The sequence below is a fragment of the Phyllobates terribilis genome, unplaced genomic scaffold, assembly GCF_046119375.1.
Source record: "Phyllobates terribilis strain yellow unplaced genomic scaffold, ASM4611937v1 Scaffold_12__6_contigs__length_324123572, whole genome shotgun sequence".
NCBI lineage: Eukaryota > Metazoa > Chordata > Amphibia > Anura > Dendrobatidae > Phyllobates > Phyllobates terribilis.
The window spans coordinates 126,352,912-126,596,704 of NW_027362772.1; the positions used below are offsets into that span (position 1 = coordinate 126,352,912).

At 45.9% G+C, this 243,793-nt stretch overlaps 1 protein-coding gene across 2 annotated transcripts; it reads left to right on the top strand.

Moving 5' to 3' along the window:
• Positions 1 to 56,131: 56,131 nt before the first annotated feature.
• LOC141172260 (sulfotransferase 2B1-like) lies at positions 56,132 to 243,305 on the top strand. 2 transcript variants are annotated; one of them, XM_073656259.1, is made up of 7 exons: positions 56,132 to 56,290; positions 93,704 to 93,844; positions 121,913 to 122,121; positions 142,203 to 142,329; positions 142,939 to 143,033; positions 170,730 to 170,910; positions 242,898 to 243,305. In XM_073656259.1, the coding sequence occupies exons 2-7, from the start codon at positions 93,709 to 93,711 to the stop codon at positions 243,014 to 243,016; spliced, it is 867 nt and encodes a 288-aa protein (XP_073512360.1). In that variant the 5' UTR covers positions 56,132 to 56,290; positions 93,704 to 93,708; the 3' UTR covers positions 243,017 to 243,305. The 2 variants fall into 2 exon arrangements, with proteins under 2 accessions (XP_073512360.1, XP_073512361.1); XM_073656260.1 differs by having other exon boundaries at positions 56,144 to 56,271.
• The last annotated feature ends 488 nt before the right edge of the window (positions 243,306 to 243,793 follow it).

A 243,793-nucleotide genomic window follows, 5' to 3' on the forward strand; every position in this document is an offset into this window, starting at 1 on the left:
TGGAATAAGAGGACAATATCAATGCCCCTTGGAAGAGTGGTGGAGGTTGCAGTGGAATAAAAATACAATATCAATGCCCCTTGGAAGAGTGGTGGAGGTCGCAGTGGAATAAAAAGACAATATCAATGCCCCTAGGTAGAGTGGTGGAGGTCCCAGTGGAAAAAAAAGACAATATCAATGACCCTTGGTAGAGACGTGGAGGTCACAGTAGCTTAACAAGACTATTTTAATGCCCCTTGGAAGAGACATGCAGTTCAAAGTGGTTTAACAAGACGGTTTTAATGCCCTTTGGAAGAGACATGTAGGTCACCGTAGCTTAACAAGACGGTTTTAATGCCACTTGAAAGAGACGTGGAGTTCAGAGTGGTTTAACAAGATGGTTTTGATGCCCCTTGGAAGAGACGTGGAGGTCCCAGTGGAATGAAAAGACAATATCAATACCCCTTGGAAGAGTGTTGGAGGTCCAAGTGGAATAAAAAGACAATATCAATGCCCCTTGGAAGAGTGGTGAAGGTCCCAGTGGAGTAAAAAGACAATATCAATGACCCTTGGAAGAGACATGGGGGTCACAGTAGATTAACAAGACGATTTTAATGCCCATTGGAAGAGACGTGGAGTTCAGAGTGGTTTAACAATATGGTTTTAATGCCCCTTGGAAGAGACGTGGAGATCCCAGTGGAATTAAAAGGCAATATCAATGCCCCTTGGAAGAGTGGTGGAGGTCCCAGTGGAATAAAACGATATTATCAATGACCCTTGGAAGAGACGTGGAGGTCACAGTAGCTCAACAAGGCGATTTTAATGCCCCTTGGAAGAGACGTGGAGTTCAGAGGGGTTTAACAAGACGGTTTTAATGCCCCTTGGAAGAGACATGGAGGTCACAGTAGCTTAACAAGACGGTTTTAATGCCCCTTGGAAGAGACGTGGAGTTCAGAGTGGTTTGACAAGATGGTTTTAATACCCCTTGGAAGAGACGTGGAGGTCCCAGTGGAATAAAAAGACAATATCAATGTCCCTTGGAAGAGTGGTGGAGGTCTCAGTGGAATAAAAGGACAATATCAATGCCCCTTGGAAGAGTGGTGGAGGTCGCAGTGGAATAAAAATACAATATCAATGCCCCTTGGAAGAGTGGTGGAGGTCGCAGTGGAATAAAAAGACAATATCAATGCCCCTAGGTAGTGTGGTGGAGGTCCCAGTGGAATAAAAAGACAATATCAATGACCCTTGGTAGAGACGTGGAGGTCACAGTAGCTTAACAAGACTATTTTAATGCCCCTTGGAAGAGACGTGGAGTTCAAAGTGGTTTAACAAGACGGTTTTAATGCCCTTTGGAAGAGACGTGGAGGTCACCGTAGGTTAACAAGACGGTTTTAATGCCACTTGAAAGAGACGTGGAGTTCAGAGTGGTTTAACAAGATGGTTTTGATGCCCCTTGGAAGAGACGTGGAGGTCCCAGTGGAATGAAAAGACAATATCAATACCCCTTGGAAGAGTGTTGGAGGTCCAAGTGGAATAAAAAGACAATATCAATGCCCCTTGGAAGAGTGGTGAAGGTCCCAGTGGAGTAAAAAGACAATATCAATGACCCTTGGAAGAGACATGGGGGTCACAGTAGCTTAATAAGACGATTTTAATGCCCATTGGAAGAGACGTGGAGTTCAGAGTGGTTTAACAATATGGTTTTAATGCCCCTTGGAAGAGACGTGGAGGTCCCAGTGGAATTAAAAGGCAATATCAATGCCCCTTGGAAGAGTGGTGGAGGTCCCAGTGGAATAAAATGATATTATCAATGACCCTTGGAAGAGACATGGGGGTCACAGTAGCTTAACAAGATGATTTTAATGCCCCTTGGAAGAGACGTGGAGTTCAGAGGGATTTAACAAGACGGTTTTAATGCCCCTTGGAAGAGACGTGGAGGTCACAGTAGCTTAACAAGATGGTTTTAATGCCCCTTGGAAGAGACGTGGAGTTCAGAGTGGTTTGACAAGATGGTTTTAATACCCCTTGGAAGAGACGTGGAGGTCCCAGTGGAATAATAAGACAATATCAATGTTCCTTGGAAGAGTGGTGGAGGTCCCAGTGGAATAAAAAGACAATATCAATGCCCCTTGGAAGAGTGGTGGAGGTCGCAGTGGAATAAAAATACAATATCAATGCCTCATGGAAGAGTGGTGGAGGTCGCAGTGGAATAAAAAGACAATATCAATGCCCCTTGGAAGAGACGAGAAGGTCACAGTAGCTTAACAAGACGACTTTAATGTCCCTTGGAAGACACGTGGAGTTCCGAGTGGTTTAAAAAGATGGTTTTAATGCCCCTTGAAAGAGACGTATAAGTCACAGTAGCTTAACAAGACTGTTTTAATGCCCCTTGGAAGAGACGTGGAGTCCAGAGTTTTTTAACAAGAAGGATTTAAAGCCCCTTGGAAGAGACGTGGAGGTCCCAGTGGAAAAAAAAAGACAATATCAATGCCCCTTGTAACAGAGGTGGAGGTCCTATTGGAATAAAAAGACAATTTCAATGCCCCTTGGAAGACTGGTTGAGGTCCCAGAGGAATAAAAAGACAATATCAATGATCAATGGATGAGACGTGGAGGTCGCAGTAGCTTAACAAGACGACTTTAATGCCCCTTGGAAGAGACTTGGATGTCCGAGTTTTTTAACAAGACGGTTTTAATGCCCCTCGGAAGAGACGTGGAGGTCACAGTAGCTTAACAAAACGGTTTTAATGCCCCTTGGAAGAGACGTGGAGTTCAGAGTGGTTTAATAAGACGGTTTTAATACCCCTTGGAAGAGACGTGGAGGTCCCAGTGGAATAAAAAGACAATATGAATGCCCCTTGGAAGAGTGGTGGTGGTCGCAGTGGAATAAACTGACAATATCAATGACCCTTGGAAGAGTGGTGGAGGTCGTAGTGGTATAAAAAGTCAGTATCAATGCCCCTTGAAAGAGTGGTGGAAGTAGCTGTGGAATAAAAAGACAATATCAATGCCCCTTGGAAGAGTGGTGGAGGTTCCAGTGGAATAAAAAGACAATATCAATGACCTTTGGAAGAGACGTGGAGGTCACAGTATCTTATCAAGACAATTTTAATGCCACTTGGAAGAAACGTGGAGTTCAGAGTGGTTTAACAAGACAGTTTTAATGCCCTTTGGAAGAGACGTGGAGGTCACAGTAGCTTAACAAGACGGTTTTAATGCCCCTTGGAAGAGACGTGGAGTTAAGAGTGGTTTAACAAGATGGTTTTGATGCCCCTTGGAAGAGATGTGGAGCTCCCAGTGGAATAAAAAGACAATATCAATACCCCTTGGAAGAGTGGTGGAGGTTCCAGTGGAATAAAAAGACAATATCAATGACCCTTGGAAGAGACGTGGAGGTCACAGAAGCTTAACAAGATGATTTTAATGACCCTTGGAAGAGACGTGGAGTTCAGAGTTGTTTAACAAGATGGTTTTAATGCCCCTTGGAAGAGACGCGGAGGTCACAGTAGCTTAACACGACGATTTTAATGCCCCTTGGAAGAGACGTGGAGTTCAGAGTGGTTTAACAAGACGGTCTTAATGCCCCTTGAAAGAGACATGGAGGTCCCAGTGTAATAAAAAGACAATATCAATGCCCCTTGGAAGAGTGGTGGAGGTCCCAGTGAAATAAAAAGACAATATCAATGCCCATTGGAAGACTGGTGGAGGTCCCAGTGGAATAAATAGATCTTATCTATGACACTTGGAAGAGATGTGGAGGTCACAGTAGCTTAACAAGACGATTTTAATGCCCCTTGGAAGAGACGTGGAGTTCAGAGGGCTTTAACAAGACGGTTTTAATGCCCCTTGGAAGAGACGTGGAGGTCACAGTAGCTTAACAAGACCGTTTTAATGCCCCTTGGAAGAGACGTGGAGTTCAGAGTGATTTGACAAGATGGTTTTAATACCCCTTGGAAGAGACGTGGAGTTCCCAGTGGAATAAAAAGACAATATCAATGACCCTTGGAAGAGTGGTGGAGGTCCCAGTGGAATAAAAAGACAATATCAATGCCCCTTGGAAGAGTGGTGGTGGTCCTAGTGGAATAAAAAGACAAGATCAATGACCCTTGGAAGAGACATGGAGGTCACAGTAGCTTAACAAGACGATTTTAATGCCCCTTCGAAGAGACGTGGAGTTCAGAGTGGTTTAACAAGACGGTTTTAATTCCCTTTGGAAGAGACGTGGAGGTCACAGTAGCTTAACAAGACGGTTTTAATGCCCCTTGGAAGAGACGTGGAATTCAGAGTGGTTTAACAAGACGGTTTCGATGCCCCTTGGAAGAGACGTGGAGGTCCCAGTGGAATAAAAAGACAATATCAATACCCCTTGGAAAAGTGGTGAAGGTCCCAGTGGAATAAAAAGACAATATCAATGCCCCTTGGAAGAGTGGTGGAGGTCCCAGTGGAATAAAAAGACAATATCAATGACCCTTGGAAGAGACAAGGAGGTCACAGTAGCTTAACAAGATGATTTTAAAGCCTCTTGGAAGAGACGTGGAGTAAAGAGTTGTTTAACAAGATAGTTTTAATGCCCCTTGGAAGAGACGTGGAGGTCACAGTAGCTTAACACGACGGTTTTAATGCCCCTTGGAAGAGACGTGGAGTTCAGAGTGGTTTAACAAGACGGTCTTAATGCCCCTTGAAAGAGACATGGAGGTCCCAGTGTAATAAAAAGACAATATCAATGCCCCTTGGAAGAGTGGTGGAGGTCCCAGTGGAATAAAAAGATATTATCATTGACCCTTGGAAGAGACGTGGAGGTCACAGTAGCTTAACAAGACGATTTTAATGCCCCTTGGAAGAGACGTGGAGTTTAGAGGGTTTTAACAAGACGGTTTTAATGCCCCTTGGAAGAGACGTGGAGTTCAGTGTGGTTTGACAAGATGGTTTTAATACCCCTTGGAAGAGACGTGGAGGTCCCAGTGGAATAAAAAACAATATAAATGTTCCTTGGAAGAGTGGTGGACCTCCAAGTGGAATAAAAAGACAATATCAATGCCCCTTGGAAGAGTGGTGGAGGTCGCAGTGGAATAAAAATACAATATCAATGCCCCTTGGAAGAGTGGTGGAGGTCGCAGTGGAATAAAAAGACAATATAAATGCCCCTTGGAAGAGTGGTGGAGCTCCCAGTGGTGGAATAAAATGACAATATCAATGACCCTTGGAACAGACGTGGAGGTCACAGTAGCTTAACAAGACGATTTTAATGCCCCTTGGAGGAGACGTGTAGTTCAAAGTGGTTTAACAAGACGGTTTTAATGCCCTTTGGAAGAGACGTGGTGGTCAGAGTGGTTTAACAAGATGGTTTTGATGCCCCTTGGAAGAGACGGGCATGTCCCAGTGGAATAAAAAGACAATATCAATACCCCTTGGAAGAGTGGTGGAGGTTCCAGTGGAATAAAAAGACAATATCAATGACCCTTGGAAGAGACGTGGAGGTCACAGAAGCTTAACAAGATGATTTTAATGACCCTTGGAAGAGACGTGGAGTTCAGAGTTGTTTAACAAGATGGTTTTAATGCCCCTTGGAAGAGACGCGGAGGTCACAGTAGCTTAACACGACGATTTTAATGCCCCTTGGAAGAGACGTGGAGTTCAGAGTGGTTTAACAAGACGGTCTTAATGCCCCTTGAAAGAGACATGGAGGTCCCAGTGTAATAAAAAGACAATATCAATGCCCCTTGGAAGAGTGGTGGAGGTCCCAGTGAAATAAAAAGACAATATCAATGCCCATTGGAAGACTGGTGGAGGTCCCAGTGGAATAAATAGATCTTATCTATGACACTTGGAAGAGATGTGGAGGTCACAGTAGCTTAACAAGACGATTTTAATGCCCCTTGGAAGAGACGTGGAGTTCAGAGGGCTTTAACAAGACGGTTTTAATGCCCCTTGGAAGAGACGTGGAGGTCACAGTAGCTTAACAAGACCGTTTTAATGCCCCTTGGAAGAGACGTGGAGTTCAGAGTGATTTGACAAGATGGTTTTAATACCCCTTGGAAGAGACGTGGAGTTCCCAGTGGAATAAAAAGACAATATCAATGACCCTTGGAAGAGTGGTGGAGGTCCCAGTGGAATAAAAAGACAATATCAATGCCCCTTGGAAGAGTGGTGGTGGTCCTAGTGGAATAAAAAGACAAGATCAATGACCCTTGGAAGAGACATGGAGGTCACAGTAGCTTAACAAGACGATTTTAATGCCCCTTCGAAGAGACGTGGAGTTCAGAGTGGTTTAACAAGACGGTTTTAATTCCCTTTGGAAGAGACGTGGAGGTCACAGTAGCTTAACAAGACGGTTTTAATGCCCCTTGGAAGAGACGTGGAATTCAGAGTGGTTTAACAAGACGGTTTCGATGCCCCTTGGAAGAGACGTGGAGGTCCCAGTGGAATAAAAAGACAATATCAATACCCCTTGGAAAAGTGGTGAAGGTCCCAGTGGAATAAAAAGACAATATCAATGCCCCTTGGAAGAGTGGTGGAGGTCCCAGTGGAATAAAAAGACAATATCAATGACCCTTGGAAGAGACAAGGAGGTCACAGTAGCTTAACAAGATGATTTTAAAGCCTCTTGGAAGAGACGTGGAGTAAAGAGTTGTTTAACAAGATAGTTTTAATGCCCCTTGGAAGAGACGTGGAGGTCACAGTAGCTTAACACGACGGTTTTAATGCCCCTTGGAAGAGACGTGGAGTTCAGAGTGGTTTAACAAGACGGTCTTAATGCCCCTTGAAAGAGACATGGAGGTCCCAGTGTAATAAAAAGACAATATCAATGCCCCTTGGAAGAGTGGTGGAGGTCCCAGTGGAATAAAAAGATATTATCATTGACCCTTGGAAGAGACGTGGAGGTCACAGTAGCTTAACAAGACGATTTTAATGCCCCTTGGAAGAGACGTGGAGTTTAGAGGGTTTTAACAAGACGGTTTTAATGCCCCTTGGAAGAGACGTGGAGTTCAGTGTGGTTTGACAAGATGGTTTTAATACCCCTTGGAAGAGACGTGGAGGTCCCAGTGGAATAAAAAACAATATAAATGTTCCTTGGAAGAGTGGTGGACCTCCAAGTGGAATAAAAAGACAATATCAATGCCCCTTGGAAGAGTGGTGGAGGTCGCAGTGGAATAAAAATACAATATCAATGCCCCTTGGAAGAGTGGTGGAGGTCGCAGTGGAATAAAAAGACAATATAAATGCCCCTTGGAAGAGTGGTGGAGCTCCCAGTGGTGGAATAAAATGACAATATCAATGACCCTTGGAACAGACGTGGAGGTCACAGTAGCTTAACAAGACGATTTTAATGCCCCTTGGAGGAGACGTGTAGTTCAAAGTGGTTTAACAAGACGGTTTTAATGCCCTTTGGAAGAGACGTGGTGGTCAGAGTGGTTTAACAAGATGGTTTTGATGCCCCTTGGAAGAGACGGGCATGTCCCAGTGGAATAAAAAGACAATATCAATACCCCTTGGAAGAGTGGTGGAGGTCCCAGTGGAATAAAAAGACAATATCAATGCCCTTTGGAAGAGTGGTGCAGGTCCCAGTGGAGGAAAAAGACAATATCAATGACCCTTGGAAGAGACTTGGAGGTCACAGTAGCTCAACAAGACGATTTTAATGCCCCTTGGAAGAGACGTGGAGTTCAGAGTGGTTTAACAAGACGGTTTTAATGCCCCTTGGAAGAGACGTGGAGGTCACAGTAGCTTAACACGGCGGTTTTAATGCCCCTTGGAAGAGATGTGGAGTTCAGAGTGGTTTAACAAGATTGTTTTAATGCCCCTTGAAAGAGACGTGGAGGTCCCAGTGGATTAAAAAGACAATATCAATGCCCTTTGGAAGAGTGGAGCAGGTCACTGTGGAATAAAAAGACATTATCAATGACCCTTGGAAGAGACGTGGAGGTCACAGTAGCTTAACAAGACGATTTTAACGCCCCTTGGAAGAGACGTGGAGTTCAGAGTGGTTTAAGAAGACGGTTTTAATGCTCCTTGGAAGAGACGTGGAGGTCCCAGTGGAATAAAAAGACAATATCAATGCGCCTTGGAAGAGTGGTGGAGGACCCAGTGGAATAAAAAGACAATATCAATGCCCCTTGGAAGAGTGGTGGAGGTCCCAGTGGAATAAAAAGACAATATCAATGACCCTTGGAAGAGACAAGGAGGTCACAGTAGCTTAAAAAGATGACTTTAATGCCCCTTGGAAGAGACGTGGAGTTCCGAGTGGTTTAACAAGACAGTTTTAATGCCCCTTGGAAGAGACGTTGAGGTCACAGTAGCTCAACAAGACTGTTTTAATGCACCTTGGAAGAGACGTGGAGTTCAGAGTGGTATAACAGGAAGGATTTAATGCCCCTTGGAAGAGTCGTGGAGGTCCCAGTGGAATAAAAAGACAATATCAATGACCCTTGTAACAGTGGTTGAGGTCCCAGTGGAATAAAAAGACAATATCAATGATCATTGGACGAGACGTGGAGGTCTCAGTAGCTTAACAAGACGACTTTAATGCCCCTTGGAAGAGACGTGGAGTTCCGAGTGGTTTAACAAGACGGTTTTAATGCCCCTTGGAAGAGATGTGGAGGTCACAGTAGCTTAACAAGACGGTTTTCATGCCCCTTGGAAGAGACGTGGAGTTCAGAGTGGTTTAACAAGACGGTTTTAATACCCCTTGGAAGAGACGTGGAGGTCCCAGTGGGATAAAAAGACAATATCAATGACCCTTGGAAGAGTGGTGGAGGTCACAGTAGCTTAACAAGACGGTTTTACTGCCCCTTGGAAGAGACGTGGAGTTCAGAGTGGTTTAATAAGACGGTTTTAATACCCCTTGGAAGAGACGTGGAGGTCCCAGTGGAAAAAAAAGACAATATCAATGATCCTTGGAATAGTGGAGGAGGTCGCAGTGGAATATAAAGACCATATCAATGCCCCTTGGAAGAGTGGTGGAGGTCGCAGTGGAATAAAAAGACAATATCAATGCCCCATGGAAGAGTGGGGGAGGTCCCAGTGGAATAAAAAGACAATATCAATGACCCTTGGAAGAGACATGGAGATCACAGTAGCTTAACAAGACGATTTTAACGCCCCTTGGAAGAGACGTGGAGTTCAGAGTGGTTTAAGAAGACGGTTTTAATGCTCCTTGGAAGAGATGTGGAGGTCCCAGTAGCTTAACAAGACTGTTTTAATGCCCCTTGGAAGAGACGTGGAGTTCAGAGTGGTTTAACAAGAAGGATTTAATGCCCCTTGGAAGAGACGTGGAGGTCCCAGTGGAATAAAAAGACAATATCAATGCCCCGTGTAACAGTGGTGGAGGTCCCAGTGGAATAAAAAGACAATATCAATACCCCTTGGAAGAGTCGTTGAGGTCCCAGTGGAATAAAAAGACAATATCAATACCCCTTGGAAGAGTCGTTGAGGTCCCAGTGTAATAAAAAGACAATATCAATGATCATTGGAAGAGACGTGGAGGTCGCAGTAGCTTAACAAGACGACTTTAATGCCCTTTGGAAGAGACGTGGAGTAAAGAGTGGTTTAACAAGACGGTTTTAATGGCCCTTGGAAGAGATGTGGAGGTCACAGTAGCTTAACAAGACCATTTTAATGCCCCTTGGAAGAGACGTGGAGTTCAGAGTGGTTTAAAAAGACGATTTTAATACCCCTTGGAAGAGACGTGGAGGTCCCAGTGGAATAAAAAGACAATATCAGTGCCCCTTGGAAGAGTGGTGGAGGTCCCAGTGGAATAAAAAGACAATATCAATGCCCCTTGGAAAAGTGGTAGAGGACGCAGTGGAATAAAAAGACAATATCAATGCCGCTTGAAAGAGTGGTGGAGGTCGCAGTGGAATAAAAAGACAATATCAATGCCCCTTGGAAGAGAGGTGGAGGTCCCAGTGGAATAAAAAGACAATATCAATGACCCTTGGAAGAGACGTGGACGTCACAGTAGCTTTAAAAGACCATTTTAATGCCCCTTGGAAGAGATGTGGAGTTCAGAGTGGTTTAACAAGATGGTTTTAATGCCCTTTGGAAGAGACGTGGAGGTCACAGTAGCTTAACAAGACGGTTTTAATGCCCCTTGGAAGAGACGTGGAGTTCAGAGTGGTTTAACAAGACTGTTTTGATGCCCCTTGGGAGAGACGTGGAGTTCCCAGTGGAATAAAAGACAATATCAATACCCCTTGGAAGAGTGGTTGAGGTCCCAGTGGAATAAAAAGACAATATCAATGACCCTTGGAAGAGAAGTGGAGGCCACAGTAGCTTAACAAGATGATTTTAATGCCCCTTGGAAGAGACATGGAGTTCAGAGTTGCTTAAGAAGATGGTTTTAATGCCCCTTGGAAGAGATGTTGAGGTCACAGTAGCTTAACACGATGGATTTAATGCCCCTTGGAAGAGACGTGGAGTTCAGAGTGCTTTAACAAGACCGTCTTAATGCCCCTTGAAAGAGACATGGAGGTCCCAGTGGAATAAAAAGACAATATCAATGCTCCTTGGAAGAGTGGTGGAGGTCCCAGTGGAATAAAAAGACAATATCAATGCCCCTTGGAAGAGTGGTGGAGGTCCCAGTGGAATAAAAAGATATTATCAATGACCCTTGGAAGAGACGTGGAGGTCACAGTAGCTCAACAAGACGATTTTAATGCACCTTGGAAGAGACGTGGAGTTCAGAGGGGTTTAACAAGACGGTTTTAATGTCCCTTGGAAGAGACATGGAGGTCACAGTAGCTTAACAAGACGGTTTTAATGCCCCTTGGAAGAGATGTGGAGTTCAGAGTGGTTTGACAAGATGGTTTTAATACCCCTTGGAAGAGACGTGGAGGTCCCAGTGGAATAAAAAGACAATATCAATGTCCCTTGGAAGAGTGGTGGAGGTCTCAGTGGAATAAAAGGACAATATCAATGCCCCTTGGAAGAGTGGTGGAGGTTGCAGTGGAATAAAAATACAATATCAATGCCCCTTGGAAGAGTGGTGGAGGTCGCAGTGGAATAAAAAGACAATATCAATGCCCCTAGGTAGAGTGGTGGAGGTCCCAGTGGAAAAAAAAGACAATATCAATGACCCTTGGTAGAGACGTGGAGGTCACAGTAGCTTAACAAGACTATTTTAATGCCCCTTGGAAGAGACATGCAGTTCAAAGTGGTTTAACAAGACGGTTTTAATGCCCTTTGGAAGAGACATGTAGGTCACCGTAGCTTAACAAGACGGTTTTAATGCCACTTGAAAGAGACGTGGAGTTCAGAGTGGTTTAACAAGATGGTTTTGATGCCCCTTGGAAGAGACGTGGAGGTCCCAGTGGAATGAAAAGACAATATCAATACCCCTTGGAAGAGTGTTGGAGGTCCAAGTGGAATAAAAAGACAATATCAATGCCCCTTGGAAGAGTGGTGAAGGTCCCAGTGGAGTAAAAAGACAATATCAATGACCCTTGGAAGAGACATGGGGGTCACAGTAGATTAACAAGACGATTTTAATGCCCATTGGAAGAGACGTGGAGTTCAGAGTGGTTTAACAATATGGTTTTAATGCCCCTTGGAAGAGACGTGGAGATCCCAGTGGAATTAAAAGGCAATATCAATGCCCCTTGGAAGAGTGGTGGAGGTCCCAGTGGAATAAAACGATATTATCAATGACCCTTGGAAGAGACGTGGAGGTCACAGTAGCTCAACAAGGCGATTTTAATGCCCCTTGGAAGAGACGTGGAGTTCAGAGGGGTTTAACAAGACGGTTTTAATGCCCCTTGGAAGAGACATGGAGGTCACAGTAGCTTAACAAGACGGTTTTAATGCCCCTTGGAAGAGACGTGGAGTTCAGAGTGGTTTGACAAGATGGTTTTAATACCCCTTGGAAGAGACGTGGAGGTCCCAGTGGAATAAAAAGACAATATCAATGCCCCTTGGAAGAGTGGTGGAGGTCGCAGTGGAATAAAAATACAATATCAATGCCCCTTGGAAGAGTGGTGGAGGTCGCAGTGGAATAAAAAGACAATATCAATGCCCCTAGGTAGTGTGGTGGAGGTCCCAGTGGAATAAAAAGACAATATCAATGACCCTTGGTAGAGAAGTGGAGGTCACAGTAGCTTAACAAGACTATTTTAATGCCCCTTGGAAGAGACGTGGAGTTCAAAGTGGTTTAACAAGACGGTTTTAATGCCCTTTGGAAGAGACGTGGAGGTCACCGTAGCTTAACAAGACGGTTTTAATGCCACTTGAAAGAGACGTGGAGTTCAGAGTGGTTTAACAAGATGGTTTTGATGCTCCTTGGAAGAGACGTGGAGGTCCCAGTGGAATGAAAAGACAATATCAATACCCCTTGGAAGAGTGTTGGAGGTCCAAGTGGAATAAAAAGACAATATCAATGCCCCTTGGAAGAGTGGTGAAGGTCCCAGTGGAGTAAAAAGACAATATCAATGACCCTTGGAAGAGACATGGGGGTCACAGTAGCTTAATAAGACGATTTTAATGCCCATTGGAAGAGACGTGGAGTTCAGAGTGGTTTAACAATATGGTTTTAATGCCCCTTGGAAGAGACGTGGAGGTCCCAGTGGAATTAAAAGGCAATATCAATGCCCCTTGGAAGAGTGGTGGAGGTCCCAGTGGAATAAAATGATATTATCAATGACCCTTGGAAGAGACATGGGGGTCACAGTAGCTTAACAAGATGATTTTAATGCCCCTTGGAAGAGACGTGGAGTTCAGAGGGATTTAACAAGACGGTTTTAATGCCCCTTGGAAGAGACGTGGAGGTCACAGTAGCTTAACAAGATGGTTTTAATGCCCCTTGGAAGAGACGTGGAGTTCAGAGTGGTTTGACAAGATGGTTTTAATACCCCTTGGAAGAGACGTGGAGGTCCCAGTGGAATAATAAGACAATATCAATGTTCCTTGGAAGAGTGGTGGAGGTCCCAGTGGAATAAAAAGACAATATCAATGCCCCTTGGAAGAGTGGTGGAGGTCGCAGTGGAATAAAAATACAATATCAATGCCTCATGGAAGAGTGGTGGAGGTCGCAGTGGAATAAAAAGACAAGATCAATGCCCCTTGGAAGAGACGAGAAGGTCACAGTAGCTTAACAAGACGACTTTAATGTCCCTTGGAAGACACGTGGAGTTCCGAGTGGTTTAAAAAGATGGTTTTAATGCCCCTTGAAAGAGACGTATAAGTCACAGTAGCTTAACAAGACTGTTTTAATGCCCCTTGGAAGAGACGTGGAGTCCAGAGTTTTTTAACAAGAAGGATTTAAAGCCCCTTGGAAGAGACGTGGAGGTCCCAGTGGAAAAAAAAAGACAATATCAATGCCCCTTGTAACAGAGGTGGAGGTCCTATTGGAATAAAAAGACAATTTCAATGCCCCTTGGAAGACTGGTTGAGGTCCCAGAGGAATAAAAAGACAATATCAATGATCAATGGATGAGACGTGGAGGTCGCAGTAGCTTAACAAGACGACTTTAATGCCCCTTGGAAGAGACTTGGATGTCCGAGTGGTTTAACAAGACGGTTTTAATGCCCCTCGGAAGAGACGTGGAGGTCACAGTAGCTTAACAAAACGGTTTTAATGCCCCTTGGAAGAGACGTGGAGTTCAGAGTGGTTTAATAAGACGGTTTTAATACCCCTTGGAAGAGACGTGGAGGTCCCAGTGGAATAAAAAGACAATATGAATGCCCCTTGGAAGAGTGGTGGTGGTCGCAGTGGAATAAACTGACAATATCAATGACCCTTGGAAGAGTGGTGGAGGTCGTAGTGGCATAAAAAGTCAGTATCAATGCCCCTTGAAAGAGTGGTGGAAGTAGCTGTGGAATAAAAAGACAATATCAATGCCCCTTGGAAGAGTGGTGGAGGTTCCAGTGGAATAAAAAGACAATATCAATGACCTTTGGAAGAGACGTGGAGGTCACAGTATCTTATCAAGACAATTTTAATGCCACTTGGAAGAAACGTGGAGTTCAGAGTGGTTTAACAAGACAGTTTTAATGCCCTTTGGAAGAGACGTGGAGGTCACAGTAGCTTAACAAGACGGTTTTAATGCCCCTTGGAAGAGACGTGGAGTTAAGAGTGGTTTAACAAGATGGTTTTGATGCCCCTTGGAAGAGATGTGGAGCTCCCAGTGGAATAAAAAGACAATATCAATACCCCTTGGAAGAGTGGTGGAGGTTCCAGTGGAATAAAAAGACAATATCAATGACCCTTGGAAGAGACGTGGAGGTCACAGAAGCTTAACAAGATGATTTTAATGACCCTTGGAAGAGACGTGGAGTTCAGAGTTGTTTAACAAGATGGTTTTAATGCCCCTTGGAAGAGACGCGGAGGTCACAGTAGCTTAACACGACGATTTTAATGCCCCTTGGAAGAGACGTGGAGTTCAGAGTGGTTTAACAAGACGGTCTTAATGCCCCTTGAAAGAGACATGGAGGTCCCAGTGTAATAAAAAGACAATATCAATGCCCCTTGGAAGAGTGGTGGAGGTCCCAGTGAAATAAAAAGACAATATCAATGCCCATTGGAAGACTGGTGGAGGTCCCAGTGGAATAAAAAGATCTTATCTATGACACTTGGAAGAGATGTGGAGGTCACAGTAGCTTAACAAGACGATTTTAATGCCCCTTGGAAGAGACGTGGAGTTCAGAGGGCTTTAACAAGACGGTTTTAATGCCCCTTGGAAGAGACGTGGAGGTCACAGTAGCTTAACAAGACCGTTTTAATGCCCCTTGGAAGAGACGTGGAGTTCAGAGTGATTTGACAAGATGGTTTTAATACCCCTTGGAAGAGACGTGGAGTTCCCAGTGGAATAAAAAGACAATATCAATGACCCTTGGAAGAGTGGTGGAGGTCCCAGTGGAATAAAAAGACAATATCAATGCCCCTTGGAAGAGTGGTGGTGGTCCTAGTGGAATAAAAAGACAAGATCAATGACCCTTGGAAGAGACATGGAGGTCACAGTAGCTTAACAAGACGATTTTAATGCCCCTTCGAAGAGACGTGGAGTTCAGAGTGGTTTAACAAGACGGTTTTAATTCCCTTTGGAAGAGACGTGGAGGTCACAGTAGCTTAACAAGACGGTTTTAATGCCCCTTGGAAGAGACGTGGAATTCAGAGTGGTTTAACAAGACGGTTTCGATGCCCCTTGGAAGAGACGTGGAGGTCCCAGTGGAATAAAAAGACAATATCAATACCCCTTGGAAAAGTGGTGAAGGTCCCAGTGGAATAAAAAGACAATATCAATGCCCCTTGGAAGAGTGGTGGAGGTCCCAGTGGAATAAAAAGACAATATCAATGACCCTTGGAAGAGACAAGGAGGTCACAGTAGCTTAACAAGATGATTTTAAAGCCTCTTGGAAGAGACGTGGAGTAAAGAGTTGTTTAACAAGATAGTTTTAATGCCCCTTGGAAGAGACGTGGAGGTCACAGTAGCTTAACACGACGGTTTTAATGCCCCTTGGAAGAGACGTGGAGTTCAGAGTGGTTTAACAAGACGGTCTTAATGCCCCTTGAAAGAGACATGGAGGTCCCAGTGTAATAAAAAGACAATATCAATGCCCCTTGGAAGAGTGGTGGAGGTCCCAGTGGAATAAAAAGATATTATCATTGACCCTTGGAAGAGACGTGGAGGTCACAGTAGCTTAACAAGACGATTTTAATGCCCCTTGGAAGAGACGTGGAGTTTAGAGGGTTTTAACAAGACGGTTTTAATGCCCCTTGGAAGAGACGTGGAGTTCAGTGTGGTTTGACAAGATGGTTTTAATACCCCTTGGAAGAGACGTGGAGGTCCCAGTGGAATAAAAAACAATATAAATGTTCCTTGGAAGAGTGGTGGACCTCCAAGTGGAATAAAAAGACAATATCAATGCCCCTTGGAAGAGTGGTGGAGGTCGCAGTGGAATAAAAAGACAATATAAATGCCCCTTGGAAGAGTGGTGGAGCTCCCAGTGGTGGAATAAAATGACAATATCAATGACCCTTGGAACAGACGTGGAGGTCACAGTAGCTTAACAAGACGATTTTAATGCCCCTTGGAGGAGACGTGTAGTTCAAAGTGGTTTAACAAGACGGTTTTAATGCCCTTTGGAAGAGACGTGGTGGTCAGAGTGGTTTAACAAGATGGTTTTGATGCCCCTTGGAAGAGACGGGCATGTCCCAGTGGAATAAAAAGACAATATCAATACCCCTTGGAAGAGTGGTGGAGGTCCCAGTGGAATAAAAAGACAATATCAATGCCCTTTGGAAGAGTGGTGCAGGTCCCAGTGGAGGAAAAAGACAATATCAATGACCCTTGGAAGAGACTTGGAGGTCACAGTAGCTCAACAAGACGATTTTAATGCCCATTGGAAGAGACGTGGAGTTCAGAGTGGTTTAACAAGACGGTTTTAATGCCCCTTGGAAGAGACGTGGAGGTCACAGTAGCTTAACACGGCGGTTTTAATGCCCCTTGGAAGAGATGTGGAGTTCAGAGTGGTTTAACAAGATTGTTTTAATGCCCCTTGAAAGAGACGTGGAGGTCCCAGTGGATTAAAAAGACAATATCAATGCCCTTTGGAAGAGTGGAGCAGGTCACTGTGGAATAAAAAGACATTATCAATGACCCTTGGAATAGACGTGGAGGTCACAGTAGCTTAACAAGACGATTTTAATGTCCCTTGGAGGAGACGTGGAGTTCAGAGTGGTTTAACAAGATGGTTTTAATGCCCCTTGGAAGAGACGTGGAGTTCAGAATGGTTTAACAAGATGGTTTTAATACCCCTTGGAAGAGATGTGGAGGTCCCAGTGGAATAAAAATACAATATCAATGCCCCTTGGAAGAGTGGTGGAGGTCCCTGTGGAATAAAAAGTCAATATCAATGCCCCTTGGCAGAGTGGTGGAGGTTACAGTGGAATAAAAAGACAATATCATTGACCCTTGGAAGAGTGGTGGAGGTCGCAGTGGAATGAAAAGACAATATCAATGCCCCTTGGAAGAGTGGTGGAGGTCGCAGTGGAATAAAAGGACAATATCAATGCCCCTTGGAAGAGTGGTAGAGATCCCAGTGGAATAAAAAGACAATATCAATGACCCTTGGAAGAGACGTGGAGGTCACAGTAGCTAAACGAGACAATTTTAATGCCCCTTGGAAGAGACGTGGAGTTCAGAGTGGTTTAACAAGACAGTTTTAATGCCCCTTGGAAGAGACGTGGAGGTCATAGTAGCTTAACAAGATGGTTTCAATGCCCCTTGGAAGAGATGTGGAGTTCAGAGTGGTTTAACAAGTTGGTTTTAATGCACCTTGGAAGACGCGTGGAGGTCCCAGTGGAGTAAAAGGACAATATCAATGCCCCTTGGAAGAGTGGTGGAGGTCCCAGTGGAAGAAAATGACAATATCAATGACCCTTGGAAGAGTGATGGAGGTCCCAGTGGAATAAAAAGACATTATCAATGATCATTGGAAGAGACGTGGAGGTCGCAGTAGCTTAACAAGACGATTTTAATGCCGCTTGGAAGAGACGTGGAGTTCAGAGTGGTTTAACAAGATGGTTTTAATGCCCCTAGGAAGAGACGTGGAGGTCACAGTAGCTTAACAAGACGGTTTTAACCCCTTTGCAACCCATGATGTCTTAGTACGCACAAATTGCATCCCCCCATTCAGTGAGGGCTGCTGCACTGAGCCTGCACTGAGCCGAGCACATGTCAGCTGATTCTTACAGCTGACATGTGCCCGCAACAGCCGCTTCTGTTAACATGTTAAATGCCGCTGTCAATGTCCGACAGCGGCATTTAACGCGTGCTTCCGGGAAGCGCGTCCTAAGCCCTGCCCATCGGCGACCCCGTCTCGTGATCGCGAGTCACCGATGGGTGGGCATGACAACCCAGGGTCTGCAGCAGACGCCTGTGGTTGTCATGAACTGGTCGCTATTAGCGCCACCTAGTGGTCGGCGCTCACGGCACAGGACCAATTCTGCTATATGTAGGGGATCTGCTGATCCCTTGTATATAGCAGAGGCGATCGGATAGTTGCTGCTTTTAGTCTCCTATGGAGACCATTGAAGCAAGCAAAAAGTGAAAAATAAATGTTTTTAAAAATATAAAAAAAATTAAAAAAATATAAAAGTTTAAATCACCCCCCTTTCGCCCCATTCAAAATAAAATATAAAAAAAAAATCTACATAGACATATTTGGTATCGCCGTGTTCAGAATCGCCAGATATATCAAAATTAAAAAATAATTAATCCAAACGGTAAACGGCGTAACGAGAAAAAAATACTAAACGCCAGAATTACGTTTTTTGGTCTCCGCAAAATTGCAATAAAATGCAATAACGGGCGATCAAAACATTGGATCTACCCCAAAATGCTATCAATAAAAACGTCAGCCCAGTGTGCAAAAAATAAGCCCTTACCCAGCCCCAGATCCCGAAAAATGGAGACGCTACAGGTCTTAGAAAATGGCGCTATTTTTTATTTTTATTTTTACCAAATTTTGGAATTTTTTTTCACCGCTTAAATATAAAAGAACCTATACATGTTTGGTGTCTAAGAACTTGTAATGACCTGGAGAATAAGAATGGCAGGTCAGTTTTAGCATTCAGTGAACGTGGTAAAAAAAATAAATAAAAAACAACTGTGGTATTGCACTTTTTTGCAATTTTACCGCACTTGGAATTTTTTTCCCGTTTTCCTGTACACGATATGGTAAAACTAGTAATGGCGTTGAAAAGGACAACTCGTCTCGCAAAAAATAAGCCCTCACAAGGCCATATTGACCAAAAAATAAAAACGCTATGGCTCTGGGAACAATGGGAGCAAAAACGAAAAAACAATAATGGAAAATGCTCTGGTCCTTAAGGGATTAATGCCCCTTGGAAGAGACGTGGAGTTCAGAGTGGTTTAACAATATGGTTTTAATGCCCCTTGGAAGAGACGTGGAGGTCCCAGTGGAATTAAAAGACAATATCAATGCCCCTTGGAAGAGTGGTGGAGGTCCCAGTGGAATAAAAAGACAATATCAATGACCCTTGGAGAAGACGTGGAGGTCACAGTAGCTTAACAAGATGATTTTAATGCCCCTTACAAGAGCCATGTAGTACTGCATATTAAAAACATTATTACCATCATTGGGGAGTGGGTCTCCCATAGTCTTTTCCTATGCCTTCCAAGCAAAAGCTGCCAAAAATTAGGACGGAGGAACATGCAATGCCCCTTACAAGAGCCATATAGTACAGCATATTAAAAACATTATTCCCATTATTGGGGAGTGGGTCTCCCATAGTCTTTGCCTATGTCTTCCAAGAAAAAGCTGCCAAAAATTAGTACGGAGGAACTTGCAATGCTGGCAACACGGACCATGGTCACCCTGGTGGTATAGTGGTGGTGGAGGCTGAGGATAAGGAGAAGAGCAAAAAACAGCCGAAATGAGGACGCGAATACCCATGTGTCGGTGTGAAGCGGTGCATGGGAATACACCTCCCGAAAAAACACAGCGGATTTGACTTTAAGTTACTCTGCTGTCATTTGGTGGTGATGAGAAGTCTGGCCCAATCCAACCCTTGTTCATTTTCATAAGGGTCAGCTTGTCAGCATTGTCAGTTGACAGGCGAATGCGCTTATCAGTTATAATTCCCCCAGCGGCACTAAAAACACGCTCCGATAACATGCTAGCGGCAGGGCAGGCCAGGACCTCCAAGTCATACAGAGAGAGTTCATTCCAAGTGTCCAGCTTGGATACCCATAAATTAAAAGGCACAGAGGAATCACGGAGGACGCTGATACGGTCGGCAAGGTACTCCCTCACCATCTTTTGAAACTTTCCACTCCTTGTACACCGCGCCTCAGGGCTTGTAAGCTGGGCGGGTCTCAGAAAACTGTCCCAGAACATTGACAGTGCTCCCCTGCCTCTGCTGCATTGGAGTTGCGTCTCTCTCGCATGTACGCCTTGGTTGGGCAACGAACTGTGACCTCTGCTGCCAGAGTGTTCAGATGGGAATTTTTTTAACAGCTCTGCAGCAAGGGAATTCTGGTACTGCCCCATTTTTGTAGACCTCTCCACCTCAGGAATAAGAGAGTGAAAGTTCTCCTTGTAGCAGGCGTCTAAAAGTGTCACCAACCAGTAATGACTGTCACCCAACATTTTGACAACGCGAGGGTCATGGTTAAGGCAGCGTAACATAAAGTCAGCCATGCGTGCCAGACTGGTAATGGGCAAGACTTCCATGTCCTCACCAAGATGACGACTGACCCTGCTCTCCTCCTCCTCCCGCGTCCCTCAGGCCACCCATGATGAACCGACGGTATGACAGTTGTACAGGAACTACCGTCTACAGCGCATGATACCAGCTCCTGTTCTTCCTCCTCCTCCTCTCCCTCATTGTCCCCAATGCACGTTGGGATGAGATGAGGCTGGGCTGTGTGTAATTGACCGCTACGGCTTCTTGATCCATCTAATAATACTCTGGCTGCAATGCCTCCTATTTAATTCTCTGCAGAGAGCCTTGCAAAGACAGACAAGTGGGATGCTGACGTTAATGATGGCATCATCGCCACTCACCATCTTGCTGGACTCCTCAAAGTTTGTCAGGATGGTACATATGTCAGACATCCAGGTCCACTCCTGAGGTCTTATGTGTGGAGTCTGACCTGAATATCGACGGCCTTGTTTCAGCTGGTACTCCACAACTGCTCTCTTCTGCTCACAAATCCTTTGCAACATGTGGAGGGTAGAGTTCCAATGTGTGGGGACATCACATACCAGTCGGTGTGTACCGGAAGCTGCAAACGCTGCTGCAACACAGCAAGGGTGGCAGAAGCTGTAGCCGACTTGCGAAAATGAGCTGACAGGCGGCGTACTTCGACGAGCAGATCTGGCAACTCGGGGTACGATTTAAGAAACCGCTGAACCACGAGGCTAAGCACTTGAGCCAGGCATGGTACGTGTGTGATCTCGCCTCACCTCAGAGCCGCCACCAGGTAACGTCCATTGTCACACACGACCATGCCTGGATGTAGGTTCAGCGGTCTCAGCCACAGATCTGCCTGCTCTTTCACAGCTGTCCACAACTCAATAGCAGTGTGAGGTTTATCACCTAAGCTTATGAGTTTCAGCACAGCCTGTTGCCGCTTGGCTGAGGCAGTACTGCAGTGCTTCCAGCTTGTAACTGATGTGGTGATATCTGAGATGGAGCCTGGACATGAGGAGGAGGAGGATGATGCGCAGGAGCTGTACACTGTGGGGGCAACTCTGACTGACATAGGGCCCGCAATCCTCGGTGTGGGGAGGATGTGTTCCGTCCCAAGGTCCGACTGGGTCCCGGCTTCCACTATGTTTACCCAGATTGCCGTCAGGGAGATGTACCATCCCTGGCCACAAGCACTTGTCCACGTGTCCGTTGTCAGGTGGACTCTCCCAGTAACTGAGTTGTTGAGGGTACGGCAGATGTTTTGGGACACGTGCTTGTGTAGTGCGGGGATGGCACACCGGGCAAAATAGTGTCGGCTGGGGACTGAGTTCCGAGGGACTGCCACCACCATAAGGTTGCGGAAGGATTCCGTCTCCACCAGCCTAAAAGGCAGCATTTCCAACGCAAGTGTAGTGCCCCGAGGGTTCAGTCGCTACAGGGGTATTGCACCTCAACCAGAGGTGTGATATTCCACTCCCAGGTGAGGATGGAGTGTGGACCAGGGCTCAGATAGCTGCATACACACACTCACCCCATTTCCGGGGGACAGCTTGACGGTGCTCCCATTTATGCAGGCACAACTGACCATGTCCTCAGACAGCTTGGCGGTGCACCCATTTATGCAGGCACAACTGACCATGTCCCTGGCTGGAGTGGGGAGGGGGGAGAGAACCCAGTGATGTAGGAGCAGAAGGGGACAGTTTCTGGAGCACAGGAAGGAGCTCGTTGGGTGCAGGTTACCTGAGCTCAGACACAGAGAAGCAGATAAAAGGTGGGAGCCATCTTAGGAGTTGAGTGCAGTCGGAGAAGTTGAGAGAAGCAGAGAGAGCAGACAGGGAGCTGCGGCTCAGCCTGAGCTCAGCTCCACGAGGCAGGCCTAGAGAGAAGGCCGGGGCCAGAGAGGAGAAGAGAAGAAGGAGAAGGAAGGAAGGAGAAGAGACAGAGGAGTAGAAAGGCTCCAGAAACAAGAAGGCAGAAGGGACCCTAAGAGAGCAGAATGGACAGCAACCATTGCAAACCCGCATTATATCGGGTGAAGGGTCAGGCCGTGGAAGGGTACCGGATTCCCAAGTTGGTGGAGGTAAATCATCCCTCAGCCAAGAACTGGAGGTCTTGATCATTTATTGGTGCGACCCCCCGCCAAACCTGCTAGGAAGGCGCCATATAGGATAGCGGGAAGCGGAGGCCAACGCTTGCCCGACACGGTCCGCGGTAGCTGGACAGAAGTTTGGTCACTGGTGGGGCACGAGAGGCCAGAGAAAGGACAGAAGGGAGTCCTGTGCCATACTCCTGAATTGCCTGGGGGTTGACCGAGCCCCTCACCTGGTGGACGCAGAACGGCTCGGGCAGTCCTTGCCGACGGAAGTGACTTGGATAACAACTGTGAGTAAAAGACTTTGGACTGCATCATTGGACTCTGTGTGATTTCTGATGCGCCTGCACCATCACCCCCAGCTTCCACCTACACTGCGCTGAGGCTACACTCTTCCCGTGGGGAGTTATCCTATCCCTGTGCTGCAAACCAACACCAGCCTCAGCGGTCTGCCTCACAGCGGCGGTAATTTCTGACCGCAATCCACGAGTGGCATAGTCGGACATTCAAAACACTGATAAATAGACTGTCACAATTTGGTCTGACCACCCTGAGCCACGGGATCGGGTTGCCACTACTACCCCCAGCATCGTACAGAAGCCCGGTTCCGGGTGCCCCACGGCCCAGGGGGTGAGTCACAAGCAGTCGTGAAATGTGCGAATTTAGGACTGTGGCCAGTGGGGCATTGGCTGTGAATTTGCGCTTTCATTCAAAGGTCTGGGATATGGACAACTGAACGCTGTGGTGGGACGTGGACGTGGACGTTGATGCTGTTTCTTGAGAAACTACAATAACAAGTGAAGACTGAGAGGAGGGGGCATCCTTGCATGCAGTATGGACAGGGGATTGCCTTGCACGCACAACAGGGGGTTCTCTTACATGCACAACAGCGGAAGAAGCAGTGGTGACACCTGCTGACACTGGTCGTGGACCCTGGGGTTCACCTCACAAAGTCGGGTGCTTTGCTGACATGTGCCTGATCATGCTGGTGGTGGTCAGGCTGGTAGTTTTGTCACCCCTGCTGATGCTGGCCTGGCAGGTGGTACAAATGGCCTTTTTGGGGTTATCAGCAGAGTCTTTAAAAAAATTCCAGACTCTGGAAGACCTGCTGGTTGTACTGGCAACGTCCCTCGTGTTGGTGTTACGGGGAACGGTTGCCCGCCTTCTGTCTGCGGCCACCACACAGCTTCTTCCTGCCTGTTGGGGTACTCTGCCTCCCTCCCCCTGTGTGCTGCTGGCCTCGCTCTGTGTGTCCTCCTGCCTCGTTGGGTCAGTTACTAGATCATCCACCACCTCCTCCTCTTCCACATCCGCACCACGGTCCTCCTCCTCACTTCGTGGCAATTGTGTCTCGTCATCGTTCACCTCTTGTGACAAATAGCCAGCGTCGCCTTCCTGTGGCTGTGGCTGTTCAAATATTTGGCCATCGCTACATGGGATCTCCTCTTCCACCACTTCAAGCGGAGCAGGCGAGGGGCCCAAATATGGAAATGGACCAGTGAACAGCTCTTCAGAGTGTCCAACTGTGGGATCAGTTGCTGTCTGACAACACTCAGCATGGTGGGAGGAAGGAGCATCAGGGTGAGGAGGAGTATGCGGTCGAGACTCACGGCTACTAACACTTGACCGTGTGGAAAACAGACCGGAGGTGGTGGTGCCCAGGTGACTGGAAGTATTATCTGCTATCCAATTAATAACTTGTTCACACTGTTCAGTTCGCAATAGTGGTGTTGTTGTGTGCTTCCCTAGTAATTTGGTCAAGAACTGAGAGCGAGAAGATGTGGCTGTTGGTTGTGGCACATGTTCACCTTGGCCACGGCCCCATCCTCTGCACGCACCATCACCAGAACGTCCAGTTCCACGTCCCTTGCCACGCGCCTTGCCCATTGTAAATGAAGTCAAATAGCTTACACTCGCACTATCAATGGCAAAAGGGTAATATAAAGGAGATTTGAACCATGGAAGAGGAAAACCACAGTTCTAGTTCTGTATATTTGTGTCTGAACAGTCAGCGAGACACTGAAACTGTTTTTTTTATGGAAAAAAGGCAAAAAAGTGGATAATACAGAGATTTGAACCGTGGAACTGCAAAACCATAGTTCTAGTTATCTGGCCGAAACCAGACTCTTTTAAACAGATATATTTGTGTCTGAACACTCACAGACACACTCAATTTTTTTTTTGGGGGGGGGGGTGATACCAAAAGGTTAATAAGATGGGTATTGGTACAGTCTGACTGAGGGAAAAGAAAAAAAGAGGATTTAGATGAAAAAAAAAGGATTTTTCCTGGCCCCTGAGACCTGGGGCTAAGTCTAGCAATTTGAGCAGCGGTAGCACACAGGACTGTAATGCAGTGTTTGTTGGTATAACCTCTGCGTCTCCTATACAGCCTGCCTGCTTGACTTCTGGGATGGATATTAGTCCTAAGAAGGACTGTTTGTTTGATTTTGCAGGCTTTAGAGACACTACACTACCTATTTCACAGTATAAATCTCTCCCTAGCTCATCAGCACTCTCCCTACACTTTCTGATCCGGAGCGACTGTGTCCAAGATGGCGGCGCCCGGTTTTAAATACTCGAGGTGACGCTGTGCGGCCAGGCAATCACTATAATGCCCACAACCAACATGGCTGCGGTATTACAGTGACTGGCTGGCAATCCCTGCATGTTCATTGCCTCTGTAAAGAGCTGCAAACATGCAGGGTGGAGATCCGAGCTTCCGCTCGAGTAACCGGGAAATGCTCGGTGCTCTCCGAACATCCCGAGTAGTGAGATGCTCGGGAGAGTACCGAGCAGTGTCGAGCATGCTCGCTCAACACTAGTAATAAACTGCTGGACTTCATATTACCGGAAAACTATGCATGTGTGCTTTAATTGACCCAGTGAAGTGAATGCCCCTCAACATGATCATTAGCGCTACCTTACAATACATATACATATATATAATATACTAGCTATTGAACCCGTTCTACGTGCGGGTGGCAAGCATTTTTATTGATATATGGTCTCCCATGCTGGAATGTGCTGCCCCCATCCTGGTATTTGTGCTGCCCCCCTCCTGTCCCCACCATCCTATCCTGGTATGCATGGCACCCCTCATCCCCATCCTAGTATGCATGGCGTCCCTCATCCCTATCCTGGTATGCATGGCACCCCTCACCCCCAATTCTGGTATGCATGGCACCCCTCACCTTTAATCCTGGTATGCATGGCACCCCTCACCCCCAATCCTAGTATGCATGGCACCCCTCACCCCCAATCCTGGTATGCATGGCACGCTTCACCCCCAATCCTAGTATGCATGGCACCCCTCACCCCCAATCCTGGCATGCATGGCACCCCGCATCCCCAATCCTGGTATGCGTGGCACCCCTAACCCCCAATCCTGGTACGCATGGCACTCCTCATCCCCCATCCTGGTATGAGTGGCACTCCTCATCCCCAATCCTGGTATGCGTGGCATCCCTCATCCCCAATTCTGGTATGAATGGCACCCTCATCCCCAATCCAGGTATGAATGGCACACCTCACCCCCAATCCTGGCATGCATGGCTCCCTCATCCCCAATCCTGGTATGCATGGCTTCCTCATCACCAATCCTGATATGCATGGCACCCCTCATCCCCAATCCTGATATGCATGGCACCCCTCACCCCCATCCTTGTATGCAGGGGCCCCTCATCCCCAATCCTGGTATGCATGGCACCCCCACCCCTCATCCCCAATCCTGGTATGCATGGCACCCTTCATCCCCAATCCTGGTATATATGGCACCCCTCATCACCAATCCTGGTATGCATGGCTCCCTCATCCCCATCCTGGTATGCATGGCATTCCTCATCCCTATCCTGGTATGCATGGGCCCCTCATTCCCAATCCTAGTATACATGGTACCCCTCATCTCCAATCCTGGTATACAGGGCACTCCTCATCCCTATCCTGGTATACATGGTACCCCTCATCCCCAATCCTGGTATATATGGTACCTCTCATCCCTATCCTGGTAAGTATGGTACCCCTCATCCCTATCCTGGTATGTATGGTACCCCTCATCCCTATCCTAGTATGTATGGTACCCCTCACCTTGGAATGTATGGCACACAATCCCTCATCCTGGTATGCATGGCACCCCATCCCTCATCCTGATATGAACGGTATCCCGTATTCCTATCCTGGTATGCATGGTACCCCTCATCCCTATTCTGGTATGCATGGCATCCCTCACCCCCCAATCCTGGTATGCACAGTCTCCTCATCCCCCAATAATGGTATGTGTGGTACCCCTCACCCCCCCAATCCTGGTATACATGGTCCCCTCACCCCCCAATCCTGGTATGCATGGCCCCCTCACCCCCCAATCCTGTATGCATGGACCCCTCACCCCCCCATTCCTGGTATGTGTGGTCCCCTCACCCCACAATCCTGGTATGTGTGGCCCCCTCACCACGCAATCCTGGTATATGTGGCCCCTTCATCCCTTTCACGCTGTACACACATACAAAAAATTAAACAGTTATACTCACCTTTCTTCTCTGTGCTCCGACACCTCACTCCTGCCCCTGTCTCCGGCAAAGAGAGTCACCGCGGCAATGCTCCTCCCAGTCAGGTTAGTATGTAAGTATGAGGCCGGAGATCGCGGTATGCGTTCAGTGTCTATGCATACCGCGATCTCCAGCGTCAAACACTCCTCTTACCTGTGACGGCTGGATGCAGTCTTCTGTCTGGAGCCAGACTGTGTGTCACGCATGCGCAGTCTATTAAAGGCTTCAGACAAAGACGCGCTTAGCCGATTATATTATAGATTATATTATAGATATCCGGAGATGTGCCTTTATAGACTGCGCATGTGCGACGTGCTGTCTGGCTCCAGACAGAAGAACGCATGGAGCCGTTACAGGTAACAGGAGTGTATGGCGCTGGAGATTGCAGTATGCATAGACACTGAATGCATACCACGATCTCCGGTGCCATACTCACCTGACCGGGAGGAACGTTTCCGCGGCACCTCTCTTCTCACCGGAGACCCGGTCCGGAGTGAGGCATTGGAATTGGCGCATGGGTATAGCGCTATCCGGCACCATTTTACTGAAGACACATTTGCAGTGTGTCTTCAGAAAAATGGCGCTGGACAGCGCGGTATGGGCACGCACGTACTCCGATGCCACACTCCTCCTTTGGCCTGCGGCAGAACGAGACTAAGCGCTGGAGAACAGGGAAGAAAGGTGAGTAGAAATGTTTATTTTATTGTATGTGTGCAGAGTGATAGGGATTAGGGTACCATGCATACCAGGATTGGGGGACGAGGGGCCACGCATACTAGGATTGGGGGATTAGGGGGCCATACATACCAGGATTGGAGGATGAGGGGTGCCATGAATACCAGGATTGGAGGGTGAGGGGACCATTCATGCCAGGATTGGGAGTGAGGGGGTACCATGCATTCCAGGATTGGGGGGTGAGGGGGTACCAAGCATACCAGGATTGGGGGGTGAGGGAGTACCATGTATACCAGGATTGGGGGGTGAGGGGGTACCATGTATACCAGGATTGGGGGGTGAGGGGACCATACAAACCAGGATTGGGGGTGAGGGGGTGCCATGCATATCAGGATTGAGGGTGAGGGGGGGATCATGCATACCAGGATTGGGGAGTGAGGAGACCATGCATACCAGAATGAGGAATGGGGTGCCATGCATACCAGTATGAGGGATATCACACATACCAGGATTGGGGGGTTAACAGACCATGTATACCAGGATAGGGATGAGGGGGCACCATGCATACCGGGATTGGGGGAAGGGGACCATGCATATCAGAATTGGGTGGCGAGGGGACCATGCATACTAGGATTGGGGTGTGAGGGGACCATGCATACCAGGATAGGGGGGTATGGGTTGCCATGCATTCCAGCATTGGGGATGAGGGGTGCCATACATACCAGGATAAGGGATGGGGTGCCATATATACTAGGATAAGGGATGGGGTGCCATGGATACCAGGATAAGGGATGGGGTGCCATGCATACCAGGATAAGGGATGGGATGCCATGCATACCAGGATAAGTGATGGGGTGCAATGCATACCAGGATAAGGGATGGGGTGCCATGCATACCAGGATTAGGGGATGAGGAGTGCCATGCATACCAGGATGAGGGATGGGGTGCCATGCATACCAGGATTGGGGGATGAGGAGGCCATACATACCAGGATTGGGGGATAAGGGGAGCCATACATAACAGAATTGGGATGAGGGGTGCCATGTATACCAGGATGAGGGGTACAATACATACCAGAATAGAAATGTGGGGTGCCATGCATACCAGGACTGGGGGATGAGGAGTGCCATGCATACCAGGATTGGGGTTGAGGTAGCCATGCATACCAGGATGAGGGATTGGGTGCCATGCATACCAGGATTGGGGGATGAGGAAGCCATGCATACCAGGATGGGGGATTGGGTACCATACATACCAGGATTTGGGGATGAGTGGTGCCATACATACCAGGATTGGGATGAGGGTGCCATGCATACCAGAATTGGGATGAGGGGTGCCATGTATAACAAATTTGGGATGAGGGGGCCATGCATACCAGGATGAGAGATGGGGTGCCATGCATACCAGGATTGGGATGAGGGGTGCAATGTATACCAGGATGAGAGATGGGGTACCATGTATACCAGGATTGGGGATGAGGGGTGTCATGCATACTAGGATTGGGGATGAGGAGTGCCATGCATACCAGGATTGGGGATGAGGTATGCCATGCGTACCATGATTGGGGATGAGAGGTGCGATGCATTCAAGGATTGTTGATGAGGGGTTCCATGCATACCAGGTTTGGGGATGAGGGGTGCCATGCATACCTGGATAGGGATGAGGGGTGCCATGCATACCAGAATAGGGATGAGGGGTACCATGCATACCAGGATAGGGATGAGGGGTACCATCCATACCAGGATAAGGAGTACCCTACATACCAGGATAGGGATGAGGGATGGGATACCATGCATATCAGGATTGGGTATGAGGGAGTCATGCATGTCAGGATTGGGATGAGGGGTGCCATGCATACCAGGATTGGGGGTGAGGGGTGACATGCATACCAGGATTGGGTTATGAGGGGTGCCATGCATACCAGGATAGGAATGAGGGGGTAACAGGCATACCAGGATTGGGGGTGAAAGGTGCCATGCCTACCAGGATTGGGGGTGAAAGGTGCCATGCATACCAGGATGGGGATGAGGGGTGCCATGCATACCAGGATGGGGATGAGGGGTGCCATGCATATCAGGATGGGGATGAGGGGTGCCATACGTACTAGGATGGGGATGAGGGGTGCCGTGCATACCAGGATAGGATGGTGGCAGCACATAACAGGATGGGGGAACAGGATTGGGCAGCACAAATACCAGGATAGGGGCAGCACAAACACCAGGATGGGAGACCATATACCAATAAAAATGCTCGCCAGCCAGGCATAGAATGGGCTCAATAGCTAGTATATATACACTGCTCAAAGAAATAAAGGGAACACTTAAACAACAGAATATAACTCCAAGTAGATCAAACTTATGTGAAATCAAACTGCTTTAGTCCAGGTTTGGGAGGAGATCCCACAGGAGACCATACGCAACCTCATCAGGAGCATACCCAGGTGTTGTAGGGAGGTCATACAGGCACGTGGAGGACACACACAATACTGAGGCTCATTTTGACTTGTTTTAAGGACATTATATCAAAGTTGGATCAGCCTGTAGTGTGTTTTTCCACTTTAATTTTGGGGATGACTTCAAATCCAGGCCCCGATTGGTTAATAAATTTGATTTCCATTGATGATTTTTGTGTGATTTTGTTGTCAGCCAGTTCAACTTTGTACAGAACAAAGTATTCAATGAGAATATTTCATTCATTCAGATCTAGGATGTGTTATTTGAGTGTTCCCTTTATTTTTTTGAGCAGGGTATATTATATGTATGAAAACAAGCAGCACTCTGATTAATTGTGGAAACAGTGGAGGGCTCTTTCTTTCTTAGCCCATGTGGTAACGTTTCGGATCCATAACAGAACATTTCTCTGCTATGGAACTGAAATGTCGTCACATGAGCTAATAAAGAGCCCTCCACTTTTCTCTTATTTAATCAGTGTGCTGCATATTTTTTTTTTATAAATCCCTTTGATTTAAGGGTATGTATTCTAAAAGCATTTCATGCACTGCTTAATATTTGATGGTACTCAGTTATCACACATATCAGTTCCAACGTCACCACCCGGGCAAGTTCTAGGGCCCTGGGGGGGGTCCACTAGCAGTCGGGGGACACGGCACGCTATGGGGTTCGTGAGTTGTGGGGCCCGATGCCAGCACAGCTCCCAGTTGAAAACAATGATGGGTGAGGGAGCCGTCCATTGATGTCTCCTCTCCCATCATTCCCCCTCTGCGTCTGAGCTCTGTAACGTCTCAGGCAGAGGGCGCGATGACGTCACTACAGTGCGCCCTCTGTGTGCCAAACAGTGCAGAGGGGCAGTAGACGCTGAGGAGACCGGAGTAGCGAGGGAAAAGGCAGAGGTGAGTATTTGATTATTTTTTATGTATGCAACATTATATGGGGCCCATTATATTGTATGAAATAATATATAGACCCCGTTATTCTAAATGGAGTAATACATGAGGCTAATTATACTGTATGGAGTAATATAGGGGCCCCATTACTGTATGGAGTTATATAGGGACCCCATTACTGTATGGAGTAATATAGGGGCCCCATTAGTGTATGGAGTATAATAAAGGCCCCATTAGTGTATGGAGTAATTTAGGGGCCTCATTAGTGTATGGAGTAATATAAGGGCCCCATTATACTGTGTGGAGTAATATAGGGGCCCCATTATACTGTGTGGAGTAACATAGGGGCCCCATTATACTGTGTGGAGTAATATAGGGGCCCCATTATACTGTGTGGAGAAATATAGGGGCCCCATTATACTGTGTGGAGTAATATATGGGCCCCATTATACTATATGGAGTAATATGTGGGCCCCATTATACTGTGTGGAGTAATATAGGGCCCCATTATACTGTATGGATTAATATAGGGGCCCCATTATAATGTATGGAGTAATATAGGGGCCCCATTATAATGTATGGAGTAATATACGGACCCCATTATACTGTGTGGAGTAATATAGGGGCCCCATTATACTGTATGGAGTAATATAGGGGCCTTACTATACTGTATGGAGTAATATAGGGGCCCCATTATACTGTATGGAGTAATATAGGGGCCCCATTATACTGTGTGGAGTAATATAGGGGCCCCATTATACTGTGTGGAGAAATATAGGGGCCCCATTATACTGTATGGAGTAATATAGGGGCCCCATTATACCGTATGAAGTAATATAGGTGGCCCATTATTCTATATGGAGCATTATATGGGGTCCAATATACTGCATGGAAGACTATGTGGTGCCCATTATACTGCATGGAGGACTATGTGGGGCCCATAATACTTTATGGAAGACTATGTGGGGTCCTTTATACTGTATGGAGGACTATGTGGTGCCCATAATACTGTATGGGGGACTATGTGGTGCCCATTATATTACACACATATGACTTTCCGTTTGCTGTGGATCGGACCTCTGAGACCCTTACGATCCTGAGAACTGGAGCTCTAAAGATCACCATGTAAATGGAGCTGTGGTTGATCATATGCACTGCTGCGCCATTTACATGTGGCTCTTTAAATAACTCCTTTAAGAGAGTGATGAGTGGCACGATAAAATATAGCAAAATTCAGTGATCAGTGGTATTTAGTGATGAGCAAGCACTAAAATGCTCGGGTACTGGCTACTCAGGTCGAGTAAATTGGAATGCTCGAGTGCTCGGACCAAGTAATGAGCCAATGTAAGTACATGGGAAACTCAAGCATTTTTCAGGCGCTCCCCGGCGGTCTGCAGAGGGCCTAAAAATTGTCCAAATCGATGGGAACAGTGCTCAAATGACATGAGAACAGCATGGGGAGACCCCTGGAAACATTTATGACTCCCAGGTCACTGTTGTCAACAACGTTGTCAGATGTATTACGCCACTTTTACGGACTCACAATAAAACATACAAAAACGAAACCAAAATGGATTTTCCTGGGAAATATGTTAAGGAACATCCTTTGCAGAGTAATGACTTGTATATAAGACAAAATTATTAACCAAAAACAAAAATGCTCCTTCACACCTTGGGCTATGTTCACACATAGCGTTTTTGATGCATTTTTGCACTTTTGCATTGCTTTCAAACTTGATAGATGCATTCACTGGGAAATGTCATTTTAACATTTTACAACCTTATCTGGCTATGTGGTGTGTGACACATCATCAGACACATCCTGTTTCATTTATGAAGGAGGGATTGTGAAAGTCACAAACAGTATTTTTCCAGCCTTACTATTCTTAAAGGGCCAGCAGTCGGCTATGCTTTGTTGTTGCTATTATTAAAGAGTGGGTCTCCTATACTGTTATTGTGTATGCAGTGACTGCAAGGGCTGCCAAAAATTTGGACACACCCCAATACCCCTTTGAAGAGTCATAGAGGAGGGTATCAGTAAAAAAAATGTTCCCATTATAAAGGAGTGGGTCTCCCATAGTGGTAATGCCCATGCTGTGACTGCAAGGGCTGCAGAATTTGGGAAAAACTCCACTAACAATTTAAACACACATAGAGCTGGGCCACAGTTACGACATGTTCCTATTAGAATGGAGAGGGTTTGCTATACAGTTATAGGGTATGAGACACCAAAAGACAGAAAAAACGATAGAGGGGCCACAAATTAGACAAAATAGCAAAGTTTATTAAATATAATAATGTGCACAATGGGGGAAATGGAAAAAGTACAACAAAGAGGGTTAAAACCACATCCCGTCCCGCATGACAAACTCCGCACAAAGTACCCCACTAGTCAAAAAGTATATCATGAGATTACAAACATATTCAAACAGAGGAGACATCACCATAGAGAAAGACAAGAGAGAGAGAGAGGGGGAGAAGGGAGGGGGGGGGGAGAAAAAAGAGAGAGAAAAGGAGAAGGAAAGGGGGAAGGAAAAGGAAAGAAAGGAGGGTAGGGGAAAGGAGGGGGGGGGGGAAGCAAAGAAAAGGGGGGGGGGAAGGAGGAGATCAACTCTGCATAATTATACCACAATAGATGTATATATAATAATATTTATAAGAGAATCCCTATGACATTGGGATAAAATACGATCCAATACATTAGATGACTCCCATGTGTATGTATATTCCCCAGAGTATATCCAGTACGTACCAAGGAGTTAAAGCCCACGTCACAGGGTAGTCAAGAAGGCATATAGTAGTGGAGGACTGCGTGAGGAGAGCGCACACGCGGGACGGATACCCCGACGTGCGTTTCGGTCACCCTTCGTCAGGGGGTATATGGGTGAGGGGGAGCTGCCATGCTTTATATACGACGAATAGCCGCAAGGCGGAAATAGCCCGAATGTCTCAATGAATGTGGTATAATTATGCAGAGTCGATCTCCTCCTCCCCCCCCCCCTTTTCTTTGCTCCCCCCCCTCCTTTCCCCTACCCTCCTTTCTTTCCTTTTCCTTCCCCCTTTCCTTCTCCTTTTCTCTCTCTTTTTTCTCCCCCCCCTCCCTTCTCCCCCTCTCTCTCTCTCTTGTCTTTCTCTATGGTGATGTCTCCTCTGTTTGAATATGTTTGTAATCTCATGATATACTTTTTGACTAGTGGGGTACTTTGTGCGGAGTTTGTCATGCGGGACGGGATGTGGTTTTAACCCTCTTTGTTGTACTTTTTCCATTTCCCCCATTGTGCACATTATTATATTTAATAAACTTTGCTATTTTGTCTAATTTGTGGCCCCTCTATCGTTTTTTCTGTCTTTTGGTGTCTCATACGTTTTTGACGATGGGGCATATATAGTCCAGTATAGGTAGTGTCAATTGGTATAAATAATATTAGTATAATTACTTTGAGAATATACCTGATTTAGGGTTATTTCACTACCTTTCTTCCATGAATTGTATTTTTTATTTAGTTATAGGGTATGCAGTGAGTCCAATGGCTGCCAAAATTTAGGAAAAACCCTATTAACAATTTAAAGACACATAGAGATGGGCTACAGTAACGAGTACGACATGTTCCCATTAAAAAGGAGTGGGTCTCCCATATTGTTTGCCTATGCAGTGAATGCAACGGCTGCCAAAAATTTGGAGTAACTCCAATGTCCTCTGCAAGAGACGTAGAGGTCGGAGGGCCTCCTGAAAACAATGTTCCCATTATTAAGAAGTGGGTCTCATATACTGTTTGCCTATGCAGTGAATGCAACGACTGCCAAAAATTTGGAGGAACTCCAATGTCCCTTGCAAGAGACGCAGATATGGTGGTGATATGGAGGAGGATGTGGAGGATGAGGATGAGGAGGAGGACAAGAGCAAATAGACAAAGTAAGGAAGCGTATACCCATGTCTGGGTGTGACAAACTCAAAAAAGACACTGTATTTGAGTTTGTTATGCTGCTATCATTCGGTGGTGTTAAGAAGTCTGGCCCAATCAAGCCCTTGTTCATTTTTATGAGTCAGCCTGTCAGCATTTTCAGTCGATTTCCGGTGAGCTGAGTCATCTGGACCTTTCAATCTACATTGCCAAGTGCCAGCAGAGTGCATGCTCCTGGATTCATCAACTTCACGTAGGGTGAGCTGGTTTTATCTCTTTTAGCATTTTCAGTTGTCAGGTGGATGCGTCTATCGGTTCTATTTCTACCAGCGGCACCAAAAACCCACTCTGACAAAACAAGAGCGACAGGGCAGGCCAGGACCCCCAATGTGTAGAGAGCCAGTTCATGCCATGTGTCGAGCTTGGATACACAATAAGGCACAGAAGAATTACAGATGACGCTGGTACAGTCAGCAAGGTACTCTCTCATGATCTTCCAAAACTTTTCCCTGCTTGGGAGAGTACCTCAGGGACTGTGCGATGGGAGGGTCTGAGAAAACTGTCCCAGAACTTTGACAGTGTTCCCCAGCCTCTGCTGAATTGCATTTGTGTCTCTCTCGCCTGTAGTCCTTGGTTGTCCAACGAACTGTGATCTCTGCTGCCAGCGCTTTCAGATGGGAATTTTTTAAATAATTCCGCAACAAGGGCCTTCTCGTACTGCACCATTTTATTAGGCCTGTCCTGCAAGGGAATAGGAGACATAAAGTTCTCCTTGTAGCGTGGGTCTAGAAGTGTCACCAACCAGTGACTGTCATCCAAAATTTAGACAATGCAAGGATCAAGGGAAAGGCAGTGTAACAAACTCAGCCATGTGTGCCAGACTGCAATGAGGCAAGACTTCCGTGTCCTCACCAAGAGGATGACTGACCATTCTCTCCTCCTCATCCTCCTCTCTGTCCTCAGGCCACCCACGCTGAACAGATGATATGATAGTTATGCAGGTAATACCGTCTATAGCGCAGGAAACTAGCTCCTGTTCTTCCTCCTCTTCCTCATTGTCATAAAATCCATGTTGGGATGAGATGAGGCTGGGCTGTGTGTAATCACCCTGTATAGCTCTTTGCTCCATCTCATTGTGCTCCGCCTGCAATGCATCCTCTTTAATTGTGAGCAGAGAGCGTTTCAGAAGACAGAGAAGTGGGATGGTGATGTTAATTTTGGCGTCATCGCTTCTCTACATCTTGGTGGGGTCCTAAAAGTTTTGGAGAGTGGTACAGATGTCTGACATCCATGTCCACGCCTCAGGTTTTATTTATGGATTCTGACATGAATACTGACAGCCTTGTTGATGCTGGTAGTCAACAACTGCCCTCTTTTGCTCACAAATCCTTCCCAACATCTGCAATGTAGAGTTCCAATGCGTGGGGACATTGCAGATCAGTCGGTGAGCTGGAAGCTGTAAATGCTGCTGAAGCAAGGCGAGGGTGGAGGAAGCAGTATCTAACTTTCTAAAATGGGCACACATGTGGCGTACTTTGACAAGCAGATCCATCAGATCCAGGTAGGTTTTGAGAAACCGCTGAACCACGAGGTTAAGCACATGGCCAGGTATTGTACATGTGTGAGCTTGTCTCGCCTTAGTGCCGCCACCAGGTTCCGGCCATTGTCACACATGACCAAGCCTGGATGTAGGGTCAGCAATGTCAGCCACAGATCTTCCTGCTCTTTCAGAGCTGTCCACAACTGTTCAGCATTGTGCGGTTTGTCACCTAAGCATATTAGCTTCAGCACAGCCTCTTGCCACTTGGCTGAGGAAGTGCTGCAGTGCTTCCAGCTTGCGACTGATGTGATCATTTCGGAGATGCAGGCTGAAGATGAGGAGGAGGAAGAGGTGCAGGAGCTGTAGAATCTGGGGGCAACCCTGTTTGACCCAGGACCCGCAATCCTCGGCGTCGGGAGGACATGTTACATCCCAAGGTCCGACTGAGTCCCAGCTTCCACTATATTAACCCAGTGTGCGAGATGTACCGTCCCTGCCCACAAGCACTTGTCCATGTGTACGTGGTTAGGTTGTCTTTCCCAGTAACTGCATTGTTGAGGGCACTGCTAATGTTGTGGGACACGTGCTCGTGTAATGCGGGTACTGCACACTTGGAGAAATAGTGGCAGCCGAGTACCGAGGGACAGCCACCACCATCAGGTTGTGGAAAGCTTCTGTCTCCATGAGCCTAAAAGGCAACATTTTGAGCACAAGCATTCCCGAAATGTGTGAATTTAGTAAAGTGGCCTGTGGGGTGGTGGCTGTGCATTTGCGCTTGTGTTCCATGGACTGGGGTAGGGACAACTGAACGCTGCACAGGGACAAGGATGTGGACGTGCTTGCTGTTGGTGATAGTTGAAAGCGTGCAACAACACGTGCAGGGCGGGAGGCATCATGGCATGTGCAATGGATGGGGGATTGACAAGCACGCACAACAGCGGAACAAGCAGTGGTGTCACTCGCAGACATTGTTTCTGGACCCTGGCGTTCGGCCCACTTAGTAAGGTGCTTTGCTGCCATGTGCCTGATCATGCTAGTGGTGGCCAGGCTGCTAGTTTTGCTACCCCTGCTGATGTTGGCCTGGCAGGTGGTGCAAATGGTCTTTTTGGGGTTATCTGCAGATTTTTTTAAAAAGCAACCAGACTCAGGAAGACCTAACAGTTGTACTGGCAACTTCCGTCGTGCTGGCGTTACGGGGAACGCTTTCCCACCTTGTGTCTGTGGCCACCACACTGCTTTTTCCTGCCTGTTGTGGTGCTATGCCTCCCTCGTTCTATGTCCTCCTGCCAGGTTGGGTCAGTTACTACATCATCCACCACCTCGTCTTCCAGTTCCGCACCCTGGTCCTCCTCCTGACTTTCTGGCAATTATGTCTCATCATAATCATCTACCTCTTGCGACAGTAATTGCACTTTCCCACCGTTGCCTTCATGTGACCTTGGCTGCTCCAATATTTCGGCATCACTACAAGCATTCTTCTCTTGATTCGCTTGAAGCTGTCCAGGTGAGAGGCCAGAATCTACAAATGGAAAAGTGAACAGCTCTTCTGAGAGTCCAAGTATGGGATCAGTTGTCTCTGGGCACTCGGCATGGTGGGAGGAAGAAGGATCATGGTGAGGAATATGCAGTTAATACTCACGGCTACTGAGACTTGACCGTGTCGAAGACAGGGTGGTGGTGGTGGCAAAGTCACTAGAAGCATTATCTGCTATCCAACCAACAACCTTTAGACACTGCTCTGGGTTCAATAGTGGTGTACTGCGGTCCCCTAGTAATTGGGACAGGGAGGTTGAGTGACAAGATTTGGGTGTTTGCTGTGGCACAATTTCAGCTTCAGCCACTTCCCCGTCCCTTGCCAAGCACCTTGCCCATTTTAAATGGAGGAGAATATTTTCCACGTTCACCAGAAATGGTTGATTTTGGAACGCAGTTATATGTGATATGTCTGACAGGCCTATAATTTACTAATATTATTCTACACAGAGACCTAGTGTGAATAGCTTGACCGACACATTGCAACAGAATGGAAAAGGAGACCAATATTTTCCACGTTCAGTTAAATTTCTGGATTTTTATCGCTGAAATATGGAACAAATCTGGCATTATTCTGCAGTGAGAACAAGCAAATGGAGCAGAAAAATGGTGTACTCTGGATAGCTTTTTAAGCAAATAACCAGAATTAGGTAAAAAAAAAAATTTTGCCCTGGCCCCTAATATCTGTGGCTATGTCTACAAATATCTGTAATTATTACAGCAGCAGACAGGACGTTCAATGGACCCTCTTGCACTATATGCACTGCAGTCTGCCACATACACTGCATGCCTGCCTAACACTGATTATATGCAGCTGGCTTAGTCCTCAGAAGGACTGTTAGTTCAGATGGATATATACAGTGCTGGCCAAAAGTATTGGCACCCCTGCAATTCTGTCAGATAATACTCAGTTTCTTCCTGAAAATGATTGCAATCACAAATTCTTTGGTATTATTCTCTTCATTTAATTTGCTTGCAAGGAAAAAACACAAAAGAGAATGAAGGAAAAATCAAATCATTGATCATTTCACACAAAACTCCAAATAAGGGCCCAACAAAAGTATTGGCACCCTCAACCTAATACTTGGTTGCACAACCTTTAGCCAAATTAACCGCGAACAACCGCTTCCAGTAACCATCAATGAGTTTCTTACAATGCTCTGCTGGAATTGTAGACCATTCTTCTTTGGCAAACTGCTCCAGGTCCCTGATATTTGTAGGGTGCCTTCTCCAAACTGACATTTTGAGATCTCTCCACAGGTGTTCTATGGGATTCAGGTCTGGACTCACTGCTGGCCACCTTAGAAGTCTCCAGTGCTTTCCCTAAAACCATTTTATAGTGCTTTTGGAAGTGTGTTTTGGGTCATTGTCCTGCTGGAAGACCCATGACCTCTGAGGGAGACCCAGCTTTCTCACACTGGGCCCTACATTATGCTGAAAAATTTGTTGGTAGTCTTCAAACTTCATAATGCCATGCACACGGTCAAGCAGTCCAGTGCCAGAGGCAGCAAAGCAACCCCAAAACATCAGGGAACCTCCGCCATGTTTGACTGTAGGAATCGTGTTCTTTTCTTTGAATGCCTCTTTTTTTTACCTGTACACTCTATGTTGATGCTTTTTCCCAAAAAGCTCTACTTTTGTCTCATCTGACCAGAGAACATTCTTCCAAAATGTTTTAGGCTTTCTCAGGTAAGTTTTGGCAAAATCCAGCCTGGCTTTTTTATGTCTCGGTGTAAGAAGTGGGGTCTTCCTGGGTATCCTACCATACAGTCCCTTTTCATTCAGACGCCGATGGATAGTACGGGTTGACACTGATGTACCGTCGGACTGCAGGGCAGCTTGAACTTGTTTGGATGTTAGTCAAGGTTCTTTATCCACCATCTGCACAATCTTGCGTTGAAATCTCTCGTCAATTTTTCTTTTCCGTCCACATCTAGGGAGGTTAGCCACAGTGCCATGGGCATTAAACTTCTTGATGACACTGCGCACGGAAGACATAGGAACATTCAGGTCTTCGGAGATGGACTTGTAGCCTTGACATTGCTCATGCTTCCTCATAATTTGGTTTCTCAAGTCCTCAGACAGTTCTTTGGTCTTCTTTTCTCCATGCTCAATGTGGTACACACAAGGACACAGGACAGAGGTTGAGTCAACTTTAATCCATGCTAACTGGCTGTAAGTGTGATTTAGTTATTGCCAACACCTGTTAGGTGCCACAGGTAAGTTACAGATGCTGTTAATTACACGAATTAGAGAAGCATCACATGATTTTTCAAACAGTGCCAATACTTTTGTCCACCCACACTTTTAGGTTTAGTGTGGAATTATAGCTAATTTGGCTTTAGGACAATTCTTTTTGCATTTTTTTCATTGAAGACAAATTAAATGAAGAGAATAATACCAAAGAATTTTCCTTCTCCTTTTCTCTCTCTTTTTTCTCCCTCCCCCCCCTTCTCCCCCTCTCTCTCTCTCTTGTCTTTCTCTATGGTGATGTCTCCTCTGTTTGAATATGTTTGTAATCTCATGATATACTTTTTGACTAGTGGGGTACTTTGTGCGGAGTTTGTCATGCGGGACGGGATGTGGTTTTAACCCTCTTTGTTGTACTTTTTCCATTTCCCCCATTGTGCACATTATTATATTTAATAAACTTTGCTATTTTGTCTAATTTGTGGCCCCTCTATCGTTTTTTCTGTCTTTTGGTGTCTCATACGTTTTTGACGATGGGGCATATATAGTCCAGTATAGGTAGTGTCAATTGGTATAAATAATATTAGTATAATTACTTTGAGAATATACCTGATTTAGGGTTATTTCACTACCTTTCTTCCATGAATTGTATTTTTTATTTAGTTATAGGGTATGCAGTGAGTCCAATGGCTGCCAAAATTTAGGAAAAACCCTATTAACAATTTAAAGACACATAGAGATGGGCTACAGTAACGAGTACGACATGTTCCCATTAAAAAGGAGTGGGTCTCCCATATTGTTTGCCTATGCAGTGAATGCAACGGCTGCCAAAAATTTGGAGTAACTCCAATGTCCTCTGCAAGAGACGTAGAGGTCGGAGGGCCTCCTGAAAACAATGTTCCCATTATTAAGAAGTGGGTCTCATATACTGTTTGCCTATGCAGTGAATGCAACGACTGCCAAAAATTTGGAGGAACTCCAATGTCCCTTGCAAGAGACGCAGATATGGTGGTGATATGGAGGAGGATGCGGAGGATGAGGATGAGGAGGAGGACAAGAGCAAATAGACAAAGTAAGGAAGCGTATACCCATGTCTGGGTGTGACAAACTCAAAAAAGACACTGTATTTGAGTTTGTTATGCTGCTATCATTCGGTGGTGTTAAGAAGTCTGGCCCAATCAAGCCCTTGTTCATTTTTATGAGTCAGCCTGTCAGCATTTTCAGTCGATTTCCGGTGAGCTGAGTCATCTGGACCTTTCAATCTACATTGCCAAGTGCCAGCAGAGTGCATGCTCCTGGATTCATCAACTTCACGTAGGGTGAGCTGGTTTTATCTCTTTTAGCATTTTCAGTTGTCAGGTGGATGCGCCTATCGGTTCTATTTCTACCAGCGGCACCAAAAACCCACTCTGACAAAACAAGAGCGACAGGGCAGGCCAGGACCCCCAATGTGTAGAGAGCCAGTTCATGCCATGTGTCGAGCTTGGATACACAATAAGGCACAGAAGAATTACAGATGACGCTGGTACAGTCAGCAAGGTACTCTCTCATGATCTTCCAAAACTTTTCCCTGCTTGGGAGAGTACCTCAGGGACTGTGCGATGGGAGCGTCTGAGAAAACTGTCCCAGAACTTTGACAGTGTTCCCCAGCCTCTGCTGAATTGCATTTGTGTCTCTCTCGCCTGTAGTCCTTGGTTGTCCAACGAACTGTGATCTCTGCTGCCAGCGCTTTCAGATGGGAATTTTTTAAATAATTCCGCAACAAGGGCCTTCTCGTACTGCACCATTTTATTAGGCCTGTCCTGCAAGGGAATAGGAGACATAAAGTTCTCCTTGTAGCGTGGGTCTAGAAGTGTCACCAACCAGTGACTGTCATCCAAAATTTAGACAATGCAAGGATCAAGGGAAAGGCAGTGTAACAAACTCAGCCATGTGTGCCAGACTGCAATGAGGCAAGACTTCCGTGTCCTCACCAAGAGGATGACTGACCATTCTCTCCTCCTCATCCTCCTCTCTGTCCTCAGGCCACCCACGCTGAACAGATGATATGATAGTTATGCAGGTAATACCGTCTATAGCGCAGGAAACTAGCTCCTGTTCTTCCTCCTCTTCCTCATTGTCATAAAATCCATGTTGGGATGAGATGAGGCTGGGCTGTGTGTAATCACCCTGTATAGTTCTTTGCTCCATCTCATTGTGCTCCGCCTGCAATGCATCCTCTTTAATTGTGAGCAGAGAGCGTTTCAGAAGACAGAGAAGTGGGATGGTGATGTTAATTTTGGCGTTATCGCTTCTCTACATCTTGGTGGGGTCCTAAAAGTTTTGGAGAGTGGTACAGATGTCTGACATCCATGTCCACGCCTCAGGTTTTATTTATGGATTCTGACATGAATACTGACAGCCTTGTTGATGCTGGTAGTCAACAACTGCCCTCTTTTGCTCACAAATCCTTCCCAACATCTGCAATGTAGAGTTCCAATGCGTGGGGACATTGCAGATCAGTCGGTGAGCTGGAAGCTGTAAATGCTGCTGAAGCAAGGCGAGGGTGGAGGAAGCAGTATCTAACTTTCTAAAATGGGCACACATGTGGCGTACTTTGACAAGCAGATCCATCAGATCCAGGTAGGTTTTGAGAAACCGCTGAACCACGAGGTTAAGCACATGGCCAGGTATTGTACATGTGTGAGCTTGTCTCGCCTTAGTGCCGCCACCAGGTTCCGGCCATTGTCACACATGACCAAGCCTGGATGTAGGGTCAGCAATGTCAGCCACAGATCTTCCTGCTCTTTCAGAGCTGTCCACAACTGTTCAGCATTGTGCGGTTTGTCACCTAAGCATATTAGCTTCAGCACAGCCTCTTGCCACTTGGTTGAGGAAGTGCTGCAGTGCTTCCAGCTTGCGACTGATGTGATCATTTCGGAGATGCAGGCTGAAGATGAGGAGGAGGAAGAGGTGCAGGAGCTGTAGAATCTGGGGGCAACCCTGTTTGACCCAGGACCCGCAATCCTCGGCGTCGGGAGGACATGTTACATCCCAAGGTCCGACTGAGTCCCAGCTTCCACTATATTAACCCAGTGTGCGAGATGTACCGTCCCTGCCCACAAGCACTTGTCCATGTGTACGTGGTTAGGTTGTCTTTCCCAGTAACTGCATTGTTGAGGGCACTGCTAATGTTGTGGGACACGTGCTCGTGTAATGCGGGTACTGCACACTTGGAGAAATAGTGGCAGCCGAGTACCGAGGGACAGCCGCCACCATCAGGTTGTGGAAAGCTTCTGTCTCCATGAGCCTAAAAGGCAACATTTTGAGCACAAGCATTCCCGAAATGTGTGAATTTAGTAAAGTGGCCTGTGGGGTGGTGGCTGTGCATTTGCGCTTGTGTTCCATGGACTGGGGTAGGGACAACTGAACGCTGCACAGGGAAAAGGATGTGGACGTGCTTGCTGTTGGTGATAGTTGAAAGCGTGCAACAACACGTGCAGGGCGGGAGGCATCATGGCATGTGCAATGGATGGGGGATTGACAAGCACGCACAACAGCGGAACAAGCAGTGGTGTCACTCGCAGACATTGTTTCTGGACCCTGGCGTTCGGCCCACTTAGTAAGGTGCTTTGCTGCCATGTGCCTGATCATGCTAGTGGTGGCCAGGCTGCTAGTTTTGCTACCCCTGCTGATGTTGGCCTGGCAGGTCGTGCAAATGGTCTTTTTGGGGTTATCTGCAGATTTTTTTAAAAAGCAACCAGACTCAGGACGACCTAACAGTTGTACTGGCAACTTCCGTCGTGCTGGCGTTACGGGGAACGCTTTCCCACCTTGTGTCTGTGGCCACCACACTGCTTTTTCCTGCCTGTTGTGGTGCTATGCCTCCCTCGTTCTATGTCCTCCTGCCAGGTTGGGTCAGTTACTACATAATCCACCACCTCGTCTTCCAGTTCCGCACCCTGGTCCTCCTCCTGACTTTCTGGCAATTATGTCTCATCATAATCATCTACCTCTTGCGACAGTAATTGCACTTTCCCACCGTTGCCTTTATGTGACCTTGGCTGCTCCAATATTTCGGCATCACTACAAGCATTCTTCTCTTGATTCGCTTGAAGCTGTCCAGGTGAGAGGCCAGAATCTACAAATGGAAAAGTGAACAGCTCTTCTGAGAGTCCAAGTATGGGATCAGTTGTCTCTGGGCACTCGGCATGGTGGGAGGAAGAAGGATCATGGTGAGGAATATGCAGTTAATACTCACGGCTACTGAGACTTGACCGTGTCGAAGACAGGGTGGTGGTGGTGGCAAAGTCACTAGAAGCATTATCTGCTATCCAACCAACAACCTTTAGACACTGCTCTGGGTTCAATAGTGGTGTACTGCGGTCCCCTAGTAATTGGGACAGGGAGGTTGAGTGACAAGATTTGGGTGTTTGCTGTGGCACAATTTCAGCTTCAGCCACTTCCCCGTCCCTTGCCAAGCACCTTGCCCATTTTAAATGGAGGAGAATATTTTCCACGTTCACCAGAAATGGTTGATTTTGGAACGCAGTTATATGTGATATGTCTGACAGGCCTATAATTTACTAATATTATTCTACACAGAGACCTAGTGTGAATAGCTTGACCGACACATTGCAACAGAATGGAAAAGGAGACCAATATTTTCCACGTTCAGTTAAATTTCTGGATTTTTATCGCTGAAATATGGAACAAATCTGGCATTATTCTGCAGTGAGAACAAGCAAATGGAGCAGAAAAATGGTGTACTCTGGATAGCTTTTTAAGCAAATAACCAGAATTAGGTAAAAAAAAAAATTTTGCCCTGGCCCCTAATATCTGGGGCTATGTCTACAAATATCTGTAATTATTACAGCAGCAGACAGGACGTTCAATGGACCCTCTTGCACTATATGCACTGCAGTCTGCCACATACCCTGCATGCCTGCCTAACACTGATTATATGCAGCTGGCTTAGTCCTCAGAAGGACTGTTAGTTCAGATGGATATATACAGTGCTGGCCAAAAGTATTGGCACCCCTGCAATTCTGTCAGATAATACTCAGTTTCTTCCTGAAAATGATTGCAATCACAAATTCTTTGGTATTATTCTCTTCATTTAATTTGCTTGCAAGGAAAAAACACAAAAGAGAATGAAGGAAAAATCAAATCATTGATCATTTCACACAAAACTCCAAAAAAGGGCCCAACAAAAGTATTGGCACCCTCAACCTAATACTTGGTTGCACAACCTTTAGCCAAATTAACCGCGAACAACCGCTTCCAGTAACCATCAATGAGTTTCTTACAATGCTCTGCTGGAATTGTAGACCATTCTTCTTTGGCAAACTGCTCCAGGTCCCTGATATTTGTAGGGTGCCTTCTCCAAACTGACATTTTGAGATCTCTCCACAGGTGTTCTATGGGATTCAGGTCTGGACTCACTGCTGGCCACCTTAGAAGTCTCCAGTGCTTTCTCTAAAACCATTTTATAGTGCTTTTGGAAGTGTGTTTTGCGTCATTGTCCTGCTGGAAGACCCATGACCTCTGAGGGAGACCCAGCTTTCTCACACTGGGCCCTACATTATGCTGAAAAATTTGTTGGTAGTCTTCAAACTTCATAATGCCATGCACACGGTCAAGCAGTCCAGTGCCAGAGGCAGCAAAGCAACCCTAAAACATCAGGGAACCTCCGCCATGTTTGACTGTAGGAATCGTGTTCTTTTCTTTGAATGCCTCTTTTTTTTACCTGTACACTCTATGTTGATGCTTTTTCCCAAAAAGCTCTACTTTTGTCTCATCTGACCAGAGAACATTCTTCCAAAATGTTTTAGGCTTTCTCAGGTAAGTTTTGGCAAAATCCAGCCTGGCTTTTTTATGTCTCGGTGTAAGAAGTGGGGTCTTCCTGGGTATCCTACCATACAGTCCCTTTTCATTCAGACGCCGATGGATAGTACGGGTTGACACTGATGTACCGTCGGACTGCAGGGCAGCTTGAACTTGTTTGGATGTTAGTCAAGGTTCTTTATCCACCATCTGCACAATCTTGCGTTGAAATCTCTCGTCAATTTTTCTTTTCCGTCCACATCTAGGGAGGTTAGCCACAGTGCCATGGGCATTAAACTTCTTGATGACACTGCGCACGGAAGACATAGGAACATTCAGGTCTTCGGAGATGGACTTGTAGCCTTGACATTGCTCATGCTTCCTCATAATTTGGTTTCTCAAGTCCTCAGACAGTTCTTTGGTCTTCTTTTCTCCATGCTCAATGTGGTACACACAAGGACACAGGACAGAGGTTGAGTCAACTTTAATCCATGCTAACTGGCTGTAAGTGTGATTTAGTTATTGCCAACACCTGTTAGGTGCCACAGGTAAGTTACAGGTGCTGTTAATTACACGAATTAGAGAAGCATCACATGATTTTTCAAACAGTGCCAATACTTTTGTCCACCCCCACTTTTAGGTTTAGTGTGGAATTATAGCTAATTTGGCTTTAGGACAATTCTTTTTGCATTTTTTTCATTGAAGACAAATTAAATGAAGAGAATAATACCAAAGAATTTGTGATTGCAATCATTTTCAGGAAGAAACTGAGTATTATCTGACAGAATTGCAGGGGTGCCAATACTTTTGGCAAGCACTGTATATGTTGTGGAATATCCATACTAACTATAAATAAACAAATCTCTCCCTGACTCAGCAGCATCTCTCCCTACTCTGCCTGTTTCCAGGGTAAACAGTGACAAGCAGAGGAATATATCACCGCACCACCGCAGGACAGAGGTGCTCGAGTAGAGGCCTAACCCGTAATGTAGTAAATAACCTCGGCACTCAAGATATATGAATAAATGTGAAAATTTATTACAATCATAGTCCAATCCAAAAGAGCAGTAGACGTTTCGGCCAATCAGTGGCCTTCATCAATACAATCTATAAGCATAAATGGACACCATAGATTATAACATGAAAATGCAAAATAGAGCAAAAAGTAGAATTACATAATGATCATACGCTGGCATTAAGAACATCTATAACATAGCAAAATAACAATGGGGAAGCCTCAAAAATGACACATACCAAGTGTGGATTGGAGTAAGTCCAGAGGAAATAGGCAAAAAGTTTTAGAAGTAGAGGTCAGTCCTGTAGGAGGATGTGAGTCAGAGAGTCAGTTACAGAGCTCACAAAAATAGTTGGGGGTGCCGCATATGGTCGTATTAGGGAGTACCTGTGCGCCCTGGAAGTGGTCCTGTGAATCCAACGCGGAGTCCACCGATAGTTGTGGGAGGAGTGACCTTGTAGGTTTGTAATTGCCGCTATTTATAAGCCTGAGGGGGGGGGGGGCGTGATGGACGTCGCTAATGAGGTGGTGAGTGTGGTGAGTGTGGGTGGAACGCACCCAGCAATGCTGCTGCATGTGCGTGCGTTCCACGGAGAACCGGAAGTGACGTTTCCGGAAGTGACGTCACCGGATACGCGCAAACCGGAAATCAAGTGCGTTCCACGCATGAGAGCTTGCGTTCCACCAGGGAAAAGAATGCGAAAGGGAGCTTGGGAAGCAGATTTTTGAAAAGGAAGGCAGATCACTTAGACAAGGTGCATCGTGCTTGAGCAGTCCTATGTCCAGGTGGCAAGATGAGTCATATGAAGGTGACATCAGTAGAGCATCAGAGGTGACATCAAGGTGCATCGTGCTTGAGCAGTCTTATGTCCAGGTGGCAAGATGAGTCATATGGAGGTGACATCAGAAGAGATACAATAAAAAATGCTTATCTGAAATGAAGTATCAATACACAATTATTAGAAGGATATCAATAATCTGTCATTAGAATATCACATAGAATGAATGGTATATCTCATCATAATGTTTCAAATAAAGGACAATAGGTCGTAGTCCCTGTTGAGACCCCTGGGAGCAAGGGACTGTAAGTCATGTATCCAAAAAGCCTCCCTTTGTTTGAGAAGGCGTACACGATCCCCACCCCTGCGTGGTGTTAAAACCTGTTCTAATATTTGGAATTTAAGTTGTGAAATTTGATGACCTGCTGAATGAAAGTGAAATGGAATGGGCAATAACAGGTTCTTGCAGCGAATGGTAGATTTATGTTTAGAGATACGATCTCTAATGGGTTGCGTGGTCTCCCCAACGTAAACGAGACCGCAAGGACATTTAATTAGATAGACCACGAATGACGTGTCACATGTGAAGTAGTCCTTGACCTCATACCTCTTCCCAGATAGTGGGTGGTGAACAGTGTCACCTTGTAACACGTTGTTACATTGCCTACATTGTAGACAGGGAAAAGTGCCATTTCTGGGGTTTTGGAAGAACCTCTGTCTTGGACCTGAACATTGGCTCCCTATGTGCGCCCGTATCAGACTATCTCTCAGATTTGAGGATCGTTTGAAGCACGGTAAAAATGGTGTCTGAAAAGAGGGGATGTCTTGATAGCCTGTACTCAAAATGCCCCAGTGTCTTCTGATAGCTTTATGGATCATGTATGCATATGGGTGATAAGTATGTACAAAAGGGATACGGTCTCTCATAGGCGGATTAGGATGCCTAGGTTTTTGGTGTTTAGAGTCCCAAATGGATGTAGGATATCCCCTTTGGATGAATTTATCCTGCATCTCCTGTAGTCTTGTCTGTCTGAGATGTTCGTCAGTGACAATTCTTTCAACCCTTTGGAATTGAGACTGGGGGATAGAGAGTTTCATAGCCATGGGATGATTGCTAGTGAAATGCAATAAACTATTGCGATCAGTGGATTTAGAGAACAGATCAGTAGTGAGGTTGCCATATTGGTCTTTCATGACTTTAGTGTCCAGGAAGCTCACATGGTCCGGGTCATGGGTCAATGTGAAGTTGAGGTTGGGCCAGGCAGTATTGATGTCCGAAAAAAATGTCATTAGGGAGTCTTGTGGGCCCACCCATATGCAAAAGATGTCATCTATATACCTTTTCCAGACGAAGGAAAATTGTTGAAATAATGCACGGGGATAGATGACATCTTGTTCGAAAGCAGCCATGTAGCAATTTGCATATGGGGGGGCCACATTGGACCCCATTGCGGTCCCCCTAACTTGGAGGTAATAGGTATCTTGAAATAAAAAGAAGTTCTCCGTGAGAACTATGCGTAGAAGGTCAATGCAAAGACTGGAAACCCTGGAATCGGTGTGAGAGGATTCTAGTAACCGTTGGACCGTAATGATTCCATGTTCATGTGGTATAGAGGTGTAAAGGTCTTTAACGTCCAGAGATACCAGTATTGCGTTGGATGGAACCTGTCCTGTGTCGCGTAGGCTCTGTAAGAAAGCCCCTGTGTCAAGAAGGTAAGACGGACTGCGTTGGGTTAAGGGTGTGAGGACCTTCTCTAAGAAAATAGAGAGGGGGAGAGTAATGAGTCTGTTGAAGCTACTATAGGCCTGCCCGAGGGATGCTGAATATTCTTGTGTATTTTGGGCAGGATATAAAAAACTGGAGTAATGGGAAATTTTTTTATCAAAAATGTGCTAGTCTTGGAGTCAATAACTCCCGCTTCTGATAATTCTCCACGGTTGTTTGAATTAATGTGGTTAAATGTTTTGTGGGGTCACATGATAGCGGACGGTAAGTAGTGGTGTCACTCAACTGGCGTTCTACCTCACTGACATAATCGGTTTTGTTCATGATAACAATTGCACCGCCCATGTCGGCTGGTTTGATGATTAATGATTTATTGTCCTGGAGATCCCTAAGAGCTTGCTGGTCTAGTAGTGTGAGATTATGTTGGAAGTGGAGTCTACCCCTTTCACAGTCGGTACAGAGTTGTTTAAAAGACCTATCAATGAAACCAATGAAGGTTTCAAGAGCATGAGTGCCCTGTGGTGGTCTATAGTTACTTTTATTCCGTAAGCCAAATTCCTCGGCCGTAATAAGGGCACGGTTGTCAGCTGTAATCTGATCTGAAGTTGATACGGACTTGGAAAAGTGGGCCTTTAATCGTAGTGTACGATAAAAGCGTTGCAATTCCATGTCCAGTTTGAATGTGTTATATTTACCAGTTGGACAAAATGACAGACCTTTCTGCAATACAGACAGTTGTGGTACACTCAAAGTATATGATGATATATTTACCACCAACGGTTGGCTCTGGATCTCGTGATTCGGGTGTAGTCCATATTTCTGGCGTCGTCCGCCCCGCCGCATCTTCTTCTGTATGTTCGACGAGGTTGGCCTAAAAAAGGAGCAGAGGGAGAATGGTGATCCTGTCTGTCCATTTCTGAGCCTGACGTAGAGGCATCTGAGGGGGTTCTGTCGCAGTAAGAAGAATTTCTGGTTGAGGAAGAGTAGTTTCGCCATTTGTAGACTTTATTCTGGGCGTAGTCTTCAGCGTCGCGGGAGATTTTGGACCTCTTCCTTGCCTCCGTGTCGCGTTGATGGTTTTCAATGTTGACTTTGATTTTATTTTGTAGACCGGTATACCCTGAGTCCCCTAGGGATACGCTGGGTTTTCAAATATTCAACAAGAGTGGCGCAGTGCAGTTCCTGATTAATGAGATGGCGGCGTTCCTTTTCAAGGTCCCTTCCTCTGGTTTCTTTAGGTGCGGTCTTCAGGAAATCACTTAGACAAGGTGCATCGTGCTTGAGCAGTCCTATGTCGCAGGGGTGGGGATCGTGTGCGTCTTCTCAAACAAAGGGAGGCTTTTTGGATACATGAGTTACAGTCCCTTGCTCCCAGGGGCCTCAATAGGGACTACGACCTATTGTCCTTTATTTGAAACATTGTGATGAGATATACCATTCATTCTATGTGATATTCTAATGACAGATTATTGATATCCTTCTAATAATTGTGTATTGATACTTCATTTCAGATAAGCATTTTTTATTGTATCTCTTCTGATGTCACCTCCATATGACTCATCTTGCCACCTGGACATAGGACTGCTCAAGCACGATGCACCTTGATGTCACCTCTGATGCACTACTGATGTCACCTTCATATGACTCATCTTGCCACCTGGACATAGGACTGCTCAAGCACGATGCACCTTGTCTAAATGGTCTGCCTTCCTTTTCAAAAATCTGCTTCCCAAGCTCCCTTTCGCGTTCTTTTCCCTGGTGGAACGCAAGCTCTCATGCGTGGAACGCACTTGACTTCCGGTTTGTGCGTATCCGGTGACGTCACTTCCGGAAACGTCACTTCCGGTTCTCCATGGAACGTACGCTCATGCAGCAGCATTGCTGGGTGCGTTCCACCCACACTCACCACCTCATTAGCGACGTCCATCACGCCTCCCCCCCACCTCAGGCTTATAAATAGCGGCAATTACAAACCTACAAGGTCACTCCTCCCACAATAAGCGGTGGACTCCGCATTGGATTCACAGGACCACTTCCAGGACGCACAGGTACTCCCTAATAGGACCATATGCGGCACCCCCAACTATTATTGTGAGCTCTGTAACTGACTCTCTGACTCACATCCTCCTACAGGACTGACCTCTACTTCTAGAGACTTTTTGCCTATTTCCTCTGGACTTACTCCAATCCACACTTGGTATGTGTCATTTTTGAGGCTTCCCCATTGTTATTTTGCTATGTTATAGATGTTCTTAATGCTGGCGTATGATCATTATGTAATTCTACTTTTTGCTCTATTTTGCATTTTCATATTATAATCTATGGTGTCCATTTATGCTTATAGATTGTATTGATGAAGGCCACTGATTGGCCGAAATGTCTACAGCTCTTTTGGATTGGACTATGATTGTAATAAATTTTCACATTTATTCATATATCTTGAGTGCCGAGGTTATTTACTACATTATGGGTTAGGCCCCTACTCGAGCACCTCTCTCCAGCGGTGGTGCGGTGATATATTCCTCTATTTGCATTTTTACCTCTTCACCTGCACACCGCTTGGGCCATGTCGGCTCCTCCCACTTTTTCATATAACGCCGAGGAAACCTCATCTATTTTGGCACAATCTCACCTTTCGAGTGATTTCCTGAAGACCGCACCTAAAGAAACCAGAGGAAGGGACCTTGAAAAGGAATGCCGCCATCTCATTAATCAGGAACTGCACTGCGCCACTCTTGTTGAATATTTGAAAACCCAGCGTATCCCTAGGGGACTCAGGGTACAATTACGACCCACCCTGTTCGCCGATAATACTGAATATACTGCTAAGTTTGAACAAATCTTGAATAAGTGCTCGTTTGATTTGATGGTATTAACTGTTGATTTCTTGAATAAGGCGATAGTTACGACGAAAGAGGACATCAGGAATATAGAAGGCCAGCTCCAGTCTTCCACCACCCCAGAAGAATATACCGGTCTACAAAATAAAATCAAAGTCAACATTGAAAACCATCAACGCGACACGGAGGCAAGGAAGAGGTCCAAATTCTCCCGCGACGCTGAAGACTACGCCCAGAATAAAGTCTACAAATGGCGAAACTACTCTTCCTCAACCAGAAATTCTTCTTACTACGACAGAACCCCCTCAGATGCCTCTACGTCAGGCTCAGAAATGGACAGACAGGATCACCATTCTCCCTCTGCTCCTTTTTTAGGCCAACCTCGTCGAACATACAGAAGAAGACGCGGCGGGGCGGACGACGCCAGAAATATGGACTACACCCGAATCACGAGATCCAGAGCCAACCGTTGGTGGTAAATATATCATCATATACTTTGAGTGTACCACAACTGTCTGTATTGCAGAAAGGTCTGTCATTTTGTCCAACTGGTAAATATAACACATTCAAACTGGACATGGAATTGCAACGCTTTTATCGTACACTACGATTAAAGGCCCACTTTTCCAAGTCCGTATCAACTTCAGATCAGATTACAGCTGACAACCGTGCCCTTATTACGGCCGAGGAATTTGGCTTACGGAATAAAAGTAACTATAGACCACCACAGGGCACTCATGCTCTTGAAACCTTCATTGGTTTCATTGATAGGTCTTTTAAACAACTCTGTACCGACTGTGAAAGGGGTAGACTCCACTTCCAACATAATCTCACACTACTAGACCAGCAAGCTCTTAGGGATCTCCAGGACAATAAATCATTAATCATCAGACCGGCCAACAAGGGCGGTGCAATTGTTATCATGAACAAAACCGATTATGTCAGTGAGGAAGAACGCCAGTTGAGTGACACCACTACTTACCGTCCGCTATCATGTGACCCCACATCACATTTAACCACATTAATTCAAACAACTGTGGAGAATTATCAGAAGGCGGGAGTTATTGACTCCAAGACTAGCACATTTTTGATAAAAAAATTTCCCATTACTCCAGTTTTTTATATCCTGCCCAAAATACACAAGAATCTTCTACATCCCCCGGGCAGGCCTATAGTAGCTTCAACGGACTCATTGCTCTCCCCCTCTCAATTTTCTTAGAGAAGGTCCTCACACCGTTAACCCAACGCAGTCCGTCTTACCTTCTTGACACAGGGGCTTTCTTACAGAGCCTACGCGACACAGGACAGGTTCCATCCAACGCAATACTGGTATCTCTGGACGTTAAAGACCTTTACACCTCTATACCACATGAACATGGAATCATTACGGTCCAACGGTTACTAGAATCCTCTCACACCGATTCCAGGGTTTCCAGTCTTTGCATTGACCTTCTACGCATAGTTCTCACCGAGAACTTCTTTTTATTTCAAGATACCTATTACCTCCAAGTTAGGGGGACCGCAATGGGGTCCAATGTGCCCCCCCCATATGCAAATTGCTATATGGCTGCTTTCAAACAAGATGTCGTCAATCCCCATGCATTATTTCAACAAATTTCCATCGTCTGGAAAAGGTATATAGATGACATCTTTTGCATATGGGTGGGCCCACAAGACTCCCTAATGACATTTTTTTCGGACATCAATACTGCCTGGCCCAACCTCAACTTCACATTGACCCATGACCCGGACCATGTGACCATGTGAGCTTCCTGGACACTAAAGTCATGAAAGACCAATATGGCAACCTCACTACTGATCTGTTCTCTAAATCCACTGATCGCAATAGTTTATTGCATTTCACTAGCAATCATCCCATTGCTATGAAACGCTCTATCCCCCAGTCTCAATTCTAAAAGGTTGAAAGAATTGTCACTGACGAACATCTCAGACAGACAAGACTACAGGAGATGCATGATAAATTCATCCAAAGGGGATATCCTACATCCATTTGGGACTCTAAACACCAAAAACCTAGGTGTCCTAATCCGCCTATGAGAGACCGTATCCCTTTTGTACATACTTATCACCCATATGCATACATGATCCATAAAGCTATCAGAAGACACTGGGGCATTTTGAGTACAGGCTATCCAGACATCCCCTCTTTTCAGACACCATTTTTACCGTGCTTCAAACGATCCTCAAATCTGAGAGATAGTCTGATACGGGCGCACATAGGGAGCCAATGTTCAGGTCCAAGACAGAGGTTCTTCCAAAACCCCAGAAATGGCACTTTTCCCTGTCTACAATGTAGACAATGTAACAACGTGTTACAAGGTGACACTGTTTACCACCCACTATCTGGGAAGAGGTATGAGGTCAAGGACTACTTCACATGTGACACGTCATTCGTGGTCTATCTAATTAAATGTCCTTGCGGTCTCGTTTACGTTGGGGAGACCACGCAACCCATTAGAGATCGTATCTCTAAACATAAATCTACCATTCGCTGCAAGAACCTGTTATTGCCCATTCCATTTCACTTTCATTCAGCAGGTCATCAAATTTCACAACTTAAATTCCAAATATTAGAACAGGTTTTAACACAACGCAGGGGTGGGGATCGTGTATGCCTTCTCAAACAAAGGGAGGCTTTTTGGATACATGAGTTAGAGTCCCTTGCTCCCAGGGGTCTCAATAGGGACTATGACCTATTGTCCTTTATTTGAAACATTGTGATGAGATATACCATTCATTCTATGTGATATTCTAATGACAGATTATTGATATCCTTCTAATAATTGTGTATTGATACTTCATTTCAGATAAGCATTTTTTATTGTATCTCTTCTGATGTCACCTCCATATGACTCATCTTGCCACCTGGACATAGGACTGCTCAAGCATGATGCACCTTGATGTCACCTCTGATCCACCCACACTCACCACCTCATTAGCGACGTCCATCACGCCTCCCCCCCACCTCAGGCTTATAAATAGCGGCAATTACAAACCTACAAGGTCACTCCTCCCACAACTAGCGGTGGACTCCGCGTTGGATTCACAGGACCACTTCCAGGACGCACAGGTACTCCCTAATAGGACCATATGCGGCACCCCCAACTATTATAGTGAGCTCTGTAACTGACTCTCTGACTCACATCCTCCTACAGGACTGACCTCTACTTCTAGAGACTTTTTGCCTATTTCCTCTGGACTTACTCCAATCCACACTTGGTATGTGTCATTTTTGAGGCTTCCCCATTCTTATTTTGCTATGTTATAGATGTTCTTAATGCCGGCGTATGATCATTATATAATTCTACTTTTTGCTCTATTTTGCATTTTCATATTATAAAGACCTAATGACGCTGTGCGGCCAGCCAATCCCTGTAATGCCACAAACAACATGGCTACGGCATTACAGTGCGAGGCAGGCAATCCCTGCATGTTCATTGGCTCTCTAAAGAGCACCAAACATGCAGGGAGGGGACCCGAGCAACCCGGAAATACTCTCCGAGCGCTAAGCTTGTCGAGCACCGTGATGCTCTGGCGATTACTGGGCAGTGGCTAGCACGTTCACTCATCACTAGCGGTAATGAGTGTTATAGTATGTGGGCTGGTGAGGTTTGTGTGGCAGGGCTGTTTTTTTGTCCCAGTCTGACCCTGGCACCGCTTATATACCAAAATCTAAATGTGATTAAAGCCGTAACCTGCTGAGCTGGAGATAAGTTTACTTGGTTTACTATACAGATAAAAGCTCACAGTCTAATCTCCCTGTCAGTATTTCTTTGTAGTGTGGGAGGAAGCCAGAGAACCCCAAAGAAATCCACACAAACACATGTAGAACATACTAGTTCCTTTCAAATATAGTCCTTGGTGGGACTTGTGCCCAGGGCTCCAGCGCTGCAAAAACATCTTAAAACTTAGCTCACAGGAGCCCATCACTCCCCTAGTCCAGCACAATAATGCATTTCATGTTGCATATACTCTAGGAGGGTGTGGTTATACTTCTCAGACCAATCATGTACACTTTCTTCACCCCAGTAGTTTTATAATTAACTGATTTACATTACACAGTGATCCCTAGTTCTAGTTCATAAGTTTTAAGGTGAAGGAAGACTTTTCAAACAGCCACCAGCTTTTCTGATATCAGGTAGTTTCTGGACTTGAAGGTAACTTTCTCCTTTGCTTGTTTTTAATGAAATCAGAATTTGATAATTCAACAACTGAACATTGTTTTATGTTTATATAGAAATAATGGCTACACATTGTGTTTAGTTATATTAATGTTTGTAATTATTTGTTAGAATATTTTTAAATACATTTTATAAAGACATTAACAGAATACCTGCAGTGCAGCAGCACATTCCCATGTCACAGGATTTTCAAATCACATTGTCCTCATTCTTCACATAATTGCTACTGTAGTGTATAATGAATGATGTGTTCTGTGGCTTAAAAGCAAACGGAAAAAATGATCAATGGGTAACTGCCTGTATTTTTTCCATCTTTCCATTTCTATTGTATCCTATATAAAGGTATATTAATACTGTGAGCGCTCACTGAGTGGCCGGATTAGTCGCATCTCCCTCCATGTCTCCATGTTATTGACAGACGATGATTCATTCAAAGCAAAGGCAAGAAATAGCTGTATTCTGTGACATAGCAGAAAGTGTGAGTTAGAGGCCACAACAATCATGAAATGAAAATGTAACATTAATCTGCAATGTAGACGTCTATGGCATATTCCATGTACCAGGAAACAAAAGCCCTATGACAAGTAATTCTAAGAACTAAAGGTATATCTTGTACTTCAATGTAAAAAGAAAAACCTAGAAGTGATTGACAGGTCTCTGCTTTGTGCATAAAAAATCCTTTTTTGCTCCTTTTTTAAATGCGCTGATAGTACATTCTGGGTTTTGCTTACACATTGGGTATTTGCCAAAACAGTGTAACAGTAGCCCGTGGGATACATGAATGTGGGGTTCTCTAATATTTCACTAATTCTAGCCTCTGGATAAGGCTATTCTTTAGGATTCCTCTGTAGTAATGTGACTCAGATTTTATTTCGTATGATCTATAATACAAAAATGAAAACATTGAAGTCCATTTCTAAACAGCAATAAAGCTCCAGGCTCAAATGATGTAATATCCAAGATCCGTTCCTACAATCTTATTTTTACACAGGGACACTGCGGGAGCAGACACTACTACTCCCAACATTGTCTATTGCTCGTGCTGATTGCAGCGCAAGCAAGGAACAATGATGAAAGCTGCGTTCAGCACCCGACGTTAGGAAACAGCGCTAACTGTGGCGCTGATTCCCAGGCGCCAGTACATGTGATCCTGATATGGCACACGGGCGGAACACGGTTGCCACACGTGTGACACACGGACACACAGGACACGAATATCTCAGGTACTGTTTTTTCCAGTACCGGAAATATACAGAGGTGTGAAACCGGCCTAAGAGTAACTTGTCACCTCAAGAAATGCTATTTATCTGCTGATAGGGTCAATCTTCAGGTAAATAGCGTTTTAAGCCCAGTTAGCTGGCTTTCTGGAAAAACGTTGGCTACATGGAGAAAAATAAGTTTTATTCTACCTGCCACTACTTGTTTTCTGTCATAGGACTGCTGCAAGTATATGTTGCAGTCACCGCTCACTACAAAGTGAGCATGCTGTAATAATGTTCAGGCACTTTGATTGTGACATCTTCCAAGGAGCCCAACCTCAGGCTGGACTTCATAAAACAACCAACATGGCAGGAAAACATGACAACCCATCATCAACCCACAACTGTGTCACAGGGGGCTGTTGGGAGCAGGTGAATTCATGCATCGGCCATTGTGCTATCTAAATGCTGCTGTCAGTGATTGATAAGGGCATTTAAATAATTAAAACAACAGCACTCAAGGCGAGCTCTGATCACTGCTGTTACGGGCAGATGCCAGCTATGTATCACAGCTGACGTGCCTGGTATGGAGTGGGCTCAACTCTTGAACCCACTGTACACAATCACATCCCTATGGTGAGATAGCTACATCAAGATGCGCAAAGGGATTCATTTCACTTGTCTGTTCCCAAAGTTGGAAAGACAAATGGAATTCCCTTACAGATGTGAAAGAGCCCTTACAAATTTAGTAAATGTGCCCCAAACATATGTTTTTGCACACCACAATGCATCATCTCTACATGCATCTTACAAAAATACATATAATTCCAGATACACAGAAACCTACACAGGCATGCACACATATAGTATTCAGACATTTTCACACACACAGACATCAGTACATGAATGTACTGAACGATCATCAGTACATGGTACATTAATTGTAATGTCAGGTCAGACTCATATACATTTGCGTGACATGCAGAAGTAGTGCTGTTGCTTCAAAAGCATCCAGCAACTGTTGAAAATAACAGAAGCACAGGAGACAGGAAGTGTTGTGCTTCAGAAGCATCCAACAACTAGAGAGGCTAACACAGTCACAGGAGACAGGAATTGTTTTAGCAGAGCCCCAGGTGGATTGTGGGAAACTTGTTATTGTAATCTGGCTGAAGCCAAAAAGAAAGATGGTGTGTTATCTGGATCTGACCGAAGGCAACTTAACAGGATTCAGATCAGGAGAAAAACTAAACACAGGTCAGATAAACTCCCTGAACTAACAGTGCAGAGTATTATTGGGCAGGAAGATAAGGACTGGAAGGAATTGTGTCACAGGGATCATCTCCCTCATCAAGACCTCCCCCTCCATCTCCATGCAGGATAAAGAATGCTGCGTACTATTGTGTCCTTGTGAAGGAAAAGCCTTTGTTTGTGTATACATAGAAATGTGCTGCTAAGAGATCTAATCTGTGCTGAATTATGCTACTGTAGAGACTGACGTTACTGTGCTTGCTTTATTAGACTGTACTGTAATGAAGATTGTTTCTGTAATATACCTGAATTTCACTGGCCGTGCTTCAGATTAAATCCCACTCTTAAACTGTTAAAAAAGATTTTTGTCAGATGTGTCTGGTCAGCAATTGAATCTATTGTGTGGCTAAGAGAAACTGCAGCTTATGGTCGCCCTGAGTGACGGTTCCCCCAGGATTCCAACAAATTCATGAAACCCGTCTCGCCCTATCTGAACCTAGCGGCGTGTCTGTAACATTTGTATCACATAAAACTACCACTCCCAGTATGTCCCTAACAATGGTAATGAGATACTGGGAATTGTTGTTATTAACAGCCATAATCAGACTGGGGACCATACAGAAACCATAGCAGTGATGAAAATTGGTCAGTATCACAAATAAACATATACATCCAGCTACCATATAGATGACGATGTATCTGATTGGAGTCATTCTTCTTATTTTATTTTCCATCTAATCCAGAAGCCATGGTGACTTTTCCCATGCACAGTACTTCTTTGCAGACTCCCATCTTCTCTGGTCTTCTGCAGCACATCCCCACACGCTGCCCTTAAAGATAGCAGTGTCATTATAATGCTCCTGAATACAAACATATGCCCTACACTGAGCCCCTGAATAAATAATTGCCCCTCACTATATTCTCTACAAAAAATGTGACCCCCACATTGTCCCTCTTGTGGTACATGCTCTCCACAGTGCCCTCTCCATTCCATACTGTGCCCCCCCTTTTCACTGTCTTCTCACACTGTCTTCCTCGTACACTGCCAAATCTCTATACTGTGCCGCTCTATACACCATCCTCAGCATACTGTCCCCCCCATGCTACCCTTTCTCTATACCGCTCCTCCACACTACTGCTCCTCTCGGTTATGGGCCTCCTCACACTTTTCTCCCCCTACACTGTCTCCTCACATCATTCCCCTTAATAGTCTCGTCAATTATAATATGTCTTGGATTGAGCGCGCAGACATGCACAGGAACATGCATACACACACACACATAAACATGCATGCACACACGCATATAGACACACATGAACATATGCACACAGACATGCACGCAGACATGCACAAAACACACACTCAGACATGCACATAGACACATATGCAGACATGCACACAGACACGCTTATAGACACGCATGCAGACATGCACACAGACATGCACGCAATCACATACATAGACACATACGCAGATATGCACGCAGACACGCACAAAGACACAGACAAGTACAGGCATGCATAAATACTCAGACCCATGCACAGACATATACACATGCAGGCACATACATATTTGAAGACTTATATACAAAAATTCATAGAAACAGAAGTAAATATACAGAAACATATATAAATACACACAAATTAAGGGAGTTTCTTTTTTTATACCTTCCCCCCGACTTGTCTCCCATCTGGCCCACATGCTGCTTTGAAGCTCCTCTCCAGTGGGAACATGGCAGTGCAGGGCGCACTGCATAACGTCACTTTAGCAGACACAGCCGTGTCAGCTAGATGTGATGTGGCCAGGCCAAACAAGATTTAAAGGTGCAGTGATGTCCCAGCATAAGAAAAAGCTGCTGGTCTTGTGGCCCTGCACAACTGTTGAGGTGGCAACCAGGGGGCATTTGGCCCTCTGCCCCCAGCCAAACCCGTCCCTATACATATGTCATTTTGTATGTCATGTGAATGCTATGCAAGTGTGTGATTTTTTTTCTCATCTATTATACGTATGTCATCTGTATGCAATCCATATGCTATATGTTTTTAACATATTTTACAAACTATAATACTTTATGTAACTTAAAGGCAATCTGTCACCAAATTTGACCTATCTAAAGAGAGTGATACCTGTATGCCTCGTAGCAGATGTCTTTTATCCCTTTATGTAAATGACCTCTGCCAGGCTATGGGGAGAATTTTGCCTGGAAGATAACTCCGCCTCAAGAGACTATTTTACATGAAGGGGGAGTTACCAGTGTGAGCCAAGTAACTAACACAGAACAGGAGAAATTACATTTGTCTTCTTGCAAACACATGTTTTGCTTTTCTCTGAGCTCTGACTGAGATGGTAGCTGAGAGGAGCCTGCAGATGTGCAGGTATAATCACACACAGCTCTGCAGTGAAATCAGGAGAGCAGAGATCGGCCATCACACATTACACTGGTAACTCCTCCTTCATGTAAAATAATCTCTGGAGGCAGAGTTATCTTCTGGGCAACATCCTCCATATAGCCTGGAAGAGCTCATTTATATAAAGTGATAAAAGATGATTTATCAATAAAAAGACATCTGATATGAGGCATACAGGTATCACTCTCCTCAGCAGTCTATAACCTGTGTGACCATATTAATAGTTTAGATAGGTCAAATGTGGTGACAGATTCCCTTTAAAGCTAGCTGGCAAAAATAATAAAGCAATCTTATATGAAGATTAGTGTTGAGCGATACCTTCCGATATCGGGAAATATCGGATCGGATTGGATCGGACCGATACCGAAAAAGTATCGGATATCGCCGATTCCGATACCGGAAACCAATGCAAGTCAATGGGACATAAATATCGGAATTAAAATAAACCCTTTCTTTCCTTGTAGGTTATTTCTACATGAAGGAAAACAACTAAGAATAATGTAGAATGTATTGGGGGAGGTGGGGGAGACAATAAAGGCATAGAGGTTTAGCCCAGTCAAATGGAATAGCAGGAATTAATATTTTTTTATTATGTTCTGAGTTATGGAAATATTAACTATGTTAAGTATTTTTATATTTTGTCAGATATTTATGTTTCACTACTTCCATGCTCTTCACCTTCTTTTTTACTTCTCCCACACTTTCTCCTTCATCATCCTCAGCATCTTTTTCATCCACTTCTTCTTCACCTTCTTCTTCTTCACCTTCTTCGTATTATTCTTTTTTTTACATTCTTCATATTCTACTTCTTCATCTTCTTCATATTCTTCTTCTTCATCATATTCTTATTTGTGACAGGCATTCCTGTAGTTGTTATCTATAAAAGGTTGGACATTACACCTTTCGTTCTGCCCGTCACAAAAGATTTACAACAGGATTTGTCCGCGTTCAGTTTGGCCTGCAGCAGCAGGTCTTTTCCAGGGGCACCACGAGGAGGAACGGACTCACCCCCATACACTGCTTAGTCATCTTCTGCTTATAATTTAGATATTATCTTTTGCTCTGATTTTTAGTCTTATGCTTAATGTTCTTCCGCTTTTTGTTCTGCAGCTTCTTGTATTTCTGCTTCTTGGTTTTCTGTCTCTTGTTTTTCTGTATCTTGGTGCTTGTCTTCTCTTCTTTGTCTTCTTGGTCAACTTCTTCAGGGTCATCTTCTTGGTCTTCTTCGGGGTGGTCTTCAGGGTCGTCGTCTTCGGGGGTCCTCGTCTTCGGGGTCCTCGTCTTCTTCGGGTTGGTCTTCTGGGTCCTCGTCTTCGGGGTCCTCGTCTTCTTCGGGGTGGTCTTCAGGGTCCTCGTCTTCTTCGGGGTGGTCTTCAGGGTCCTCGTCTTCTTCGGGGTGGTCTTCAGGGTCCTCGTCTTCAGGGTCATTGTCTTCGGGGTCCTCGTCTTCTTAGGGTTGGTCTTCAGGGTCCTCGTCTTCAGGGTCCTCGTCAGGGAGATCCAGAGTGATTACCAAGAACCATTTCAAAAAGCTTGAACTTGGAAATGTAGCAGAAGGTACAAGAAAGCTGAGGAACTACCGAGGACCAGCTGACGGTACTGGAACCCGGATGGATAGCAGAAGGTACAAGAGCCAATGGAACTACCGAGGACCAGCTGATGTTACTGGAACTCGGTTACTAAGCAGGAGGTACCTGTGCCAGAAAGCACTACCAAGGACCAGCAGACGTTGGTGGAACTTGGATACCGAGAAGGAGGCACCTAATCCAAAGGCACTGCCGAGAACCAGCTGACGGTACTGGAACCCGGATGGGTAGCAGAAGGTACCAATGTAAAAAAAAAGTTCAAGGCCGCGAGCCGGCCGCAGTTACCAAAACCCACAGTCCTACAGAGGGTGCTTGTCCTATTGGCACTATGGAACCAGCCTTCATTGCCAGATCCCGCAGCCCACATAGGAGTCACCTAAACTGCAGGCACCATAGAGTCGGCTAACCCGACCGCAACACGACAGGACAACGCATTGGAGGCAAAGTGACGTTGACACTACCCGGAAACAGCTGGCGTGCTGGAACCAGGCTGGGCAGGAGGGAGTACCCGTGCCAAAGACACTGCCGAGAACCAGCTGACGGTACTGGAACCCGGATGGGTAGCAGAAGGTACAAGAGCCAATGGAACTGCCGAGAACCAGCTGGCGGTGCTGGAGCCCAGGGTAAATACTAAAAACAGAAGAGCCAGAGGTGTATTTGGAGGAGGTTTTAAATCCGTACTACAGTGGATGTGGACAAAGCAGGAGAATTTGCCGGACACACAGCTGGGGATCAGCTGACGTTACTGAATCCCAATAACACTGGAGCAAGCGTTGACTGTGGAGACGGCACTTCTGAGCAGCAACTAGCGGTATTGGAGCCCAGGGTAAATACTAAAAACGGAGGAGCCAGAGGTGTAATTGGAGCAAGTTTTAAATAAGTAGCACAGTGAATATGGACAGAGCAGGAGAAATTGCCGTGAACACAGCAGGGGAACAGCTGACGTTACCGAACCCCAATAACACCGCAGCAAGTGTTGACTGTGCAGACGGCACTTCCGAGCGCCAACTGGCGGTGCTGGAGCCCAGGGATAAGAATGAAAACAGAGGAGCCAGAGGTGTAATTCGAGCAACTTTAAAATGTGTAGTACAGTGGATGTGGACAAAGCAGGAGAAATTGCCGTCCGCACAGCAGGAGAACAGCTGACGTTACTGAACCCCAATAACACGGCAGCAAGTGTTGACTGTGCAGACAGCACTTCCGAGCGCCAACTGGCGGTGTTGGAGCCCAGGGTAAATACTAAAAACGGAGGAGCCAGAGGTGTAATTGGAGCAAGTTTTAAATAAGTAGCACAGTGAATATGGACAGAGCAGGAGAAATTGCCGTGAACACAGCAGGGGAACAGCTGACGTTACCGAACCCCAATAACACCGCAGCAAGTGTTGACTGTGCAGACGGCACTTCCGAGCGCCAACTGGCGGTGCTGGAGCCCAGGGATAAGAATGAAAACAGAGGAGCCAGAGGTGTAATTGGAGCAACTTTAAAATCTGTAGTAGTGAGAATGTGGACAGAGCAGGAGAAATTGCCGTCCGCACAGCAGGGGAACAGCTGACGTTACTGAACCCCAATAACATGGTAGCAAGTGTTGACTGTGCAGACAGCACTTCCGAGCGCCAACTGGCGGTGCTGGAGCCCAGGGATAAGAATGAAAACAGAGGAGCCAGAGGAGTAATTGGAGCAACTTTAAAATGTGTAGTACAGTGGATGTGGACAAATCAGGAGAAATTGCCGTCCGCACAGCAGGAGAACAGCTGACGTTACTGAACCCCAATAACACGGCAGCAAGTGTTGACTGTGCAGACGGCACTTCCGAGCGCCAACTGGCGGTGTTGGAGCTCAGGGATTACAGTTCAGGTGGTAGAAACATGAACAGAACAGGAGACCTGGATACTGTTGCCAACCAATTATTTATTCTGGAAGAGGACTGGCAAATTCATGAGAGATCCAGGCCTTGTTCATTTTGAGAAAAGTAAGCCGGTCAACGTTATCGGAGGATAGTCGCATGCGACGGTCTGTTAGTACACCACCTGCGGCACTAAAGACGCGTTCCGATAATACACTAGCAGGGCAAGCTAGCACCTCCAGTGCATACTGACTAAGCTCTGGCCATGTATCCAGCTTACAGACCCAAAACTTGAAGGGAGAAGAGCCGTCTGGGAGTACACTAAGAGGGCAAGACATGTAGTCTGTCACCATCTGACGGAAACGTTGCCTCCTGCTGACTGGAGCTGTCTGTGATGGTGTAGACATTTGTGGCGGTGGGGACACAAAACTTTGCCACATTTCGGCCATACTGGTCTTGCCTTGTGCTGAGGCGCTGCTTCTGCTCCCTCTTTGTGCAGAACTTCCTCCACTGCCTCGACGCACTGAGCTGCTTTGTAAAGCACTAGCAGCACTGCTCTCGGTTGGAATGGAGAACATGATGGAATGCACCAGTGCGTCTTGGTACTCCCGCATTTTACGCTCCCGGTTCAATGGTGTTATGAGGCTTTGTAAGTTGTCCCGGTAGCGAGGATCTAGGAGGGTGGACACCCAATAATCAGCCGTGTTGAGAATGTGGACGATGCGGCGGTCGTTTCTGAGGCACTGCAGCATGAAATCAACCATGTGCTGCAGACTGCCAACTGGCCAAGAAACGCTGTCCCCTGCTTGAGGCGTGATCTCTGCCTGCTCTGCATCACCCCACCCTCGCTCTAGATACTGACTACTAGAGCATTGTGTACCTCCCTCCTCTGGACAGATGTCTTCCTCATCCATTGACTCCTCCTCATCCTCCTCACAAAGTGTCCCCTGCCTAGGCCTTTGTGAGGAACCACGTTGCGCAGACTGTAGAGAAGCAGATGGCATTTGTGACTCCTCATCCTCCACCTCTTCCAAAACCTCGTCCCTTAGTGCTTGCAGTGTTTTTTCAAGCAGGCAGATAAGGGGGATAGTCATGCTGACTAGTGCATCATCTGCACTCGCCATCCGCGTGGAATAATCGAAGGCACGCAAAACGTGGCAAATGTCCTTCATAGAGGCCCACTCAGTGGTGGTGAAGTGTGAACGGCGCGCACTGCGACTTGTTTGCGCCTGCTGCAGCTGGTACTCCATTACTGCTGCCTGCTGCTCACACAACCTCTCCAACATATGTAACGTTGAATTCCACCTGGTGGGTAGGTCACATATGATGCGATGTTCCGGAAGACATAATCGGCGCTGCAGAGCTGCAATGCGTGATCTTGCATTGCTGGAACGCCGCAAGTGAGCGCACTCTATGCGGACCTTGTGAAGCAGTGCATCAAGATCCGGATAGTCCCTCAAAAAACTCTGCACGACCAAGTTGAGCACATGTGCCAGACATGGGATGTGAGTGAGGTTGCCTAGGCCCAGAGCTGCCACCAGATTTCGGCCATTGTCACACACTACCATGCCTGGCTGGAGATTCGCTGGCACAAACCACACGTCACTCTGCTGCTTGATGGCATTCCAGAGCTCCTGCGCTGTGTGGCTTCGATTCCCCAAAGAAATTAATTTTAATACGGCCTGTTGACGTTTGGCCACGGCTGTGCTCATATCGGTCATCATAACAGGTAACCGTTCACGGGTCGATGTGGAGGTAGACCGTGACGGCTCCTGCAGCGCTGATTCAGAGGAACTGGAGTATGAGGAGGAGTCAATGTGTACAGACTGGATTCCTGCAATCCTTGGAGTTGGCAGAACACGTACAGCGCCACTCTCAAGATCTGTACCCGGCTCCACAACATTTACCCAATGGGCAGTGAGGGAAAGGTATCGTCCCTGTCCATGCTTACTGGTCCACGCATCAGTGGTCAGGTGGACCTTGCTACTGACGGCGTTTTGTAGCGCATGTTTAATTTTTCCCTCCACATGATGTTGCAGGGCAGGGACGGCTTGCCTGCTGAAATAAAAGCGGCTGGGCACGTTGTATTGTGGGACTGCCAATGCCATAAAGTTACGGAATGTGTCAGTCTCCACCAGCCTGAATGATAGCATTTCAAGGGCCAGTAGTTTAGCAATGCCAGCATTCAGAGCCTGTGCTCGGGGGTGGTTTGCCGAGTATGGGCGCCTTTTCTCCCATGCCTGTGCTAACGATGGCTGTAGACTGGCCTGGGAGTGTGAGGATGACTGGGAAAGTGGTGCTGTGGGTGGAATTACACTGTGTCTCTGTACAACAGTGCCAGAGATTCTTCCATGGCGATCCTGTGAGGAAGCCGAACCAGCTGTGTGTGAGCTGGAGGAAGAGGCTACAACACGAGCTGAAGAGGTGGTAGGTGGCGCTGTAGGTTGGCCTAGGTCTTCAGTGTGTTTGTGTAACTCCACCACGTGCTTGGTCCGCACATGTTTCCACATATTTGTGGTATTGAGGTTGCTGACACTTTTCCCTCTTTTCACCTTCTGATTACACAGCTTGCATTTGACAAAGCAAATGTCATCTGCAACTGTGTCAAAAAAGGACCAGGCACTGCAAGTCTTGGGAGCGCCCGCTTTGGATTTTGGAAGAGCCATGCTCCTAATGGGTGCCGAAGTGGAGGCTACAGGCAACCAAGTCTGCCCCCTCCCTCTCCCTCCTTTTTGGGCCGTTCGGGGAATCTCTTCCTCAGAGCTGCTCCCACCACCTTCCTGTCCCTCACGCCATGATGGGTCAAGGACCTCATCATCTACACCACCCTCTTCAAACAACTGCTTCTCCTGGGTAGTCTCGACAGCACAGTACGCACCAGAAAGTGGCACCTGAGTCTCATCATCAGATGCGTACTGAGGTGTGCTGCTGACCATAGGCACTGGCCCACCCGCCTCTTCAGATTCAGAGAGACAAAACGGTTGCGCATCACTGCATACTACCTCTTCTTCAAATTCTCGAATTCTGCTTGGCTGGCCCCCTCTTTCCAAGCCAAGAGATTCAGAGAACAGAAGTAGAGATGGCTCCTGTCCAGGGCTCTCTGACTGCCTGGGCAATTTGGCAGGTGGTGAAGAGACAGATGGGTGCTCTTCAGTGCTCAGGACCTGAGAGGATCTGGAACTAATTGAAGTCGATGCGTTAGCTGCCATCCATCCGACAACGGCTTCAATTTGGTCCTCGCGCAGCAGTGGGGTACGGCTAGCTCCTACAAAGCTGCGCATAAAGGACTGTTCCCTGGTAAAACTGGGGGATGCTGAGTCACTGGTGCCCGCAGCAGGCACAGAATCCCCACGTCCTCTCCCTGCAGGCACAGAATCCTCACGTCCTCTCCCTGCAGAAACTCCACGCCCACGCCCACGCCCACGACCACATGCCTTACTCCCTGCCTTCTTCATCTTGGTAGACTGATAAAGATAGGCAGAAAAGTACTAAGGGCTTAGTGTGCTTATTCCTGAACAGCTGCTAACAGGTATAAGAAACACTAATTTTATAAAGTGTGGACTAGACTTTAATATGAGCTAATGTGGCCTACACAACTGTAAAGTGGAGTGTTTGGTGAACTTTATTTAGGTTTTTTTTGTCACAAAAAGACACTGGATGTGCCTAAAGATGTAATAACGATAGTATCACAAACTTTTTGTAGCTATTACAATGTAGGAAGGTAACCTACAATGCAATAGATGAGGCTGCAAAAAATAGGCTAATACTAATCTGGCTGGGGCTGCAGGGCCCAATGCTGCAGAAAGGCTCCTCTATCTACTCCTATATAGTGTGTTTGGAATCAATTTAGCTGAATATGGATGGAACCACCACACTAATAGGAGATATCAGGAAAAATTATGAATTGGCAATAAAGGACAATGTATGAGGCAGTGACACACACTGAGTGCACTACAACCAGACGGGGTTGAAGCACACACTACAGGGTGAGCTGCACTCACACACCAGACCTTGCAGACAGCGGTGAACAGTACAGATGCAGAGCACTGTGCACTAGTGCTGCAAGACGGAAAAAAATTCTCTATCTACTCCTATATAGTGTGTTTGGAACCAATTTAGCTGAATACAGATGGAACCACCACACTAATAGGAGATATCAGGAAAAATTATGAATTGGCAATAAAGGACAATGTATGAGGCAGTGACACACACTGAGTGCACTACAACCAGACGGGGTTGAAGCACACACTACAGGGTGAGCTGCACTCACACACCAGACCTTGCAGACAGCGGTGAACAGTACAGATGCAGAGCACTGTGCACTAGTGCTGCAAGACGGAAAAAAATTTCTCTATCTACTCCTATATAGTGTGTTTGGAACCAATTTAGCTGAATACAGATGGAACCACCACACTAATAGGAGATATCAGGAAAAATTATGAATTGGCAAAAAAGGACAATGTATGAGGCAGTGACACACACTGAGTGCACTACAACCAGACTTGGCTGAAGCACACACTACAGGGTGAGCTGCACTCACACACACAGACCTTGCAGATAGCGGTGAACAGCACAGGGAACTGTGCACTAGCACTGCAAGGCACAGTGATTTAGAAAGTAGCTTGGGTAAAGCAGTATAGAGCAAATAGGTAGCTAAAACTGTCCCTCAGAACAACAGCGTCCTATCCCTAACTGAATTCACAGCAGAGTGAGCTCAAAATGGCGGCGGTGGCTTTTATAGTGCATCATGACATCATTTCAGCAGCCAATCACAGCCATGCCATTAGTTAAGATGCCTACATGCCTAACAGGATGTGCCCACACTTCTTAGGATCCTCATTGGCTGAATAAAATGAAAATGTCTCATTGCATTATGGGAACTTCCGATTCCGGTATACGATATTGCAATAGTATCGGAATTAAGTATCGGAATTCCGATACCGCGAATATCGGCCGATACCCGATATTTCAGTATCGGAATGCTCAACACTAATGAAGATATAAACAGATAGAATAGATATATATCCTGCAGATATATACAGTTATATAAAAAAGTTTGGGCACCCCTATTAATCTTAAGCTTAATGTTTTATAAAAATTGGTGTTTTTGTAACAACTATTTCAGTTTGATATATGTAATAACTGTTGGACACAGTAATGTTTCTGCCTTGAAATGAGGTTTATTGTGCTAACAGAAAATGTGCAATCTGCATTCAAACAAAATTTGACAGGTGCATAAGTTTGGGCATCCTTATCATTTTCTTGTTTTAAATACTCCTACCTACTTTTTACTGACTTACTAAAGCACTTTTTTTGGTTTTGTAACCTCATTGAGCTTTGAACTTCAGAGCCAGGTGTATGCAATCATGAGAAAAGCTACTTAAAGTGGCCACTTGCAAGTTGTTCTCCTGTTTGAATCTCCTCTGAAGAGTGGCATCATGGGCTCCTCAAAACAATTGTCAAATGAGCTGAAAACAAAGATTATTCAACATAGTTGTTCAGGGGAAGGATACAAAAAGCTGTCTCAGAGATTTAACCTGTCAGTTTCCACTGTGAGGAACATAGTAAGGAAATGGAAGAACACAGGGACAGTTCTTGTTAAGGCCAGAAGTGGCAGGCCAAGAAAAACATCAGAAAGACAGAGAAGAAGAATGGTGAGATCAGTCAAGGACAATCCTCAGACCTCCTCCAGAGAGCTGCAGCATCAACTTGCTGCAGATGGTGTCACTGTGCATCCGTCAACTATACAACTCACTTTGCACAAGGAGAAGCTGTATGGGAAAGTGATGCGAAAGAAGCCGTTTCTGCAAGCACGCCACAAACAGAGTCGACTGAGGTATGCAAAAGCACATTTGGAGAAGCCAATTTCTTTTTGGAAGAAGGTCCTGTGGACTGATGAAACCAAAATTGAGTTGTTTGGTGATACAAAAAGGCGTTATGCATGGCGTCAAAAAAACACAGCAAAAAACACAGCATTCCAAGAAAAACACTTGCTACCCACAGTAAAATTTGGTGGAGGTTCCATCATGCTTTCGGGCTGTGTGGCCAATGCCGGCACCGGGAATCTTGTTAAAGTTGAGGGATGCATGGATTCCACTCAGTATCAGCAGATTCTTGACAATAATGTTCAAGAATCAGTGATAAAGTTGAAGTTACGCAGGGGATGGATCTTTCAGCAAGACAATGATCCAAAACACCGCTCCAAATCTACTCAGGCATTCATGCAGAGGAACAATTACAATGTTCTGGAATGGCCATCCCAGTCCCCAGACCTGAATATCATTGAACATCTGTGGGATCATTTGAAGAGGGCTGTCCATGCTCGGCGACCATCAAACTTAACTGAACTGGAATTGTTTTGTAAAGAGGAATGGTCAAAAATACCTTCATTCATGATCCATGAACTCATTAAAAGCTACAGGAAGCGACTAGAGGCAGTTATTTTTGCAAAAGGAGGATCTACTAAATATTAATGTCACTTTTCTGGTGAGGTGCCCATACTTATGCACCTGTCAAATTTTGTTTGAATGCAGATTGCACATTTTCTGTTAGTACAATAAACCTCATTTCAAGGCAGAAACATTACTGTGTCCAACAGTTATTACATATATCAAACTGAAATAGCTGTTGCAAAAACACCAATTTTTATAAAACAATAAGCTTAAGATTAATAGGGGTGCCCAAACTTTTTCATATAACTGTAATTTCACAACTCCCCAACATATTATAAACTTGCACCCTAGTACCTTTCATATGGAGTTTATAGTACAGCTTTTTAGGCTTGGTTAACCTAATAAATAAATGGAAAAAAATGATGTAGGGTCACCCTTATTTTATGAAACCAGCAAATTGTTATAGGGAGATTCCCAGCCTAAAAATACCAGCCCGCAGCCGCCCCAGAAAAGGATCATCACATGAGGTGCTCCAATGCTGGTGCTTCGCCTTCACGCTTCCCGATTGCCCTGGTGCATTGGCAATCGGGGTAATGAGGTTGATGTCAAGTGTGAATTGTCCAAAAACACAGCTGACATCAAGCCCTGATGTTGGTAATGGGGAAGTGTCTATCAGACTTCCCCATTACTAACTCAGTACTAAAAAGTAAAAAGCAAAACACACAAAAATACTTTATTTAACACTAGGACTACTGGACTCGTGACCCCGCCTAGAACTACTGAAAGGAGTCATTTTGACTCCTTGCTTGTTTTCGTTTATTTTTAGAGTTTCATTTGTGGTTATTTATTAATAATTATATTTTTTGTAATGTATTATTATTGTGAGATCCAACAGTAATGCTTTTGATTGTTTTTTTTCTGCTTTTCTTATTTTTCTACAGAAAATAACAATAATTATAATAGACGTTTTTCAAACATTTTTTTTTATTCAAGTGCACACATATAAACAACAACTGAAGAACAAAAAGCAGAGAAAATGTAGGTGGAGGAGCATAAAAATGAAAATATGGCGCAGAATTCACCTTCTAAACATTTGGTGTTTCGCATTTTAGGCATTGCCTTTGATTTATGGCAGTACATTGCCCACACAAAGACTTACCACAAGTCTTACAATTCCGACAGATCTATTTTTCTTGCACTTTTCTTTGATCTGGCAAATTTTTGTTTGAACCATCACTTCTGAGCATGTAGAAACTTGGGACGTGGAACCCTTTTCCCGATCTGTGACATAAGGACCACTCAACTCTCTCACAAGCGTTTGCAAAAATGCCTTGCGTGACATTTTTTGGTGGGTAATCTCCTTGAATATTATCCATGCATTTATACCCGCAAAGTCTAAGGCATTTTCAAATGCATGAACAGGCCATCTCCTTGTGCATGTTCGTGTGGTATATTTTCGTGCCATCTGATCCACTACATCTACTCCATATTTTGTTTCATTGTAAAACTTTACCGTTTCTGGAGTTTTTTTACCGGAATCAGACGCAACAACAACATCTGGATGGACGGAACTCAAAATGACAACATTTTTGTTGGGCTTTCCTTGATATACTGTAAGTGTAAAATTGTCTTCATTTCTAAACACTTTAGTGTTGTACAATTCCTCTTTCATGGATTTTATTTCTTTAGGCACTTCTCGCCTTATCTTGTTCAGTGTTCCCACGATGGTTGTTCCTTTGCTTTTTAGCTGTTTAGCTAATTTTACTGAAGTAAAATAATTATCGGTTGTAACATTGCGACCTTTTTTCAAAAACGGGTCCAATAACTTCATTACCACATGGTCAGCTAAACGGTCCTCAGCACGACGTGTGTCATCTTTGCCTAGATAAGGGAAGCCATTTGCCAGATATTTGCTCCTCTTATCAACAGCTAGCCAATATTTGTGGCCATATTTATCTGGTTTGGAAGGCATGTACTGCGTGAATGGACACCTAGTTTTGCTTGGGAAAAGTTGCTCATCCACCGTTATGTATGGGCCAGGTTTGTAACACGCAATACAATTTTCAATAAACCTGTCCCACACAGTAGAAAATAGAGCAAACTTGTCCGTTTGCAGTCTCTCCGATCGAGTAGATTTCTCATCAAATCTGAGAAACCTCATAATTTCAACAAAGCGGTCCCTAGACATTGTCGCTTTGCAAAACGGTATTCCCCAGTCATTACACCAAATACTGCTAATCGAGTGACGGTTCGTGCCAGATATTCCACGAGCATAGAATATCGCAATGAATGCATCTAGCTCCTCATCAGATAGAGTAAACTGTAAATTATTGTTCCTGCATGCTTCTGCAAGCGTACAGTTCTTTATATGTGTCAATATATATGAATCAAAAAATAAACGCCATGCGCTCAAAGGACTATCGATAATGATATTTCTTCTGGCGTATCCTGTAGGGCCAGGTGCTTCTCGAAGAATATTTTGGCTGTCACGCCTACCAGGCAAGTGTTCTCCAATTTCAACAGGTTTCCATTGAATACCATCCGCTGAAACTAGTATTCCTTCAGATTCGCCTTCTCTGGTGTTTGTTGTTGCATTACCTTCGCCGCCATCGTTATCTGTTGTTCTTTCATTTCTGGGACGTTTTGCTGATTTTTTCTGTCCACGACCAGGAGGATGGTCACGAGGCAACATAACTGCATGAGCCCGATCCCCAGTTGATGTGCTTGGAATATCTGTAAAAAAGTTGATGAATATTTAGAATTTTTGTTTTGTAAGGGTCCGTGCACACTGGCTGGATTAGCAGCGGAATATCCGACCGGATATTCTCACCACAATCCGGCCCGTACCTGCCCGCTCAGGTACAGAGCGGAGTTTCATACCTGAAGCTCCGCTCCGAACCCCGGGCTGGAGCCGCTGTCTGGGACGGAGCCGTGCTTGCGCGTAAGCAAGCGCTGCTCTGTCCCTGACAGCGGCTCCAGCCCGGGGTTCGGAGCGGAGCTTCAGGCATGAGCGGGCAGGTACGGCCAGTATTGCGGCAAGAATATCCAGATGGCTATTCAGCCAGAATTCTGCTAGTGTGCACAGGCCCTAACTCAGTGTGTGGAAGAACAAATAAATACACATAACTACTTACCTTCTGGATTTGTTCCTTCTGAGTCTTCAGATTCACTTGATATGTTCTGAGGAATGAAATCTTCATCACTGTCAGAATCAAATACATGTTCCTGCAATTCGGATTCCGATTCATCCTCCGGTATGGATTGCAAAGTAGCCAGAATATCCTGAGGCTTTATCAAACGTCTTCTCTCCATATTCCTCACAAATTCCATAATTCTATATAGTTCCCTGCTGAAAAATAGAAATGAAATGAAAACTAAAAGAAATAATAACTGTTCTGCCACCTTCAAAAGTAGGTGGGCTGAATCAGTTGACAGACAGCTAAACTATTTCATAACAATTCATACCTGTATGAGTCTTCAGAGCTCGTATGTCTGCATCTGTTCTCTTTGTCTCTTCAGCTGAACTGAAAGTAAAGTTACTATCCAGAATACTGTCTCCTGCTAGGACCTTAGAAAAACACCACCCTTCATTAGCATAAGATAAGAGCCTAGAGTAAACAAGCTATTTTGTTCAGCATTACACAGTAATACAAGCAGGTAAAACACAAGGAAAATGTGAAGAGTTGACATGTAAATTGAACTACATCTATATGAACATCAGGGTAAATAAGACAGAGTGAAAAAATTATGCACAAAACTTTATAGCAACATTTAGTGACAAAAGGACCTCAAAATATAGTAGGGAGTCAAAATGACTCCCTTCAGTAGTTCTTGGTAAATTTTGAAAAAAACGCGCAAATTTTTCACCAAAATTATTTATTCTCACAAAATCTTTTTTCACATCATATTTGAGGAAAAGTCACCGAGTTTCAAGCCGGAATTCTGAAAAATGTAGTCACAGAAGAGAAATAAAAAACGAAAGGAGTCAAAATGACTCCATCAGTAGTTCTAGTGTTAAAAAAACACTCCACGACACATTATCTAGTTCACCAATTTATTAAAATAAAACATGCAGGTCCAACGTAATCCTGGGAATCTGACATAGTCTACAAATGAAAACATGAAAAACATAAATAGAGACAAATAGAAACAAGACACTGTCCCTCATTCACCAATTTTTTTATACAAAAAAAAGATCCCACACAGGTCCGACGTAGTCCAGCGCTTCCTACAACGTTCTCCAATTCCATCATCCACAGCCTATGGAGTCTAGTTCTTAGGCTCCATAGGCTTTAGCAGCAGTCACTCCTGGCTCACGCTGCACTCCATGAGATCCGGAGGTTCTGAGAGCGGTGACATTATTAACGTACCATCATTAATGTTACCACTCATCAGAGTTGCAGTCACACAGAGAGTGCAGCATGACTCCGTGACTCTGATGAGCGGTAACATTAATGACGCTAAAAATAAATATTTCTTGATATGGTTATTTTAATTTATCATTGGTGTAAAACTATAGGCCTCCTATTTGAAGATGTTTCTCTTCCCCAGCCATGACATTTTGGTATAAGAACTAGGACATTGTGCCTTGTAACAAGCAACTAGATCTCTATGCACCTCTTGGGCACCTGTGTGACAGCACATTTTGCACCAATAATATGTTATAATATGATAGTGACGAGACAGAGGCCAAAAAAAATACACTTTTGGTCTAGCATCTGGCAATGGCAATCTTATAGTAGTGCTTCATGCGGTTTGAGCAGCATGAATTGCAGCCGGGCTGCACAATTGCAACAAGATACATTATTCTCTGAAACACTCAAGTGTTTCAAAGAAAATATACTTTTAATATCCAGATGTGGACCATAGCCGAAAACCAGACTAGTCCTACGCAACCACCTGGCTGGATCTTCTCAGCGCCACCTTAGGTGATTGACAGGTTTCTCCCTATGTATGCACAATGTAGAGATGTGTCAGTCACTTGTAGATTTGCTGGGAATAGCCGGACAGTGTCAGAACCGGACTGGTCTTCCCTGACATGTTCCTTTTATTGTACATGTCAGGAAAAGATTTCGACAAACACTATCAATTAAGTGCACATATACCAGTGTTAGAACTTTTGCCATATTTATATATAATCTGCATGTGTTTTTTTCTGTTTTATTTGATGTATTTCTTACAATTGTAACTCATAGGATTTTATCCCAATTTTTTAAAATAAATCGGACTATGGTAATCTCCCATTGCAATATTTCCACAATAACTGTTACCTTTACTCCTGCTGTTATCACTAACAGCTTTACAGGTTAGGAAAAAAGTGTCGAGAATCAGACCTTCCCTTTCAAAGAAATGTTGCGAACTTTTGCCTCAATATTGTACGTGCTGATTAGTGAAGTATATCATTCATTCAAGACTTGATAAGTAATCTCTTGCAGTTGTCTCATTTTCTTAAATAGGTAAATTGCAAATTTCTTGTAAAAATAAACAACTTTTCAATTTATTTCTACAAAAAATCCTCTCTGTTCTCAAGAATAGTGAGAATTTTGATTCCATAGTTTACTGTTAGTTGACTCGGTTTCTTACAGAATGAGAATAACACTTACAAAGTCTTTTTAATACAGCTTACTCTGAAGCTTGATCTGCCTCTGCTTGCAGCTGCCTCTGCTTGCAGCATGGAAAGCGTATATTTCAGGTTAGTGGCACAGCCACTGCTGGTAAGGACTCTCAGTCATCAGAAGAGCCCAACACACCCAGCAAACAGAAAGCTGGGATGCAGTGGAGTGGTGCGCTTCTGAAGACAGGATATGAGACAAACCATTTAACTCAATCTTACCTTTAATACTGATTTGATACTGTCAGCATCCTCAATAAAAATATATTTATCTACTCATTGAACTGCAGATTGAAAAGACTATGTAGACTTTTTATATACACTGTATGTATGCAAATATAATAAATGAGACGTAGATTAAAAGGTGAATGCAAATAATTATTAATATGAAATACAGAATTTATGTACAAATTTAGATTATATAGTGTGGCTGGAAGATATGTACATTGCTTTTCCCCTTAATATGCCAATACTACTGATTGGGAAGAGGGCTTCAGTATCAACTCCTGAGATGACAAACATGCATGTTACCAGCATATACAGCCTTGGTTATGTAGTGGAACTTGTGGCTTTCTCTATTCAGGGACTGCAGTATTTGCTTTCTTACGGGGAAGACAAAAGGAACTAATATACGGCATGTGTATGGCAACATATGTGATTGGGTATGTGATTCTAAGACAAGAGCACCCAGCTCTGACTAAGAAAAGGGTCTGTAATATGGTTGTAAGAGACACAGACTGCACAAAGCGGAGATGAGGAGTCACCAGAGAGAGAAGCAAGGAGTTCTCATTTTTAGAACAAGCTGTATTGCCCAAGTCAGTGCATAATAGAGTGGGAGCCCCAAGGCAAAGTTCACACTGAATCCACTCTTATATTGAGAGACTTTGGCACACAGTGTTTGTTCATGACTTCCTCTATGATCCTTAGGCCTCCTTACGAGAGAGGTTTCCAGCAAAGAAAATAGTACTAACCAATACTTATCACCCTCTTTACAATGGTGCCCTGGCAGCCACTTGGTTGTTGGCCATGTCACATGTTCTCCTGCTTGGTTGATAAGTTTCTTAGATTGTAATCATTTTCACAAAGTTTCAACTACAATAAAACAGAAATGACTGAGAAATGTAATTTTTTATCAGTGAACTATGTACTTTAATATCCCCAAGCTATGAGTAATGCTGGTCAGTATAGTTGGCTCCACAGCATATCAGTGAGACAAGACAGTTGGCAGAGATATTGCATCTCTGGACAAAATAGAATGATTAATGATGGTAGGGTAAGAGTTCATTGAACAGGGTGAACTATAGGTAAATACAGTTATGAACACCCATGACCTGCAATGATTGTAGCCATGTAGATAAGTTTAAAGGTTAATACAGTTCAGAAGGTAAAGACATATGCAATCAAATATAATAAAGTCTCATGAGTATTTAGCCTATTATGACTCTGTTTCCAATGTTAAGCTGTGCTCTTTTCATTGAGAGGTTTATTAGCATGCTGACATGTGACAGGGTGTGATGGCTAATTTGGTTCTGATTCTATTAGTGTTGAGCGAGCACTAAAATGTTCGGGTGCTTGAAGCTCGGGCCGAGCTCACCGTGATACTCGGGTGCTCGACCCGAGCAACGAGCCCAATGTTAGTCTATGGGAGACCCGAGCATTTTTGCGGCGGCACCCCCGGCAGTCTTTTAAAAGCCTAACAAGTGCCCAAAACGATAGTGACAGTGCTCAAATGACATGGGGACAGCATGGGGATCGCCCAAGGAAGCATTTCTGACCCCCAGGTCACTGCTGTCAACAACGTGGTCAGAGGTATCAAGCCACTTTTAAGGGCTCACAATAAAACGTTCAAAAACAAAACTGAAACTGCTTTCCTGTGAAATGTGTTAAGGAAGTTCCTTTCCAGGGTAAAGACTTGTGTATAAGGTAAAATAAATAACAAAAAAAAAATACTCCTCCACACCTTGGGCTATGCTCACAAGTAGCATTTTTTATGCGTTTTTGCACTTTTGTATTGCTTTCAACCGTGACAAATGCATTCACCAGGAAATGTCATTTTAACATTTTATAACCTTATCTGGCCATGTGCTGTGTGACACATGCATACAGTGCTGAAAAGACATGGGAACAGCATGGGGAAGACCCCTGGAAGCATCTCTGACACCCAGGTCACTGCCTAAAAGTGTGCCCATCAGAAGTGATTCTTGCCGCATCAGACTTGCAAGTCCTTGTCCCAGGGCAGTGTTCAAATGTACCTCCCCCATTCCTTGCAATGCAAGCACAAATATACAGCCAACCACCACCCACCCCCAGGCTGCAATACCATACTGCTTGCTTGCACTTGAAATTGGGCCTTTTAGGCATGTGGAGGCGGAATCTGGCCACCACGTCATGGCTGCGTTGGCGGCCTGGTATCCATACTCAGTCCCCAGCCGCCCAGCGGCCGGGTGTCCATACTCGGTCCCCAGCCGCCCGCGGCCGGGTGTCCACACACAGTCCCCAGCCGCCTGGGGGCAGCCGGGTGTCCATAAACGGTCCCTAGCTGCCCCTATTTCTCCTTGGATCATCCCCCCACACACTTTTCTTAGCCCGGCCTGCTTTAGGGCAGCATTGGACGAGCCCACCAGAGAACCAGACTCCTCCGGTAGGCCCCGGCTTCTCCATCAGGGGAGTTGAGAGTGCCAAGGTGAGGAGCATGATGATGATGATAGAAGTTAGCATCTGCTTTGTGTTCTTTTAATGCAAGCGTAAGTGTGCAGCCTGCCTCCCACCCACCCCCAGGCTGCAATGCCATACTGCTAGCTTGCACTTGAAATGGGGCCTTTTAGTTTGGAGGAGGCCGAAGCTGGCTGCTACCTCATGGCTGCTTCGGCAGCGAGGTATCCATACTCATTCCCACCGCCCCTATTTGTCCCGGTGTGCCTTATACATAAGATTAAGCGCGCATGCCAAAACTTTACTGTGCCCTCCCCAGTGCAATTAGTGGGAAGGACAGCCTATTCCGCTGTAGTGTATGCATGCCAAACCCCTGTTCATGGTACATGCGATGATGCCTCCCACCCTGCACCTGTCATTGCAGACTTGCAACTATCCCCATTCAAGTCCTTGTCCCAGTGCAGTGTTCAATTGTACCTCTCCCATTCCTTGCAATGCAAGCGCAAGAATTCAGCCTGCCACCCACCCACCCACCCCCAGGCAGCAATACCATACTGCTTGCTTGCATGCACTTGAAATTGGGCCTTTTAGGCATGTGGAGGCGGAATCTGGCCACCACGTCATGGCTGCATTGGCAGCCTGGAATCTATACTCAGTCCCCAGCCGCCCGGCGACCGGGTGTCCACACATGGTCCCCAGCCACCTGGGGGCAGCCAGGTGTCCATAAACGGTCCTCAGCCGCCCCTATTTCTCCTTGGAACACCCCCCCCCACACTTTTCTTAGCCCGGCCTGCTTTAGGGCAGCATTGGACGAGCCCACCAGAGAACCAGACTCCTCCGGTGGGCCCTGGCTTCTCCATCAGGGGAGTTGAGAGTGCCAAGGTGAGGACCATGATGATGATACAAGTTAGCATCTGCTTTGTTTTCTTGAAATGCAAGCGCATGTATGTAGTAGCGGCTAGGTCTGAGGTGGTCAGCGTTTTGGCGCATATCCTACCTCCTCCGAGGATTGCTGGATGTTTTCCTGCTACTATCCCAGTTCTATGACTCCTGTTAAAACAAAGCTTCAGGTGATAAATGATGGATGAGGTAGTGGCAAAGGAGAAAAAGCAGCAGGAACAGGGACCATTCACATCAATATCAGGCCAGTCAACCACATATGTCTTGTAGGATATGTTTCTGTAACAAAAGGAGCGGTTCGGCTACACAGTTATAGGGCATACAGTGAGTGCAATGCCTACCAAAAATTTTAAGGCACTCCAATGCCCCTTGGAAATGACATGGAGGTCAGAGGGCCTTAACTAAATCGTTTTTTCCATTTATAGCAACTGGGTCTCCTGTACACTGTTGGCCTAAGCAGTGAATGGAAGGCTTTCCAAAAATTATGAGGAACTGCAATGCCCCTTGAAACAGACATGGATTACAGCGTACTGAAAACCTTCAACCCGTTATTGGGGAGTGGGTCTCCCTTAGTTTTCGCCTTTGCATTGAAAAGCAAAAGCTGACTAAAATTAGGAGGAAATGCAATGCTCGTTGGAAGAGTCGTGGAGGTTAGAGGTAATTAAAAACAACATTTCAATGCCCCTTGGAAGAGCTGTGGAGTTCAGAGTGGCTTAAGAAGACGCTTTTAATGCCCTTTTGAAGAGACGTGGAGGTCACAGTAGCTTAACAAGACGGTTTTAATGCCCCTCGGAAAAGACATGGAGTCCCAGTAGTTTAAGAAGACGGTTTGAATGCCACTTGGAAGAGACTTGGAGGTCACAGTACCTTAACAGGACGGTTTTAATGCCCCTTGGAAAAGTGGTGGAGGTCGCAGTAGCTTAACAAGACGCTTTTAATGCCCTTTCCAAGAGCCATACAGTACAGCATATTACAAACATTATTCCCATTATTGGGGATTGTGTCTCCCATAGTCGTTGCTTATGTCTTCCAAGCAAAAGCTGGCAAAAATTAGGACAGAGGAATTTGCAATGCCCCTTACAAGAGCCATGCAGTACAGCATATTACAAACATTATTCCCATTATTGGGGAGTGTGTCTCCCATAGTCTTTTCTTATGCCTTCCAAGCAAAAGCTGCCAAAAATTAGGAGGAAATGCAATCGTGGAGGTTAGAGTTAATTAAAAACAACATTTCAATGCCCCTTGGAAGAGCTGTGGAGTTCAGAGTGGTTTAGCAAGACACTTTTAATGCCACTCAGAAGAGACGTGGAGGTCCCAGTAGCTTAACAAGACGGTTTTAATGCCCCTCGTAAGAGACGTGGAGGTCCGAGTAGCTTAACAAGACAGTTTTAATGCCCCTCGGAAAAGTGGTGGAGGTCACAGTAGCTTAACAAGATGCTTTTAATGCCCCTCAGAAGAGACGTGGAGGTCCCAGTAGCTTAACAAGACGGTTTTAATGCCCCTTGGAAAAGTGGTGGAGGTCCCAGTAGCTTAACAAGACGGTTTTAATGCCCCTTGGAAAAGACGTGGAGGTCCCAGTAGCTTAACAAGACGGTTTTAATGCCCCTCGGAAAAGTGGTGGAGGTCACAGTAGATTAAGAAGATGCTTTTAATGCCCCTCAAAAGAGACGTGGAGGTCCCTGTAGCTTAACAAGACGGTTTTAATGTCCCTTGAAAAAATGGTGGAGGTGGCAGCAGCTTAACAAGACGCTTTTAATGCGCCTCAGAAGAGACGTGGAGGTCCCAGTAGCTTAACAAGACCGTTTTATTGTCCCTTGGAAAAGTGGTGGAGGTCGCAGTAGCTTAACAAGACGGTTTGAATGTCCTTTGGAAGAGACGTGGAGGTCCCAGTAGCTTAACAAGATGGTTTTAATGCCCCTCGGAAAAGTGGTGGAGGTCCCAGTAGCTTAACAAGACGCTTTTAATGCCCCATGGAAAAGTGGTGGAGGTCCCAGTAGCTTAACAAGATGGTTTTAATTACCCTTGGAAGTGACGTGGAGGTCCAAGTAGCATAACAAGACGGTTTAATGCCCCTCGGAAAAGTGCTGGAGGTCACAATAGCTTAACAAGATGCTTTTAATGCCCCACAGAAGAGACGTGGAGGTCCCAGTAGCTTAGCAAGACGGTTTTAATGCCCCTTGGAAAAGTGGTGGAGGTCACAGTAGCTTAACAAGACGGTTTGAATGCCCCTTGGAAGAGACGTGGAGGTCCCAGTAGCTTAACAAGATGGTTTTAATGCCCCTCGGAAAAGTGGTGGAGGTCCCAGTAGCTTAACAAGATGCTTTTAATGCCCCTTGGAAAAGTGGTGGAGGTCACAGTAGCTTAACAAGACGCTTTTAATGCCCCTCGGAAAAGTGGTGGAGGTCGCAGTAGCTTAACAAGACGCTTTTAATGCCCCTCACTAGAGCCATACAGTACAGCATCTTAAAAATATTATTCCCATTATTGGGGAGTCGGTATCCCACAGTCTTTGCTTATGCTTTCCAAGCAAAAGCTGACAAAAATAAGGACGGAGGAACTTTCAATAATGGCAACACGGATCACGGTCATCCTGGTGGTATAGTGGTGGTGGAGGCTGAAGATAAGGAGAATAACATAAAACAGCCAAATTGAGGAAGCGTATACCCATGTGTGGATGTGAAGCGGTGCATGTGAATACACCTCCCGAAATAACACAGTGGATTTGACTTTATGTTACTCTGCTGTCATTTGGTGGTGATGAGAAGTCTGGCCCAATCCAGCCCTTGTTCATTTTGATAAGGGTCAGCTTGTCAGCATTGTCAGTTGACAGGCGAGTGCGCTTATCAGTTATAATTCCCCCAGCCGCACTAAAAACACGCTCCGATAACACAGTAGCGGCAGGGCAGGCCTGGACCTCCAAGGCATACAGAGCGAGTTCATTCCAAGTGTCCAGCTTGGATACCCAATAATTAAAAGGCACAGAGGAATCACGGAGGACGCTGCTACGGTCGGCAAGGTACTCCCTCACCATCTTTTGAAAGTTTCCACTCCTTTTGAGAGTACCCCGCGCCTCAGGGCCTGTAAGCTGGGCGGGTCTCAGAAAACTGTCCCAGAACATTGACAGTGTTCCCCTGCCTCTGCTGGATTGGAGTTACCTCTCTCTCTCGCTTGTACCCCTTGGTTGGTCAACGAACTGTGACCTCTGCCGCTAGCGTGTTCAGATGGGAATTTTTTTAACAGTTCTGCAGCAAGGGCCTTCTGGTACTGCCCCATTTTTGTAGACCTCTCCACCTCAGGAATAAGAGAGTGAAAGTTCTCCTTGTAGTGGGGGTCTAAAAGTGTCACCAACCAGTAATGACTGTCACCCAACATTTTGACAATACGAGGGTCACGGTTAAGGCAGCGTAACATAAAGTCAGCAATGCGTGCCAGACTGGTAACGGCAAGACTTCCGTGTCCTCACCAAGATGACGACTGACCATGCTCTCCCCTCCTCCTCCCCCCTGTCCTCAGACCACCCACGCTGAACCGACGGTATGACAGTTGTACAGGTACTACCGTCTACAGCGCATGATACAAGCTCCTGTTCTTCCTACTCCTCCTCCTCTCCCTCATTGTCCCCCAATGCACGTTGGGATGAAATGAGGCTGAGCTGTGTGTAATCGACCGCTACGGCTTCTTGATCCATCTCATCATACTCTGGCTGCAATGCCTCCTCTTTAATTCTCTGCAGAAAGCGTTGCAAAAGACAGACAAGTGGGATGCTGACACTAATGATGGCGTCATCGCCACTCACCATCTCGGTGGCCTCCTCAAAGTATGTCAGGATGGTACATATGTCAGACATCCAGGTCCACTCCTGAGGTCTTATGTGTGGAGTCTGACCTGAATATCGACGCCCTTGTTGCAGCTGGTACTCCACAACTGCTCTCTTCTGCTCACAAATCCTTTGCAACATGTGGAGGTTAGAGTTCCATCGTGTGGGGACCTCACACACCAGTCGCTGTGACGGAAGCTGCAAACGCTGCTGGAAAACAGCAAGGGCGACGGACGCTGTAGCCGACTTGCGAAAATGAGCTGACAGGCGGCGTACTTTGACGAGCAGATCTGGCAACTCGCGGTACGATTTAAGAAACCGCTGAACCACGAGGTTAAGCACATGAGCCAGGCATGGTATGTGTGTGATTTCGCCTCGCCTCAGAGCCACCACCAGGTTACGGCCATTGTCACACACGACCATGCCTGGATGTAGGTTCAGCGGTCTCAGCCACAGATCTGCCTGCTCTTTCACAGCTGTCCACAACGCACAAGCAGTGTGAGGTTTCTCACCTAAGCTTATGAGTTTCAGCACAGCCTGTTGCCGCTTGGCGGAGGCAGTACTGCAGTGCTTCCAACTTGTAACTGATGTGGTGATATCTGAGATGGAGGCTGAACATGAGGAGGAGGAGGAGGATGATGCGCAGGAGCTGTACTCTGTTGGGGCAACTCTGACTGACATAGGGCCCGCAATCCTCAGTGTAGGGAGGATGTGTTACGTCCCAAGGTCCGACTGGGTCCCGGCTTCCACTATGTTTACCCAGTGTGCCGCCAGGGAGATGTACCGTCCCTGGCCACAAGCACTTGTCCACGTGTCCGTTGTCAGGTGGACTCTCCCAGTAACTGCGTTGTTGAAGGCAAGGCAGATGTTTTGGGACACGTGCTTGTGTAATGCGGGGATGGCACACCGGGAAAAATAGTGTCGGCTGAGGACCGAGTACCAAGGGACGGCCACTGCCATAAGGTTGCGTAAGGATTCCGTCTCCACCAGCCTAAAAGGCAGCATTTCCAATGCAAGTAGTCGTGAAATGTGCGAATTTAGGACGTTAGCTTGTGGGGCATTAGCTGCGAATTTCCGCTTTCATTCAAGGATCTGGGATATGGACAATTGAACACTGCGGTGGGACGTGGACGTGGACGTTGATGCTGTTTCTTGAGAAACTGCCATAACAAGTGAAGATTGAGAGAAGGGGGCTTCTTTGCATGCAGTATGGGCAGGGGATTGCATTGCACACACAACAGGGGGTTCTATTGCATGCACAACAGCGGAAGAAGCAGTGGTGACACCCGCTGACACTGGTCGTGGACCCTGGGTTTCGCCCCACAAAGTTGGGTGCTTTGCTGCCATGTGCCTGATCATGCTGGTGGTGGTCAGGCTGGTAGTTTTGTCACCACTGCTGATGCTGGTATGGCAGGTGGTACAAATGGCCTTTTTGGGTTTATCAGCAGAGTCTTTAAAAAAATTCCAGACTCTGGAAGACCTACAGGTTGTACTGGCAACGTCCCTCGTGTTGGTGTTACGGGGAACTGTTGCCCGCCTTCTGTGTGCGGCCACCACACTGCTTCTTCCTGCCTGTTGAGGTACTCTGCCTCCCTCCTCCTGTGTGCGGCTGGCCTCACTCTGCATGTCCTCCTGCCATGTTGGGTCAGTTACTAGACCATCCACCACCTCCTCCTCTTCCACTTGCGCACCACGATCCTCCTCCTCACTTCCTGGCAATGGTGTCTCGTCATCGTCCACCTCTTGTGACAAATTGCCAGCATCGACTTCCTGTGGCCGTGGCTGTTCAAATATTTGGACATCGCTACATGGGATCTCCTCTTCCACCACTTCAAGCGGAGCAGGCGAGGGGCACAAATCTGGAAATGGACCAGTGAACAGCTCTTCAGAGCGTCCAAATGTGGGATCAGTTGCTGTCTGACGACACTCAGCATGGTGGGAGGAAGGAGCATCAGGGTAAGTAGGAGTATGCGGTCAAGACTCACGGCTACTAAGAGTTGACCGTGTGGAAGACAGACCGGAGGTGGTGGTGCCCAGGTAACTGGAAGTATTATCTGCTATCCAATTAATAACCTGTTCACACTGATCAGTTTGCAATACTGGTGTTGTTCTGTGCTACCCTAGTAATTCGGTCAAGAAGTGGGAGCGAGAAGATATGGCTGTTGGTTGTGGCACATTTTCACCTTGGCCATGGCCCCGTCCTCTGCACGCACCATCACCAGAACGTCCATTGTAAAGGAAGTAAAATAGCTTACACTCGCACTATTAATGGAAAAAGGGTAATAAAAAGTAGATTAGAACCGTGAAAGAGGAAGACCACAGTTCTATTTCTCTGGCCTAAACCCGACTGTTTAAAACAATCTGAACATTCAGGGAGAAACTATTACTAATTTTCTTTACGGCAAAAATACCAAAAGTTGAATAATAGAGACTTTTTTACTGTGGAATGGCAAAACCACAGTTATTGTTTACTGGGGTATACCAGAAAATTTTAAATAGATATATTTGCGGCTGAACAGTGAGCGACACACTCAAACTGTTTTTTTTAGGTACAAATGGCCCAAAAGTGGATAATACAGAGATTTGACTTGTATTTCTCGGGCCTACACCAGACTATTTTCAACAGATATATTTGTGTCTGAACATCAGTAGACACTACTGTTTTTCTTTACAGCAAAAAATGCAAAAAAGCAGGATAATACAGAGATTTGACCCATGGAACTGCAAAACCACACTTGTATTTCTCGGGCCTACACCAGACTATTTTCAACAGATATATTTGTGTCTGAACAATCAGGAGACACTACTGTTTTTCTTTACAGCAAAAAATGAAAAAAAAGCAGGATAATACAGAGATTTGACCCGTGGAACTGCAAAACCACACTTGTATTTCTCGGGCCTACACCAGACTATTTTCAACAGATATATTTGTGTCTGAAAAATCAGGGAGACACTATTAGTTTTTTTTTATGGCAAAAAATGCCAAAAGCAGGATAATAGAGATTTTTTACCGTGGAACAGCAAAACCACAGTTATAATTTACTGGTGTATACCAGACTATTTTCAACAGATATATTTGTGTCTGTACAATCAGGAGACACTACTGTTTTTCTTTACAGCAAAAAAATGCAAAAAAGCAGGAAAATACAGAGATTTGACCCGTGGAACTGCAAAACCACACTTGTATTTCTTGGGCCTACACCAGACTATTTTCAACAGATATATTTGTGTCTGAAAAATCAGGGAGACACTCTTAGTTTTTTTTTTATGGCAAAAAATGCCAAAAGTAGGATAATAGAGATTTGTTACCGTGGAACTGCAAAACCACAGTTATAATTTACTGGTGTATACCAGACTATTTTCAAGAGATATATTTGTGTCTGAACAATCAGGAGACACTACTATTTTTCTTTACAGCAAAAAATGCAAAAAAGCAGGATAATACAGAGATTTGAACCATGGAACTGCAAAACCACACTTGCATTTCTTGGGCCTACACCAGAATATTTTCAACAGATATATTTGTGTCTGAAAAATCAGGGAGACACTATTAGTTTTTTTTTACGGCAAAAAATGCCAAAAGTAGGATAATAGAGATTTTTTACCGTGGAACTGCAAAACCACAGTTATAATTTACTGGTGTATACCAGACTATTTTTAGCAGATATATTTGTGTCTGAACAATCAGGAGATACTACTGTTTTTCTTTACAGCAAAAAAATGCAAAAAAGCAGGATAATACAGAGATTTGACCCGTGGAACTGCAAAACCACACTTGTATTTCTCGGGACTACACCAGACTATTTTCAACAGATATATTTGTGTCTGAACCATCAGGAGACACTACTGTTTTTCTTTACAGAAAAAAATGCAAAAAAGCAGGATAATACAGAGATTTAACCCGTGGAACAGCAAAACCACAGTTATAATTTACTGGTGTATACCAGACTATTTTCAACAGATATATTTGTGTCTGAACAATCAGGAGACACTACTACTGTTTTTCTTTACGGCAAAAAAAGCCAAAAGCAGGATAATACAGAGATTTGACCCGTGGAACTGCAAAACCACAGTTATATTTACTGGTGTATACCAGACTATTTTCAACAGATATATTTGTGTCTGAACAATCAGGAGACACTACTGTTTTTCTTTACAGCAAAAAATGCAAAAAGCAGGATAATACAGAGATTTGACCCGTGTAACTGCAAAACCACACTTGTATTTCTCGGGCCTACACCAGACTATTTTCAACAGATATATTTGTGTCTGAACAATCAGGAGACACTACTGTTTTTCTTTACAGCAAAAAATGCAAAAAAAGCAGGATAATACAGAGATTTGACCCGTGGAACTGCAAAACCACACTTGTATTTCTCGGGCCTACACCAGACTATTTTCAACAGATATATTTGTGTCTGAAAAATCAGGGAGACACTATTAGTTTTTTTTTTATGGCAAAAAATGCCAAAAGCAGGATAATAGAGATTTTTTACCGTGGAACAGCAAAACCACAGTTATAATTTACTGGTGTATACCAGACTATTTTCAACAGATATATTTGTGTCTGAACAATCAGGAGACACTACTGTTTTTCTTTACAGCAAAAAAATGCAAAAAAGCAGGAAAATACAGAGATTTGACCCGTGGAACTGCAAAACCACACTTGTATTTCTTGGGCCTACACCAGACTATTTTCAACAGATATATTTGTGTCTGAAAAATCAGGGAGACACTCTTAGTTTTTTTTTTTTATGGCAAAAAATGCCAAAAGTAGGATAATAGAGATTTGTTACCGTGGAACTGCAAAACCACAGTTATAATTTACTGGTGTATACCAGACTATTTTCAACAGATATATTTGTGTCTGAACAATCAGGAGACACTACTATTTTTCTTTACAGCAAAAAATGCAAAAAAGCAGGATAATACAGAGATTTGACCCGTGGAACTGCAAAACCACACTTGCATTTCTTGGGCCTACACCAGAATATTTTCAACAGATATATTTGTGTCTGAAAAATCAGGGAGACACTATTAGTTTTTTTTTTACGGCAAAAAATGCCAAAAGTAGGATAATAGAGATTTTTTACATTGGATCTGCAAAACCACAGTTATAATTTACTGGTGTATACCAGACTATTTTCAGCAGATATATTTGTGTCTGAACAATCAGGAGATACTACTGTTTTTCTTTACAGCAAAAAAATGCAAAAAAGCAGGATAATACAGAGATTTGACCTGTGGAACAGCAAAACCACACTTGTATTTCTCGGGCCTACACCAGACTATTTTCAACAGATATATTTGTGTCTGAACCATCAGGAGACACTACTGTTTTTCTTTACAGCAAAAAAATGCAAATAAGCAGGATAATACAGAGATTTAACCCGTGGAACAGCAAAACCACAGTTATAATTTACTGGTGTATACCAGACTATTTTCAACAGATATATTTGTGTCTGAACAATCAGGAGACACTACTACTGTTTTTCTTTACGGCAAAAAATGCCAAAAGCAGGATAATACAGAGATTTGACCCGTGGAACTGCAAAACCACAGTTATATTTACTGGTGTATACCAGACTATTTTCAACAGATATTTTTGTGTCTGAACAATCAGGAGACACTACTACTGTTTTTCTTTACGGCAAAAAATGCCAAAAGCAGGATAATAGAGATTTTTTACCGTGGAAGAGCAAAACCCACAGTTATAATTTACTGGTATATACCAGACTATTTTCAACAGATATATTTGTGTCTGAACAATCAGGAGACACTACTGTTTTTCTTTACAGCAAAAAATGCAAAAAAGCAGGATAATACAGCGATTTGACCCGTGGAACTTCAAAACCACACTTGTATTTCTTGGGCCTACACCAGACTATTTTCAACAGATATATTTGTGTCTGAACAATCAGGAGACACTACTGTTTTTCTTTACAGCAAAAAATGCAAAAAAGCAGGATAATACAGAGATTTGACCCGTGGAACTGCAAAACCACACTTGTATTTCTCAGGCCTACACCAGACTATTTTTAACAGATATATTTGTGTCTGAAAAATCAGGGAGACACTATTATTTTTTTTTTATGGCAAAAAATGACAAAAGCAGGATAATAGAGATTTTTTTACCGTGGAACTGCAAAACCACAGTTATGATTTACTGGTGTATACCAGACTATTTTCAACAGATATATTTGTATCTGAACAATCAGGAGACACTACTGTTTTTCTTTACAGCAAAAAATGCAAAACAGCAGGATAATACAGAGATTTGACCCGTGGAACTGCAAAACCACACTTGTATTTCTCGGGCCTACACCAGACTATTTTCAACAGATATATTTGTGTCTGAACAGTCAGGAGACACTACTACTGTTTTTCTTTACGGCAAAAAATGCCAAAAGCAGTATAATAGAGATTTTTTACCGTGGAACAGCAAAACCACAGTTATAATTTACTGGTGTATACCTGACTTTTTTATATATATATATTTGCGGCTGAATAGTGAGCGACACACTCAAACTGTTTTTTTTAGATACAAATGGCCCAAAACTGGATAATACAGAGGTTTGAACCGTGGAACTGCAAAACCACACTTCTATTTCTCTAGCCTACACCAGACTATTTTCAACAGATATATTTGTGTCTGAAAAATCAGAGACACACTTTTTTTTTGGGGGGGGGGCACCAAAAGGTTAATAAGACGGGTATTTGTACAGTGTGAGGGACAAAAAAAAAGAGGATTTAGATGAAAAAAAAAGGATTTTTCCTGGCCCCCGAGAACTGGAGCTAAGTTCAGCAATTTCACAAACAGGAGCACACAGGACTGTAATGCAGCATTTGCTAGTATGACCACTGCGTCTCCTATACAGCCTGCTTGCGTGCCTGCCTGCCTGATATCTGGGATGGATATTAGTCCTGAGAAAGACTGTTTGTTTGATCTGCAGCATTTACAGACCCTACACTAACTATTTTGCAGGATATATCTCTCCCTAAATCAGCAGCGCTGTCCCTACACTGTCTGATCTGGAGCGACTGTGTCCAAGATGGCGGCGCCCGGTTTTAAATACTCGAGGTGACGTTGTGTGGCCAGCCAATCACTGTAATGCCCACAAACAACATGGCTGCGGCATTACAGTGACTGGCTGGCAATCCCTGCATGTTCATTGGCTCTGTAAAGAGCGCCAAACATGCAGGGCTGAGACCCGAGCTCCCGCCCGAGTAACCCGGAAATGCTCGGTGCTCGCCGAACATCCCGGGTAGCGTGATGCTCGGGCGAGTACCGAGCAGTGTCGAGCATGCTCTCTCAACACTAGATTCTATCCATTGTCTTTTCTGACCATTGCTTACTCTGTAGGCCACTTCTCGTCGTGCTGTTTTCCACAGTTTCTTTCAGTTGATTGATGTTCATTCCTGTGTCATTCTTGAAGGTATCTAGCCAGTAGGCATTTGGTCTCCCCCATTCTTTTTTACCACTGATATTTCTGAGTAACATCTCCTTTTCTAATGGCTTTGTCCTCATCACATGTCCAAATTAGTTCAGTTTCTCTCTGGTGATCTTGCCTTCCAGGAGCAATTCTGAGTTTACAGTGCTGGCCAAAAGTATTGGCACCCCTGCAATTCTGTCAGATAATACTCAGTTTCTTCCTGAAAATGATTGCAATCACAAATTCTTTGGTATTATTCTCTTCATTTAATTTGCTTGCAAGGAAAAAACACAAAAGAGAATGAAGCAAAAATCAAATCATTGATCATTTCACACAAAACTCCAAAACAATGCCAGACAAAAGTATTGGCACCCTCAGCCTAATACTTGGTTGCACAACCTTTAGCCAAAATAACTGTGAACAACCGCTTCCGGTAACCATCAATGAGTTTCTTACAATGCTTTGCTGGAATTGTAGACCGTCATTCTTTGGCAAACTGCTCCAGGTCCCTGATATTTGAAGGGTGCCTTCTCCAAACTGACACTTTGAGATCTCTCCACAGGTGTTCTATGGGATTCAGGTCTGGACTCATTGCTGGCCACCTTAGAAGTCTCCAGTGCTTTCTCTCAAACCATTTTATAGTGCTTTTGGAAGTGTGTTTTGGGTCATTGTCCTCCAGGAAGACCCATGACCTCTGAGGGAGACCCAGCTTTCTCACACTGGGCCCTACATTATGCTGAAAAATTTGTTGGTAGTCTTCAGACTTCATAATGCCATGCACACGGTCAAGCAGTCCAGTGCCAGAGGCAGCAAAGCAACCCCAAAACATCAGGGAACCTCCGCCATGTTTGACTGTAGGGACCGTGTTCTTTTCTTTGAATGCTTCTTTTTTTTTCCTGTACACTCTATGTTGATGCTTTTTCCCAAAAAGCTCTACTTTTGTCTCATATGACCAGAAAACATTCTTCCAAAATGTTTTAGGCTTTCTCAAGTAAGTTTTGGCAAACTCCAGCCTGGCTTTTTTATGTCTCGGGGTAAGAAGTGGAGTCTTCCTGGGTATCCTACCATACAGTCCCTTTTCATTCAGACGCCGACGGATAGTATGGGTTGACACTGTTGTACCCTCGGACTGCAGGGCAGCTTGAACTTGTTTGGATGTTAGTCGAGGTTCTTTATCCACCATCCGCACAATCTTGCGTTGAAATCTCTCGTCAATTTTTCTTTTTCCGTCCACATCTAGGGAGGTTAGCCACAATGCCATGGGCTTTAAACTTCTTGATGACGCTGTGCATGGAAGACACAGGAACATTCAGGTCTTTGGAGATGGACTTGTAGCCTTGAGATTGCTCATGCTTCCTCACAATTTGGTTTCTCAAGTCCTCAGACAGTTCTTTGGTCTTCTTTCTTTTCTCCATGTTCAATGTGGTAAACACAAGGACTCAGGACAGAGGTTGAGTCAACTTTAATCCATGTTAACTGGCTGCAAGTGTGATTTAGTTATTGCCAACACCTGTTAGGTGCCACAGGTAAGTTACAGGTGCTCTTAATTACACGAATTAGAGAAGCATCACATGATTTTTCAAAGGGTGCCAATACTTTTGTCCACCCCCTTTTTTAGGTTTGGTGTGGAATTATATCCAATTTGGCTTTAGGACAATTCTTTTTGTGTTTTTTTCATTGAAGACAAATTAAATGAAGAGAATAATACCAAAGAATTTGTGATTGCAATCATTTTCAGGAAGAAACTGAGTATTATCTGACAGAATTGCAGGGGTGCCAATACTTTTGGCCAGCACTGTATATAGTAATAATAATCATAATTTATATGATCAGGAACATCATTGTTGGTGAGCCACCGTGCTGTCCATTCTAATCCACCCTACAAAAAGTTGTTTGTCCAATTTTTAGTACATTATATGGTAAATTAAATGGCCCTTTCAAAAACAGAACACATTACACAAAATCAAGTGATTGTTTGGCTACAACAGGGAAAAAATAGAAAAAAGATAGAAAAATAATAAAAGACTCTTGGAACACAGAGTTGAAAAATGTAGTTGAAAAAAAAAGAAAAATAGAAAGAAGGGGATAAAATAGTGATCAATCAAGTTTGACAATTCTGTGCGTGATTTAGAGGTTATATTAAAGTGCAGCTTTTTTTACCCATCAAGATTTTCTGGGAATGCTGGATAAAATTCATAGATAACGAGTATGACTGGAAAGTGATATATAACTAAAGGATGAAAACCTTTAAAAAAAAAACTTTTGCTACGGTCTGAACTGTAATCTGTTCTTTTTTCAGATACAATGGCTTTTAATCATTTTGAATATAAAGGAACCAGATTCGCCTTAGGGGTGCACTCAGAAGAGTCTGTTGCTTATGCTGAAAATGAATTTAAAATTTTGGATGATGACATTTACAATGTAACCTTTCCCAAATCAGGTAAATATTATATATTAATATTTGTCACTATAATATTTTCATTATATTATCAATTTCAGAATCTTTAAATCTTTCTTTTTCTAAAGTCAGACCCAGTATGGTCCACAAATACCCACCTCCAAATTCCCCGCCACTCCTTCATACCAGTGTCATGGTTCCCTGTTAGGCTATGTGCCCACGATGCAGAAATGCTCAGGATTTTTTCCTGAGCGTTTCTGCATCTCCCTGGCAGAAAAAAAAGCATGCGGATTGTACATGCGTTTTTCCTGCCAGGGACCTGCGGATGTGAAGCGTTCTTCACATGCATTTCCTCATGCGGGTTGTCAAGCGCTTTCCAAGAGATTTTAGCATCACTTGGAAAGTGCTTGACAACTCGGTCACACTATATAAATCCATGCAAACATCCATATAAATATATACTTACCCTCCGATGGCCCGCGCTGTCTTGCTTCGCTCGGTCCCCGCTGCCGGCAGCGGTAGAGTGAAGGACCTGCCGATGTCAGCGTCGCGTGACCCGTCACATGACTCTGACGTCAGCGCAGGTCCTTCATTCCATCGCAAAGTGCCGGGAAGCAAGGAGGAGGGCAGGGCGGGCCGCCAGAAGGTAAGTATACATTTATTTTTTTATTTTATTCTTTTTTTACAGCTTTTTAATGGTACCTGGGGGTGGACGAGACTCTCCTCTCCTCCACACTCGGGTACCATCCGCACATTAGAACGTGCCAATTACGCAAGTACAGATGCAGTCTTGCGGAATTGGCGCGTTCTAATGCAAATCAATGGCGGCAAAAACGCAGCACTTCCGCAAAATAATTGGTAGTGCTGCGTTTTTTTCCGCAATGATAATCCGCAGCGGAAATTTCCGCAGCATGTGCACAGCTCTTGCGAATCATCATTGGGGGACACGGCAGGCCTTCTACCATGCGTTTTTTAAGCATTTCTGCAGCGTTTTTGCCGCTGTTGAAACGCTTAAAAAACGCATCGTGGGCACACAGCCTTAGCCTCCTTAATTTCTGTGGGCAGTGCTATGGAAGCTATGGAGGAGATTTTGGGGATCAGCAGATGAGTATATATATATATGACTCGCCCCCTGGGCCGTGGGGCACCCAGAACCGGGCTTCTGTATGATGCTGGGGGTAGTAGTGGCAACACGATCCCGTGGCTCAGGGTGGTCAGACCAAATTGTGGCAGTCTATTTATAGATTTATGAATGTCCGACTACGCCGCTCGTGGATTGCAGTCAGAGATAACCGCTGCTGCGAGGCAGACCACTGAGGCTGGTGTTGGTGTGCGGCACAGGGATAGGATAACTCCCCACGGGAAGAGTGTAGCCTCAGGGCAGTGTATGTGGATGTCGGGGGTGATAGTTCCGTCCGCGACGGTCAGAATGCAGAGTCCGCTTAAACAGTTCAGGGTCTTTATTATAATAGATGGTATTGACCCAACAACAGTACCGGCTAGAAGGGGGCCTGGATGTCTGAGAACACTCGGGAAGCCCCTCTGGTCAGGGTGAGGGTGTAGGCCTACCGTGCTCTCTATGCTCTTTCTGACTAGTTCCCCCTTTAGTGGTAAAATAGCCCATGTCCGTGAGCGTGCCGTGTATTCTCACCCGTATGGCTTGCAACTTGGGCTCCTTTTACCTCTGGCCTCTCTTGGGTTTGCTGGTCCCTTCTGTTGTGCCGGAGCCTCCGGGCTTCTTAGGCCAAAGGACATGAAATCCCCCGCAGATTGGTTCCCTGCTGCTGGACTTAGAGTATTTACAGCCTCGGACCCCAATGTCCGGTTAGATTAATTCTTTGCCAGGACCGGCTCTCGTCGCCTCTGTCCCTGGCTAGCAGTTCCTCCACTGCCTCACGACCTCCTCAGCTACAGCTGAACTGTCCCTCCTTTTCTGGGACTAGTCTCACTCCTGAGCTAGGTCGTCCAGTTCTCCCTAACCCTGCCCCCAGTTCCAGCTTTTATAGGGGCTGCCAGCTCCCCCTACCGGCCTGGGACAGGAGGTGCTGTATGCTAATTGTCCCTAACCAGGGAACCTCCCTCCTGCTCTCAGACATAGCCTTTATTATTTGTGGCATCCAGGCCTGGGGTGACACATATACAGTGGTGTGAAAAGTGTTTACCACCTTCCTGATTTCTTATTCTTTTGCATGTTTGTCACACTTAAATGTTTTAGTTCAGAAAACAAATTTAAATATTAGACAAAGATAACACAAGTAACCACGAAATGCAGTTTTTAAATGAAGGTCTTTATTATTAAAGGAAAAAGAAGTCCCTGAATAAAAAAGTTTATTTTTATTTTACCTAGTTTCTCTTGAGCTATCTTAGCCCTTATTTTTTGTTGAGGTTACAGAAGCAAGATTTCAATTCCTTTACGTGGTGGTTATCAATGGAGTAAGCTCAGGGTGTGTCAGGGTTACTAGCGGGGTGCCTCAAGGGTCTGTCTTGGGCCCTATATTATTTAATATATTTATTAATGATCTAGTGGAAGGGTTGCATAGTAAAATAGCAATATTTGCAGATGATACTAAACTTTGTAAAGTAGTTAATACAGATGAGGATAGGGCACAGCTACAGGAGGATTTAGATAAATTGGGGAGTTGGGCCAAAAAATGGCAAATGGGGTTCAATGCCGATAAATGTAAGGTCATGCACATGGGAAAGAAAAACAGCAGTCACCCATACATATTAAATGGGAAACCGTTGGGGAAATCTGACATGGAGAAGGACCTCGGCGTCTTGGTTAATAGCAAATTAAATTGGAGTGCCCAGTGTCAGGCAGCAGCTGCGAAGGCAAATAGAGTCATGGCATACATCAGAAGAGGAATAGGGGCATATGATGAGAACATTGTTCTTCCTCTGTATAAAGCGCTGGTAAGGCTGCACTTAGAATATTGTGCACAGTTCTGGGCTCCGGTGCTCAGGAAAGACATATTGGAGCTAGAGAGGGTACAAAGGAGGGCGACTAAGGTAATAAAGGGAATGGAGGGACTAGAATACCCAGAGAGGTTATCAAAATTAGGCCTATTTACGTTGGAAAAGAGAAGGCTTAGGGGAGACCTCATAAACATGTATAAATACATCAGGGGGCAGTACAGAGATCTCTCCCATGACCTGTTTATACCAAGGATGGTGACAAAGACGAGGCGGCACACTATGCGTCTGGAGGAAAGGAGGTTCCTGCACCAGCATAGAAGGGGATTCTTTACGGTCAGAGCCGTGAGACTCTGGAACTCTCTGGAAGAGGAAGTGGTGATGTCCAACTCACTTAATGAGTTCAAGAGAGGCCTGGACGCCTTTCTTGAGAACAATAAAATTACATCTTATGCTTAGTTAATTAATCCAGGGATTTAATCTGACTGCCAGATTGGTGTCGGGAAGTGAATTTTTCCTCAATGATGTAAATTGGCCTATACCGCATGGGTTTTTTTTGCCTTCCCTTGGATCAATGCTGCGGAATAGCTGCAGTGCACAAGAAATAGGCTGAACTGGATGGACGCTTGTCTTTTTTCGGCCTTATAAACTATGTAACTATGTAACTATGTACGTAACCTTTTTTCCAGTTTTTTTTTTAAATGTTTGCAAAAAATGACATTTGTACATTTGTATTTTTAATTAAGGTTTTTTTTTTACAAGTGTTTTATGGTGGTATTTTATAATGCTTGTACATGCATTTTTCCAGTGTATTTGAAATCCTATAGGGAAGTCTACAGTGAAATGCCATACCTAGAGCATCTTGCGGTTTGAAATAAATTCCATTGATCGCAATGGAAAAAACAAACAAAATGTCTTGTATGCATCTGCCACAACTGACTTAAGCCAAAATATTCCTACAGGTACAGGGTGTTTGGCTTCCTGTACTCCCAAATGAATTATGGGACCAGTAGTGACAGGGCCCATGATGATTACAGCAATGCTGAGCAGCTGGCCTGATAATTTGATTACATTTACTGACCTCATTAGATAGCCCCAGTGGATATATATATACACATATATGATAACAACAGACTACACTGTGCCTCAGCACACTACCATTAGTGAGTACAGATGTTATTCACTCTGCTGTTGCATCATATCTTGTACTCCTGTCACATAGAGCTCCAGTTCTGCTGTTATATCTTGTCTTTACCTTCATTTATTTCCAGAGCTGCAGGTTGGGCGTACATAGAAATCATGGGTCCCTGTAGGGGGGATGAATGGGTGATCACAGCGCATTAACGTAGTCACAGAAGGGCGTATCTCCGAACTTTTACAGATAGGGAGAGGGACATGTATTCTGGCACTTACAAAGTAATGATGCCCTTATTCAGCCCCCTTAATGTTCTCAAGAACAACAATAACACTATTATTGCTCACATAAAGTATGAACCCAACAAAAATGAACCCCAAAGACAGTATGATACCCCACATTGAATTTCTCCATATGCACAGTATGATGCCCCCACAATCACCCAACATCGTATTATGGCCGCCACTGTATCCCAACACCATGTGATAGCTCCCATAGTCTCTCACCACCGTAAGATTGTCACCACAATCCTACAACACCAAATTATTGATCCCACAGATCTAAACACCATATGATGAATCCCACAGGCCATTAACACAACACCATTTGATGACCTCCACAGACATCCAACACAGTATAATGGTCTATACAGTCCTTGAACCCTGTTTGATGACCCCCAACAGTCACCCAACCACTATATGATCACACTTACAGTGCTCAATATAGTGAAATGGCCTCCACACAGCTTGATCACCTCCACAGCACTCCAAACAGTACGATGAACCCCACACAGCATAATCACCCCCACATAGCATGAGGCCCCCACACTGTATATTCACATCCACGACCGTTCACACAGTAAAATCACCCCCGCACAGCCCTCCTCACAGCATACTGTCCCCAACACAGTATAATGGCCCCTATAAAGTAAATTGACCCCCACACAGCCTATTTTACAGTATGATCACCTCCACAGCCCTAAACACAGTATGGTGGCTCTCATACAGCTCTCCACTCAGTACAGTTGCCCTCCACAGCCCTTCACACAGTATGATCACCCTCACACAGCCCTCCACACAGTATCATGGCGCCCACACAGTATAATGTGTGTAATGAGCAACACAGTGTATAGTGCTTGACACTGTTGCTTTGCAGCTCTGGAATCCTGGGTTCAAATCCTACGATGGACAACATCTGCAAAGACTTTGTATGTTCCCCATGGGCTTCCTCTGGGTAGTCTGACTTACTCCCACACACCAAAGATATACTGATGTCTATGGCGATGCTGATGTCTGTAAAGAGCTATACAAGTGAGTAAAAAAATGGCTTCCACACTGTATAATGGCCCCTGCACAGCCCTTCACACAGTATAATGGCCACCCACACAGTAGGATCACACCCACTGAATCAGCTGCCCACCCCCACACAGTCCTCCTTACAGTATGATTCCTTCTAAACAGTACAATAGCCCCCACACAGTATGATCACCTACACAAAGCTCTCCACATAGCTTTATTGCCTCCATACAGTTTATTGGTCCATACATATCCCTCAACACACCATAATGCCTTGTACACAGACCACCGCACAGTATAATGGCCCCCACACAGCCTTTCACACAGTATGATCATCCCCACAGTCCCCTGACATACAGCTGATGGCCCCCAAAGCTATTCACACTTTATGATGGCTTCTCAGCATATCCTTCATACATGGTATATCCCCATACATGACCGCATTCATGAAAGACATTCTCCTGCTGCCTTGATCTCTGCAGCATGTATTCAAAAGCTCTGCACAGCAGGTGCAATGTAAGGACACTATTGTGCCCACCGGGCTGGGAAATCAGAGCTCAGACACAGAGTGAATGATAACATTTTTCCATAATTGCATCCAGGACAAGGCAGGTAGTTTGCGCTCTCTAAACAGTCCAGTATCCTTATGCCCAATAGTTTGCAGTTTTACCTCCTATTGTTTAAGCTTTTTGTTGAAATAAGAAAACATTTTAAGAATAAAAAGATATAAGTAACATTTTTGGGGGTTCTGTATGTTATTACATTTTAGTTTTTTTTCTTTATGTAACAATTTTATTACCATAGCCCTAACCCGAAGCAGTCTACATGAATTTCCTATAGGCCGTTGAGCTCTACATAGGCAGCGTCTGAGAAGATAAAGTTCATGCTGAGCTTTGCAATTTTGGTTGCTGCCTATGAATAGCACAGCAGCCGATTACAAACTCATCATGACTATTGCGCTCTGCATTAGCAGCACTGGTTAAATAATCACTGCACCAGAACAAGAAGTGGCAGTCTACAATCATTTGATAATAGCGGTGGGACAACTAAAGGACAAAGTTTTGCACCCCATAGACTTTTGCGCCTGAATCTATTGCACTCCTCCCATGCTACGCCACTGCCCTGTCACCAGTACTGTTACTCACAATTTGCCTCTTGTAAAGGAAGAAGGAGATTATGCAACCTGAAATGTGTTGCTTTATAACACCTTCAAAAAAAGTCTATATTAAGCAAAAAAAAATCTGATGTCCCCGATAGTATCCCGACTAGTGTTGAGCAATCCGATACTGAAATATCGGGTATCGACCGATATTCGCGGTATCGGAGTTCCGATACTGAGTTCCGATACTTTTAGAATATCGAATACCGGAATCGGAAGTTCCCATAATGCCTGCGCGCTGCAGTGTCTCTGAAGGATGACAAGCTGGATGGCAGCGCTCAGCTTACTGTACTTGTCATTTAGTGTTAAAGGATTTATTAAAAAAATAATAGTGTTTTCATGCACCGTCTCTTTAAAAAAGCCGGCAATTCGGCATCGGTACCCAACAATTTAGAGTAGAAAGAATAGAGCATCACACATAGATTAGATACATAGAAACATGTCAGTCACATATATAAGAAGTACAGTGATAGTGTTGATTACTGTGCTTGTCATTTAGTGTAAAATAAAGGATTTATTAAAAAAAAAATTGGCGAGGGGTTCCCCGTAATTTTAGTCTCTAGCGGAGGTTAAGCAGACGGCTGGGTCAGATGTTTGAAGCCTGGGAAGGGGGTAACACCCACGGAGCTTCCCAGGCTACTAATACCAGCCCCCAGCCGAATACCTAGCCTTTACTAGCTAATAAAATGGGGGACCCCCAAAAAAATGATGTGGGGTCCCGCCTATTTTAATAGCTAGCAAAGGCTCGGCAGACAGCTGGGGGCTGATATTAATAGCCCAGGAAGGGTGCCATGAATATTGGCCCCCTCCCAGGCTAGAAACACCAGCCGTCAGCCACCACAGAAATGGCGCATCCATAGGATGCCCCAATTCTGGCACTTAGGCTCGCTCTTCCCACTGCCCTGTAGCGGTGGCAGTGGGGTAATAGGGCTGGGGTTGATGTCAGCTTATAATACCAGCTGACATCAAGCCCAAGTTAGTAATGGAGAGGCGTCTATAAGACACCCCCATTATTAGCCCCATATTCAAAGTTAAAAATGAAACGCAAACACCCAGAATAAAGACCTTTAATTGAAATTAACACACAATTCTTTATTGTTCTAAATTAAACCATACTTACCATCACGCCCATTCCAGCTGAAGCCAATGTCTTCTGCAATAAAAGTAAAATAATAAACCAACATCATCCTTACCTTTCCATGGTTCCGACGATGGCTCCACCTCTGCTACATTCACATGACAGGCTGGATCGCAGCCGAAAGCTGCCATCCAGCTTGACATGCCGCAGACACTGAGAAGCGCAGGCATGCTTGCGCTCCTCAGTGTCTGGCTGTGACGGCATCCAGATGAGCCGAGTTCATGTCCAATGAACTCAGCTCACCTCATGCACGTCACTGACAGCATGGGAGAATTCTCCTGCGCTTGCAGTGAGCGTGAGAGAATTCTCCTGCTGAAGCGCTGAGCGCAGGAGAATTTTCCCATGCTGTCAGTGACGTGCTTGAGGTGAGCTCATGTCCAATGAACTCAGCTCACCTCATGCACGTCACTGACAGCATGGGAGAATTCTCCTGCGCTCAGCGCTTGAGCAGGAGAATTCTCCCATGCTGGGATGGCATTGAGATGAGAGGTTGGATCGCAGCTGAACGCTGCCATCCAGCTTGCCATCCTTCAGAAGCACTGCAGAGCGCAAGCATGCCTGCGCTCTGCAGTGTCTATGAAGGATGGCATGCTGGATGGCAGCGCTCACCTGCGATCCAGTCTGTCATCTCAATGCCATCCCAGCGTGGGAGAATTCTCCTGCTGAAGTGCTTAGCGCAGGAGAATTCTCCCACGCTGTCAGTGACGTGCATGAGGTGAGCTGAGTTCATTGGACATGACCTCGGCTCATCTTTATGCCGTCACAGCGAGACACTGAGGTGAGCAAGCATGCCTGCGCTTCTCAGTGTCTGCGGCATGGCAAGCTGGATGGCAGCTTTCGGCTGCGATCCCGCCTGTCATGTCAATGTAGCAGAGCTGGAGCCGTCCAGGAAACCATGGAAAGGTAAGGATGAGGTTGCTTTATTATTTTACTTTTATTGCAGAAGACATTGGCTACAGCTGGAATGGGCGTGATGGTGAGTATGGTTTAATTTAGAACATTAAAAAATTGTGTGTTTATTTCAATTAAAGGACTTTATTCTGGGTGTTGTGTTTTTTTAAATACTTTACTAGAAATTCATGGCGGTCATGTCTAATATTGGCATGACCTCATGAATTTCGGGCTTAGGGCCAGCTGATAGTGCCAAGCTGGCCCTAACCCCTTTATTACCCAGTGAGCCACCGCACCAGGGCCCTGGATGAGTTGGGTACAGCGCCAGAAGATGGCGCTTCTATGAACGCGCCATTTTCTGGGGAGGCTGCAGACTGCAATTTGCAGTGGGGGGGGGCCACAAAGCTTGGGCCTCCCTGCGCTGCAGATTCCAGCCCCCAACTGCCTAGTTGTACCTGGCTGGACACAAAAATAGGGCGAAGCCCCACATATTTTTTTTTTTAATTATTTCATGAAATTCATGAAATAATTAAAAAAAAAAGGGCTTCCCTATATTGTTGTGTCCGGCCAGGTACAAATAGGCAGCTGGTGGTTGGGGGCAGCCCGTTCCTGCCTGCTGTACCTGGCTGGACACAAAAATAGGGCGAAGCCCCACGTATTTTTTTTTAAATTATTTCATGAAATTCATGAAATAATAATAAAAAAAAGGGTTACTTATATTGTTGTGTCCGGCCAGGTACAAATAGCCATCTGGTGGTTGGGGGCAGCCCATTCCTGGATGTTGTACCTGGCTGGCATACAAAAATATGGCGAAGCCCACGTCAACATTTTTGGGAAAGATTAATTTAAAAATAATACACTGGGTGCCGAATTATTAGGCAAGTTGTATTTTAGAGGATTACTTTTATTATTGATCAACAACTATGTTCTCAATCAACCCAAAAGACTCATAAATATCCAAGCTTAATATTTTTGGAAGTTGGAGTGGGTTTTTTTTTAGATTTGGCTATCTTAGGAGGATATCTGTTTGTGCACGTAACTATTACTGTGCAGAATTATTAGGCAAGTTAATAAAAACCAAATATAATCCCACCTCACTTGTTTATTTTCACCAGGAAAACCAATATCAGTGCACAAAATTTAGAAATAAACATTTCTGATATGCAAAAACAAAAAACAAAAAAATTAGGGATCAATATAGCCACATTTCTTTATGATGACACTCAACAGCCTTCCATCCATAGATTCTGTCAGTTGCTTGATCTGTTTTCAATCAACATTGCGTTAAGCAGCCACCACAGCCTCCCAGACATTGTTCCGAGAGGTGTACTGTTTTCCCTCCCTGTAGATCTCACATTTTATGATGGACCACAGGTTCTCTGTGGGGTTCAGATCAGGTGAACAAGAGGGCCATGTCATTATTTTTTCTTCTTTTAGACCTTTACTGGCCAGCTACGCCGTGGAGTAGTTGGATGCATGTGATGGAGCTTTGTCCTGCATGAAAATCATGTTTTTCTTGAACGATACCGACTTCTTCCTGTACCACTGCTTGAAGAAGTTGTCTTCCAGAAACTGGCAGTAGGTCTGGGAGTTGAGCTTCACTCCATCCTCAACCCGAAAAGGTCCCACAAGTTCATCTTTGAGGATACCAGCCCATACCAGTACCCCACCTACACCTTGCTGGCGTCTGAGTCGGAGTGGAGCTCTCTGCCCTTTACTGATCCAGCCTCTGGCCCATCCATCTGGCCCATCAAGAATCACTCTCATTTCATCAGTCCATAAATTCTTTGAAAGATCAGTCTTAAGATATTTCTTGATCCATTCTTGACATTTTATCTTATGTTTCTTGTTCAAATGTGGTCGTTTTTCAGCCTTCCTTACCGTGACCATATCCCTGAGTATCGCACACCTTGTGCTTTTTGATACTCCAGTAACGTTGCAGCTCAGAAATATGGCAAAACTGGTGGCGAATGGCATCATGACCGCTTCACGCTTGATTTTCCTCAATTCATGGGCAGTTATTTTGCGCCTTTTTTGGCCAACACGCTTCTTGCGACCGTGTTGGCTATTTGCCATGAAATGCTTGATTGTTCGGTGATCACGCTTCAAAAGTTTGGAAATTTCAAGACTGCTGCATTCCTCTGCAAGACATCTCACAATTTTGGACTTTTCAGAGCCCGTCAAATCTATCTTCTGACCCATTTTGCCAAAAGAAAGGAAGTTGCCTAATAATTAAGCACACCTTATATAGGGTGTTGATGTCATTAGTCAACACCCCTCCTCATTACAGAGATGCACATCACCAGATTTACTTAATTGGTAGTTGGCTCTCAAGCCTATGCAGCTTGGAGTAGGACAACATGTATAAAAAATATCATGTGATCAAAATACTCATTTGCCTAATAATTCGGCACACAGTGTAAAAAAAAAATAATAATTTAGGGACTGCATCTTTATTAACCCCTCACGTGGAGGGGTTAATAAAGATGCAGTCCCTAAATGTGTTTTTTTTTTAAATTTTATTGAATTTTTCACCAAAAATTTGACGTGGCCTTCGCCCTATTTTTGTGTCCAGCCAGGTACAGCAGGCAGGAACGGGCTGCCCCCAACCACCAGCTGCCTATTTGTACCTGGTCAGACACAACAATATAGGGAAGCCCTTTTTTTTTAATTATTTCATGAATTTCATGAAATAATAAAAAAAAAAATACATGGGGCTTCGCCCTATATTTGTGTCCAGCCAGGTACATCTAGGCAGCTGGGGGCTGGAATCCACAGCGCAGGGAGGCCCAAGCTTCCTGGGCCCCCCCCCCGCTGCAAATTGCAGTCTGTAGCCACCCCAGAAAATGGAGCGTTCATAGAAGCGCCATCTTCTGGCGCCGTACCCAACTCATCCAGGGCCCTGGTGCAGTGGCTCACTGGGAAATGAAGGGGTTAGGGCCAGCTTGGCATTATCAGCTCGCCCTAAGCCCGAAATTCATGGGGTCACGCCAATATTAGACATGACCGCAATGAAATTCTAGTAAAGTATTTAAAAAAACACAACACCCAGAATAAAGTCCTTTAATTGAAATAAACACACAATTTTTTAATGCTCTAAATTAACCCATACTTACCATCACGCCCATTCCAACTGAAGCCAATGTCTTCTGCAATAAAAGTAAAATAATAAAGTAACCTCATCCTTACCTTTCTATGGTTAACAGGAAGGCTCCAGCTCTGCTACATTGACATGACAGGCTGGATAGCAGACAAAAGCTGCCATCCAGCTTGCCATGCCGCAGACACTGAGAAGCGCAGGCATGCTTGCGCTCCTCAGTGTCTCGCTGTGACGGCATCCAGATGAGCCGAGGTCATATCCAATGAACTCAGCTCACCTCATGCATGTCAATGACAGCGTGGGAAAATTCTCCTGCGCTGAGGACTTCAGCAGGAGAATTCTCCCACCCTGGGATGGCATTGAGATGACAGGCTGGATCGCAGCTGAGCTCTGCCATCCAGCATGCCATCCTTCATAGACACTGCAGAGCGCAGGCATGCTTGCACTCTGCAGTGTCTCTGAAGGATGACAAGCTGGATGGCAGCGTTCAGCTGCGATCCAACCTGTCATCTCAATGCCATCCCAGCGTGGGAGAATCCTCCTGCTCAAGCGCTGAGCGCAAGAGAATTCTCCCACGCTGTCAGCGACGTGCAGGAGGTGAGCAGAGTACATTGGACATGAGCTCACCTCATGCACGTCACTGAGAGTGTGGGAAAATTCTCCTGCGCTCAGCGCTTCAGCAAGAGAAATCTCTCACGCTCACTGCAATCGCAGGAGAATTCTCCCACGCTGTCAGTGACATGCATGAGGTGAGCCGAGTTCATTGGACATGACCTCGGCTCATCTTTATGCCGTCACAGCCAGACACTGAGGAGCGCAAGCATTCCTGCGCTTCTCAGTGTCTGCGGCATGTCAAGCTGGATGGCAGCTTTCGGCTGCGATCCAGCCTGTCATGTGAATGCAGCAGAGCTGGAGATGTCGTGGGAACCATGGAAAGGTAAGGATGATGTTGGTTTATTATTTTACTTTTATTGCAGAAGACATTGGCTTCAGCTGGAATGAGCGTGATGGTAAGTATGGTTTAATTTAGAACAATAAAGAATTGTGTGTTTATTTCAATTAAAGAACTTTATTCTGGGTGTTTGTGTTTTTTTTAACTTTGACTATGGGGTTAGTAATGGGGGTGTCTTATAGACACCTCTCCATTACTAACCTGGGCTTGATGTCAGCTGGCATTATAAGCTGACATCAACCCCAGCCCTATTACCCCACTGCCACCGCTACAGGGCAGTGGGAAGAGCGAGGCTAAGTGCCAGAATTGGCGCATCCTATGGATACGCCACTTCTGGGGTGGCTGACGGCTGGTGTTTCTAGCCTGGGAGGGGGCCAATATTCATGGCACCCTTCCTGGGCTATTAATATCAGCCCCCAGCTGTCTGCCTAGCCTTTGCTAGCTATTAAAATAGGGGGGACCCCACGTCATTTTTTTGGGGGTCCCCCATTTTAATAGCTAGTAAAGGCTAGGTATTCAGCTGGGGGCTGATATTAGTAGCCTGGGAAGCTCCGTGGGTATTACCCCCTTCCCAGGCGTCATACATCTGCCCCAGCCGTCTGCTTAACCTCCGCTAGAGACTAAAATTACGGGGAACCCCTCGACAATTTTTTTTTTAATAAATCCTTTATTTTAACACTAAATGACAAGTACAGTAATCAACACTATCACTGTACTTCTTATATATGTGACTGACATGTTTCTATGTATCTAATCTATGTGTGATGCTCTATTCTTTCTATTGTAAATTGTCGGGTACAGATGCTGAATTGCTGGCTTTTTTAAAGAGATGGTGCATGAAAACACTATTATTTTTTTTTTAATAAATCCTTTAATACTAAATGACAAGTACAGTAAGCAACACTGTCACTGTACTTCTTATATATGTGACTGACATGTTTCTATCTATCTAAACTTTGTGTGATGCTCTATACTTTCTGTTCTAAATTGTCGGGAACCGGTGTATGCCGCTGCTGAATTGCCGGCTTTTCATGTAATACATTCTACATTATTCTTAGTTGTTTTCCTTCATGTAGAATTAACCTACAAGGAAAGAAAGGGTTTATTTTCATTCCGATATTTGTGTCCCATTGACTTGCATTGGTTTTCGGTATCGGAATCGGCGATATCCGATATATTTTGGGCATCGGTCCGATCCAATCCGATCCGATATTTCCCGATATCGGAAGGTATCGCTCAACACTAATCCCGACTAACATCTGGCTCCCTCAGCGATATGCTATGTTCAAATCCTGTAATTTACAACGACTACAATTTTACCTGGACCTTCTCATGCATGTCAAAGACATAGCAGAAGCTCGGAAGATAGTTTTCCCGACTCTACTCACTGATATCTACCTGGGGTGAACACACTCAACTTATGGTGCCTCACTATTTTCTTTTATTTTTAGTCCTTCCCAAAACTTTTCACTGACAGTATGCAGAGTTTATTGTTTACACTAGATAGACCATCAAGGTGTAAAGTAAAAATACTCAATTTTTTTTAGGGATGTATTTTTACCTTTTACTGGGCAGGTACTGCCGGAATCTAAGCCGCCCCTTAAACTGGATTAAGGACTCATCCACGCAGATGTCCCTTTGGGGCATGTACACTTCAGCAAACTTGTTGAAGTGCTCAATGATTGGCTGAACTTTGAAAAGACGATCAAAGTTCGGGTCATCGCGTGCAGGACACCATGCATTATCGTTGTAATGCAAGAAATTGTGGATGGCCTCAAAAAGTTTCCGGGTCATGACCATTCGGAACACTGGAGTGTCGTACAAAATGTCAACACTCCAGGATCGCTGAAGTTCTGGCTTCTTCAGCATCCCCATATGCAGGATGAGCGTACAAATAAATTTGGCCCACCATGAGGTTTACAAAATCCTCAGAGAAAAAGACTTTGAAAAAGTCTGTTTCTGTGAGGCTGGTGGTGTCAAACTTGATTCCTGATTCCGCCATGAAATCAGGAATTAGTGTCTCATAATTTTCGGGGGGCGAGGTCCATACGGGGTCAGCAGTGGGGGGCGCTGGTTCATCTTCTCTCCTGGGGCAACTGCGTGGCGGTCCAGCAGCATCTGAGGAGGAAGAGGAGGAGAAAATAGAAGAGGAGGAAGATGAGGAATTAGAAAAAAAAAAACAAAGGTGGGATTCCTGTCAGATGTCTTCTGTCAGATGTCTTCTGTAGCAGGAGCGGCGATTGTGGTGTCACAGGCTTCTGCGGCACACAATAGGACAGCGCCACCCCCCTCTACAAAAGAAAAAAGGCTAGTGGAAAAAAAAGTGTAAAGTAGCAAGTGCGAGTGCTGTCAGAACTCAGTGTCAGAAAAAGGGGATGGGGAGGGCGGTTAAAAAAGAGGGGGGAAAGGTAAAATGAGTGGGGAAGGGGGGTTGGGGTGGATGAGGAGAGATCAGAGATGGACTTACCAAAGTCTTCTCTGTTCTTTAATTCAGCAGCATCAGGAGCAGGCTCAGGAGCAGAAGCAGGGTCAGTAGCAGGATCGGCAGCAGGAGCCCAACAGCAGCAGGAGACTCAAGACCCGAGCAGGAGATCCAGGACACAGCAGCAGGACTGGAGCAGGACATTGAAGCAGGAAATCCAGAAGACCAGAGCAGGTAGGAAAAAGGTCTTGTAGTGTCACAGAAAATTCTGTGGCACTACAAGGCCCAGCACAGCGCAGATCAGATCTGACCGCACTGTAGAAATCCTCACCAAGTGTGAGGATCTGCAGGGCGGTCACAGGGGGGGTGATAAAGTGGTGACAGCCAGGTCACAGGCCGGTCACCTCCCGGTCAGGTACTCTGATTGGTGCGATAGATGATGACATCAATCGCACCAATAAGGGATGGATAGGGCCTGGGCAGCATCACTGGGGGTCATGGAGTGGTGACAGGCAGTTCACAAGCCGGTCACCACCCTGTGACCGCCCGGTCACCTGTGGTCAACAACTCTGCTCCAATCAGAGGTGGCTGGGGCCTGGACATACACTACAGGGGGTCATGGGACGGTGACAGGCAGGTCACAAGCCGGCCACTGCCCCGTGACCGCTCAGTCACTGCGCGGTCGCGCTATGATGAGCGGTGCGATCGATGTGATCAGCGATTGCACCTATCATAGCTGTTTGGAGAGAGGGCTGGGGTCTCTAGGCAACCACCTAGGATGTCTTAGGAGCCCCAATCCTAGGTTGCACAACACTGTTTCCGGCAATCTGATTGCGGGAAACAGTGAGAAATGCTGTGATTGGTTGTTCAGAATTGAACAGCCAATCAAAGCAATCGTGGTAACGGGGGGGGCGGAAAGAAGTTTAATGCGGTCACCGCAACTTCGGTCGTGGGACCACATTAAAGATCGCACGTAATACTACATAGCTTGCCCTATAGGCCCAAGGTGCAGCTACGTACTATTGCTGTCAAGGTCGGAAAGGGGTTAAACTTTAATTCAAGCGAATCTTCTCAATAAACAGGTTGATCATTAATTGACTAGATACAATTTTAGTGAAAATTAGCTGTCACCATATTTCACAAATAAAAATGCATACCAATAAATTTTAATAAATAGATATTAGATAATAGACTGCATATTAGTCAATAGATGACGGTTGTGTACTTGCTGTCACGATTCCACCTATCGGTGTGTCTGGAAGCAGTGAGTCAGTGAATGTGAATAGCGGTATCAGAGCACCAATAACAGGGCAATAATTAAATTAAAATAACTGGTTTATTAACACACAACGCGTTTCGGTGGACAAGGCCACCTTCATCAGGTGCACAACTCCAAAAGGTTAGTAGCCATTCCCACAACCCCCTACAAATTTTATTACTGAGTCACCCATTGCGCCCTGTTCTCTCTCTTTTTTACATAATGGAAGCAGTGAGTGACCGTTCAGCCGCCCAATCTAGTACAGAGGGTGCTGAATTGTCAGTATGGTGATGGACAGCTCAGCCATCCAATCGGAAGTTGGGGCATGCTTAGCTGTCAGTGTGTTGAGTGACAGTTCAGCTGTCCAATCAGAGCCGGGGTTTCCTCCATGTGTCTGCTATTCGAACGATTACCTGGCTATTTAGCTTGCTCTCTGACTACAATTAGTGCCAATTGTAGCTTAGCTGAAATGGTGTGCGCTTGCTCTGTTCTCTGTGTTCCTGTATTTGATCTTCGTTGACCGACCTTGGACCTTGAATTTGATTTATGCAGGAAAATGAAACGAACAGTTTTTATGTTGATATCAGCAATAACAGATACAAGGAAAGATAGCTGGAATGCTACACAAGCTGCATTCTAGATGTTGCATCGGTGTACATTCACAGTTCTGCAGCAGTGAGGAGAAAGTCTACTAGCTTCTGTTTGCTCCTGGTATAGTGGAGTTGGTTTTGCTGTGTTTCACTCTTCCTTAAAGAAATTGTCCACTGCTTTATATGAAACCCCCAATGTATCCCCCCGGGGCCCAGAAGTGTTTTTGTAAATACCTCGTGGTGCCTTTTCTGCTTCTGAGTGGCGCTATCGCTGGCCGCTCAGAGGCATCACGTGACCCGTCACTGATGTCACGTCAAGTGAGGCGTGACATCAGTGATGCGCTCCCCGCGGTGGACACTGGGCTGTGAGCGGGGTTACCCCTTGCATCACACCCAGCATCCACTGCGCTCTTTGCCAGTGAATGAGGAGAGGGAGAGCGCGATGTATGCCAGGTGTGACGCGCGGGGTAACCCCGCCCACAGTCCAACGTCCACCGTGGAACACAGAAGTGAGTACCCCCTGCTGTAGCCGGAACTTGATGTGACATCAGCCGATGTCAGAGACAGCTGCAGCTGGGGGTCACGTGATGCCTGTGAGAGGCCAGTGATAGCGCCGTTCACAGGCCGAAAAGGCACCACAAGGTATTTAGAGAAACAGTTATGGGCCCTGGGTGAATGCATTGGGGGATCATATAAAGTAGTGGACAACCCCTTTAAGGTTAATGGCTCCCTCTTCTTTTGGGTCCAGGGAAGTCTTATCCCACTTTCAATGCAGAGGGGTCACTGGTCCCACAGCATGGCTTCCTCTCTCTAGCTTACAGGCACTTGGGGAAAACCGCCTAAGCAGTACTATGCGACACTTTCCTTCTGACATGGTCCTGCTAGCCGATCCTGCGGTAGCCGAGCACTATGTTCTCCCTTACTGCCACTGATTCGTTTTGAACAGTCTCTCAGTGTTCGGACACTCTTCCTGGTCCGTCTTCCTGCCACAGGCACGAGTCACAGTGTAATACAGTTCTTAACAGGGGCTGACCCCCTACAACCTGACTACACCTTTGCCTTACTCCTTTGTTTATGACGAGCCACCTTGTGACTAGCGTCACACTTACTTTAAAAATCGTAATGGCTGTCTACTCCTTTATGAAAGTTTCCTGTATATAAATCTAGTTTATTTTATCCAACTGTGCATGGTTGTCAAGAAGTCTCCCATGAAAAAGAGTTTAGCTCACATAACTAAAAATAATAGATTTCCATACAGGGAAGAGAAGATCATATTTTAGGAATTGAGAGGACCAAGAACAAAAAAAAATAATCACAGTTTTAGGAGATCAGCAGCATTTACAGCAGGTAACAAAAAATTACAGTTATGAGAAGTGACAGGATCTCTTCATCCCCTTAGTGATAGCCATCATACAACTATAGCAGACATTCCACTATCATTGTATGGAAAGGTCTCCATCGAATTCACACTGTCAGGGCCAACGCTGATCACATCAGTTTAACCTCTCAAATTCCACGGTCAAGCATGACAGTGGCGTTTAAAAGTCTTCAAGACAGTGATACAGTGATCATATGTGACGCTATCACAGGGTACTAATCGATTGCTATGGCAGTGTAGGACTTTCTGAAAGCCCCAATGTCTTCCAAGTGAGATCTCTTATGAATCCCAGCTTGTGGGCTTCATTTCACAATAACTTCACTGCGATGTATTGCGTAAGTAATCATAGGCATTGAGGAGATCACATGTTCAAATCCCCTTAGAGGTCTGATTAAAAATGTAAAATAAAAAAATATTATTAGATAAACATAAAAAAAAAGAAATAAAAAAGAAATGTTTAAATCATCCCCATTTTCCCAAATAGTAAATAGCAAAATTAAAAAAAAAATAAAAAAAAATATATATATATATATATATATATATATATATATATATATATATATATTGACCGGATATTAAAAAAACTTAGAAGGAGAGGAAAGAAATGAAAGTACAAAAAAAGAAATATTACCTGGTCCTAGAAGGGTTGGGTTAACAACTTGTGGTTGTTATGCGCCCTGTTGGAGATTTTGTTTTGGGACACAAAAGTTTCAAGGTAAGCCACTGCAATCTGCCTCTCTACCATTGGTCTGAAGATCTGTCTTTAAAAGGAAGATAGATTAAAAAATGAACTATTATTTAAATCAGGTATTTGTGTTACATGCATTTTTAAAAAAATGGCAATTTTATTGTTCATGTTACAATTCTTATTAAAAAAAAAAAAGAAAACGGAAATCTTGCAATTTTCACACTGGCCACTGGGGCTATTTCAGACTCAGATTTCCTGTCCTCTCAGGAAGAGTTTTCATTAGACTCCTTATGATCAAAGGAAGGATACCAATGATGGGGTACACCTCATAAATGGCTGATAACACAGGATTCAGCATTCACAAAAGCTGAAGTCACAGCTGACCCTGCTTCCCATCTTTTCACAATGACTTTAACACGTGCCTATTAGATGCTTCAATGCAAAAGATAGGGTCTGAGTCTACTCATTGCTGCTAATGTCCAAGTGAATTTCCTGAAACAGAAACAGGATCTTAGGGTCTAATAAAGCCCCGGTAGCCAGTATGAAAATTGCTGCATTACTAAATTTCTATATTTTATTTTTAATACAGATTGTGATTAGTGATGAGCGAGCATGCTCGCTACTGCTCGGTGCTCGCCCGAGCATCTCACTTCTCGAGCTGCTCGGCCCTCGCCGAGTATTTCTGGGGTTGCTCAATGGGAGCTTGGGTCTACTCCCTGCATGTTTGGTGCTCTTTACAGAGCCAATGAACATGCAGGGATTGCCTGCCACTCACTGTAATGCCGCAGCCATGTTGGTTGTGACATTATAGTAATTGGCTGGCCACACAGCATCAACAGGTCTATATCAGACCTGGCGCCGCCATGCTCGTCACAGTCACTCCAGAATAAGACAGTGTAGGGAGAGGTGCTGCTGAGCTAGGGAGAGATACGGTTGATTATTGGGTAGTGTAGGTAGAACAGAAGTACAGTACAGACCAAAAGTTTGGACACACCTTCTCATTTAAATATTTTTCTGTATTTTCATGACTATGAAAATTGTACATTCACACCAAAGGCATCAAGACTATGAATTAGCACATGTGGAATTATATACTTAACAAAGAAGTGTGAAACAGCTGAAAATATGTCTTATATTCTAGGTTCTTCAAAGTAGCCACCTTTTGCTTTGATGACTGCTTTGCACACTCTTGGCATTCTCTTGATGAGGTAGTCACCGGAAATGGTCTTTCAACAATCTTGAAGGAGTTCCCAGAGATGCTTAGCACTTGTTGGCCCTTTTGCCTTCACTCTGCGGTCCAGCTCACCCCAAACCATCTCGATTGGGTTCAGGTCTGGTGACTGCAAAGGCCAGGTCATCTGGCATAGCACCCCATCACTCTCCGTCTTGGTCAAATAGCCCTTACACAAGTGTGTTTGGGGTCATTGTCCTGTTGAAAAATAAATGATGGTCCAACTAAACGCAAACCGGATGGAATAGCATGCCGCTGCAAGATGCTGTGGTAGCCATGCTGGTTCAGTATGCCTTCAATTTTGAATAAATCCCCAACAGTGTCACCAGCAAAGCACGCCCACACCATCACACCTCCTCCATGCTTCACGGTGGGAACCAGGCATGTAGAGTCCATCCGTTCACCTTTTCTGCGTCGCACAAAGACACGGTGGTTGGAACCAAAGATCTCAAATTTGGACTCATCAGACCAAAGCACAGATTTCCACAAGTCTAATGTCCATTCCTTGTGTTGTTTAGCCCAAACAAGTCTCTTCTGCTTGTTGCCTGTCATTAGCAGTGGTTTCCTAGCAAGTATTTTACCTTGAAGGCCTGCTGCACAAAGTCTCCTCTTAACAGTTGTAGAAGAGATGTGTCTGCTGCTAGAACTCTGTGTGGCATTGACCTGGTCACTAATCTGAGCTGCTTTTAACCTGCGATTTCTGAGGCTGGTGACTTGGATAAACTTATCCTCAGAAGCAGAGGTGACTCTTGGTCTTCCTTTCCTGGGGCGGTCCTCATGTGAGCCAGTTTCTTTGTAGCGCTTGATGGTTTTTGCAACTGCACTTGGGGACACTTTCAAAGTTTTCCCAACTTTTCGGACTGACTGACCTTCATTTCTTAAAGTAATGATGGCCACTCGTTTTTCTTTACTTAGCTGTTTTTTTCTTGCCATAATACAAATTCTAACAGTCTATTCAGTAGGACTATCAGCTGTGTATCCACCTGACTTCTGCACAACATGACTGATGGTCCCAACCCCATTTATAAGGCAAGAAATGCCACTTATTAAACCTGACAGGGCACACCTGTGAAGTGAAAACCATTTCCGGTGACTACCTCTTGAAGCTCATCAAGAGAATGCCAAGAGTGTGCAAAGCAGTCATCAAAGCAAAAGGTGGCTACTTTGAAGAGCCTAGAATATAAGACATATTTTCAGTTGTTTCACACTTTTTTGTTAAGTATATAATACCACATGTGTTAATTCATAGTTTTGATGCCTTCAGTGAGAATGTACAATTTTCATAGTCATGAAAATACAGCAAAATCTTTAAATGAGAAGGTGTGTCCAAACTTTTGGTCTGTACTGTTTATTATACATATCCATCTCAAACAGTCCTTCTGAGGACTAATCCATCTGCATTGATATCAGGCAGGCAGTGTATATAGGCAGGCAGGGTATATAGCAGACTGCAGTGCACATAGCACAAGAGGCTCCATTCCAGTTCTGCCTTCTGCTGCTGTTAGATATTTCTAGACATAGGCCCAGGTCTCAGGGGCCAGGAATAATTTTTTTTTGGATCTTAATCCTCATTATTTGCTTAAAAAACAATCCAGAGAACACCGTTGTTCTGCGCCATTTGCGTGTTGGCACTGCAGAATACAGTGAGGTTCTTTCCATATTACAGCGCTAAAAATCCAACTATTTAAAACTGTGGTTTGTCCATGACACGGATCACATATAATTGCCCTGAAAGTACTGCTATTTCTGGCATCCAATGAAATTTTGTTTCAGTGTGTCAGTGAAGCTATTGACACCAGTTTGCTGTAAAAAATGTTACCTACTGGCCAGGTATTTAATACTGTGTTTTCCCCTTCACACGGATCACATATACATTTTCAGAAAATACTTCCATTTCTGGCCTCCATTAAAAATTTGTTTCAGTGTGTCAGTGAAGCTATTGACACCACTTTGCTGTTCAAAATAGTTACCTACAGGCCAGGTATTTAAAACTGTGTTTTCTCCATCACGCGGATCACATATACCTTTTCAGAAAATACTGCCATTTCTGGCCTTCAATAAAAATTTGTTTCAGTGTGTGTCAGTGAAGCTATAGACACCAGTTTGCTGTTCAAAATAGTTACCTACAGGCCAGGTATTTAAAACTGTTTTTTCTCTGTCAAACGGATCACATATAAGTTAGCTCAAATTCAGCCATTTGTAGTGAGCGTGGAAGATATTGTCCTACATTTAAAATGGGCAAGGCACAGGGAACTGGAAGTGATGGTGATGGTGAAGGGGCATGCAGAGGCCGAGGCCGTGGGTAAGGTGAAATTGTGCCACAACAAACACCCACATCTTCTCGCTCGACCTTCCTGTCCCAATTAACAGGGGACTGCAGAACACCACTATTGAACACAGAGCAGTGTGAAAATGTTTTTGGTTGGATAGCAGATAATGCTCCCAGTCACTTAGCCACCACCTCCACCCTGTCTTCCACACAGTCCAGTCTCAGTAGCCATGAGTCTGGACCGTCTATCCCTCACCCTGAACCTCCTTCCTCCCACCATGCCGAGTGCCCAGAGGCAAATGATCCCACACTTGGACACTTCAAAGAGCTGTTCACTTTTCCATTTATAGATTCGGGCCTCTCGCCTGGTCCACTTGAAGCGGGACAAGAGGAAATCGCATGTAGCAATGCCCAAATATTTGAGCAGCCATGGTCACATGAAGGCGACAGTGGGAAAGTGTCACAAGAGGTGGACGATGATGAGACACAATTGCCAGAAAGTCAGGAGGAGGACCAGGGTGCGGTAGTGGAAGACGAGGTGCTGGATGATATAGTAACTGACCCAACCTGGCAGGAGGAAATGCAGAGCGAGGACAGCAGCACACAGGGGTAGGGAGGCAGAGCACCCCGACAGGCAGGAAGAAGCAGTGTGGTGGCCGCAGACAGAAGGCAGGCAACCGTTCTCCGTAACACCAACACGAAGGAAGTTGCCAGTACACCTCTTAGGTCTTCCCGAGTCTGGTTGTTTTTTAAAGACTCAGCCGTTAACCCCAAAAAGGCCATTTGCACCACCTGTCAGGCCAGCATCAGCAGGGGTGGAAAAACTGCCAGTCTGTCCACCATCAGCATGATCAGGCACATGGCAGCAAAGCACCCAACTTTGTGGGCCGAACCCCAGGGTCCAGGAACAGTGCCTGCGTGTGGCACCACTGCTTCTTCCGCTGTTGTGCATGCAAGCCAATCCCCTGTCCATGGTGCATGCGAAGATGCCTCTTGCCCTGCACTTGTCATTGCACACTCTCAAGTAGCAGCATCAGCAAGCACGTCTACGTCCTTGTACCAGTGCAGCGTTCAGTTGTCCATACCGCAGTCTTGGAAAGCAAATATGCAACCAACGCCCCGCAGGCCACACTACTAAATTCCTACATTTCGCGACTTCTTGCGCTAGAAATGTTGCGTTTTAAGCTTGAGGAGATGGAAGCATTCCGCAACCTGATGGCGGCAGCCGTCCCTCGGTACTCGGTCCCCAGCCGCCAATATTTCTCCCGATGTGCCGTCCCCACATTACACAAGCACGTGTCCCTCAACAATGCAGTTACAAGGAAAGTCCACCTAACCACGGACACGTGGACAAGTGCTTGAGGGCAGGGACGGTAAATCTCGCTGATGGCACACTGGGTTAACATAGTGGAAGCCGGGACCCAGTCGGAGCTTGAGATGGAACACGTTCTCCCAACGCCAAGGATTTCAAGCCCTAGGTCAATCAGGGTTGCCCCCACAGTCTACAGCTCCTGCATCTCATCCTCCTCAACCTCCTCCTCTTCAGCCTCCATCTCAGAAATGACCACATGAGTCACAAGCTGGAAGCACTGCAGCACTGCCTCGGCCAAGCGGCTACAGGCTGTGCTAAAGCTAATATGCTTAGGTGACAAACCGCACAATGCTGAAGAGTTGTGGACAGTTCTGAAAGAGCAGGCAGATCTGTGGCTCACACTGCTGAACCTCCTGCCAGGCATAGTTATGTGTGACAATGTCCGGAACCTGGTGACGGCACTGAGGCAAGGTGATCTCACACACGGACCATGCCTGGCCTGTGTGCTTAACCTCGTGGTTCAGCGGTTTCTCAAATCCTACCCGGAGCTGCAGGATCTGCTTGTTAAAAGGTGCCGCCTGTGTGCCTTGTTTTTAGAAAGTCACCTACAGCTTCCACCGCCCTTGCCGTGTTTCAGCAGCGTTTGCAGCTCCAGCTCACAGACTGGTGTGTGATGTCCCCACGCGTTGAAACTCTACACTGCAGATGTTGGGAAGGATTTGTGAGCAGAAAAGGGCAGTTGTTGAGTACCAGCATCAACAAGGCCATCGGTATTCAGTTCAGACTCCACACATAAGACCTCAGGAGTGGGCATAGATGTCATTCATATGTATCATCCGCCAAAACTTTGAAGACTCCACCAAGATGGTGAGCGACGATGACGCCATAATTAGCATCACCATCCCGCTTCTCTGTCTTCTGAAATGCTCTCTGCTCACAATTAAAGAGTATTCATTGCAGGCGGAGCATGATGAGATGGAGCAAGGAACCATACAGGGTGATTGCACACAGCCCAGCCTCATCTCATCCCATTGTGGATTGGGTGACAATGAGGAAGAGGAGGAGGAGGAGGAAGGACAGGAGCTAGTTTCATGCACTATAGATGGTGCTACCTGCACAGCTGTCAAACTGTCTGTTCAGCGTGGATGGCCAGAGGACAGAGAGGAGGAGGAGGAGAGCATGGTCAGTCATCCTCTTGGTGAGGACACGGAAGTCTTGCCTGTTAGTAGTCTGGCAAGCATGGCTGAGTTTATGATACGCTGCTCTTCCCATGACCCTCGCATTCTCAATATTTTGGGTGACAGTCATTACTGTTTGGTGACACTTCTATAAAAGAGTATTTATTGCAGGCGGAGCATGATGAGATGGAGCAAGGAACCATACAGGGTGATTACACACAGCCCAGCCTCATCTCATCCCAACGTGGATTGGGTGACAATGAGAGAGAGGTGGAGGAGCAGTAAGAACAGGAGCTAGTTTCTTGCACTATAGACGGTACTACCTGCACAGCTGTCATACCGTCTGTTCAGCGTGGATGGCCTGAGGGCAGAGAGGAGGGGGAGAGCATGGTCAGTCATTCTCTTGGTGAGGACAAGGAAGTCTTGCCTGTTAGCAGTCTGGCACGCATGGCTGAGTTTACGTTATGCTGCCTTTCACATGACCCTCGCGTTCTCAAAATTTTTTGTGACAGTCATTACTGGTTGGTGACACTTCTAGACCCACGCTACAAGGAGAACTTTATATCACTTATTCCTGAGGCAGACAGGTCTACCAAAATGGGGCAGTACCAGAAGGCCCTTGTTGCAGAACTATTTAAAAAATTCCCATCTGAAAATGCTGGCAGCAGAGGTCACAGTTCGTTGGCCAAACAAGGACTACAAGCGAGAGAGACACAACTCCAATCCAGCAGAGGCAGGGGAGCACTGTCAAAGTTCTGGGAGAATTTTCTCAGCACCTCCCTTCGCACAGGCCCTGAGTCACGGGGTACTTTCACAAGAAGTGCAAAGTTTGGGAAGATGCTGAGGGAGTACCTTGCCGACTGTACCAACGTCCTCTGTGATTCCTATGTGCCTTATAATTATTGGGTATCCAAGCAGGCCTACGTGGAATGAACTGGCTCTCTACTCCTTGGAGGTCCTGGCCTGCCCTGCTGCTAGCGTTTTATCAGAGCGGATTTTTCGTGCCTCTGGTAGAATAATAACTGATAAGCTCATCCACCTGTCAACTGAAAATGCTGACAGGCCGACTCTTATAAAACTGAAAAAGGGGTGGATTGGGCCAGACTTCTCAATGTTGGTATATGGAACAGTTGTGGACTTCTTTGTGTGAAGGAGGACTTTATGCTGATCTGCCAGTAGATGGCGATGTTGTGTAAAGTTTCCTTGTTTACAGCATTGTAAAAGTAAAAAGTATCTCTTGCACTTTCTGTTTTGTTCTTACTTCCTGGTGCAGTACTGTGTGACTGTGCGTTTTTCCTTTACCTCATGTTCTGAGAAGTAAAAGCTTGTTATCCCATGTAATCTGCTCTGTGAAGTTTTCTACTGCAACTGTGGGTATCCAGAAGCTGTGCAACACTCAACACCACTGAATGATAGCAGCGTAACAGACTCAAATACAGTGTCTTTTTTTGGGAGGTGTATTCCCATGCACCTTTTCACACCCACACATGGGTATACACTTCCTGATTTTGGCTATTTGCTCTTGTCCGCCTCCTTCTACTCATTCTCATCCTCCACCACCATATCACCAGGGTAACCGTGGTCCGTAATGCAACACCCACATAATTTTTTAAAGGGTGTTTATGATGCCCGTAAAAAAAATTGATACAGTATGTTCATGTATACCCCCAGGGGTAAATGTTTGTCAGCCCATACACTTAGAGCATGGGCATTACAAGTATAGGAGACCCGCTCTTTCTAATGGAAACTTGTTAAAGAGGCCCTCCTCTATGTCTCTTCCAAGTAGCATTGGAGTGCCTCCCAATTTTTGGCAGCCCTTGCATGAACTGCATAGGCAAACACAATGGGAGACCCACTTCCTAATAATGGGAACATTTTTTCATGAGGCCCTCTACGTCTCTTCCAAGGGGCATTGGAGTACCTCCCAATTTTTGGCAACCCTTGCATTCACTGCATAGGCAAACACAATGGGAAATCCACTTCCTAATAATGGGAACATTGATTTCAGGAGGCCCTCTGACCTCCACGTCTCTTCCAAGGGGCATTGGAGTGCCTCAAAATTTTTGGCAACCCTTGCATTCACTGCATAGGCACAGACAATGGGAGACCCACTTCCTAATAATGGAAACATTGTTTTCAGGAGGCCCTCCTCTAATTCTCTTCAGAGATATTGGGGTGCGTTCAAATTTTCAAAGGTGTTTTGGGGTGCGTCCAAATTTTGGGCAGCCCTGCCACTCACTGCATACGCAATAACAGTATAGGAGACCGACTCTTTAGTAATGGGAACAACAAAGCCTAGCTGGCTGATGGCTCTCTAAGAATAGTGAGGGCCAACTGCTGGCCCATTAAAAATAGTAAAGGCCGCCTGATGACCCTATAAAAATAGGCTTTGTCACTTTCAGAGTCCCTCCTTCATAAATGAAACAGGATGTGTCTGATCATGTCTCACACACCACATGGCCAAAAAAGGTTGTAAAATATTAAAATTACATTTCCCGGTGAATTAATTTGTCACAGTTGACAGGAATGCAAAAGTGCATCCAAAACGCTATGTGTGAACATAGCCCAAAGTGTGTAGGAGTATTTTTGTTTTTGGTTATTTATTTTGCCGTATATACAAGTCATTACCCTGGAAAGGATGTTCCTTAACATATTTCCAAGGAAAATTAATTTTGGTTTCGTTTTTGTATGTTTTATTGTGAGTCCGTAAAAGTGGTGTAATACCTCTGACAACATTGTTGACAGTAGTGATCTGGGAGTCAAGATGCCTCCAGGGGTCTTCCCCATGCTATTCCCATGCCATTTCAGCACTGTTCCCATCGATTTGGGCAATTTTTAGGCACTCTGCAGACCGCCAGGGGGAGCAGCCTGAAAAATGCTCGAGTTTACCATAGACTTACATTGTGCTCGTTGCTCAGGTCAAGCACCCGAGTATGCCAATGTTCTCGACCCGAGCAACGAGCACCCAAGCATTTTAGTGCTTGCCCATCACTAATTGTGATATGTTAAAAAAAATTGTGAAAAACTACAAAATACTTTAAACACAAAAAGGCTGGCTTAAAACGTTGTTCATTTTCTTATTGTATTCTCCCTTTAAGTCCATATACAGTCACCCAGTAGTTCTGCAAAATTTGAAGAAATAAACATTTTGCACAAAGTAATAAAAAATATAATGGAATGTGTAACATTTACTTCTTGTAGGTACTAACTGGATGATTGAAATCTTAAATTTAATTAAACACAAAGGAGATGTTGCAAAAAGCAATATTTTGCCTATTTACGAGAGATCACCATGGTATGAAACAATTGGATCTGAAGAAGGAATAAAAACAATGGATTCTCCAAGAATAATATCTTCCCACTTACCACAACACATTTTTGCGAAATCTTTTTCTAAATCTAAGGCAAAAGTAAGTATATTGCTTCACTTTCTAAATCCATGTGTTAGTCTCACTGGGTGAGGTGGATCCTCCAAGTACATGGTCAGGGTGTGCACCACACGGACCATGTGTGTCGGTGCAGCAAGCAGATGAGTCACGCGGAAAATAGGTTGCAGAGTTATTGGAGGCGGACGGGAGACCTGGAAAAGGTAGCAGAGGTCCTGGAGACTGCAGGGGACAGGGAACATGTACCAGAGGTCCTAGAGACTGCAGGGGGCAGGGAACAGGTAGCAGAGGTCCTTTAGGCTTTAGACAAAACAAGAAACTGGGAAGCAGGTAGAACTGGTAGAAAAGATCCTGGAAACTGCAGGCATACCAGACTCAGGAACAGTGGACGTCTTAATACTATGACACTAGTGTGTGTCTGTGTAGGCCTTATATACAGTAGGCCCAAGCAGATTATCACATGGAATCATGCCAAGCCATTTGCAATGCACAACCTGGAGCCCAACAGAGTTCAGTGGACCAAGGTGAGGAAAGCAAAGCCTGGATCCGGGAGAGGTGCATAACATCATGAACCATATGGAAGGATTATGCAAATGCAATTAAGGGTACAAAGAGGGAAAGCAGGAATGAGGAATAAGGGATAGAAAGCATTACTAAAGTCTGAATTGCTCTTTTATTTGCCTTGAGCTCAATTTTCCAAATATGATAATACATGCAACACTGATGATCCTGGAATAAATGTATATTTAGAATTAAATGATAGCTATGTCCCAATGCTCATGTGAAAGAATAGTACAGTAGTTTATTCGTAAAGTTCAACACTCCCCAAGGTCCAGGTCAAAAGCATATTCAGTCTGTATTAAGTGTTCAAAATATACAGTAAATTTTATGCAGGTGTGAAAAAATTGCTACAATGTAAGAATGTTTTTAAAAATTGAAGAATTGAAGTACTAATATTTTTTTATCAATTAGCAAAATGCACAGTGATTTGAACAAAAAAAAAAGATATCTAACTCAAATAAATATTTGTTGTGACCACCCTGTGCCTTCAGACAACATCAGTTCTTCTAGGTCTAGGTACACTTGCAGAAAGTCAGGGATATTGCAGGATGTAGGATTTTGTCAGGTGTACATGTATCCAATACTACAAAACAGGTGTTAATGACCATAATTTTCAAATGTAGGTTGAAAAAAACTGAGTCATTAACTTAAATAGAAACAGATGTGGATAGATAAAGCTAAACTTTGCTACAAAGGTGAGGTTGTAAAAGTCTGTTTCATGTCACAGGTCATTCACCATAACATGACTGAGCACACCAACAAGACACAAGGTAGTTATACTTCATCAGCAAGGTCTCTCCAAGGCAAAGATTTCAAAGCAGATTGTTTTTTCAAAATTTGCTGTTCAATCTCTTTTGATGAAAGACACATCATGTTTACTTCTCTTTGAAATGGGAAAATAATCAGAAGTGACATCAGCTCAGAACTGGCATCAATCAGTGGTACCCAGCTAAATCCGTCTACTGTGTGGAGAAGTCTGGACAGAAATGGTCTTCATGGAAAAATTAAGTCCAAAATGGCATAACTTTTCAACGTACTGTTATGGAGACCCTCTTTGTTTTAAGGAGAACTTTGGAATAGACAGTAAAGGGTCTTCACATTGCCAGAGAGATTCAAATTAAAATACTTCATCGATGAACGGAGAGAGACAGAATACATGCGACATGCATTGTCAGCAGGTAGAGTCTTCTGGTGTGGCAACAAAGACTCACCACATTTATTAGCTAGACAAAAAGGAAATACAATTGTTACATACAACTGAAAAGGAAACCGAAATTAAACTATCAGTAATAAACACACTTCCCTTGGCCCAACGTAAAACCTTCTCAGGGAATTCACAGGAAACCAGTATCTTAGTCAGACATTCCACAATGTAAGTCTTAAGCAGAGACTTCTCCGTCACCAGTTTCCGCCCATTGTCACACACGACCATGCCTGGCTGTATGTTCAGCAGTGAGATCCACAGATCAGGCTGCTGTGTTACCGCTTTCAACAACTCTGCAGCGCTGGGCGGTTTGTCAATTAAGCATGAAGCATGTTATCTTCAGCACAGCCTGTTGTTGCTTGGCCAAGGCAGTGCTGCAGTGCTGTAAGCTTGTGACTGATGTGGTCATTTTGGAGATGGAGGAGGAGGTGCATGAGCAGAACAATGTGGTTACATTGAGGTTAAATTGGTGACGCTGTTTTTTATACTAAAGAAAGATCCTATTGTTTTGTTTTTTTTTACGTTATTTTTTAAGACAAATGCATTCACCGGGAAATGTCATTTTAACATTTTACGAAAAAACAAGAAAAGGAAAGAACAGGGCGCAATGGGTGACTCAGTAATGCAATTTGTAGATGGGTGTGGGAATGGCTACTAACCTTATGGAGTTGGGCACCTCTGCACAACCCCAGTGTAAAGCTCCACAAGCTCCGCTCTGTTGGTAGCTGTCATCTGCTTTCAGCGGCGATCACAGATCCCAATCTCACGGTGGTGGGTCACGTGATCAGGTAAGTAGCGCATACCGCCGAGATGGACGCCCAGCTTCACCAACACTCCCGGCAGTGTTCTGGAGGGGTTAGGGCAGCGCAGCTTGGAAACCAGGGTAGTAACTCTTAGTTAACTTCATCCCACAGGTGGTTGAACAAGTAAATAAAGGCAGCTCTACCGCACCCCAACAGGGGGAAAAGACAATCAGTGAATATGAATAGCGGTATCAGAGCGCCAATAACAGGTCAAAAATTAATAAAAATGACTGATTTATTAATGCACACAACGCGTTTCGGTGGACAAGGCTACCTGATGAAGGTGGCCTTGTCCACCGAAAAGAGTTGTGTGTATTAATAAATCAGTCATTTTAATTAATATTTGCCCTGTTATTGGCGCTCAGATACCGCTATTCATATTCACTGATTTTAACATTTTACAACCTTATCTGGCAATGTGGTGTGTGACACATCATCAGACACATCCTGTTTCATTTATGATGAAGGGACTCTGAAAGTCATAAAGCCTATTTTTACAGGGACATCAGACGGCCCTTACTATTCTTAAAAGGCCACCAGTCGGCCCTAGCTATTGTTAGAGAGCTATCAGCCAGCTATGCTTTGTTGTTCCCATTATTAACAAGTGGGTCTCCTATAATGTTATTGTGTATCCAGTGACTGCAAGGGCTGCCAAAAATTTGGACGCAACCCAATACCCCTTTGAACAGACATAGAGGAGGGTCTCAGTAAAAAAAATGTTCCCATTATTAAGGAGCGGGTAATGCCCATGCTGTGACTGCAAGGGCTGCCAAAATTTTGGAACAACCCCTCTAAGAATTTAAAGACACATAGAGCAGGGCCACAGTAACAAGGTATGACAAGTTCCCATTAGAAAGGAGAGGGTCTGCTATACAGTTATAGGGTATGCAGTGAGTCCAACAGCTGACCTTTTTTAGCAAAACCCCGCTATGAATTTAAAGACACATTGAGCAGGGCCACAGGAACAAGGTACGACATGTCCCCATTAGAAAGAAGAGGGTCTGCTATACAGTTAATACAGTTATAGCGAATGCAGTGAGTCCAACGGCTGACCAATTTTAGGAAAAACCCCACTAAGAATTTAAAGATTCACAGAGCAGGGCAACAGTAACAAGGTACGACATGTTCCTATTAGAAAGGAGATGGTCTTATATACAGTTATAGGGTATGCAGTGAGTCCAACGGCTGACCAACTTTAGGAAAAACCCCACTAAGAATGTAAAGACACACAGAGCAGGGCCACAGTAATGATAAATTCCCATTAGAAAGGAAAGAGTCTCCAATAGTGTTCGACTATGCAGTGAATGCAAGGGCTGCCAATAATTTGGAGGCACTTGGAAGAGACGTGGAGGAGGGCCTCATAAAAAAATGTTCCCATTAGAAAGGAGTTGGCCTCCTATACTTGTAATGCCCATGCAATATGTGTATGGGCTGACAAACATTTACCCCTGGGGGGTATACATGAACATACTGTATAAAAAAATTTTTTTACGGGCATCATAAACACCCTTTAAAAAAATTATGTGGGTGTTGCATCACGGACCACGGTCACCCTGGTGATATGGTGATGGAGGATGAGGAGAAGCAGGAGGAGAAGAGCAAATAGACAAAATCAGGAAGCGTATACCCATGTGTGGGTGTGAAAAGGTGCATGGGAATACAATTCCCAAGAAAAGACACTGTGTTTATGTTACGCTGCTATCATTCGGTGGTGTTGAGAAGTCTGGCCCAATCCAGCCCTTGTTCATTTTTTTAATAGTCAGCCTGTCAGCATTTTCAGTTGACAGGCGGATGCGCTTATCAGTTATAATTCCACCAGCGGCACTAAAAACCCGCTCTGATAAAATGCTGGCGGCAGGGCAGACCAGTACCTCCAAGGCATAGAGCGCCAGTTCATTCCACGTATCCAGCTTGGATACCCAATAATTATAAGGCACAGAGGAATCACGGAGGACGTTGGTATGGTCGGCAAGGTACTCCCTCAGCATCTTCCCAAACTTTGCACTCCTTGTGAGCGTACCCCGCGCTACAGGGCCTGTGCGATGGGAGGGTCTGAGAAAACTCTCCCAGTACTTTGACAGTGTTCCCCTGCCTCTGCTGGATTGAAGTTGTGTCTCTCTCGCCTGTACTCCTTGGTTGTCCAAAGAAGTGTGCCCTCTGCCGCCAGCATTTTCAGATGGGAATTTTCTTAATAGTTCCGCAACAAGGGCCTTCTGGTACTGCCCCATTTTTGTAGACCTGTCCGCCTCAGGAATAAGAGATATAAAGTTCTCCTTGTAGCGTGGGTCTAGAAGTGTCACCAACCAGTAATGACTGTCACCCAAAATTTTGAGAACGCGAGGGTCATGGGAAAGACAGTGTAACATAAACTCAGCCATGCGCACCAGACTGCTAACAGGCAAGACTTCCGTGTCCTCACCAAGAGGATGACTGACCATGCCCTCCTCCTCCTCCTCTCTGTCCTCTGGTCATCCACGCTGAACAGACGGTATGACAGCTGTGCAGGTAGTACCGTCTATAGTGCTTGAAACTAGCTCCTGTCCTTCCTCCTCCTCCTCTTCCTCATTGTCACCCAATCCATGTTGGGATGAGATGAGGCTTGGCTGTGTGTAATCACCCTGTATGGTTCCTTGCTCCATCTCATCATGCTCCACCTGCAATGCATCCTCTTTGATTGTGAGCAGAGAGCATTTCAGAAGACAGAGAAGCGAGATGGTGACACTAATTATGGCGTCATCGCCGCTCACCATCTTGGTGGAGTCCTCAAAGTTTTGGAGGATGGTACATATGTCTGACATCCATGTCCACTCCTGAGGTCTTATGTGTGGAGTCTGAACTGAATACCGACGGCCTTGTTGATGCTGGTACTCAACAACTGCCCTCTTCTGCTCACAAATCCTTCCCAACATCTGCAGTGTAGAGTTCCAACGCATGGGGACAGCACACACCAGTCTGTGAGCCGGAAGCTGAAAACGCTGCTGAAACACTGTAAGGGCGGAGGAAGCTGTAGCTGACTTTCTAAAATGGGCACGCAGGTGGCGTACTTTAACAATCAGATCCGGCAGCTCCGTGTAGGATTTGAGAAACCGCTGAACCACGAGGTTAAGCACATGGGCCAGGGATGGTACGTGTGTGAGCTCACCTCACATCAGAGCTGCCACCAGGTTCTGGCCATTGTCACACATGACTATGCCTGGCTGTAGGCTCAGCGGTGTGAGCCACAGATATGCCTGCTCTTTCAGAGCTGTCCACAACTCTTCAGCATTGTACGGTTTTTCACCTAAGCATATTAGTTTCAGCACAGCCTGTTGCCACTTGGCCGAGGATTCCATTATGTTAACCCAGTGTGCCGTCAGCGAGATGTACCGTCCCTGCCCACAAGCACTTGTCCACATGTTCGTGATTAGGTGGAATTTACCGGTAACTGCGTTGTTGAGAGCACGGCTAATGTTTTGGGACACATGCTTGTGTATTGCGGGGACGGCACACCGGGAGAAATAGTGGCGGCTGGGGACCGAGTACCGAGGGACGGCCACCGCCATCAGGTTGAGGAATTCTTCCATCTCCATGATCCTAAAAGGCAACATTTCGAGTGCAAGCAATCGTGAAATGTGAGAATTTAATAATGTGGCCTGTGGGGCGTTGGCTGCATATTTGCGCTTGCGTTCCAAGGACTGGGGTATGGACAACTGAACGCTGCACTGGGACAAGGATGTGCTTCCTGATGCTACTACTTGAGAGTGTGCAACGACAGGTGCAGGGCAGGAGGCGTCTTCGCATGCACCATGGACAGGGGATTGGCTTGCATCCACAACAGCGGAAGAAGCTGTGGTGCCACCCGCAGACACTGTTCCTGGACTCTGGGGTTCGGCCCACAAAGTCGGGTGCTTTGCTGCCATGTGCCTGATCATGCTGGTGGTGGTCAGGCTGGTCGTTTTGCCACCCCTGCTGATGCTGGCCTGGCAGGTGGTGCAAATGGCCTTTTTGGGGTTATCGGCAGAGTCTTTAAAAAACAACCAGACTATGGAAGACCTAACAGTTGTACTGGCAACTTCCTTCGTGTTGGTGTTACGGGGAACGGTTGCTTGCCTTCTGTCTGCGGCCACCACACTGCTTCTTCCTGCCTGTTGGGGTGCTCTGCCTCCCTCCCCCTGTGTGATGCTGTCCTCGCTCTCCATGTCCTCCTGCCAGGTTGGGTCAGTTACTATATCATCCACCACCTCGTCTTCCACTTCCGCACCCTGGTCCTCCTCCTGACTTTCTGGCAATTGTGTCTCATCATCGTCCACCTTTTGTGACACTTTCCAACCGTCGCCTTCGTGTTACCGTGGCTGCTCAAATATTTGGGCATCGCTACACGCAATCTCCTTTTGCCCCGCTTTAAGTGGACCGGGCGAGAGGCCCGAATCTATAAATGGAAAAGTGAACAGCTCTTCCGAGTGTCCAAGTGTGGAATCAGTTGTCTCTGGGTACTCAGCATGGTGGGAGAAAGGAGGATCAGGGTGAGGAATATGCGGACCAGACTCACGGCTACTGAGACTTGACCGTGTGGAAGACAGGGTTGTGGAGGTGTTGGCTAAGTGACTGGAAGCATTATCCGCTATCCAATCAACAACCTTTTGACACTGCTCTGGATTCAATAGTGGTGTGCTGCGGTCCCCTAGAAATTGGGACAGGAAGGTCAGGCGAGAAGATGTGGGTGTTTGTTGTGGCACAATTTCGGCTTGCCCACGGCCGTGTCCTCGGCCTCTGCATGCACCATTGCCATCACGTCCAGTTCCCCGTCCCTTGCCACGTGCCTTGCCCATTTTAAATGGAGGACAGTATCTTCCACGCTCACTACAAATGACTGAGTTTGGAGCGAACTTATATGTGATTCGTGTGATAGAGAAACCATAGTTTTAAATACCTGGCCTGTATTTAAGTAGCTTGAACAGCAAACTGCGGTGAATTGCTTCAATGACACAACAAAGGAAATTTTTAATGGAGGCCAGAAATGGAAGTGTTTTCTGACAACGTATATGTGATCCGTTTGACAGAGAAAACAGAGTTTTAAATATCTCGCCTGTAGGTAAGTAGTTTGAACAGCAAACTGCTGTGAATGGCTTCAATGAGACACTAAAGGAAATTTTTAATGGACGGCAGAAATGGCAGTATTTTCTGACAACATATATGTGATCCATGTGATGGAGAAAACACAGTTTTAAATAGCTGTATTTCTAGCACTCTAATATGGAAAGGACCTGGCTGTATTCTGCAGTGCCAACAAGTAAATGGCGCACAAAAAATGGTGTTCTCTGGGTTGCTTTCTAAGCAATTAATGAGAATTAAGATCCAAAGAAAAGTATTCCTGGCCCCTGAGACCTGGGCCTTTGTATAAAAATGTCTAACAGCAGCAGAAGGCAGAATTGGAATGGAGCCTCTTGTGCTATATGCACTGCAGTCTGCTCTATACACTGCCTGCCTATACACCCTGCCCGCCTGATATCTCTGCAGATGGATTAGTCCTCAGAAGGACTGTTTGTTAAGATGGATATGTGTAATGTACGGTTTTTCTCCCTACACTACCTAATACACGATCAAATCTCTCCCTGACACAGCAGCAGCTCTCCCTACACTGTCTGATCCGGAGTGATTGTGACGAGCATGGTGGCGCCAGGTCTGATATTTACCTGATGACGCTGTGCTGCAAGCCAATCACTGTAATTCCCACAACCAACATGTCTACGGCATTACAGTGCATGGCAGGCAATCCCTGCATGTTCATTGGCTCTCTAAAGAGCGCCAAACATGCAGGGAGGGGACCCGAGTTCCGGCCCGAACAACCCGGAAATACTCGCCGAGTGCTAAGCATCTCGAGCAGTGAGATGCTCGGGCGAGCACCGAGCAGTGAGATGCTCGGGCGAGCACCGAGCAGTAGCGAGCATGCTCGCTCATCACTACTATTTTCACTTCTATTTTTGAAAGACTTCTTATTTTGTAGTTTTTATAGCACACCTGTCTAAAACTTTGCTACATTATTGTATGTTCTGACGACAATTGTATGATTTAAATAGATTCTCATTTATGAGTACTCTAGTGGGAGAAACTCTTTTAATCATGTTAACAAAGACCTAATGTACAAGTCACATCACTACAATCGTAGAGTCATGGAAGTAAAAAAATAAAAAATATGTGGAAGCAGATACTAAAAATATTATGGTCCTGTAATGTGAATGAATCAACTGAACCTGTATAAGTAGAAAAATAATGTAATATATTCATATTCATATTATTCTTGCTTATGTTGTCTAAAAAGGTATCCATAATGGTATATCCAGGCCGATATTTGCCACTAGGTACCGGAGGTACAGTGCCTAGAGCAGCGGTTTGCAGAGGGCGGCGTCTGGGAGGGACAAAATTATTTTCTTTTTAATCTCCTTCCCTCCTCCAGGCGCTTTACATAAACCAGCATTTTTCTGAGAGGGAACGCGGTGCATTCATTTGTATTTGCATCTTTAAGACGCAAATACACATGATCCCTCTTGTGCGCCACCACTTCCAGGGTCAGAGAATCTGCTCTCTAACCTGGCATGCGGTGGCAGGAGACTTCATCACGCTGTCAGCATCAATGCAGAGTGCCACAGAGGACAAGCCGGAGCCTGGAGCAGGTAAGCACTTACAGAGTCTAAGATGCAGCCTTGGGAAGGAGGGGGGAGAAGCTATATGGCGAACCTGGGAAGGGGGGAGTAGTTGTATGGAAAACCTGGAGGGGGGGGGAGATATATGGAGAACCTGGGGAGGAGGGGGGGAAGTTAAATGGAGAACCGGGGAAGACGGGGGAGAAGGTAAATGGAGAACCTGAGGGAGGGGGTGAAGAGGAGAAGCTATATAGAGAATCTGTGAAGGGGGGGGAGACACTGTACTAAGAAACTGAGGAGGGGGAAGAAGCTGTAATGAGAACCTTGGGAGGTGGGGCAGAGGCCATAAGGAGAAGCTATATGGAGAACCTGTATGGAGAACCTGGGGAGGAGGGAGAAGCTGTACGGAGAGCCTGTATGGAGAACCTGGGTGGGGTGTATGGAGAATCTGAGGAGGGGTGGAGAAGCTGTATGAAGAATCTGGGGAGGGGGGGGAGATAAATGGAGAACCTGGGGGGGAATTGAGTGGAGATCCTGGGGAGAGAGGAGAAACTGTATGGAGAAACTTGGGAGTAGGGAGAAGATGTATGACAAATCTGGGGAGGTGGGAGAGAAGACATTTGGAAAAGCTATATGAACAACCTGGGGAGGGACGGGGAACTATATGGAGAAGCTATATGGAGAGCCTGTATGGAGAACCTGCAGAGGGTGGGAGTAGTTATATGGAGAACCTGTATTGAGAACCTAGGGAAAGGGGAGAAACTATATGGAAAAACAGTATAGAGAACCTGAGGAGGGGGGAGAAGCTATATAGAGAACCTGGGAAGGGGAGAAAGAAGCTATATGGAGAACCTGAGGAAGGAGGGGGAGAAGCGAAATGGAGAACCTGTGAATGGGTGGAGAAGCGAAATGGAGAAGCTATATGGAGAACCTGTATGGAGAACCTGGCGGAGGGGATCTATATGGAGAACCTGGTGATAGAGGGAAAGATAAATAGAGAACCTGAGGGGGGTGAAGGGAAGAAGCTAAATAGAGAAGCTATATGGAGGGTCTGTATGGAGAACCTGGAGAAGGGGGACCTGTATGTAGAATAAAGTGGGGTGGGAATAAGCTGTATGGTGAACCTGGGGAGGTGTAGGAGATGCCATATGGAAAAGCTATATGGAGACTTTTATGGAGAACCTGGGAAGGGGGGAGAAGCTAAATGGAGATCCTGGGAAGGGAGGGAAGCTAAATGGAGGACCTGGGGTTGAAGGGGAGAAGCTATATGGAGAACTTGGGGAGGTAGGGGGAGACACTGTTTGGAGAATCTGGGGAAAGGGGAGAAGTTGTATGGAGGTGGGGTAGAAGCCATATAGAAAAGCTATATGGAGAACCTGTATGCAGAAACTCGGGAGGGGGGGGAGCTGTATGGAGAATCTGGGGAGGGAGGGAAGCTGTATGGAAAACCTGGGGAGGAGGAAAGAAGTTGTTTGGAGAACCTGGGGAGGAGGGAGACACTGTATGGAAAATCTGGGTGGAGAAGCTATATGGAGAACCTGGGGAGGATTAGAATTTGTATGGAGAACCTGTGGAGATGGGAGAGAAACCATATGGAGAAGCTATATGGAGAAACTGGGAGGGTGCAGAAGCTATATGGAGAACCTGGGGAGGATTAGAATATGTATGGAGAACCTGTGGAGATGGCAGAGAAGCTATATGGAGAAGCTAAATGGAGATACTGGGGAGGGTGCAGAAGCTATATGGAGAAGCTATATGGAAAACCTGGGGAGGGGGGAGAAGCTATATGGAAAACTATATGGAGAACTTGTATGGAGAACCTGGGGAGGGGGGATAAGCTATATGGAGAACCTGGGGAGGATGGGAGTGGCTATATGGGGAACCTGTAAGTAAAACCTTGGGCGGGGAGAAGCTATATGGAAAACCTGTATGGCTAAACTGAGGAGAGGGAGCTATATGGAAAACCTGGGGAGGAGGGAAAGAAGCTGTATGGAGAAGCTATATGGAGGACCTCTATGGAAAACCTGGTGAGGGTGGAGGGAATCTATATGGAGAATATGGTGATGGGGGAAGCTAAATGGAGAACCTGGGGGTGAAGGGGAGAAGCTATATGGAGAGCCTGTATGGATAATCTGAGGGGAGAAGCTATATGGATAACCTGTATGGAGAACCTGGGGAGAGGGGGGAAAGATGTATGGAGAACCTTGGGAGAGGAGGAAGTTGTATGGAGAACCTGGGGATGTGGGTTAGAAGCCATATAGAGAAGCTATATGGAGAACCTGTATGGAGAACCTGGGAAGGGGGGGAAATCTACTGACTAGCCCAGGGGATGGGGATGACTCGGTACCCGGGCCTTTGCCTGGCCTTGGGGATGTCACGGTGGTCGGCTCCGGGGCCCGTACCCTGGGGTCTCTTCTTTAAAAGAGTGGAAATTTATTCATTTTTAAGAAAAGTTCGTGACGCCACCTGTGGCTTCTGGTGAGAATCACCAGCGCTGCGCAGTCCACTGAGGCCAGTGAAATGGCAGCTTGCCGCGCTTCACCGATCTTATGGCGCCGGCACACCTTAAGCTCCCTATTCTGAGCTTCAACTGAGTCTGGACTGTGCTCCACTGCAGACTAACCTCTCTCAGGCTTCTCTACTGCAGGAGCTCCTCAGAGGAACTGCTGAATCACTCTCTGTCGACTCCAGACTGAACTGCCTGGCTCCACCTTCCCTATTTATATCCCTAACGGGCTCCCTCTGGTGGTCTGAGGTGGAAGGTGAAGATGTGTGAATGTTTATGGGGGCCTCTTGTGGAGGAATCCATCAATGCACTCTTCCAGGATCTGTGATACCAAGCGCAGCTGGGCGTCACACTACATGGAGAAGCTGTTTGTAGAACCTGAGGATGTGGGGGAGAAGCAATATGGAGAACCTGTATGGAGAACCTGGTGATGGAGAGGAAGCTAAATGGAGATCCTGAGAAGGGAGGGAAGTGAAATGGAGAAATTGGGAGTGAAGCGGAGAATTTATATGGAGAACTTGGGGAGATGGGGGAGACACTGTATGAAAAACCTGGGGAAAGGGGAGAAGTTGTATGGAGAATATGGGGAGGTGGGGTAGAAGCTATATAGAGAAGCTATATGGAGAACCTGTATGGAGAACCTGGGGAGGGGGGGGGGCTATATGGAGAACCTGTATGGAGAACCTGGAGAAGGGGGAGAAGCTATTTGGAGAACATAGGCAGGATGGGGGAGAAGCTAAATGGAAAACCTGGGGTGAGAGGGGAGAAGATAGAGAACCTGAGGAAGGGGGTGAAGGGCAGAAGCTATATGGGGAATCTGTGAAGGGAGGAGACACTGTATTAAGAACCTGGGGATGGAGAAGAACCTGTATGGAGAACCTGGGGAGGGGGGGAGAAGCTGTATGGAGAACCTGGGAAGTGGGGTGAGCTGTATGGAAAACCTGAGGAGGGCGGAAGAAGTTGTATGGAGAACCTGGGAAGGGTGGAATCTCTATGAAGAACCTGGGGAGGGGGGAGAAGCTTTATGGAGAACCTGGGAAGGAGGAGTAGCTGTATGGAATGCCTGGGGAGGGGGGAGAAACTGTATGATGAACCTGGGAGGTGTGGGAGAAGTTAAATGGAGAACCTGAGGAAGGGGAGAAGCTATATGGAGAATCTGTGATGGGGGCGAAACACTGTAATAAGAAACTGAGGAGCGGGAAGAAGCTGTAATGAAAACCTTGGGAGATGGGGAAGAAGCCATATGGACAACCTGTATGGAGAACCTGGGGAGGAGGGAGAAGCTATAAGGAGAGTCTGCATGGAGAACCTGGGGAGGGGGGGGTTTATGGAGAATCTGGAGAGGGGGGAGAAGCTGTATGGAGAACCTGGGGAGAGGGGGAGAAGCTAAATGGAGAACCTGGGGGAAAGTTGAGTGGAGAACCTGGGGAGGTGGGGGAGATGGCATATGGAAAAGTAATATGGACAACCTGGGGAGGGGGGGCTATATGGAGAAGCTATATGGAGAGCCTGTACAGAGAACCTGGAGAGGGTGGAAGTAGTAATATGGAGAACCTGTATTGAGAACCTGGGTAAAGGGGAGAAGCTATATGGAAAAACTGTATAGAGAACCTGGGGAGGGGGGAGCTATATGGAGAACCTGGGAAGGTGGGAAAGCTATATGGAAAATCTGGAGAGAAGGAAAGAAGCTATATGGAGAACCTGAGGAAGGAGGGGAGAAGCTAAATGGAGAACCTGGGGATGGGAGGAGAAGCTGTATGGAGAACCTGAGAGGGGGAGGAGAAGCTGTATGGAGAACCTGGGTAACTGGGGAGAAGCTAAATGGAAAACCTGGGGAGAGGGGGGAGAAGCTAAATAGAGAACCTGAAGAAGGGGTGAAGGGCAGAAGCTATATGGAGAACCTGTGAAGGAAAGAGACACTGGTATTAGGAACCTGGGGAGGGGGAAGAAGGTATATGTAGAACCTAGGGAGGATGGGGAAAAGCTATATGGAAAATCTGTATAAATAAACTGGGGAGAGGAGGCTATATGGAAAACCTAGGGAGGGGGGAAAGAAGCTGTTTGGAGAACCTGGGGAGGGGGGAGAAGCTAAACGAAGAACATGAGGAGAAGAAGCTGTATGGAGAACCTGGGGATGGGGGTGAAGCTGTATGGAGAACCTGAGGAGGGGGGGTAAGCTCTAGAAGAGATCTGCATTAAGGAATGGGCAAACATACCAGCAGTGTGTGCCAACCTTGTGAAGACTTACAGAAAACGTTTGACCTCCGTCATTGCCAACAAAGGATATAAAACAAAGTATTGAGATGAACTTTTCTAATTGACTAAATACTTATTTTCCAACAAAATGTGAAAAATAATTTCTTCCCAAATCAGACAATGTGATTTTCAGGATTTGTTTTCTCATTTTGTCTCTCATAGTTGAGGTCTACCTATGATGTCAATTACAGGCCTCTCTCATCTTTTTAAGTGGGAGAACTTGCACAATTGGTGGCTGACTAAATACTTTTTTTCCCCACTGTATATGGAGAACTTGGGGAGATGGGGGGGAGACACTGTATGGAGAAACTGGGGAAAGGGGAGAGGTTATATGGGGAATATGGGGAGGTGAGGTAGAAGCCATATAGAGAAGCTATATGGAGAATCTGGGGTGAGAGGGGAGAAAATAGAGAACCTGAGCAAGGGGGTAAAGGGCAGAAGCTATATGGAGAACATGTGAAAGGTGGAGACACTGTATTAGGAACCTGGGGAGGGGGAAGAAGCTGTATGTAGAACATGGGGAGGTGGAGGAGAAACCATATGGAGAAGCTATATGGAGAACCTGTATGGAGAATCTGGGAACAGTGGAATCTGTATGGAGAACCTGGGGAGGGGGGGGAGAAGATGTATGGAGAACCTGGGAAGGGGGGGCTGTATGGAAAACCTGGGGAGGGTGGAATATCTATGAAGAACCTGGGGAGGGGGGAGAAGCTGTATGGAGAACTTGGGAAGGGGGGGTAGCTGTATGGAATACCTTAGTAGGGGGCAGAAGCAGTATGGAGAACCTGGGGGCTACTGTATGATGAACCTGGGGAGGTGGGGGAGAAGCCATATGGAAAAGTTATATGGACAACCTGTATGGAGAACCTGGGGAGTGGGGGAGAAGCTATATGTAGAAGCTATATGGGGAGCCTGTATGGAGAACCTTAAGAGGGTGAGAGTAGTTATATGGAGAACCTGTATTGAGAACCTGGGGAAAAGGGAGAATCTATATGGAGAACCTGAGGAGAGAGGGGGAGAAGCTAAATGGAGAACCTGGGGAAGGGAGGAGAAGCTGAATGGAGAACCTGAGAGGGGAATGAGAAGTTGTATGAAGAAGCTATATGGAGCACCTGTATGGAGAACCTGGGGAGGAGGGGATCTATATTGAGAACCTGGTGATGAAGGGAAGTTAAATGGAGAACCTGAGGGGGGGTGAAGGCGAGAAGGTATACAGAGAATCTATATGGAGAGCCTGTACTCTGTACTCAGTAACCAGCCGCCACTATTTCTCCCGGTGTGCCATGCATTACACAAGCACATGTCCAAACACTTTATCTGTGCGCTCAACAATGCAGTTATCGGGAAAGTCCACCTAACCACGGACACGTGGAAAGTGTTTGTGGGCATGGACGGTACATCTCGCTGATGGCACACTTGGTTAACATAGTGAAAGCAGGGACCCAGTCCGAATCTTGGGATGGAACACATCCTCCCGATGCCAAGGATTGCGGGCCCTAGGTCAATCAGGGTTGCCTCCACAGTCTACAGCTCCTGCACCTCATCCTCCTCAGCCTCGTCCTCCTCTTCAGCCTCCATCTCCGAAATGACCACATCAGTCACAAGCTGGAAGCACTGCAGCACTGCCTTGGCCAAGCGACAACAGGCTGTGCTGAAGCTAATATGCTTAGGTGACAAGCCACACAATGCTGAAGAGTTGTGGACAGCTCTGAAAGAGCAGGCAGATCTGTGGCTGAACCTACAGCCAGGCATGGTTGTGTGTGACAATGGCCGGAACCTGGTGACAGCTCTGAGGCGAGGTGAGCTCACACAGGTACCATGCCTAGCCCATGTGCTTAACCTCGTGGTTCAGCGGTTTCTCAAATCCTACCCGGAACTGCCAGATCTGCTTGTTAAAGTACGCCGCCTGTGTATCCATTTTAGAAAGTCACCTACAGCTTCCACCGCCCTTGCCGTGTTTCAGCAGAGTTTGCAGCTTCCGGCTCACAGACTGGTGTGTAATGTCTCCACGCTTGGGAACTCTACACAGCAGATGTTGGGAAGGAATTGTGAGCAGAAGAGGGCAGTTGTTGAATACCAGCATCAAACAAGGTCTTCGGTATTCAGTTCAAACTCCACAAATAAGACGTCAGGAGTGGACATGGATGTCAGACATATGTATCATCCTCCAAAACTTTGAGGACTCCACCAAGAAGGTGAGCGGCGATGATGCCATAATTAGCGTCACCATCCCGCTTCTCTGTCTTTTGAAGCACAGAACAATCAAAGAGGATGCATTGCAGGTGGAGCACAATGAGATGGAGCAAGGAGCTGTTGCACAGCTTCTGGATACCTACAGTTGCAATAGAAAACTTCACAGAGCAGATTACATGGGATAACAAGCTTTTACTTCTCAGAACATGAGGTTAAGGAAAAAATGCACAGACACACAGTACTGCACCAGGAAGTAAGAACAAAACAGAAGGTACAAGAGAGACTTTTTTCTTTTTACAATGCAATGCACAAGGAAACTTTACACAACATTGCCATCTACTGTCAGATCAGCATAAAGTTTTCCTTCACACAAACAAAGAAGTCCACAACTGTTGCATATACCAATAGGAACCATACAGGGTGATTACACACAACCCAGCCTCATCTCATCCCAATGTGGATTGGGTGACAATGAGGAAGAGAAGGAGGAAGAATAAGAGCTAGTTTCATGCGCTATAGACGATGCTACCTGCACAACTGTCATACCGTCTGTTCAGCGTGGATGGCCTGAGGGCAGAGAGGAGGAGGAAGAGAGAATGGTCAGTCGTCCTCTTGGTGAGGACACAGAAGACTTGCCTGTTAGCAGTCTGGCATGCATGGCTGAGTTTGTTACGGTGCCTTTCCCATGACCCTTGCGTTCACCAAATTTTGGGGGACAGTCATTACTGGCTGGTGACACTTCTAGACCCACGCAACATGGAGAACTTTATATCTCTTATTCCTGAGGCGGACAGGTCTACAAAAATGGGGCAGTACCAGAAAGCCCTTGTTGCAGAACTATTAAAAAAATTCCCATCTCAAAACGCTGGCAGCAGAGGTCACAGTTCGTTGGACAACCAAGGACTACACGCGAGAGAGACACAACTCCAATCCAGCAGAGGCAGGGGAACACTGTCAAAGTTCTGGGAGAATTTTCTCAGCCCCACCCATCGCACAGGCCCTGAGGTGCGGGGTACTCTCACAAGAAGTGCAAAGTTTGGGAAGATGCTGAGGGAGTACCTTGCTGACGGTGCCAACGTCCTCCGTGACTCCTCTGTGCCTTATAATTATTGGTTATCCAAGCTGGACACAGTATAGTATAGACTATGTTCATGTATACCCCCCAGGGGTAAATGTTTGTCAGCCCATATGCTTAGTGCATGGGTATTACAAGTATAGGAGACCCGCTCCTTTCTAATGGGAACATTTTTTTATAAGGCCATCCTCCACATTTTTTCCAAGGTGCATTGGAGTGCCTCCCAATTTTTGGCAGCCCTTGCATTCACTGCATAGGCCAACACTATGGGAGACCCACTTCCTATTAATGGAAACATTTTTTCATGAGGCCCTTTATGTCTCTTCCAAGGGGCATTGGAGTGCCTCCAAATTTTTGGCAGCCCTTTCATTCATTGCTTAGGCCAACACTATGGGAGACCCACTTCCTAATAATGGGAACATTGTTTTCAGGAGGCCCTCTGACCTCCACGTCTCTTCCAAGGGGCATTGGAGTGCCTCCAAATTTTTGACAACCCTTGCATTCACTGCATAGGCAAAAATAATGGGAGACCCACTTCCTAATAATGGTAACATTGTTTTCAGGAAGCCCTCTGACCTCCACGTCTCTTCCAAGGGGCACTGGAGTGTCTCCAAATTTTTGGCTACCTTTGCATTCACTGCATAGGCAAACACAATGGGAGACCCACTATTTAAAAATGGGAACATTGTTTTCAGGAGGCCCTCCTCTAACTCTCTTCAAAGGAGTATTTAGGTGCGTCCAAATTTTCAAAGGGGTATTGGGGTGCGTCCAAATTTGGGGTAGGACTTGCACTCACTTCATACGCAATAACAGTATAGGAGATCCACTCTTTAGTAATGGGAACAACAAGGCATTGCCGGCTGATGGCTCTCTAAGAATTGTGAGGACCGGCTTATGGCCCTTTAAGAATAGTAAAGGCCGCCTGATGGCCCTATAAAAATAGGCTTTGTGACTTTCAGAGTCCCTCCTTCATAAAACATGAAACAGGATGTATCTGATCATGTCTCACACACCACATGGCCAGATAAGGTTGTAAAATGTTAAAATGACATCTCCCGGTGAATGCATTTGTCACAGTTGAAACCAATGCAACAGTGCAAAAACGCATCAGAATAGCTAGTTGTGAACATAGCCCAAGGTATGGAGGAGTATTTTTAGTTTTGGTTATTTATTTTGACTTATATACAAGTCATTACCATGGAAAGGATGTACCTTACATACATATTTCCCAGGAAAATCTTTTTGGTTTCGTTTTTGTATGTTTTATTGTGAGTCAGTAAAAGTGGCATAATACCTCTGACAACGTTGTTCACAGCAGTGACCTGGGAGTCAGAAATGCTTCCAGGGATCTTCCCCATGCTGTTCCCATGTCATTTGAACACTGTTTCCATCGATTTGGGCAATTTTTAGGCCCCAGCTGATCGTCGGGGGGAGCCGCCTGAAAAATACTCGAGTTTCCCATAGAATTACATTGGGCTCGTTGCTCAGGTTGAGCACCCAAGCATTCCAATTTGTTCGACCCGAGCATCGAGCACCTGAGCATTCTAGTGCTCGCCCATCACTAATTATGATGCATCTAAAGTTCCCCTCCACAGTCCTCCAATACAGGGCACCAACAATGTATGATGCCCCATAATACCCCCACATAGAGTATGATGCCTCCACAGTCATCCCATCCAAATATAATGGCCCCGACAGCCCCATTCATCGTATCATAGCCCAAACAGCTCTCCACATACAGTATCATGGCTACCAAAAACTTCCCACACAAAGTATCAGGCCGCCACAGCCCCTAACACTGAGTGTTATGGCCCCAAATAACTTCTCACACACAGTATAATGGACCCCATAGTTTTCCCTTCCCCACAGTATGATGCCCCCAAACAATATGATTCCACCCACACAGTATGATACCACACAGCTCACACACATAGTATGGTGGCTCCATAGTATAATGACCTCCAGTCTCCAGTCTCCTGCACACAATGTAGTGCCTACAGTTTCACCCTAATACTGTACCTTTCCACAATTTGATGCCTCCACAACTCCCAAGCAGTATAATAACCCATAGCTCCCACACAGTTTGATGGTCTACAGTCCCCACAAAGTATCATGCCTACAGTTCACCCATCTGCCTCCACAGAGTCACAGAGTTTAATGCTTCCACAGCTCATCACACAGTATGATGTCCAGCAGTCCCCCCACATGTACTGATTGACAAAAAAGTACCTACTCATATAGTCCCATTTCAATGATGCATTTTGTTAGTCAGCCATGATTAGCTTCACAGCAGGCGTGATTTAGTGACATGATCATGACTCTGTTGAGAATTAATCTTACAGGCTGAATGGTGGAAAAGGGAGGCTGTGGCTTCCTCCTCACTCATCATTGTATTCAACTGTATCAGTAGCCTAAAGATGTAGATACAGTTGAAATTTTGACACTGGGTGGTGGGTTAGGAGGGTGGTGCTGTTTGGCATAATAGTGTAAGACTACTCCCTAATGCTTTCTGGTGGGCTGCACTAAAGAGTGGGGGAGTGTTTTCTGGTAGTGTAGGCTTTAAAGTGCACTGGGGGTTACAATATACCTTGTCAATGTGATAGGTTCCTACAAAAATGAATGTATAACCTACGTGACAAGCTAATACATTTTAAGGAGGAATAACAAAAGAAGAACAGCATCCAAAGTTTCAAGAAAAGTTGCTGTAGAATGGTTATTTTATGGAAAATTCAACATATAAAAATAACTATATACAGTATATGGTAACGTGCATTTTAAAACTTAATTAATTAATAATAATGCTTAATTACATTTTTAAAATTAAAAAATAACAAGCTGTACTGTGTTATGAAATGCACATTCTTATCGTTCACTTCTTTTTTTTCAGATTATCTACACAATGAGGAATCCGAGAGACATTATTGTGTCCATGTTCCATTTCACCAAGATTCTGAGTATCTTTGAAGCAGCTGAAGACTTCGAGAAATTCATAGATGACTTTATACTGGGGAGGGGTAATATATTTTCTTAAGGGAGTATATATTTAGAAAAATACATTATTTGAAAGATATCTATGATACTACTGGAGACCAAGATGAAGTAGGGGAGCAACATCATACACATGGATAAGGTTCTGCATGTATCTTTCTGTCCTCATCTTACTGTTTAGTATAGAGAACTTTACTGCACCTCTTTCCTGAAATTATTACTTTGCAATTGTCCTGTGGTCATTTCTGGCTTCAATATCCAGACGTTTACTGCCTTTACCTTCTCTACTAATCCAAATAGATAAGGTAAGCATAGGGGAACTTTACATAGTCATGACTCAAATTCATTTATGCCCATAGTTATAGCTACCGCATATAAAAGAAATACCTAAGAGAATATTAGTGCAAATAGTGTAAATTTTTATGTGAGTTTGTAAGACAAAGGTTATGGGCATAAGAGTTATCTAGGGTAAAGTTTGATGCTGAGTATAAAAACATACACCCTAATTTTTGCTTGCTTGCACTAGATGCGTTCTTGCAAAACCGTATCTACAGTTTATAATCAAGTTAATTTAAGTTTTTTTTCTGTGGGCAGAAAATTCTCATCTAAAAGATAAACCATTGTCTTTCTTACAGTTCTGTATGGATCTTGGTTTGAACATGTGAAAGGCTGGATGAAAATGAAAGATGACAGCAGATTCTTCTTTGTTACATACGAGGAGCTCTTACAGGTAGTAATACTGTAGGTCGGCATGCAGCGTCAGTAGGGTTTCTGGTTAGAACTCATTGCCTAGTTGCATGTCTCTGGCATTTATACTCCTCAATATATGGGCATAGTGTAACGTGGGCAGGGGAGGTAGTCATGGGTGAGGTGAACATCATCAGCGCCCCATCACACTACAGGAAAATGGGGGCCTTGGCTGGGTGTGTGTGCTGCTGTTACCTTGGCGATATACCTGTGCAGACCGCATGCTGCCACTTATCATGACAGGCAAGAACCAATTAAAATAGATATGAATGAGGGAGACCAAAGTTCAAATATAAACTTTTCTTTACTGAAGAACAACTTGATACATCAGATAACTGGCACAACCCTTCAAGAATGATTCTTCTGTGCAAAACTAAGGCAGGAACTGTAAAGTTAAATGTGGTGGTAGATTACTTCCATTACATATTACAACAGTCTAGAAAACCATCATGCGAAGCTCCATCTTCTCCTGTGAGGACTGCACAGGTCGAGGTGTGTCGCTACGGCCCCTCACTACTACTCTAAACCCCATGTTGATTTGTGAGCATGGTCGGACTGGGGTGCCTAGGGCCCACCAGGAGAATTGACTCTAGGGGCCCACACTACAGCATCCATAAATGGTTGTATTACTCGTTCATTTTTCGGCCTCTCACACTAAAACATGTGCCTTTTAGCAAACTATACATTGTGTAAAAGAGAACTGTATTGTGTAGTGCACTATATCAAAGTGTTTCTTGTTAACCAACTTATTTATTGTAGTTAACACAATCTGTAATTTACAATCAGTAGCGGTTTTTCTTACACATGGCCATTCCTTGTCCTAGGTAAACCACCCAGTCCCTCTCCAACTTAAACAATTTTCAAAGTGAAGAAAAAGTAATAATCGCACAGCCTCACTGCGCATGCGCTTTAACGTGCTATGTTCCCGGCGCATGCGCAGTGAATCTGCTAATCACAGAGCCTCACTGCGCATGCGCTTTACCACGCTATGTTCCCAGCGCATGCGCAGTGAATCTGCTAATCACAGAGCCTCACTGCACATGCGCTTTAACGCGCTATGTTCCCAGCGCATGCGCAGTGAATCTGGTAATCACAGAGCCTCACTGCGCAGGCGGCCGGACAACTACAAGTGCGCCTGCGTCCCACAATATCAGAGCTGGCCGGGAACAGGATTCAAATACATGGACGGCGCCAGCAGTGAGTGAATGCTGCGCTCACCCTAGACTGAATATGACAAGCACGCCCCTATGACTGAAAAGGCAGGTAGGATATAAGTACATTAAACGTTATAAATTCATTATAGCTGCACCGATTTTCATGAAAACAGCTTGCTAGTGATGTACATTGCACCACTACCAACGCTATGGGGGCAGTGTAGAGGGCAGCTAGGACGTGACAGGTTCTCTTTAAAGTGTGAATGACTTGATGCTGTGGGTTCAAATGCAATACCTGTCCCCGCATCATCCCTGCAGTAACAAACCTACAACTCCCAGCAGGCCCTGAAGGATTAAATCTGACAGTGCATGCTGGGAGTGGTACATATCAGAGGGTAAACCCAGGGCCGGCTCCAGGTTTTTCTGGGCCCCGGGCGAAAGAGTCTCAGTGGGCCTCTTTAACACATACCACGATTCATAATGCACAGATACCGCAGAGAAATATATATATATATAGTACAATCCAAAGATTTCACTCCTTACATTACATGAGCGATATCTATAGTAAATTCCACAATAGCTCAGAAACCGGCGAATTGCTCCACACAGAATACTGGCCAACATATAAGGCCCCATACGGAATACTGGCCCCCATATAAGGCCCCATACGGAATACTGGCCCCCATATAAGGCCCCATACGGAATACTGGCCCCCATATAAGGCCCCATACGGAATACTGGCCCCCATATAAGGCCCCATACGGAATACTGGCCCCCATATAAGGCCCCATAAGGAATACTGGCCCCCATATAATGCTCCATACGGAATACTGGCCTCCATATAACGCTCCATGCGAAATACTGGCCCCCATATAAGGCTCCATACGGAATACTGGCCCCCATATAAGGCCCTATACGGAATACTGGCCCCCATATAAGGCCCCATAAGGAATACTGGCCCCCATATAAGGCTCCATATGGAATACTGGCCCCCATATAAGGCTCCATACGGAATACTGGCCCCCATATAAGGCTCCATACGGAATACTGGCCCCCATATAAGGCTCCATACTGAATACTGGCCCCCATATAAGGCTCCATACGGAATACTGGCCCCCATATAAGGCTCCATACGGAATACTGGCCCTCATATAAGGCTCCATACGGAATACTGGCCTCCATATAAGGCTCCATATGGAATACTGGCCCCCATATAAGGCTCCATACAGAATACTGGCCCCCATATAACGCTCCATACAGGATACTGGTCCCCTTATAAAGCTCCATACAGGATACTGGCCCCCATATAACGCTCCATACAGGATACTGGTCCCCTTATAAAGCTCCATACAGGATACTGGTCCCCATATAACACTCTATACAGGATACTGGTCCCCATATAATGCTCAATGCAGGCTGTTACCCCCCACATAATGCCCCATACAGGCTGTCCCCCCCCCCTTATAATGCTCCATGCAGGCTGTCCCCCCCCACATAATGCCCCATACAGGCTGTCCCCCCCCTTATAATGCTCCATGCAGGCTGTTCACCCACATAATGCACTATGCAGGCTGCCCCCCCCCCCTTATAATGCCCCATGCAGGCTGTTCCCCCCCTTATAATGCCCCATGCAGGCTGTCACCCCTCCTCTTTATAATGCCCCATGCAGGATGTACCCCCCCTCTTTATAAGGCCCCATGCAGGATGTCACCCCCCCTCTTTATAATGCCCCGTGCAGGATATCACCCCCCCTCTTTATAATGCCCCATGCTGGATGTCACCCCCTCTCTTTATAATGCCCCATGCAGTATGTCACCCCCTCTCTCTATAATGCCCCATGCAGGATGTCATCCCCTCTCTCTATAATGCCCCATGCAGGATGTCCGCCCTCTCTCTATAATGCCCCATGCAGGCTTTCACCCCCTCTCTCTATAACGCCCCATGCAGGATGTCACCCCCCCTCTCTTTATAATGCCCCTTGCAGGATGTCACCTCCTCTCTCTATAATGCCCCATGCAGGCTGTAACCCCCTCTCTCTATAATGCCCCATGCAGGATGTCACCCCCCCCTCTCTTTATAATGCCCCATGCAGGATGTCACCCCCCCTCTTTATAATGCCCCATGCAGGATGTCACCCCCACCATATTATGCCCCATGCAGGATGTCACCCCCCATATTATGCCTAATGCCTCCATACATTAAAAAAAAAAAATCAAACACTCACCTCCCTCCTCCTCACCTGCTGCAGCTGCTTGGGTCCGGACTCTGGCGTCTTCCCGCTCTGTGACGGCTCAGGGGAGCGCGCGGTGGAAAGACGTCACCGCACCCTCTGACCTGAGACGTCACAGGGAGCGCAGAGCAGGAAGACGGCGGATCTGCGGAGACACGGGGAGAGGTAAGTATCCGGCTGACGGGGCCCTGAGCAAGACGCCGCTGACACCGCTCTCCTCCGCCCATAGCCCAGCAGGGTGCGTGACCGCCAGTGGGCCGCCCTGCCTGCTCAGGGCTCCGGCATTTGCCCGGGTGCGCCGGATGCTGACGCCGGCCCTGGGTAAACCACTCAAATTATTATTATTTTACATCTTATTTTAGCAGTGCAGTGTGTATATACAGATACTGAGAATTACAGCCAGTATACAGGACATGAGAATTGGTTCTATCCAGTGTATATACTGTATATACAGAATAATACATACACAGAATTACGCCCAGTATAGAGGACAGAAGTGGTACTCTGCAATATATATATATATATATATATATATATATATATTGTAAATACAGACACACATTATACAGTATATACATATACGCTGTGTTCAGGAATATAGAGTGGAGCAGTGTATATAATATATAATGTATAGATATGGCAGTGAATAGAATGTGGATTCCACACCATATACGCAGCACCATACTATCTGACCGTCTCTACGCTATATACTGTGTATAGTAGCATATATAGACTCTTGCTGCATCTGTGTACACACCCTCCATGCACTTAATAGCCCTCTGTGTCTGTACTTGTACACATACTGGCTGGTGACCGGTTCATGCAGTGTTATGTGCAGACCCTATTTAGTGTATAATGATTGTATCATACAATATAAGCACATTTTATCATTTACCTTTCGTGTCTCCCTATTTCCTCATAGATTGTAGCTTGCGGGCAGGGCCCTCGCTCCTCTTGGTATCTGAGTTATGTTTATTCTGTAATGTCTTTATTGTCTGTACAAGTCCCCTCTGTAATGTAAAGTGCTTTTTTAATAAATTTGCAAAAATTTCTACATTTCTGGGGGTTTTTTCAGTCAAGATGGGGTGCGGAGTGTACTTTAATGAGAAAAATAATGAACTTTTTAGAATTTACCAAATGGCTGCAATGAAATATAGGAGGCCAAATGCATTGTATATGTCATATAGGAGGCAGAGAGTGCGGTCTGTTTGTCATATATGAGGTAGAAAGTGCGATCTATACATCATATAGGAGGTATGAAATAGACAGCACTCACCAATGGATGCCAAAAAAAGATCCTTTTATTTCAGATTCAGCATACAGACGTTGCGGCTGGTTCAGGGGTGCGGGGTGAACCATACTGGACCCTTGGTGGTGCTGTTTGTGCACGAACCAGCCGTCGTCCTTTTTTCACCCCTGAACCCCTGAACCAGCCACAACGTCTGTATGCTGAATCTGAAATGAAAGGATCTTTTTTTGGCATCCATTGGTGAGTGCTGTCTTTTTCATACTTCCTTGGACATTTGATTAACACTGCTTATTTAGACATTGCACCTCCTGATGGGGATAGCCGAAGGCTAAAAAACCCGTCATAGAGGTTTTTTGACTAAACAGGCAAGATTTGGGAACTGGTGCCGGCATACTTCACTTCTATCATCATATAGGCCCCACACATGACATATATCGCACTCTCAGCCTCCTATATGACGTACAGACCGCACTTTTGGTCTCCTATAATATATCTATCTATATAATTGTCTTATCCCGTCTGTCTGTCTTTCTGTCTGTCTGTCTTTCTGTCTGTCCTGGAAATCCCGGGTCGCTGATTGGTCCGGCCGCGGCCAATCAGCGACGCGGCATTTCAGAAAAACATGGCGGCCATTAGCGGCTCATGTGTGGCACGGAGGTCAGCGGCGATGCAGCCGGGAGATGCAGCCGGCTGCTCGCAGCATGAGTCCCCCGACCGCAGGCGCCGCTGACCTACATGCGGCTATCGTCGGAAGATCAGCGGCTACGGCCGCTTATCTCCCGAGGACAAGTGTGATGCCCCTCCCCTCCTCTCCTCTCCCCTCCCCTCTCCTCCCGTCCCTCCCCCCGCTCGATCGGGACCCCGGCACCCGGCGTCATACTTACCCCTCCCCTCCTCTCCCCTCCCCTCCTCTCCCCTCCCCACTCCTCTCCCCTCCCCACTCCTCTCCTCCCGTCCCTCCCCCCGCTCGATCAGGAACAGGCACCCGGCGTCATACTTACCCCTCCCCGTGCCTGCGCGGCAGCTCCTGTGTCTTCCGCTGCAGCTCTGTGACGTCTCAGGTCAGAGGGCACGGTGATGTCTTTACACCGTGATCTCTCCTGACCGGTCACAGCGCACAGCGTGAACATGCTGGCTACGCTGAAGTCCCGAGAAGCAGTGAGGTGAGTATTGGATTTTTTTTTTTGTATGGGGCCATAGGGGACCTGCATGGGGCACTATGGGGGGATGGGACATCCTGCATGGGGTATTATATAGGGGGGATGTGACCGCCTGCATGGGGCATTATATGGGGGGAGAGGTGACATCCTGCATGGGGCATTATATGGGGGGAGAGGTGACATCCTGCATGGGCCATTATATGGGGGGAGAGGTGACCTCCTGCATGGGGCATTATATGGGGGAGAGGTGACATCCTGCATGGGGTATTATATAGGGGGGATGTGACATCCTGCATGGGGCACTATAGTGGGATGTGACTTCCTGCATGGGGCATTATATAGGGGGATGTGACATCCTGCATGGGGTATTATATACGGGGATGTGACATCCTGCATGGGGTATTATATACGTGGGATGTGACATCCTGCCTGGGGTATTATATGCATGGGGTATTATATACGGGGGATGTGACTTCCTGCATGGGGCATTATAAAGGAGGGTCGGGAGACATATGCTAGAATACCCGATGCGTTAGAATCGGGCCACCATCTAGTACTTTATATATCAGGCTGAGTGTGTTGTATACGTCATATAGGCCCGCACTCTCAGCCTCCTATATGACATACACTGTATATGTCATAAGAGGCCAAGAGTGTGATCTATATTTCACATAGGAGGTAGAGAGTGTGATCTATTATGTCATATAGGCCCCATATATAACGTATACCGAACTCTTGGTCTCCTATGTGACATACAGACTCTCGGCCTCCTATATGGCATAGAGCTCTTTCACACATCCGGATATTTCCTGTACTGGAAAAACCAGTACCAGAGATATCCATGTCTGTGTGGCATACGTGTGCTACATCAGGATCACACATACCATACCGATGCCTGGGAATCAGCGGTGCAGTTTGTGCTGTTCCCAGGCACCGGGTGCTGAAGGAATCGCTCATCAGTGTCCCCTGCCGGCGCTGCAATCAGTGTTAGCAAGGGACAATGAAGAGACAATGTTGAGAGTAGTATTTACCTCCAAATGTCTCTAAAACCTGTAAAAATAATACTAAAATTAATAAAAAACATTATACTCACCTGGCTTGAAGTGACCACACACGCTGAGGAGCGGAGGAGAATGACTTGTTGTAGCGAGCGGGCCCCCGACCTGTGCTGAGCTCAGTGAGCGATGTTCTGTCACTCAGTGAGCTCAGCGTAGGGGCCAGCTCGCTGCAGGGAGTCATTCTCCTCAGCGTGTGTGGTCGCCTCAAGCCAGGTGAGTATGTTTTCTTTATTATATTTACAGGTTTTGGAGACATCAGGAGGTGAACCTACTACTCTCAACATTGTCCCTTGCTAGCACTGATGGCAGCGCCGGCAGGGGACAATGATGAGTGATTCCTTAAGCACCTGGGAACAGCATGAACTGTACCGCTGATTCCCAGGCGCCGGTATGTGTCACACGGACGACACACGCATGTCATCTGTGTGTCATCAGTGTGCACGTGTGTGGGACGTTTTTTGGCCTGTGCAGTGTATAAAAAAACTGACATGTCAGCATGTTTTGCCCATGAACACATGGCCCATTAAAGCACTAACATGTGCACAGACCCATTCATTTGAATGTGTCTACGTGTGTATGTGTTTCCGGTGTGGAAACTGTCACCACATGAACTAGAAACACAGATGTGTTAAAGACCCTTTATAGACTATATATGTCTTATAAGAGGCCAAGAGTGTGATCTATATTTCATATAGGAGGTAGAGAGAGCGATATATAGATCATATAGGCGGTGACTCCATAAATGACTTATACCGCACTCTCTGCCTCCTATAGTCTGTACTTTACTTTATATAGGAGGCCGAGTGTGTTGTACATCATGTAGGCCCGCACTTTAGGCCTCATATAAAATGTATACCGCACTCTTGGCCTCCTATATGACATATAGACTGTATATGTCATAAAGAGGCTAAGAATATGATCCACATTTCATACAGGAGGCCTAGAGTGCAATGCATAATGTATAAAATAAATTATATTATTGTTGGCCAATGCTGGGAACACTCACCCATAAAATCTTTATTGAATATTTGGCTCAGCGCACTTGACTTGAAATTGAAGCAGTGAGAGCTGTAGGCCTGCAGCCTTGTTTCCAATTCCATGCCTGGTTGGGGAGTTGAACTGTAGAGTGCTGCAGGTCACCGTCCACATATCCAGCCCCGGAGCAGGTATAAAAAAGCCGAGTCAGAGCAGGAGAGAAGAGGGCGGTGCGCCGATGCCGCCACCCGGTCCGGAGCGGAGCCAGAGTTACTACAAGGGAGCAGGCCAGGGCAGGCAAGGAGCCTGGATGGGACCGTATAAGAAGCCTGGGAGCAGGGAGAGCAGAGCGAGACATGGGCTTCGGTGGCGCCGGTGTATCAGAGGCTGGCCCTGGAGCAGAGAGAGAGTACTGCATACCGCGGCCGCGGAGTATCAGAGGCCAGAAGAGAACAGCGTCAGCGTCAGTGTCACCGGACACCACACCACAGTCTGCCAGCCAGTGGGAAAGCAGAGCGCGGTGCATGTCACCACCCAGAAAGAACTTCCGTCCTCTCAGTGTCACGGACTCACGTGGTAAGTATGCGGCATGCACGTCACTGCAAGCCCGCTGTCATCAATGAATGTGCCGTGCGCGCGATGCTACATTTGCTTCAGCCGCACTTTTAAAGTGCCAGCACTTTTAAAGGGCCCCCGCCACCAATTTTCTCACTCTCATATCGGGGCCCACCGGGAAATTTCCCGATTTCCCGCCAGGCCAGTCCGACCCTGTTTGTGAGGACCTCACTGGTTCAGGACAGTCGATACGACTACTCACTACTACTTTCAGAGTCCATTCGATGACGTCCACACACTCTGCTGTGGCACTGCATCTTTAGCTCTCCATAGGAGAATTTGCGTGCCACTTCAGCAACACTCCTGCTTCTTCTCTTCTATAGATAATTGTTTCCTTAAAACCCACTTGCCTGAGATAAGGAATCCTTCCTTCTGCTTAGTCCTTTTTAGGACTCCTGATTTTCTGGTCACCTGAGCAAAGTTCTATCCCTTTAATTAGGCTTCCTGACCTGCAATGCTCCACTCCTTTAAATAGGCCTTCTGGCCTGAGATAAGGACCTCATTCTCTTTGTCTTCACTAGGTCTTCTACCTATGATCCCGAATTCTGCTGCCACTTAATCCTTGCTTTCCTTCAAAACGTACTTTCTGGTATAGTGATCCCTCTCTTCACAAATAAACACCTGTTACAAAGCAGGTTTACAAGAAACTAGACCATAGGTCTGTTCACTTCTCAATGCTTCGTCTATCTAACTTATCAACAGGAAACTGCATCTGATTTTGCCCATAACTCCTCCCGTCCTGGGCTAGCCCCAATATTTAATGAGAAAATAGAAGTTCCAGTGGAGTGATTTAAAACTCTCATTTAAAAAGTGTACTACCATGAGTAAAACCGTATAGGTCAAAACGTGTTGGTTTTCATACCTGCTGGTCACGCTGCTGCCATGGTTATTAACTTTTTTTGTGAATGAATGGATTTTTAAATTACTTTGCATCCACTGGAACTTTTATTTTCACATTTGCTTCCAAGTCTGGTCCCGGGTTTTCCGCGGGGATCCTTGCAGTCATTCCTGAACACTCTCTCACTGGTGAGCTGACTTTCCATTGTCCCTCCTCCCTGCATGTGTTAGTCCCAATAATTAACCCTCTCTGCTGCTAACTAACTGTTGCAGGGCACAAAATAGATAAAACAACATTTTATGCATATCAATTCATTATATAATCATAATATCTTCAATGGAGGTGTGGGCAGCATCTTCACTTCTTTACAATAACAGCTAATTGAAAGGCACTTAACAATTTTCCATGGACCTTTGTTTGGCCAGGGTGTCTGTTTCAAAGTAGATACACACATACATACATACAATGTCTCACAGCGAAGATAGCTATACCGTGGAGCAGTTGGACTCATCAGCAACCCAAGTGATGCAGCCATGGAGAAGTTTACCTAGTACCCCAATGAATTCTAGTTGTGAAGACCCGAGGTAACGCTACTCAGACAACACAGGGTTAGGGTAAAACAGCGTGGCAATCTTTATTTAACCACCAAGCGGACAATAAACACATAGAACAGTCCCAGCAAATACTCAAGATGGTACAACATTACACAGTCTCACCCTTCCTTCTCCACCCGCCTGGGATATAACAACTGCGACTATGGAGACTTCCAGGGCCTCAACCAGTGGCCCCCTGCTTCTGGCGGGCCCCCACAGAGAAAAGGAATCGGCAAGCTTAGGAAGCTAGCAGTCCATCGTGGTACAAGGCCAGGAGTCTCGATAGTCCCACCTGGCCTCCCCGAGAGTTTCCATGGGGCCAGATGACCGGTGGGTCCCAATCTGGCTTCTCTGAATGTCTCCATGGGTTTCAGGTGACCCATGGGTCCCTCTTGGCAACCCCAAACAACATATCCATGGGACCAGGTGACTTCTTCATTCCAACCTGGTCTCTCCACAATGTATCCATAGTCTCCCTGATGGTTAATGGAGCAGATCCATTTCTTTCCTGCCAGGGCCATACCCTTAGGCTACAATCATATAGAATTCAAATCGGTGTCTCTTTGGGTAATGCCATGTAATCCATCTGCTGTCCTGAAGGATGTCTCTCATTCTCCTTGTAAAGTCTTTCTGACTCTCCTTGATTCTGTCTTAAGTCTGAAAGTCTGATGGCTATAAAAACACATGTCCCTTCTTGCTTCTCTGTGCTCAGCCCGCTGAATGGCAGAACTGCTCCCCCCCCCCCCCACAAAGCTAAGTGTGCATTAGTGGAGGTATCTTTCTTAGGTCAACCACATCACCTTGGTCTACATGGGAGACTCCCTGTGGTGAAGGCTCTGCCGGATCCTCTTTCAACACTTACATAATGGGCCTAGACGATTTTTGAACAATTGTTAGAGGCTCCTGAGATACTAATGAGATTAGTGGAATGCTGGATACTTTACAAGTTAAATTAGTGTACATAAACTGACAAGCAAGCAGAACATTAATAAAACACAGCCAGCAATCTCTAATACAACACAATAAGGTATTTCTCTTGGATTAACAAATCTAATTGTCTGGCTAATTTAGATTTTAAATTTTATTGTCACACTAGTCCATCCTCAGCAGCCACAGCAGCCAGTTGTATCATGTCTCTGACCATGCCATATTATTTTGGGGCCCCTTGGCTTCCCCGATATGAAGGAGCGACTCACAACAACAGCGTTCAGAAAGAGAATGCAGGCTACCTTCAAACTCTTCCCTGTCTCTGAAGAGCAGAAAGTGGAGATCTTAATTGGTCAGCTACAGGGAATCGCACTCCGAGAGGTCAAATCCTGGCCTCAGTCTGAAATCAGATCTTGGAGAAACTGAAGGTCACTTTTGAATCAAAGACAGCCTCAGCGCTGAAGAAGCATTTTTATGGAAAGCGAAAGAAACCCCAAGAGTCCCTCAGAGACTTTGCCCTGTCACTGCAAGAAGCCTTGAGGGCCATCATTCATGTGAACCCTCGAGAGGCTAAGGGTCAAGATCAGACTTTTTGAGAACAATTCATAGAAGGTGTGTTGGACAAGACCCTGAAGTGTCAACTAAAAATGCTGTCCAACCAGCATCTGGGTACCTTTTTCTGGGAATTCAAGGAACTGGCCATAGAAGCCCTGGAGGAGAAGCCCAAGAATATGGATGGATTAAGCCTGCCTTTGAGTTCCCCTGTTCAAGTCATATTGCTGAGCAAGAAGTCCAAGTCCCACCTTCAGAAGATGAAGCCACCCAAGTCGGTCAAGTTTGTCAAATCTGGAAAAGGTGATGAAGCTGTTGGAGAGACTGGAGTATCCCTCTAGGTGGGAAAGAGAAGATTCTTCAAGATTAGAACGGGAATGACCACCGCCAGGATCAAGATAGAACAGACTCCGACCCCCAGAGAGGTCTTCAGATACGTGGTACAAGAGACTTGAATGTGGATACTGTCATCGATCCAAGAAGAGGATTGCTGGCAGTTAATTGATTATCCCCTGAGGCAGCGGGACACCCCTCAGGAGAAAAGACTTTAAATCCTGTAGATCCAGCCTGGATGCAGAAGTACGTGGAGCTCGCCCCATGGTTGAAGTCAGCATTAACGCAGTGAGTTTCCCTGCCTTTTTGACAACAGGTCTCAAGTGACCACTATCCGGCATACGGCATTTGAAGAGTGCCGAAAAGGAGCCCAACTGACACAACCTCCAAAGACCTGGCTCCACATCATAGCCACCAATGGAAAGTCAGTAGCATTAAGCGGCTACTGGGAAACCACGCTTCAGATTGGAGAGACCGAACTCACACAGCAAGGGTTAGGAGTGATCCAAGTTCCAGAAAATTACAACTTTCCTGTGATTCTAGGCAATAATGTTCTCCGAAACAGCTATACTGAAGTGCTGGAAGCCCTATAACAGTCCCTGCCAAATGTACCCAAAGACTCTCAGAAGGCTATCCATGAGACCATGCAGGTATTGGTGGCTCAACAGAAGTTTACCAACAAAAAGGGGGAGATATGCCGTGTCCGCATCAAGAATGCCCAATCTATCCGGTTAAAATCTGGAAGAGAGACTCTGGTGTGGTGTAGAGTCTGCATGGGAGTGCGGGGACAAGACTATGAGGCCCTTGTAGAGCCTCTCTTGAAGAGGGATGAAATACTTGTCCTAGCAGCAAGAAGCCTAGTTAGTGTCCAGAAGGCAAGTACCCATTCGTCTGATCAATCTAGGGGACCAACCAGTGGACCTGAAGAAATATTATGCCATAGCAAGTAGTGATGAGTGAGCACTAAAATGCTCGAGTGCTCGATGCTCGGGTCGAGCACATTGGAATACTTGGGTGCTCGATTTGAGCAACGAGCCCAATGTAAGGCTATGGGAAACTCGAGCATTTTTCACCTTTTTGGGGTTGTCAGCAGAGTCTTTAAAAAACAACCAGACTCGGGAAGACCTAACAGTTGTACTGGCAACTTCCTTTGTGTTAGTGTTATGGGGAGCAGTTGCCTGCCTTCTGTCTGCGGCCACCACACTGCTTCTTCCTGCCTGTCGGGGTGCTCTGACTCCCTCCCCCTGCGTGCTGCTCTCCTCACTCTGCATGTCCTCCTGCCAGGTTGGGTCAGTTACTATATCATCCACCACCTCGTCTTCCACTTCTGCACCCTGGTCCTCCTCCTGACTTTCTGGCAATTGTATCTCATCATCGTCCACCTCTGTTACGGATGCTGGTGGTGGAACCTCTGTGCTGCGGTGCAAGGAGGGACCAGAGGGGCGTAACTAAGTACCTACTTGGCCTGACCAAGGTCGCATGGCGGCTCAATCGACTCCGTGAACCAGGGAGGGACCGAGCAGGGGGACCAGGTTCCACTCTAGGACCGACCTGATATGAGAGCAGGTGACTCCCACCGGTACAGCGGATGAGCACGGCAGGCAGGCTGACAGGTGGCCCGAGTAGACAAGCAGGCAGATTCGGCTGATAGCCAGACGGGTGCTCCAGGTAGGCAGGTCGGCGAGCACTACGGCTAACCAGCGGGAGCTTCCAGGTAAGCAGGCTGGCGGGCATGGCAGGTAACAGTCAGTTGCTTCCAGGTAAGCAGGCTGGCAGGCACAGCAGGTAACAGACAGGTGATTCCAGGTAAGCAGACTGGCAGAGCCCATAGACAGACTGGCGAACTGGACTGTAGACAGACTGTCGGGCTGGAAAGTAGTCAGACTGACGGGCTGGACTGAAGAACAGACTGGCGGACAGGAATGACTGGCTGAGGGACCTGAGGGCTGAAGCAATAGTAAGAATCACAGAGCAACAACCTTGCACGGGCACCTCCATATTGGAGGAGGTGCTTTAAATAGGGAAAGTTCTCCGGCCATTGGCCGGGGACTTTTCAGGATGGCGCGCGTGGCCCCTTTAAGAGGGAGGGAGTATGCGCACCCTAAGCACAGTGCCCGGGAAGCTGCATGCACCAGCAGCAGCAGCAGGGAGGCTGGAAGACGCCGGACCAGGAGCGCGGCGGTAAGGGAGACGGCGTCTCTGCCTGGCAGGGCGCAGAGACGCCGATGCTACAGTACCTCCCCCTTTACGCCCCCTTTTTTTTAGGCCTGCAAGAAATTCTTTAAGAGGAAGGGGGACATGAATATTCTCCCTGGGTTCCCAAGACCTCGCTTCTGGGCGAAACCCCTTCCAATCCACCAGAAAAATGTTTTTTCCTCTTCCCCTTTGGTGGCCAAAATGTTCTCTACCTCATAGACTTCCTCAGTGGGGACCGGAGCTGGGGTGGTACCTGGATCGTCAGAAAAATAATTAAGATCAACTGGTTTGAGGAGAGATACGTGGAAGGAGTTGGGAATCCATAAGGTGGCCGGGAGTTTTAGCTTGTAATCCATGGGATTGATTTGATTGAGAACCTCAAACGGACCGATGAACCGTGGACCCAACTTATACGATGGTATTTTGAGACAAACATGTTTGGAGGAGAGCCAGACCTTGTTTCCCGGACGGAATTGAGGCAGATCCAAACGTCTCTTATCAGCATGTTTCTTCATCCGCTCAGAGGACTGAAGAAGTGCAGATCTAGTGTCTTCCCACATAGCAGAAAATTCGCCGACCAGAGACTCCGTGGCAGGGTTGTCCACAGAAGCGGAGACGGGAAACGGAATCCGAGGGTGTTGACCGTAGACCACAAAGAACGGGGATTTGGAAGAAGACTCACTCTCATGGTTGTTATAGGAGAACTCGGCCCAAGTACGATCCGGAACTGCTACAAAAGTCTTACCGAGTGGAAGACGAGACAGGTCAAACGGAGCCACAGTCATTACTTTGCAGGGGTCGGTGATATGCAGAGGCTCCTCCTCTTGGTCAGAAGACAGGAATGAGTGGGATAGAGCGTTGGCTTTAATGTTCATATCTGCAGGGCGGTAATGTAAAGTAAAGCAGAATCGGGCAAAGAACAGAGACCACCGGGCCTGACGCGGGTTGAGTCTTTGGGCATTTTGTGAATAGGCCAGGTTTTTGTGGTCAATGTAGATGACCACTGGGTGCAGAGCCCCTTCCAGCAGGTAGCGCCACTCCTCCAGTGCCAATTTTATGGCAAGCAGCTCACGATCTCCAATGGAGTAGTTGTGCTCGGACGATGAGAAGAGCTTGGAGAAGAAGCATCAGGTTACCATTCTCCCGAACGGGGATTTCTGGGTGAGCACCGCTCCGACTCTGGCGGAGGATGCATCAACCTCCAGGAAGAACTGCTTGTTGCAATCTGGATGGTGTAGCACGGGAGCGGAGGAGAAAGCTTGTTTTAGGGAAACGAAGGCCTCCTCCGCTTCGGAAGTCCATTCCCTAGGATTTGCTCCCTTACGGGTGAGCGCGGAGATGGGAGCGGTCCTGGAGGAGAAATGATGGACGAAGAGGCGATAATAATTTGCGAAGCCCAGGAATCGCTGAATCGCCTTCAACCCCTCCGGTCGGGGCCACTTTAAGATGGCAGAGACTTTCTCAGGTCCATCTGCAGACCAGTCTCTGAAATAATATAGCCCAAGAATGGAAGGGAGGACTGCTCGAAGAGGCATTTCTCAAATTTTGCATATAGGCGATTCTGACGGAGCCTAAGCAGAACCTGACGAACATCCCTCCGGTGTGTGGGCAGATCCGGAGAGAAGACCAAGATGTCGTCCAGGTATACCACCATGCAAGAATAAAGGAGATCACGGAAGATGTCGTTAACCAGCTCCTGGAACATGGCTGGAGCATTACAGAGACCAAAGGGCATCACACAGTATTCATAGTGACCGTCCCGGGTGTTGAATGCCGTCTTCCACTCGTCTCCCTGGCAGATCTGGACCAAATTGTACGCCCCACGAAGATTGAGCTTGGTGAAGATCTTTGCGCCTTTAAGGCGGTCGAACAGCTCAGAGATGAGCGGCAGGGGGTACTTACTTTTGATGGTGATCTGGTTAAGGCCTCTGTAATCAATACAGGGACGCAGTGAGCCATCTTTCTTCTTCATGAAGAAGAATCCTGCTCTAGCCGGGGAGGTAGTTTTCAGGATGAATCCTCTAGCAAGATTTTCTTTAATGTACTCAGACATGGCCCGAGTCTCGGCCAGCGACAAGGGGTAGATACGGCCGCGGGGTGGAGAAGCACCAGGTACCAGGTCGATGGAGCAATCATACGGCCTATAAGGTGATAGTGTCTCTGCCTCCTTTTTGTCGAAGACGTCTGCATGGGACCAGTAAGGTGCCGGCAGACCAGGCAGATTATCCGGAGTAGACGGAGGTCAAGCTGGACGGACCGGAACCAGACAGAACTCATGGCATACCTGACCCCAACGGAGCACTTCACCAGATCTCCAATTCAGGACGGGCTTATGTCTTTGTAACCAGGGTAGACCAAGCAGGAGGGAGTGAGAGAGACCGGAGAGCACATGAAAGGAGATTTTCTCCGACTGCAGCATTCCCACCTGAAGGGTTACAGGCTTTGTGACGAGCAGGATGTTCTCAGGAAGAAGCCTCCCATCCACAGAGGTGACTGCCAAAGATTCAGCTAGACGTATGGTAGGGATCTGATACCGCTCCACTACAGTCTGTGAAATGAGGTTCCCAGCAACTCCGGAATCTAGGTGGGCAGTCTCAAAGAAGTGGGTCTCGCCACAGAAAATAGAAACAGATAGAGTCAAGGATGGAGAGGATTTACTTTTGCCTACAATGGGCTTTGGAATACAGGAGCGAGACACCGAAATCTTCACTCCCGGGTAGTCTCCTTAGCACGTGGTGGTAGGAATGTCAGGACCAGCTAGCTCGTCCTTGATCCATCCGAAAAGACCCTCCCAGAAGGTGGATACAAGGGCCTCGTTGTTCCTGGCAAGCTCAGATGTGAGGGTTCGGAAACGTATGGCATATTGGCCCACAGTGAGACTCCCTTGGCGGAGGCGGAGGCGGAGAAGTGAGGAGGCAGTAGAAGATTTTCGTCTGGTCTCATTGAAGACCTTCCGGAAGGCAGCGAGAAAGGCCAAAAGATCAGACTCCAGGGGGTCCCCTCTTTCCCAAAGAGGTTTAAGCAATGCCAAGGCCCCGTGAGGTGAGACATGATGAACGCCACCTTGGCCCGGTTGGAGGGGAACAGATTGGGCAGGAGTTCAAAGTACAGTGTGCACTGGTTCAGGAAGCCCCAACATAAGACGGGGTCACCACCAAAACGTGGGGGTCCAGAGAGCCGGGGTCCGGAGCTGGGTGCCATAGCGCCAGTGGGTTGAGGTGCCGCCGGAGTGGGTGCCGCTCGTCTGGAGGCAGACACAGACGAGGTGGACAGCGTGTCCAGGCGGGAGTTGACAGTCCGCAGGTAGGACAAGATAGTCTCCTGTTGGGACCTCTGACGTGAGTCCTCCTGATATAGGTCAGAGAGCGAAGGAGCCTGGGGGCCACCGGGTTACATGGCCCGTGCAAACTGTTACGCATCCTGGTGGTGGAACCTCTGTGCTGCGGTGCAAGGAGAGACCAGAGGGGCGTAACTAAGTACCTACTCGGCCTGACCAAGGTCGCATGGCTGCTCAATCGACTCCATGAACTAGGGAGGGACCGAGCAGGGGGACCAGGTGCCACTCTGGGACCGACCTTGTATGAGAGCAGGTGACTCCCACGGGTCAGATGGCAGGAACTGACTGGTACAGCAGGTGAGCACAGCAGGCAGGCTGACAGGTGGTCCGAGTAGACAAGCAGGCAGATTCGGCTGCTCCAGGTAGGCAGGCTGACGATCACTACGGGTAACTGGCGGGAGCTTCCAGGTAAGCAGGCTGGCGGGCACGGCAGGTAACAGGAAGGTGCTTCCAGGTAAGCAGGCTGGCGGGTACAGCAGGTAACAGACAGGTGCTTCCAGGTAAGCAGACGGGCAGAGCCCATAGACAGACTGGCAGACTGGACTGTAGACAGACTGTCGGGCTGGAAAGTAGTCAGACTGGCGGGCTGGACTGAAGAACAGACTGGTGGATAGGACTGACTGGCTGAGGGACCTGAGGGCTGAAGCAACAGTAAGAATCACAGAGCAACAACCTTGCACAGGCACCTCCATATTGGAGGAGGTGCTTTAAATTGGAAAAGTCCTCCGGCCATTGACTGGGGACTTTTTAGGATGGCCCGCACGGCCCCTTTAAGAGGGAGGGAGCGTGCACGCGCCCTAAGCACAGTGCCCGGGAAGTTGCATGCACCAGCAGCAGGGAGGCCGGAAGACGCTGGACCAGGAGTGCGGCAGTAAGGGAGACGGCGTCTCTGCCTGGCAGGCGGCAAAGACGCCGATGCTATAACCTCTTGTGACACTTTCCCACCGTCGCCTTCATATGACAGTGGCTGCTCAAATATTTGGGCATCGCTGCATGCGATCTCCTTTTGCCTCGCTTCAAGTGGACGGACGAGAGGCCCGAATCTATAAATGGAAAAGTGAACAGCTCTTCAGAGTATCCAAGTGTGGGATCATTTTTCTCCGGGCACTCGGCATGGTGGGAGGAAGGAGGATCAGGGTGAGGAATATGCGGTCCAGACTCACGGCTACTGAGACTTGACCGTGTGGAAGACAGGGTGTTGGTGGTGGTGGTGGAGGCTAAGTGACTGGAAGCATTATCCGCTATCCAACCAACATCCTTTTGACACTGCTCTGGGTTCAATAGTGGTGTGCTGTGGTCCCCTAGGAATTGGGACAGGAAGGTTGGGCGAGAAGATATGGGTGTTTGTTGTGGCACAATTTCAGCTTGCCCACGGCCTTGGCCTCGGCCTCTGCATGCACCATCACCATCACGTCCAGTTCCCCGTCCCTTGCCACGTGCCTTTCCCATTTTAAATGGAGGACAATATCTTCCATGCTCACTACAAATGACTGAATTTTGAGCGAACTTATATGTGATCTGTGTGATGGAGAAACCATAGTTTTAAATACCTGGCCTGTAGGTAACTATTTTGAACAGCAAACTGGTGTCAATTGCTTTACTGACACACTGAAACAAATTTTTAATGGAGGTTAGAAATGGCAGTATTTTCTGAGAACGTATATGAGATCCGTGTGACGGAGAAAACACAGTTTTAAATACCTGTCCTTTTGGTAACTATTTTGAACAGCAAACCGGTGTCCAAAACCTCGCTGACACAGTGAAAAAAAATTTGAATGGAGGCCAAAAATGGAAGTATTTTCTGAAAACGTATATGTGATCCCTGTGACGGAGAAAACACAGTTTTGAATATCGGGCCTGTAGGTAACTATTTTGAATAGCAATCTGGTGTCAATTGCTTCACTGACACACTGAAACAAATTTTTAATGGAGGTCAGAAATGGCAGTATTTTCTGAAAACCTATATGTGATCCATGTGACGGAGAAAACACAGTTTTAAATGCCTGGATTTTTAGCGCTGTAATATGGAAAGGACCTGGCTGTATTTTTCAGTGCCAACAAGCAAATGGCGCAGAAAAACATTGTTCTCTGGATTGCTTTTCAAGCAAATAATGAGGATTAAGATCCAAAAAAAATTATTCCTGGCTCCTGAGACCTGGGCCTTTGTCTAGAAATATCTAACAGCAGCAGAAGGCAGAACTGGAATGGAGCATATTGTGCTATATGTACTGCAGTCTGCTATATACACTGCCTGGCTATATACACTGCCTGCCTGATATCTCTTCAGATGGATTAGTCCTCAGAAGGACTGTTTGTTGAGATGGATATGTGTAATGTACGTGTTTTATCCCTACACTACAGTACCTAATACACAAGCAAATCTCTCACTAGCTCAGCAGCACCTCTCCCTAATCTGCCTGATTCCGGAGTGATTGTGATGAGCACAACGGCGCCAGGTCTGATATAGACCTGATGACGCTGTGCGGCCAGCCAATCACTGTAATGCCACAACCACCATGGCTGCGGCATCACAATGAGTGGCAGGCAATTCCTGCATGTTGATTGGTGCTCTAAACACCGCTAAACATGCAGAGAGGGGACCCGAGCATCCGCCCGAGCATCTCGTAAGTACTCGGCGAGCTCCGAGCATCTCGAGTACTGTGATGCTCGGGCGAGTACAGAGTACTTGCGAGTATGCTCGCTCATCACTAATAGCGAGCCTGTATAATATACATCCAGAAGATCTAGTGGAAACCTTTTTTATGGCTTCACAACAAGCAACCTCAGCAGAGAATGCAGCTGAAGATCCTGCCTCGCTGCCCTGGTGGGCCACATTGAACGTTGGTGATGATGCCACTCCAGATGAACAAATCCAAGGAGTACTAGAAGTAGCCAGACAGCACCAACAAGCCTTCAGCCAACACCCCATGGACTATGGGCATACCAGTGTAATCCAGCATACCATCTCGACAGGCGACCATCTCCCCATCAAGGAAAGGTACAGGTCGGTGCCCCCTGCCATGTACCAGTAGGTGAAGAAAATCGTCCAGGACATGAAGACAGAAAATGTGATCAGGGATAGCCACAGTCCTTGGGCTGCCCCCTTTGTTCTAGTGAAGGAGAAAGATGGGACCATATGGTTCTGCATGGACTATAGCAAAATCAACAATATCACGCATAAAGATGCCTAGTCCTTGACTCGGATTGAGTAAACTCTCACAGCTTTAGGGGCCGTGGACGATTTCTCCACTTTAGACTTGACAAGCGGCTACTGGCAAGTTCCTATGGTACCTGAAGACAAAGAGAAAACTGCCTTTACAACACCAATGGGCCTCTTTGAATTCAATTCAATTCATATGCCGTTTGGGCTGCGTAATACCCTGCCCCAGAGATGTTTCAGAGACTGATGGAGAGATGTCTTGGACACCGGAAATTTGAAACAGTTCTTCTATAACTGGACAATATAATAGTGTACTCCTTCACATCCTTCTGCAACATTTGGTGGAAGTGTTCCAGACCTTGGACCAACATGGGTTGCAGATAAAACCTTCCAAGTGCTTCCTCCTCAAGCCTCAAGTGAAGTATTTGGGCCACATTGTGAGAGCTGCGGGAGTCCAGCTGGACCCAGACAAAATAGCTACAGTGAGAGACTGGCCTGCTCTTACCACAGTCAAGGAAGTGAAGAGTTTTCTTCGATTTGCCAGTTACTATCGGAGATTTATCCTGAAATTTTCCCAGATCGCGGGTCCACTTCAAGAGCTCCTAAAGGGGTAGCCCAAAGGCTGCTAGAAGGCAAGACTCCTGGTGGATTGGACTGCTGACAGAGAAGCTGTATTCCAGTTCCTGAAAGAGAAGCTGACTGAGCCACCGGTGCCAGGGTATCCATGTAAAGGGGCTCAGGGTGGTAGCCATGGGCGAGTATCGCTTCTTTGACACCTCGGCCCGCTACAGGAAATGGTGTACTGTGGGGTTGCATGTGCGACGATGTTTCGAGAGCTGAGATCTCCACTATCCCTGTTAATGCGCTGGGTGCTGAACTGTCTCGTTTAACTCTCAGTCAAGAAGCCAAACCAGCTGTTATAAACGGTGTTCTTTATATGCACAGTCAAACGGGTGAACATAGAGTCACAGATTATGCATTCTTCATCACTTCCCACACAGTACACAGGCTCCATTCTCAGACTTACAGTCTGCACTTTGTTTCTGGCAACAGGTACGGCACAGTAGTGAGGAGAGATCTTAAATGCCTACATTTTCCTTAGGGGTAGAGTTATAAGGGTCCACATGGGTCGCTATGCCCTGACCCCCTGTGTCCTTGCTTATATCAGTCCCAGGGGACGCTCGTAGAGATGTGCTCCCTGTTTTAGTTCCCACAGCAGTGTGATGCTTTGTCCCAAGGTCCCTTACTCGCTGGACAGTACGCTTCAGTACCCACAGCAGGACGCTATCTCATCCCAAGGTCCCTTTCTCGCTGGACAGTACGCTTCAGTACCCACAGCAGGACGCTATCTCATCCCAAGGTCCCTTTCTCGCTGACAGTACGCTTCAGGACCCACAGCAGGACGCTATCTCATCCCAAGGTCCCCTTTCTCACTGGAAAGTATGCTCCCTGGACTTCTAAGCCTTTCTCCTACAGGGTTCCCCACTTGCCTGTGTCATTCTGCTGCCTCTGTAACTAGGTCCTTTTCCTCATGAGCCTTGTAGTTCCACACAAGAAACAATCTGTCTTCCTTCTCTCTTACTCTTCTAGATTGACTAAAATGGATCCCTTCTCCCAAAAATCACAGAACTCCCTCCCACTATTGGCTGTACCTAGTTAACCCTCACACTGGCTTTGTGCCTGATGTCTAATGTCTTTGTGCCTGATGTCTTTTAACTGCTAAAATATTTATAGCCAGAACTGTTTATCTCTTCCATAATAACTCTGCTTTTCATCACCTGTATTATCTATTGCATTATGTTTGTGTCTTATTGTGTATAAATATGTGACTCTTCAGATTTTGTGTTTTACTAGCCTGATGAAGAGACCTGAGTAGTCATAAAAGCTTGAAATTTGTTTTTTAGTTAGCCATTAAAAGGAATCAACCACTGAGGACTCTCAAATCTAAATATTTTTTTATCTACTGGCTAACACGGTACAAGAATATATATTTTCCCTATGCCTGATGTCTGTATCTTGTTTTGTATCTGGGTAGATTTCACCTTCATTCTATACCAGAGTGAAAAGAGAGTGACATCTTGTGGCCTCCGGTCAACACTGCAGCCCATAGGGAAATAACCATTATATACATAGCAGTAACATGCATGTAAAATACATTCAACCAACAGAAATTTTAGAGGAGTGGGATGTCATCCTCACCACCCTCACATCCTGATTACAGTTTACTCTTTAACCTATACATGGATGCCAGCAAAAAAGGCTTAGGAGCAATGCTTTCTCAGATGCAGGCCAGAACTGACTGGGTTATTGCCTATGCCAGTCGTTCACTTAGAGAACCTGAGCAAAATGATCAGAATCATAGCTCCTTCAAGCTGGAATTCCTGGCCCTGGTATGGGCAGTAACTGAAAAATTTAAGGACTATCTGGCTGCATCACACCCTTCATTATATACACAGATAACAACCCGTTGGCTCATCGGAATTCAGCCCATCTGGGAGCTCTGGAGCAGAGATGGGCCTCTCGATTGGCCAACTTCAGTTTTGGTATAAGATACTGGGCCGGCAAGGCCAATGATAATGCTGATGCCTTGTCCAGGCTGCCAGGTCAAACAGAACTCAAATCCCCGGACGATCTGTGGGAAGATGTGGAGATACCCGCTTTTTATACCCGGTTTGCCCGGCAGGAAGCCGTGCAGATCAGACAGCAGATTCCTAGGACTATTAGTGCTTCCCAGCCAGACGATCTTCTGCCTCCTGTAGAAAAAGAGCTCTGGAAGAATCTCCAGGCTGAGAGCAGAATCATTAGAGAACTACTGAATTACTTTTCCAGTGGGCGGGTGCCAGAAAGAAGCCGAAGGAAGGGAGTTGATGCAAAGCTGGGACGTCTCTGGCGACAGAGAAAACGGCTCTTCCTCCAACAGGGCCTATAGCATAGAAGAACCTTGAATCCAGTAACTTATTAGAGAATTTTCCAATTGGTGGTCCCTAGAAGAGACACCAAAATGGTTCTGGACATGTATCATAACCAATCTAGTCATTTTCAGATCCAAAAGACAAAGGTCACTATCAGGCGACAGTTCTATTGAATCAACATGAGAGCTGACATTGAGGCTTGGTGTAAAGAGTGTCCCACCTGTGCTGTGACCAGGGGTGAAAGGCATAATCAGCATGCTCCTCTTCATCTCATTGTGGCAAAGAGCCCCTTGTAGCTGGTAGCTATTGACCATGTCAAACTGGAGACTAGTCGGTCTGAGTACACGTATGCTCTGATGGTCATTGACCACTACATAAAGTTTGTGGTGGCCGTCATAGGGAGAGACCTTACCACCAAGACCTCCACGGCTGACTTGTGGAAAAGTTTCATCTTATCCTGTGAAAGATTCTTACAGATCAAGGCTTGGCCTTCGAGTCTCAATTGTTTCAGGAGCTGTGTGCACTATATAATTAAAAGCTGAGAACTACAGCCTATCATCTGCAGGGAAATGGTCTGTGCGAGAAGATGAACCAAACCCTAATTAGCATGATCAAGGCAGTTCCCACACACCAGCGAACGGACTGGCCAAGACTTCTGCCGCAACTGATGTATCTCCACAATAATATCACGCACTGGTCCACCGGATACACTCCTTACTATCTGATGTTTGGGAGGCATGGACACTTGCCCACTGACATTGCTTTGGACATCTGTGGACCAGACTCAGAGCTTCTCCTTCCTCAGTCTCATTGGGTCAAAGAGTACCAGAGACCCTTGGAAGATGGCAGAGGAATTGTGGACTCTAGAATTGAAAAGGCCCAACAAAGACAGAAGCAAAACGTTGACCTCCATGCCAGTGCCATGCCTTTGCAGTCAAGGGATCAAGTGTGGCTAAAGAACAATCACACTCGATCAGTAAGCTAAATAGCAGATGGGGGCGTGAGCCATATGTAGTTAGGGACAGTCTCTCTCCTGAAGTCTACCTGATTTATCGAGAGAACCGAAGTACCCAAAAAGTTCAGCGTAACTGGCTGAAAATGTGCCTGCAAGAGCACATTCCTCAGCAACTACTAAGAGAAAGTGAGCCAACTGGGCCATCGTCTTCTTCAATGGGGCCTTCCTTCGAGATGTCTTCTTAACCTGACCCACTTCAATTGTCCTTGTTGCCACAGATCCTGGCGAGGATACTTATAACCACTGTTTGGGCGGGGTTTCCACAGAAACATCTTGCCCCTTCTCCACCTTCAATTGAGGATATTGTCTCTCCAGAGAAACAGGTTGCTTTGCTTAGAAACTCTGAACCTGCAAGAAATCCACTTCTGGTGGAGAATTCTCAGGACACTCTGCAAAGGTCTCAAAAGGAGAACGAGGGACGACTTCTGTCTTATCTGCACAGTTATGAGTTGTCCCAAGAGCAGAAGAAAATTCCTCTTCCTCCAAACCCTATACCCAAAGTCTAGAGTCACCTCTTCAACAATAAATACCTCATCCTACTGTTGTGTAAAGTTTGAAGCCATGTGCCCGGGAAAGGACTCATATGAATACTTGAGCTCCCTGTGATCCTGTTTTCACTGAAATGCACCATGTTCATGGTCTTTCGGGTTTTACACGTTAATCCCAGTTATTCTGTTCAAGTACTTGTGCACATTGTGTGGACTCCTTCTGCCGTTTGGGAGCCGCAATGTGATGGTTTTTAAAATCTATTGCACTTCACCACAAGACTCATTGCTTTTAAAAATATAGACTCTTTGCTAACTATAATTTTTGTAGAATAGTTAGGCTTTGCAGGTCCTAAATAAGAAGAAACCATGGTTCCAGTGCTTAATGTCTCAAGTGTTCCAAAGAGCTGCTCCCACAGAAAAGCCCTGCCTCTGAGGATCGATGTGTAATGTGTTTTTTTCACTATGTAGCTAGAATCCTAGGAAATGTACTTAAGTTGCATATACACTTAACCAGAGGTCTCATTAAATGAAGCTGGAGCCAGCGGATAATGTGTCTTGGGTAATATGTGTTGCACATCAATGAGACTTACACACTAGGTCACAAGCAGGCACAAATATACACTCAAAGTTATCAAGGCGATGAAGCGTTCAGAGTAATTACAGGACTTGATGAGCTTGAAAGGGTAGCTGTATCATAACACTCTTCTAAAGGTAGATTGGTACAACTGATTATGTGGTTGAGATAACCATGCCCTCACTCTCCTTGTGTTCTTAAGAGCACATGAGGAGTCTGCTAGACTAGTCTTTGCCATAGGACACTAATTTTAGTGGGAAGTAAAATACACTTTAGTCAAACCCTAGTCAGGGAATTGGGTATGAGTCTGTGGCACTTAGCATATATAGGAGCCACATGCAGCATGGAGAGTAGAACTCAAGTGAAGTTCAATGTTACACTCACGCCACTAGGTTCAGATAGGGGCGAGACAGGTTACATGAATTCTTTGGAATCCTGGTGGAACCGTTACTCAGGACGACCATAGACCATGTGCTTCAGCTTCTCTCAGGCACACAGGGGTATTGACCCTCAGGCACATACACGTAGGTTGTTTCACTTGCTGACCAGACACACTTGACAAAAGTCCTCATAAACGGTAGAACAGTAGCATTTAATAAGAAGCCGCACAGCCAGTGCAAGTTAAGTCTTATGAGCAAAAGGCTCCAGTGACAAACAGTACAAGTTCCTTAGTAGCACAGCAGTTCACAGTCTTCTCAGTAGTACAGGTCAGCACAATTCTAATGCAAAGGCACATTAATGAACGCAGCATTCTTTACAGCACAGTGAGATGGAGGACGGGGGGAAGGATGGCTGAAGGAGATGATCCCTGTGACACCGTTTCTTACAGTCCTTATCTTTCTGCTTGACAATACTCTGCACTGCTAGTTCAGGAACTCTACTTGACCTGTGCTTAGCTTCACTCCTGACTTGAATCTTTTTCACTTGCAGGGGGTTTCTGTCAGATGCAGAACACACACACACCACTTTTCTCTTTGGCTCCAGCCAGACAGTAAACAACTTCCCCACAATCCCCCTGGGGCTCTGGAAAAACACTACCCTTCTCCAGTGACTGTGTTAACCCCTCTAGTTGCTGGATGCCTCTGGAGCACAACACTTCCTGTCTCATGTTCTTGTGTTACTGATAATAGTTGCTGAATGCTTTTAAAGCTACAGCACTACTTCTGCATATCACAGTCTGCAACAGCACTACTTCTGCATGACACATCTAGAACACTAGTAACTGGAATTTCCAAAAGTTACACTATGATAGGGCAAAGGCATTCTCTTCAGGTGTACATCACCACACATCTGGTGGGTTAAAGGACAACGCCTCATCATATATTTAGCCAAGACCTCTTAAGCAAGCCGGGGGCAGCTTGGTTCTTCTTCAAGGGGGTATGTAGTGACCCAAAAGGGGCCATTGCAAACATTTCTGCATTTATATGAGTCTCTGGAATAATTTATGCTTGAAAATATTGCCTGGTGTTATTCTGTTAAATGAAATGTAAAGTGTTGCTCTGTAATACCACTGGAAACCTGCAGGTGGCAGAACAGGGGGCGGTATTGGAGGATGTCTGATTAACATCGTCTATAGTCTGGTCACTATGGTGACCAGGGGGGAGTTGGCAGTTGGCGGTGAGAGGGAGTCAAGCCTGTCTAGAGGTGAGGCTTAGGATACAAGGTCTGCCAGGTTAAGTACCTTACCAGACAATATTTTTAGAGCCCATCACAGCAAGGCCAAATATTTTTCCCATATCAAAGTATCAGTCCCGTTGCCATCCAGCTGGGTCCTGTATGAAAAAACAGTGTTGCGACTAAATGCTGGAGAAGCAGTGATTCCTTGATCTGTGATGCAATAAACCACTTGGACTAATCATATCAAGGTCTGGTCTGCCTTCTTCTCACCTACCTCTAAATAATCTAGATGTACCCTGTGAACTAGTCTGGAGCACCGTGACACCCCAAACTGCATCACACTGCAGAAGAGCCATACCACTGCTCGGCACCTATGTCTGAGCCTAATAGAGCCTTCTGGCCCTTCTACTCTGGTACATTACACATGCTCCACCAATCCTCCATTCGTACAGGGCACTTGAGAACCCTATTCTCAGGATCTGTAGGGATCCCATGGGTTGGACCCACAGTAATCGGAAAGTTCCCCTCTATCCTATGTATAGGGGATAACTTCCAAACTTGGTACAACCCCTTTAAGTGAATTATAATTTATTCCTGCACAGTTTTAATATTAAACATAGTTTTTTAAACCATTTGTGATAAAAAGGAAAGTTTGCTTATTACTTTCTGTCATTTACTTATTGTCATTTTTTTCAGGATCTCCGTGGCTGTGTGGTGAGAATCTGTAAATTTTTAGGACAGGATTTAGATGATGCACAGATTGACTTGGTTGCCAAACATTCAACCTTCAAAGCCATGAAGGAAAATGTAAAGTCAAATTGGACTCAAATTCCATCTGAAATACTAGACCAATCAAAAGGATCCTTCATGCGTAAAGGTAACTTTTATTCTTCTAACACATTGCAGTCAATGGGGGCCATTCATCAAAGTGTTTTTGCCCGAAAACTGGGGTAAAACATTTTGAAAAGTTGCCATTTTTTTGTACAATGAAGAGTTTTGCAAAAATGTTTTTAGTTTTTTTTTTTTACATCAATTTGAAGCTGCTCTGTCATAATGGGCTGAGCTGAGCTGGGAAGGGTCCTGAATAGAGATAAGCGAACTGAACGGTAAAGTATGGTGTTCGTACCAGATGTTTATTGTCCATGCACGAACCCCGAATATGGACTTCTCCTGGAAGTCCGTGTTGCTGTTCGGGTTTGGCAGCCTGAACAAAGCTTGTTGGAAAGCTGCAGCTTAACCATGTCAAGTATTGGCATGGCTGTGATTGGCTGGTGCAGTGTGTGAAAAAAAATAAAAATTAATAAAGAAACATGCAGTTCACTCTATTCTTGATAACCAGCACAAGTAAAGCTGACAGCTGGGGGCTGCATTTATATTGGCTGGTTATCAAAAATAGTGGTCCCACACAGTTTTTTTTAATTATTTAAATTATTAATTAAAAAAAACGGCATGGAGTCTCTCCCATTATTGATAACCAGCCAAGCTAAAGCAAACAGCTGGGGGCTGGTACTCTCAGACTGGAAAGGGCCATGGATACTGGCCCTCCTCAGGCTAAAATTATCAGCCCGCAGCTGCCCAAGAAAAGGCACATCCATTAGATGCTCAAAGTCTGGCTTTTTTCTCGGCTCTTCCCACTTTCCCTGGTGCGGAGGAAAGTGGGTTAATAGTTTTGGGGTTGATATCAGCTGTTTTATGTCTGCTGACATCAAGCCCAGGGGTCAGTAATGGAGTGGCGACTATCAGACACTCCCATTACTAACCCGGTATTCAACAGTAATAAAGACATAGTCACAGGAAAAAGTCCTTTAATTGAAGTAAATACACAGTAAAAAAGTAATTTCATTGAAATAAAAAAAACACTCCACCCTCTTTTAGCCATTTATTAATGTAAAAAAAATCACAGCATTCCTCACCTGTCCATATGTCCCTCGACGTGCTCCAAATCTACTACATATGGATGCATTGCTGAGCGGTTGCATGATGCGACCGCTCAGCCCGGCATCCAGGAGACACTGAGCTGACCGTGAGAACCAGCCAAGATAAAGCTTACAGCTGAGGCCTGCAGCCAGCAGCTGTCAGTTTACCTGCACTGGATATCAAGAATAGAAGCAATGATACGTAATTTTTTTTTCTTTTATTTATTACCTAAATACATGTATAGTAAGCTACACACGCACTGCACTAATTATCTTACTGATTTCTTTATTACAGTGCACAGGTGCAGGCTAGTGAATACTCTCACCAGCGTACGCCTGCTTTCACTGCTATCAGCAAGACCAGGCATACGATGATGAGAGCAGTACTCTCATGACTCCATGCCTGTGACCGGCTGTCAAGGATTTATCTCACATATCATAGGCAGGAAATCACGCAGACCCACCAGCTGTAATCTTTGTGTCGAACAGCTCTTTGCTGCCCCTATCGTCTGGACAATGACATGATTAGCCAATGAATAACGGAGTAGGCCGGAGGCTGTTTGCACTAACAGGCCGTTATCGGAAAACTGACAGTGAGCATATGGTATAGACACCTCCGGATTCTAACACATGGAATCTGTGTATGTACCCCAGTACAATCACCGCTAACTTCACAATAGCCCCAGACCCTTCACCACCACCACCAGTCATGTTTTAATCAGGCTGACTGGAGGCCTGGTTTTTGGTCGCCTATGGCTTCCAGGCGCGGTTATGTAACAGAACTATTACATCTTATATTTAATCCAAACGGAAGGAGTGCTTATGAAAAATATGCAAACGATTTTACAAAAGGGACAAAACAATACAGCAAATATAGTTACCGAAAAGAAAAAGGGATTAACAAAAGATCTTAATATGCCAATCGCAGAGACAAGTCATATAAGCTGAAGGAGAGCGCTTCTTTTGGGGCCGTTAAGTGAACGGGATTCCTGCATACACGATGTGTATCTCTCTACTCGAACCCAGATCATAATTCGGATTGATATTTTATCAGCCCCTGAGTTCCACCCACAAACTCTCCCATGATGACCTCATGTGAGCAGGGTTATGGGCTGTCCTCAGCCATTCAGGATTTTATGAAACTTAAACTTATGCAAGAACTCCTCACCGGATGATTACAGTAGTTTGAGATTGGCGCTATATTTGCCATCGGGATTTTATCTTTACTTAGAGACCAAACATGACATGGCTGTTAGTTATCGGTTCACTAATGATTTGTGGCTTGTATGCAAGTGTCACAGATATAAAAAAAATGCATATTCTTCCCCTCTTTGCCCAGGCGCTCAAAATGTATATCCCATACCTATCGGGTTTATAAATATTCAATATTCATACTTTTCTATTCGTGTCTCAGCATCTATCAAATATGTTTAGATGAAACAAATGTGCACCTGTGAAGGACAACAGCTATTTCTATGGCTTGTGAGGTATCTGCTTTAATTCTCTCCCAAATTTAAAAGCCTTTTCTGTCTTAACTATTTGTCCAACCTGTAACTCTTTGTCCATACATAATGGACATCCTCATTAGTATCCCATGGTCTATTGTTGCAAAAGGAGCTCTTGCATGCATTTTAATTAGGATTGTCACTTCTCTTTGTCTCCAATCTATACATCACGTAATCCTACACTTAAGACCCTAGACTGTCAGCTCTTGCATGTTATTTAAAGGGGTTGTACACTACTTTATATTACCCTCCAATGTATCCCCCCAGGGCCCCTAAGACTTTATGTAAATACCTTATGTTGCAGATAATGCCTGTGAGCGGCCCAATCACTGGCCGATCACAGGAATCACGTGACTCCTGGCTGCAGCCGACTCTGACATCCACTGATGTCACAACAAGTGCTGGCAGCAGCCGGGGGTCTTTGTCTTCCGCATTCCAGGTGAATGCAAGCTGTGGGCAGGTTTACCAGCCCCGCGTCACACTCGGCATCCACCGCAAGGCTCTGCCTCTCCCCATTGATTGGAAAAGCGTGCAGTGGATGCTTGGTGTGATGCGGGGGGTAACCCCGCCCACAACCCAGCAGCCACCGCAGGGACCCCAGCGCTGAGTCACGCCTCACTTGTTGTGACATCAGCGCCGGGTCACGTGATGCCTGTGAGCGGCAACCGATAGCGCCGCTCACAGGCATTATCTGCAACATAAGGTATTTACAAAAAGTCTTAGGGGCCTTGGGGGGATACATTGGGGTAGTATACAACTTCTTTAAGCTGGTTCACTATTGTCTAAGTCTAGAAGATCGCTTACTGGAAATTGATGTGAGAAAAAAAAGGGAGGGGAGGAGAGGGTGAGTGAATTCAGAGATTTTTAATATTTTCTATGACATCAGCAGTAACCTTTTTACCGCCGGTCACAGCTGCTGGCTCAAACGCTGTCATCTGTGTGACAGCATGAGAACCGCAGCACTTTGATCGGCGGAAACAAACTTACTGCTGATCAGAGCCGTTGTTTCTCTCGCTGTCGCACAGATGACAGCATTGGAAACACTAGATTTTCTGGCCCCTCATTCATTCGAATGGAGTCTGGGCTCTGGATTGAGAATGGGTACCCTTCTGGTACCCGAACTGAACTTTTTTTTTAAAGTTCAGCCGAACCCGATGAACCGGAACATCCATGGATCCGCCAATCCCTAGTCCTCAACACGCCCATCAAATTCTGCAAAAGCACTTGTGTTTCTTTTACCAGAAATGCTATTCCAGTATAATTTCTGGTGAGGTGCACGAAGGTGCACAACACTGAGGTGTGTCAAATTCATTAAGTGATGTGCACTTTTTAATTAAATTGGGGCATTGTACTCCAGCGTGCCCTTCATTAATACCAGCCTGCGCATCACCAGTCTTAAAGAATTGGCCCTAATAACTTTGTAGCTAATAGGAGATAAAGTTAACTAAGTGGGCTGCATTTATTATCTTTGATTTTCCTTGTTCATGTAGAAATCAATGTAATATTTATTCCTGCTCTCAGTTTTCTTCTTTTTTCCTTTTGCTGTTCATCCCAATTTTTATTATTACTATCTTTTTTCATCAACATATTCATATGAGGGATTGTTTTTTGAAGGGCAACTTGAAGTTTTTAATGGCAGCATTTCATTTACAAAATAATGTATTAAAAAAAGCATTTTTGATTTTGACATTTCTGGTCACACACTAAACGGAAAAATAACATTTTCACTTTATCCTGTCGGCCAGCGTGTGACCCATAACTTTTATTTTTTATTTCTCTGTCAATGGAGCTGTGTAAGGACTATTTGATCACTTTTTATTCTATTGGGAGGCAAGGTAACCAAATACAGCAATTCTAGCATATTTTTAACAGAGTTCACTGTGCTGGATAAATCAAATTACACTAGGTTTTGTTTTTTTTTACTTATAGAATGGGAAAGAAAGGCCAATATTTTTTTTAAATTTGTTTTCTTCCCTTTGAGAACCTGTAATCACTTGATTACTAGATATTGACCATTGTGTCCAAACGGTAAATCTGGGCCAGGCTGGGACAGAAATTCAGCCCTGGCAATTGAGACCACACAGATCCACTTGCAGGGCGGTGAATGTGAAAAATGTTTGTGAATTTATGAATTATTGGTGATCAAGATGTAAATCACATTAACAGAATACAAACTGCTGTAAAGCCAGAGCAACACTATTTGAATGAAAGATGTTCACTACTTTATTTTACCCCCCCAATGTATTCCTCCGGGGCCCATAAGACTTTTTGTAAATACCTTGTGGTGCAGTTCTGTGAGTGGCGCTATCACTGGCCACTCACAGGCATCACGTGACCCGTCACTGATGTCACTTCAAGTGTGGTGTGACATCAGTGACTCGGTCCCCGTGGTGGATGATGGTTTGTGTTTGAGGTTACCCCGCACGTCACACACAGCATCCACAGCGCGCTTTCCCAATGAATGAGGAGAGGGTGAGCGCACGGTGGATGCCGGGTGTGACGTGCGGGGTAACTCCGCCCACAGCCCAGTATCCACCATGGAACGCAGAAGAGGGACCCCCGGCTGCATCTGGAATCATGACGTGACATCAGCGGATGGCAGAGCCGGCTGCAGCTGGGGGTCACGTGATGCCTGTGAGCGGCAACCGATAGCGCCGCTCACAGGCATTATCTGCAACATAAGGTATTTATAAAAAGTCTTAGGGGCCTTGGGGGGATACATTGGGGTAGTATACAACTTCTTTAAGCTGGTTCACTATTGTCTAAGTCTAGAAGATCGCTTACTGGAAATTGATGTGAGAGAAAAAAGGGAGGGGAGGAGAGGGTGAGTGAATTCAGAGATTTTTAATATTTTCTATGACATCAGCAGTAACCTTTTTACCGCCGGTCACAGCTGCTGGCTCACACACTGTCATCTGTGTGACAGCATGAGAACCGCAGCACTTTGATCGACGGAAACAAACTTACTGCTGATCAGAGCCGTTGTTTCCCTCGCTGTCGCAGAGATGACAGCATTGGAAACACTAGATTTTCTGGACCCTCATTCATTGGAATGGAGTCTGGGCTTGGGATTGATTATGGGTACTCTTCTGGTACCCGAAATTAACTTTTTTTTTTTAAAGTTCAGCCGAACCCGATGAATCATTAAGTGATGTGCACTTTTTAATTAAATTGGGGCATTGTACTCCAGCGAGCCCTTCATTAATACCAGCCTTTGCATCACCAGTCTTAAAGAATTGGTCCTAATAACTTTGTAGCTAATAGGAGATAAAGTTAACTAAGTGGGTTGCATTTATTATCTTTGATTTTCCTTGTTCATGTAGAAATCAATGTAATATTTATTCCTGCTCTCAGTTTTCTTCTTTTTTCCTTTTGCTGTTCATCCCAATTTTTATTATTACTATCTTTTTTCATCAACATAGTCATATGAGGGATTGTTTTTTGAAGGGCAACTTGAAGTTTTTAATGGCAGCATTTCATTTACAAAATAATGTATTAAAAAAAGCATTTCTGATTTTGACCTTTCTGGTCACACACTAAACGGAAAAATAAAATTTTCACTTTATCCTGTCGGTCAGCGTGTGACCCATAACTTTTATTTTTTATTTCTCTGTCAATGGAGCTGTGTAAGGACCATTTGATCACTTTTTATTCTATTGGGAGGCAAGGTGACCAAATACAGCAATTCTAGCATATTTTTAACAGAGTTCACTGTGCTGGATAAATCAAATTATACTAGTTTTTTTATTTTTTTACTTATAGAATGGGAAAGAAAGGCCAATATTTTTTTAAAATTTATTTTCTTCCCTTTGAGAACCTGTAATCACTTGATTACTAGACATTGACCATTGTGTCCAAACGGTAAATCTGGGCCAGGCTGGGACAGAAATTCAGCCCTGGCATTTGAGACCACACAGATCCACTTGCAGGGCGGTGAATGTGAAAAATGTTTGTGCATTTGTGGATTATTTTTGATTGAGATGTAAATCACATTAACAGAATACAAATTGCTGTAAAGCCAGAGAAACACTATGTGAATGAAAGATGTTCACTACTTTATATTACCCCCCAATGTATTCCCCCGGGGCCCATAAGACTTTTTGTAAATACCTTGTGGTGCAGTTCTGTGAGTGGCGCTATCACTGGCCGCTCACAGGCATCACGTGACCCGTCACTGATGTCACTTCAAGTGTGGTGTGACATCAGTGACTCGGTCCCCATGGTGGATGATGGTTTGTGTTTGAAGTTACCCCACACGTCACACACAGCATCCACAGCGCGCTTTCCCAATGAATGACGAGAGGGAGAGGGCACGGTGGATGCCGGGTGTGGCGTGCGGGGTAACTCCGCCCACAGCCCAGGATCCACCGTGGAACGCAGAAGAGGGACCCCCGGCTGCATCTGGAATCATGACGTGACATCAGCGGATGGCAGAGCCGGCTGCTGCTGGGGGTCACGTGATGCCTGTGAGCGGCCAAGGATAGCGCCACTCACAGGCAGTAACTGCATCACAAGGTATTTGAAAAAAGTGTTATGGGCCCCGGGGGAATACATTGGGGGGATAATAGAATCATAGAATCATAGAATCATAGAATGGTAGAGTTGGAAGGGACCTCCTGGGTCATCTGGTCCAACCCCCTGCTCAAAGCAGGATTCACTAGATCATCTCAGACAGATGTCCAGCCTCTGTTTGAAGACGTCCATTGAAGGGGAACTCACCACCTCTCGTGGCAGCCTGTTCCACTCATTAATCACCCTAACTGTCAAAAAGTTTTTTCTAATATCTAATCTGTGTCTCCTCCCATTTAGTTTCATCCCATTGCTTCTAGTCTTTCCTTGTGCAAATGAGAATAAAGATGATCCTTCTACAATGTGACAGCCCTTGACATATTTGTAGACAGCTATTAAGTCTCCTCTCAGTCTTTTTTGCAAGCTAAACATTCCCAAATCCTGCAACCGTTCCTCATAGGACATGGTTTGCAGACCAGTCACCATTCTGGTCGCTCTTCTCTGAACTTGCTCCAGTTTGTCTATGTCTTTTTTAAAATGTGGTGCCCAAAACTGTACACAGTATTCCAGATGAGGTCTGACCAAAGAGGAGTAAAGACCGATAATGACTTCACGTGATCTAGACTGTATGCTTCTGTTAATACATCCCAGAATTGTATTTGCCTTTTTTGCTGCTGCATCACACTGTTGACTCATGTTCAGTCTATGATCTATTAGTATACCTAAGTCTTTTTCACATGTACTGTTGCTTAGCTCTATTCCTCCCATTCTGTATATGCTTTTTTCATTTTTATTGCCCAGATGTAGTACTTTGCATTTTTCCCTGTTAAAAACCATTCTGTTGGTTGCTGCCCACTGCTCCAGTTTATTTAGGTCTTTTTGAATCCTCTCTCTCTCTTCTCTAGTATTAGCTATCCCTCCTAGCTTTGTGTCATCAGCAAATTTAATCAGTTTACCCTCAATTCCTTCATCTAAATCATTGATAAAGATGTTGAACAATACAGGTCCCAGGACGGAGCCCTGTGGTACCCCACTTGAGACATTCATCCAGCTGGATGTGAAGCCATTTACAACCACCCTTTGAGTCTGATCACTAAGCCAGTTATGAATCCACCTAACAGTTGCCTGGTCCATTGCATACTTGGTCATTTTTTCAATAAGGATGATGTGAGATACTTTGTGAAATGCTTTGCTGAAGTCAAGATATACCATACCTACAGCATTTCCCTGATCCACCCAGTCAGTGATTCTGTCATAGAAGGAAATTAAGTTAGTCTGACATGACTTGTTAGTTACAAACCCATGCTGACTCTGGTTAATCACTTCATTCTTATCCATGTACTTACATACATGTTGTTTAATAATTTGTTCAAAGATCTTTCCTGGTATAGAAGTCAGACTCACCGGCCTATAGTTCCCTGGGTCCACCTTCTTCCCCTTTTTGAAGATAGGAACAACATTTGCTCTTCTCCAGTCTTCTGGGACTTCTCCTGTTCTCCAAGAATTTTCAAAGATTATGGAGAGTGGTTCTAAAATTTCTTCTACAATCTCCTTCAGTACTCTGGGGTGTAATTCATCTGGACCTGGAGACTTGAACTCATTTATGTTAGCAAAATATTCCGTCACAATCTTTCTGTTTACTGATAACTTGGATTCCTCTATTCCTTTAAATGGACAGTGAAGATCAGTTGATGTTACATTTTCTTTCTGAGAGAAAACAGATGCAAAATAGGAATTAAAAAGTTCGGCCTTCTCAACATCCTCTCTTACCATTTCTCCATTTTCATCCTGTAAAAATCCTATAGCATCTTTGACTTTTCTTTTGACATACCCCCAAAATCCTTTTTTATTGCTTTTGACATCTCTTGCAAGCCTTAATTCATTGTCAGCTTTAGCTAACCTGATACGTGCCCTACAGGATCTGCAGACTGCATTATAATCTTCTTTAGATATGCCTCCCTCTTTCCATTTAATAAACTTTTCTTTCTTTCTTTTTAGCATGTGTTTAAGTTCTGTGTTCATCCATCCTGGTTTCCTTAAATGCTTCCCATTCTTCCTACTTTTCGGGATTGTTAACGATTGTGCTTTGAGAATCTCATTTTTAAAAATTTCCCATCCTTCCTGGACATTTTTGTCCTTAAGGACATCCAGCCATTGGATCCCTCCTATTCTCTTTCTGAGTCTCTTAAAATCTGCCTTTCTAAAATCTAACCTTGAAGTTTGAGTCTTCACATGTCTTCCTCCTCTAGTTATCCAAAATTCTATAATAGCATGATCGCTGCCTCCTAGGGTCCCAGCCACCTTTACCTCCTCAACCATTTCCTCCCTGTTTATAAGAATTAGATCCAAAGTAGCAGATCCCCTTGTTTTCTCCCCTACCTTTTGGAAGATAAAGTTGTCAGCAAGAGAGGATAAGAATTTGCTTGACCTGTTAGTTTTACTTGAGAGAGATTCCCAACAAATGTCTGGATAGTTGAAATCTCCCATGACCACTACGTCATATTTTTTGGAGAACTTGGTCATTTGATACATAAAGAGTTCATCCATATCTTCAGCTTGCCCAGGTGGCCTGTAGTAAATGCCTACAATGGTGTCCTTTCCGTTGTTCTCTCCTTGTATTCTTACCCAAACAGTTTCCACAGAACTCCCAGTCTCTGAAGCTTCAATCTCTGTGCAGATATACGCTTTTCTAACATACAATACAACACCTCCTCCTCGTTTATCAAGTCTGTTTCTTGCAAATAAGTTGTATCCTTTTAGCCTTTTATTCCAATCATGTGTATCGTCCCACCAAGTTTCAGTGATTCCAATGACATCATATTCCTTTTCCTGCATTAGTAGTTCCAATTCTCCTTGTTTGTTGCCCATGCTTTGTGCATTTGTATAAAACATTTTAGTTTGTGATTGGTTTCTCTTCCTCCCATATTTTTATTATTTAGATTTTTTTGTCTTTGTTCTTCTTTTCCACTTCCAGTAGCAGAGATCTCAATAGTATTTGTCAGCTGTATGGCTTTTTCTGGCCTTTTGCTTCCCTTCCCACATTGTTCTAGTTTAAAGCTCTTCTGATGAGTGTAGCAAGGCGACTTCCAAATACATGTTTTCCAGTCTTCGTAAGGTGCACCCCATCTCTAGCAAGTAGTCCATCGTATAGGTAATTCATTCCGTGATCCAGAAATCCAAATCCTTGTTGACAGCACCATCGACGTAGCCAGTTGTTCACCTGTAGAATCTTATTCCACCTCATTGTTCCATGGCCATCCACTGGGAGGATGGATGAGAAGACCACCTGCGCTCCCAATTCTTTCACTTTCTTGCCTAAGTCTTCAAAGTCACTGCAGATGGTTTCCAGGTCCTTTCTTGCGGTGTCATTTGTCCCCACATGTATTAGCAGGAATGGGTAGTGATCTGTAGGTCTGAAGAGTCTTGATATCCTGTCAGACACATCTTTAATTTTTGCTCCTGGAAGACAGCACATTTCTCTTGAGGTTATGTCTGGTCTGCAGATAGCGGCCTCTGTTCCTCTTAACAGGGAATCCCCCATGACCACCACTCTCCGTTTTTTCTTCACAACATTCTTCTTTCTCCATCCAGGAGGATTCTGAGGGCTTACAAGGTTATTCATTGCTGGCAAAGTCTTATCTTGCTGTATTTCTTCATGGTTCTCCTGTGTGAGAGCCTGGTACTGGTTCCTGAGCAGTATGGGTGCTGACTGCCTCTCGATCCTCCTGCTTCTGTGGGTCACATGCTTCCATTCCTCTGTTTCGTCAGGTGCAGTTCGAATTTCTTCTCTTTCTGAATCATGAAGAGATAATTCTGCTCTGTCTAAGAACTCTTCACCTTCCTTAATGATTTTCAAGGTAGTTAACCTCTCTTCTAGATTTCGCAACTTTTCCTCCAACAGGGAGACAAGCTTGCATTTCTGGCATGTGAAGTCTGGCTTTTCCACTGGCAAGTCTGTGAACATGTAGCAGGATATGCAGCTCACCAAATGGCTCCTGGACTCTTCCATGTTCTTATTGTTAATGTTCTGAAAACAGTGAAAAAAGCTTAAAAAAAAAGCTTCAAAATGTGCGCGCCGGTAGACGCGCGGTTTACCGATGTCCTCATTTCAGCTCCAACAGCCAAAATCCAGTGTTCTTTGAGCTCGCGGAGACTCTTCTCTTACCCCAAAATGCAGTGGGAATATGCAAATTATCTCCTTAGGACTCCTCCCCTGGTTTACCGATGTCCTCATTTCAGCTCCAACAGCCAAAATCCAGTGTTCTTTGAGCTCGCGGAGACTCTTCTCTTACCCCAAAATGCAGTGGGAATATGCAAATTATCTCCTTAGGACTCCTCCCCTGGTTTACCGATGTCCTCTTTTCAGCTCCAACAGCCAAAATCCAGTGTTCTTTGAGCTCGCGGAGACTCTTCACTTACCCCAAAATGCAGTGGGAATATGCAAATTATCTCCTCAGGACTCCTCCCCTGGTTTACCGATGTCCTCTTTTCAGCTCCAACAGCCAAAATCCAGTGTTCCTTGAGCTCACGGAGACTCTTCACTTACCCCAAAATGCAGTGGGAATATGCAAATTATCTCCTCAGGACTCCTCCCCTTGTTTACCGATGTCCTCTTTTCAGCTCCAACAGCCAAAATCCAGTGTTCTTTGAGCTTGCGGAGACTCTTCTCTTACCCCAAAATGCAGTGGGAATATGCAAATTATCTCCTCAGGACTCCTCCCCTGGTTTACCGATGTCCTCTTTTCAGCTCCAACAGCCAAAATCCAGTGTTCTTTGAGCTCGCGGAGACTCTTCACTTACCCCAAAATGCAGTGGGAATATGCAAATTATCTCCTCAGGACTCCTCCCCTGGTTTACAGATGTCCTCTTTTCAGCTCCAACAGCCAAAATCCAGTGTTCTTTGTGCTCGCGGAGACTCTTCACTTACCCCAAAATGCAGTGGGAATATGCAAATTATCTCCTCAGGACTCCTCCCCTGGTTTACCGATGTCCTCTTTTCAGCTCCAACAGCCAAAATCCAGTGTTCTTTGAGCTCGCGGAGACTCTTCTCTTACCCCAAAATGCAGTGGGAATATGCAAATTATCTCCTCAGGACTCCTCCCCTGGTTTACCGATGTATTCTTTTCAGCTCCAACAGCCAAAATCCAGTGTTCTTTGAGCTCGCGGAGACTCTTCACTTACCCCAAAATGCAGTGGGAATATGCAAATTATCTCCTCAGGACTCCTCCCCTGGTTTACCGATGTCCTCTTTTCAGCTCCAACAGCCAAAATCCAGTGTTCTTTGAGCTCGCGGAGACTCTTCTCTTACCCCAAAATGCAGTGGGAATATGCAAATTATCTCCTCAGGACTCCTCCCCTGGTTTACCGATGTCCTCTTTTCAGCTCCAACAGCCAAAATCCAGTGTTCTTTGAGCTCGCGGAGACTCTTCACTTACCCCAAAATGCAGTGGGAATATGCAAATTATCTCCTCAGGACTCCTCCCCTGGTTTACCGATGTCCTCTTTTCAGCTCCAACAGCCAAAATCCAGTGTTCCTTGAGCTCGCGGAGACTCTTCACTTACCCCAAAATGCAGTGGGAATATGCAAATTATCTCCTCAGGACTCCTCCCTTGGTTTACCGATGTCCTCTTTTCAGCTCCAACAGCCAAAATCCAGTGTTCTTTGAGCTCGCGGAGACTCTTCACTTACCCCAAAATGCAGTGGGAATATGCAAATTATCTCCTCAGGACTCCTCCCCTGGTTTACCGATGTCCTCTTTTCAGCTCCAACAGCCAAAATCCAGTGTTCTTTGAGCTCGCGGAGACTCTTCACTTACCCCAAAATGCAGTGGGAATATGCAAATTATCTCCTCAGGACTCCTCCCCTGGTTTACCGATGTCCTCTTTTCAGCTCCAACAGCCAAAATCCAGTGTTCTTTGAGCTCGCGGAGACTCTTCACTTACCCCAAAATGCAGTGGGAATATGCAAATTATCTCCTCAGGACTCCTCCCCTGGTTTACCAATGTCTTCTTTTCAGCTCCAACAGCCAAAATCCAGTGTTCTTTGAGCTCGCGGAGACTCTTCACTTACCCCAAAATGCAGTGGGAATATGCAAATTATCTCCTCAGGACTCCTCCCCTGGTTTTCACTAATATAAAGTAGTGAACAACCCTTTTAAGGTTCCCTCTAGAAAAAACTACATTGTACTTAATGGCAGGCAGGGTTATAATTTGTAATGCAAAATTCCAAGTACACACTGCCCCCCACCCTAGATAGGCTTCTATATTACAAATATGGCCCTGTTTGATGTTATAGGAAATCAAAATTACTGTAAATGAAATGTAATTCCACCACACATACTAGACTTCTTTTCTCCTGATTAATTGGTCATACCTGAGTATACTGTTAAAAAGACAAAATGATGCAAGGAATAAGCCTGAAGCAATAATAATATACTATAAAATGCCCCACTGAAATAAATAATTACTTTCACTTGCTACTTGAAATAAATTATACAATTAACTCTGTCCACTAAATTAAAAAATACAATATCAGGGAAGTTAAGGATCTGATTTTCAACTTTCCATTCTTTTGCTCTCCCTGAGATTGGGAGATTAGTCTATTACTCTATTCCTTATATTTCTGTTAGCAGTATTCGCAGGAATGACAGTGCATGGAGATATACTGTCACAGACATCAAAAGAACACTCTTTCGGCACCTGTCTAATTAATGGACCCCTATGAACACATTTGGTGTGTACATCAGGAACTGTTCTTGGTTACATGCTAAGCACATGGCACAAACACTTTGTGAATCGGTTGTTTGCTGTATTAGACTATGTTATACCTTCAGTGTAAATTTAGCATTATATAACTTACATTAATATAAACAGCCGTTCATATTATAATTGAGTCCACCAAAATGGGAGCTGCTCATACAGGGTGGCTCTTCATTTTGGCTCATCGAGGGTGGTCCTGAGTGGTGGACCTCTCTAGAGGATGTTTATCCTGTTTGTCAAAATAATTCAGTGATTGGCTTTAATTAAATGACTGATCTGTCTGTAGATTTTATGTCAAATAAATAAACATTCAGATTAGCCGACTGTTTATGTCTTCTTTATGGGTAGAGGGGAAAATGCAAAGGCAGGAGTCTTATCTCCTAGAGAACAAAAGTTTGTGTTTCTGCCATCCCTTATGTCCCCTAACAGTTGGGGGGCTGCCCATTCATAGTGTCTCCATCAAATTATGTGGGTTCAACTAATGTAGCATTTAGACCAGTATATAATCGGTGGTGAGCATTCGTTAGGCTCATCTACTATATAATCGGCTTATCCCGTCTGTCTGTCCGTCCAGGAAATCCCGCGTCGCTGATTGGTCCGGCCGCGTCCAATCAGCGACGTGGGATTTCAGAACAAGATGGCGTCCATTAGCGGCTCATCTGCCGCACGGAGGTCAGCGGCGATGCAGCCGGGAGATGACCGGCCCTAGCCGGTCATCTCCCGGCTGCTCGCAGCAGAAGTACCCCGACCGGCGGCCTAGGCGGCGCCGCTCCCCGGTCCTCTCTTCACACTTGCCATCGGGAGATCAGTGGCCCTAGCCACTGATCTCCCGACGGTAGCCGCATGGAGGTCAGTGGTGATGCAGCCTGGAGATGACAGGCCCTAGCCGGTCATCTACCCGCTACTCGCAACGGAAGTACCCGCACAGGCAGCGCTGCTCCCCAGTCCTCACTAACATGGTTCGCTGATTGGTCGCGGCCGCCGGCCGCCACCAATCAGCAACGAGCGCAGTCCGGCTTTAAACACTGCTTCGCTGATTAGTCGTGCCGGTCGGCCGCATACATATTCTAGAATACCCGATGCATTAGAATCGGGCCACCATCTAGTTTAAGATAATTGACTTGCATAAACATGCCAGCAATTACTCAACAAATGAGAAAAACGCTTGTTTGTTGGGTGATTGGATCAGTTATGCATGCATAAAAATCATTATCAGCGGTACATCTCTTCCAATAAACAGAGGATGTGGTGCCATTAACATTCACTGTACATGGTCTGTTTTGAGTGCCCGCCTCCAGTAGGCATACGTGCTCGAAAATTGTGCATGGCAGAGTGCACATTCGATCTCCTATCACTTTTATAGTCTATGGCCCCATTGACGCATATGTCTGAATCCTTTTTTTGTAGGGAGTTCAGACATAAGCCATCAAACGGGTGCCTAAATACGATGTGAAAATACCCTAAGGCGTCAGCACTCAGATGATTCTTGTGTGGCAATACGCACATTGGTTAAACTTCCCCTGGTTGGCAGAGGTACTCTTCACTTATAGGAATAAACCTTTATGCTATCCTCAAACATCACAATCTTCGCCACCTCACTCTAATGGATACATATGTCCAGAAGGAATGATCTCTTCCTCCTTGGGCAGACTACAATAACTACAATAGAGGATGGGGTTTTTTACATGCTCATCTTTGGACCTAACTAGTTTCTGTGGTGACACTCCAGTTAGCAAGCATTAAACATTCACAACTGTTTTTTACCAATCTTGAAGGCATCTTTCCTCCTTCAGTCTGTGGCTTATCTGTCATGCACATGGAAAGACTAAGTGCAAAATGAAGGGATGAGGGGAAAGAAGCCCAGACACTAGGCAAAGGGGGAGTGGAGACCTCTAGGCAGAACTAATAACACCCTGCCGTCCATATATTTGTTATGCACACGCCCGGGATAAGCGGCGTGTGCGTGGGATTGGTAGTGATTCCACTGGACCGTGCCGGAGAGTGAATGCCAGGAGGGGCGTGACTAAGTATTCACCCGATCCGACCAGGGTCGCACGACGGCATACGACGCCAGTGCACCAGGGAGAAACCGGGCAGAGGGACCAGGTGCTACTCCAGGACAGACCCCGGACACGGCTGTTGACCCACACAGGGGAATACAGGAACAGGCTGGTAGGCTGGCACACAGACTGGTGGGTATAGGCAGGCACGACTGGTATGCAGGCAGGCGGGTATGCAGGCAGGGGGGTAAAGGCAAGCACAGCTAGAGTGCAGACAGGGAGGCACTAGCAGGTAGGAACACAGGCGGGATAGGACCCAGTACACACCGGGACTCAGGAACAATACAGGCAGAGGGTTACAGGCAAGCACAGCTAGAGTGCAGACAAGGCTGAGCAGGGAGGACAGGGCTCTGTTCACACGGAACAGACAGGAAGGGAAAGACAGAGCCAGATACTCACACAGTACTTGCAGAGACAACAAGCAGGAGTTAGGTACGAGTTCAGACTCTGCAGAAAAAGGAAGGGAACGGACATAGAGGCAAAACAGGTAAAGGACAGGAGAGAGTTCAGACTGGAACTGAGTGTACGGAGGAGACCGACACTGCAGAGGGATACAGGAGCGGGTCTGGGAATACGGCCCCCAGAGAGGCGGAACGAACAGGCAAGGAGCGTGTTCAGACAGGACAGACCAGACACAGGAGCGGGTCTAGGAAATCGGCCACTAGAAGGCGAGAGGAACAGGCTAGGAGCGTGTTCAGACAGGACAGACAAGAGAACACAGAAAGGAGTCAGTTCAGACACGGGAGCTGATACCACAAAGCAGGAGACATACAGGACTCAGTTCAGACACGGGAGCTGATACCGCAAAGCAGGAGACATACAGGACTCAGTTCAGACACGGGAACTGATACAAAAAGCAGGAGACAAGAGACGGGACCTGGCACCTTCAGAGTGCAAGCACACACTGAAGGAAACACTATGCTCAGGCAGGGATAGAAGGAAGCTGCCGAGCTATATACCAAGTGACAGACAGCAATAGGCTGAGGACGCACAAGGGGTGTGACCCACAGCAGGTACAAAAGGCAGGAAGTGATCGGGCGCCGCCCTTAAGCAGCAGAAACAGACACAAACAGACAGCATGGAGGGAAGCCAGAGAGACATTCTGGACAGGAGATCAAGTGCGCCCTCTTGCACAGTGGGAGATGGACCACCATGCAAGGACGCCGCCAGGTATGTTACAGTACCTCCCCCCTTACGCCCCCTCTTCTTCAGGCCTGCCAGAATCTTCCGCAGGGAATTCGAGGACCAGTCGTTCACTGGGTTGGAGGGGGACAGAGACTTAAGGGTAATCTCTGCTTCGAGGTACATCTTGTCAAGCTCACAGGAAGAAATAGACGGGTTATCAGGTACATAATGAGGAAAAGTCACTGTCTCTTTGTTATCTGGTGGTATCCCGGAGGATTCAGGAAACAACTGGAGGTCCTCCGCCGGGTCAGAAGAGTGCAGAGGCTCAGAGAAAACAACTGCTTCAGAGTACACTAGGTCGGACTCACTGGGGGAAGCAGGCGAGGTATCGGGTACCGAGTATAGGAAAGTCTCTGTCCATTCACCACCAGGTGGCACCCCGAAGGGTTCTGGAGACAGCTGGCGGTCCTCCGCCTGGTCAGAGGGGTGTAGAGACTCACGGGTAACCTCTGCTTCAGAGTACACTAGGTCGGACTCACTGGACGAAGCAAGCGAGGTATCAGATCCAGGATATAGGAAAGTCTCTGTCCATTCACCACCAGGTGGCACCCCGAAGGATTCTGAACACAACTGGAGGTCCTCCGCCTGGTCGGAGGGGTGTAGAGACTCAGGAGTAACCTCTGCTTCAGAGTACACTAGGTCGGACTCACTGGAGGAAGCAGGCGAGGTATCGGGTACCGAGTATAGGAAAGTCTCTGTCCATTCACCACCAGGTGGCACCCCGAAGGGTTCTGGAGACAGCTGGCGGTCCTCCGCCTGGTCAGAGGGGTGTAGAGACTCACGGGTAACCTCTGCTTCAGAGTACACTAGGTCGGACTCACTGGACGAAGCAAGCGAGGTATCAGATCCAGGATATAGGAAAGTCTCTGTCCATTCACCACCAGGTGGCACCCCGAAGGATTCTGAACACAACTGGAGATCCTCCGCCTGGTCGGAGGGGTGTAGAGACTCGGAGGTAACTACCACTTTGGGGTACCCATTGTCAGGCTCACAGGACGAAGCGGACAAAGTATTGAGTACCGGGTGTAGAGAAGTCTCTCTCCATTTGTCATCGAGTGGTATCCCGGAGGGTTCAGGAGGCAACAGGGGATCCTCCGCCAGGTAGTAGAGGTGCACAGACTCTGAGGTAACCACAGCTTTGGAGCATCCTTGGACATGCACACCGGTTAAAGAGAAAGAAGCATCTGATGCCGGGTGCAGGAAGTTCTCCTGTGTGGAGTCTGGATGGGCAGAAGTCTCTTCGGCCAGGAGAACTGGTGCACTACCCACGCACATTACCCATTGGGGTTTCTCCGGGATACAGGGAGATGAAGCTTCAGTAGGGACTTCAAGGTTGGGGTCAGGAGGTCTCAGGGAGAACAGACCCTGGCGTGACGGCTTGCCTCTAAGTCTAGCACGTCTGGACTGCCTCTTGAGGTTGAGAGAAGTATTCCGGAAAGCGTAGTCACCCTGTGAGGATTCTGGGTGGGCAGTAGTCTCATTGGGCTGGAGGACTATTGCGCTACCCACACACATTACCCGTCGGGGCTGCTCCGGGATATTGGGAAGTGAAGCTTCAGCAGGGGCTTCAGAGTTAGGGTCCTCGAAGACCATACGAAAGGCCACCAGGAAGGCCTGCAGGTCAAGGATGACAGGATCCCATGCTTCCCATAGGGGGGTGACCCATTTCAAGGCATCACCCGCTAGGTAGTCAATCATAAAGGCCACTTTAGCCCAATCGGAAGGAAAATAGAGAGGGTAGGCCTTAAAGTGTAGCATGCATTGCTCCACAAATGCACGACACTGTCTTGGATCCCCATAGTAACGTGGCGGATCCGCAGGAACGAGGGCTGATAGATCCATCTGGACGGGTGCGTAACTCGCCTGGAACTCAGCTAAAGGGGGAAAAAAAATTATTTATTTTATTTTAATGCATGTATTCGCTGGAAAAACTTCTCAAAGAGCGAAGGCCGTGGGGCTCAACGGGAACCATGGCCTGAGCATGCTGTTATGCACACGCCCGGGCTAAGCGGCGTGTGCGTGGGATTGGTAGTGATTCCACTGGACCGTGCCGGAGAGTGAATGCCAGGAGGGGCGTGACTAAGTATTCACCCGATCCGACCAGGGTCGCACGACGGCATACGACGCCAGTGCACCAGGGAGAAACCGGGCAGAGGGACCAGGTGCTACTCCAGGACAGACCCCGGACACGGCTGTTGACCCACACAGGGGAATACAGGAACAGGCTGGTAGGCTGGCACACAGACTGGTGGGTATAGGCAGGCACGACTGGTATGCAGGCAGGCGGGTATGCAGGCAGGGGGGTAAAGGCAAGCACAGCTAGAGTGCAGACAGGGAGGCACTAGCAGGTAGGAACACAGGCGGGATAGGACCCAGTACACACCGGGACTCAGGAACAATACAGGCAGAGGGTTACAGGCAAGCACAGCTAGAGTGCAGACAAGGCTGAGCAGGGAGGACAGGGCTCTGTTCACACGGAACAGACAGGAAGGGAAAGACAGAGCCAGATACTCACACAGTACTTGCAGAGACAACAAGCAGGAGTTAGGTACGAGTTCAGACTCTGCAGAAAAAGGAAGGGAACGGACATAGAGGCAAAACAGGTAAAGGACAGGAGAGAGTTCAGACTGGAACTGAGTGTACGGAGGAGACCGACACTGCAGAGGGATACAGGAGCGGGTCTGGGAATACGGCCCCCAGAGAGGCGGAACGAACAGGCAAGGAGCGTGTTCAGACAGGACAGACCAGACACAGGAGCGGGTCTAGGAAATCGGCCACTAGAAGGCGAGAGGAACAGGCTAGGAGCGTGTTCAGACAGGACAGACAAGAGAACACAGAAAGGAGTCAGTTCAGACACGGGAGCTGATACCGCAAAGCAGGAGACATACAGGACTCAGTTCAGACACGGGAGCTGATACCGCAAAGCAGGAGACATACAGGACTCAGTTCAGACACGGGAACTGATACAAAAAGCAGTAGACAAGAGACGGGACCTGGCACCTTCAGAGTGCAAGCACACACTGAAGGAAACACTATGCTCAGGCAGGGATAGAAGGAAGCTGCCGAGCTATATACCAAGTGACAGACAGCAATAGGCTGAGGACGCACAAGGGGTGTGACCCACAGCAGGTACAAAAGGCAGGAAGTGATCGGGCGCCGCCCTTAAGCAGCAGAAACAGACACAAACAGACAGCATGGAGGGAAGCCAGAGAGACATTCTGGACAGGAGATCAAGTGCGCCCTCTTGCACAGTGGGAGATGGACCACCATGCAAGGACGCCGCCAGGTATGTTACAATATTTTTTTGCACACCAATCCCCGAGCAGGAAACCTAAGCCCTGTATATCCCTAGAGCTAGGCCCTGGATAGGGAGGGGGGTAATAGCACTGGTCAGTGCCCACTATAAACTAAAGACAACAAGGGAGACAAACAAGGGGCAGAAGCTTAGGTTGAGCAGACTCCAGAGAGATAACACCAACAGTCCTCCAAGGGCAGCAGAGAGGAAGTAAGCCGACTGCTATAGCTCCAAACCTTCACAAGGGAAAATGAGAACATCACCGGCAACTCCCTGAAGCAGACTGAGAGTTTATAAACAGCCAGACGAAGGTGTGTCAATCAGAGCAGGAGGGAGGTTGCCGCTGCGTCCAAAAGTCAGAAGGATTAAGAAGGTGTCTGCAATGCCAAACACAGAGACCTGCTGCAACCAGATGCAGAGTGACTGTCTGTTGCATTTGACACACCCATGACATTATCTGCCCAAACTATCACTGGCTGAAAAAGTTACACAAAACAATCTAGCTCTCTCCCACACCCATATGCATTGGAAGACCCTCTAATGCTAACTCAGCACTCTGTATCTCCTACTTCAGCAGTACATTCTCTGTGGATCCTAAATGCAGGGAATATTTCCTCCACAGAGGCATAGCTAGGGGTTCAGTTCAGGGAATGCAATACATCTGAGTGGGCCCCTAACCAATAACCCTGATTCCAACTTTAGTGGCGCACCCTAATAGTGGGTATTGGGAAACCTCAGCAGATGTCCAGGCGGTTAATAAATATAAATGTACACAAAGACCAACACCAATATTACAGCCATATGGTGACCAAATTGTGGTAGATACCAGTCTTAGCAAGTATACAAGAATTTACAGTACAGTTACAGGTAGCTACTTATAGCTGACATTCTTCCTGATGAAGTCGCTCACCTTTCCCGTCTTTTGAATCTGGCCCAGACTGACAAGACATCTTCTTCAGCCACGACTTGTCTGCAGATATTACAACAAAGTCACATTTGTCTTGTCACATTAACAGTGCTTTCCCCATCTATTTCCAACCTGCACAACCTACTCATCCTGCAATCACCCCATTAACGAGCAGTTGCCGTATCGCTATTATTGTACTTCATGTGTGGTACAAACACAACACTCTTCTTAGTGCCTCACATAATAATGCCCACCACTCTGTCCCTTACATAGTAATAATGCCTCCTTTGTACCCTATAGATAGTGAAATTTCCCCTAGAAAATATTACTGCCTTCTGCAAGTGCCCTACAAAACTGTGCCCACATTTTGCCCAAAGAAAGTGATAATGCCCCCTGTACACCTTTGACGGTTACAACAATCTGAGTGTCCCTATAGCAATGATGCTTCTTAAGTGCACACTTAACATTTAATAATGTTCCCTGAGCTCCTCTATAGATAGTATAATGCCCCCACAGCTCCCCTATACACAGTATGCTGGGTCCACATCTCTCCTATACACAGTATAATGAGCCAACAGCTCCCCTATGCACAATATGATGGGTCCACAGCTCCGCTATACACATTATGATACCACCACAGCTCGCCAATACACAGTATAATGTCTCCACAGCTATATACAATATGGTAGGCCCATAGCTCCCTTATACAAATTATGATGGGCCCAAGGCTCCCTAATACACAGTATGATGGGCCTAAAGCTCCTCAATGTATAGTATGATGAGCCCACAGCTCCACTATACACAGTATAATGCCTTCACAGCTCCCCTATACACAATATAATGAGCCCACAACTCCGCCATACACAGTATAATAGCCACACAGTTACCTTCTACACAGTATGAGTATGATGGGCCCACAACTCCCTCAAAATATAGTATAATGACCCCTACAGTAGCCCTCACACTGTGTAATGGCCCCCACATTAGAACCCACATTTAATAATGGTTCCCACGCTGTATCATGGCCTTCCCAGTAGTACTCACACTTTATAATGGCCCCCATACTAGCCCTCAAACTGTATAATGGCCCCAGCATTAGCTCCCACACTGTAAAGTGGACCCTCATAGTAAGCCCCAATCTGTATAAGGGCACATTAGTACCCATGCTGTATTATAGGCCCCACACATTATGAGGACCCCCCACAGATTTCTTCACAAAGTATGAGGGGCCCACCCACAATATGACAGCCGGCACGTTGAATGAGGGTTCCCGCTCACTCATATCACCTGCATCTCAAAAACATTTCTAGATTTTGACCTTTCCTTACCTTTGCAAAAGCCCTTACTGTTGCTCTGATGCCTGAATTTCTGCAACTCTCTATTAAAGGGAATCTGTCAGCAGGTTTTTGCTGCCTCACCTGAGAGCAGCATGATGTAGGCAAAGAAACCCTGAATCCAACAATGTATCACTTACCTTACTGGGTATAACTGTTCTGACACAATCAGAGTTTTTAAATTTAGGAATGCAGCAGAACTGAGAGAGATGCCCTGCCCACACCAGGCTCCCAATATACATAGTTACAGTGAGCTGCATATCACAGGAGGGGGCGGATTCGGACCAGGGGTCATGTGCTTCTGTAGTCTGGGCAATGATAATCACAAAGTGATAAAACCATCAGTCTAAGTAAACACCACACAGCCGAACATATGACATTGTTGAATTCTGTGTTTTAACCCATCTCATGCTTTCCTCTGATTAAATAGCAAAAACCTGCTGACAGAGTCCTTTTAATCAATCTCAATTTTACTAAACTATCCCCTCTCCTATCTATCATGAAATCAGAAGCCAGGATAATATTTATGTCCAACCGTTACACTGATACCTCCAACCTGTGCCAGTCATTGCACTGGTTGCCCATCCACTACAGAATCCAATATAAACTTATCACTCTTATCACTCTTACGCACAAAGCTCTCCTTCTACGAGGAGGTGAGCTCACAGCTGGACCGGGGAGAGTCAGTGGATGTTGTATACCTTGACTTCTCCAAAGCGTTTGATACCGTGCCACACAAAAGGTTGGTATATAAAATGAGAATGCTTGGTCTGGGGGATAATGTGTGCAAGTGGGTAAATAGCTGGCTGAGTGATAGAAAGCAGAGGGTGGTTATCAATGGAGTAAGCTCAGGGTGTGTCAGGGTTACTAGCGGGGTGCCTCAAGGGTCTGTCTTGGGCCCTATATTATTTAATATATTTATTAATGATCTAGTGGAAGGGTTGCATAGTAAAATAGCAATATTTGCAGATGATACTAAACTTTGTAAAGTAGTTAATACAGATGAGGATAGGGCACAGCTACAGGAGGATTTAGATAAATTGGGGAGTTGGGCCAAAAAATGGCAAATGGGGTTCAATGCCGATAAATGTAAGGTCATGCACATGGGAAAGAAAAACAGCAGTCACCCATGCACATTAAATGGGAAAACGTTGGGGAAATCTGACATGGAGAAGGACCTGGGCGTCTTGGTTAATAGCAAATTAAATTGGAGTGCCCAGTGTCAGGCAGCAGCTGCGAAGGCAAATAGAGTCATGGCATGCATCAGAAGAGGAATAGGGGCATATGATGAGAACATTGTTCTTCCTCTGTATAAAGCGCTGGTAAGGCCGCACTTAGAATATTGTGCACAATTCTGGGCTCCGGTGCTCAGGAAAGACATATTGGAGCTAGAGAAGGTACAAAGGAAGGCGACTAAGGTAATAAAAGGAATGGAGGGACTAGAATACCCAGAGAGGTTGTCAAAATTAGGCCTATTTACGTTGGAAAAGAGAAGGCTTAGGGGAGACCTCATAAACATGTATAAATACATCAGGGGGCAGTACAGAGATCTCTCCCATGACCTGTTTATACCAAGGATGGTGACTAAGACGAGGGGGCACACTATGCGTCTGGAGGAAAGGAGGTTCCTGCACCAGCATAGAAGGGGATTCTTTACGGTCAGAGCCGTGAGACTCTGGAACTCTCTGGGAGAGGAAGTGGTGATGTCCAACTCACTTAATGAGTTCAAGAGAGGCCTAGACGCCTTTCTTGAGAACAATAAAATTACATCTTATGCTTAGTGATAGTTAATTAATCCAGATTGGTGTCGGGAAGTGAATTTTTTCCTCAATGATGTCAATTAGCCTATACCGCATGGTTTTTTTTTTTGTTTGTTTTGGTTTTTCTTGCGTTCCCCTGGATCAACGCTGCGGAATAGCTGCAGTGCACAAGAAATAGGCTGAACTGGATGGACGCTTGTCTTTTTTCGGCCTTATAAACTATATATGTAACAGTTCTGCACCAGCATATATCTCTCCCCTTATCTATGTTAACCAATCTACCCGTGCCCTAAAAACATATTTCTTTACACTGGCCTATCCCCTCATCTCGCTAATCTATATATCCCCTGTTCTCTCATCCAAACACTTTGAATTTATACTTGAACAGATACCGGCTGGTGACTGTTTCATGTAATTTTATTTGAATGCCCCTATTTATTATACTAATAGCTGGACATTATATGACAAACACTTTATTTTTACCTTTTATATCACCCATATTTCCTCATAGATTGAAAGATGCTCTCCTTGAGGACTCTCCTCTCAGGAGTCTCTTTGCTATCTTAGTTCTCCTATTTTCTCCTGTCTCCTCCCCCCACCTGAGCAGCTGAGAGTTGTCTTTCCTGCAAATCCACAATGAACGTGAAAAGTAGTTTTCCAGCACACGATTTAGAAAAATTAAAAAAGCCTTTATTTAATCCATCGTTAAAAAATACAAATCCAACAGAGATAAACGCATATATGGGCTTACGCGTTTCGGATCATATTTGACCCTTAGTCATAGCATGAAATACTATGTTTCAAGGAAAACAGTCAAGGAAAGCTGCCAAGGGTAACACCCACCAAAATCAGCTGTGATATTAGCATCACTAAATCAAGGCTAGCAGTGATCTATACACTAGTTTAACCCTATAGTACATCCATCCTCTACAAACGTGTTACAATGTGAACTGCCACTTATTACTGCACTAATTATTTAATCACTTTTTACCCAAGTTTTTTATATATATGAATTCATTGAATAAACAATTAATGCACTATTTAACCCCTTAAGGACCAGAGCTTTTTCCTTTTTTGCTTTTTCGTTTTTTGCTACCCTTGTTCCCAGAGCCATAGCGTTTTTATTTTTTGGTCAATATGGCCATGTGAGGGCTTATTTTTTGCGGGACAAGTTGTACTTTTCAACGCCATTTCTAGTTTTACGATATCATGTACGGGAAAATGGGAAAAAAATTCCAAGTGCAGTAAAATTACAAAAAAAGTGCAGTACCACAGTTGTTTTTTATTTATTTTTTTTACCACGTTCACTGAATGCTAAAACTGACCTGCCATTCTTATTCTACAGGTCATAATGAGTTCATAGACACCAAAAATGTATAGGTTCTTTTATATTTAAGTGGTGAAAAAAAATTCCAAAATTTAGTAAAAAAAAATAAAATAAAATAGCGCCATTTTCCGAGACCTGTAGCGTCTCCATTTTTCGTGATCTGGGGCTGGGTGAGGGCTTAATTTTTGCGTGCCAGGCTGACATTTTTATTGATAACATTTTGGGGTAGATCTGATGTTTTGATCGCCCATTATTTCATTTTATTGCAATTTTGCGGCGACCAAAAAACGTAATTCTGGCGTTTAGAATTTTTTTCTCGTTACGCCGTTTACCGATCTGATTAATTATTTTTTTATATTGATAGATCAGGCTATTCTGAACGCAGCAATACCAAATATGTCTATGTAGGGGGTTTTTTTTTTATATTTTATTTTGAATGGGGCGAAAGGCGGGTGATTTAAACTTTTATATTTTTTAAATTTTTTTTATATTTTTAAAAACTTTTTTTTTTCACTTTTTGCTTGATTCAATAGTTTCCATAGGAGACTAGAAGCTGCAGTTGTCTGATCGGCTCTGCTACATACAGGGGACGAGCAGATCCTCTTGCATGCAGCAGAAATGGTTCTGTGCTATGAGCGCCGACCACTAGGTGGCGCTCATAGCAACCAGATCATGACAACCACAGGCGTCTGCTGCAGACCCATGGTTGTCATGCCCGCCCATCGGCGACCCGCGATCACGTGACGGGGGTCGCCGATGGAAGCGTGCGTTAAATGCCGCTGTCGGAGATTGACAGCGGCATTTAACATGTTAACAGCCGCGGGTGGATCGCGATTCCACCCGCGGCTATTGCGGGCACATGTCAGCTGTAAGAATCAGCTGACATGTGCTCGGTTCAGTGAGGGCTCAGCGCAGCAGCCCTCACTGAACGGGGGGATTGCAACTCATGCGTACTAATACGGTATGGGTTGCAAAGAGGTTAAATATATATGTAACTATAAGAGCTTCTAAAGATATAATTACCTATTTTCTAAAAATTACTGTTCTAACATTTAATTTCAAGGGCATACTTTTCCAATACAAATCTCTATTTTAAGACCCTATGCGAATGGCTAGAAATTATTACAAAATGTAATTAGCATGTTTTGTTTTGTATTATTTACAGTCTCCCCTAGATTAATCGTGAGAATAAAAAACATTCTTCCTTTTGTTTGATAAATGCCTCAATTTGTCCCAACTTTATTAATATAGATACATTAATTCATGTTTTAGATTTAGTCCTGCTGGGTATCTGGTATTTAGTTTTAGAATCCATCGAGCTTCAGTCATCTGGAGTAGTTTAACCCTATCACCACCTCGCCGGGGAGCAGGAACAAATTCCAAAGCACTTACTCGCAGGCTACTTAAATCCCCCTTGTGTTCATATAAAAAATGTTTGGAAGCCCCCGAGAGACTGGGGGTAGTGACATTGTTACTGTCATAAATGTGCTCCGACAGTCTTTTTCTTATACTACGGCTTGTAGATCCCACATATTGTTTTCTGCACATCGTGCAAAAAATTATATAGGCACAGTGGTCAGTAGCACAGTTCATGAAAGTCTTTAGATTAAATACTTGACCCTCATTACTTATGACAGACTTGTTATTATTTATCATGAATTTACATAAACCACATGACTTCTGCCCGCATCTGAATGAGCCCTTAGTGGACAACCATGTACGACCTATTTTACCTGGATTTTCTCGGAGTTCACTCGGGGAGATTACATTTCCTATTGTCAGGGATTTTTTTGGAACAAATTTACAACCATTTTTTAGAATTTCTCTAAGGGTACTTGAAGTGACCGCGGGCAAGGCCGCGCGTTGATATCCATGATCTGGCCCAGCATGATCCCCACACACAGACTCTATCTTGATAACCGTATCTTTACTTGTATACATTTTTAACATAGCAGAACACAATAAATGACAACCGTAAATGTTCACAGCAATAACGTGTACTTATAAGCTGACCCTCACTGTCCCTACTCACACATTACCAGTCCTTTACTCCAGAAGGATGTGTCCCCCGTCGCAGGCCTGTCTGTCTTTGCAGGAAGGCGTCCCAGCCGAAGAAAAAAAAACAGGAACAACAAATTTCGCTGAAAGGAAGGAATACTTCGGCCTCTCGCCAGAGGTCCCGCTTACAGTCTCTCTGATCCGGATAGCAGCTCTTGTGGATTCCCTTGTGTAGTCCACACTCCAGTAGTGGGGAGTGTAACAGCTGAATCCTTCAGCAGTGCGGAAGCTGGGGAAAGCTCTGAGGAAAATATGTCAGATAACAGCAGCCACGTTGACAGTATCCTCTAAGGCACACACGAGGACCTGGTTCTTTTCACAGACTCTCTCAGACTCTACGCGCGCTTTTTCCTGCTTCTCACTCTGGTCACGTGACTCTCTAGGGCGGGACACAGGAGACTCAGTCTTTTTCTCTGTCATCACACCCTGCGCAGGTTCAACCTCTGGCCACAAGGTGGCAACACCATCCTGCGTAATCATTTCTGTCACAGGCTCTATCTCAATTATCACAGAACAGCCAGAGCTTGCCAGCTCACTACACGCCCCCCCACTCAAAGGTTGGCAGTCCCTGTCAACGACCGGCTCCAGGGCGGCGATGGCTGTGGATGTGACAGGGGGCGGCTGGGAAGAGGGCCACACATATTGGTCTCTGTAGGACTGTCCTGGAGGTACCCCTGCAGTGGTCCTCGTTGTCCGCCTAACGGGTTGGATCCCCTCTCTCCGATCAGTCACCCCACTCTCTTTCCCAGTCAACATGTCAGTAGAGGAGGTAATCGGTTCAAGTGCATCAGTCGGACGGACAGGGGTAGGCATGCATTCAATCTCTACATCCCCGGGGTCAGTGTCTCCGACAGTATTAGTGATATCCATCTCTCTAGGTATCACAGTAGGGGAGTCAGGCTGGGAACGGCAGGGGCGCAACATATTACGGTGCAAAGTTCGGATGCTGCCGCTGTCTTCGCCCTGCACTCGATAGACGGGGCCACCGGGGTACGGCTGTCCAATTACTCGATAGACTTCGGTCTCCCACTTGGGCCGGAGTTTCCCTTGCGGTTTCTTTGTACGGACTAGGACCAGTTGACCTACATTCAGTGAGTCCTCTTGTACCGGAAGTGGGTCAGCGTGCACTTGATCCTGGATTTGTCGGCCTACTAGCTGGTAGACAGTCTCCATTCTCTGGCGGTGTGTTTGTAGCCAGGAAGGATAGGTACCACAGGTATCTTCTTCGGAGCTAGACAGTTGCAACTCATGGATGTCTTTGCCTGGACGGCCAAAGAGAAGGGTGTATGGGGTGTATCTGGTGACGGAATGGACTTGATTATTATAGGCCCACAGCAGTTCTGGGAGGAATCGAGGCCAGTCGGGCTTTTTGTCTTCAGCCAGTGTCCAGATCAGTTGTAAGAGGGTCCGGTTAAAACGTTCACACGCGCCATTCCCTTGTTGATGGTAAGGGGTGGTCCTGGACTTCTTGATTCCATACATCCGTTGGAGTTCTTCAATGACTCGCCCTTCGAAACAAGCCCCCTGATCAGAGTGTAGCCGCTCCGGACACCCGTAGACCCGAACGAATTGCTGACAGATGGCCTGTGCAGCTGATTCGGCAGTCTGATCCCTGGTAGCAACAGCGACGGCGAATTTCGTGAAGTGGTCCACCATCACCAGACAGTACTGGTAGCCACTATTCGCCGTTCCGATCAACAGATAGTCCACCATCAACAGCTCAAGAGGCCTCGACGTCTTAATAGTCTGGACGGGGGCACGCTGCTCCGCGGACTTGTGGAATTCACAGGTACGGCATTCTTGACAGATGTTTTCAACCAGCTTACGGAGCCCCGGACAAAAAATGAACTGCTGAGTCCACCGGAGGGTCTTGTCTATGCCGAAGTGGCCGTTCCTCCTGTGAGCTTCGCCCACCATCTCATGGGCCAACTGCACCGGGATGACAATCTGCAAACACTCCTCCAGCATATGGGATAAAAGGGCCCTGCGATATAGGACTCCATCTTTCATGATCAGCCGATCCCATTGGGCAAGCAGAGCCAAGGCTCCGGTCGATAGTCGGGCTCTCACTTCGGAGGGCGGTTTCTCTTGTTTATTCGCATACTGTTTCAGTAAGACGTGCTCGGGATCTCGATCTTGAAGCTTGGCCCATTCTTGCTGGGACAGGGGAGATCCCACTACGGCTTCAATCCCTCCTATCGCATACTGGCGGCTATCTTCTATTTGCTTTGCGAGCCAGGCAAAGTCAGGCATCTCATCTTCCTCCAACTCTTCATCCCGGTCCCCCACTGGCGGGGATGATGTCACTCTAGACAGGCTGTCAGCATTCTGATTCTCGTTCCCCACTCTGTATTTAATTTTGTACTGGAATCTAGAGAGCCTGGCCATCCAGCGCTGTTCCATTGCCCCTAGTTTGGCATTCTCTAGGTGGGCAAGAGGATTGTTGTCCGTCATGACCAGCACCTCCGCTCCTGTCAGATAGCCAGCAAATTTCTCCGTCATAGCCCAAATCAGAGCCAAGAGTTCCAAGCGGAAGGAGCTGTAGTTGACGGGATTATTTTCGGTATCACGGAGAGACCTACTGGCATAGGCTATCACGCGTTCTTTATTATCTTGAACTTGAGAGAGGACCGCCCCTAGACCTTGAAGGCTGGCGTCGGTGTGCAACTGAAACAGTAATGTGTAATCTGCATACGCCAGAACAGGGGGTGATGTTAGAGCAGCCTTAAGTGCCTGAAAGGATTTTTCTCGGTCAGGCCCCCAACTGATGCGTCGTCCTCTGGGACTGTTCACGGTCCCTCGGAGAACCTCATGCAGTGGTTCAGCAAGCCGAGCAAAGTCCTTGACAAACCGACGGTAGTAGCCTGCCAGCCCCAGAAAAGCCCTGACTTCTTTGACGGTAGTTGGCTGCGGCCACTCTTGAACGGCTGCTATCTTCTCCGGAGAGGGTTGGACACCATCGGCCGAGATCCGGTGACCCAAGTAGTCGATTTCCTCCTGGAACAGACGGCACTTGCTGGGCTTCAACTTCAAGCCGTGTCCCCTCAAGCACTGGAACACTTGGCCAAGCTTGTGAAGATGATCCTCGAAGGTGGCGGAGTATACCACGATGTCGTCAAGGTATATCAGCGTAAACTCAATGTTAAAGTCTCCCAGACAGCGTTCCATCAGTCTCTGAAAGGTCCCTGGTGCGTTATTCAAGCCGAACGGCATCCTGTCGAACTCATACAGGCCCATGGGAAGGATGAAGGCTGTCTTTTCCCTGTCCTTCTCACTCATTGGAACCTGCCAATATCCACTGGCCAGGTCTAGGGACGAAAAATATTTGGCCTTCTTCAGGGCGGTCAGTGACTCTTTGATCCGAGGAAGTGGATATGAGTCCCGGATAGTGCAAGCGTTCAGCCTACGGTAGTCTATGCAAAATCTCAGGGAACCATCTTTCTTTTTGACTATCACCACGGGTGCAGCCCACGGGCTCTGGCTTTCACGTACCACTCCGGCATGTAGCATGGATTCTAATAGGCTTTTCACTTCCTGGTATTGTTGAGGTGGTATCTGCCGGTACCTCTCACGGATAGGGGGGGTATCGCCCGTGGGTATCTAGTGCTGGATACTGGTGGTACACCCAAAGTCTGTGTCATGCTTTGTAAAGGAGTCTTGGTGTTCCTGCAGGATTTCCTCCACTTGAGACACTTCTTGTTTGGTGTATTGGGACGTGTCTAGCTGTACTTTTTCCCGTAGTTTTCGCCCAATGTCTTCATCGTCTACTTGAGCGTTTATGGCTGAGACGGTTACCGTCCAGTCGCCTTCTGTAGACGGGGTGAATTTTAGTGGTCCAATGGGATTCACTTCCGTGTGTAGAGCATATACCTGGGCAAGTTGAGTGCTGGCTTCAAGGGCTAGGCCTACATCTGCGGTGTTGTTTAGCCTGACAGGGACTCTCCCGTTCCTCATGACAGCTAGAGTGCGAGCAACTAGTGGGTTTAGCTTACCCCCACTTGGTGTCCTCGGCTCGATCAACACTTCAACCCCCTCAAGTTGTCAGTGGGTGTTAAGCGGGCAAAGTAATCCGAGTACGGCGTGGCACCGTAATGGCGGCTAGGGGTAGTTGTTCCTCTGCCATCTGTTGAAGTCCAACGGTCCGGATTACGCGCTGGAACGCCAGACGAGTCGGCTTATGTTTGGTGCCTTTCTGCCAGTATTTGGGTCCTTTTCTTGTCAACAGCATAAGATCTAGGTCTTTCAAGATGTTCATTCCAACTATCACTGGGATCTCGGAGCCAAAACCTTCCTTGACGATGACGATCCCTCGTTTCCCTAAGTCCTGTTCGCAGGCCTTTGTGTCCATCCAAGCAACTCCGGTCACTGGAATGGGTAGATTATTAGCCGCAATAATCTTAATGGCGGTGTCTGGGTCACAAGCAGTTCTTGGTTTGAGGTAATTTTCGGAAAACTGTTCAGAGATCGTGGTCACTTGTGACCCGGAGTCCATCAGTCCCTGTACGGCAATTCCTTCCAGGACAACTTCAAGTGTCGGGCTATTCGAGGCAAGAGCACTCTGCCGTCCGCTCTGTTTTTCCACACCCCTCTCTTTGGCCTCCCCTACTGCGCGAGCCTCAGCTGCAGGGGTGTCTAGTTTAACGGCGGCCATTGTGGTGAGGCCCGGCGTGGTAGCTCTGCTTGTGGATATGGCTGGGGTTCCATTCCCTGGTCTGATCGAAATTCCCTTCGCTGGGGTGACTGAGGGTTTGTTCGTTGGTGCGATGGAGGTTTTTGTGGAGGGAAGTGTTGAGGACATCGAGTACCTGAAGGGCGTTCGCATATTGGGGAATATCCTCCCATTCAAGCTGCGTCCGTCTAAAGAACATGTGTCGCAGTGTTTCCTGGTATGTGGTCGGCCCATAGGTGTTCTCCAGCACCCGCACCAATTCATTCACTGTACGCTGGCCCCTAGCCGTCTCCAGTCTGACTGTCGTCCATGCCTCCCCCTCTAGCCTCAGTACCGCCATTTCTGCCAAGGTCTTAGGGTCAATATTATACATTTCCCCCAGTATCCGGACTTGTTCCGCCCACTCTGGTACAGGGTAGTTTCGTCCGCCAAATTTCCTGACCTGATTCACAATAGACACCGGCGGGGCTTTCTGACTGTACACATGGCCTGGGTGGGAATCTTGTTGGTCACAGATCCTGCCGACTACGCGTTGATATCCATGATCTGGCCCAGCAAGATCCCCACACACAGACTCTATCTTGATAACCGTATCTTTACTTGTATACATTTTTAACATAGCAGAACACAATAAATGACAACCGTAAATGTTCACAGCAATGACGTGTACTTATAAGCTGACCCTCACTGTCCCTGCTCACACGTTACCAGTCCTTTACTTCAGAAGGATGTGTCCCCCGTTGCAGGCCTGTCTGTCTTTGCAGGAAGGCGTCCCAGCCGAAGAAAAAAAAACAGGAACAACAAATTTCGCTGAAAGGAAGGAATACTTCGGCCTCTCGCCAGAGGTCCCGCTTACAGTCTCTCTGATCCGGATAGCAGCTCTTGTGGATTCCCTTGTGTAGTCCACACTCCAGTAGTGGGGAGTGTAACAGCTGAATCCTTCAGCAGTGCGGAAGCTGGGGAAAGCTCTGAGGAAAAGATGTCAGATAACAGCAGCCACATTGAGAGTATCCTCTAAGGCACACACGAGGACCTGCACACCGTCCTGGTTCTTTTCACATACTCTCTCAGACTCTCCGCGCGCTTTTTCCTGCTTCTCACTCTGGTCACGTGACTCTCTAGGGCGGGACACAGGAGACTCAGTCTTTTTCTCTGTCATCATACCCTGCGCAGGTGCAACCTCTGGCCACAAGGTGGCAACACCATCCTGCGTAATCATTTCTGTCACAGGCTCTATCTCAATTATCACAGAACAGCCAGAGCCTGCCAGCTCACTACATACTGTCAGTGGTTAACAATGGTGGATGTTTTCGAACAACATTAATTACTTTATAATAATTGCTATGATATGTGGTGGAGAAGATAACTTCTTTAGAAAAATCTTTCCTGTCTGATTTTTTGGACTGGAGTAGATACTGATCTCTGCTTTTTTCATTTGCTTTTATTTCAGCTTTTTCAATAGTTTTTTGATTATAGCCCCTATGTTGTAGTCTCTTTTAGATATTGTCACATTCTTCCCTATATATACTATCACCAGTACAACACCTTCGAGCCCTAATAAATTCCCCAGTGGGGATATTCCTGATTACATGTTGTGGGTGTTGACTGGAAGCATGCAAAATAGAATTTCCTGAGATTTTTTTGCAGAAAAGCAGACAGTCTACTTTCCTATTCAACTTATCTCCACTCAGCTGTATATCCAGAAAGGAAATCGTATCCCTATTGGTATCTACTGTAAAAGACAGATTTAAATCATTATCATTAATGTAATCATTAAAACCAGGGACTAAATCATCTGATCCTTTCCACACTATCAAGATGTCATCTATAAAACACAGGTATTGTTCTATGCAATCTGAATAAGGGTTAGATTCAGTATACATGAATTTGTACCCCCACCAGTTTATCTACAAATTAGCCAGGGATAGGGAGAATTGAGCTCCCATCAAACATCCCTGACACTGTACATAGAACTGGTGGGAGAATTTGAAGTAATTATTTTGAAGCAAAAATAGAGTGACATCCAGAATAAATTCTTTCATTACATCAGAATAATTGGAATATGTGTTTAGTTGATCTGTCAATGCTTGCATAGCTAAACCATGTGGAATGCAAGAATATAATGTTTTTACATCACAAGTAATCCACATGAGATTTTCATCCCAGTTCTGATTTAGCATTACTGATAGTACATGTTTGCTGTCTTTCAAATAGCTAGGTGACATAACTACCAAAGGTTGCAGTCTCTCATCTAGCCAGGAACCTAGTCTTTCCAATAGTGAATCCACACCCAACACTATAGGCCTAAATGGAGGAGGAAAAAGCCCTTTATGAGTTTTTGGTAGGGCATGAAAAATAGGAATTTTAGGATTTTCTGGTAATAGGAATTCTTTTTGTTTTAAATTAAGAATACCTAAATCTGCCCCCTCTTGTAGAATTTTCCCCAATTTTTCCTCTATAGTTCGGGTTGGATCCCCATCAATTTTTTTGTATGAGTGGCTGTCATTTAAGATATTATTAACCTCTCTTACATATAGAGCCTTATCCGATATTACCACTGATCCTCCCTTATCAGCATTCTTCACTACAATGTTTGGGTTGTTTTGTATACTTTTTAGTGCTTGTATTTCTCCCTTAGATAGATTATCCCCCTTATTACAATTAGAAAATACAGATTTTAATTCCCGTTCCACAGAAAGCTGAAACTCATCCATGATAGGGGCTCTTGATTGTAAGGGATAAAAATCTATTTTTGGCACTTTGGAAACAACACTGTTGTCACCAACAAAATTGTCCCTTTGTGAAAAATCAGATAAGGAATTAAGTTCTGTCAGGGTGACTTGTTCTTTAAACGAAAGTCCTGCATATACATTAGCTGGCGAAAAAGAAGGATTAGTTTCGGCAGCTGATTGATCCTGGTCAAAAAAATGTTTCCTGATAGTCAGTCTTCTCACAAATTTGTTGACATCCAAAATTGTAGAAAAAAGGTCACCATTGTCCTTCAGCACAAAGTTAAGCCCTTTGCGCAATATTTTCAATTCATTGTTCGTAAGGATACATGCAGATTGATTTAAGACCGTAAACTGAATTATTTGCGGTATCTCGTCCCGTAGTTGTGTTTCCTGTGTTTTAGATCTGTGCTTATGCCCCACTCTCCTACAGGATTTTGATTTGGATCCGGATTTGCAGCTGCACCGTTTTTTGCCCCACTAGATCCTTCTCCTAAACCGTAACAATCATTTTCATCTTCTTCCGTTTCCCCATCTGTCGTTTCAAGTTCAGAAGAACTAAAAGTCACTCGTGGTGTACCTCCACCTCCTGAGATCTTATTGCCACTTTGACCTTTTAAAATTGATTTTGGTTTCTTTGGAGATCTAGAATTTCTATAGGGTCTTTGCGGGGGTCGCCAGTCATACACATGTCCAGTCTCATAATCTTTAACATCTCTTTCATATTTTTTTTGTTTATTCTCAACTATAGTATCCTCTAATTTTTCCAATCTGTCCATAATGTCAGACCTCAGCTTCTTATATGTGGCATTATCTACAAATTCTGTCAAAGAATTTTCTATTTCTTTGATTTTTAGATCCAGCTCTTTCACTTTTTTTTGTTCATAATCTATAAGAAGCTCCATAAGATTAAGGGAACATCATGTCATTCCATTCTTTTTGGAAAACTTCATCAAATTGAACGGTAGACTGCTTTTTTATTCTTAGTCCTCTGGGAATCATCAAATTTTCTACATATTTTTCAAACATGGTGTGATCCCGCCAGGTTCTCAGGCGTGTAGACAGGAGTTTCTCCAATTGTTGCATGTTGTGTCTTAAGTCTGCCTGACCTTCATTATTAGGATTTCCCTTATTTTTGGAGACTATAGATGCCACTCTTTCCAGTTTAGACTTATCATCTAGGCTCAGAAATAAAGCATCCTTGAAAGTGACTTCCATTCTCTCCGAAAAATATGTATCCAAACGAAAGGGAAATTAGGAGAGTGTAATAAACACTTATAACTCCTGTCTGGGCAGCTGTTACGCTATATTTATGAAGGATAATGTCTCCTCCAGCGTTAATAAACCAGGGAGCACGAAAAAAGTTCAGACAGTAACACTATTAAGCAAATAAGAAAAAAGATCTTCAGCTCACCTGCCACAGCCTGCCCAGTCCTCCTTTCCATGATCTTGGTGCTCCGAATTAGTCCATCCCCATCTGCAAATCCAGTAGATCCTCCTCCTGGATTGTAAATCTCTCTTCAGTGCCCAATACTGGGCTGTCTGGGCATGCTCAATATAGTCTGTCATGTATCATTTTGTAATATATTAATTCTACAAATATAGTGAGACAGATAAATAATGGTGATAATCAACCTCTAGGATGTCCTATATGGAATACAACAAAAAACAGAATTCACAGGTTCTAGAACAGACTATAGCTATATACTCCAGGGATGATCATTCTTCTTACAAACTATTGCCGGGTAAATGACCATGGCATTTTTACTCACTTTTTGTACCCTTTTTGGACATGGCTATTTTCATGTATGTTTCCTTAAGCTTCTCTGTACGACTTAAAATGCATTAAAAAAAGTAAAATAAAAAATGTCTAAGTGAAAAATAACACCCAAAAGGCATTTTTAAAATTGCAAAAAAATCATGAAGCCACAAAATAATGAGTAAAAAAGACCTTAATTCGAAAACATGCCGAAAAAATAATATAATTAATTATAATTGTTTATTGAATCAATAGCATATACATTAGGAATTAAATTGACTAAACACAAATGATATCCAGCTTTGGCAAAACACCTGATATAACTGTGTGGACAAATAGATGTGAAAAAAACGCATATAGCAGTAACTTGCCAGCAAGATGAGCAACCCATGATCAAACAGCGAAGGGTTTTTGCAAATGTGCCTAGAGTGCAGAAATTCACATGGTAATTGCTTTGCTCCAGTTGTTTATTTCATTTTTATCTGCTGTTCTCTATTTAATTGATGCCAGTTGTATCATGATTTCATTGCAGTATATGGATTAACTCATCTTGCTGGCACCGTACTACTTAATGCTTATTGTTTATTTATACAGTACAGACCAAAAGTTTAGACACACCTTCTCATTTAACGATTTTTCTGTATTTTCATGACTATGAAAATTATACATTCATACTGAAGGCACCAAAACTATGAATTTAAAAATCTTTAAATTAGAAGGTGTGTCCAAACTTTTGGTCTGTACTGTTTATATTTTACTTCACATGTCCAGTGGCGTAACTATAGTCTGGTGGGCCCCAGTGCAAGATTCAGATGGGGCCCCCATTCTTAATACATTTTAAACCATTATACTCACCAGGGGCATACATAAAAGAAGTATAATGCCCGCCCCCCATAGTCCTCTATATAATATACTGCACAGATCATAGTCATCCATAAAATATAATGCATCCCATAGACATCCATAGTAGTATAATGCACACTTATAAACAGCCGCAGTAGTATAATGCACTCCATAGGCATCCACAGTAGTATAATGTACCTCACAGACATCCATAGTAGTGTAATGCACCCTATAGACATCCACAGTAGTATAATGCACCCCCACATACATCCATAGTAGTATAATGCACCAAATAGACATCCATAGTAGTATAATGCACCCTATAGACAGCCACAGTAGTATAATTCACCCCATAGACTTCCATAGTAGTATAATGCAGCCCCATAATCATCCAAACCAGTATAATGCACCCCATAAACATCCATAGTAGTATACCTACCCCTATCTGACCATCATCTACTCACTTTCTCATCCGTGTCCTCCTCACCTGTCACCCATGTCCAGCAACTAGCGCACCCTTGCAAAAACCTTGCACATCTAGACACTCACACACTCTCTGACTCTATTCTACCACTGACATCCATATCTTCACTTCATGACACAGACAGCGCCTCTGCTTTCTACAACGCCACTCTCGCATCAGCTATTGAATCGGTTGCCCCTCTTATGCATGTCAGAGAGTGACGAGTCAACAGGCAACCTTGGCACAACAACCTCACTAAACAACTTTAACAAGCGTCCAGGGTTGCAGAGCGGCATTGGAACAAATCACATTCTCAAGATGACTTCACTGCATTCAAACAAGCAACACTCGAATTCAAATCAGCACTCACCTCTGCTAAACAGGACTACTTCACAACCCTCATATCTTCCCTATCCTACAACCCCAAACCGCTCTTCAACACTTTTAACTCTCTCCACCGCCCTCCACTGCCTCTCTGACCTCTGTCATCTCTGCTGAGGAGTTTGCCACACACTTCAAAAACAAGATTGACCAAACACAGCAAGTCTTTACTGTCCAACCACCAAAGCCCCTTTGTTTTCCACACCATTGCCCTACCCCCATAACCTCCATTCCCAACATCATGGAAAGAGACCTTACTTGTCTCCTCTCCAAATCACACCTCACCACTTGTGCACTCGACCCAATCCCATCCCAAATCCTCCCCAACCTCACCCCCACACTCATCCCACCCCTAACCTATCCCTTCAACCTATCACTATCTTCTGGTACCTTCACCGCTGCCTTCAAACATGCCACAATCACACCCATCCTCAAAAAGCCATCCCTCGACCCAACCGCCTTGTCCAGCTATCGCCCATATTGCTGCTCCCATTTACCTCCAAACTCCTTGAGCAATATGTTCACGCTGAAATTTCCTCCCACTTCTTATCTAACTCTCTCTTCGACAACCGACAATCCGGCTTCCGCCCCCACCATTCCACCAAAACTGCCCTTACCAAAAACACCAATGACTTATTTATAGTAAAAGCTAACAGACAATTCTCTGTACTCCTTCTTCTTGATCTGTCCTCTGCTCCCGATACAGTTGACCACTTCCTTCTACTACAGATCCTCCCTTCCTTTGGCGTCAAAGACCTTGCCCTATCTTGGATCTCATCATACCTTTCTAACCAGTCATTTAGCGTTTCTGACTCCCACACTACCTCTTCACCCTGCCCCCTCTCTGTTGGAGTCCCCCAAGGCTCTGTCCTAGGACCCCTACTCTTCTCAATCTAAACCTTTGGCCTGGGACAGCTTATAAAATCCCATGGCTTCCAGTACCATCTGTATGCTGATGACACCCAGATCTACCTCTCTGGCCCAGATGTCACCTTTCTGCTGTCCAGAATCACAGCATGTCTTCCAGCCATATCCTCCTTCTTCTCCTCCTGCTTCCTCAAGCTCAATCTGGACAAAACTGAACTCATCATCTTTCCCCATCTCGCATATCTTTCCCACCTGATCTTTCTATTACAATAAATGACATCACTCTTTCCCCTGTTTCGATAATCCTCTGCCTCGGAGTAACCCTTGACTCTTCCCTGTCCTTCAAACCCCACACCCAAACTCTCGCCACCTCCTGTTTCCTCCAGCTCAAAAATATTTCCAGAATCTGTCCTTTCCTCAACCCTCAATCTACTAAACTGCTTGTGCATGCCCTCATCATCTCCCGCCTCGACTACTGCAACATCCTCCTTGTGGCCTACCTGCTAGCACTCTCGCACCCCTCCAGTCCATCCTTAACTCTGCTGCGCGACTGGTCCATCTCTAGTTTCGCTACTCCTCTGCTACCCCCCTTTGCAAATCCCTTCACTGGCTCCCAATTTCCCAGCATATCCAGTTCAAACTACTAACACTGACCTACAAAGCCATCCATAACCTCTCTCCTCCATACATCTCTGAACTAATCTCCCAATATATTACCTTACATAATCTCCGGTCCTCCCAATACCACCTTCTCTCCTCCACACTTAATCGTTCCTCACGCAATCACCTCCAAGATTTCTCCCGAATATCCCCCATCCTATGGAATTCTGTGCCTCAGCACATCCGATTATCCACCATACTTGGATCCTTCAGACAGAACCTGAAAACCCATCTCTTCAAACATGCTTACAGCCTGCCATGACCTTGCTTGCTGCCACCTCAACAACACCGGAGCTACTGCAACCCCTCAACCTACTGTCTCCATCCCTATTCCTGTAGAATGTAAGCCCGCAAGGGCAGGGTCTTCTTCCCTCCGTACCAGTCTATCATTGTTAGTTTGTTTACTGTAAGTGATATCTGTATTTTGTATGTAACCCCTTCTTATGTACAGCACTATGGAATCAATGGCGCTATATAAATAAATAATAATATAATTTAGCTCATAAACATCTACAGTAGTATAATGCACCCCATAGACATCCATAGTAGTATAATGCACCCCATAAACATCTACAGTAGTATAATGCACCCCATAGACATCAATAGTAGTATAATGCACCCCATAAACATCTACAGTAGTATAATGTACCCCCTTAGACATCTATAGTAGAATAATGCACTCTATAGACATCTATAGTAGTATAATGCACCCCATAGACATCCACAGTAGTATAATGCACCCCATCGACATTCACACTAGTATAATGCACCTCCATCATCATAAATAGTAGTATAATGCAGCCCATAAACATCCACAGTAGTATAATGCACCACCATAGACATCCATAGTAGTATAATGCACGCCATAGACATCCACAGTAATATAATGCACCCCACAGACATCCATAATCCATAGTGGTATAATGCACCCCATAGACATCCACAGTAGTATAATGCACCCCATAGACATCCACAGTAGTATGATGCACCCCATAGACATCCATAGTAGAATAATGCACACCTACAGACATCTATAATATTATAATGCACCCCAGACATCCATAGTAGTATAATGCACCCCACTGACATCCATAGTAGTATAGTGCACCCCATAGACATCATACTAGTATAGTGCACCCCATAGACATCCATAGTAGTATAATTCACCCCATACATATCCATAATAGTATAATGTACCCCATACATATCCATATTAGTATAATGTACCCCATACATATCCATATTAGTATAATGCACCCATAGACATCCACAGAAATATAATGCACCCCACAGATATCCAAAGTAGTATAATGCACCCCACCGACATCCATAGTAGTATAATGCACTCCACAGACATCAATAGTAGTATAATGCACCACATAAACATCCACAGTAGTATAATGCACCACCATAGACATCCATAGTATTATAATGCACCCCATAGACATCCAAAGTAATTCAATGCACCCCATAGTTATCCACAGTAATATAATGCACCCCATAGACATCCACAGTAGTATTATGCACTCCATAGACATCCATAGTAATATAATACACCACCATAGACATCCATTGTAGAATAATGCACTTAATAGTCATCCATAGTAGTATAATGCACCCCCATAGACATCCATAGTAGAATAATGCACTCCATAGACATCCACAGTAGTATAATGTACCCCATCGACATTCACAGTACTATAATGCGCCCCATTGACATCCACAGTAGTATAATGCACCCCCATATACTGTACATAAATAGTAGTATAATGCACCCCATAAACATCCACAGTAGCATAATGCAAGACCATAGACATCCATAGTAGTATAATGCACCCCATAGACATTCAATGCACCCCACAGATATCCACAATAATATAATGCACCCCATAGACATCCATAATCCATAGCAGTATAATGAACCCCATAGACATCCACAGTAGTATAATGCTCCCCATAGACATCCATAGTAAAATAATGCACCTCCACAAACATCTATAATATTATAATGCACCCCCAGACATCCATAGTGGTATAATGCACCCCACAGGCATCCATAGTAGTATTATGCACCCCATAGACATCATACTAGTATAATACATGCCATAGACATCCACAGTAATATAATGCACCCCACAGACATCCATAATCCATAGTGGTATAATGCACCCCATAGACATCCACAGTAGTATAATGCACCCCATAGACATCAACAGTAGTATGATGCACCCCATAGACATCCATAGTAGAATAATGCACACCTACAGACATCTATAATATTATAATGCACCCCAGACATCCATAGTAGTATAATGCACCCCACTGACATCCATAGTAGTATAGTGCACCCCATAGACATCATACTAGTATAGTGCACCCCATAGACATCCATAGTAGTATAATTCACCCCATACATATCCATAATAGTATAATGTACCCCATACATATCCATATTAGTATAATGTACCCCATACATATCCATATTAGTATAATGCACCCATAGACATCCACAGAAATATAATGCACCCCACAGATATCCAAAGTAGTATAATGCACCCCACCGACATCCATAGTAGTATAATGCACCCCACAGACATCCATAGTAGTATAATGCACCCCATAAACATCCACAGTAGTATAATGCACCACCATAGACATCCATAGTATTATAATGCACCCCATAGACATCCAAAGTAATTCAATGCACCCCATAGTTATCCACAGTAATATAATGCACCCCATAGACATCCACAGTAGTATTATGCACTCCATAGACATCCATAGTAATATAATACACCACCATAGACATCCATTGTAGAATAATGCACTTAATAGTCATCCATAGTAGTATAATGCACCCCCATAGACATCCATAGTAGAATAATGCACTCCATAGACATCCACAGTAGTATAATGTACCCCATCGACATTCACAGTACTATAATGCGCCCCATTGACATCCACAGTAGTATAATGCACCCCCATATACTGTACATAAATAGTAGTATAATGCACCCCATAAACATCCACAGTAGCATAATGCAACATCATAGACATCCATAGTAGTATAATGCACCCCATAGACATTCAATGCACCCCACAGATATCCACAATAATATAATGCACCCCATAGACATCCATAATCCATAGTAGTATAATGAACCCCATAGACATCCACAGTAGTATAATGCTCCCCATAGACATCCATAGTAAAATAATGCACCTCCACAAACATCTATAATATTATAATGCACCCCCAGACATCCATAGTGGTATAATGCACCCCACAGGCATCCATAGCAGTATTATGCACCCCATAGACATCATACTAGTATAATACACCCCATAGACATCTATAGTATTATAATTCACCCCATAAATATCCATAATAGTATAATGCACCCCATACACATCCATATTAGTATAATGCACCCCATAGACATCCATAGTAGTATAATGCACCCAATAGGCATCCATATTAGTATAATGCACGCCATAGACATCCACAAAAGTATAATGCACTCCACAGACTTCTATAGTAGTATAATGCACCCCACAGACATCCATTGTAGTATAATGCACCCCACAAACATCCATAGTAGTATAATGTAACCCCTTAGAGATCCATAGAAGTATAATGCACCCCCATAGACAAATTTCTGCTGTTATTCTATCTGATTGCTTATTTTTGAACCATGACAGTGTGCAATGCAGACACCGTCAAGATGCCCCTGTATTTTCAGTCTCGTGAAGTGAGCAGGGGTGTAATTATTGCAACCCGTCGACAGCAGCACAAACTTCAACTGGATGTGCTTCCAATCAGAGACCTGCAGTTGACATTGGCGTGCATGTGACTGGGGGCGCATGGCAGGGACATTACGCGCACCTGTCGCTTGCATGCTGAAATCAGCTGCTGGCTTCAGAAGAGGATGCTGCGTGGTGGGGTAACGGAGGGAAGGTATGTAAATCCATTTATTTTTTTTTCTATGCATTAGAAAACAGTGGCAGAATGGGGGACATGTACCAGGATGGGATATATATATATATATATTAGTGGGTAGGGAAAGTATTCAGACCCCTTTAAAAATTTCACTCTTTGTTTCATTGCAGCCGTTTGGTAAATTGCAAAAAGTTCATTTTTTTCTCATTAAAGTATACTCTGCACCCCATCTTGACTGAAAAAAAACATAAATGTAGAAATCTCCTTGATATCGTTCTACTCCTTCATTGAAGTCCAGCTGCATTTAATTAAACTGATAGGACTTGATTTGGAAAGGCACACACCTGTCTATATAAGACCTCACAGCTCACAGTGCATGTCAGACCAAATGAGAATCATGATCTCAAAGGAACTGCCCAAGGAGCTCAGAGACAGCAGTGTGGCAAGGCACAGATCTGGCCAAGGTTACAAAAGAATTTCAACATTACTCAAGGTTTCTAAGAGCACAGTGGCCTCCATAATTCTTAAATGGAAGAAGTTTGGGACCACCAGAAGTCTTCCTAGACCTGGCCATCCAGCCAAACTGAGCAATCGTGGGAGAAGAGCCCTGGTGAGAGAAGTAGAGAAGAACCCCAAGATCACTGTGGCTCAGCTCCAGAGATGCAGTAGGGAGATGGGAGAAAGTTTGAAAAAGTCAATAATCACTGCAGCCCTCCACCAGTCGGGCCTTTATGGCAGAGGGGCCCGACAGAAGCCTCTCCTAAGTGCAAGACAAATGAAAGCCTGCATAGAGTTTGCTCAAAAACACATGAAGAACTCCCAGACTATGATAAATAAGATTTTCTGGTCTGATGAGACGAAGATAGAGCTTTTTGGTGATAATTCTAAGCAGTATGTGTGGAGAAAACCAGACACTGCTCATCACCTGCCCAATAAAATCCCAACAGTGAAACATGGTGGTGGCAGCATCATGCTATGGGGGTGTTTTTCAGCTGCAGGGACAGGATTAGTGGTGAGCGAGCACTAAAATGCTTGGTTACTTGTTGCTCAGGTCAAGCAAATTGGAATACTCTAGTGCTCGGTCTGAGTAACGATCCAAATGTAAGTCTATGGGAAATTCGAGCATTTTTCCGGCGGCTCCCCCCGGCGGTCTGCAGAGGGCCTAAAAATTGCCCAAATCGACGGGAACAGTGCTCAAATGACATGGGAACAGCATGAGGAAGACCCTTGAAAGCAAATATGTTAAAGAACATCCTTTCCAGGGTAATGACTTGTATATAAGTCAAAATAAATAACCAAAAACAAAGATGCTCCTCCACACCTTGGGCTATGTTCACAGGTGGCGTTTTTAATGTGTTTTTGCTCTTTTGCATTGCTTTCAACCAAGACAAATGCATTCACCGGGAAATGTCATTTTAATATTTTACAACCTTATCTGGCCATGTGGTATGTGACACATCATCAGACACATGCATACAGTACTGAAAAGTCATAGGAGCAGCATGGGGAAGACCCCTGGAAGCATCTCTGACTCCCAGGTCACTGCCTTAAAGAGTGCCCATCAGAAGTGATCCTTGGCGCATGCGAAGATGCCTCCCGCCATGCATCTGTCGTTGCAGACTTGTAACAATCACCGTCAACGTCCTTGTCCCAGCGCAGGGTTCAGTTGTCCCTACCCCATTCCACGGAATAGAAGCGCAAGTGACGCGCCCCCTGGGACATATTCCTTTCTTTCAGGGGAATACCCGGAGCCGGATCAGATGGGGGTTGTAGTCTTCCGAGTGGCTGTGACCCGGTCCTTGCCCAGGGTGTCAAACTGAGTTGTATGTGGCAGTCATACAGATGTTATAAGTTCTTTATTTGTCGACTACGCCACCCGTTGTGTTGCGGTCACTGTGGCCGCCGCTGCAGCAGGGTCCGCTGAGGCTGGTGGTGTTGGTGCAGCTTGATAGGATAACCCCCAACGGGAGGGGTATAGCCTCAGTGGGATCAGGTGCAGAGGATGGGAGTTGTGGTGATGCAGTGTAGACGGCAATCAGAGACAGAGTCGGGTTATGCAGTTTAGGATGTTTTACTCACTGCTGATGTTCTGGTCACTCCAGCTTCGAGTGACCTCCCGAGCCGTGCTGCGTCCACCAGGTTCTGGATCCAGCCAACTCCCAAATAAGTCCGGAGCGTGACCCTGAGCTCTCCTTCAGTCCTTTCTCTGGCCGTCCCCACTATTGATCCACCCAGGTCCAGCTCCCTCGGGCCTTCTGTTGGGAGACCCTTGGCCTTGGGTTCCCTGACCCTCCTCGTGGTATGCCTTCGTGGTGGATGTGGTGGGTGACCGTGGCAAACGCTGCCCACGGTCTCCGGTCTCTGGCTGGGGAGTGTTTTTGCCCCCACCAGCTTGGGTTCCGGTACCCTGTGCCGACTCTTCACCCGGGGATTTAAGTTGGGTTCTTGGAGTCCTTTTCTTCTGTTTCCCCCTCTGGGTCACTCTTTCTCCTCTCTCACTCTGGGTCTCTCTTCTCCTCCGCTCGCTGACTTTCTCTCTGCAACTGACCCTGTTCTTAGTTGGTGCCCACCTTATATACACCCTCTATGTGTGAGCTCAGGTGACCAGCACCCAATGAGCTCCTATCTTTACCCAGGCTGCTCCCCCTATCTGCCCCTACACTACTTGGGATGTACCACCCCCCTCCCACTCCAGCCAGGAACAGACTCGGTCGTACCTGCACATTTCTAAGTGGGAGTACCGTCGGCCTGTTCCTCGGAAATGGGATGTGTGTAGTGCATGCAGCCTACCGAGCTCAGTTCCACACTCCATCCTTACCCGGGAGTGGAATATCACACCTCTGGGTTGAGGTGCAATACCCCTGTAGCAGCCGAATCCTCAGGGTGCTACATTCCCCCCTGGTAAATCACAGCACGTCCTCGGGCTGTAAGACAAAAACAACACCAAAACATACAAATTTTTTTTCATAAACATATAAAACAACATATATTAGCATATAAAACATTCTCGTCGCCTCTGGCTCCTCCTCCGGTCACTGTGCAACTTGTGACCGGGTAAAGTGCGACAGTCTTTCTAGAAAAATGGTTTTCCTATAAAACCGGTAGGGGGCGCTTTAGGACGCGCAACTATATACAAGGATATGGCCGCTCTCAGTCCTCGGCCAGTTAAGGAGGGAAAGGGAATGGCTGCTCACAGTCCTCAGCCTGTGGGATTAAGGTAAACGGGTAAACAGTTCACTCAGCTGGTCCCAACGGGGACTATATTTGCAGTAACAGTTTCTTTATACCCCGATCGGGTAACTATTTACAGCACCTACTCCGCTGTACTCAACAACGTCTTCCTCCTGCTCTTTCTTTGGGGATCTCAGCTTCAGACCCGTCCGGATCCTCTTGCTCTTCCTCCTCACATCGCAGCTCCTCCTCTGTCAGGCGATGCACATGGAGGGCGTAAGGTCCTTTGGCACACTTGTGCCGGGTAAAGGTGACCTCGTCCCCGATATAAAGGTCACGACCTCTGTGCCCCTCCGGCAGATGGGACTCCACATCTCTGCGCGTGACAAAGACGTCGCCGGGGGTGTTGTGGTCTCTGATGAAGCCCCACCCATGCTGCATGTTGAACTTAATTACAGTCCCGGTGGTGCGGGGACTGTGCGCTGCACGGGGGTCCCTCCTGGTTCGGCTCTTCTGCTCGGCGCTCCTTATTTGGGCCTGTTGTTCCCGGACCCGCCTTTCTCTCCGCTCCCTCGCAAACTCCTCGAGCTGCTGTCGGCAGCACTCAGCACGCTCCGCTGCAGCTGCCCTGGTTTCTTGAGTGAACCCCATTAGGTCTTCTCCGGTGGGGTCCCACTCAAATTGGGTCTCTTCAAGCGGGGGCGAGATCCTTATCACGGGCTTCGGAGCCGGAATCAGGGGTGCACACATGGCCCCAACTCTCCTCTGGTGCTCCAGTTCATAATATCTCTGGGGCCAGATGAAAGGCTGCCCGTCCGGCCACGTGTGCTGGGCAAACAAGTCCTCTCCCAGACGCGGCACCCTTGGTTTTACGGGTGCGGGCGCGGTGGTGGTGGCGCCCGGGTTGCCCAGGCCTTGCGGCCAGGCCTGGGGCACCTGGAAGGTGAAGGGCACCGTCAGGACGGCGGCGCCCTGGGCTACCTGGCCTTGCGGCCAGGCCGGAGGCTCCGCGGAGGTAGGGGGCGCTGTTGGTGATGCGACGCCCGGGAATTCTAGGCCCTGCGACCAGGCTGGTGTTACTTCCTGTTTTGCCACGCTCGGGGTCGGTGCGCATGGCGTCACAGGGGTCGCGGCGGCGGCTTCCGGTTGGGGCCTTGTCTGCGTCGGTGACATAGCGTTTTCGGGCACAGCAGGGGGACTTTCGGGCTCTGCGAGGGGAGCTGGGGCAGGTAAGCGGTGTCCTGGTTTGGGGTATAGACGTCCCCTTTACCTGCCTCCATGCGTTCGGCTCCCTTCTCGGCGCCGTCTCCGGCCTTGGGTCCTCCCGCGCCATCCTCAGAGGCGGTCTGTCTCCTCATCTTGGCTGGCGTGCTCCGGGTCTTGGTTTGCTGGGCCATCTCTCGGCTCCACTCCGCCAATGTCTCTCGCTGTACCCGGGCCATCCTCCGTGCGAGGCCCTCCAGGGCAGTCTGTGCACACTCCCGGTCTCGGGGGAGCTGTGCGAGGACCTCCACTAGGCCTAGTGGGGTCGTTGTTTCTAGCAGGCTCCTGACCAACGGGTCGGTGCTGCTCTGCTCTTCTTCCAGCAGGCTCCTGGCCAGCGGGCCGGTGCTGCTCTGCTCTCTGGACATCTCCGGGTGAGCTTCTCTGCTCCTCCTCTCCAGGCTTCTTGCCTCCGGGTGCGCTCGCTCCAGACTGCTCCAAGCGACACCCATCTTCGTTCTTTCCGTTCGTCTCCTCCCCCTTCGAGGGCGGTCCCGGGGCCACTGGGTGACTGTCAGCTCCAGGGGCGGTTCTTTCACGCTGACAGACACCTCTAGCATCACAGTCTCTGTTGGTGGGGGCGGTTTCCACTTTTGGCGCCATTTTCGGTCCTGGCCCACGATGGGAGGTGGCCTCTTACCACCCTCTGGCACGCCCATAATGGCGTCCACTCTTCCAAGGCGGGAAACCTTTGGAAATGGCGGGAATCGCTTCCCAGTGGCGGGAAACTCTGCAGATGGCGGGAAAACGCTGTTAATGGCGGACAACCGGCTGGAATCGACCTGTGATGGAGTCCGATGGCGGGGACCCTCCGGAACCGGCAGGAGACTTCTTTTTGAGGTAAACTTGCACTTTTCTTCAGGCACGCAGTACCCGGGTGTTGCGGGCACGTAATCCTGCCGACTACGCCAAAGTTGACGCGCCCCCTGGGACATATTCCTTTCTTTCAGGGGAATACCCGGAGCCGGATCAGATGGGGGTTGTAGTCTTCCGAGTGGCTGTGACCCGGTCCGTGCCCAGGGTGTCAAACTGAGTTGTATGTGGCAGTCATACAGATGTTATAAGTTCTTTATTTGTCGACTACGCCACCCGTTGTGTTGCGGTCACTGTGGCCGCCGCTGCAGCAGGGTCCGCTGAGGCTGGTGGTGTTGGTGCAGCTTGATAGGATAACCCCCAACGGGAGGGGTATAGCCTCCGTGGGATCAGGTGCAGAGGATGGGAGTTGTGGTGATGCAGTGTAGACGGCAATCAGAGACAGAGTCGGGTTATGCAGTTTAGGATGTTTTACTCACTGCTGATGTTCTGGTCACTCCAGCTTCGAGTGACCTCCCGAGCCGTGCTGCGTCCACCAGGTTCTGGATCCAGCCAACTCCCAAATAAGTCCGGAGCGTGACCCTGAGCTCTCCTTCAGTCCTTTCTCTGGCCGTCCCCACTATTGATCCACCCAGGTCCAGCTCCCTCGGGCCTTCTGTTGGGAGACCCTTGGCCTTGGGTTCCCTGACCCTCCTCGTGGTATGCTTTCGTGGTGGATGTGGTGGGTGACCATGGCAAACGCTGCCCACGGTCTCCGGTCTCTGGCTGGGGAGTGTTTTTGCCCCCACCAGCTTGGGTTCCGGTACCCTGTGCCGACTCTTCACCCGGGGATTTAAGTTGGGTTCTTGGAGTCCTTTTCTTCTGTTTCCCCCTCTGGGTCACTCTTTCTCCTCTCTCACTCTGGGTCTCTCTTCTCCTCCGCTCGCTGACTTTCTCTCTGCAACTGACCCTGTTCTTAGTTGGTGCCCACCTTATATACACCCTCTATGTGTGAGCTCAGGTGACCAGCACCCAATGAGCTCCTATCTTTACCCAGGCTGCTCCCCCTATCTGCCCCTACACTACTTGGGATGTACCACCCCCCTCCCACTCCAGCCAGGAACAGACTCGGTCGTACCTGCACATTTCTAAGTGGGAGTACCGTCGGCCTGTTCCTCGGAAATGGGATGTGTGTAGTGCATGCAGCCTACCGAGCTCAGTTCCACACTCCATCCTTACCCGGGAGTGGAATATCACACCTCTGGGTTGAGGTGCAATACCCCTGTAGCAGCCGAATCCTCAGGGTGCTACACAAGTATGCAGCCAGCCACCCACCCACAGGCAGCAATACTATACTGCCAAATTTTTGACAGCGGCTTGCACTTGAAATATGGCCTTTTAGGCTCGTGGAGGTGAAAGCTGTCCACAACCTCATGGCGGCAACCAGGTGTCCATACTCAGTCTCAAGCCACCACTATTTCTTCCGATGTCATCTCCGCTTTCCACAAGCGTGGGTCCCACAACATTACCCGTGCCCTCCCCAGTGCACTTACTGGGAAGGACCGCCTAACCACAAACACGTGGTCAAGTAAATGTGAACAGGGACGGTACGGAACCAGTCCACAGCTTGTCGATGAGTTGTATTTCACCACAGCCATATTTTTTAGCTTGGTGAAAGGACTGACTTTTGGAAAACCATATTTACTCCGGCTGTTATTTCTCCGTCACCAGGTTCTGCCCATTGTCACACACGAATATGCCTGGCTGTATGTTCAGTGATGAGAACCGCAGATCAGACTGCTGTATTACAGCTTTCAACAACTCTGCAGCTGTGGGCGATTTGTCCCCTAAGCATTAAGCATGTTATCTTCCCCACAGCCTGTTGCTGCTTGGCCAAGGCAGTGCTGCAGTGCTTTCAGCTTGTGACTGATGTGGTCTTTTGGAGATGAAGGCTGAACTGAAGGAGGAGATGCAGGAGCTGAACAATGTGATTACATTGAGGTTACATTGGCGACTCTGGTTCTTATACTAAATTTTTTAAGACAAATGCATTCACCGGGAAATGTAATTTTAACATTTTACAACCTTATCTGGCCACGTGACCTCCCTATTGTTAGAGACTGGAGCCATCAGACAGCTATGCTTTGTTGTTACCATTATTAACGAGTGGGTCTCTAATACTGTTAATGCGTATGCAGTTACTGCAAGGGCTGCAAAAAATTGGGGAGGCACTTCAATGCCCCTTGCAAGAGACGTAGAGGTCAGAGAGCCTCCTAAAAACAATGTTCCTATTATTATGAAGTTGGTCTCCCATAGTGTTTGGCTACGCAGTGAAACAATGGCTGCCAAAAATTTGGAGGAACTCCAATGCCCCTTGCAAGAGACGTAGATATGTTGATATAGTACATATGGTGGTGATATGGTGGTGGAGGATGAGGATGCGGAGAAGGAGGAGCACAAGAGCAAATAGACAAAATCAGGAAGCGTATACCCATGTTTGAGTGTGAAGACAGAGGTGCATGGGAATAGAGTTAGACCTCCCCAAAAAAACACATCTATTTGAGTTTATGCTACACTGCTATCATTCGGTGGTGTTGAGAAGTCTGGTCCAATCCAGCCCTTATTCATTTTTATATGAGTCAACCTATCAGCATTTTCAGTTGACAGGTGAATGCACCTGTCGGTTATAATTAAACCGGCGGCACTAAAAACCCGCTATGACAAAACGCTAGTGGCTGGTCAGGCCAGGTCCTCCAAGGCGTAGAGAGCCAGTTCATGCCACGTGTCCAGCTTGGATACCCAATAATTATAAGACACAGAGGAATTACGAAGGACGTTGGTACGGTCGGCAAGGTACTTCCTCACCATCTTCCGAAACTTTGCACTCCTTGTGAGAATACCCCCCCGCCTCAGGGCATGTGCGATGGGAGGGTCTGAGAAAACTTTCCCTGAACTTTGACAGTTTCTGGATTGCATTTGTGGCTCTCTCGCCTGTACTCCTTGGTTGTCCAACAAACTGTGACCTCTGCCGCCAGCGTTTTCAGGTGGGAATTGTTTCACTAATTCCACAACAAGGGCCTTCTCGTACTGCCCCATTTTATTAGGCCTCTCCTGCAAAGGAATAAGAGACATAAAGTTCTCCCTGTAGTGTGGGTCTAGCAGCGTCACCAACCAGTAATGACTGTCACCCAAAATTTCGACAACGCGGGAGTCACGAGAAAGGCAGTGTAACATAAACTCAGTCATGTGTGCCAAACTGCAAAGAGGCAAGACTTCCGTGTCCTCACCAAGAGGACGACTGACCATGCTCTCCTCCTCATCTCCTCTTCCTCCTCCTCCCTGTCCTCAGGCCATCCATGCTGAACAGACGGTATGGCAGTTGTGCAGGTAGTACCGTCTATAGCGCAGGAAACTAGCTCCTGTTCTTCATCCTCCTTTTCCTCATTGTCACCCAATCCACGTTGGGATGAGATGAGGCTGGGCTGTGTGTAATCACCCTGTACGGTTCCATGCTCCATTTCATTGTGCTCCGCCTGCAATGCATCTTCTTTAATTGTGAGCAGAGAGCATTTCAGAAGACACAGAAGCGGGATAGTGATGCTAATTATGGCATCATTGCTGCTTACCTTCTTGGTGGAATCCTCAAAGTTTTGGAGGATGGAACAGATGTCTGACATCCATGTCCACTCCTGAGGTCTTATGTGTGGAGTCTGCCTGAATACCGACGGCCTTGTTGATGCAGGTAGTCAACAATTGCCCTTTTCTGCTCACAAATACTTCCCAACATCTGCAATGTAGAATTCCATCGTGTGGAGACATAACACATCAGTCGGTGAGCCGGAAGCTGCAAACGCTGCTGAAGCACCTCAAGAGCGGCGGAAGCAGTAGCTGACTTTCTAAAATGGCGCCGTGCTTTGACAAGCAGATCCGACAAATTCGGATAGGTTTTGAGAAACCGCTGAACCACAAGCTTAAGTACATGGGCCAGGCATGGTACGTGTGTGAGATTGCCTCGCCTCAAAGCCACCAATAGGTTCTGGCCATTGTCACACACGACCATGCCTGGCTGTAGGTTCATCGATATCAACCACAGATCAGCCTGCTCTTTCATAGCTGTCCACAACTCTATAGCGTTGTGTGGTTTGTCACCTAAGCATATTAGCTTCAGCAGAGCCTGTTGCAGCTTGGCCGAGGCAGTGCTGCAGTGCTTCCAGCTTGCGACTGATGTGGTCATTTCAGAGATGGATGCTGAAGAGGAGGAGGAGGTGCAGGAGAAGTAGAATGTGTGGGCAACCCTGATTGACCCAGGGCCCTCAATCCTCGGCGTCGGGAGGACGTGTTCCGTCCCAAGGTCCGACTGGGTTGCGGCTTCCACTATGTTAACCCAGTGTGCCATCAGCAAGATGTACTGTCTCTGCTCACAAGCACTTTTCCACGTGTCCATGGATAGGTGGACTTTCCCAGTAACTGCGTTGTTCAGGGCACGGCTAATGTTGTGGGACAAGTGCTTGTGTAATGCGAGGTTGGCAGACCGGAAGAAATAGTGGCGGCTGGGGACCGAGTACCGAGGGATGCCCGCCACCATGAGGTTGTGGAAATCTTCTCCACGAGCCTAAAAGGCAAGCATTCGCGAAATGTGTGTATTTAGTAGTGTGGCCTGTGGGGCGTTAGCTGCGTATTTGCGTTTGCGTTCCAAGGACTGGGATAAGGACATCTGAACGCTGTGCTGGGTCAATGACGTGGACGTGCTTGCTGATGATTCTAGTTGAGTGATCAATGACACGTGCAGGGGGGAGGCATTTTGGCATACGCCATGGAAAAAGGATTGGCATGCACGCACAACAGCGGAACAAGCAGTGGTGTCACCCGCAGACACTGTTGCTGGACCCTGGGGTTCAGCCCACTTAGTCGGGTGCTTTGCTGCCATGTGCCTGATCATGCTGATGGTGGTCAGGCTGGTAGTTTTTCTACCTCTACTGATGCTGGCCTTGCAGGTGGTGCAAATGGCCTTTTTGGGGTTATCAGCAGAGTCTTTAAAAAACAACCAGACTCGGGAAGACCTAACAGTTGTCCTGGCAACTTCCGTTGTGTTACCACCGTGTCACCACACTGCTTGTTCTTACCTATTGTGGTGCTACACCTCCCTCCCCCTGTGTGCTGCTGTCCTTGCTCTGCATTTCACCTTGCCAGGTTGGGTTCAGAGACTTCATCATCCACCACCTCATCTTCCACTTCTGCACCCTCGTCCTCCTCCTGACTGTATGGCAATTGTGTCTCATCATCATCCACCTCTTTTGACATTTTCCCACTGTTACCTTCATGTGACCATGACTGCTCACATATTTGGGCATTGCTACATGCGATCTCCTCTTGCCCCTCTTCAAGTGGACCGGGCAAGAGGCCCGAATCTATAAATGGAAAAGTGAATGGCTCTTCGGAGTGTCCAAGTGTGGGATTAGTTGTCTCCTGGCACTCGGCATGGTGGGAGGAACAAGGATCAGGTGAGGAATATGCAGTCCAGACTCACAGCTACTGAAACTTGACGGTGTGGAAGACAGGGTTGTCGTGGTGGTGGCTAATTGACTGGAAGCATTATCTGCTATCCAACCAATAACCTTTTCACACTGCTCTGTGTTGAACAGTGGTGTTCTCCAGTCCACTATTAAAGAGGTTGTCCACTACTTATTATCCCCTCCCCAATGTATCCCCCCGGTCCCCTAATTGTTTTTGTAAATACCTTCTGTTGCAGTTACTGCCTGTGAGCAGCACTATCGGTGGCTGCTCACAGGAATCACGTGATCCCCGGCTGCAGCCAGCGCTGACATCCGCTGACGACATGACAAGTCCAGGCTTCAGCCGGGGGTCCCTTTTACTCATTCCACGGTGGCTGCTGGGTTGTGGGCGGGGTTATCCCCGCGTGTCATACCCAGCATCCACCTCACGCTCTCCTTCTCCCCATTCATCGGGAAAGCGCCGCAGTGGATGCTGGGTGTGACTCACGGGGAAACCCCACCCACAACCTAACAGCCACCTCGAGGACCCCAGCACTGAGTCACACCTCACTTGTCTTGACATCAGCATGGAGTCACGTGATGCCCGTGAGCGGCCAGCGATAGCACCTCTCACAGACAGAACCTGCAACAGAAGGTATTTGCAAATGGGCCCCGGGGGGATACATTTGGGGCATAATAAAAAGTTGCGGCCAACTTCTTTCATTGAGACAGGAAGGTCGAGCGAGAAGATGTGGGTGTTTGTTGTGGCACAATTTCAGCTTGCCTATGGCCTCAGCCTCATCCTCTGCATGCACCATCATCACCATCACGTCCACTTCCCCATCCCTTTGCATGCACCTTGCCCATTTTAAATGAAGGACAATATTTTCCACGTTCACCACAAATGGCTGGATCTGAACGCAGTGATATGTGATACGTGTGACGGAAAACCACAGTTTTAAATAGCTGGCCTGTAGGTTACTATTTTTCTCAGCGACCTCATGGCAATAACTTTGTGGAGGTTTCACCAATTTAAGATACACCAGGTAACTGCTCTCCTCCAAATTAAAGATGTCCGAGTGCATGCAGAAAAGCTAAGTAACCAAATCTGCTAATCTGGTTGAAAAGCTTCACTCAGAGACTGAACCACGCAAATGGCATACTTTATTACGTAGACATGGGGTTAAATCGTATTCTCCTTCTAGGTGGGATTAGTAAAATTCCTTTCTTTTTATGATAACTCAGCACATTGCAATTTGTTCATCCATGTATCATTTGGCCTTAGTAACGCCTTATGAATTCCAATGAGAGGGGGTAAGTTTGTCTCTCAGCGCCATGTTTGCCAACTCGACATGAATCTCTCTGTTATCAGCCATGCACATGCATACGTCATTCCCATTAAATCATTTCTACAATAAGAATAGAAACTGTTAGTTATATATTCATTAACTATTAACATAATCCATGTGCATATACACATTTGCATACATACATACACATAGATTATTCCATCATCCCTATATTAATTCACACTGATTAGGTAATCTATGAAAAGAAACTAATTGATTTTCTATAATATACTGTATATATTTTACCTTGACAACTTCACTGACACACTGAAACAAAATTTTAATGGAGGTCTGAAATGCCTGAATTTGAAGCACACTTATATGTGATACGTATGACGGAAAACCACAGTTTTAAATAACTGGCCTGTAGATTACTATTTTCAATAACTTCACTAACACACTGCAAAATAATTTAAATGGAGGCCAATATTCTCCACATTCACTACAAAGAATCTGGCTGTATTCTGCTGTGGCAACAAGCAAATGGAGCAGAAAAACTGTGTTCTCTGGATTGCTTTTTAACGAAATAATCAGAATTAAGATCAAAAAATAATTATCCCTGGCCCCTGATACCTGGGGCTATTTGTAGAAACATCTATAACAGAAGCAGCAGACAGAACTGGAATGGAGCCTCTTGTGATGTATTATACACTGCAGTCTGCCACATACACTGCCTGCCTGCCTAGCACTGATATACAGTACAGACCAAAAGTTTGGACACACCTTCTCATTTAAAGATTTTTCTGTATTTTCATGACTATGAAAAATGTACATTCACACTGAAGGCATCAAAACTATGAATTAACACATGTGGAATTATATACTTAACAAAAAAGTGTGAAACAACTGAAAATATGTCTTATATTCTAGGTTCTTCAAAGTAGCCACCTTTTGCTTCGATGACTGCTTTGCTTACTCTTAGCATTCTCTTGATGAGCTTCAAGAGGTAATCTCTGGAAATGGTCTTCCTACAATCTTGAAGGAGTTCCCAGAGATGCTTAGCACTTGTTGGCCCTTTTGCCTTCACTCTGCGGTCCAGCTCACCCCAAACCATCTCGATTGGGTTCAGGTCTGGAGACTGTGGAGGCCAGGTCATCTGGCGTAGCACACCATCACTCTCCTTGTTGGTCAAATAGCCCTTACACAGCCTGGAGGTGTGTTTGGGGTCATTGTCCTGTTGAAAAATAAATGATGGTCCAACTAAACGCAAACCGAATGGAATAGCATGCCGCTGCAAGATGCTGTGGTAGCCATGCTGGTTCAGTATGCCTTCAATTTTGAATAATCTCCAAAAGTGTCACCAGCAAAGCACCCCCACACCATCAAACCTCCTCCTCCATGCTTCACGGTGGGAACCAGGCATGTAGAGTCCATCCGTTCACCTTTTCTGCGTCGCACAAAGACACGGTGGTTGGAACCAAAGATCTCAAATTTGGACTCATCAGACCAAAGCACAGATTTCCACTGGTCTAATGTCCATTCCTCGTGTTCTTTAGCCCAAACAAGTCTCTTCTGCTTGTTGCCTGTCCTTAGCAGTGGTTTCCTAGCAGCTATTTTACCATGAAGGCCTGCTGCACAAAGTCTCCTCTTAACAGTTGTTGTAGAGATGTGTCTGCTGCTAGAACTCTGTGTGGCATTGACCTGGTCTCTAATCTGAGCTGCTGTTAACCTACGGTTTCTGAGGCTGGTGACTCGGATAAACTTATCCTCAGAAGCAGAGGTGACTCTTGGTCTTCCTTTCCTGGGGCGGTCCTCATGTGAGCCAGTTTCTTTGTAGCGCTTGATGGTTTTTACAACTGCACTTGGGGACACTTTCAAAGTTTGCCCAATTTTTCAGACTGACTGACCTTCATTTCTTAAAGTAATGATAGAAACTCGTTTTTCTTTACTTAGCTGCTTTTTTCTTGCCATAATACAAATTCTAACAGTCTATTCAGTAGGACTATCAGCTGTGTATCCATCTGACTTCTGCACAACACAACTGATGTTCCCAACCCCATTTATAAGGCAAGAAATTTCACTTATTAAACCTGACAGGGCACACCTGTGAAGTGAAAACCATTTTCGGTGACTACCTCTTGAAGCTCATCAAGAGAATGCCAAGAGTGTGCAAAGCAGTCATCAAAGGAAAAGGTGGCTACTTTGAAGAACCTAGAATATAAGACATATTTTCAGTTGTTTCACACTTTTTTATTAAGTATATAATTCCACATGTGTTAATTCATAGTTTTGATGCCTTCAATGTGAATGTACAATTTTCATAGTCATGAAAATACAGAAAAATCTTAAAATGAGAAGGTGTGTCCAAACTTTTAGTCTGTACTGTATATATACAGTTATATGAAAAAGTTTTGGCACCCCTATTAATCTTAAGCTGAATGTTTTATAAAAATTGGTGTTTTTGCAACATCTATTTCAGTTTGATTTATGTAATAACTGTTGGACTCAGTAATGTTTCTGCCTTGAAATGAGGTTTATTGTACTATCAGAAAATGTGCAATCTGCATTCAAACAAAATTTGACAGGTGCATAAGTATGGGCACTTCACCAGAAAAGTGACATTAATATTTAGTAGATCCTCCTTTTGCAAAAATAACAGCCTCTAGTCGCTTCCTGTAGCTTTTAATGAGCTCCTGGATCCTGAATGAAGGTATTTTTGACCATTCCTCTTTACAAAACAATTCCAGTTCAGTTAAGTTTGATGGTCGCCGAGCATGGACAGCCCTCTTCAAATGATCCCACAGATGTTCAATGATATTCAAGCCTGGGGACTGGGATGGCCATTCCAGAACATTGTAATTGTTCCTCTGCATGAATGCCTGAGTAGATTTGGAGCGGTGTTTTGGATCATTGTCTTGCTGAAGGATCCATCCCCTGCGTAACTTCAACTTTATCACTGATTCTTGAACATTATTGTCAAGAATCTGCTGATACTGAGTGTAATACATGCGTCCCTCAACTTTAACAAGATTCCCGGTGCCGGCATTAGCCACACAGCCCCAAAGCATGATGGAACCTCCACCAAATTTTACTGTGGGTAGCAAGTGTTTTTCTTGGAATGCTGTGTTTTTTTGCCGCCATGCATAGCGCCTTTTTGTATGACCAAACAACTCAATCTTGGTTTCATCAGTCCACAGGACCTTCTTCCAAAAAGAAATTGGCTTCTCCAAATGTGCTTTTGCATACCTCCGCTGACTCTGTTTGTGGCGTGCTTGCAGAAACGGCTTCTTTCGCATCACTCTCCCATACAGCTTCTCCTTGTGCAAAATGTGTTGTATAGTTAACCGATGCACAGTGACACCATCTGCAGCAAGTTGATGCTGCAGCTTTCTGGAGGTGGTCTGAGGATTGTCCTTGACTGATCTCACCATTCTCCTTCTCTGCCTATCTGATGTTTTTCTTGGCCTGCCACTTCTGGCCTTAACAAGAACTGTCCCTGTGTTCTTCCATTTCCTTACTATGTTCCTCACAGTGGAAACTGACAGGCTAAATCTCTGAGACAGCTTTTTGTATCCTTCCCCTGAACAACTATGTTGAATAATCTTTGTTTTCAGATCATTTGACAGTTGTTTTGAGGAGCCCATGATGCCACTCTTCAGAGGAGATTCAAACAGGAGAACAACTTGCAAGTGGCCACTTTAAGTAGCTTTTCTCATGATTGCATACACCTGGCTATGAAGTTCAAAGCTCAATGAGGTTACAAAACCAAAAAAAGTGGTTTAGTAAGTCAGTAAAAAGTAGGTAGGAGTATTTAAAACAAGAAAATGATAAGGGTGCCCATACTTATCAAAAATTTTTGTCAAATTTTGTTTGAATGCAGATTGCACATTTTCTGTTAGTACAATAAACCTCATTTCAAGGCAGAAACATTACTGTGTCCAACAGTTATTACATATATCAAACTGAAATAGCTGTTGCAAAAACACCAATTTTAAGAAAACATTACGCTTAAGATTAATAGGGGTGCCCAAACTTTTTCATATAACTGTATATATATATTAGCTATTGAGCCCGTTCTACGCCCGAGTGGCGAGCATTTTTATTGGTATATGGTCTCCCATGCTGGTATGTGCTGCCCCCATCCTGGTATTTGAGCTGCCCCCATCCTGGTATTTGTGCTCCCCAATCCTGTTCCTCAATCCTGTTATGTGCTGCCCTCATCCCTATCCTGGTATGCATGGCACCCCTCACCACTAATCCTGGTATGCATGGCACCTCTCACCCCAAATCCTGGTATGCATGGCACTCCTCACCCCCAATCCTGGTATGCATGGCACCCCTCATCCCCAATCCTGGTATGCATGGCACCCCTCATCCCCAATCCTGGCATGCATGCATGGCGCCCCTCATCCTGGTATGCATGGCTCCCTCATACCCAATACTGGTATGCATGGTAACCCATCCCTCATCCCTATCCTGGTACGCATGGTACCCCATCCCTCATCCCTATTCTAGTGTGTATGGCACCCCTCATCCCTATCCTGGTATGCATGGCACCCCATCCCTCATCCTGATATACATGGTACCCCTCATCCCTATCCTGGTATACATGGCCCCTCATCAGAATCCTGGTATGCATGGCCCCCCAGATCCATATCCTGGTATGCATGGTACTGCTCATCCCTATCCTGGTATGCATGGCACCCCTCATCCCAAATCTTGGAATGCATGGCACCCCTCATCCCAAATCCTGGTATGCATGGCACCCCTCATCCCCAATCCTGGTATGCGTGGCACCCCTCATCCCCAATCCTGGTTTGCATGGCACCGCTCATCCCCAATCTTGGTATGCATGGCACCCCTCATCATTAATCCTGGTATGCATGGTACCCCTCATCCTTATCCTGGTATGCATGGCACTCCTCATGCCCAATCCTGGTTTGCATGGCACCCCTCATCTCCAATCCTGGTATGCATGGCACCCCATCTCTCATCCTGGTATGCATGGCCCCCTCAACCCAAATTTGATATACATGGCACCCCTCATCCCAATCCTGGTATGTATGGCACCCCTCATCCCCCAATCCTGGTATGTATGGTACCTAATCCCTCATCCTGGTATGCATGGCTTCCTCATCCCCAATCCTGGTATGCATGGTATCCCTCATCCCCAATCCTGGTATGCATGACACTACTCATCCCTATCCTGTTATGTATGGTACCCTTCATCCTGGTATGCATGGCACCCCATCCCTCATCCTGGTATGCGTGGTACCCCACATCCCTATTCTAGTATGTATGGTACCCCTCATTCTGGTATACATGGCACCCCTCATCCCAATTCTGATATTTATGGCCTCCTCATCCCTCAATCCTGGTATGCATTACACTCCATCCCTCATCCTAGAATGCATGGTACCCGTCATCCCTATTCTGGTATGCATGGTACTCCTCATCCTGGTATGCATGGCACCCCATCCCTCATCCTGGTATGCTTTGCACCCCATCCCTCATCCTTGAATGCATGGTACCCCACATCCCTATTCTGGTATGTATGGTACCCCTCATCCTGGTATACATGGCACCCCTCATCCCAATTCTGGTATGTATGGCACCCCTCATCCCCCAATCCTGGTATGTTTGGCCTCCTCATCCCCCAATCCTGATATGCATGGCACCCAACCCCCTCATCCTGGTATGTATGGCTCCCTCATCCCTAATCCTGGTATGCATGGCACGCCTCATCCCCAATTACTGGTGTGCATGGCTTCCCTCATCCCCAATCCTGGTTTGCATGGCACCCCTCATCTTTATCCTGGTATGCATGGCACTCCAAATCACCAATCCTGGTGTGCATAGTACCCCTCATCCCCAATCCTGTTATGCATGGCACCCCATCTCTCATTTTGGTATGCATGGCCCCTCTCATCCCAAATTTGATATATATGGCACCCCTCATCCCAATCCTGGTATGTATGGCACTCCTCATCCCCCAATACTGGTATGTATGGTACCCAAACCCTCATCCTGGTATGCATGGCTTCCTCATCCCCAATCCTGGTATGCATGGTACCCCTCATCCCCAATCCTGGTATGCATGGCACTCCTCATCCCTATCCTGGTATGCATGGTACCCCTCATCCTGGTGTGCATGGCACCCCATCCTTCATCCTGGTGTGCATGGTACCCCACATCCCTATTCTGGTATGTATGGTACCCCTCATTCTGGTATACATGCCACCCCTCATCTCAGTTCTGGTATGTACGGCCTCCTCATTCCCTCAATCCTTGTATGCATGGTACTCCATCCCTCATCCTGGTATGCATGGTACCCCTCATCCCTATTCTGGTATGCATGGTACCCCTCATCCTGGTATGCATGGCACCCCATCCCTCAACCTTGTATGCATGGTATCCCACATCTCTATTCTCGTATGTATGGTACCCCTCATCCTGGTATACATGGCACCCCTCATCCCAATTCTGGTATGTATGGCACCCCTCATCCCCCAATCCTGGTATGTATGGCCTCCTCATCCCCCAATCCTGATATACATGGCACCCAACCCCTCATCCTGGTATGCATGGCTCCCTCTTCCCCAATCCTGGCATGTATGACCCCCTCATCCCTATCCTGGTATGCATGGCACTCCTGATCCCCCAATCCTGGTGTACATGGCACCCCATATTCCTATTCTGGTATGCATGGTACCCCTTATCCCTATTCTGGTATGCATGGTATCCCTCATCCTGGTATACATGGCACCCCATCCATCATCCTGGTATGCATGTTACCCCTCATCCCCAATGCTGGTATGCATGACACCCCTCACCCCCCAATCCTGGTATGCATGGCACCCCTCATCCCCAATCCTGGTATGCATGGCCCCCCTCACCTCCCAATCCTGGTATACATTGTCCCCTCCCCCCCAATCCTGGTATGCATGGTACCCCTCACCCCCCAATCCTGATATGCATGGTACCCCTCATCCCCCAATCCTGGTATGCATGGTACCCCTCATCCCCCAATCCTGGTATGCGTAGTACTCCTCATCCCACAAACCTGGTATGCATGGTACCCCTCACCCCCCAATCCTCATATGCATACCCCCCAATCCTGGTATGCATGGTCCCCTCACTCCCCAATCGTGGTATGCGTAGCCCCCTCACCCCCTATCCAGGTATGCGTGGTACCCCTCACCCCCCAATCCTGGTATGTGTGGTACCCCTCATCCCCCAATCCTGGTATGCGTGGTCCCCTCACCCCCCAATCCTGGTATGCGTGGTCCCCTCATTCCCCAATCATGGTGTGCGTGGCCCCCTCACCCCCAATCCAGGTATGCGTGGCCCCTCACCCCCCAATCCTGGTATGCGTGGCCCCCTCATCCCCAAATCCTGGTACGCGTGGCCCCCTCATCCCCCAATCATGGTATGCGTGGCCTCCTCATTCCCCAATTGTGTTATGCGTGGCCCCCTCACCCCCCAATCATAGTATGCGTGGCCCCGTCATCCCCCAATCCTGGTATATGTGGCCCCCTCACCCCCCAATCCTGATATGCATGGCCCCCTCACCCCCCAATCCTGGTATGTATGGCACCCCTCATCCCCCAAGCCTGGAATGCATGGGCCCCTCTCCCCGAATCCTGGTATGTATGGCACCCCTCATCCCTTCCACGCTGCACACATACAAAAAAAAAACACTTATACTCACCTTTCTTCCCTGTGCTCCAGCGCTGCAGTGTCCTGTTCTGCCGGAGGCCAGGAGAGGAGTGTGGCACTGGAGTATGCGCGTGCCCACACCGCGCTGTTCGGCGCCATTTTGCTGAAGACACACTGCAAATGTGTCTTCAGTAAAATGCGCCTGATAGCGTTTTGTGCATGTGCCGACTCCGATGCCTTCACTCCTGCCCCTCCTATGGCGGGAAGAAAGGCGCCGTGGCAACGCTCCTCCCGGTCAGGTAAGTATGTAAGTATGGCGCCGGAGATCGCGGTATGCATTCAGTGTCTTCGCATACCTCGATCTCCGGCGCCATACATTCCTCTTACCTGTAGCAGCTCTATGCATTCTTCTGCCTGGAGCCAGACTGCGCAGGCGTGTCACACTTGCGCAGTCTATAGAGGCTTCAGACAGAGGGACGCTTGTAGCGTTATATTATAGATATATATATATATTGTAATGTAGCGACTTGATGGCATTATGGTAATGGTCCAGAATGTGTTTTACCTGACCATGTACCTTCCCCCTCAGGTGACTGGTCACATGACTGTGACATAGCACTGGTCCTGCGCGCACAGAATGTCTGTCTGATCACATGACTGTGACATCAGCAAGGTCCTGTCTGTGTGTGTGTGTGTGTGTGTGTGCACGGGATGGATATACAAACCCTGCTTGATGGGAGACAGGTGTGTTCGGTGTGTTGGTCGTGAGGCCTGTTCTCCGTGTGTGTGGGACACCGTGATACCGTGAAGCCTGGCAGCCTGAAAGGTCGAGGCTGGATCTTGTGTAGATGCCAGTGGCCTTGGAAGGCAGCGGCTTGGTGAAGAGTCCGGAAAGGCGCAGACTGGATGTGTGTTAGTGAAACATTCCAGTAGCCTTAGACGGGACGACGGCTAGAGACCCTTAAAGCCACAGTGGTGGCGGATTAAATGGACTGCAGCAACTAAACCCGGCAAAGGTAATACACTTTGTTATATGGACACTTATATAGACATTGCTATAGTATTACCTTGCTGAAGGCTTTAACTTGGGCCAATTGGGCCTGTCTGCTACTTGACAGACTCCCGGATGTTAATTGTGTAAACATGCCGGTGATAAACTAAGAAGGACTGTGTGATATGCGGTTTATGATAATATAATAAACTACTGTATTGAGAAAATACCGGAAGGACATTGCACGTGTGCTTAATTTACCCGGTGCAGCGAGTATCCCCCAGGATGATGACTAGCGCTGCCTTACAATATATATATATATATATATATATATATATCTGGAAGGAGACAAGTGTAAGGGACACACAGTGCTGTGCAAATTAATTGGGACAAAGCCAAAAAAAACATATTTTTGAATATTTAATAATAAAATGTTATAATGCACTGTTACATACTAATTTAAGTAAGAAATATGTCCTCCTTTAGCAGATATGAGATTTTCAATGCGTTTTGACATTGATTCTACCAAGTTTTTGCATAAATTCTTCAATTCTTCATCATGGAACCACACTTGTATGGCACTGTTTATCATGCATTCTTTGGTTGTACAGTCCATTTTGCCAAGACGTCTCTTCACAATGCTCCACAAATTTTCAATAGGATTTAAGTCTGGTGAATTGCCAGGCCTGTCCAGCACTTTTACTTTATTTTCTTCCAGGAATTTCTTCACACACTTGGAATTGTGTTATGAAGAAAATGTACACTAAACCACTCCTCACAGAAACAAGCTCTCAACTGAAGCTGAGGGGGCAGATAGCTGTTATTTTCCTACTAAAACCAGTCAAACCACATTTTGTTACTCACGGTTGTACACTCACACCTGTTCTAAGCAGTTAAAACTGGTTTGAATCACTGACTGGTATCCAACTTACGATTTTACTTAAAAAATGCTTTGTCCCAATTAATTTGCACAGCACTGTATATACTAGGATGGGATTTAGGATAAAGGACATATATACCAAGATGGGAGATATAAATACAGTACAGACCAAAAGTTGGACACATCTTCTCATTTAAAGTTTTTTCTGTATTTTCTTGAATATGAAAATTGTACATTCACACTGAAGGCATCAAAACTATGAATTAACACATGTGGTATTATATATTTAACAAAAAAAGTGTGAAACAACTGAAAATATGTCTTATATTCTAGGTTCTTCAAAGTAGCCACCTTTTGCTTTGATGACTCCTTTGCACACTCTTGGCATTCTCTTGATGAGCTTCAAGAGGTAGTCACCGCAAATGGTCTTCCAACAATCTTGAAGGAGTTCCCAGAGATCCTTAGCACTTGTTGGCCCTTTTGCCTTCACTCTGTGGTCCAGCTCACCCCAAACCATCTCGATTGAGTTCAGGTCTGGTGACTGTGGAGGCCAGGTCATCTGGCATAGAACCCCATCACTCTCCTTCTTGGTCAAATTGCTCTTACACAGCCTGGAGGTGTGTTTGGGGTCATTGTCCTGTTGAAAAATAAATGATGGTCCAACTAAACGCAAACCGGATGGAATAGCATGCCGCTGCAAGATGCTGTGGTAGCCATGCTGGTTCAGTATGCCTTCAATTTTGAATAAATCCCCAAGAGTGTCACCAGCAAAGCACCCCCACGCCATCACACCTCCTCCTCCATGCTTCACGGTGGGAACCAGGCATGTAGAGTCCATCCGTTCACCTTTTCTGTGTCGCACAAAGACACGGTGGTTGGAACCAAAGATCAGACTAAAGCACAGATTTCCACTGGTCTAATGTCCATTCCATGTGTTCTTTAGCCCAAACAAGTCTCTTCTGCTTGTTGCCTGTCCTTAACAGTGGTTTCCTAGCAGCTATTTTACCATGAAGGCCTGCTGCACAATGTCTCCTCTTAACAGTTGTTGAAGAGATGAGTCTGCTGCTAGAACTCTGTGTGGCATTGATCTGGTCTCTAATCTGAGCTGTTGTTAACCTGCGATTTCTGAGGCTGGTGACTCAGATAAACTTATCCTCAGAAACAGAGGTGACTCTTGGTCTTCCTTTGCTGGGGCGGTTCACATGTGAGCCAGTTTCTTTGTAGCGCTTGATGGTTTTCGCAAATGCACTTGGTAACACTTTCAAAGTTTTCCCAATTTTTCGGACTGACTGACCTTCATTTCTTAAAGTAATGATGGCCACTCGTTTTTCTTTACTTAGCTGCTTTTTTCTTGCCATAATACAAATTCTAACAGTCTATTCAGTAGGACTATCAGCTGTGTATCCACCTGACTTCTGCACAACACAACTGATGGTCCCAACCCCATTTATAAGGCAAGAAATCCCACTTATTAAACCTGACAGGGCACATCTGTGAAGTGAAAACCATTTCCGATGACTACCTCTTGAAGCTCATCAAGAGAATGCCAAGAGTGTGCAAAGTAGTCATCAAAGCACAAGGTGGCTACTTTGAAGAACCTAGATTATAAGACATATTTTCAGTTTCACACTTTTTTGATAAGTATATAATTCCACATGTGTTAATTCATGGTTTTGATGCCTTCAGTGTAAATGTACAATTTTCATAGTCATGAAAATACAGAAAAATCTTTAAATGAGAATGTGTGTCCAAACTTTTGGTCTGTACTATTTATATATATATATATATATATATATATATATATATATACCACGATGTGCCCAGGATAGGGAACATATACACCAATATGGTGAACATATATACCAGGATCGGACAGGGATGGGGGACATATATACCAGGAAGGAGGCAGGAAGGTACGCAAATTTTTTCATGGCCATGCTTTATAGTGACTTTTTGCCCTTAAGTCCAATCAGGCCTCTAGCCTATTACCGTTACATTGACAATATTTTAATCATCTGGACGGAGTCTGATCAACAGCTGAAGATGTTCCATCAACACTTTAATCAATTTCATCCCACCATCAACCTAACACTCAACTACTCCTGTATTAAAATAAAATTTTTGGATAGCATCCTTAAGCTACAAAACAATGTAATAGAGACATTCCTATACCAGAAACCAATTGACCATCCAGCATACCTTAAATGGAACAGTTTTCATCCAAAAAACATAAAAAACTCTGTTTTCTACAGCCAAGCCAACAATCGAATATGTTCCAACCCTATGGATAGAGGCAAATACCTTGGTGGCCTCAGAAAGACCTTTTCGAATCAGGTTTACCCTCCAAGAGTACTTGAAAACCAGATTGTTCTTTAGAGATATTTTCCTTTTCTAAGTTTGTTGTATCTCACTCCACAGAGTTAACCACGGTTCTATCATGGTTCTATATGACTTCCACTGATATTTTTATGATTGACTCCTCTCAGCTTCCATAGCCAGCAGGATTCCTAGGCTATGGAAACTTTTATATCCATTAATTTCTGCAAGATCTCCCTCTCACTGCCTACAGTTGTCTTCAGACTGGATGTACTGAATTTAGGCGTACTCATAGCCTAATCAATACTCTCATATTTGTCCTGCATAGAAATCTTCATTAGGATCCTGCTAGTTGTGTGTTGTTTACACTGTATTACAATCAGGGGCGGACCTACCGCCCGTGCAGCCGGTTCATTGATCGGGGGGCCCTGAGGGAGAGGGAGCCCCTCCAGCCTCCAGCAGGGCCGCCATCAGGGCATGACTGCCCTGAATCCAGCATGGGGCCCGGCCAGTCGGGGCCCCCTCGGAGCCCCGTTGGGGCCCACCTCTTGTGCGTCTCCTCATGGAGCCCCCCGCAAGGACCCCCCTCCGTCACATGACCCCCCGCCATCACATGACCGGAGATGTCCCTGCGCTCAGCATGGGCCCGGGCCCCATGCTGAGCGCAGGGACATCTCCGCTCATGTGACGACGTCGGCACAATTCTTACCCTTCCCCGTGCCTCCGCAGCGTCTTCCGCGTCCTCTGACTGTGACGTCTCAGGTCAGAGGGCGCGGTGATATGTTAACACCGCGCGCAATCTCTCCTGAGCTGTCACAGCGCAGAGTGGAAAGACGCGGGCGATTCTGGAGTCCGGATCAGCATCAGGTGAGAAGTGATGTATTTGATTTTTTTTTTATGTATGGGGGCTTGGGGTATTATATGGTGGGGGGAGAGTGGGTGCAACATCCTGCATGGGGCATTATATGGGGGGGTGACATCCTGCATGGGGCATTATATGGGGGGGTGTGACATCCTGCATGGGGCATTATATGGGGGGGTGACATCCTGCATGGGGCATTATATGGGGGGTGTGACATCCTGCATGGGGCATTATAAGGGAGGGGGGTGACATCCTGCATGGGGCATTATATGGGGGGGGTGTGACATACTGCATTGGGCATTATAAGAGGGGAATGGGGGAGTGATGTCCTGCATGGGGCATTATAAGGGAGGGGGGAATTGACATCCTGCATGGGGGTTTTATATGCGGGTAGGGGGTGTGTGTGTCATCCTGCATGGGGCATTATAAGAGGGGAAGGGGGGAAGTGACATCCTGCATGGGGCATTATAAGAGGGGAAGGGGGGAAGTGACATCCTGCACGGGGCATTATATGGGAGGGGGGTGTGACATCCTGCATGGGGCATTATAAGAGGGGGAGGGGGGAATTGACATCCTGCATGGGGCATTATATGGGGGTGGGGAGGAGTGTGACATCCTGCATGGGGCATTATAAGAGGGGAAGGGGGGGTGTGACATCCTGCATGGGGCATTATAAGGGAGGGGGTGTGACATCCTGCATGGGGCATTATAAGAGGGGGAGGGGGGAATTGACATCCTGCATGGGGCATTATGAGGAGGGTGTGTGTGTGACATACTGCATGGGGCATTATAAGGGAGGGGGTGGTCTGACATACTGCATGGGGCATTGAAAAGGGAGGAAGTGACATCCGGCAAGGGGCATTATATGGGGGGGAGAGGTGACATCCTGCATGGGGCATTTTATGGGGGGTAGAGGTGATATCCTGCATAGGGCATTAAAAGGGGGTGTCATCCTGCATGGGGCATTATAAGGGGGTAACAGCCTGCATGGAGCGTTACATGGGGGCCAATATTCTGTATGGAGCGTTTTATGGTTGTCAGTATTCTGTATGGAGCATTATATGGGGGACAGTATTCTGTATGAAGCGTCATATGGGGGTCAGTATTCTGTATGGAGCGTTATATGGGGGCCAGTATTCTGTATGAAGCGTTATATGGGGGCCAGTATTCTGTATGGAGCATTATATGGGGGCCAGTATTCTGTATGGAGCGTTTTATGGGTGCCAGTATTCTGTATGGAGCGTTATATGGGGGTCAGTATTCTGTATGGAGCATTTTATGGGGGCCCGTATTCTGTATGCAGTGTTATATGGGGACCAGTATCCTGTATGGAGCATTATATGGGGACCAGTATCCTGTATGGAGCATTATATGGGGACCGGTATCTTGTATGGAGCATTATAAGGGGGTCAGTATCCTGTATGGAGCATTATATGGTGCCCATAATACTGTATGGAGGACTATACTGTCCGGTCTGCACTGTGCGCTGTGAGCTATTCTAGAATTTACAATAGATATCGCTCATGTAATGTAGTAAGTTAAATCCTTGGCCTTGTACTATCTATATATATAATTGTCTTATCCCGTCTGTCTGTCTTTCTGTCTGTCTGTCTGTCCAGGAAATCCCGCGTCGCTCATTGGTCCGGCCGCTGTCTGTCCAGGAAATCCCGCCTTGCTCATTGGTCTGGCCGCGGCCGATCAGCGACGCGGGATTTCAGAAAAAAGATGGCGGCCGTTAGCGGCTCATCTGCCGCACGGACGACCTCCATGCGGCTAACGTCGGGAGATCGCTGGCCGCAACCAATCAGCAATATTGGCGCCAAGTTTAAACACCGCTTCTCTGATAGGTCGCGCCCAGCCGGCCGCGATCAATCAGCGACTGCCGCAGCACGGCCACAAATTGGTACTAGCCGCTGATCTCCCGACGGTAGCCGCATGGAAGTCAGCAGCGATGTAGCCGGGAGATGACCGGCGCTAGCCGTTCATCTCCCGTCTGCTCACACCGAAAGTACCCGCACATCACGCCACTCCCCGTTCTCAGTAACACGAGTCGCTGATTGGCCGCAGCCGCCGGCCACGACCAATCAGCAATATGGGCGGCAAATTTAAACGCTGCTCTGCTGATTGGTCATGGCCGCCGCCCGCGACCAATCAGCGATTTGGGCGCCAAGTTTAAACTCGCTCTCCAGTACTCAGTAACACGTTTTGCTAATTGGTTGCGGCCGCCGGCCGCGACCAATCAGCAGTATTGGCGTCAAATTTAAACCCCGCTCTGCTGATTAGTCGCGACAGCCGGCCGTGACCAATCAGCGATTTTTGCGCCAAATTTAAACACCGCTCTGCTGATTGCGTCCCGTCGGCCGCATACATATTCTAGAATACCCGGTGCGTTAGAATCGGGCCACCATCTAGTATGTATATATTTCTCTGTGGTATCTGTGCATCATGAATCATGGTATGTGTTAAAGGGGCCCACTGAAACTCTGTCGCCCAGGGCCCACAAAAACCTGGAGCCGGCCCTGGGGGTAAGTATAACAAGTTTTTTTTTTTAAATAGAATTAATTAACTAGGAGTGGGGGGAATCAGAGATGCACGGGGGGATGAGAGATGCACGGGGGGGCCCTTCATGCCCCCTCTGAAGGGCAGGGGGGGCCCCCAAAAAATTCTTGCACAGGGGCCCACTACAGTCTGTGTCCGCCCCTGATTACAATATCATTTAATTGAGCATATCATTGGGGCAAGCTCAGTTTTGGAGGTAAGGGGGGCATTATCACCTCCAAATCAGGTGGAATTGTGCATTATAATGAGTTTTTGAACTACAAAGAGCCCATGTACTGTTCTTGCACAGGAGCCTCTTTTGTCTGTCTGCCAGTGGACGTATGATTTTATAATGATTCATATAGAAGTATCCAGTGAATCTGCTGCAATTTGGTTTCATGTTCAATTCATACAGTTTCTTTGAAAAACACTCTTCTTGCCTCTGTGTAAAGATTGGGCATTAGAGGCATACTGGGACTCCAAAGAAGTCTATAGATGCCCTGGCGTTGCTTTGTGCTTGGAGAATTATGGAACCCAGGTCACATTTGTGCAATCTGGAATAAATTTTACTCTTTGAAAAAAACTTGAAAATAAAGATAGGAAGTTTTATATTGCAATTGAAAAGAAATTAGTATTATGCTTTCAATTAATGTGATGTTCCTATTATTGCACTGTTTTGGTACAGGTCAAGCTGGTGATTGGAAGAACCATTTTACAGTAGCTCAGAGTGAATATTTCGATAAAATCTACAAAGAGAAGATGAAGGATGTCAATATGAAATTTTTCTGGGAGCAATCTTCATAAAGTCATCATCTCATTCTGTATATGAAGCAAGAAGCGTTTGCATGATTGAGCCATATGGCTTACTCAGGGTTGCCAATGTCCATGATGTGACCGTCTCTAAAAATAAGGGGCCATTGCAATAAACAATAAATGTATCTGGGATTTCTTCTTTTGATACCTGGAAGGGGATTGTGGTGTTATCGTGATTGTAATTATTGCCCTGACGTACAGATATACACCACTTATAGTAAATATAACTCTAGGCCATTTAGCGGCAAATTGACCAAAAAATAAAATAAAAATGAAGGTAGATTTTCCTTGTTTTGCTATTAACTGTCACACAACATAAATAACATAAAAAAATATATTATGAGCAAAAAGGTACTATAGCCACAATTTGCACATAAAGGGGATAGACTAAATCAATGGGAAAAGAAGTGCAAGGCATAAAGATATGAATAAAAATATAATTTTATTTCAACATCAATTAAAAATGAATAAGTTAAAAAACATATACATGACACAAGACATTCATGGCTGGTGAGTACTATAATAACATAATAGACCCACAATATATACAATCAAATACAAATAGAGAGCGGGTACAATCATGCGTTACAGATGTATACAAATGTAATAAAGGTGTTGAGGTACACTAGATGTAAATAGTGATTCAAAAAGAATCAATTACCACAGGATGATAAGCGGGGGACGTGATAGATGAGTGGGAGGGACTGGTGATAGCTCAGATTAGCGGCGAGCTTGTAATTATTTTGTTCCCTGTAACTTTAAGTGAGG

What these genes read in the sequence shown, in the direction of transcription:
- LOC141172260 (XM_073656259.1), top strand. Translation starts at nt 93,709, where the DNA reads ATGGCTTTTAATCATTTTGAATATAAAGGAACCAGATTCGCCTTAGGG. An exon ending in TGACTTTATACTGGGGAGGG is followed by an intron (nt 142,330 to 142,938) that starts GTAATATATTTT and finishes TCTTTCTTACAG; the next exon opens with TTCTGTATGGATCTTGGTTT. An exon ending in AGGATCCTTCATGCGTAAAG is followed by an intron (nt 170,911 to 242,897) that starts GTAACTTTTATT and finishes GTTTTGGTACAG; the next exon opens with GTCAAGCTGGTGATTGGAAG.